Below are 288,358 nucleotides of genomic sequence, written 5' to 3'. Positions count from 1 at the left end.
TTGAGCATTAGTGCCCTGGGAAAGAGGTGCTGGCTGTCTACTCTATCTATTCCTCTCAATATTTTGTACACCTCTATCATGTGTCATGCTGAAGAATTCTTCTGCGAATGTGTCAAGGTACCCTACTGCTGTCATTGACTTCACAGATGTGGGACATAAAGGAAGTCATAGCTTCATCATCCAGGTGGGTACCTGCACCACAAAGGTGCTGCTTGTGCCCCAAGCTGATGGAAGACTGAAATGTGCCCCCAGTAAAACAGTGATGTCATTGTGTTGCACTGTACCTCTGCAATCCTTTTCATTGAAGTCAATGGAATGCATTTCAAATGAAGGGTATAATGCACAGATAGTGGTACGTGGCAGTTTATCTCTTGGACTGGATACCATTCCTGACTTTATCATATCTTTCCTGTAGGTTTCTAAAATGGTGATGAGTTCTGTAAAGACAACCAGTTCCCCTTCAAATCAGTAACCAACAAACCTACAAATAATGGATGGTCCCTTTAATGGGTGCAGGTGATTAAATCCACAGCTAAAGGCTGGATTGATCACACTACATTGGATGAATAGTCAAGGGCCAATCTATATCAGTTCACTAGTTGCTCTATATGATGCCCAACCATACATTTTGAACCTGTATCATGGAATGGTTCTCTGTAGATTGAATTAGCTGGATATTAATGCTCACCCAGTGGTGATCAAGTGATAAAGATAAAGATAAAGTGATAAACTTGACAGACAGCACAAGAGGCACAAAAAATGGACATCAAGCACTGTGCATAAAATTCCACCCAAATTGACATCCAAATCAAAAATATTAGTCTATATTTATCTTCTTGATTGAATTTTCACCATTTTTGTTTTAAATACACCTCAGACAACCACTTTGGGATGGTTTTTCTATCTTAAAGATATTTTTAAAAGGGAAATGCTGTTTCCCAAAGTGTCATTTTTTTCTTGAAGTTGGTGAAATCAGGTGTGCCTGTTTCTTATTTCAATTAGAGCAATCATCACATCAGCAGATTATTTTATCAAGGAATCCATAGAATTGCAGTTCTGCAAGATTAAATATTAAAATGCATATTTGAGCTCCAGAATAATTTGAATGCAAACAGTTTTGAGATTGCAGTGACACATATCAGACAATGAAACCAGCCCTGATAACCGTCCAGTCTGAGTTACTCTGCTTATTTCTTAACTTCATAAAATATAATGATCACTTCCACGTAAATACATTTAGGCAGATCAGAAATGGTGAGTGACATTGTGGTTCTTGGCCTGACTCCTGACCTTCCTTAATGTGCCTGCTTGTGAGAAAGGAGCATCTAGAAGTGGTTCTCTCTGCCTGTTCTACCTGAGATTACAACATGAAAACCTCTTCAAAGGGGTTTCAGAGGACTGGACCAAATGGATTGACATGCTGCAATTTTATTAGTCTTACCTGAAGATGAATAGCACTCAAGAAGTTGACAACACCATCTGGAATCTCGACAGAATAAGGAAACTGGATTTACTTGGATTATGTTTTTCTAATTAACATCTTGAGGTCCATTTCAATCCCCTTCTGCTCAAAACACTATTAGAATAATGTAAAAAAAAGATATAATGTGATTTAAAAAATTATTATGCAAACTGGGTGTGTTTTTACTTTAACAACACAGCTGTAACTGCCACTGCTCAGGTACCAGTTATATGATTGTTTCTTTATTTTAGGTCTGTCAATGTACTGGGAAATGGCTATCACTGAATGTTAACAAAATAGTTCTTTAAGCTTTGTCTGACAAGTCTCTGCTGGGCTCCTTGTCACTGCCACTGTGGTTCAAAGTTCAGTGTTCAGGTCAGAGTTATAAAATGGCCATTCACCACTGTGTCGACTGTTGCTGAACCCCGAAGTAACCTTTACACTTTATGATTAATCATCCACATGTAATAGCTGGCTTGTAGGAAACCAACACAAGAAGTCTTGTTAAGAGGGCCTGCTACGTGTTTGTTAAAGAGATTGGCAAAATTTTCTTTTGCTAACTGGAGCTAATATAGGTCAACAAATGAAACTTATCTCCCTGTGCAAATTAGCTTTTGCAAGATTATTGTCTACATGGAAGCTCTTAAAGTGTTTATTATTGAGTCTTGTAGAAGCTCTCACTACTAGTACCTGATTACATAGAATCATTGAATACTGGTCACTGAATCAGGTTATATAGAAGCTCCAGTAGGTTAATGAGGCAGGGTTTATTCTCACTGGAATGCAGGAAGCTGAGGGGGTTACTTTATAGAGATTTATAAGATTATGAGGGGCATAGATAGGGAAGATAGAGACTTTTTCCTCAGGTGAGGAAGTCTAAAACTAGAGAGTACAGGTTTAAGGTGAGAGGGGAGAAATTTAACAGAGATCTAAGGGGCAGGTTTACCACACAGATGATGGTGGTTACATGGAACAAGCTGCCAGAGGTGGAAGAAGATACCATTACAATGTTTAAGAGGCATTTGAACAGGTACATGAGTTGAGGGATACGGGCTTAATGTACGCAAATAGTTTTAGTGTACATCGGCATCATAGTTGGCATGGATGAATTGGGCCACATGGCCTGTTTCTGTGCTGTATAAATCTATGACTCTCTGACTCTATGTAGAAGATCTCAGATTTAGTTACCGAATACTGGTTGGGTCGAAGATTTCAATGTTAGTTACTGAGTTCCAGTAATAAAGAAGATCTCAGTACTAGCAACTGATCTTTGGTTATGTAGAAGCTCTCAGTATTACTTACTGAAGTTAAGGAGAAGCTCTGAATGCTAGTTACTGAGCACCCATAATGTAGAAGCTATCAGTATTATTTAGTGAGTCCAGATTATGTGGTAGCTCTCAGTGCTGGTTCCTGCGAGTAAGATTAAGTAGAAGTTCTGAATGCCTTTGGAACTTCTGAGAAAAAAGAAATATCCATACCCTCCTCTTGCCTGACATTGCTTAAATGGGTGATGATGTAAATCAGCAAGCACAGTTCCCTGTGTTTTCACAATGGTTCCCTCCAATGTATCCCACAACCAGCAATGCCAAAAACACATCATCTTATACCCTCACAATAAACAAATTGGCCACTGCTTTTTCTTACATAATAACGGCACCACTAACAGTGAGACATCAAGCTGGATTTAGTGTTCCTGATATGGGACTTGAACCAGTAACCTCCTGATTCAGAGGCTAGGCTGCAACCACAAACCAATGCTGACCTGAGATCTCTTCAGTTTCCAACTAGAAGTTCATGCCTTTCAGCCACAGAGCCAACTGTCACTCTAGTCAAATCTGGTATGTCTTTTTAACTCTCAGTTGTCATGTTAGAGATTTGTGCAATAGCAAAATATTTGAGCTCAAGGAACAGCTTAAAAAAAAGTCTATATTTCACTAGCCTTGTTTTATTGAGGCTTTCTGTCAGGGAATCATTGCTGATGGTCACTGAGAACTTGACAGCTATCTGTTCAGCCCTTTCAGCCACAGGGAAATATTTGATGTTCACTGTACTAGGAGGGGAAAAGTTGTGGAAAAATTATTTTACAGGGAAAGCGCTTTGAACATTTTATCTTCTTGTCTTTCTCCGTCAGGCACAAGTCAGAGCCTTTCCATCACACAGAAGCTGAAGGTAATGAATTGTTACTGAGCAGTTTGGGAGCGATGGTCTGTTAATAAGCGTCTGCTTACTTGAGAGATTCTGAGGTGCCTAAGTCTAAAAAGCCATTTACTCATCACTTCACACTCTAATACACTTCACTTCTTTTGACGAGCAATTATAGATTAAATCTCGCTCACACACAACACATTTTAAATCTGACAAGATCTTTACTTTTCTTCAGGTGGAGTGGCAGTCAAGTTGCCCTTTCTCTAGTATGTGAATTGCTCTGTCAAACTCCTGAGTAGCAGTGAGGTCTGCAGTGCCTGAAGCAGCCTCCAATCTGGGAAATAAAGGCAAAGCATGAACTAAGTTGTAAAGTGTGTTTTCAAGCCAGAAATTGTAGTGGCTGATGAGAGATTTTTACAGGACTGAGGCACCTGGTAATCAATACTTCCTCATTTCAATCATAGATCTGGCCATCTGTGATCCCTTCCATCCCTTCCATCTCTCTATCCACTCACTTCACCTAACTCTACTGTGCCCACCCATAGAAAAATACTTCAACACAATTTGTTACATCTGCACTTTTAAGATCTCATCTGTACAGCATTTGGCCACTTGCCCACACAGCAGGTAAAATTCTGACAGCCAGCTAATCCATAATCCCAGTCCACCTATAAATGTTACTGAGTGGCTCTGAAACATTCAAAAACGTTTAAAATCAACCCAGTTATAAAAAGATTACAAAACATGAATAAAATATTTGGAGAATAAACAAAAATGATAAGATTTAAAATCCTAGAAAACATTTAAAAACAATTAAAAGGAGACACGAGGAAAATGCAGATGCTGGAATCTGGAGCAACACAAAAGGTGCTGGAGGAACTCAGCGGGTCAGGCGGCATCTATGGAGGGAGAAGGACAGTCGACGTTTCGGGTCGGGACCCTTCATCAGGACTGGAAAGAAAGGGGGAGAGAGCCAGTGTAAAAAGGTGGGGGGAAGGGGTGCTGCAACATAGATTAACATCGATTGGCATCTCCAGACAGTGAGGGGTTTAGATGGGGTGGGGTTTGTTAGGTGTGTTCAGGAAGGGTTCTTGACATGGTATGTAGATAGACCTACAAGAGGAGAGGCTGTGCTTGATTTGATATGTGGTAATGAACCTGGTCAGGTGTCAGATCTCTCAGTGGGTGAACATTTTGGTGATAGTGATCATAATTCTATCTCCTTTACATTAGCACTGGAGAGGGATAGGAACAGACAGGCTAGAAAGGTGTTTGCTTGGAGTAAAGGGAATTATGAGGCTTTCAGGCAGGAAATTGGAAGATTAAATTGGGAACAGATGTTCTCAGGGAAAAGTATGGAAGGTATGTGGCAAATATTCAGGGGATATATGTGTGGAGCTCTGCATAGACATGTTCCGAAGAGACAGAGGAATCATGATAGGATACAAGGACCGTGGTGTATGAAGGCTATAATAAATCTAGTCAAAAGGAAAAGAAAAGCATACAAAAGGTACAGAGAGCTAGGTAATGTTAGAGATCTGGAGGAGTACAAGGCTAAGAGGAAGGAACTTAAGAAAAAGATTAGGAGAGCCAGAAGGGGACATGAGAAGGCCTTGGCGGGCAGGATTAAGGAAAACCCCAAGGAGTTCTACAAGTATGTGAAGAGTAAGAGGATGAAATGCGAAAGGATAGGGCCTATCAAGTGCAGCAGTGGGAAAGTGTGTATGGATCCTGAAGAAGTAGCGGAGGTACTTAATGAATACTTTACGTTAGTATTCACCACGGAAAAAGATCTCGGGGATTGTAGTGGGGACTTGCAGCGGCCTGAAAAGCTTGAGCATGTAGATATTAGAAAAGAGGTGGTGCTGAAACTTTTGAAAAGCATCAAGTTAGATAAGTTGCCGGGACCGGACGAGATGTACCCCAGGCTGCTGTAGGAGGCAAGGGAGGAGATTGCAGAGCCTCTGACGATGATCTTTGTGTCGTCCATGGAGGCGGGAGAGGTTCCGGAAGATTGGAGGGTTGCGGATGTTGTTCCCTTATTCAGGAAAGGGAGTAGGGATAGCCCAGGAAATTATAGACCAGTGAGTCTTACCTCAGTGGTTGGTAAGCTGATGGAGAAGATCCTGAGAGGCAGGATTTATGAACATTTGGAGAAGTATAATATGATTAGGAGTAGTCAGCATGGCTTTGTTAAGGGCAGGTCCTGCCTTACGAGCCTGATTGAATTTTTTGAGGATGTGACTAAGCACACCGATGAAGGGAGAGCAGTAGATGTAGTGTATATGGATTTCAGCAAGGCATTTGATAAGGTACCCCATGCAAGGCTTATGGAGAAGGTGAGGAGACATGAGATCCAAGGGGACATTGCAGTGTGGATCCAGAACTGGCTGGCCCACAGAAGGCAAAGAGTGGTTGTTGAAGGGTCGTATTCTGAGTGGAGGTCGGTGACCAGTGGTGTACCTCAGGGATCTGTACTGGGACCCTTACTATTTGTGATTTTTATAAATGACCTGGATGAGGAAGTGGAGGGGTGGGTTAGTAAGTTTGCGGATGACACGAAGGTTGAGGGTGTTGTGGATAGTTTGGAGGGCTGTCAGAGGTTACAGAGGGACATAGATAGGATGCAGAGTTGGGCTGAGAAGTGGCAGATGCAGTTCAACCCAGATAAATGTGAAGTGGTTCATTTTGGTAGGTCAAATATGTTGGTGGAATATAGTATTAATGGTAGGACTCCTGGCAATGTGGAGGATCAGAGGGATCTTGGGGTCCAAGTCCATAGGACGCTCAAAGCGGCGGCGCAGGTTGACTCTGTGGTTAAGAAGGCATATGGTGTATTGTCCTTCATCAATCGGGGAATTGAATTTAGGAGCCGTGAGGTATTGTTGCAGCTATATAAGTCCCTGGTCAGACCCCACTTGGAGTATTGTGCTCAGTTCTGGTCGCCTCACTGCAGGAAAGATGTGGAAGCCATAGAGAGGGTGCAGAGGAGATTTACAAGGATGCTGCCTGGAATGTGGAGCATGCCTTATGAAAGCAGGTTGAGGGGACTCGGCCTTTTCTCCTTGGAGAGATGGAGGATGAGGGGGGACCTGATAGAGGTGTATAAGATGATGAGAGGTATTGATAAGGTAGATAGTCAGAGGCTTTTCTGCAGGGCTGAATTGGTGGCCACAAGAGGACATAGGTTTAAGGTGCTGGGGAGGAGGTATAGAGGAGATGTCAGGGGTAAGTTTTTTTACTCAGAGTGGTGAGTGCGTGGAATGGGCTGCCGGAAACGGTGGTGGAGGCGGATACGATAGGGTCTTTCAAGAGACTGTTGGATAGGTATATGGAGCTGAGTAAAATAGAGGGCTATGGGTAAGCCTAGTAATTTCTAGGGTAGGGACATGTTCGGCGCAGCTTTGTGGGCTGAAGGGCCTGAATTGTGCTGTAATTGTTCTATGTTCTATGTTCTAAGATCTGGTAGGTGATAGGCAGATGAGGGTGGGAATGATCCCAGAAGCTGGGAGGTGATTGGTGGAAGTGACAAAGGGCTGAGGATGACGGAATCTGATAGGAGAGGACGGTGGAGCCTGGAATAGAGGGAGGGAGGTGGGGAGGGGAACCAGTGGGAGGAGTGTGCGGGTGACGGGCAGATGGAGAGGGTGGGAGAGGGGAAGACATAGGGCGATGGGGGACAGTTGGATCAGGAGAGAGAAAAAAAAGAAGGAAAAACAAGGAAAAAAAAGGAGAAAAGGGACAGAGGGGGAGCGGTTACCAGAGGTTTGGGAATTCAATGTTCATGCCGCCAGGTTGAAGACTGCCCAGGAGGAATACGAGGTGTTGTTCCTCTAATTTTCATTTGGCCTTGACCTGGCAGTGGAGGAGGCCTTGGACAGGCAATGTCGGTGTGGGAATGGGAAGTAGAATTGAAATGGCTGGTCACCAGGAGATCCCGGCTGCCACTGCAATTAAAACAATTAAAATCTTTCAATTGAACTAAATGAACTTTAAAAATTTAAATGATGCAGTGGATGTCCTTCACAATCATCCATTCAGATGCTCTCCTCAAGGTAAGTGTTGAGGATTTTCTGCAACGTAAAGGTGCTGGCAGACAAACGTGAGTCAAGGGCAAGTGGTAAGTTGAAACTTGAGCATTCTCACATCGAAATGCAGGTCCTCGAACTTGCTGCAATTATCCAGGGAACTGTCCACAGTTCCATGTAGAACTGCTGACACTTGCATGGAAAATCCATGTCCTTATCTGAAAGCTGGCATTACTGCACTGGATTTACAGCCAACCTAACAGTCAACAAATTGACCGAAAAGCTTTTGTGATTTCCTTAGGCTGTGACACAGGCTCCTGTAATACTAGTCCTTTCTTTATAAATACCAGGATTAATAGCCCAAGGAGACACAAGAGATTCTGCAGATGCTGGAATCTGGAGCAACACATGCAAAATGCTGGAGGAACTCAGCAGGTTAGACAGCATCTATGGAGGGAAATAAACAGTTGACGTTTCGGGTTGAGACCCTTCATCAGGACGGACCCGAAACGTCATCTGTTTATTTCCCTCCATTGATGCTGCCTGACCAATTAATAGCCCAAGAACAAGTTGTGTTTATTTTGGAAATATGCAGCAAGCCTCTCAGTATCTGAAAAGCCAAAATCAAAAAGGTTGCAGATGCTGGAAATGTGAAATAAAGTCAAAAATTGCTGCAAACACTCAGCTGGTCAGGCAGCATCTGCGGAAAAAGATAAGATAAGATATCAAAACACACAGTGAAATGCATCTTTTGTGTAGAATGTTCTGGGGGCAGCCTGCAAGTGTCGCCACGCTTCCGGCGCCAACATAGCATGCCCACAACTTCCTAACCCATACGTCTTTGGAATGTGGGAGGAAACCGGAGCACCCGGAGGAAACCCACAGAGACACGAGGAGAACGTACAAACTCCTTACAGACAGTGGCCAGAATTGAACCCGGGTCGTTGGCACTGTAATAGCGTTACGCTAACCGCTACACTACCGTGTCTGCCGAAACAGTTAGCGTTTCCGGTCAAAGACCCTTCATTCTCATGACCTGAAACATTAACTCTGTTTCTCTTTCCGCAGATGCTTCCAAATTTGTTGAGTGTTTCCAGTATCTGAAAAACAATTAATTTAGGATTTTGAATGTAATTTTTTTTGGTATTGGTATTGGTATTCGTTTATTATTGTCACTTGTACCGAGTCACAGTGAAAAGCTTGTCTTACAAACCGATCATACAGGTCAATTCATTGCACAGTGCAGTTACATTGGGTTAGTACAGAGTGCATTGTTGTAGTACAGGTAAAAACAATAACAGTACAGAGTAAAGTGACACAGCTACAGAGAAAGTGCAGTGCAATAAAGTGCGAGGTCACAACAAGGTAGATCGTGAAACTTTAAGAGAAAAGCAAGTCCCTTTATGACTAAATCTACTGTCTAGAAACTGACTTGTCCAGTGCCATTGTTTTGTGAGCTACATAATCCAGTTTGAATGAAATTTAAACTATGGATGAAAACTGGCTACAGAGCACATGGGTTGTGCACTATACAAAGGGGTCTGTACAGTCAGAGGCATCTCACAAAGCGCCATATCTCTCGGGGTGTCACTTCAAGATCCTCATTTACAATGCAGTCATCTGCTCAATTGGTGGCCCCTCCTGTGGAAACAAATTTCCAACATGCCTGTGAAATCCATTTCTGCTCAACTTAAAGGGGAAATTCTTGTGTAGGTCCCAGTATGACCCTGGGAAACCCCACTCATATAAGTCTCTTTTAAGTAATTTACTTACCCAGCTCTCCTTAAGAGTCCAGACTCCCATCCTCAAACCATTCCCCTGGTAGTGCCTCCTACACTACTCAAGTTTATAACCCTCCATTATTCCCTCTCCAAACCATTAATCCCTCAACCCAAAACACACACACATCTCCTGATCTGGCCTGACAGCTCCCACAACATTACGCACTCTTCCCTGACGCTGACTCTCCTGATTCTTCAGCCACTTCTCCTCTTCCACCCCCCCCCCCAACCACCAACAGTAGTTCTTGATGTGACCACCTCACACCCTTCCCATCAATGAGTGCAGCTCCCAGCCTAGCCTCTCTTCTTAATGGCTTATGCAGTTCCCCCCCACCCCTCCATACTCCATCTCCAAGCACCGACCACACTCCCCCACATCCCCCATGGATCTGGGCCCAACCTTGGTTTTCTTTAGTGCATCGCTGACTAGTAGAAGTGCAGATAGAATAGACCATACCCTGTCTAAGGCCTGTTCAGTCACACAGGAGGTCTTGGACACCAGTGAAATCCTGTTGCAACAAGGGCCCACACATAAAATATTCAAGCTTTAAATTTACTTTCTGGATGTTGATGGCCCTCTAGAGTGTTTCCAACATTTTTCGGTTTTGATTCCTATTATTTGGTTCATCGCAGTGCAAAAAATTGAGTTCCCTTATTAGATTTCAGATTAATAAGTGGTGCAATTGAACATTAATCACATAAACTGGAGATTTAATTTGGTTGATATTCCGAGTTGATAGTGATTGTTAATTTGCCATCAGTTATGGTTTTCATTTTCAAGGTTATGTTGTGAACAGTGGGGATCAAATAACTAAATATAAATATGCAGATAAATAAGTCATTTTTAATTACTTAAAATTTGGCTATATTATTATTAAATCCTTATTAATGCAAATCACTTTAAAATTGGTTTTAAATTATATAAAAGCTTTGCCCTGCCTTAATCTATATTCAAACTCACTTGCTGTGAAGATCTTTGATTCACAGACACAACAGCAATGTCAAAACAACAGTGTAAGGGGTGCTGGGATACTTCTGCTCAGCAATGGGGAATTATTAGCTTTAACAGCACACTAACCATAAAATTACTTTATAAAAAATATTCTTATGTTCTTCTAATTCGATGCTGTAAACACTTAATCAAGACAGTCAATAAAATTAGATTGAGCCAATCAAATTGCAGCATCTGGTATGCAAAGTGAGGAGTTTTTTTCCCAGGTCTTGTACATGCTCTTTTGCATACCATTTCCCCAGCTTCTATGACTTGACATTGAATACTTGCAGTTACCTTGGATGACAAAAACTCCAATAGTATTCGTGACCCACTGGTGAGCCTTGACTGCAAGAAGTGTCCTTGATTTCCTTTCCTTAAATAAATATATGATGTTAAGGCTCACTCAAGTGTGGCTGGTAAAAGCCAGATCCCCAATTCAGACTTGGTTGTTCATTAGGAACCAAATACCATGGGAATTTTGCAGTTTAATGTTACTCCTTGGTTTATTTTTTCGGCAAACTGCAGCACCCAGTCATTCCTCTATGTCAGCACCTGATGATTGAACCTTTCAGGGGCTGTATGCAAACAGTGATGTACCAACAATTCCTGTCATGGCTATGCTGAGTGCTTTGCCTTACATCCATGCTTCTGTATTTTTATAGACCAGCACAGATTTGTTCCAGTGTATATATATGCTTACAAATTACTCAGTTGATATAATCTATCTCCATTCACGATTAACACCAAATTACTTCTTTTGTAAACTTCAATAAATCCCTGTTTCCTGATGTTCCGTTCTGTTATTTGCAACTGCCTGACACCTAAATGTAAGTGGAAGGCATCTGAGAATATCCCAGACAGTATAACACCCCAGCAGTCCTGTCTCTTGTTTCATCGTAATTCAATTAAAAAGTCTGGATGATATGCGTGCCTTTTAAATACTCTTCCTAATTGATCACTGCGCTAATGCAGCCTTGTGAAAACAGAGCGAGATGCTTCATGAGTGAAACTATAGCCTGTGTATACCTAGTATCAACTATGGGCCTTGATTTTAACTTTGACACTGATTTGGATGATTAACCATCAGTGTGAGTTTAGAATCATCCATTGTTCCAAGAAATGCTACAGGAAGTCGGGGGAGATGCACCACTTAGAGGTCACTTGTGCACAGCAATTGGGTGACTGAATCAGCTGCGGGAGGTTGATAGTTTGGGTGGTATCAGGGACGCGGGAGTGAGATCACATTTGGGAGATCATAAGTTCTTCTTGTGGGGCCTGTAAGAGCAATCCTCCACTTCCAGGGCCTATGAAAAAAAGAAAAAAAATGGTAGATGTAACTTTTTGGACCTCTCCTCACTGGATTATGCTGTGCAGTCAGATGAAGGGAATGAAGGGATACGGCACTGAGGTAAAAGATTAGCCACAATCTTTTTGGATGTTGGAGCAGATGAGGGGGTGAATCGTCTACTCCTGCTGTTACGTTTTTTATGATATTGCAAAGCTCTGCCTGTACGTTGGCATGGGGGGGGGGGGGGGTCCTGCAGCCCTATGCCAGTTGTCCATGCCACCTGCTCAATTGAGCAGGTTAAAAATCACAATATCTCAGTTCCTACTGCTCCTGGGTGGTTAAGTGACCCAGGTAGTCCTATCTTCCCAATGCACGGCAGGCTTCTGAAGTTACCATGAATTACAAGAACCCATTACAAGAACCCATTGTGACTGTGGGTATATCACAGTTGGTCCCAAATATTTCTAGGCTGTAGCATGTAAAAAAAAAGGCACCATGGTTCTATCATTGATTCTTATTTAGGAAAATTTTCAGAGGAGTGCATTTGCATGGGCAGTGGCTGAAGATGGCATCAGGCTGGAACATGCAGAACCCCACAGGAAATAGTCTAAATGTTCACTTGGCTGTAGGGCAGAGCAGGTGCTCAGGATGCTGGAGTTATGTCTGCTACCATTGTGGTTAAGTTATTGGACCAGTATCTAGAGGCCTGGACAATGATCTGGAGATATGAGTTTTAATTTCATCAAGGCAAGTGGGTAAATTAAATGCTATCAACTAAATCAATGTGAAATAAAAATGTGAGTGACAAACGAACTGCTGGAGGAAATCAGCAGGTCAAGCAGCATCTGTGGGAGGAAAGGAATTGGCGATGCTTTGGGTTGAAACCCTGCATCAGGACCCTGTGTCTCCATAAAAATGTTAGTGACAGTCATGGTGACCTAGAAACTAGGATTCTGTTGTTCCTACCTGGTTTGGCCTGTGACTCTAGGCCAACCAATGACTCTAAAATGCCCTGGGATGCCACTATGTTCAGGAAGCAATTAGTGGTGGGAAATTTATGCTCACCTTGCCTGTGATGTCTACGTCTGCTAAATAAATAAATGAGCAGCTTGGGTTGTTTCGGTGGGCTCCATGACACAGTTCATGTCCACTGAAATGTGACTTGGAAATGACCCCCATAAGCACCTTTGCTGTGAATATGGACATACACATTGCATAATTAGAATATTCACCACCATGATTATTTCATTTGTGCATGTGTAACTCACTCCTGTCTTTGTGGCTTGTGATCTATTCAGTGTTGAATAATGGAATAAAAATTAATCATTAACATCGTGCAGAGTATAATCGGTGTTTGGGGGAGGACTCTCTGAATGGTTTGTGTGTCTATATCAGGAATTTTGTGTGCAGTAGTTTAAAGCTGTAAATTCTTGATGTTGAGTTTTTTGATTTCTATTGTATTTGGGCAAATAAGCAGCAGAAACGGAAAGTAAACCAAATATTTAGTCTGCTGTATTCCCTGACAGTGTACTTCATCTTGTCTTGCCATTACCACAGTTCCTTCAATCTCTATTCGAAGAGATTACATTTACAGCATGGCATTCTATTGCTCCCCTTACTTTCTTCGACTGTGGTTCCAATAATGTCACTATTTAACCATCTCAGCGTTCCCAGCATGTTCACATATTAAGCACTAATGACGTTAATCCACAGGTGCTGATGTTTTCGCTTCTTATAAAGAAAACTAAAACCTGGAAAAGCTGTCAGTCACTTTCAATAACAAATTCACCTCAGAATTAAAAGCAACTTTTATCCATACAGTTGAAGGGATATGGATACGGCAGGGTAAATACTGACATTTTCTTTGAAATTAAATAAGAGAACTAAAAACTTTGAGCTGACACAGGGCAGTCATTTTATTCAGTTTCCTGGAACCAGTAATTTGATGATTTATTGTAATCACAAAAGACAGAAGTGATGGAATTATGCTTGGAATGGAATCCTTTCCACTTTGGTCACTCATTGTCAAAGTCTCCAGTCAATGTAAAGAAGACAGAAGAAAAGTGAAACTCCCTTTACACCGCTCCGATGATGCACAGATGAACAGGGGAGAATGGATAGATTGCAATGTCATGAATGAGATATTTTAAGTCTCTTTCACAAGTGGAATAAGCATCCTACTGAGCACTGTCCTTTCGAATGCTTGACTTACACAGAAGATGTGATATACTTCAATTTGTTTAATGGGAATATTAACCACTTAATATTGCAATTTTATGCAATGTGAAAATACATTTTCAATATTACTGCTTTTGTTACAAGTTATATTTAACAGAACTACAAACAAACACAAATGAATTTGAATTGACTTCAAAAAACAGTTCATAGGGAAATAAATTTTCTTGTGCACTTGGAATAAATTTTGCATCCTATGGATTAGTAATTTTTTTTGCATGTGGTTATTGGCCATATAACCCCATAGATTTCCAGCATCCTGTGTCTAGATTGTTGCCAACCAATGTAGAAGCTTACTGGATTTACTTAAATCCAGAAGGATCCTTTGAGGAGAGAATGTGCCATATAGTATGAATTTCTCAACGGATTGGTTTGGAGATTCACAATACTTAATGAAAGATTTCTGTTCTGCCACACCATTTTGTTTTTTGTTCCTGGACCAGCCTTCTTTACGATTTTCCTGTGTCAGATTAGTGAAAGCTAACTTGGTCTGAACAACATACAGTGTTGTGCAATGGACTGAAAGCCACTTAAAGATTGGTTCATGTGCATTTTACATAATACCTGGTGGTAAAAGAAGTCCAGCCTTGACAAGATTTAAAACAGTTTCAGAAGGTTGAAATAACCGCATAATGGAAGACATCAAAGCCTTTTTTTGATAGATAGGTTTTAGCAGCTTCTGGTCCTGAAGTTATTCAATACCTGCCCCTTCTTTGTGACATTCTGCACATGAAATACAGGAAAACAAAAGGAAAAGGAAACAAATAATTGAAAACTGTTGCCTGGAGGTGAAATTTATGTGTGTCACATAAGTTCAATTTTGTGTCAGACATGGCAATACTTAGATATAAATACTGTAGCCACACACATCCACATTTAAGCAGAAGTACAATCCTGTTTAGGACCAGGATTTAGACTGCAGTAATTGAATTGTATCTTCTTGTAAGTCTTAAAGTGGCAGTGATATGATATTGACAGTTATAATGTCATTTGCATACCCACAGAGAGAAGGCAGTTCTAACAAGGTGAGTAATGATCGGGGATTCATTGTACAGTTGAGCCAATCTCCCATTACTTCATTTTCCAATCCCCATCCCCAAAGCCTCCCCTCTCAAGGTTACTATTTTAGTCATTGTTATTCAGGCAATACAGTGTCAGCTTGAGTATTCAATGACAAATGCATATATGTTCATGGAACTTGGCAACGAAACTTTAGACTTCAGTTTCTAAAATACTGTGCAGCCAGGTCTGTGATATGTTTAGCACAAAGCTGTATCTTAAATGGCTGAGGTAAGAAAGGGAATTGTGTCCAGTTCTGGGATAAATATAAAGGTTTAAAGAGGGTACTGCAAAGATTTACGAAAATTATTCCAGAGATGAAAGATTTGAATCATGTGGTTAGACTGGAGAAGATGGGGGTGATTCTTCTTGGAACAGAGGAGATTGAGAGAGCAGCTGAGAGAGGTATATCTGCTTATGAAGGATATAGACGGAACAGATATCCTCAAATTTCCCATTGGCAGAGAGGTCAAGTACTAGGGGATATAGAATGAAGGTGATTGGTAAAAGAGCCAAAAGCATGAGGAAAAACTTTTACACACAGCAAGTGGAAAAGGAGAATAAAATAGTAACTTACTTACTCTCTTTCCCCTTTCTGAGGAAGGGGCTTCAACCTGAAATATTAATTCTGTTTCTCTTTCACAGATGCTGCCTGAGTGCTTCTAGCGTTTCTTACTTTATGTCTGTGGGAGTTTTATCTCAGACCTGGATGTGTGCTCTGTACTCTGGTGCTATGGTGATGTATAAGTTTGTGATTCACAGCAGAGCAGGGAGACTGTAGGATGAGAAGTAAGAGGGGAAGTGACTGAATCTACAGGCTTTGAAGTCTGATATGAAACATCTGAAGAAGGATCATGAATGAGGCTTCATGGTCAGATCTTCTAGAATACATCCATAAGATACTTTGTAGTCTAGCCAATATTTCTGGAGCTTCAATTTGATGGATGAATGAGAAGCAAAGTCTATGGAGTTTTCTTCTGAACCAACATTTCCAGGTTAGAAATTGCTGATACTTTTGCATCTGTTTACTTAATAGTTATATTGCTAAGGGATGAATTCCAAATGAATACACTGAATGCATACATTAATATTGCCAGTGCTCATAACTATAATAATGTATACTTATCCTACTTCATACTTGGTTTTGGAAAATTGTTCTGCTTTGGTTTCTTTGGTCTCCAGTGACTTCATTTTGAGGAAGATACTAATGTTTGCTCAATGAAGACTGACCTTTGCAATAAGCTAAGAACCAATTCTAGGAAGCCATTCCATCTTCGGATTGCCATAGCTTCAGGTTGCCATTGTAGGCACAAGTGGTATACAGAGCATGCTTCTGATTATCTCCCGCTACCACTATTGTTGACACCAGAATGGATGAGGAAACCTAAAATGGCAGGTTCCTGAAATGTCAGCAGATGAATGATATTTTATGACAGAAAAGATAGATTATTGTAAGTCTATTTGTGAAGCACAGATAAGACCAAACATTCTCTTCGGCTTCTCTTCAGCTGAACATCCATGTACAAGCAAGTGGATTGGCGAGTCAGTTAATGTCGAGGGAAAAAGGTTGGTATGAGCTGAAGCGGTGGCTCATCTGGAAGAAAAATCTGAGCTTTTTTTTAAGCATTTATTTCTCTTATTGTGCCAGATGAAAAAAAACGTTGATGACAGATACAATTAAGTAAAAATTTCTTTTGGGAGTCACATTACAATATACGATTCAAGATGACAGTCAATAAATCAAAGAAAAACACTTTACTAGATATATTTTCTGGAGCAAAATTACACTGTGTGAATGATTCATTACTGACAGAAAGATGAGAGAAAGAGGAAACACTTTCATAACAAAATGTATTGAGACTATCGCAAAGTTATAACAGAGCCAACCACTTAACTAAAGGACAGCTTTATAATATCCACATTGGGATCTCAGGTAATAGGACTCAAATATCCTGCTAATTTTCATTCCAAACTTGATGAAGGGAATGTGTGATGTTGAAAGCTTATAAAAGCTTATAAACTAGAAAACTGGCAAGAACAGATCCCATATGCAGCAATCAAACTTCATGTACTGTTTTGAATAACATGATTTCATTGATACCAATTAATAGGAATTAAAAGGATCTCTCCTATATGCCTTATAATATGGTCCTGGATTGTAAGTATATGCTGGAAAGATTGGCTGAACAAGCATAAATAAGAGAAATGAATGCCAGGTGATGTGGAACTGGTACTGCTAAAATAAACTGTTAGCCCAGCAGGGCAGAAGGAAAGATGATTAGAACTAGTCAAATGCATTCCGAGATACCACAGATCATTTCAAGTGCATGAATAAATTTTCATACATTTCAATTTTATTGCATTTTATTTCTTTCAAAATAAGTGATGTTCACTCTCAAACTAAACTATGAGAAGATTTTGTAAGGTTTTCAACATAATGTTCCACGACATTGCAGGGCTATTTTGTTTTATGCTTCCAGCCTTTTGACACATTTGACATTAATTAGTCTTCAATCCATACCCTCTCAAATATCCTCACAGAATAAGGGTAAAAGCATCAACAACCAAAAAATTTACCATCTGAGTGATACCCTCCGAAGAAATTGACCCTTGTACTTTCTTGAAATTGCCCCTCCGCACAAGGAGGCAATGAGGCAAATATTGGACACAGGGGAATGTTACGCTGTGTAGCATTGATGTGTTTCTATGGAATTTCACTGCATGTCTCAATCAACAGACCAATAAGTGTTTTTTGTGATGTTGTTTCCTCAGAAAGCCCATCATCAGATATGAAGAGCGTGTTTTTATGGTTGCAGTTAGTGCCAGCATCCAGCTGTTTCATTTTTTTATTTAACATCTGGTTGCTCATGGGAAAGTCTCTCTTGTCAGGTTGCTCGCTGATGCAATGGAATAAATTCTGTAAGGTACATGCACGGTGAGATAACTATTCATCATCTGCCATCTGTTATATAAATAATCTCTCCGAGATCATACTTCACCCATTGAAGATGCAGTACTTTGTAAAAGTAAACCGAATGGGGTTGAAATCCACAGTTTTTCCAACGATTTGGTCTATGACCCCTGTTGTAGAACAGTGGAAATTTAGCTACAAATTCCTTTACTAGGATCAATGATAGTTGCATGTAAAGTAGATTTAAATGCAGAGATTCACTTGCATATCTGGGTATTGAAGAAGTTGAGGAACATGGATCTCAGTAGGTTCTACTGATCTCCCTTCGGAGTTCCTAATGTGCTCTCCTGAAGAAGAACCTCAACAATGGGAGAAAGAATTTGAAAAATCAATTCTCTAGGCATTGTCTTTCATCACTCAGTTTTGCGAGATTCCCCCATTGGGAGGACAATTGCAGTCCAGTGAACTCAGACATGGAAAGCTCCAGTGTCTCAAAGCTGTTTGTATGGAAATAGTAAAAAGAATGACGTTGTAAATCAGTAGAAAGTGTATAAGAAGGGCAATCAAAAGCCTGAATGAAAAAGCGTCTTATAGGAGAAGAGGAAAATGAGGAGGAAATGGGTTTCACGATCAAAGTTAGCAGATTAAAGGATAGTGAGAAGAAACATGATTTTGATCCAGTTATAGAAGATCTAAAATTTAGATGTTAGATCACAGACGACCAGTGCAGAGCCACATCAGCACAGTTCAGCCATGATTTAAATGAATTGTAGAACAGATTAAAGGGGATGTACGGCTTAAACCTGGTCCCATTTTTCTAAGTGGAGAGCAATGCTTAATGTGAGAGGGGATGTATTGCATGGACAATGAAAGACTAGGCAACAAAGCATTGGAATACTTAAGTCAGGACCTGACGAAAGTGTGGAATAGGTTTTCAGAGGCAACTCAGCAGAGAAAAGAGGGAAAGTGACAGCTTTATCCATGGTGAACAAATCTATGTAATTAAATAGATATGGATGTAGCTCAACTTGGACAGCAAATGGTCAGAGTTTGGTGTTGGAAGAGGCAACTCACATGAAGAATAGTTTTAGTATTCTCTAAGTCGACTAAAAGGGACTTTGTGTATTGTTCATGATATGACATCAGGCAGACAGAGTGATATCACAGGTATAATCCTGGATGTCACTGGCATATACAGGCTCTCCCCAGGTTATGAATCCTTGAGTTCCCATAATATTAAGTTCAAAAGTCTGATGTACATACATATGCTTGTTCCTACAAACAGCAGAACTAGTTTCCTCTCTCTCTCCACTTTTAGTAATTGTTAGTTTAGATCAACCTTATGTAAATTTGATGCCATTCATTACAGTACTGTGGAGGTATGGTTACCACATTCAGTGATTTTTGTGAATTTTTCCAGCTTATGGACAAAATCGACCTATGGACGTCTGTAAACCTGGGGACAGGCTGTATGTGAAAGTTGATTCCATATCCAGTGCTGTTGACTTAGGGAAAGGGGTCAGTGGCAAAGCATTCTTTCTTTTTCACTTATTTCAATGGAAATTTTCAAAAATCCTGGGCAATTGGTGTTATATATTAAAAAAATCATGATGCATATTCAATTATTTCATTAGTAGTGAAACAATTGGATGGTATCACTTCTTGAAAGGCCTGAAGCCAATCAATGAGTTAAATGATGGTATAGATATAGGTGGGATAGGGTGCTCATTAGGTATTGGTTTTGGACATTGTATAGTTCCTGACATTAGTGTGGATGACTACTGAAGAGGGCAGTGAATTCTTGTATGCTGAAATCAGATCTATTGGGTATTTCATTGGCTTGACGCAATAAAATATCCCGAATCACTTTATTCATGTTTGCAGATACTCATTAAACACATGACCATTGAGGTGGCCCATAGAAAGCATCAGCCGGCTTTATCCTACTGGCATTTCCTCTGTGGAGCCATTTTTGTTTGAATATTAGGAATCTTCTCAGCTCTGGATAACTTTAATTAGTTTGTATAGAGAAGATCAGACCGAAACTTACATTGACTCAGAACGTGTTACTACCTTTAAATGTAACAACATAAAAAGGGGGAAAAGCTGCACAATAAATAGCAAGGAAATATTTTGTGATTGCAATGGTGCATTGGAATTCTCCCCAGTTAAGGAGTAGTTAAAAAGGTTTTACTTAATCATAACAGGCTTGAAATACCAATAAGGAACAAATAAGCAATGTAAATGCTCAATGTTACATCTGCATCTACTACCATTAGTTTCTTGGACTACATCCAAGACCTAATTTTTTTTTTGGAGAATTATTGATGGTAAAATCACTTATATCTGACATGAGAATTGAACTTATAACCTTGCACACATTACACTTACAAAACATTTTACGCACGGGCAGTTGTTAAAATCGTTCTTTTATTATCAATCTAGCCACTTTGTTTTGCTCATACTTTATTCTTTCTCTAAATTTCTTCCATTGTCCTTATTTTAATTTTTTTTACTTCCTCCTCACCCCTATGAGTTACTTATTTTCCTTTATCTTTGATATTTTTCTTTTTTTTACATAGAATTCATTTCATTTTCTTTCTCACAATTGAAAGTTTGCGTTTATTTTCCACTTTCTTTATTTTTTATCAGTCATTCCTGCTTGCTCGCAGTGGCTCAGATTTTCCTGAGGATTGCCAACATGGAATTCTGAACTGCTCCCATTTGGACTCCTCAAGGAGTCCAACGACAGAGCCCCAATTTCCTGCAGTTCTCCAGTATTGACGCTGAGGAATCCGCTCACAGAACTTGTGCCAGGTCAAACCTGGCAGAGGAACATTGATTGGAATTCAGTTTATTTACTTATATGTTTTTAATTGTTTGCAAGTGTTCTTAAGAATTTATTTTAAATAAGTAATATTTTTTTTAAAGTTTAATGAATTTGTAATTGTTTTCAAATGTTTGTGAATCACAACCATTCAGAGCTTAGTGGCAGTTTCCACAGGCAGTGAAGCTGATGCATGGATTAGACAGATGTCAAATTTAATTTCAGCATTTCTGTGACAGGAATTATTTGGGCCTCACTGTGTTAGCTTTTACCACCTGCATTGCTTGTTCTCTCCAGGGCCTTGTCAATGAAAACTGGGACAGGTTCTCCAAGGAACTTCTCACTGGGTGATCAACACAAAGTCAATGTGGATTTTGGTGAGTGGCCAACTGAGGCAGCTTCCTGCTGCCAGGAAATTCTAGGCTATTATTTAAACTCTCGGGTTCCTGTGTTGTAACTTATACAGTTGCTAAAGGTAAATTACATAAGCATGTAAATTACATAAGATGATGAGAGGTATTGATCGGGTAGATAGTCAGAGGCTTTTCCCCAGGGCTGAATTGGTGGCCACAAGAGGACATAGGTTTAAGGTGCTGGGGAGTAGATATAGAGGAGATGTCAGGGGTAAGTTTTTTACTCAGAGAGTGGTGAGTGCGTGGAGTGGGCTGCCAGAAACGGTGGTGGAGGCGGATACGATAGGGTCTTTCAAGAGACTGTTAGATAGGTATATGAAGCTGAGTAAAATAGAGGGCTATGGGTAAGCCTAGTAATTTCTAGGGTAGGGACATGTTCGGCACAACTTTGTGGGCCGAAGGGCCTGAATTGTGCTGTAATTGTTCTATGTTCTATGTTCTATGACAAAATTCTGGCATCTCCAGACATAGGTCACCAAGTACTCTTAAGAATATGCTTAGGAATTCTCCAATGAACTCTTAAGTGTCACACTTGTTTAACTACTTTCTACTTGGCCTAGTTTGATTGGACGTAAAATTTTTCTGCAGATATTGGAGTTACTTGTCATGGTTGAAAACCACTGAAGTGACACAGTTGACTTTTGACCAGTATTCTTAAACTTTAGAAATAAATTTATCTCCCTCTCTGTCCTCAGTTACAATGATTCTAAGTTGGTCCACGATCTATAAGGTGACAAATCTCAATATAAGATATTTTTATTAGTCACATGTACATCGAAACACACAGTGAAATGCATCTTTTGTGTAGAGTGTTCTGGGGCAGCCCGCAAGTGTCGCCAAGCTTCCAGCGCCAACACAGCATGCCCACAACTTCCTAACCCATACGTCTTTGGAATGTGGGAGGAAATCGGAGCACCCAGAGGAAACCCATGCAGACACGGGGAGAACGTACAAACTCCTTATAGACAGTGGCCGGAAGTGAACCCAGGTCGCTGGCACTGTAATAGTGTTATGCTAACCGCTACACTATGATACTACACTGTGTATAGACTCTGGGTTCAATTTAGTGAGGTTGTCCAGGTCTCCCATTAATTACTATCAATTGACTTTTGAAAAAATGTGCATGTGTGTGGACATGCATGCAAGCATGTGGATGTGTATATGTGCTCATGCATGTGCGCACATGAATTGAAAATGTTGGGCAAAAGCACTAATTTACCTTCTTCGTCCTCCAGATGCCTCCAGACATATTGAGAGTTTCCAACTTTTTCTGTTTTTATCAAAGACATCCTTATCAGATGAAGGGTGTACCTCTGTTGGCAGACAAGAAACCAACTGCTGCACTTATTACTTTAATGCAAATAAGGCATGGCACAAATTTCATGCTCCACTGGTAATTAATGGGAGACCTGGACAACCTCACTAACTTCAACTCAGAGTCTATACTGTGATACTTCTGGTCTTATTGAGATTTGTCACCTTATAGATCATGGATCAACTTAGAATCGTTGTAACTGAGGACAAAGTGGGAGATAAATTTATTTCTAAAGTTTAAGAATACTGGTCAAAAGTCAAATGTGTCACTTCAGTGGTTTTCAACCATGACAAGTAGTTCCAATGTCTGCAGAAAGATTGATCCTTAAAATGATATCACAAATGCAGAATTTGATTTGCAGGTTTCTCTATTGCTCCTTTATGATCTAGGTGTATTTGTTCCTGTTTATTACTTTTTCTTGCTGTGACATCTATTGTTGCAATTTTTTTTAACTTTATCTAGTCACTGTTACAAATGAACTTGCATCAAGTTGCTAAAGCTGAAACTTTAATGACCCCTGTCACCACCCTAAATGTTCACTCCTTCCACTTTTATAGAATAGTGATGTAATAATACCTCACTTTTCTGTATGTTATGAAATACGAATGAGTAAGAATAACAATGAAACCAAAGAAGGAAGAATCTCTTCTCCATTCATACTGCTCCCACAGATTGTCTGCCAAAAGTGCAGAGAGGTATTTTATCAAATTCCAGATTGACCCTTCATGTTGTCAAGTTCCACTGTGGTTTTCTGTGACAGGGACCTCTGGGAAAACACACTTGGTATCGTGCCAATAAACACTGGCACAGAGGTGACAGCCCAAGTCACTTCTTGTACATCGGTATTCCAAAGAATCCTGACTGCCAGTTCTGGTGGCAACTCTTGCCCTCTGCGTACTTTTAACCTTTTTACACCACAGTGAAATTGTGTACTCCACAGAAAAGAAGTCCTTCTGCATTCCCACAATTAAGAAGTGTGTATGAAATGTATTGGCCACTCTGCATTATGCTGCTACAACTCACTATTTGTCTTGTACTGTCCATAAAAGAAACAATGAGTAAGGCATCTGAGATGACTTTAGGATCTCCTGAAGTGATTTATAACCAATGAATTATAACTTAGGAATAGATATTAGCTGCAACCTCTTCTTTAACACCAAGTATACAAGTTAAAAGGTACGCCAAGAGTAAGGATAGTTGTAAGCAGGCATTCAGGTTCTGTGGAATATCCCCATGCTATAAGGGACATGGGTTAGTCATCTCTGTGCTAGTGTGGAGCGTTATGATGGTATTTCTGGCCTTTCAGAAGAAACCATTGCATAATGCGTTGGTGCTCCCTGAACCTAGTCGGCAAGGCCATTGGCTTTCATGGAAGTTAGTCTCTGCTACAAAGCAAGATGCCTTCTTTGTTGCACTTCCTGTAGGAGGCCTTCAAGGCATAATGAGGAAATAGGACCAAGTTCTCATTTCAGTTTTCCTTGCTTTCAACACAGGATTTAACCAAACAAAATAAAATACTTCTTTCTTTTAGTAATTATATCTAAAAGTAGCTGGTATATGTCTGTTGATCCATCTCTCTCGGATGACCTGATGCTTTACCCTCTGAATTTTCTTTTGATTTTCTCTCAATTCTTAGACAATTCCCATATTTCCTTCTCAGCTCTTTGACAGGCCAAGTGAAATTCATGACTACAACATAATTTTCAATCATACAAAAATGACATTCTTGACTTCACAATGAATGATGCACGCACTTATATATCACTGTTACGTGAAGTAACATGTGACTTAAAATGCACATGCTTCATGCTGGTCAGTGTAATCATTTTAAAAGCCATGTCTGCATGACAGTCATTCACTGAATTGTAACAGGGGTGCAGAATTATAGAGCAACTTTAAAGTTTTTTTTTACCAGGAATAAGTTAAATTGCAATCTTTCTCTTTCTCTTTTAAAGGTGCATTAATACATCTGTAGCGCAAAATAACGTAAACACCTGCCTCTTCAATACTTAACATTCAAAAGAATCAGATCTCAAGTCTAAAGAGAATTGTTTAATTAGATAGCTGGTTAATTTACTACAAGGGTGGTTATTTCTTACAGTTCTCCTTGCCTACAAAAATTAAGAAATATCACTACGCTTTGCTGAGTGTGTTACATGTGATAGAGAATTGGATTTACAAGAACAGACTGTAAGGAGCACATATCCATCAAGAAGCTGGCTATTGATTGATGTACCTTAATAGGCTAAGTATTTAGGCAAAACTACTATTGATCATTTCAAATGGATTGCACAAACTCAGTCACATCATGGGTGTAATTTATTCCACAGTAAACCATCCTTCTTTGTGAATCAAATTCAGATGATGTCACCCACAAGTTTTCATTCAATAATTCATTTGATGGCACAGTTTAATGTCCTTCTGTATAAACTAAGAGCACCGTAAGTATGACAAGACTACTGTTACTGGGAGGACCATTCTCAATCTCAGTATACTTATATAGATTCAGAATAAAAATGTAGTCAAATCTCTCCATAACAAATGCTGTTGCAGCAAATCTTTCATTATAAAAAACTTTATCTTTACACTTTTAAGGAAATACAAGTATAATCAGGTATAATTGACTCCAATACTAGATAAGGTGAATTTCTGACAAGAGAGGAAAAACTTTTCAGTCCAGAGGTTGTAGAGGGGTATAAAATCATGAGGGGCATAGGTCGGGTGAATGCACTCAGTCTTTTTCCCAGGGTTGGGGAATCAAGAACTAGAGGGCATAGGTTTAAGGTGAGAGGGGAAAGATTTAATAGGAACTTGAGGGGCAACTTCTTTACACAAAAGATGGTATGTATGTGGATTGAGCTGCCAGAAAAAGTGGTTGAGGCAGGTACAATAACAACTTTTAAAAGACAGTTAGACAAGTACATGGGTTGGAAAGGTTTAGAAGGTTATAGGCCAAACATTGGCAAATGGGACTATCTTGGATGGGGTAACTTGGTCAACATGGGTCAAAGGGCCTGTTTCCATGCTGTATAACTCTATGAACCCTATGAACTGTATAAACTCTATGCATTAGTAATTATGAGGGCTGGTTTGCAAGTCTCACTATCCTGTTGGGGTACATTTAAAATGATGTTCTGGGGGAAGGCAGATACAATAGTAGGCAACAAATATGAGTACCAGCTAAAATGAGGTTAGAATATAGAACTTGGAACATAGAACAGTGCAGCACAAGAACAGGATCTCCAGCCCATCATGTCTATGCTGACCATGATGTCAATGTAAACTATGTCTGATTGCCTGCACATGGTCTGTGTTCCTCTATTCCCTGCCTATTCATGTGTCTGTCTAAATGCCTCTTAAATGTTGCTACCATATCTGCTCCTACCACCTCCCCGACAGTGTGTTTCAGACACCTACCACACTCCGTGTAAAAAAAACTTGCCTTTAAACTTTCCCCCTCTCACCTTAAACCTATGGCCTCTGGGATTTCCACTCTGGCAAAAAAAAGACTTTGACTATCTAGTCTACCTATGCCTTTCATAACTTTATATACTTCTATCAGGTTGCCCCAGATGCTTGAGAGAAAACAATCCAAATTTTTTTTTTTTAATTTTATTTACAGCGTGGTAACGGCCCTTCCAGCCCAATGAGTCCACGCTGCCCATTTTAAACCCCAAATTAACCTACCCATACGTCTTTAGAATGTGGGAGGAAACTGGAGCACCCGGCGGAAACCCACGCAGACACGGGAGAATGTACACACTTCTTACAGACAGCGACGGGAATCGAACCCCGATCGCTGGCACTGTAATAGCGTCACGCTAGTTGCTATGCTACAAATTTGTCCAGGTTCTTCTTATAGATAATACTCTCTAATCTAAGCAATATCCTCGTAAACCTCTTCTGCATCCTCTGCAAAGCCTCCACATCCTTCCTATAGTGTGGTGACCAGAAATGCACACAATACTCCAAATGTGGCCTAACCACTGTTTTATACAGCTGCAACATGACTTCCCAACGTTAATATTCAATGCTCCATCTGATGAAGGCAAGCATGCTATATGCCTTCTTTACCACCCTATCCACTTGTGTTGCCACTTTCAGTGAGCTTTGGACTTGAACTCCAAAATTCCTCTGTCCATCAGTGCTCCTCAGGGTCAAAAGAATAAAGTTTGAATTTTTTGTGACTGTCATCTCTAGTCTGTGAGATATTTGTTATTCCTTAAGATACATACTGTTTCAAACACTTTTAAAATGGAATAGGTGCTGTCAATACTGATGTGAATGTGATGTATAAGGTCATTCACACAAGAAGAGTCAAGTTTTATGATGCAGGTCCACTGCAGGTTATCTGCAAAAATATTATAGATTGAAAATATTATAGATTAACAGCATAAACTTCAATATGAGGGCACATTATTATACTGCAATGCCTGGCACATGATAATGAATATTCAGGCAAAAGATCATTACAAAATTTAAAGGCTCAGCAAATCTGATTATAAGAAATGCAAAAAATTCAAATGGAGCCTTTACTTTTTAGAACCAGTGATGAAATATAACAAATAGAAACACTGACCTTTTTATTAATTTTTCAGCATGTGGGCATTGCTGGCAAAAACCAGCAATAATAATCATCTGCCCCAATTACCCTTGAGTAGGTGGTGGTGAGATTCCTTCTTGAACTGCTGCAGTCAGTCCAGTGAAGGTAAGGAGTTCTAGTGTTTAGACCCAGTGACATTGAAGGAACTGTGATCTATGTATATGACTTGGAGAGGAATGTGCAGGTGGCAACATACCCAAGGACCTGCTTCCCGTGTCCTTCTAGAAAGCCAAGGTCAGGAGTTTGAGAGGAGCCTTTGAGTTGCTTTCATTGATTGTACACACTGTAGCCGCAGTGCACCAGTGGTGAAGGGAATGAATGTTCAGGTTGGTGGATGAGGTGACAAAGAGGCAGTCCGCATTATTGTGGATGATGCTGAGCTTCCTCACTGTTGGTGTGGCTGCACTCATCCAGTCAAGGAAAGAGAGGTCCATCGCACTGCAGACTGTGATGTAAAGATGGTGGAGTCTGTGAAGAACCTTTGAATAAACTGGACTAACCTGCTTGAACTCCTCATGTCTCACATGTCTCAATCTGAACCCACAGCAACAGATATCATGAGGGGTAAAACACCGGGAGCACGTATCTCACCAGGTGTCACAGCTGGAATGGGATGGCAAAAATCACAGCCATCAAAAGTATCAGTTGTTAAGGACTTCAAGTGACCTCATACATGTGCTGGAATAGTGAGATTGAGAAGCTCACAATTAAATTGTGGCCTGTTTGAGTTGCAGACTTGAGGAGAAGGAAATAGAAATAGAATTGCAAATTAGTTGAGAACAAAAGGGTCCGGGGGTTCAAGTCCATAGCTCCCTGAAAGTGGCTCCACAGGTTGATAAAGTGGTAAAGAAAGCCTTTATTCGTCAACACTTTGAGTTCAAGGGTCAAGAAGTTACGTTGTGGCTTTATAAAACTCTAATTAGGCCATATCTGGGGTATTGCATTCAATTCCGGCCACCCCATTATAGGAAGGATGTGGAGGCTTTGGAGAGGTTGCAGAAGAGGTTCATCAGGATGCTGCCCGGATGGAGGGCATGTGCTGTAAGGAGAGGTTGGACAAATTTGGGTTGTTTTCTCGAGAGCGGCAGAGGCTGAGGGGACCTGATAGAAGTTTATAAGATTACGAGAGACATAGGGTAGACAGCTGGTATCTTTTTCCCAGGATCAAAAGGTCTAATATTAGAGGGCATGCATTTAAGGTGAGAGGGGGCAAGTTCAAAGGAGACGTGCAGGGCATGTTTTTACACAGAGAGTGGCGGGTGCCTGGAATGCGCTGCCGGGGTGGTAGTGAAGGCAAATACATTAGAGGCGTTTAAGAGCTTCTTAGGCACATGAATGTGCAGAGAATGGAGGGATATGGACATTGTGTACTGAGAAGGGATTAGTTTAGTTAGACATTTAATTACTAGTTTAATTGGTTCGGCACAGCATTGTGTTCCTGTGCCTTTTCCTGTGCTGCATTGTTCTATGTTGTATGTTCTATGTTCTAAAAGGATAAGCTTGGTAAAACAAACAATCTGCTGGAGGAATTCAGCAGGTCAAGCAGCATCTGCAGGGAGAAAGGAATTGTTGAAATTTCAGTCAAAACCCTGCATTAGGACTAAGAATTGAAAGGAGAAATAGCCAATTGATACAAGTATATTAGTTTATACTGGCTATCTCCCCAACATCATAGTCCATGACAGTGGACATGCCTGCAGACATACCAATGCACAGAAATCTAAGAACATGTTTAGCTGACTTTGGAAGGGACGATGGAAGAAAGGAAACGGAAACAAGATAAACAGCATGACATATTAAGAAGTTAAGTTTGAGTAAGTTCTTGTGTTGTAATCACCAGGCAGGTCAGAGATGAGAAATAGGATATCAGAGTGATTCTGATAACTGGCTCCAAGGATTAGCTTGTAAGAGTTGTTGGGAAATTCAGAAAGGTTCGTGTAAAGCACTTAATCATAGTGCAAGATACCAAAGAGAATAGGAAGAAAGATTCTCAGTTTGAACACACTCCTTAATTGCTGAAGAAGAGTTTGCACAGAACATGACTGAGAACCAAGATGAGACACAATGAGTCCAAGGATGGGTGCTATGCCAACATCTGTTGCATCTCTAGTTTCAACACACAGAACACCAGGAGTTATAAAGGTCACAGGGAATGCAAATGATCCTGTTAAACATGTAAAATTTTTAAATACTTTAACCAGTTTATTCTTTCTTTTTAAAGGGAGAATATGTATGATATATGTAAATACATGTGATGTCATTCAAAACATGTGTATATTGTTATACATGAGTATGGTTTGAGAAGAACCTTTAAATAAACGGGCTCCTGTTGAGTTATCTGTGTCAGTAGGTATTCTCTGCAATGCATGTTGTTCGAGGTTAAAGAACTTTAATTGCCCGGCACTATTCAAAACTGAATGATACTGGACTGCAGAAAGGAACATAGAAACATAGCAAAACTACAGCACAATTCAGGCCCTTTGGCCCACAAAGCTGTGCCGAACATGTCCCTACCCTAGAAATTACTAGGCTTACCCATAACCCTCTATTTTATTCAGCTCCATGTACCTATCTAACAGTCTCTTGAAAGACCCTATCGTATCAGCCTCCGCCACCATTTCCGGCAGCCCATTCCATGCACTCACCACTCTCTGAGTAAAAAACTTACCCCTGACATCTCCTCTATATCTACTCCCCAGCACCTTAAACCTATGTCCTCCTGTGGCCACCATTTCAACCCTGGGGAAAAGCCTCTGACTATCTACCTGATCAATACCTCTCATCATCTTGTACACCTCTATCAGGTCCCCCCTCATCCTCCATCTCTCCAAGGAGAAAAGGCCGAGTTCCCTCAACCTGCTTTCATAAGGCATGCTCCGCATTCCAGGCAGCATCCTTGTAAATCTCCTCTGTACCCTCTCTATGGCTTCCACATCTTTCCTGTAGTGAGGCAACCAGAACTGAGCACAATACTCCAAGTGGGGTCTGACCAGGGACCTATATAGCTGCAACAATACCTCTCAGCTCCTAAATTCAATTCCCCAATTGATGAAGGACAATACACCTTCTTAACCACAGAGTCAACCTGCGCAGGTTTTTTGATCTTTGATCAAATCCATAGAATGTGGAATAGCTTATTGTATCCCACCCTATCACATGCTGCTTTTACTGTTAAGATGTATATAGAGATGTTGTAGTAGCTTCATCGGGTTGATACCTCATCTCCAGATATGTTGTCTGTGGCTCCTGACCTACTCTTCTAAACTACTCAATGAAATGCAATTGATCCCCTAGCTTCTTGGTAATGGCAGGGAGATACTGGGCCTTGGGGTTAAAAATTGTGGCCCACAGTAAATCCCAGATGCCCAATTTCAAGGTGAAAATTCCCAAGTTTGACTGATGCCATGAGACTTTAAGAGGACTGAAGTCAATGTTGAGAAGTCCCACAATGGCTCCTTCCCAACTTAGTATAGCTTTGCTGTAGACTGATATGGTAGTCCTGTCAGTAGGTAGGAGGTTCCCCGGGATTATGTTTGGAGAAATTCAGGATATTGGCTGAAAACTATGTTTCAGCGAATATGATTATTTCTGGCTCTTGGGACAACAATCCCAGTTTAGGTATAAGTAGCTAGATAATTGTGAGAATGACTTTGCAAAGTCAACAGGGCTGGGCAATAAGGAGTGTCTTTGATTTGCCTGAAATCTATACCATTTTATTAATTTTTTAAAAGTTCACTCCATCAGTAATTGTATTGTGGTGACTCTGCCTTCAACTCTGCTTCTGCAATTTGATTCAATTGACATCTATAACAGCAGGCAATTTGCTTTAACACTGTCGTTTGATATAACTGAGGCATATCAGAGTGCAGTTAAGAACCCTGGATCTGAATCATGTCATGGGTCAGATGGGTTATGAATCAGGTGGGTTTGTACAACAATCCCAGTAACTGCATGGTCACCATTCTGATGCTACTGTTTGTCTTAATTAGTACTATTCCTGATCCCTGTTGATGTGGTAGGATTTGAACTCGTGCCTTTAGATTGTTAGGCTGGTTCGCTAGTCCATTAATTTAACCACTAAACCATTATTCTTATTTTAAAAATAAATTATAGCTACTTAGGAATTCAAGGCACGATGTCGTGTACCAAAACAAAATTACAGAGGCTGGGAATCTAAAATAGAAATAGAAAATCGTGGAACTATTTGACAAGTCAGGCAGCGTCTGTGGAGATGGATATAGAGTCAACATTTTTAGATCGACAACCTTTCATCAGACCTGCTGAGTATTTCTAGTATTTTATGATTTAATTGCATGATGATTGTTTCTGCAACATGCCACTAAAAAATATTTCATTTCCAGAAAGATAACTTCTGGGTCATTTTGATAATTTAACCAGGCAGTTCCACATGCGGGTCAGCCTTGCGATCCAGCTGGGCGTTCACCGTCAGCGGCACACATGATGATGTGATTAGCTGGACCGTGTTCCTTTGGAGCATGTTGTTGCAAGGCAGCCTGCCACTGGGCAGTCTGGGAAAAGGTGGATTTTCCATCACAACACCGGACTAGCATATCTTATCTTCATCTTCTGCCTTCACTCACCAAATACTGCACTGACCCATTATCGCCCATCTCCCTGAACACACAGTTTGCCCCTACCGATCCCAATCCCCCCAATCCTTCCCAATGAAGGAGTAGGTCTCCTATTTCCCCTCCTTCCCTATTAACATTGGCCTTTAAGGCCAGTCCTCAATCCAACTGCTCCAATTGACATTACCCAATCCATCCACTACTCCCACCTACCCCCTCCTACTGACCTGCTGGGCTATCCCCCAAATCCAGCCAGTATTAGAAGTTCTAGACAGCAGAATTATGTTCCCTGAAAACTGCAGTCATTAATAACCACATGGCAGCATTACCCATCTCACTTGACCATGCACAATTAAGTAGATTACAAACTTCAATCGGTACATCGCTGGACTGTCACGGGTGAAAAGACTATAAAGCCCGATTAGGAACTTGCTTGCTGATATCGACAGCAACAGATCAAGCCAAAAATTATGAACAAAAAACAATAAAATACAAGCTTACACAGAAGGATAGTTCCAACATTAACAACATTAAAATACAAGCTTACACAAAGGGGCAATAACAAGGTTGGTGATGTTTCAATACAGGTTTGCACAGAGGGACAGTAAGATGCATGGTACCATTAAAATATAACTTTGCACAGGGAGATAGTAATAAGATTAGTACAGACATACACAGAGAGATTTAACTGAAATGGTGATAGTCAAGCTTACATTGGCAGGCAAAAAAGAGAGCAGAGGTAACACTCCAAATCCAGCAGCTAGATAACTAACAAGTCTGTACAATGGGACAATGACAACAGCTTCTAGTGAGGGACATTTTATATTCCATACATGGGTGCCATGATATTTTCATAAAAGATCAAAAAATAAATCCAATCAATTTGTCTACATCAGCCTCATTTGCTAATTTGCTAAACTGAAATGATATTTGCATTGTTGCTTATCTCTGGAACCCAATTTGATCCTAACCATTGGCCAAGTGTCTGATGGAATGTGCTTGTCACCCATGTGTGGAGCAATAGAAATGATTCTCAGGATTGCATCTGCCACATAAGACTTGATGTATTTTTTTTCTATTTCGTACTTATTTTATGTCATATTCTTCACTTTTTCTGCTATCCAAAATCAAAATTTTAGCACCTAACTCTGAGAACTGGCTATTTGTCTAGATATTCCTTTTGCCCTCTGGCAGCGTGAAAGTGAAGTGGTCTTCCACAGGAACGAGCAGAGAGAAGGACACCAGATTGAGCATGGCCAACAATACACATTTTTGTACAATGAAGCTAGTGCTCAGACTTTGACAGCAATTCTTGCCCATGTCTGTGAAGGTCTGCCTTTTGGTGACTATGCTCCATCAGAGAAAATTTCTGTGGGGTTTCTGTTGATATCCTGCTGCAAGTCTGGCACCTGCCTTAATGCTGGAGATCCCATGGAAAATTATGTCAATGGTTAAAATTGGTCTTTGATTAAGTCACTTCCCGAATGTTCCCACTGCCCTCTCCACCCCCCCACCCCACCCAGCTAAGAAGCTCTGGAAACTCAGTGTGATTTTAGCATTGCAGTCTCCTGCCTTTGCTACGGACTTTCAGCAGGCAATTGCAGCAATTTTTCTTCTCTTTTCTGATTCATCTCTTTGTATTTACCTCTTCACCAGAGGATTGGTTTGCGATAAACAAGCCTTCAATACCCTCTCTTGCTCACTATTAATATAATTTGTGTCAATCAGTTTCTCTTGGCCTCTACCCCATCTCAGATACTTTCTCCACCCTTTCCCCTCCTTTGCAATTTAAAACATGTTTGATTTCTACCCTTTTGTAGTTCTTATGGAAATCATTGCCCTGAAACATTAACTTTGTATTTCTCTCTCCGTAGAGGAAGCAGTGGTATGTAGACCTGAGGTTTCAGATTATTGTACAACAATTCTGATGGTCCACAGAAACCCTGATTTCCAACATTAGGCTGAGGCACCAGAGATTCTGCAGATGTTGGAATCTGGAGCAACACACACAATGTGCTGGAGGGGCGACCCAGTTCACTCTTACTTCACTTGTAGCTTGTGTGCTTGTTGAGAAAGTGAGGATTGGTTACATGGAGGTCATTCCTGCAAATTTTATCATGAAGAAGGATGCTTTTCAAGGACTGATGTGCAATGTGATGCTGTTATCCCTCAGAGAATGCCTTGCAGACAACCAGCTGACAGGCAGACAATCCCTTGTTATTCAGCAGCGAGATCAGTTTCATATGGAACATATTCTTGCTATTAGAGGCATGGGAAAGCGTGGAAAAAGGCCCTTTGGCACAATTCGTTCATTCCGACCAATTGCCTACCTGAGCTAGATCCATTTGCCTGCGTTTGGCCTATATCCCTCTAAACCTTTCCTGTCTAAATGTCTTTTAAACACTGTAATTGTACCCGCCTCTCCCACTTCCTCTGGCAGCTCGTTCCATACACCCAGCATCTTCTGTGTGAAAAAGGAACATTTTCCCTTTAAAATCTTTCCCATCTCACCTTAAACCTAGGCCCTCTAGTCTTAGACTCTCCTACCCTGGGAAAATGACTGTGACCATCCACCTTAGCTATGCCCCTCATTACTTTCTATATCTCTATAAGATCCCCCCTCTACCTCCTACACTCCAGGGAAGAAAGTCCCAGCTTATCCAGTCTCTCCTTGTAACTCAAGCCCTCCAGTCCTGGTAACATCCTGGTGAATTTAGTACATCCCTCTTAATCAATACATAGGCCAGTAGTGGCAGTGCAGCAGAAATCCATCCCCAGTTGGGGACCATAATGTAAGTGCTGTGGCCTCCCAAGGACTAAATGTTGGTAAGAGGGAGCTTCTAGTTGCACACTAATGAATTCAAACGTTAACATTACTGCAGACCTAGACCAAGTGACTGGGCTATTGCAGGTGTAGACGAACATTGAAATAGGAAGAGACGAGAGACTGCAGATGCCAGAATCTGGAGCAACACACAAGGTGCTGGAGGAACTCAGTGGGTGAGGCAGCATCTGTGGAGGGAAATGGACTGTCGAGACCCTTGGAGATTGAAATAGGAAGGTGATTTGTTTGCTGTTGATCTTAGCTTTCAATTCCTTTTGAAGAAGTATGGTCTACTTTAGGATAAAATTTAAATCAGGCTGTATTTCATTACTGGACCATACATGGACATGAAGAAAATCTGATTGCTGGTGTGATTTCATCAATCATGACAATCACGTTCCCGTCCTCTTTCGTCAGGGCCGTAGAGGCAAATGGTCCCCCTGTATTATTACCCCAGCTGAGTCTAGCTATTTGAATGCAGTTACTGGTTTCACTGCCTTCTGGATAAACATACTAAACAAATGAGATTGTAGGGTCCAAATGTGCCCACAGTCTATTTCTTTTTATTTCATATTTGTGATAGCTGTGGCCTGAAAGAACAAAATTCCACAATGGCATTTGCAGTGACACATGCACACCAATGATACCAGAAGAATAAGTTATAGCAAAGCTCATTGTCCTGTAGGATGCCAGAAAACAGCCCAGCCACTACATATTATAATAATGACAACTCCATTAAAGTTAGTGTGACATAAAAGCCTCCCCTGCTGCAGTGGCCTCACCACTGATTTATCTGCTGCACTTGCACTAAGCTTTTATCACCTTATGCATTACTTCATGCTTATATTTATTTAAATAAATATTGAAATAATGCAATTAATATTTTGTAATATGAATTTATGATTAAATGCATTTGAAAATATAATTGGAATTTAATGCATCAAAGATTCCAGTTGAGTCTGAGGGAAATGCACAATGATTTCAAATCTCCTTTCTGAAGTGCAGGGAAGGATTGGATAAATGCAAGTTATTTTTCAAATAGCATCCAAGAAACACTTATTCTGAGACACCAAATAAAGAAAGTGCTACAATGAGCCAGAAGGAGAGTTGAAGAAATTCATGGTTAGCTGGTTAAATCTTAACTATCAGATAACCAGCAGTGAGTTTTTTGGAGCATAGCATGAGGGAACAGTGAACATTCACTGACGACCCATCTGTTCTTTTGCTCAGTGGACCAGCGAGGAACATATGAACGATAAAGGCAATGCATCTGCAGTAATTATACTCAGGCCATAGGTCACAACTATGAGCATCAGGGTCAGCTGATAGCTGGCGTTATCTGCCTTTTTCATGGCATCTGGCGCCCCTTCCATAAACAATCCTATTGTTGGAACTCCCTTACCCTTTTCCGCTGAGTTTCTGTCATGTATTCGGCTGAATACACGGCAGACTTTTGCTGACTTTTGCAAGGTTTTTCTCCTTTTCTTGAAAAAAACTAGAGAGATAATAGCCATTCCGCACAGGGACAGATTTGCTTGAAAGAGCACTGTTGCTGCCTGGGGCTATAATGAGCCAATTTTGTTCTCTGAAAATGGGAAAAGCTCAGCAGCTGCAATGTTGTCTGGCTTCTGACAAATGATGCTGTCATTCTTCCTAATGATTGGTAATAGGATGGCATTTCACTTTTCACACAGATGAGACCCTGACATTGACAGAAAGTGAATGAAGCCGCCCACCAGTCCTACTGCAATTCTCTCTAATAATTTGGAAAAGGTTCACATTCACTTTGATTTCCTTGTGCTATTATTGTACCTTTTCACATTTCCACTGATTGTTTAACCTTTGAAAAGATGTATGGGAGGGTGCAAATGTAGATGCCAGCCACTGCAGGAAACAACAAGGCAGCAGAGAGCATCACGCAGGCCTGCGCCAAATTATTTTCTTCAGGTATTTCATTATGTATCAGCACAGGGTTCTTGTCCCAGCATCAAAGTGTTAATGATATTCAATGCTGCCCAAAGTGTGCTGAAGGAAAGCATTTATTGCCAATTTCTGATCCAAAGCATCCCTCAATTAAATGTGCAGTTTTACCCTCAAATTACTGACATGCACTGTTGGTATAGAGCCTCAAAAAATAGGATTATGTCTTACACTGAATGAGGGCAAGGCCTTTACCCCACAAGGCTGGGAGGGGGGGATGTTGTGGAAATAATAGGAACATGTAGACAGAGTCAATTAAGTAAATCCCCAGTGTGTGAGAACTTAAATAAAAAAAATTACATTAGCAGAGATGTTTAATAGCAAAGGAAGGGAGAGGAAGGGTAGCTAAAGCTTTGAATGGGAATTAACTACAAAATGATTAGCAGAGCGTCAGAGCATCACCTTATAAAAACACAGGCAGTGATGTGTTTGGATAAAGTGATTTTCACAGAATTATACTTAGCATATGTCCTGTATACCTATTTCCAAACAGTTTCCAGGTCTATTACATTCCATTTTATTAAGTTTTATTTACAGCATTGTAACAGGCCCTTCCGGCCCAACGAGTCCACGCCGCCCATTTTAAACCCAAATTGACCTACCCGTACATTTTTTTTAGAATGTGGGAGGAAACCGGAGCACCCGGAGGAAACCCACGCAGACACGGGAGAACGTACAAACTCCTTACAGACAGCGACGGGAATCGAACCCCGATCGCTGGCGCTGTAATAGCGTCGTGCTAACCGCTACACTACCATGCCGCCCCTTTTTCACAGTGTGAGGGAATTTTGAAAATTCCTCCTTGTGAATAGTTGCATCGGACATAAATTAACCATTTCCATGGTTTGTATGTGATCGGTAAGGAAAGTGCCTCACAATTTGACCTTTGTTCACTCAACACAAATTTTCAAACCCCAGCAACTAAGGCACGCTGGTAACTTAAAAAAAAACAAGACATGGTCTTTTCTATTTACTGTAAATTCTGGAGAAATTAGATAACTAAATTATAAATATTTAAATTTTATCTGCAACATCCATATTTTAGGTAATAAATAGCACAGATAATTTATGATTGATATTCTTATAACCATTAAATTCTATATCACTTATCCTTTGACCCTAATGCATTGAAACCCTGATAGTATGTTGTGAATTTTCTCATTTTGTGCAGTGGTTTCTGAAGTGAAATCTAGACACAACTGCTTCATAATTGCAATGGAATGACAAGCTTGTCTGGCTTGTATTTATTTACATTGATCTATTGCTTTTATAATCACTCCCAGAGCAGCAGAAGTATTCCTTTCAGTCTATTGCTATGTTTCATTTTATTATCGATTTGGAAAAATTTAACAGAAATTAAAGAATAGTTATATTTCCTTGGAACATTAGGCAGTTCTCTTGTCCCTTGAAGTAGGTGGCTGAGGATTTGAGTTTTATAGCAAGGATTACGATTCCAGGTTGACACTTATGTTTTAGTAAATGAAAAGTAGGCTTGAGGGGCTGAATGGCCTGCTCGTATTTCTATGGTCTCAGCTGTCAGAGGTCTTACCCTTCAGATAAAATGTCAACTAGCAATTCATTCAGGCTCTTTTGGTGGTTCACCTTGACTTCCTTTTATTTATTTCTTTGTTTGAAACCTGGATGTCCTAACCAAGAACCTCTAAAGAAAAGAGATGGTTGGCTATTTATCTCCTTTATAGCCATGGAATAGTCTTGGATACATAACAGCTGCTGTATTTGCCCAGGTGGCAGTGCTTCAAGGAACCATACTTTGCTGATATAATGGCATGTGATCATGACGCAGTATCATTAATGGGTGAATTGGTCAACAACTTTTGGCAAGGAAATAAATGCCATGAATTTTCATAAATTGCTGGATGATTTTGTTAGTCCATTGATCAACATCTCAATCTTTATGTAATTGGAATTTTGATGAAGTTGTTCTACTTCACGTGAATTGCCCATTCAGCTCACCCGAGAAAATGGAATCTTTTAATAGGCAGAAAAATATCTTTTAGCAATGCTTTAATTGTCAATGTCAAACATCAGCCACTTTTGCTCAGAAAACGAACAAATTTGTGTTTGGAGTCTCTTTCCTTCAATATGTGAATTGCTTTAGGAGATTTTAAGAAGTGAATTTTCAAAATTTTACATCTGTCTAACTTCTCCTTTCCCTCTTTATTTTGTCTGTCTTAATCCAATCCTTCTTTCTGTCAACTTTCTTTTTGTCTGAGTTCTCCTATTCTAAATTACTCCCCTTCTCTGTTTACATCCCGGTCTTCAAGTCTCAATAGTTAAGGAGAACTGTCTGTAGGTTCCATCGTTCACCACCGTCCCACTGTTGCCCTCGCTGGACTAGTCTATCAGAATCAGGTTTATTGTCACTGACATATGGTGTGAAATTTGCTGTTCTGTGGCAGAGTACAGTGCAAAGACATAAATATCTATAAATTACAGAAGTAAATAAATAGTGCAAAACAATACCTCATTATTCCTTTTGTGTTCATGGGTTCATGGACTGTTCAGAAATTTGATGGCAGAGTGGAAGAAGCTGCTCCTAAGCATTGCGTTTGGGTCTTCAGGCTCCTGTACCTCCTCCCTGATGGTAGTAATGAGAAGAGGGCATGTCCTGGATAGTGAGGCTCCTTATTGATGGATGCTGCCTTCCTGAGTCTTGAAGATGTCCTCTATGGTGGGGAGGGTTGTTCCCCCGATGGAGCTGGCTATCTACAATCTTCTGCAGTCTCTTGCTATCCTGTGCATTGGAGGCTCCATGCCAGGCTGTGATCCAACCAATCAGAATGCTCTCCACTGTACATCTTCAGAAATTTGTAAGAGTCTTTGGTCACATACCAAATCTCCTCAAATTCCCTACAAAGTAGAGCTGCTGGCATGCCTTCTTTGTGATTGCATCAATGTGTTGGGCCCAGGATAGATCCTCTGAGATGTTGATGCCCAGGAATGTGAAGCTGCTCATCTTTTCCACTGCTGACCCCTCAATGAGGACTGGTGTGTGTTCTCCCGATTTCCCCTTCCTGAAGTCCACAATCAATTCCTTGGTCTTGCTGACGTTGAGTGCGAGGTTGTTGTTGTGACACCACTCAACCAGCTGGTCTATCTCACCTCTGTACACCTATTCATTGCCATCTGAGATTCTACCAACAACAATGGTGTCATCGATGAATCTACTGATGTTGTTTGAGCTGTGCTTAGCCACACAGTCATGAGCGTAGAGAGAGTAGAGCAGTGGGCTAAGCACGCAGAAGTCAAACCTTCAGCAACTATGTCTCATTTTCAAATTTATATGATAGGCCATGCCATAAAATGCCCTGCCCCAGAAAAATCTGGCCGACTGTAATTGGTTGTGTTTGAGAGCCATTTTATGTTTATTAGGTAATATAATTTAGGTATATAATTTATTAGGTAATAAGTTGCTTTAATTGTTCTAACAGTAGACAAATCTAATGCAATATCATGTATTAATTTTTTTCTTTTAATAAAAATAAAATGATCATTAAAGGAAAGGCTTAGAATTAGACAGAGACTGGTGGGAGTGTGGAATGAGCTGCCATCTGACGTGGTAAATGTGGGCTCACTCTTAAGTTTTAGGAATAAATTGGATAGATACATGGATGGGAGAGGTCTGGAGGGTTATGGACTGGGTGCAGGTCAATGAGACTAGCGGAATAAAGTTTCGACACAGACTAGAAGGGCCAAATGCCCTGTTTTCTGTGCTGTAGTGTTCTATGGTTCTAATTGTTCACCTCACTTAAACTTACGGATTGGCTCTGAAGATTTTGTTTTTCACATTCAGTGATTATAATTCTCATCATGGTGATGATGGTAATTACAATGCAGTGGTTTTTGTGAGGGAGTTTATAAAACAGGCATTTACCTCAAAAAAGATACCAATTGAAATATATTTGAGTAAAACGTCGATTCAAGTTTGATTTTTTTTAGTTCATTTGTAAAATCAGCACTTACCATTGACTATGGACAAACCGATAATTCAAAGGAAGTATTTATTTTCAGTGAATTGCAATCAATAAATATTTGATAACATGTACATCAGTGCACACATCTTCTGTAGTTTGCAAAAAATAATCATTCATGCCAGTTTTAAGTACAGCAGTTTGAAAGAGCTAAGGTTAAGTGAGGTCAGCAGTTTGAAATATTTACTGGACAATGAAAGATTGCAGCCTTGTCATATCAGGTTGAAGAAATACTAGCAGGGCTCAGAGAAATCAATTTTGTAGAAGTTTCTTACTGTAGCCTGTAATTAATGTCTAACTCTCCAGGACTATGGCATATTTTACAACATGCCACTGCCTATTTGCTGCCAAGAATCAGGACAGCAGCACAATTCAGGGTTACACAGCAGAGTTAACAAGCTGGATGCAAGTTTTATTGGTCTATTAAATTAGAGATCACTTACTCTACAGTTAAAGTAATCATGCAAGGGTGTTACTGTGCTTGTGTTTATATATACTTGTGCTTTTTTAACCTCCGAGGTATTTATTTTGCAGGTAATAAAGTAAGGTTTGACACAAAAGATTTTTGCAAACTTATAGGAAACAAAACAGCCGTCACTGAAATCATGATGACTAACATTGGCTTTTCAAGAGTGTTGAGAGGTTTGAGGCAAATCTCAGAGCAAACATTATTATTCAAATCATTGGACTTGTCCATTCTTTTTCGGTCCTTAAATACCAAACAAGATTTTCAATTTACAATTACTGCACATCCCACCTATCGGAATATAGAAATGAATAATTTTCCACACAACCTAGTACTAAATATTTTAAGGAGGCTCTCCCGGCCCTCAAATGAACAATAGCACTATGAAACCAACCCTATCCCAATGTATGGAAAACTTCTTCTGTATTATATAATCATAAAGCTGTCTGTAAAGAATGCATTTATGATTTGACAGAAATCTCTGGAATCACTTAAGTAAACATAAGATTATGCCAATATTTCAAAAAATGTTACTTTTGTTGAAAGAAAGTGATCCTTATGTCTGAGGCAGTTTAACTTCAATGAAGAACAATAATTAGCCATTTCTGAAGATGATAGGCTACATCCAACATGTTTGAAAGACATTAATCTCTACATGTGAGGATGTTCAAATTCCTTGAAATTTGTGTCCAAATGTCTTGCTTTGGGGCTTTGCTAAATGTGGGGATGGAACACCTGCTCCTACAACTGTCGGCAAGAAATTGCAATGTGATTAAATCGGAGAAGGACATTTCCATCTCCTTCACTTTATTTCCTTCTACTTTTGGGGGCACTCAGTAGAAGTGCTGTTCCTCCACTCCTCTCTCCCTCTCATTCCACTCTTCCAGGTGAGAATTATTTTGAGGTGCTGCCATAGCAGAAGAGCCGTAGTTATTGTCGTCAGCCAGGAGCTCTTCTATACAATGGCCCTGACAGATGGAACAGACGAATGGGAGATCTACTCGCTTTCCACTGAAAACAGGCAGAATCCAAACTGAAGATCAGACTCCTGCCTGAACAATGGTCTATCCCATTTTCTGATCCCTGATTCACACCACAGTCAGATTTCATCCTTACCCAGACTGGTAGCTCAAATCCAAAATATTTTGCCTGAAATTATCTGCTTTTGATTGGTTAATATCATTACAGTAATTATCATTGATTTTTTTTACTCTTTCTCTTTATCTCTTATGAATGGTCCGTGACAATCAAGTAAATAGTCTCCATCTGGAAATGAATTGATCAGCTGTCCATTATGAAATGCATTATGTTAAGTTTTGAATAATGGACTGGAAGATAAATGAGGGTTTGACCCAAGTGCCTGTAATGCTGATAATGATCTGAGGGTAAACATTCCTGCAGTCAATGCCAGTGATACAGACAAAAGCTTATGAGCAGTTCCCTACCAATTGACCTCTTAACTAATGGCTGCAATTCAAGAGCGTGAAATGACAAAACCAGGAAGATGTGGACACAAAACAAGTATGAGACTTTAACCACACAGTGATATTTAGATGAACGAGTAAGTCAGGACCAGCTAATGGGATGAGCACACAACATGGGAAGTATGCATATAACACAAGCATAGAACTGGTATAAGGTGTCAGAGCCCCAGCAGACTACTCATATCGTTAGTGAAAGGGATAAGCAAAGGTCAAAGGGATAAGCAAAGGAAACTTGTTCCAGACAGCAGTGGAATGCAACCCACAACCCCAATCAAAACAATAACTTTTCAAGGATTTTTATTTGAGCCATCTCATGATCTAACTTCATCCAGTCCTCAGGAAAGCACAAGAATCTGTGCTCTACAGTCCATGAGCTTATCCCTTATATATCACATTGTTCTAAATATGATGTTTATTCTACAGTTGTAAGTGAGTTACTGCTCTTTCTAACTTTTTGAAATTGTAAATTTCCCTCCTGCAAATGAGACTAGTTAAACGCTGGGGCTGTTCAGGAGAGGAATGACAGCAGATGGCTCTTCCTGGGTCCTGGTGAACATAGCTCCCTCAACAAAACAACACAGGTTGGCCAGTCATTCATCTCATTGCTGTTCATGAAACCCTGCCAGTTTAGAATGATTGTCACATCTGGTACATAAGAATAGTCATTGTGTTCCAATTGTGATTCATTTTGTGAAAGTACCTGCAGACACTTCCATGATGTGATGAAATTGGTATTGGAATTGGTTTATTATTGTCACTTGTACCGAGGTACAGTGAAAAACTTGTCTTGCATACCGATCGTACAGGTCACTTCATTACACAGTGCAGATACATTGAGTTAGTACAGAGTGCACTGTTGTAGTACAGGTAAAAACAATAACAGTACAGAGTAAAGTGTCACAGCTACAGAGAAAATGCAGTGCAATAAGGTGTAAGGTAACAACAAGGTAGATCGTGAGGTCAGAGTCCATCTCATTGTATAAAGGAACTTTTCAATAGTCTTAACACAGTATGGTAAATGTATAAAAACAGGTAGGTTTGTAGATTTAATTTTTATTATACATTCAAACAAATAATATTTATTTTAACCAATGAATATTATTTATTTTCACCCCATAAAGGGTTAACAAGCTCACTGATCAGCCTTTTCTTTGCATAGCAAACACAATTCAAGTCTCCAAGGAGGACAAACCTGCCCCTGTTTGTTACCAAAAATAAATAAATGACTTCATTTTGAACTTAAAGGTTCTGGCTGGATGACTTTCTGTGCTCATGTGCATTGATTTACCACTTTCACTACTAAACCTGTGCTAAAACCAAATACAATTCATGCATTTGCAATCCTTGGGACATAAACCATATCAGAGAATACCTAATTGTATGAAAGCTTTCTGTGGAGCCATCGTACCTAAAGTTACATTTTGCTCAATGTAATTCACAACTTACCCATTACTTAAATAAAGATATTGGTCCAGAATTTCCTTGGAGCATTGCTGCTTATGCTTTCTACTTACCTACCTGCTAAACTTGTTCTTACCTTGAACAGACTTCGTGGCACAAACTCCCTCAACAAAGCAGGCTATGACCTGGTCAGCAAAGCTCTGAGCAGTGGAAGGTCTCACTGACTGTAAATTCCATGGAACTGCTTTGTGATCTGGTTAAGCCATGCCCCCAGGCTGAACTGGTTGTCAAAGCTGTGAAAGAGTTTGAACGTTTGTGAATGAATATCTCTGACATTAGCAAACATTGAAAAGCTTTTAAAAATTAACTACACTGATTTTAAGAAACATAAATGATTAAAACTCTTTAGAAAGTTATAAAAAATTAAAACAGTTGAAAAACTCAGAAAACTCTTAAAAGCAATTAAGTAAAATAATATCAACTCAATTAAATAAAAAGTAACTAAATCATCTGTAGCCTACCTCTTCCCGTTCCAGAGAAATGAATGGAGTTGCTGAATTTGTGCCAGATGAAAGCTGGCAGATCTCACACCATAACTGCTGGGGAACTGCAGAGAGATTCATGCTCACCCAGAGGTGTACAGTACCAGAAAGTAACACCAGCTGACCATTATATGCATAAGACCAGCCTTCCACACTATTACTGAGGGAATGGCCAACAGCCCCATGTAGAAGTGTCAGTCCTTTGCAGATTTGGCCTGGAAACTGAATTTCCGTCATTTCCTGAAATGAATTTTCTGAAAAGGCAATTTCGTCCTTTTTTTGTGGGTTTCTGCCCAAAAGGAATTGTGCTGGACTGGGGGAAACAGAGGTCATAAATAAAATATAAAACTTATTTGCCTTTATATTTCTGAGGTGTGTTTCCACATGCTGAACTGTACCACTGTAAGACAATGAGAAAAAATAATTGCTCAGTTGACGGTAAGAAGAGTTTACACTATGGACCAGATCTTGCAGTCAGCAGTGAATTGTTCACACTCATCTCTGGTTTCTGAATAAGGAGAGAACCAACCCCAGGTGTGGCCCTGAGCATGAGCACTGAAATAAGATCAGATGAAAGCAGCAGACTAATATAATTAAATTAACCATAAAACTGACTAAAAATTGTTTGACAGCTAGCTGAGCCTTGTCCTCTGGCTTAGCCAAGCTGTCAATGCTGTCAAGCACTATGAATTCTTCTGAATACGTCTGACATTCAAAATCATTCAAAAAGTATTAAAAACTATCAATTAAATAAAATGCTTTTTTAAAAAAATCTTTAAGAAATTCTTATGCACGTGAAATATTTAAAACACAAAATCAAAAAAAACTCAAACTAAATTAATTAATATTTACCAAAGTCCATTATGCCCATTGAAATGAATGAGCAAGCCCTCAATGACACAGGATGTTCATGCAGATTCCCCATCATAAAGACTGATATCTGGGATAAGATTAGTATTGGGGTGCAAAAGAAATAATGTCATAAACAGTTGATTTTAACATTGGGACACAGTACTCCCAAAATTGATATCCTCTGGTGGGATCTTTGTAAAGAAAGAGGTTAGGAGCAGTGTCAAAGGTGTGGTATGTTACACATAATAGGAGTCTGCAGTAATGAGATATGCAATAGCCACTAAGGAGTTGCCTGAGTACGGATCATTGTGAAGCTCTCCACTAAAATGTTGTGACTGCGTTAAGCCAGGCCCCTTCACTAACAGTGCCCAATCCAATTCCTTTTCAGGAGGCATGGCTTCAAAATCCAGTGTAGGATACAGCTACTTTTACGTCACAACCTGAAGCATTCTACTGAACATACCCATCCTATCCAAACAGTGAAAGAGTGCATTGACCAATTGAGAAGATGCACATGCCCCATAAAAGTGCTGCACCTCATGGGAACAGGGCACAGACTATATTAGCTAGAAGCCACTTGCTGATGATATTTTCTCCACTGAAAAATTTGGATGAAGTCAAACTGCAGAAGGTGAAGGTATATAGTGACAACATTGGAAATTTCGGGCTTCAAAGTGGAGGAAACTCTACATGGTGTCACATGTAACCTGTACCATGAAGAGCAAGCGCTTTTTGTTGAAGAACTATTCTGAGGGAGCACACACCGCAAAATATTTGGTATTGTTGGCAGCCTGAAATCATAGGGAAGCCATCAACTTCATAATGCAGAGCCTGTAAAGCCTTATAATTTTTGGAGAAGAAAGTAATACCTTCTTTGTTTAATCATGCACTAGTTGTCATTCTTCAGGATAATGGCACACAAGGGCCATTGGATATGCCTTGACCCTGTTGGAATGGGTGAGGAGCAAGTGCAACTGTCTGTAGGAGGAATGACCTTAAAATAAGATGCTGTAGAAAATACTTTTCAGCTGCAGAAATCAGTGAAGCAAATCTTGACCCTCCTCAGACTTGGACACTCCTTACTTCAGCCTGGATCCAATGGCTCTGGAAGCAAGCAGCTCCTTAGAAACCCCGGTCTACATTACCCTGGCCTAATATTGACGTTGTGTGAAAATGCAAACCAAATAAATTGGCAGCTTGTTTCGCACATTTCTGGATTTTTATTCCCGCTAACTGTAGCCAGGCAAGACGGGCAAAGGCTGTTAATTCACCATGTCCTGTTTCACACCATGATACAAAGTCAGGATTACCATCCCACTTCCTGCTGCTGAGTGCAGTTCCGGGGTAAAAGCAGGAAATTTGATGATGCATTAGAGCTGAATAAGGCTCGGAAACTCTGCACTGACTTCTCGAAGGAATCAAATGCATGTGATAACTTGAGGAAGAGTGATTTGAACATGCAAAACGTGCAGAAGCTTTTGTTGCTTAGAAAGGTTTTCCTTCTCCAGTTCTACGCTATTAATAAACCAAATGAAAGTGATGGAAATTCTGTAGCCCTCTCAACCAACTAGCCATCTCCAGCGTATGCACACTGCCTGGAACAACCAGGGTTGCATTCCTTCGTTGCAGCTTTCAAATATCATCGGTACTATAAACATACCCCTGGGCACAAAGGACCATTAAGGAAATGATGTTGTTCAGTGATGACTCCTTCTGCCAAGTTATTCACTGCACCCAGTGACATCTGGCAGTAGTGACACTGGGTGAGTAGAGCAGAATATCTGTTCTGACTTCCCTGCCTCTTCAAACTCTGCAAATGCCGATAGGTGGAGAGTGAAATATTATTGTTAATAAGTCTTATTGTTTCATAAATAATCTGGGTAAAGGTTGCCCAGGTTTTTAAAAAATCAACACAGCACCAACTTCGGACATTGCTCCATCTGTGATCCACAAAGATTCGGAGCGAGGTCGAAACTCTACGAACCAGAGTCCCCTGGTATTCCAGACTAATGCAACACATCTGTCTAGGTGTGAAGTGAGGTGGATGAGTTTGACACTTGATGATGCCTTTCATCATTAGACATCTAGGGAGACTCAATAATTTGCATGATTGTGCTACTAGACTAATGTACCTTCTCCTTTGGTTTTATTCTAGCCAGGAACTGGAGCCAAGACAATCGAGCGTGCAGAATGATGTGGAGTCAAATGGTGTAGAATTGTAATGACTTTTTCACATTTGGGTTGGAGCTTTAGGATGGTGCAGGGCATGATGGGAGACACATATGCTAACATTATCCTACTACATGTTTCAGAATTCGGTGTAATAAGTAGCTTTTCTATTGCAGAATGAGAATAGTTATGCTTAATTTTTCTTCTGAATGTTATGATGGTGACAAGCACTTGCTAAGTCTCTGTCAATGGGGTGGTTTAGCACTCTTGTAGCTAAGCTAAATTCAGCTGCTACATTCTTTTTAAAATCCACTTTGACCTTAAGACATTTTCTTGACCTTTTCCGAGTCCAAAGCACTAATATGCCATGCCTGCAGAGCACAGACCATCACTGAGGTCAGTGCCAGAGACTGAGTGATTTTGGATCAAGTGCCTGGAATGCAAAGGACGCTGCCTGACTTCAGATCACTCCACTTTATAGCAGTAGATGGCTGTCAGTAAACTGACGCCCTAATGTCCTCAGCCTGAGCATGGGCCAAGCTCTCTTTTCAAGAATAAACAGGAAAAGGAATTACATAATCACCACATAGACTTTTCAATTCAGAAATTTGTGTTACATTTACTTTATCCTTGTCTAGTCATTCTGTAGTTCAGAATAACTCTGTATGACTTAAACATACTCATGTCACAATCACATAGCACTCAGTTACAGTCACCAATGTAATATCTCTGGCACGTACTGTCATATAATCAGTCTTCCATTCCCCCACTTCAAAAAGTTCAGAATGCAAAGTGAAGACTGCCTAAATGATATTTGAACACAAGTCACTTCTACTTTCTTTTCTAATTCTTGATAGCTGATGCATAACAAGGACATACAACTCCTACAGAAAGTACATTAACAAGACATAAAAACAGAGGCCATTCCAAGATTTATGATATCAATCAATCTGCTATCCTCTACAAAAAAATAAGACATCATTTCTGGCTACTACTGGGCCCTGGTTTTCATTTCCATTGAAGTGAAGGATATAACAAGTAGCTGATCCTTTCCCTCCCACAGCATCTGAACACTAGAGGCTAAAATGAGAATGTTGTTCCACATTCTTATGAACTAATGACCACTTATTCAGCTTTTGTTTGATCAGTGTCCCTGCTACTGGCCTCAATGTGTAGCCACTGTAACCACTGATGCATTCTGCGGTTGCAGAATGTACTGTCTACACTGCAGCAAAACACCAAGATCACTTTGACACCTCCCAGCCCTGTGCCCTTTATCATCAAAAAATGACATTGTGGGAATAAAGCAATAAACAGAACGCTGGAAGAACTCAGTGAGTCAAACGACATCTGCGGAGGCAAAAGGTGAAAGTTGACAGTATGGGTCAAGACTCCGCATCAGGACTGAGAGGGAACAAGAAAGATTGGCAGTATACAGCAGAATGTAAGGGGATCGGACAGAGAGTGGGTAGGAGATAGGTGGAGCCAGATGGGGCAGGGATAATGGGTGGATGGAACCAGGCTGGGGGAGAGGGAGGGGGAGGGGGCTGGAATGGGAGAGATGAACAAAAGAAGAAGAAAACAAGATGGACAGGTGAGTATGTGTGGGAGCAGAGCACCAGGAGGTGTGGGTTACCTGAAACTAGAAGATTCAATGTTTATACCGTTGCTTTGTAAGAATAAGAAATGTTATTCTTTCAATTTGCATTGTGGCCTCTCCATAGCAGTGGAGGAGGCCAAGAACAGACAGGTTGGTGTCAGAGTGGGAAAAGTTAGTGACATGCAACTGGGAGCTCGAGGCAGACTTTGCAGAGAGCAGGTACTCCACAAAATACTCACCTAGTCCACACTTGGTTTCACCACTGTCGAGGAGGCCACATCGCAAGCACCAAATGCAGTAGACCAGGTTGGAAGAGGTGCCTCTGCTTGGTATTGGTTTATTATTGTTACTTGTTCCGAGGTACAGTGAAAAACTTGTCTTGCATACCGATCGTACAGGTCAATTCATTACACAGTTCAGATACATTGAGTTAGTACAGAGTGCATTGAGGTAGCACAGGTAAAAACAATAACAGTACAGAGTAAAGTGTCACAGCTACAGAGAAAGTGCAGTGCAATAAGGTGCAAGGTCACAACAAGGTAGATCGTGCGGTCAGAGTCCACCTCATTGTATAAGGGAACCGTTCAATAGTCTTATCACAGTGGGGTAGGAGCTGTCCTATAGCCTGGTGGAAGGGCTGTTTAGGTCCTGGGCTGGTGGTGAGGGAGGAGGTGAAGGGACAGGTATTACATCTCCTTGGGTTGCAGGGGAAGGTGCCAGGGCTTGGGAAGGGTAGGTGCAGAGGGATGAGCAGAACAGGAAGTCCTGAGGAGCAATCCCTGTGGAAAGCTGAAAGGTGGGGGGGGGGGGTGGGGGGTGGGAGAGGGAAGGGAAGGTATGAGGGTGGTGAGATCACCTGTCAGCCTCTGTCTTACCCCCTCCCCCACCTGGTTCCATCTACCCATCACTCCCTCCCCATCTGGTTCCATTATCACCTACCGGCCTCTACACCACCCCCACTCCCTCACACTGGTGTATACTGGCAATCTTTCCTCTTCCCTTCCAATCCAGATGCACGGTCTCCATCTGAAACATCGACTTACACCTTTTGCCTCCACAGATGCTGCATGACCCCCTGAGTTCTTCCAGGGTTCTGATTTTTGTTCAAGATTCCAGCATCTGAAATCCTTTTTTTATCTTGGGGGAGTAGAATGATCCCCAAGTTTCCCAGCAGGACACACGCTGTCCTAACTTTGTCACTTGGTTTAAATTCAGCCATGCTATGTTGGCGCCAGAAGCGTGGCGACACTTGCGGGTTGCCCCCAGAACGCTATGCAAAATATGCATTTCACTGTGTGTTTCGATGTACATGTGACTAATAAAGATATCTTATCACATTCCTCCCCAAAAGTGGACACGTCCATGTTGCTGGGAGCAGCTATGCACAAAGAATAATTCATGGTGAGGTAAAGGAGTTACTTCCAGTCCGAATGTTGGGTAGTACTGAGAGAAGTGCCTTACTTTGGTAGCAGCATTCTGGAAATTGGTTTAAAAGTGAGTGCAGTGCTGATGAGATGGTTGTCCACCTCTTTGTGTATGGCGCGTTTGCCTAGAAGCTCTGGAAAAGGATATGATGGCTCTTGTCAAGGTTCACTACAAGCAGTTGTGTCACTGGACTCTAATTGATGGGCTGTTGCTAGAGTTGTATACAGAGGTAAACATCAACTGCTGCTGGAAGGTCATCACCTTGGTGAAAGATGCACTTTGGTCTGCTGGAAAATTGTTTGGTCTTTTAATGTAAGGAGATAGCTACAGGTGAATACCGCTGGAGTACATGCTGAGCGACGCACTGAAACTTGGCACAGCCTCCTCAAAGACTTCATGGGGAAGGACCACAGTCTAAGGTCCTGGTTCCACTGGACACTTGAGTGCTGAGCCTTGTGTGGCAGCCTCTCAAATGCTTCCCAGGTGCATTGTTTAAGGGGGAAACATATCTGAAGCTTTGTAAGAGAACATGTTGAATTGATGGTATAATGAATGTAGGGAAATGCATGCACCAATTGTATTTCCTGTAAATGCCATTATGAATAAAGTATACTTTTGAAATACAAAACATGATTGCTGGCTTCTCAAGAACAGAGTTCCTTTTTGTGGGATCCCTGCCTGAACAGAAGTATTCCCACCCACTGAGTTACAGTTATAGGATTCCAAAGGGGCATTCCTGGGTCTGTTGGTTTAACAAAGTGCGAGTGGAAGCAGTAAAATATGAAGGATGGTGAGCACCATTTAAGGCAGATGGGCTTATGGGATAACAAGATATCAGCCGTCTCATCAGCAAAGTGACCCCTCCCCACATCCTCATCCAAGGAACTCACAGACCACGTAAATCTTAAGGTGACATTCTGACTCTCTGTATAAGCAGAGTGTATATCTACCGGTACATGCCACAGTAAAGCTACAGATAATCTACAGCTAAGACTGTCTGTTCAGGCAGCTGTGCCTGCAGCAGGAAAGGTTATCATGGCACTCAACTTTTCTATCACAAAACTCATTTCAAGCAACCAGCCACAGGAGCTCTGTGTGATATTACCCAGGTTCCATCAGGCTATACACATCTGTCAGGTCACTGATACTACTCTTAAGAGAAATAGATCATTCATTAAATTTGGCGTAGAAATGAGGCAGCTGGATGATAGAGTCATATAGTTCTTTCAGGTTGCTGGGTTCTGCTCTCTCATCCCTTAAGAATGATACTCTGAAGTAATAAATGACTGAGTAGAGACTAAGAGTGACCCCTTGGTGAGTTACATGAATGGTAGCTGATAATGCTATACTGAAGCTTTAATTGAGGAGATCACTCAGGGGTGTTAAAGAGATGTATTTGCAATTTGTATATACAGTATCTGCAGTATGCAAAATATTCCCAAGTATGTACTTTGAATAGTGATGGCTCGCTGTGGTTCTGCAAAATGATCTGGACGTGGAGCTCCTGGAAATGTGACCCCACCTGTTCTGGAAATAAAAAGATCACAGAATAGATTGGCATTTGGAAGATTCCTCACAACCAACTGCCAGATGCATCAGAACACAAAGATCTAAAGCGCCAGTCCTCCCCCCTTAAGTGCATTCATCCTTCACTCCTTCAGGTCAACTCGAAATCATTCAATTCAAAACTCACTACTAGCCAGGAAGTCCTCCCCTCACCTGTGATTTCCAAAATGCTCTGCAAATAATTCAGCAAAATGTAAATTGATTCGGGGGTAATTTTGGTGAAAGGATAAAAAAAAGGCACTAAATGCTCAGGGTGTTAATGATAACCGTTGGTTTGAAGGTGTGGATTTCAGTCCAACCAATGACAACCAGGATTTGAAACCAACACATAGAGAGTGAAATTTCTCCTCAGTTATTTGCGCTAAGTGTGTAATATAGTAGCAACTGCATTTCTTACTTCACTTCCAAAATCTGATCTATTGACACCAATTATAGTTAATTGATAAATGTATACCTCCACTGTACTTTGATCACTTGAGCACTGAATGGATGCAGTTTTTCCTGGTGCTGTACTGGTATGCTCTGGCTGGGAGTGGAGCTAAGGTTTAAAGAGATGTTTGTAACTGAGAGAGAACTAACCAAAGATTTCAGCCATGGCTCTCAACAGAGACAACTGATGTAGCATGAGAAAGGAGCACTGAAAGGGTGACAGTCAGGAGTCCTATCCCTCAAAACGTGGATTCAATTCTGAAAAAATGTCACAACTCAGGAGTGGTGGTCAAACTCACAAATTATCTTACAGCCACCAGCATCACAAACAGAACATAACTAACTAACCACACACTGGTATTCATGCAATCCACACTACTGTATCATCAGAGGCACAGTTCGGATAAATCTCTTAACCCGTTGTCCATCTGAGGCATCACATACACACAAAAATGCACAGGCCAATACACTCCTTCACAATCGCAATTCCTTCTCTTCCAGGATGGGATAGAACAGATCAGCAGGACCTGAGAGGGGAAACATGACTCCGAGAGATCACTTCCCTCTGATGAGCAAATATGCTGGTGGTAATTTGGAGGAGAATTGAAGACTCTGTGTCCCCAGGAAAAGCAGGAAGTACAGAACGCGGCGTGTGGCCTCTCCTGCTTCCCTATCCACAATTATTCCTGATTTGTTCTCCCAAACATATCCTCACTTATATCACAGATATCCTTCACACACCAGTGACCACACACAATGAACTCCATCTCTGGTAGATTGAGTCAGTGCAGGGTGTGAATTTTGAATGAACAGCGTAAAGGCAGTAAAAAAAAAAACAAACTGCCAGAAGAACTCAATGTGTCAGGCAGCATCTGTGGAAGGAAATGGATAGTTGACGTTTCGGGTTGAGAGCCTTCATCTGGACTGAAAGAGTAGAGGAGAGACAGCAAGGCAAAGAAGGTGAGGGGAAGGGTGGAGCAAGGGCTGGCAACCAATAGATAAGATAAGATATAGTCACATGTACATCGAAACACACAGTGAAATGTATCTTTTGCATAGTGTGTTCTGGGGGCAGCCCGCAAGCGTCGCCACGCTTCCGGCGCCAACATAGCATGCCCACAACTTCCTAACCCGTACGTCTTTGGAATGTGGGAGGAAACCGGAGCACCCGGAGGAAACCCACACAGACACGGGGAGAACGTACAAACTCCTTACAAACAGTGGTTGGAATTGAACCTGGGTCACTGGCGCTGTAATAGCATTACACTAACCGCTACATTATCGTGCCTGCCCATGGATCCAGGATCCAGGATCCAGGAGTCAGGTGGGGAAGGGAAGGGGTGGAGATAATGACAGAGGCTGGGAGGTGACAAGTGGAGACAACAAAGGACTGCAGATGACAGAATCTGATAGGAAAGGAAGGTGCAGCATGGAACCAAGTAAAGGAGGTAGGGTGAGCAGATGGGAACAGTGGGGGGTGGGACTCCCAACATCAGGAGTTGTTATCTCCACCCTTCCCTTCCCCACCTGATTCTATCTGCCAATCATCCCTGTTCAGCTGGATTCAACTATCGCTTGCCAGCTCCTGCCGCACCCGTTCCCCTCACCTCTCTATATTGGCTTTTTCCCCTCTATTTTTCTGTCCAGATGAAGGGTCTCGACCTGAAACGTTGACTGTCTATTTCCCCCTATAGATGCTGCCTGACCCGGTGAGTTCCTCCAGCAGATCATTTTTTTGCTCCAGATTCCAGCAACTGCAATAGCTTGTGTCTCAGCATAAAGACAGTGTCATCAGATGTGAATATAACAGTCCTTTCAAGCAGGCCACACTGCTTATATTTAACCTTCAGTACAGAATTGGACCTTTACAATGTGAATGTCAAACATGTTAGAGCAAACTTAGTTACAGGATCAAAAATTGTAGCGCCATTTGTGCAAAGCATAGTCATTAAGGAAATTCATTACTGACCAGGCAACGTATCCAGGGTCACAAGAAGGCCACTTCATCTGCATAATGAAGATGGGCACCCACACCACTATGGGTGCATCTTGGACACTAGCCAGAAGGACAGTTGATGGGTGACTTATCGATTCTTTGGTGTATCCAGGCCCTAGATCCATTTCAAAGTTCTTTACTGCCTTTCTAGTGGACTTAGACCAGAACTGGGAGGAAAGCAGGAATCCTCAGTCTCATAATTTATATCTCATGGATGGGCTGGCCTGACTCCTAATGAAGGAACCAAGTCACAAATGAATTATGGCTCGTTCAGGAGCAGTATATCAATCATGTCCCTTGCGCTTCCTCAACCATTCTATTTATGTCAGATATTTAAGTAAATGGTTATAATGTTTAAACAAAAATGGTACTTTGATTGAAATGTTAATTTAAACTAGAAACTATATTGCTGCATGGAGTGTGGATTGATTCTAATGCCATCTCTGTGGTTATGATGTGGCATTCAGGAAAGATTATATTTTGCATAGATTACACTGCTGTGTTTCGTACAATGAGTGCCGCGCCATAAAGCAATTAAAAACTAATAAGAATTCAATTTGTAAAAGAGAATGAAAAATCTATCAGTTAAAAAGACAGGAGCTAAGACTTACACAATAACATCTGATTAATAAACTCTTATTTAGTCTCAAATTACATGGTGTATCCCCTTTGGACTGTTTGGGTTCTGCTGATCCAAACATGATTTGCTATTAATAGATGAATGTTGTTTATTACTCAACAGACATGGCTCACATCTTCCTGTCCTCAATGAATTTAAACTCCATCACCTCCAAGAAAAATAATGGTGGACTATGCATAAACCCCATACATTTATCTCAATGGGTTTTCACCCAAACATCCAATGATTTTTGCCACACATTCTATCTATACTCTATTTTCATTATTGAATTCATGTTATAAGGATGCTCACAATTAAATAAAACCCATTTAAATGTACGTAATAAATACAGAATGATATGATGAAGATCTATCTAATCTATCTAAATTTTGGGATTCAATTCATCCAGACATTTTGAGTAAAGATTTTAATGAGAATTTGAGAGATTTTTAAATAGTTAAATATAAAAGGGTTATGTGAATGGTAGCACATATTGAATTAAAAATTCAAATCAAAGAGATCACAGATGTTAAATCTACCAAAGGATATGATTTACACTGCTCAAGACAACAGAAAAGGGCTGCTATTGCGGATATATTGGGCACAGGTTACTTCACTGTTTAAATGGTTTGGTTTGTAATTGTTTTACAAATGAAATATGAGCAACACTAACCTTTTTAGAGTAACCTTTATACCAATATACTTTGATAGTGCTAGAACACATTTTAATGGCTTCTCTTGTATTATAATGGATACCTATGGACACTGCATGCTTAACCAGAAACAGTCCCCTAGATAGTAAGTACTTTAAATGCTGTATACAGCCACAGAACCGCAGATATTTACAGTACAGAAATAGGGTTTTCAGTTCATGATGCTTATGCCAGTTCTTTGTTGCCGAAATTCAAAACTGGTCCCACTCCATATCTCTTTCCCCAAAGCCCAATATCTTCCACTGCTTCATAAATTTATCCAATTTCCACTTAAAGGTACAATGGTCTCGGCCTGAACCATTCCCTATGGCACAGCATTCAATACTACAACTCCCTATAAAATCTGGAGCTATGTCACAATGCTATTTTTTCTCTTCTTTCTGTTTGCAGAAAATATTTCTTGTCTTTTGTTTAAGGTATCCTGTTTTTAAAAAGAAACACATCTCCATCTTGAATTTCAAACCAGCAATGCAGAATCAGAGGCCAAAGGGTAAGCTTAGCTGTTGTGCTGCATCCCTGCCTTTCAGTATTTCCTTCAGTTTCTGGTGGATTTCTGTTTGCTGCTGTCTGTGGGGAAGATATGTTTTGAGTGATGTAGCGCAGCCATAAATTATGTTCACAATGTGTCTACATAAGGTACAGAGAGTACATCTGTATCCTCTGCTGGTTCTTCTTTTAAAACCAAGAGTTCCAAAATCGTAAAACATTTTAATTCCAACAGCTCAATTCATTTTCAGAAATTACCTATTCTCATCACTTTCCAGAAATGCTTCTCTTTTCTTTTTGAAATCACCTAGATATCTCCTCTGACAATAGTTCCTAGTGAGTTATTCTGTATACTGGCAAATGAAAATTTCCTCCCAGTGTTCATTTATAATTTGTCATTTTTACTGATGTCCTATGTAATGTAAATACTCTGGCAATAGCACTGCTGCAGTGGACAATGGGGCTTGACTGAATCATTGGATTGTCTTCAAAATTTTAATTCAATCATTATGAGATCTCCTCTTTTCCAAAGAAAGGCAAAAAATTCTTTAAATATTTGTCATGTCTCAAATCCTCCAAGACAAAAGTCATCTTTGCTGTTTGCCTCTGTGACTATCCAGAAGTAATAATATCTACCGTGTGATTAGATGACCAAAACTCATGCAGAGTTTGAGATTAAGCCTTAGAATGCAATGATAGAAATTCATTTGATCTTCACTGTATCTCTCAGCTGAAGCTTATTTGCCCTTTCTATATAATTATATACTCAGTTGAAATGTGAATAGGTATGCAGCATTGTTCAGAGAGTGTCTAGTTTTCTGGGAGTTTTGAGAAGATGACTGCTTCGCTCCTAAATAGTGCTACAATACATTATTTCATACACTTCTTAATTGTCTTACTTATCTTAAATGTGCCACGTTAATTTTTAGGTATTTCACTAGGTAAAATGAAACAATAGCTTCAGCCTTTCAAATATTAAGACAAGGTCAGTATGCCACATTTTGGTTGGCTCATATTCAGCCACAGAAGCAACCCAAAGCCATATGCACAACTACACAAACTGGATATTCAAAATTTTCCCTTGAAGAAGTAGATCAATGCTGTTAGTTCCATCACTAACATATCACTTCTATTGGGGACTATTGGGGAGGACTGTGGCGGAACAGGCCACATTTGAATGGAAGAAGTGAGCTACGGACACCAAGAACATGTTCAATTGGAGTCGGGTTTATTCTGTCCATTTCTTGCTCTGACTCCAGGCCAGGCTGCGGGTAGGACCTGGAAATTGTGGGGACAGAAAAGGATTTGCTTCAGGTGTGTAGCCCTCTATAGTGAAATATCCTGCTGATCCTCATGCTGAAACATAAAGAATTAACCGTTATGTCAGGTGGACACTTGGATCGTTATTGAATGCCCAAGAAACTATTCCCTGTAAGTCTTCAAGTGAGGAGGAGGAGGAAAGAGAGCAGAATCTGGAAAAAGGATACTGGGCTGTAAGGAAAGCATATCCTGATGAAAAATACATCACATAGACACAGCTGTGAATTTTGTAAAGGAGAAAGGCTCCCAGAGGATCCAAATAACAACTCTCACCACTTCATTTATGATTGAACACAATTTGATAGATATACAACATATATTCATGAATTAAAATCATAAATAAAGTATATCTTCATTGTCCTTTTTTTCCAGTAAGAACATTGTTGGCTGCAAAAATGTTATAGAGCACAACCAGATTTAAAAACAAATGTGTTTCTCATGGCATGAGAGATGGCATAGTGATTTGATGAGTGACCTAATTGTTTCTGTCCAATCCCTTTAATGTTTTTAATAAATAATTGATACATCTCATGTGATGCTATTGCTGGTAATATCTTTGACAGTTTTATAATGGAATGTAATGCCCATGTATCATGTTAGCTACTAAGTTGACACAATTTTTCAGCTCATATTGGCTTGAAAGAGCAGTCACAAGATATAGCCTAACTCACCATGAATAGAGATTTTAGCAGGAGCATTCTCCTCCCAATTTCCTGAATCCTCACTAACTATTTTAATCTCTGCCTTCAGCCAGGACGGCCAGATAATTTGTCCTCTTGTCAATAATTTAAAAATATAAACATTATAATTAAGAAGTTTATTTACACTTACTGTACTGAAATAATGGGTGAAGCATCTAGTAATGTTTTCAGAAGTGAAATCCCACACAATATCGCAGTTCATTTAGGTACATATAAAAGAAATCAACCCTGTTGGCTACTATAAAAAATCTGTGCAATGCTCCAAACTCGGTAACAATTTCAGAGGGATTCAGAGCAGCCCAGTATTTCTTGTCTGTGGAGGCTCAGTTGCTTTGTTTTAAAGCCATTGGTCATTTCACAAAATGAGATAATTTTGAGGTCAATTCAGAAACTTTTAGTAGTCCTTGTTAAAAAAGCCTCCACCACCTTTTAGATTTAAATAAAATTCCTTGATCATTAAAAACATTCATAAATGTTAACTATGTAGCTTTGTACTTTTATTTGGATATTTCAGCCTACAAGGGAATTTAATGCAGGGAGTTATGGCAGCTCTGCTCTCACTAACTGTGACTAAAAAAGTGACACGTGCTTTATGAATAGTGCCCGCAGGTTATACGATGAACCAGAAAATTAATTAGCTTTTTAATAAGAGTTCACACATCCGATTTAGTGAACTGATTCTGTAATTTCCTTTTGTGTGCAATCTTACTATATGCTTTTTGAACCATTTCTGTATCAGAACATTTTGAGCTAGAGTTCTTGTAATGATTCTAACCAGTAGCTCCAAAATGTGACAAAAGATAACAAAATATTAGTTGGTGCATTCAGAACATTTGGAGTCATCATATGGAATGCGTTATCCTTTAGATGGAAACTGTCAAGGTCATTTTGTATCTTACCAGGATATCCTCCCATGTCACCACTGGACATTAATAGAGCGAACATCATATATTTTGAATTGATATTTATGAAGGCAAAAGATTATACCAAAGTTGTGGTAAATGAGGAAGTTCTCAGAATGCTGTATGGTATTAAATAGAAATAAAGACCAGGCATTTGAAAGGCTGGTGATATTAAACTGGGTATGTCAGTGGATTTAGATGGAATCCATGCTGCATTGCTTAGTAAGAGCAGAAGGCGTTATGAATCCAAGATACTTTATTTGGAGTGATTTTAATTCACAAATATGTGTTCATATATAAGCATCAAATTATGTCCAATCATAAATGAAGTGGTAAGAGTTGTTATTTGGAATCGCTGGGAATCTTTCTACTTCATATAATTGATAGTTATGTCTAGGTGATATATTTTTTCATCAAGCTATTCTCTGCTTATCTTCTTCCATATTTTGTCTCTATCCTCCTCTTTGGAGGGTTTAGAAAGTAGAGAGCTTCGCTGATTTGTCAGATTGACAAGAAGTAATGAGTGGCACAATACTGGCGTTTGCAGATGGCACAAAACTTGAACCTGTAGTAAAAAAATTAAGAAGATTGTCTTAGAATTCAAGGAGACATGGGCAGGCTAGTGATGAGCATACTCAAGACAGAGAAGATCAATACAGAGGTGATTCGTTTCAGTAGGAAGGATGTGGAGGGACCATAGATACTAAATGAGAACATTTTAAAAGCAGTGCAAGAACAGGTGTTTGCACTAACCATTGAAGGCGACAGTATAGATTAACAAAGCAAATGGTAGAACATGGGATCATTGATTTTATAAATAAAAGTACAGAGCATGAAACGTAGAATGTTAAGCTAACCCATATAAGGCACTATTTCTGTCCCAGCCAGAATATTATTTCCAGTACTGGGCATTTGCAGTGTAGCAGTTAGCGTAACGCTATTACAGCACCAGCGACCCAAGTTCAATTCTGGCTGCTGTCTGTAAGGAGTTTGTACATTCTCCCCGTGTGTCTGCTTGGGTTTCCTCCGGGTGCTCCGGTTTCCTCCCACATTCCAAAGATGTACGGGTTAGGAAGTTGTGGGCATGCTATGTTGGCGCCGGAAGTGTGGTGACACTTGCAGGCTGCCTCCAGAACACTCTACGCAAGAAATGCATTTCACTGTGTGTTTCAATGTACATGTGACTAATAAAGAAATCTTAATCTTAACTTTAGGATCAATCCAAAAGCTTTGGAGAGGACACAGAAGTGGGGGAGAGGGGAGATAGAACACAGAACATAGAACATAGAACAATTACAGCACAATTCAGGCCTTTCGGCCCACAAAGTTGTGCCGAACATGTCCCTACCCTAGAAATTACTAGGCTTACCCATAGCCCTCTATTTTACTCAGCTCCATATACCGATCTAACAGTCTCTTGAAAGACCCTAACGTATCAGCCTCCACCACTATTTCTGGCAGCCCATTCCATGCACTATTTCCAGCAGCCCATTCCATGCATTTATAGAAGTATACAAAATTATGAAGGGTATAGATAGGGTGAATGCATGCAGGCTTTTTCCCATCAGGTTGGGTGAGACTAGAGCTAGAGGTCATATGTTTAGGGGGAAAGGTGAAATATTTAAGGGGAATCTGAAGGGGAACTACTTCGCTCAGAGGGTGGTGCGAGTGTGGAAATGAGCTGCCAGCGGAAGTGGTGGATGCGGGTTCAATTGTAACATTTAAGAGAGGTTTGGATGGGTACATGAATGAGAGAGGTATGGAGAGCTATGGTCTGGGTGCAGGTAGATGGGACTAGGCAGAAAACCAGGCTGGCATGGACTAGATGGGTTGAAGGGCCTGTTTCTGTGCTGTAGTGCTCTATGACTCTATGACTCTAAGTGATTTAGTAGAATGGTTCCATGAATTATGAATTACAGCTGGCAGGTGAAGTGGAGAAGCTGTCGTTCTCCCTACAACAGCTAAAAGGGATTTATTTTAGATGTGAAAGTTGAGAAAAGTTTAAATAGAGTAAATAAAGAGGAACAGTTCTCAAAGGATCAGTTAGCGAAGGACAATGATGTGGGATAAATAGAAAAGAAACTCAGAAGAAGCTTTCCAAAGAATCTGTGGTTAACATTTGAAATGCATTGCATGAAGAATGCTGATTAAAATCAACAGACTGAAATGTTAACTCTGATAATCTCTCCACACACGCTGACTGCCCAGGTGAATAGTTCCAGCATCTTCTGTGTTTAGGCCCGAAAGGATAGTGGATAGTGGCCTTCTAAATGGCTTTGTACAAATACTTAGAATGGAAAACTGTGGAAGGGTGGTGAAGGAAAGGGAATGGAACTAACTGGATTTCTCTTTGAAATCTAGACTAAATGACCCAATAGCTGGCTTCTGTGTTGTACTGTTCTATGATGCTATCTAAAGACAGTCAACTGATAGAACCATAGAACACTACAGCACAGAAAACAGGCCATTCGGCCCTTCTAGTCTGTGCCAAAACGGTATTCTGCTAGTCCCGTTTACCTACACCCAGTCCATAACCCTCCAGACCTCTCCCGTCCATGTATCTATCCAATTTGTTCTTAAAACTCAAGACTGAGCCCGCATTTACTACATCAGATGGCAGCCCATTCCACACTCCCACTGCTCTTTGAGTGAAGAAGTTCCCCCTAATGTTCCCCCTAAACTTTTCCCCTTTCACCCTAAAGCCACGTCCTCTCGTACTTATCTCTCCTAATCTAGGTGGAAAGAGCCTACTCACATTAACTCTGTCTATACCCCTCATAATTTTGTAAACCTCTATCAAATCTCCCCTCATTCTTCTGTGCTCCAAGGAATAACATCCTAACCTGTTCAGTCTTTCCCTGTAACTCAACTCCTGAAGACCCAGCAACATCCTAGTAAATCTCCTTTGCACTCTTCCAATCTTACTGATATCCTTCCTATAGTTAGGTGACCAGAACTGCACATAATACTCCAAATTTGGCCTCACCAATGTCTTACACAACCTCACCATAACATCCCAACTCCTATACTCAATACTTTGATTTATGAATGCCAGGATGCCAAAAGCCTTCTTTACAACCCTGTCTACCTGTGACGCCACTTTCAAGGAATTATGTATCTGAACTCCCAGATCCCTTTATTCCTCGGCACTCCTCAGTGCCCTACCATTTACTGTGTATGTCCTACCTTGATTTGTCCTTCCAAAATGAAACACCTCACACTTGTCTGCATTAAATTCCATCTGCCATTTTCTGGCCCATTCTTCCAGTTGGTTCAGATCCCTCTGCAAGCTTTGAAAGCCTTCCTCGCTGTCCACTACGTCTCCAATCTTAGCATCATCAGCAAATTTGCTGATCCAATTTACCACGTTATCATCTAGATCATTGATATAGACAACAAACAACAATGGCCCAAGCACAGATCCCTGAAGCACACCACTAGTCACAGGCCTCCAGTCTGAGAAACACTCATCCACTACCACTCTCTGTCTTCTCCCACGCAGCCAATTTTGAATCCAGTTTACAACCTTTCCATGGATACCTAGTGTCTGAACCTTCTGAACTAACCTCCCATGTGGGACCTTGTCAACAGCCTTACTAAAGTCCAGGTAGAGAACATCCACAGCCTTTCCTTCATCTACTTTCTTGGTAACCTCCTGGAAAAACTCTACAAGATTTGTTAAACATGATCTACCATGCACAAAGCCATGCTGACTATCCTTAATCAGCCCTTGGCTGTCCAAATACTTGTATATCCAATCTCTCAGAACACCTTCCAATAATTTACTACTACTGATGTCAGGTTCACTGGCCTGTAATTACCTTGTTTACTTTTAGATCCTTTTTTAAACAACAGAACAACATGAGCTACCCTCCAGTCCTCTGGCACCACACCCGTGGCTAAGGACATTTTAAATATATCTGCCAGGGCCCCTGCAATTTCTACACTAGTCTCTCTCAATGTCCGAGGAAATATCTTATCAGGCCCGGGGGATTTATCTACCTTTATTCGCTGTAAAGCAGCAAGCACCTCCTCCTCTTTAATCTCTATATGTTCCATGACACTAGTGCTTGTTTCCTTTCCTTCCATGCCAGTTCCTGAGTAAATACTGATGCAAGAAAACTGTTTAAGATCTCCCCCGTCTCCTGAGGCTCCACACATAGATGACCACTCTGATCTTCTAGGGGACCAATTTTGCCCCTTACTATCCTTTTACTCTTAATATACTTGTAGAAACCCTTCGGGTTTACCTTCACATTATCTGCCAAAGCAACGTCATGTCTTCTTTTTACCTTCCAGATTTCCTTTTTTAGTATTTTCTTACTTTTTCTATACTCTTCAAGTACCTCATTTGTTCCTAGTTGCCTATACCTGCTATACACCTCTCTCTTTTTCTTAACCAGAGCACCAATATCCCTTGAAAACCAAGGTTCCCTATGCTTGTTAACTTTGCCTTTAATCTGGCAGGAACATGCAAACTCTGCACTCCCAAAATTTCACCTTTGAAGGCCTTCCACTTACTGAGCACATCCTTGCCAGAAAATAACTTATCCCAATCCACTCTTCCTAGATCCTTTCTCATTTCCACAAAATTGGCCTTTCTCCAATTTAGAACCTCAGCTCGAGGACAGTTCAGCAGATTAATACAATGCTCAGCATTGTATTGTATCACACATAACAGATTGTTCCTTAGTTCAGCATGTAGCCTCTGCCAAGCCAATGATCTCAGCCAGCAGAGCCATGCAAACTGTCAACCTAACACCAATCTCTACAGGTTGGGGACATAAAAATTTAGAAATATTTTCTAAAAGAATTTCTAATGATGATTTCTTAAGTTGATGATGCTATAAAATATGCATTGTTAAGGCAGACATAGTCAAACATGTCCTTAAATCTGGTTTCTCACTCTTCTGCCAGAGTACAATTATAATTAAGAGTAATAGATTACTTCACTGTGATTTCTCTATGATTCAAAGAACAGAACTGATGTAACACTAACAGCCCACGGAACAAAAAGAGTGGAAGGGACGAAGTCACCTTCCAAGTCAAAATGCAACAAAAGGTCAAACATCTTAAAATTCTCAAAAATCTGAGAAATAGTTACCTCCTCATTCATATGTTATACAATGAACCTGGACCTAGAGTATAGTAAGACAATGAGAGTGTGCAAATAGATACCAGTCTGCTTTTTCCCAAGGCAAGGAAACCCAAGAATATTGATACGTTTGTCACTGCAAAAAAAAGTAATCCTATATTGTGTGTATGCATATATTCTTTCTCTATAATGTACATCTTTCTTTCCATTTTCCAAAAGTCTGCTAAGACTTTTTACATGTAGAAACATCCAATGTGTCAAATAGCAGGCATTTTGCTTCTTGCTGAGACACCACAGTTGAGAGGAAACAGATGAAGCTGCCAAATTCATTTACAGGAACAAATCTTCATTGAGAATAGAAATGTCATTCACTGACACTGTCATTTCTTCATTCACCATAAACAAACATCGCATTAGTCGATTCCTATGGCAACATCCTGATTTATCTGGAGCACGGTGAGAAGCCTGGCGCACAGGCTGTGTAATCAGAGGCTCTGAACAATCCTCAGAAATGACATTTCATGTTAGTTCTTCTCTGCTGGCCTTCTACAAATGTTACAGCGTTTCCATTTGTTTTCAGAAGGGCATATTTGATTGCATTAGATGAAGTTTTTCTGGTATCTCAGAGATCCGGTTGTCACATCAGTGGAAGGAATTCAGGCAACCTCTCATCTTTTGAGACGTTTGGCTGCATTTGCTGAGAAATAACCATTTTCTTCACACTTTGTCAAACACGTTCCCATGAGCTTTGTTAACTGACTTGTCTCCAATATTGTAAACCGGCTAAAAATTACTTCATCTTCCAGATCCTTGGAGACCTTCAAAGTGTTACTTTATGTTCTCAGTAAGTAACTTAATGATGTCTCAAACAAATAAAAATGTGAACTCATCAGGTCCAATCATTCATCATTTTGTCCTGCCCCTGTTGTCTTTTACTATTCAACAACTTAATTCCTACTTTGATTCAGTACTGGTGTAAATTCTGTAGATACTGTAGTGACTAGTTGTCAGTAGTATTGAGAGACTTCTTCATTTATAATATGTTGACAGTTTATATCATTCATCTTACACACAAATCTCATTTATCCAAATCAAGTGAACCTTTATGTAACCTGTGCATATTAAGACTTAGATTATTTCTTGGCATACTTAATGTTAACTGTTAGGCGTTTAAGTAAAATGAAAATTCTGCAACAAAGTAATTAAACTGATGACCAAAGAATATAATTTTACTTCACAATAGTTTAAATAATTTCCATTGCAACCAGAGACCACAAAAAAAGATTGCTTCAAATTTGCAGCATCTTTGATTTATCTTAAATATTTTTGAAAACTCTGCAGTAACGTAACAAGCTTGATTCCCATTCCATTGATGCATAAATCATCTAACTAAAGGATCTCTAGCGCAGAATATTTTGCAAATTATACAGTACAATCTTGTAAAGCAGATAGATATGCAGTCTCTTGGTTTTGAAAAATAGGTTAGAGCATCACAATGATTGGCAGTAAGAGGATTTATTGCATTGAACACAGTTGCGGAACTAGTGGGGAGTTTCTTTCCTTGTGGTCAAAGCCAATACCCAGAGGATTTGATGCATTATTGCAATCATACTTGTTGTCTGCTGACTCAATATGTGATCAATTTAAAGAGAGTGTAGCATCGTAATCCTGAAGTCCTGTGCCACTAATGACACATCTCTAGCTGCATTGCAGTCAATATCAAGCTAAGTAAAAATATTGGCAGTTGTGGTAGGGGCTAAACAAAGCCTTTGACTTGTTTGTCCACACTGACAAAAATTAAACTGTAGGTCACCATTTCTCTTGATTTGCATGGCCTGCTGAGACCTTCCCTTCCCTGTGGCCTTCAGACCTACTTCTAACTCCAGGGACAGGATGACATTTCAATGTTTTCTGATTGTGGTAGAAAACATTAACCATATGTTGGAAATTTCAGCATTACTATTAAACGAGCATTCCTTACCGTTGCTGTTACTAAATTGAGGACAATCCAGAATAGTAACAGCAGGGTTCTGAGAAGCATTCCTTGTGTTTTGTTTTTAATTAGGCTGCTCGGTGCCGCTGGAAAGTTTGCTGTAATTTGTCCTCTTGCATTGAATGGAAGCATGAAACGGACTGAAAAATAGTGTATGGAATGTATCCAGCCAGAAATCCTTGGGACCACAATCCCATGGCCATTTTATTGAATGCCAGCTTTAGCTTCAGTAACAACCCACCAAAATTACACAGAAATTGTCAGGATCTGGTTTTGCCAAATACAGCCCTTGATTAGGGATTCCTACTCATCCTTGTCAGGGCAGAGCTTCTGTCTGTGCTTTACAAGTCCAGTGACACACAATGATGGCCATGAGAGCAAAGACTCTACAAGTGGGAGTTCCCACTCATGTGTCTGATGAGGCATGCAGCAAAGTTTTCTTAACAAAACGACATATTGGGGTGGCCCTCCTACACTACAAATTGAGGGAGATGGTCACGAGGTCTCCAAGGATTGCAACAACAATGAGGTACCAATATCCAACAACATGATATTTTTTGATAGTGGTGCTAGTATCTATCAGCCCTATGCAAGTAACATACCCTGGCAGTGAATTCTCCATCACAATCTACTCATACATTGGCAAAGAAATGGAAGCCATCATTGACAGTCCTGTCATGCAGCAATTACTCACCGACACACAAGAAATTCTGCAGATGCTGGATATATCTGGAGCAATGCTGGAGGAACTCAGCAGGTCGGGCAGCATCCATGGAGGGAAATAAACAATCAATGTTTTGGGCCGAGACCCTTCATCAGGACTGGAAAGGAAGATGGCAGAAACCAGAATAAGAAGGTTGGGGGAGTGGGAGGCAGGGGATAGGTGAGTTCAGGTGACAGGCAAATCCAGGTGAGAGGGGGAAGGTAGTGGGTGGGGGAGGGGGAGAAGATGTAATAAGCTGGGAGGTGATAGGTAGAAGAGGCCGAGGGCTGAAGAAGGAGGAATCTGGTAGGAGGCGGCAGTGGACCATGGAACAAAGGATGGGGGAGGAGAGGGGAGGAGAGGAGATGGGCAGGTCATCAAGGCAGTGGAAGGGAGCCATGGGAATAAGGGAAGACAGGGTGGGGGGGGTGGGGAGAAGGGGTGGGGTTACCAGAAGTTAGAGAAATTGATGTTAAGCACTTACTCACCAATAGCTTACTCTCTGATGCCCTTTCTGTGTTTCTCTGGAATCATGCAGCAACAGGCTTCGTCACAGCATAGGTCCAACCATGGACCAAGGAACTGAATCCCAGGTGAAGTGAAAGTGACTGCACTTGACATCAAGGCAGAATTTGATCGACATCAAGCCCTGGTGAAACTGAAGTCAATGGGCATCAAAGGGAAAAGACTCCAATGGCTGGGGTCAGACCTCGCACAAAGGAAGGTAATCGGGGTTGCTGGAAGTTAGTCATCCCGGTCCCAGGACATCACTGCAGGAGCTCCTCAGGACAGTGTGCTGGGCCCAACCAACTTCAGTGAACATCAAAAAAGCTGCAGATGCTGGTAATCTAAATTATAAACAGAAAATGCTATGAATACTTGGCAGGTCGGCCCGCTTCAGATAAGCTTTAGCTTTGTTCCTCTTCCCACAGGGTCCACCAAATTCAAATGCTTCGTCAGTGATTTTCAATGATCCACCTCTCCAATTGCCCTTCAGATGGTGGTGTTGATCACTGTAGTCCCTCTGGTGAAGGTACTCCCACAGCGCTGTTAAGTGGGGAGGTCCTGGATGTAAAGGACCAACGATGTAGTTCCCAAGTCCGGGTGGTGAGCAAGCTCGTAGGGGAACCTGCATCCAATGGTGTTCCCATGCATCTGCTGCCCTTGTCCTCCAGGGTGGCGGAGATTGCAGGTTTGGGAGAGCCATTGGCAAAATGCCCAGGAGTTACTAGGTCAGGCTCCTTAAAGTTCTCATTCTTGTTTCCAAATTGGTCCACGGCCTCAATCTTCCCAACGTCCACTAAGGTCCTGTGGTGTTATGTTCCATCCACCCCAAAATGTCTGCTCTGCTGCTTCTCACTGCTCAGGCATGCCCCATCCTTTCATCTCATGATTGAAGGTCATGTATCTAATTGCACAGACCCACAGTCTGGAATTCATTTTCTAAAAGTCTTCAGTCCACCTCTTTTCTGCTTTAAGAGCCTTAACACCCACTTCAACATTGGATACTTTATACGGAATGCTTGATTCCCATCCAACATCTGTATCAGTGGTAAGTGAACATCTAGAAGTCATGAAACTTACACTGTACACTGGCAACTCAGCAGTTCTCCCTGTTCATTAAGAATTATTTTCTCTACATTGGTGAAACCAAACGCAGACTAGGTGACTGTTTCGCAGGACACCTGCGCTCCGTCCGTAACCACGATCTGCATCTCCCTGTTGCCAGTCACTTCGACTCCCCCTCCCACACTGTCACTGATATGTCAGTCCTCGGCCTCCTCCACTGCCAGGAGAATTCCAAGCGTAAACTGGAGGAACAGCACCTCATTTTCCATCTTGGAACCTTGCAGCCTAACCATGTGAACAGTGAATTCTCCCACTTCAAGTAATCCCCACACCCCTCACCACACCCCCCCCCCCACCATGCTTCTTCTCTTCTTCCCTTTCCTAGCCTATCTCTCTTTTTTCTACTCCCTTTATTTCTTTCCTTACCTTTGACCCATCCCCCATGGATCTCTTCTCCCTTCCTCCCCCCACATCTACCTATCACCACCCTGTGCCCACCCCGCCTCCCCTCTTTTGTCCACATATCACTGCTCTGCTTTCCCTTCCTATATATCGGGCTTTCCCTTTTCCTATCTTCAGTCCTGAAGAAGGGTCCTGACCCGAAACGTTGACCGCCTGCTTTTCTCCACGGATGCTGCCTGGCCTGCTGAGTTCCTCCAGCATCATCGTGTTTTTCGTCTCGATTCCAGCATCTGCAGTCCTTTGTTTCTCAAACATTATTTCTTCCCTTCAGCCAATCAACATTTAAAGAGCATTTTCTTCTGTTTTGAGCTTCACTTTTCATTGTTAAATTCAGCCACTGATTAAATATTTAGCAATAGTTCTGTGGATTTAATTATAGAAATAATAGGAACAGATAGGAACAAACAGGAACAGAGATGCTTAGATAGACACATGAATGATACAGAAATGGGGGGCTATGCGGGATGGAAGGGTTAGATAGATCTTAGAGCAGGATAAAATGTCGGCACAATATTGTGGGCCGAAAGGCCTGTACTGTGCTGTGGTGTTCTATGTTCTAGAAAAGTCATCATACTGTCAAGATCAGTGTTAGCATTTCAGGTCTGAGACCCTTCATCAGAACTGAGAAAGAGGGAAGAGCCTAGGTAGCAGAGAAGGTAGGGAGATAGGGTTAGGGTAGGGTTAAGGTTAGGGTACCAAAATGCCAGGAGTTACATGTGCAACCACCTGGTGCAGAGGCTCAATAGATTCCCAGCTTACACTTAAAAAACATGCTGGAAGCAATCACATCTTGCTGAAACTTGCTCATGATTTAATAACCTGCAAGATATGAAGGCAGCTTCATTTATGAAAGCAAAATCCATACATCTGGGAAGTTCACCTTTGTATCTACATGTAAGATAATAGTATTAAATTTATTCTAAATTGTATTTGGTTTGAACTCACAACAGGTTTAATCTGCCTCGTATAATTTTTGTAGTAATTAAGCAAGCAGCTTTATTGGCAACAACAGCCTGATTTCTAGCCTTGTGGTCCTTTATTTAATTATACTTTTCTTTGTGGATAGGGAAATAAGAAATTCCACTTTAATAACAAGAATCTTCACTTTGACATATCTGAGTCAAAGCTATTCCATTATGTGATACATATCGAGCAAAGCCTTAAGCTGCGTCCCATTACAAATGAGCACACAGTTCATTTTATCCTTTGCTGCCTGCAATTGTTTTGCAGAGGATAAAATTATTGTACTGAATCTTTAAGCATGGAACATGTTGTGTTTTCTGTATCTAAGTACGTGTTTGTACAGGCAACTTCTGTGTAACGGGTGGGGAGGAGTGGGTTGCATTCCTAGAAAACGGTCCATATTACGACTTTGCTCATTATGAAGCTGTGCCATCTGTCCATGTGTCAAGAAATGCAAGTTGAAGAAAAAAATGTTGTGTTTATTTATTTACTTTCTTTCACGTAAATTCCGTGAGACCGAATTTTATTTTGCATCCCAAATTTTTGGGTAGGGATTTGTGAATTCTGTAAGGGCGAATTTACATTACACAACAGGGGATTCACCTGTATTCCAGTCCCATTGGATAGCAGTGAACTTGTTGCCCAAGCAATGAAACATTGTCACAGACAGCTTTACAGACAGTCAGGTTGTACCAAGAACATAGAGCATCAATATGTAAATAGTGCACTATCTTACAAATAAACCTCTACCTCTTTTGTATACATATTTGCCATGTCTCAGTGCATCCTGAAAACATTGCAAATATATTTATGTTCATCTCCTTCTGCAACAGATTTCTGAAACTGTGATTTTTTTTTATAAGATCTTTATTAGTCACATGTACATCGAAACACACAGTGAAATACATCTTTTGTGTAGTGATTTTGGGGAGCAGCCCGCAAGTGTCGCCACGCTGCCGGCACCAACATAGCATGCCCACAACTTCCTAACCTGTACGACTTTGGAATGTGGGAGGAAACCGGAGCACCCGGAGGAAACCCACGCAGACACAGGGAGAACGTAAAAACTCCTTACAGACAGTGGCCGGATTTGAACTCGGGTCGCTGGCGCTGTAAAGCGTTGTGCTAACCACTATGCTACGGAAGTTAATTGTAAGATCAAATCTAATATGCAAAGTGAATTCTAAACCAGTCTGGAATCCAGATACACTTTGCGGAAACCAAAGTCTTTTCTGCTAATTAGTTTAAATATAGTTCAGTTGGTGAAAACATTGATAAATCAAGGTGCACAGATTGACATGAGCTGAGGATTTGATACACATTCTGTACCTTTTCATTAAACAAAGAGCTAAAGTTAATCTTACTGCAACAAGGTAACTTACCTTCCTTCTGTTGCTGACACAGACTCTGCTTAGCCCTAAAATGTAAACAAAAATCTCAAAATAAAAAATTAAAACCAGATTCATTAATGCAATATTGCATACAAAGGTCAACTAATCATCCCCGTAATACCACACCAGTGGTTGCAATGAAGAAGCCTGCGCTGCCTGGGGCGGTGGTGGAGGCAGGTACATTGGTCAAATTCAAGAGGTTGCTAGATAAGCATATGGAGGAATTTAAAATAGAGGGATATGTGGGAGGAAGGGGTTAGACAGTCTTAGGCGAGGTTTAAAGGTCGGCACAACATTGTGGGCCAAAGGTCCTGTATTGTGCTGTACTGTTCTATGATTCTATGAATTGGCCCGACCTAAGACTGTTCCATCTCGGCATGAGCAGCAGTGGTCTGAGCTGCTGAGCTGACAGGCAACAGCAACCATCTTAGTGGTGTCACCCTGAGAGTGGACTCAGGTTTGTGCTCCAAGGAGCCACCTCTACTCCTCTGGGATGGTTCACTGTTAGTCTACTGCGCAGGCGGGGGACAGACCGCTGGGCTACTGTGAGACCCTGCAAGCCTCTTCACACACTGTAACCCCCAGCCATTATGCAAAACGCTGACTGCATGAGAACTGACTAAGACTCCTAAGCATTACTCAGACATCTCGTGGCTTCTGCTTGAGCACTCAAGGAAGCTAAAGATCAGTCACTTCATCACTGAGTTGTCTGCCGCTTCCACAAAGAAAAGGATGGCCTCCAAGCACTCTGTGAGGTCCTGTGCCACATTGGTCCTTGAGTTCTCCATGATCCTTGATGTTGTACACAGGCATTCTGTCAGGCTTCCCTATGAACCCTGGATTTCATTGTGCATGCCTATGAGCTGCCTCCTCCGGGCCATAGCCTCAAGTCCTCTTCTGTAACCTCTGCAGCAGAGCTCACCTCTGACTAAGACCTCTGGTATATCAGCACCTGTGTTATGCTTGTGCTCTGTCATGGCTTCAGGCCACAATGTGGGAGTCACACAGTAGGCACACCCTACTTGTATAACACCCAGTAAATTTCGAGGGGTGTTCGAACCTGACCCGGTACCCGGGAGTGCAAAATCAAGTTATGGCACACCTTCATCATCTGCCATCTTGGATTTCCTGAACTGAGGTTGTAATACATGGGTGAGGAAGAAATGTAAGCGTTGTATGTTGACACCACCTGCAGCTTGTCCATCTGAAGAGACAATACAGGATGCAGGTATTGTGGGATCTTCAATGGTCTCAGCCCTGCCATTCGTCATATCCAGGAAATGATGATCCCAATAATGGAAAGCACTGTGCCCTCCTGTTAGGGTATGCATGCCCATCAGTTATATCGCTATGCCCACGGTTGTGTGCAGGAGGGAGGGAGTGTATCAGTGAGCATTGTGCAATGTTTGGGTGAAAATCTGGCATTGCATATGAATAGTAATAGTGAGTGTGAGCTTTGCAGCAGTGGTAAACACACAAGAGAGGGGCGGAACACATGAATGTTGGGAACAAGACCTGATCCATAGAGATTGTGGCAGGTGAGTGATGGGAATTTGGAAATGAATAGACTGTGAGTCTAGTGGTGCAGTTGGTAGCATATGCCACATCAAGATGCATTCACTGACCTTAACCACCTGTGTAAAGTTATTACACTACTATTGCTCTGCATCTTGTCCTCTGGGCTTCATTCCTGGGACTGACCTCTAAAGCTATCTGCACCCACTTCTTCTGAGCCTGTATCTAGACAGCCTCTTGGATCCTTCCAGACCCGAAACATCTCACCTGCTTTGCAGCTCTTCTACCAGGGTTTTCAGTGCAACTTCCAAAAAAAAAATTGCAATCACCATGTTGTACCATCCTTCGATGTTCCCCAAGTTGGATTCATTTTTTACACATCTGCCAACACCTGCAGCATCCCTTTACTAAGTGTGGGCTTGCTTCAAATGGAGCTACCCACTCAAAATATCGGTCCTCTGTTGATGCTGCCAAAAATTATAGGATACAGAAATTATTCACATCAGCAGGGTGCACAAAGTTAACGTTGCTGCCTGCAATTGCAATCGATGGGCATGATCTTGCATACATCACAATCCAACGTTTCATACAAGGTGGGTCCAGAAAGGTTGAATTCAGTAATGATGCATCTTAGTGACAGCTTGGTTACATTGGTATTGTAACTGCATTTATTTGTAAGATTTTCTATTAAATATACTAGAATATAATACTATATTCTATGCTAGAATATAGCCCATACTTCAGTGTGGTCAATGGCTAGTGCTTTATAATAAGTGAGTAAATGGAGGGATAGCCATTCCAACAGCTCAAACAGCTTAAGCTTCATCTGGTGTTGAGTTTGCAGCCAGTAATAGTTTGAAGTATGCAAAGGCTTCAATTTATCCTATAAAGCCAAAGTACTTTTTTGGCTTTAACTTGATCAACCTCCTACCAGACAAAAAAGACATTTTACTTTGGACAATGGAAGAACCACAGAAAGCGATGGCCACTGAATCCTAAGCTATTGAGCTCAGCCAAAAGAGACCAGTGCACAACAATAAATGTATTATAGATCATAAAAATCTAACTCCATGCTATTTTTATTAGTCAATTGGGTATATAATAAAAATCTGACATCTGTACATGTATTTCAGCCTGTGCCAGTTATATTAATCTGCAGGGTAACAGCTGGGGAAGACTGGGTGATGTAGTTCTCTATAATTATGATGTTCATTGTGAACTACAGCTCCCAAGGTTCATTCCTAATGGCACACTCGTGCAACATTTAACAGTGATATGAGTTTGAAGATCGCACAGTACCAGTTAACTGCCGACAAATTAGCTGTTTAGTTTAGATGACTGGTGGGCAAGCAAGAGATTCACTTTCTCTGATTTAGTTGTTGGCTGATTGTGTTTTGCTTCACTGTATATAACTGAAGGAAAGTGTCTCCAATCTCGCCTGGCCATATAATATCATTAAGTGTAAAATGGTAAGAACAAGTCAAAGTGAAATCAGGAAGTTATTTAACAACATTTGGCAATGACACTTGAGACAGTGCAGAAAAAAATCAGTGAAATGATGCAAGGGCTGAGAAACTATGTTATGTGATAGATTGGAGAAGGTTGAACTGTTCTCCTTAGAATAGAGGAAATTGAAATGTGGCTTCCAGAAGACTCCAAGTCATCAAGAGTCCAGACAGAGTGAATAAAGAGAAACTGTTTCTATTGCTGGAAGGACTGGGAACCAAAGGGGACAGAGTTAAGGTGACTGGAAAAAAAAGCAGGAGTGCCTTCAGGAAAACCTTTCAATGGACAGCATGGTCATGATCTGGAACTCACTGACGGAAAAGGTGGCAAAACCATCACTTCTAAAAGATATTAGACATACAGTTGAGGGAGAAAGTTGGAGGGTCAAGGGAAAGAGCTGGGGAATGTGATTGACTCAGTTGTTCTTGCAAAAGGAGGCGAGACTTTATGGCTATCTTCAGTGCTGTAGTCATTCTCTAAACTTTATTTACAGCACGGTAACAGGCCCTTCCAGCCCAAGGAGTCTGCGCCGCCCATTTAAACCCATGTTAACCTACCCGTACGTCTTTGGAATGTGGAAGAAAACCGGACCACTCAGAGGCAACCCACGCAGACACAGGGAGAACGTAGAAAATCCTTACAGACAGTGGCGGAATTGAACACGGGTCGCTGGCACTGTAATAGTGTTACACTAACCGCTACACTACTGTGCCTGCCCTACTACTATTGTGCATTGTTCTTTGCCTTCAGTGTCCCTATAATGTGACAGTCTTAGTACATATCAATTTTTATTGATTGGAGATAGATTTTCCAAATGGAAGGATATTGATATTGATACTTGCCTTTTATCACATATGTCATGCTAACCATTATACTACTGTGTCACCCCTACACTTTCTTACAGTAGACATAAGGCCTCTTCACTGTCAGCTTCCCCTACTCTGCTCACGGATATATTCCAAATTAACTAAGTAAAATGTGAAGTCCGAAAAGTGCACTTAGCTGTGAAGAAGTGAACCTTAAACTGCTCAGTTGGCATCATGATGTCCTGACCGCAATCTTGACAAGTCACACACTGAACCTCAACCTACTGAGGCAGGAACACAGGACGAGCAAAGCAAAACTCTCCAATCTGAGGGCTCGTGCCTGTGACTTCCTAGAAACTGCAGCACAGCCACGGCACCTTGCTCCAGACAGTAAGACAGAATGAGGTGCCTTGAAGATAATTCTTAATTCTATGTTATGTTTCTGTTATTTAGTTAGTTCACGGTAGTGTAGCGGTTAGCGTAACTCTATTACAGCGCCAGCGACCCAGGTTCAATTCCAGCCACTGTCTGTAAGGAGTTTGTTCGTTCTCCCTGTGTTTGCATGGGTTTCCTCTGGGTGCGCTGGTTTCCTCCCACATTCCAAAGACGTACAGGTTAGGAAGTTGTGGGCATGCTATGTTAGCGCCGGAAGCGTGGCAACACTTGCAGGCTGCCCCTAGAACAGTCTACGCAAAAGATACATTTCACGGTGTGACTAATAAAGATGTCTTATCTTTTATTTCAGCAATGGTTTGAAAAAAACCGCTGCCTTATTAATTTTGACCAAATGTGAAAGCTATCGGGGGAGGAGAGGGGGAGGAAGCCAATTAGGAAAGTGACTTTGGGACTTCTGTGGAGTTAGGAAGCACACTGCTCTTTCTACTGACTTCATGCTTAGTTATTTATTGATAAAGATTTACCTCCTTGGTGATCGCCTCCAGGAACCCCTTTATTATTGCAGGTTAGACTGCATGGTGAACTGATTCAGTCAGCCTGAATGCAGCAGGATGCCAGATGTATGCAGGTTTGGAATCGGGGCCTCAAACAACCATCAGGCAGCATTTTACATATGTAGAAAGCCTAACTCCTGCTTTACCTCATCAACATTCGCATCCAAGGAGAGAAAGTGGTAATGCGGCATTGAGGCAGAGGAGAACTATAATGGCATTCAGTGGGAGAGCAAGCTTGAAGGGCTCGTACTCCTGTTTCTCTATGTTTCCATATGGGAGGTGCCACACTTCTTTCTGCAGAGCAGATACAATATCAATATGCTTATCATTGACTCTAATGCAGTTTTGGAGGGATATCACAATTTTTAAAAAATCATTTTTTTTACAAACTAGCTAGAATAATCATCAACGTTTTAATAATAGTTAATGGTATGGTCCTATAGTATTCTTTGTAGTCCTAATAGTCCTATGGTATTCTTTGTAGATAAAAAGTAAATATATATCAATACATATTAAACAGAAATTGGTGTTTCTCCTTGCTCCTCAAATTTACTACTGCTTTATATCTTCTCTTTCTGTTTGTCCACGTTATTTGCTATGCTTTTGGAAACTTCCAACCTTTCACACCACTTCATATTTCTGCTTTCATGCAAGTCTCCCCTCCTGCACCCTCTTTTTACCAGATCTTTCCATTGCCCCTATATCACTGTCACACTTAAGTTCTTACTGACTTACTCCATTACTGACCACGGCAGGTTGGGGACGTGCCTGCTGAAGTACAACCAGCATCGGGTAGTGAGAGCACTGAGGGCCGCTGCTCTGTTCATCAGTCACAAGAATCCATGGGCCACTCCTGGGCTGCAGTGGAGTCAAAGGGATCAATTAGACAAGCAGCAGCCTGTTAGGATTTTGGATTTCTGGAGCTAGATAGCCTTGAAAGAACCTTGATGCTTAGTAATCTGATACAATGAACAGATTAGTGATTGGAGGTCAAGAGGGTTGAGAACTTCAAGTTCCTGGGAGTGAACATCACCAACAGTCTGTCCTGGTCAAATCACGTAGATGCCACAGCCAAGAAAACTCACCAGTGCCTCTACTTCCTCAGGAGGCTAAAGAAATTCAGTTTGTCCCCTTTTGACACTCACCAACTTTTATCGATGCACCATAGAAAGCATCCTATCTGGATGCACCACAGCTTGGTATGGCAACTGCTCTGCCCAGGACCGTAAGAAACTGCAGAGAGTTGTGGACACAGCCCAGCGCATCATGGACACCAGCCTCCCCTCCTTGGACTCTGTCTTTACCTCTCGCTGTCTTGGTGAAGCAGCCAGCATAATCAAAGACCCCACCCACCCGGGACATTCTCTCTTCTCTCCTCTTCCATCGGGTAGGAGATACAGGAGACTGAGGGCACGTACCACCAGACTTAAGGACAGCTTCTACCCCACTGTGATAAGACTATTGAACGGTTCCCTTAGACGATGAGATGGACTATGACCTCATGATCTACCTTATTGTGACCTTGCACCTTATTGCACTGCACTTTCTCTGTAGCTGTGACATTTTACTCTGTACTGTTGTTTTCACCTGTACTACATCAATGCACTCTGTACTAACCCAATGTAACTACACTGTGTAATGAATTGACCTGTAAGATCAGTATGCAAGACAAGTTTTTCACTGTACCTCAGTACATATGACAATAATAAACCAATACCAATACCATCGAACCAGGAGATGACTAGAAATGCCTTTCTCCACAGCTTGATAGACATCGACCTGAAGCATTAACGTCGTTCCTTTCTCCACGGATACTGCCTGACTCCTGCTCATTACTTCCAGCATTTCTGTTTTATTTCAGATCTGCAGTATTTTGCAGCTGTATGTCACTGGACGATATTATAGGCAATCTACCTTGCTAACTATATCCAGCCAAAACCAATACTGAAAAGCAATGATGTAATATTTTGATGGTACTGGTAAGCTAACATTCAGATAATTTGTCTCCTGAATTCTTTCAGCCTTAACATCATAATTTGAATGAGGGATGAAGTCATTTGATTTTGTAGTCCATCTTGAATCCTAGGTCAAAAGCAGAAAAAAATATTTTTTAGACTGGTCTTGCCAAGGTTCCCGCAGCTGAGGGATTGGTTTAGAACATAGAACATAGAACACTACAGCACAATACAGGCCCTTTGGCCCACAATGTTGTGCCTACCTTTAAACTTCGCCTAAGACTGTCTAACCCCTTCCTCCCACATATCCCTCTATTTTAAATTCCTCCATATGCTTACCTAGCAATCTCTTGAACTCGACCAATGTACCTGCCTCCACCACCACCCCAGGCAGCGCATTCCATGCCCCAACCACTCTCTGGGTAAAAAACCTTCCTCTGATATCTCCCTTGTACTTTTCATCCATTACTTTAAAGCCATGCCCTCTTGTATTGAGCATTGGTGCCCTGGGAAAGAGGCGCTGGCTGTTCACTCTATCTATTCCTCTTAATATTTTGTACACCTCTATCATGTCTCCTCTCATCCTCCTTCTCTCCAGCTTTCCTTATTTATGCTTCTTCAGATATCAGATAATATTCCATATCAGCGCTGTTACTCTCCTCTCTTTACCCACTTTTCTTCTTCAGCTGCATTCTCCTGCCCCCACCTCTCCCACACAAAACGAGGACATTTTTTTTGCAAAGCGATCTCTCTGACTGAGAACCTGCGTACCTACAATTGCACGATTTAGATTCATTATTATATCAGCTGAGAAAGGAAATTTTTGCAACAGCTTATAGATTATGGGACCAACTTTTCTGATTGATATTCTATGCACAATGTTTTCCTTGCAGCAAATGTTAACAGAGAAATTGTTTGCCTGCAGCTCCTCATTTTCCATCGGTTAATTTAATTTAAATGGATGTGAGATCAGCCACTGTAGGCGTCTGAAATACCAACTAGTGCTCCCCATGAGAGCTGTTTCATGCCAGACGTGCCCAATTAAAGAATTAATTCATATATATTGATTCCTAAAACTTTAGAAAATGTTGATAGAAGTGTATAATATGTACTGGCCTAAATTAGAACTAGAGGAACACGCTCACTATTTAACTTGACTATAATTGCCCACAAGATATTTGTAGATTCCACAGAGCAAACCTCTTCTCTTCCAATGACAGCTTGAACTTGTTGCCTTTTTTGGGGGAACTGTGGCATGGATGACCTAGAGAAGAAGGAGGGAGATTAATCTGTGAATCAGATCGAAGAATCCCCACAGGAAGAATAAAGCATGAAATATAAATGATATTTAAGTTATTTGCACATAAGCTAAAATAAAGATTGGGACATCTGTGTAGGATTAAAGGAGAAAATATAAATACTTAAATCTTTATTGTCTTCTTACAGAGAATAAGATCCCAAACATAAAATAAAATGTTCAGGCTCAGAGAGGTGGTTAAACAATGATTATCATTTTTAGTACTGTTGAGTGAATGAGGCTTCAGTTTTTCATCAGTTTTTTGTGTGATTACAGAAGCTAATTAATATGTTCACAACCATGGAGCCTGCAGAAGAGCAACAACCTCTGGACGTCCACATTTAATTGTGGATGTCAGAAGTTGCCATCAGTTTTACAAAGTAATAACTTTATTATAATGTCAGCAAACTTTGAGATGTAGTTACTTGCTGTGCCATTATTACTGGCATAAATCTCAGCTCAGTCTACATTAGGAAGCCAATTCTTCTCTCTTCCCTTCCTAGCCTGGAGTGCATTGTAGGAAATTATGGGCACATAGCTCATGCTTTCTTATTCCATTTATGATAAGTCATAGGCTGTACACTCATGACCTTCAATGATGTGCCTCTTGCAAGCAATAACACCCCACTGGAAGTGCAGAATTGATCTTCATGTTGCACATAATCACAATAAGTGAATTTATTCCAATAGATTTTAGTTTGTTCTTCCAAAGAGAACACCTTCTACATTGCTCTGCAGAACTTAGAACGCATTCAGAACTTTAAATAGATGGAAGTTTAATGAAGCTCTGTATGAAGAAGTTCTTCCTTTCCCTACTCTAGATTGCCCCCTCATTAATCCTTGTTTTATCCATGTTTTAATATCTTGGTTTACTTGAAAGTAATGCTTTGGGTTTCCCTGACTTATACAATTTAATATACTATTGTTTGACTTTTCTCAGCCGCATCCTTTCGACTGTACAGTATTAGCATGGCGTCTTCTGACTTACACTCTGCTGACCCAGCATTGTAATTCAGTGTTGTTTATTGCTGCTGCACAGCCATTTGACATTTTAAGTGCCAAATTTACCGTCACCCCATATCCCTTTCTGCTTCACCTTTAATTATTGCTAAGCAAACGTGGTATACTCATGACCTTACAATGTGAAGCACCTTGTATTTGTCCATATTTTATTTTATATGCTCCTGTTCTGTCCATTTATGGATGTTTCTTAATCCTTTTTTTAAATTCCTTGGCAGTTGCATCTCCCTCACCTTCCATTTTTGCCCTAATTTAGAGCACTTCCACTCCATTATTGTCATGTTGACATGTATTCCTGATGAGGGAAGCATTTTTGACTTTCAATTTTGCTGGATTTTCCCAGGAATGTATTTCCATATTTGCCCTTGAAGTCCCATTTGACCCTTTTCAATCTTGAAATCTTTTTTTATCAGGAAGATTCTTTTTTTGATTGGGAATTTATGCCCTTTTGCTGTAACCCAATGGACTTTATTAAGGTTCAATCAGTCTTTTCTCATGGGAATGCATTTCTTCACTCAAATACAGAGCTCACATTGATGGCATGTTTAAAAACAGTTTGTATTCAGTGCAGGTTTAGCTGTATGCAACTCAGAATAAGACTATTTTTTAATGAAAGGTCAAGCAGGTCATTTCTGCATTACTGGGTTGTTTAATGTTCCATTGGATACTTTTCATTACCATCAGCAGTAAATTAACATGCAAAAGAAGCAAAAATTGGCATTTTAATGGTTGGTTGGTATCTGCTCAAAATCACCCTGCATTTACTATTGAGAAATGGTTTGAACAGCTGCAGATAGGATGATCCCTCTGCAGATACATTTAGCTAGTTATTGTACAATAAATACTGGAGAGCCACATGAGTCCAAGTTGTGTTTTCTGGATTCCTTCCCAGTCAGGGCTTTCGGATCTTTTTTGCTTTGCTTAATTTTCAACTGGAAATGTTTAGAGCTAATCTAATGAATAATTTTTAAAATATTGCACTAAATAAGTTTTAAGTTGCAGTTAGGGATTGTTTAGAGAACAAAACTTTGTTTCATTCCTTCAGGAATTTCGGGTCACATTATTTGTCGTGCATGTATTTACTTTTGTTGGTGATATTCATTACTGCTCGTCAGGTTATGGCTTTTGTTTGAGCTACACTCTGCTTTCTCTTCTTTAGACGAGCAAGAGTTAGAGGAATGATAATGCCACAAAACTAGAGCTTCCATAAAAGATATATTGTTCTCGTGTGACTGTAAAATTAGAATTATGTGCTGAATTAGTTTGTGGTGCACAATGCTATATAACAATACTCTTTCACCCAGATCACTGCTGTTTCCTTGTATCTTGGGAAGATTTTTATAGTAAGGCTGAAGCAATTCACTTCAAGTTGTGAGAACGTCTGCAAAGATGTACCTGCACTTTATCTTGTGAATATATGAAATACATGCCTCCAGGCATTGTCCAGGTGGGACTAAAATTCTGTTCCTTTTCAACAAAGAATTGTAAAAATAATCAAATCCTAGAAATTTTTATAATCCTTTAGAGTAAACATTATCACGTTTTGACTCCTTGCAGTATTCTTGCTTATCAATAGCTTTGAAATCTGCTTGCATTAAAAACAGGGTGTGAAACAGAACATAGGCAGGTAGTTTCTCCTATAGCTTTCCTCTTAGTTCAGCCCAAACCCATACAGGTGGGCAAAACCAGTCAAATCTCACAGAACAGCACTCTTATACAGAACTCTTTAAAAACTTTATTAAAAGCTAACCAAATGCCAGAAATAAAATAATATAACTACAAGTACAACTTATAATGTGACATGAAATTACTGAAGCAATGAAGCAAAACATGACAAATTATCAACCTCTATTATCAACCTAAATCATTATGTATGTTATTGTTTTACCCTGTACTACCTCAACGCACTGTGTAATGAATTGATCTGTATGAACTGTATGCAAGACAAGTTTTTCACTGTACCTCGATGTAAGTGACAATAATAAACCAATACCAATACCAATACCTTGTCAGTTCTGTTTGCAAGCTATCCTCTAATTCTGTACATTACTCATTCTTTAATCCTAGATGATTTCAGGCATAACTCAGGAGGTGGTACAGTTATATCAACAGCTACTGGCAAGTTGATCCCCCAAATCTTAGCTCTGCTTACTATCCAAACCAAATATCACACCCGTGACAATCTGATTGAAGCAATCTTCCTTTTTGATTGTACCGTTTCCATCCAATTTGCCTGTTGAAAGACTGAGAATTATCTGATAAATGAATGTTTGATATCCATTCATTAGCACAACAAAGATTCCTTGATGAGGAAAAGGTTTGAGTTTATCTGCATTCTAAAAGTTGTTAGCAAATTTTCCCCCCAGATGGTTACACTAACAAATGCCTTTTGAGGATAGACCCAGCCTCACCAACATCATCTCGTAACTTTTGGTGACATTATCAGATAGCAGGAGACCAGAAGAAAACTTTGCATCTGTATAAGCAAATACTTCAAGATTTCTTTCCAGCTTACAATCTGTTTAAAAAGTACTCGCACTAGGTACTCGCAGCAACCTGGGATAGGAATTCTGGTCAACTTCTGGTCAATTTTGGTTCACCATCAGTTGGACATTCTCCTCCCCCTCTCCCCGCCTTCTTATTCTGGCTTCTGCCCTCTTCCTTTGCAGTCCTGATGAAGGGTCTTGCTTTATTCATGTAAATATATATATATTATCAGTGTGGTTTCTTCACAGGGTAAAATCAATTACATATTTCCTGATATTCCATGACTTTTATTATTTTTTTAAAAGGCTTAACTCTCTTAAAGAAAGTAAAGCATTGTAAAAAGGCTGTAGAATATTCTGTTTTCATTACACCGTGCCTTTACCAGAAAGAAATTGTTACCTTTATATAACGCTCTATTATGTCACTCAGATATGCATCAACTGCAATGGGATATTTTAAAAAGCATTATGATGTTTCAGGCACACCAAGGCATCAGATTGTTGCATGATTCTTTGTAGTCATGTAATCCTGCAATAGTGTGGCACCATCGTTTTCAAGAGATGCCAAAGTGTTTAACTTCTGGTAATGCCACCACCCCCCACCCCCAACTCCTTTGTCTTCCCTTATTCCTGTGGCTCTCTTTTTCCTGCCTTGATAACCTGCCAATCTCATCTCCTCCCCTCCCTCCATCCTTTATTGCATGGTCAATAGACAATAGACAATAGGAGCAGAAGTAGACCATTTGGCCCTTCGAGTCTGCACCGCCATTTTGAGATCATGGCTGATCCTCAACAATCAATATCCTGTTCCTGCCTTGTCCCCATATCCATTGATTCCCCTATCTATAAGAAACCTATCTAGCTCCTTCTTGAGAGTGCCCAGAGAATTGGCATCCACTGCCCTCTGAGGCAGTGCATTCCACAAATTCACAACCCTCTGGGAGAAGAAGTTTTTCCTCACCTCTGTCCTAAATGGCCTAGCCCTTATTCTTAAACCATGCCCCCTGGTCCTGGACTTCCCCAACATCTGGAACATATTTCCTGTCTCTATCTTGTCCAATCCCTTAATAATCCTGTATGTTTCAATCAGATCCCCTCTCAATCTTCTCAATTCCAGCGTGTACAATCCCAGTCTCTCCAACCTCTCAGCATAAGACAGTCCCGACATCCCCAGAATTAACCTCGTAAACCTACGCTGCACGCCCTCTATAGCCAGGATATCCTTCCTTAACCCTGGAGACCAAAACTGTACACAATACTCCAGGAGTGATCTCACCAGGGCCCTGTACAAATGCAAAAGAATCTCTTTGCTTTTGTACTCAATTCCCCTTGTAATACAGGCCAATATTCGATTAGCCTTCATCACTGCCTGCTGCACTTGCTCGTTCACTTTCAGTGACTGATGAACAAGGACTCCTAGATCCCTTTGTATTTCCCCCTTACCTGACTCCACACCATTCAGATAATAATCCGCCTTCCTGTTCCTGCTCCCAAAGTGGATAACCTCACACTTATCCACATTAAACTTCATCTGCCAAGTATCTGCCCACTTACCCAACCTATCCAAATCACCTTGAATTCTCCTAACTTCCTCTACACATGTCGCACTGCCACCCAACTTTGTATCATCAGCAAACTTGCTAATGTTATTCACAATGCCTTCATCTAAATCATCAACATAGATCGTAAACAGCTGTGGTCCCAGCACCGAGCCCTGTGGCACCCCACTAGTCACGGCCTGCCATTCTGAGAAACATCCATTCACCCCTACCCTTTGTTTCCTATCCGCCAACCAGTTTTCTATCCATGTTAATACCCACCCCCCAATTCCATGAGCCCTAATTTTACCCACCAATCTCCTGTGCGGCACTTTATCAAATGCCTTCTGAAAGTCGAGGTATACAACATCCACTGAATCTCCCTCGTCTATTTTCCTGGTTACATCCTCAAAAAACTCCAGTAGATTAGTCAAGCATGATTTGCCCTTGGTAAATCCATGTTGACTCGACCCAATCCTATCATTGCTATCCAAATATGCCGCTATTTCATCCTTAATAATGGACTCTAGCATCTTCCCCACCACAGATGTTAGGCTAACTGGACGATAGTTCCCCGTTTTCTCCCTCCCTCCTTTCTTAAAAAGTGGGATAACATTAGCCATTCTCCAATCCTCAGGAACTGACCCCAAATCTAAGGAACATTGGAAAATGATCACCAATGCATCCACAATTTCTAGAGCCACCTCCTTTAGTACCCTGGGATGCAGACCATCTGGACCTGGGGATTTGTCAGTCTTCAGCCCCATTAGTCTACCCATCACCATTTCCACTGCCCTCTCTTACCAGATTCCTTCTTCTTCAGCCCTTTGCCTCCTCCACCTATCACCTCTCAGCTTATTGCATCTTCAACCACCCCCCCCCACTCACTTACCATCCCCCTCTCACCTGGACTCACCGATCACCTGAACTCACCTATTCCCTGCCTGCGTGTGCTCCTCCCCCTCTCCCCACCTTCTTATTCTGGCTTCTGCCCTCTTCCTTTGCGGTCCTGATGAAGGGTCTTGGCCCAAAATGTCGACTGTTTATTTCCCTCCATGGATTCTGCCTGACCTGTTGAGTTCCTCCAGCACTTTTTGTGTGTTGCTCCAGATTCCAGCATCCGCAGAATTTCTTGTGTCACAATCAACGAGGTATTTTGAATTGTAGTCACTGTTGAAACATTTGGCAAATGTGGCTGTCAATGTAAGCATAACAAGGCTGCATAAACAACAAATGGATAGTAACTAGTTAATCTGTTTTTGATGATGTTGGTTGAGGATTAAGTGTTGGCCAGAGAACTCACAGACTCGCATGTCCTTCTTCAAACAGTGGCCAGGATTTTTTTCATTTATTTCAGAGAACAGATGGGATGGTTTAATGTCTCATCTGTAAGTCATCCACTTGCCTAGCATTCCTCATCTATGGAAATCTAATTACGCTGAAGCTTCTGAGGCTCTGTTCCTGGTGCAGAACCTTACTCAATGAGATTCATGGAGCTCTTGATCATGAGTTTATCATGTTAAGAAAACATAACATTCTGATCATTGAAGGATTCCTTGATTTGTGATTTTTAGTTTTAAGAAGCACCTTAACCCATCAGGTGCAGCCAAGTAAATATTATAATTTAGTCAACTCTGCACGCAATTTTCACCACACTGCAATAAAGTTAAACAATCATTTTTGAGGACTCCACACTGTCATGAATTTTAGCAATCAGCTTTGAAAAATATATTTCAATGTAAAAATTAAGCTGTCAAAAAATGCATGTTTTTAAAAATCTTCCATCTATTTTTGATTTTAAATCAATAAAACCAGAGAGTTGGAATTTTACTCCTCCAAAGTCATTTGACTGCTGGTTTCACCCATCGACCAGAGACCATTTTGTGGTTTAATCTTATCCCTGTCATTTCCCTTGCACTTCCAGCAAGTGGCCAGGCTGGGATTTGGAACTCATCATGGACAGGAGAGTTGAGAGCTTTGCGTCTGTAATTTGGTTTTCAGAAAAACCTAGCATAATCTGATAGGACAGTCTGCATGGTGCTTGTGTTGCGTTAAGATAAGATATCTTTATTAGTCACATGTACATCGAAACACACAATGAAATGCATCTTTTTGCGCAGTGTTCTGCAGGCAGCCCGCAAGTGTCGCTATGCTTCCGGTGCCAAACTAGCATGCCCACAACTTCCTAACCCGTACGTCTTTGGAATGTGGGAGGAAACCAGAGCACCTGGAGGAAACCCACGCAGACACAGGGAGAACATACAAACTCCTTACAGACAGTGGCCGGTTCAAACTGTTTGGTTGGTTAGAATATAGAATTTGCAATGTCACTCAGAATGTTTACAGGCTTAATTATGAAAAATAGATAATGACACACAGGTTAATTCTCATTGTCCATTTGGAGTAGTGCTGAAACAAATTGTTGGAGCATAATACACCAAGATTTACACTGCACCTATTTGCATTACACCAAGGAGTCCTGGCACGAGAGGCCTCAAATAGTTATATGTTCCCTTTCCCAGAACTAACACTATTAGCTTAATTACCACAATTCCAATCACTCTTTTAAAACTATGAAATAACTACTGCCAGATTTGATACTTGGTACTCAAATAGGCACCATGGCTGCTGATTTGTTTTCAGTAAGATCAACGTGAGCACATTTGTGGTATGAATAGATATGTAGGCAAATCATAGTGAAGTGTAGGAATAATAGGATTATAGCCTACTCCGGCCCCATTCCTCTACTCTTTCTCCGCTATATCGATGACTGCATTGGTGCCACCTCTTGTACCCGTGCAGAACTCGACAGTTTCATAAATTCCACCACTAATTTTCATCCTGCTCTCCAATTCACTTGGACTATTTCTGACACCCCTCTCTCCTTCCTCGATCTTTCCGTCTCCATCTCAGGAGATTCCTTATCCACTGACATCTTCTACAAACCCACTGATGCCCACAGCTACCTCGATTACAGCTCCTCCCACCCTGTCTCTTGCAAGGACGCTATCCCTTTTCTCAATTTCTCCGCCTCCGCCACATCTGCTCCCATGATGAGGCTTTCCACTCCAGGACATCCGAGGTGTCCAACTTTTTTTCTAACCGGGGCTTCTCCCCGACTGGGATCAAGAGAGCTCGCACCCGCATCTCTGCCATTTCCTGCACCTCTGCTCTCACCCCCACCCCTCCCAGTCCCAACAGGGATAGGGTCCCCCTTGTCCTCACATTTCATCCCACCAGCCTACGTATCCAACACATCATTCTCCGCCACTTCCGCCATCTCCAATGGGACCCCACCACCAAGCATATCTTCTGTTCCCCACCCCTTCCTGCCTTTCGCAGTGACTGCTCTCTCACAACTCCCTAGTTCATTCTTGCCCCCCCCCCCACCCATCATGCTCCCAGCCTGGGAACTTTCCACTGCCCCCGCCATAGGTGCAACACCTGCCCCTACACCACCTCCATCACCTCCATCCAGGGACCCAAACAGTCCTTTCAGGTGAGACAGAGGTTCACTTGCACCTCTCTTAATATCATCTACTGCATTCGGTGCTCCACGTGTGGCCTCCTCTACGTTGGTGAGACCAAATGCAGACTAGAACACCCTTTTTTCTCCAAACATACCTTTGTTCATTGCAGCCAAAAAGTTCTATTTTAACTTCATCAGTCCACAGGACTTGTTTCCAAAATGCATCAGGCTTGTTTAGATGTTCCTTTGCAAACTTCTGATGCTGAATTTTGTGGTGAGGATGCAGGAAAGTTTGGAGAAAAAAGGGTGCAGAATTTCATGAAAAGAACACCTCTCCAACTGTTAAGCACGGGGGTGGATCGATCATGCTTTGGGCTTGTGTTGCAGCCAGTGGCACGGGGAACATTTCACTGGTAGAGGGAAGAATGAATTCAATTAAATACCAGCAAATTCTGGAAGCAAACATCACACCGTCTGTAAAAAATCTGAAGTGAAAAGAGGATGGCTTCTACAATAGGATAACTATCCTAAACATTCCTCAGAATCCACAATGGACTACCTCAAGGGGCACAAGCTGAAGGTTTTGCCATGGGCTTCACAGTCCCCTGACCTAAACAGCATCGAAAATCTGTGGATAGACCTCAAAAGAGCAGTGCATGCAAGATGGCCCAAGAGTCTCACAGAACTAGAAGCCTTTTGCAAGGAAGAATGGGCGAAAATCCCCCAACAAGAATTGAAAGACTCTTAGCTGGTTACAGAAAGCACTTACAAGCTGTGATACTTGCCAAAGGGGGTGTTACTAAGTACTGCCCATGCAGGGTGCCCAAACTTTTGCTTCGGGCCCTTTTCCTTTTTTGTTATTTTGAAACTGTAAAAGATGGAAATAAAAAAGTAATCTTGCTTAAAATATTAAAGAAATGTTTCATCTTTAACATTAGGCCTTTTGGAAATCAGGTCATCTTTTACTTGCTTAGCTATTCACAGTAACAGAAATTTTGACCAGGGGTGCCCAAAATTTTGCATGCCACTGTACATTAAGAATTTGGATGTGAATGTAGCAGATATGTTTTGGAAGTGTGCATGCATTTCAGAAAAAAGTATAATGCCATTTTATCTAGGAAATTCTTCCAATGAGTTTGAGGATAATGCAATGGATATAAAAAATACCATTTCTACGCCATTGCTATTTGAGGAATAAAAGTTTCTATTTAAGCAATGTTTTTAATTTTAGAAATGCATTCTGGCGTGAAAAGCAGTAAAAGTTAAAGTAAGTAAGTTCAGCTTTACTATACCAGCAACTGAATAATGCTCTGGTCTGTTAATGTTCAGGCATAGGACATGTGCTTCCTCTCCAACCCCTGAGCCAGCTCTGCCACTCAGTTGGATCATAGCTGACCCAATCTTGGCCTTGATTCCCCTATTGTCTAAAGTTCTGTCCATCTCAACCATGAAGATATTCAATGATTAGCCTTCACAGATCTCTGGGGTACAGAATTCCAAACATTCACAACCTTTCTGAGAAATTCCTTCTCAGGTCTGTCTTAAATGGACAACTTGTTCAACTTGATTCTGAAACTATGTGCCCAAGTTCCAGATTCCCCTATGACCAAAAACATCCACTCACCTTCCACCTTGTCAAACCTATTCAGAATCTTATATTTCAAGAAGATCAGCTAAACTTCATTCCCAATCTGCTCAGCCTTGCCTCATAAAAACACTTCTTCATTCCAGGAATAAAGCTAGTGAAACTTACTCGACCATCATCCAATGGAAGAATGTCTCTCCTTCAATACTGGGACCAAAACAGTGCACAGTTCTCCAGGTGTGATCTCACCAATGTCCTACACGGTTGTACAGAGACTTCCCTAGTTTTATACCCCATCCTCTGTGCAATTAATGATAACATTCAGGCACGGTAGTGTAGCGGCTAGTGCAACGCTATTACTGCGCCAGCGACCCAGGTTCAATTCTGGCCGCTGTCTGTAAGGAGTTTGTACATTCTCCCTGTGTCTGCGTGGGTTTCCTCCTGGTGCTCTGGTTTCCTCTCACATTCCAAAGACGTACGGGTTAGGAAGTTGTGGGCATGTTATGTTGGCGCCAGAAGCCTAGTGATACATGCCGGCTGCCCCCAGAACACTCTACGCAAAAGATGCATTTCATTGTGTGTTTCGATGTACATGTGACTAATAAAGATATCTTATCATTCTAGGGCTGTATAGTGCCCCCATTAGTTAGTGCTGCTGTCATACAGCTCCAGTGATATGGGTTCGATTCTAACCTCAGGTGCTGTCTGTGTGGAGTTTGCACACTCTGTGACCACATGGGCTTCCCATGAGTACCCAGGTCCCCCCGACTGCCACCCTCACATCACAAAAAAGTGCTAGTAAGTGGCTGTAAATTGCCCCAGTGTTGGTGTGTAGCAGAAAAATCAAGGCGAATCAAAGTATATGTAAGAGAGAATTAGTTGCAGGGAGCTAAGTGGGGTTTGGGATTGACGAAAGCCAGAGACATGATGTGCTGAGTGGTATCATTTTGTGTAATAAGAAAAGGTGAGAAAATGAGAAATTGCCTTTCTACTTCCTGTATGACATGTTAACTGTCTGTGTTTCATATACAAGAACGCCAAGATCCCTCTGTACAGTAGCTTTCTGTAATCTCTATCTGAATATTTGTTTTTTTATTCTTTCTATCAGAGTGAAAATTCCCACATCGTATTCCAACTGCCAAATGTTTGCCCATCCAGATCCCTCTGCAGACTCTCACCGCTCTCCTCACAACTTGATTTCCACAATCACCACAGTCAGCAAATGTACTTGCCGTACACTGAGTCCCTTCATCCAAATCTCAATCACGTAAATCAATTGAAGCTCCACCTGTGGCAATGATTCCTGCGGCAACCCACTTACAAACATGAAAATGTACCATTTATGGCAACTCTCCTCAGTCCTGATGCAGGGTCTTGACTTGAACTATTAACCATCCCTTCAGCTCAGATGCTGCTTGAACTGATGATTTCATCTAGTTTTTCTTTTGCTCCAGATTCTGGCATCTGCATTCTCTTGTGTCTCCATCGCAACTCTGTTTTCCAACCCTCTATTACCCCCAACATCATGAGCTCTTACCTTATGCAATGAACTTTTATGTAGCATGTTATTGAATGCCTTTCAGAAATCAAAATGCATTACATATTTGGTCTTCCTTTACCCACTCTACTCATTACATTCAGCAAGCACTTTAATAAATTTGTCAAACATGCCCTTTCATAAAGCGATTGTGACTCTACTTGATTTTTTCACCATTTCCTAAATACCCTGTTACTCTTTTCTTAATAATGAATTCCGGCATTTTCCCAGCGATGGACATTAAGTAACTGTCCTACACTTTCCTGCTTTCTGTCACCCTCATTTCTTGAAGATCGTCACTGCATTTGCAATTTTTCACTCTGCTGGGATCTTTTCAGAATACATGGAAATCTGGAATATCAGAAAACAATCCTTGAAATTGCTTCTTTAAAGACCTAAGATGTAGTCCATCAGATTCGCAGAACCTGTCATGCTTTAGTCCCATTGGTTTGCCTCGTATTTTTTCTCTTTAAGTTCCTGCCTCCGTCATGTTCCTAGAATTTCTGCTATTTTTGAAGACATATGCAAAATATTCAAAGTTTCTGGAATTTCTTTTTTCCCCATTATTAGGAAAGGTGGGGGGGGCGGTGGTGAGTGGGCTGAAGTGGAGGAGGAAGAGAGTAAGAGAAGTTTGAGATGATGGGTGAGAGGAGGGGTATGAAGTAGTAAGTGGGTTGGGGTGGGGCAAAACTTAAGGAATGAGGCCCTGTGTGCAGGAGGTGTGCAAAGTGGGTTGAAGGAATTAGCTTTGGACAAAAGTATGCTTGTTTTATGTCTATCTGTGTGTATAAGAATAGAGTATGTGTGGATGTGGGTAATTGTGCCTATTGTATGTATGTCCCAAGTCCATACAGCAAAACAATTCCAGGATTCAGTCATCTTGGACCTCCTTGCCAATCCTAGATTTACCACTTGTGACATTGGATAGGCACTTGGGAGAGAAACATTTGCAGGATGCTGGGGAAGGAAAGGAGTCTCACAGTGTTGTTCTACCTGGAGCTGGAAGAAACAAAGTGGGCCAAATGGCCTCCTCCTGTCTCTTAACTATTCTATGACTCTACAATGAATTCACTGTCCTGGTCACATGAAGAACCGGGGCAAGGTTTAAGAAGCTGTGTGGCACCAACTATGTGTCAGGGTCTTCACAGGAAGCAAATGTAGGGGCAGGCATGGTAGTGTAGCGGTTAGCACAACCCAGGTTCAAATCCGACCGCTGTCTGTAAGGAGTCTGTACGTTCTCCCTGTGTCTGTGTGGGTTTCCTCCGGGTGCTCCGGTTTCCTCCCACGTGCCAGAGACGTACAGGTTAGGAAGTTGTGGGCATGCTATGTTGGCGCCGGAAGCGTGGCGACACTTGCGGGCTGCCCCCAGAACACTATGCAAAAAGATGCATTTCACTGTGTGTTTCGATGTACATGTGACTAATAAAGATATCTTGTCTTATCTTTTATTAGCAATCATATCTAAAAAAGAACATTTCCCAGTTTGTTGTGCAATAAAATCACACCAACACTGTTACTCACATGCAGTATTTTTTGTAGATATATGACATGTAATGTATTTTAGTATATCTACATAGAAAACTCTATTCAATAGGGCTCCTTGTTGTTTTTCCTATTCAAAGTTTGCATTTCTGACATGAATTAAATAGGCATAGCACACCACAGGTTTTTGTCTGGTGGTTCCGATTGGTACTTTGAGTTAATGACAGTGGTGCTGAGAACATTAACTTATACAAGGCTCACTAGACCTGCCCCTGCTTTCCATCTTTAAAATAAATTGGTGCTATTTCTCCTTTGTCATGATATTCTACTTTAAAATTACTTATTAGAGACTAGCCTCTCTTTCTTCTGCTGGCCTAGAGCAGATATTCCAATTGATTGAGGTGTCTCCAATCTCTTTATAGCCTAGCTGGTGATTCCATGGTGCAGAAGTTTGGGATTTGTCCCTGTTTTCTCCAATTTTAGCAGGTAACCAATAAGCATCAACCAAGCACAGCTGATACCATAACTAAAATACACATTCATAATCTGCTTTTTGATGCTATTTTAAGAGGAACATGCAAAAAGGTTTAATTATGCCTCACAGTCCACCTTGTTATGACCTTGCACCTTATTGTCTACCTGCACTGCACTTCCTCTGTAGCTGTGACACTTTACTCTGCATTCTGTATTGTTTGACCTGAATTGATCTGTGTGAACGGTATGCAAGACAAGTTTTTCACTGTACCTCAGTACAAGTGACAATAATAAACTAATTCCAATTCCTTATGCTGTGCTTATGAATATGGAGGTTACTTCTCCAACAATGTCTGTTATGCATTTTCTTTTTCACCAATCAAAGCCCAGTTAGCCACAAGTGGAAGCCAAATTAGCAACACGGGATGTTGGTCTTGTGACAATGTTAGTTCAGTGTAAAGCCATATGTTTTATAAGTATATAACAGAGCAACCATTTTGGAGTGGCCAGTCTGAAAGTGGCTGCGTTTGAGGTGTAAGTGCTGAGGCTTTGTTTCGAGAGGCTTTGGCAAGTAGGCTGCATGGTGGTAAGGTAAGGCAGCTCAATGTTCCAGGGTACATTGTGTGATAGAGGTGGAGGTAAGAGAGGAGTGGGAGTTGTGTTTTTGATTAGGGAGACTATCACGGCAGTACTGTGTCCTGGGGGAATATCCAGTGAGGCCATGTGGAATAAGGAGATGACCACTTTGATGGGATTGTATTATAGGCCCCCTAATAGTCAGTGGGAACTAGAGGAGCAAATATGTAGGGAGGTCACAGATAGCTGTAGGAATAATAGAGCAGTAATAATAGGTGATATTAACTTTTCTAAAAGGAGTCAGAAGATGGTAGTGAAGGGTTGTTTTTCAGATCAGAGGCCTGTGACCAGTGGTGTGCCGCAGGGATCGGTGCTGGGTCCACTGTTGTCATCTATATTAACGATTTGGCTGAGAATGTTGGTGGCATGGTTAGCAAGTTCGCAGATGCCACCAGAGGTGATGGTGTGGTGGACAGTGAAGAAGATGATCTAATGTTACAACAGAATTGAGATCAACTGGGAATGTGGGCCAAGGAATGGCAGATGGAGTTTAACTCAGACAAGTGTAAAGTGATGCCTCTTAGAAAGTTAAACCAGGCTAGGACATACACAGTGAATGACAGGGTCCTGGAGATTGTTGTTGAACACAGAGACTCAAGGGTATAAGTAAATAGTTTCCTGAAGCTGGTAACACAGGTAGATAAGGTGGTGAAAAAGGTGTGTGGTGTGCTTGCCTTTATTGGACAGTACGTTGAGTAAAGAGTTGAGGTGTCATGTTACAGCTGTTCAAGATATTGGTGAGACTGCACCTGAAATATTGTGTGCATTTCTGGTCACCATCCTATAGGAAGGACGTGATTAAGCTAGAGAGGTTGCAGAACAGATTCACAAGGATGTGGCTGGGACTGGAGGGTTTGAGTTATAAGGAGAGACTGGATAGGCTGGGACTGTTTTCCCTGAAATGAAGGAAGCTGAGAAGTGACCTTATAGAGGTTTGTAAAATCATAAGAGGCATGGATAAGGTGAATGGTCACAATCTTTTCCCTCAGAATAGGGGCATCTAAAACTAGAGGACATAGGTTTAAGGTGAAAGGGGAAAAGTTTAAAGGGGACCTGAGGGGTAAGTTTTTCATTCAGAGTATGGTGGGTATATACTGCCAGAGGAATTGCCAGAGGCAAGTACAATTACAATGTTTAGAAGACATTTGGACAGGTCCGTGGATAGGAAAGGTTTAGAGGGGTATGGGCCAAATGCAGGTAAATGGGACTAGCTCAAGAAGGCATCTTGGTTGACAAGGATAAGTTGGGCTGAAGGGCCTGTTTCCATGCTGTCTAACTCCATGACTCTTAAATATTAAAACCTATCGAGCAACAATATAATTTATTGCAATGATTTGAATTATCATACAAGGCACGAGATTTTCATTCTAATTAAGAAATTATTCAATACGGCATCGGATAAAATATGAGATTTTCTCCCCTCTCTCGTACCATTCCTGACCTGAACTATTACTTTGATTGCATTATACTTGATTTGGTGAGGCGCAGTTGTGAAACAATACACATTTTGATTGGAGGCCATCGTTTTTTTATTCTACTGGACCACGGGGAATTAGATAAATGTAAATATACATGTAGAGGAAACAAATGCCCTGTGAAGCAATACTCCAGCATGAAAACAATTAATCAAAGTCTCATTAAATGTTAATTCAACAGCTACATGAACAAGGAACTGAATCTATGACTGACTTGTCCAAATTAAACATGTCTAAATAAATAGTCCAAAATGTAGTTGCAACCAATTTCATGCTGTAGAGTACAGGACAAGCAATATTTGAAATTACAGTGCAAATACAGGCAGTATAAAATGTTCCGTCAAGATTGTTAAAAGGATTGAGGCATGCACAATAACATACAATCAGCAAAATTGTTAACATTCCTTACTTGAATAAAACGAGAAGAAAAATATTTTTCTTATTTTGATTCCTTTTAAATAGTTTTGTAGTTACCATTTTAATCTGTCAGAAACTTGCAAGTTTATTTTGAAGCACATGCTCTTAAAAGTGGCCCTTGCTCCAATTTATGATCCTGTAATGTTTTTATGTTGTGGTACTTCACCTCTTCTTGTTAACAGCTGCGTTCCAAAATTACGTGCATAATTGTTAATGTATGTTTTCCTCAGTGCATCTTGGTAGTCAGTTATATCAATCATAGCAGTTTTTTTATTTGATCAAGCACCCCTTAAGGTATTTAATCCAAGATTTACAGTCATTACGTCAGGCCATTCTATAGACCCAATTAAAAATTGCTTTATAGCTATCTCATAAGCCAAAAGGAACGTATATTGAATGTGAAAATGATTGGCTCATGCTACACACCTCAGTTCTGGTTGCCCAGCTATTTTCCAGGGAATTCCCAAAAATAGCATGGTTACGGTGTGTAGGCACTATTGTCAAGGGTTTTGCTGTGCATTTTGTTCCTTTTTTGCATGAATCCTTTGATTTTTCTTTACAATTACAGCCAATAATGTACCAACAGTATGAAATGTTCCTTTTCTTTCAGTACCATATAATACTTTTAGTGAATCTAAGAAATTTAACAAATGAGTTAAATTTAATGTCCACTGAATAGCATGATATGGCAGATGAATGCGTAGCTGAAGAGTTGGTGCAGGAGGCAGGGTTTCAGATTTGTGGATCACTGGGATCTCTCTGGGGAAGGTATGACCTGTACAAAAGGGTTGGGTTACACCTGAACTTGAGAGAGACCAATGTCCTTGCGGGCAGGTTTGCTAGAGCTGTTGGAGAGGGTTTAAACTAGGTTGGCAGGGGGATGGGAGCCAGAGTGTTAGGTCAGATGATGGAGCAGTTGGTGTAAAAGTAGATGCATTGTGTAGAGAGACTGTGAGGAAGGATAGACAGTAGGTAGTTCATAAACGCTGTCAGTTGGATGGGTTGAAATGTGTTTACTTTAATGCGAGAAGTACTAAGAATAAGGGTGATGAACTTAGAGCATAGATCAGTTCGTGGAATTATGCTGTTGTGGCCATTACAGAGGCTTGGGTGTCTCAAGGGTAGGATTGGCTGCTTGATATTCCAGGGTTCAAATGTTTCAAAAGGGACAGAGAGAGAGGTAAAAATGGTGGGGGAGTGGCATTGCTAATCAGGGACAGTATCACAGCTGCAGAAAGGGAGGACATCGTGGAGGGACCATCTACTGAGTCAGTGTGGGTGGAAGTCAGAAACAGGAAGGGAGTGATCACTCTATTGGAAGTATTCTACAGGCCCCAGTAGCCACTGGGACACTGAGGAACAGATAAGTAGGCAGAGTTTGGAAAGGTGCAAAAATAACAGGGTTGTTGTCATGGGAGACTTCAACTTCCCTAATATTGATTGGCACCTCCTTAGTGCAAAAGGTTTAGATGGGGCAGAATTTGTTAGGTGTGTTCAGGAAGGATTCCTGACACAGTATGTGGATAGGCCGACTACAGGAGAGGCCATACTGGATCTAGTACTAGGCAATGAATCTGGTCAGGTGACAGACCTCTCGGTGGGCGTGCATTTCATGGATAGTGACCGCAACTCCCTGACCTTTAGCGTAGCCATGGACACGGATAGCAGCAGACAATATGGGAAAATTTTTAATTGGTGAAGGCTAATTACAACAGTATTAGGCAGGAAATTGGGAGCATAAATTGGGAACAGACGTTCTCAGGAAAATGCACAGAAGAAATGTGGAGGCTGTTTAAGGAACACTTGCATGGAGTTCTGGATAGGTTTGTCCCACTGAGACAGGGAAAGGATGGCAGGGTAAAGGAGCCATGGTTGACAAGAGAGGTGGAATATTTAGTCAAGAGGAAGAAGGAAGCATACTTAAGGTTTATGAAGCAAAAATAAGGCAGGGCTCTGGAGAATTATAAGGTAACCAGGAAGGATCTTAAGAAGGGACTTAGGAGAGCTGTAAAGGGACATGAGAGGGCCTTAGCAGGTAGAATTAAGGAAAACCTCAAGGCATTCTACACATACGTAAAGAACAGGAGGATGACTAGAGTGAGGGTAGGACCGCTCAGAGATAAAGGGGGAAAAATGTGCCTGGAGGTGGAGGAGGCAGGGGAGGTCCTTAAAGAATATTTTGCTTCAGTGTTCACTAGGGAGACTTTGACGATTGTGAGGTCAGCATAGAACAGGCTAACGTGCTGGAGCACGTTGAGGTTAAGAAAGAGGTAGTGTTGGAGCTTCTGAAAAACATTAGGGTAGATAAGTCTTCTGGACCGGATGGGATATACACCAGGTTACTATGGGAGGCAAGGGAAGAGATTGCTGGGGCGTTGATGATGATATTTGCTTCCTCCCTGGCCATAGGAGTGGTACCAGAGGATTGGAGGATGGCTAACGTTGTTCACTTGTTCAAGAAAGGCAATAGGGATAATCCTGGGAATTATAGACCAGTGAGTCTTACGTCAGTGGTGGGCAAGCATAGTCTTATTAGGGATAGTCAGTATGGCTTTGTGAGGGGCAGGTTATGTCTCATGAGTCTAATTGAGCTTTTCAAGGAGGTGACAAAATAAATTGATGAAGGTAGAGTGGTGGATGTGGTGAATATGGACTTTAGTGAGGCATTTGACAAGGTTCCCCATGGTAGGCCATGAGGCATGGATCCATGGAGACTTGGCTGAATGGATTCAGAATTGGCTTGTCCACAGAAGGCAGAGGGTGGTTGTAGATGGAGAGTATTCTGCCTGGAGGTCAGTGACTAGTGGTATTCTGCAGGGATCTATTCTGAGACCCCCTACTCTTCGTGATTTTTATAACTGACTTGGATGAGGAAGTGGAGGCATGGGTTAGTAAGCTTGCAGATGACACGAAGGTTGGAGGTGTTGTAGATAGTGCAGAAGGTTGCTGTAGGTTACAACAGGTCACTGATAGGATGCAGAGTTGGGTGGAGAAGTGGCAGATGGAGTTCAATCCGGAAAATTGTGAAGTGGTACACTTTGGAAGAAAGAACTTGAAGGTGTAGTACAAGGTTAATGGCAAGATTTTCAGCAGTGTGGAGGAACAGAGGGATCTTGGGGTCCAAGTACGTAGATCCCTCAAAGTTGCCACGCAAGCTGATGGTGTGGTTAAGAAGGCATATGGTGTGCTGGCCTTCATTAGTCGGGGGATTGAGTTCAAGAGCCACGAGGTAATGTTGCAGCTCTATAAAACTCTTGTTAGACCACACTCAGAGTATTGTGTTCATTTCTGGTCACCTCATTGTAAGGATGTGGAAGCTTTGGAGAGGGTGCAGAGGAGATTTACCAGGATGCCGCCTGGATTAGAGAACACGTCTTATGAGGAAAGGTTGAGTGAGCTCGGGCTTTTCTCTTGGAGCAACGCAGGATGAGAGGCGACTTGATAGAGGTGTATAAGATTATGAGGGGCACAGATAGAGTGGACAGCCAGCGCCTTTTGCCCAGGGTAGCAATGGCGAATACCAGAGGACACCCGTTTAAGGTCAGAGGAGGAAAGTTTAGGGAAGATATCAGAGGTAGGTTTTTTTACACAGAGAGTGGTGTGTGCCTGGAACGCACTGCCAGAGGTGGTGATAGAGGCTGATACAATAGGGACATTTAAAAGACTCTTAGATATGATCTTCACCAGTGCAGCACTCCTTCCAACACTGTGATGAAGTGGCTGCTCAGATAACGCCCTCAAGTCTTAGAGTGGAACTTGCCCCTTTCACCTTACACCTCCAGGATCAGGGCATGATCGGCTGAGCTTGGCCGTTGCTTATGTTTAACTATTAACTAAAAGTAACAGCATAATTTAAGTGACGTTGGCAGATCTCCAAAAGTAAGCATTTATTTAAGGTTAATCCTAATCCTTCTATCCCATACTCCCAGTAGGGAGGCTGCATTGACGGAGAATGTGGTTTGGAGACTATGTTAAAGTCCCAGTGCTTGTAGGTATGTGATAGAAGGATTGCACCTTTAATACTCAGTGCAAAAGCAGGCAAACATCATGCTCTATTTCGTTACAATTACCTATTTAACAACAGTGACTACATGTTAACAGTATCTCATTGGTTGTAAAGCACTGAAATGTCTTGAGATTGTGTATGCACAATATAAATTCATCTTTGGGGATAAGGCCAGAAATTGGGGTTAGAATAGTGTGTTTTTTTTCACCTGCCCCCCCCCCCCCCCCAATTTCTCATTTCTTTTTCTTTTTTCCCTTTTCCTTGGAGCAGACTCAATGGGCCAAATGGCCTACTTCTGCTCCCTTGTCTTGTGATCTTTCTTTCTCTTTAATATTTCTAAGATGATTCAATAATCTTAAAGTCAATATATTAAGAGAATTCTTATTCTCACCTAATACAGCTCAGTTACAAAATATATTTACTTTTCTCATCAGTTTTTCTCTCTTCAATAATTAGTGCTTCATGCTGTGGGCCTTCCCTTGGGTATCTCCATTATTTAACCCGCATTCCAATTCAGTATGCAAGTGACAACCCCTGTTTAATTTACCGGATGTTACAGGTGAATTTGATACTATACATACCTCAAGTATACATATTGCTTTCTTTCAGCTATTGCTAAACCACAGTTGCATGATTTTCTGTCTCATTTGTCCATAAGTACTGAGATCAATTATTTTAGTTCTGCTGATGTGCTAATGTTGACCCACGAGATTATCTTAATTCAAACAGAACACTTCATCTTCTTGTGACAGGCTCACTCGCAAACAAAGCACTGTCTTCACTCATTGATCATTGGAGGAGCAGTAGGTGTGCTTTAAATATCTGATATTACTGTCTGAAAACATTGTGGTCCTTAAACTAAGTCAGTTACATATCCCATCTTCTAGTCCTACTAAATTAACATAGATTTTGATCAGTCATCCATGGCTTAAGATGATGAAAATGACACCTCCCCAACAACGGGAAGTGCAAGGACTGGTTACAGATCATGTGACAACATCATTCAGTATAATCTGTAAAACTGGCGGTAGCTAAATTTGGAAACCACATTGTATCCACTCTGACCTAAGGATGCAGCATTAACCCTTCTATTAAAAGACTGATTCAGACAGATGATCGATGCCGCAGAAAACTGATGAGAAATTGATGCCTCAATTGATATTCAAAAATGTTTCTGGAATGACATTTTAAATGGAGTCCCTTGGATCTATCCCAGAATGCTGAGTTCTGAGAGCAGTTACTTGTCAGAAGAGCATCTTGCCTTGAACATCAATAAGCCATTGTCAGTCTGACAGCGTACCCTGCTGCCAACAGATTTAACTAGAATTCACTTTAATAAAGCTGTCCAACCAGTAGCAGATTTCTTTTGAAGCACCGAAAGAATGTTTCTGTAGCAGATGGCAGATTATGATTTTAATCACCACAGTAATTACTGGATGCTCTTAGGTAGCAAACATAGTGGTGCATGATGGGATACATGTGAAATGGTCCATGACTGGTGATTGCTGATTTTCTTGTTGAATATCTGCAGTGTTGATCTCCATTCAATAGCCAAGATTTGATCAGAGGGCAAAATGATTTTGCATCTTTTCTTCAGTAGCTACGCAGATGGGATTTATGGTAATATTGCTGAAGGTTCATTCTGCAGCCAAAGTAATATCGATGATTCACAGCATTTGCATCAATGTCATTAACATTCCATCTGCCAGAGGGTCAAACTGCCTAATGTAGTGTAAGGTCAGGCCAGAAACATGTTAAGGTCTGAATTGCACTAGTTGATTACTTCACTCTTCAGCGTGTGATCAGCGGCATCTGCGACACCACGGGACTGGCGGTACATTGTATAAAGCTCCTCCCACTTAGTCCTATTTGCATTAATTCCATTCACCAAGGGCTGAATCCTTCCATTCAGTTCAGCCAAAGCCTGGAACGTGAGGAGCAGATAAAAAGAGTGGATCAGTGAACTAATCGTGGGCAGTCTCTGGAAGTTTTGATTGACATGCATTCAGAGGAGCATCAGTATTTAAACTAAATTAGCTTAGTTCCATATTCTTTACTAATAGGGTACTATCCAAAGACTGAGTTAGATTGGTCAACTATTAGTAAGCATACCCAGGGTTACTAATTTAAACTAGTTTTAAACTCCAATCCTGACAGGATATTGTGTAATTTTTCCAAATCTTTCTATGTGCTTTCAACAACCATCAATAAAATTTATTTAGAGGCCAGGCTTTGCAGGTTCAGTGGGCAGCATTTTTGCCACAAAGTCCAAAGGCTATAAATACACCTCTCACTCAGGAGAATTGACCATGAAGTTCTCGGGTGAAATCCCCACACGGTACTGGAGGCGAGATCTTTCAGATGAGGTCTCAAATTGAGGGCTCAACCATTTTCGTGCCTGGACAAAAGATATCCCAAGATACTATCTTGGAAAAAAGGACAGAGGGTAATTACTGGTGTCCTGGTCAACATTCATCCCTAAAACAGATCAGCCCAGAACTTCCTGGAGGAGTGCAAAGGGTGGGGGAGGAGGGAGCAGCTGTCTGTCCTCAATGCTGTGTTCCTTATCCCTGTAAACTTGCCTTCTTGCTGGTTCATAGTCACAGAGTCAGGTGGAGAGATCCTTGGACCAAGAATTGGGGAAAAGGTGTGGGTCAGAACAGGCACTGCTCATGAATCTCCTCCAAGTCATTGAGTGACAGCAGAACCCAGCACCCAGTTTTGTCGTCTGGCAAAGTCGTCAATGTTTTTTTCAAAACATCTGAATATCTATGACATTCAGAAACACTTAAAAACTACTAAAAGTTGATTTAAAAAGTAAAAGAGACTTGAAAAAAAACATCAGTTGAAAGCACTTTAGACACTTAAGTACTAAAGACATTAAACAAAAACACAGTGGTAGTAAAAAAATGTAAGTTACCCTAATTTTCCTTTCTTCCCCACAGCCCTGCAATCTCGATTTAAATGAATGAGCTCACAGATCCTGCAGCAATTCTAACCAAGTGCTGGGAAATTTCAACAAGCTCCTGTTCCACTATGAAATCCCACAGGGTGCAATGACAGTGCTCGCCCAGTGAGTCTGGGAATTTCACGTTTGGGCAAAGGTGCTGAAACCTAACACCAGTCATGCCGAGAAATGCCCAAAGTTCGGTTCAGAACCCAGCAAATTCCAGCCTATTATATGGTTAACAGCACAACACTGTTTCTGAAAGCTTACTGCATTTCCTATAACAGTGACTATACTTCAAAGTACTTCTTTGCTTTAAAGTACTCTGATGTTCTAAGATTGTGAAAGATGCAATATAAAAGCAAGTATAAGGCTTTCAGCAAAGGCAGCTATCAGTGATGAAGTTCATCATCACTTTCTGCACACCAGCATTGCTTTTGACCATCTGAAGAAAAGGTTATCTAAAGATCATGACCTCAAATCCAGGACAACATTGATCATCTATCAGGCAGCTGTGATCTCTGCCACCCTATGTGCTTTGGGAGTTGGACTACCTACAGCAAGCACATCATGCCACTTGAGGTACCACCAATGATGTCACTGCAAACTCCTCCAAATCCAGTGGGACAATGCGAACCAATGTCAGTGTCCTGTCCTGGGCCATCATCTCCAGCACTGAGGCCTTAATTACGCTCAACTGACTTCATTGGCCAGGCCACGTTACGGACATGTCTGACATTAGACTTCCAAAACAAACATTCCATTCCCAGTTCTTTCAAATGGAAGCAATTTCCAGGCAGACAGAGGAAAAGATTCAAGGATTTCCTCTGAATTGCCACCTCACTGACTCCTGAGAATCCTTGGCACATGACTGATCAACGTGAAGCAGCATTCAGGAAAGTATGGAGAAACCTGAGTGCATGTTTTGGGAGCAGACAAAGAACCAGCACAAGTGATGAAAGAAGTGCATCACCTCTTGTAACTGTACACCCACTCACCCTGCCCCTTCTGTGGTCAAGCCTGAAAGTCCCACAGTGGCCTTATCTGTCACCGTAACACTCATGGAACTGAAGTGGAAGGAAATCATCTTCAATCCCAAGGGATAGTAAGACAATAAAAGCAACTATTTATTTCCTTTTCCTGGCAAGACCGTTATGTCAAGAAACAACTGCAGTGATGTAGTTAGAACTCATGCAGCTGACCTTTATTCGAGCTTTGTGAACTTGCTACCTACTCCTCTTGGCTTACTAGACCTGCTCTTTCTTAAGGGCGTGGCTTTAAAGCAATGGGTGGGAAGTTCAAGGGAGATATCAGAGGAAGGTTTTTTACCCAGAGAGTGGCTGGGGCATGGAATGCACTGCCTGGGGTGGCGGTGGAGGCAGGTACATTGGTCAAATTCAAGAGATTACTAGATAAGTATATGGAGGAATTTAAAATAGAGGGATATGTGGGAGGAAGGGGTTAGATAGTCTTAGGCGAGGTTTAAAGGTCGGCACAACATTGTGGGCCAAAGGGCCTGTATTGTGCTGTACTGTTCTATGTTCTATGATTAAGAGTGGAAAATAAATGAGGCAGAAGGCATCATTTGGTCTACTTAGTCAAATCCTCAAGCGATTTCAGGGCCTCATCCTTTGCACTTCCCACTTTATCTTAACTGCTGTAAAGCTTTCTTCCAATTTAACCCATGTTGTACAATCCTATCCACTATTTACCAATATTCATGTGCATGTCATTGGGAAAACAAATCTCCTTTCACAGCTTCAGTAGAAAGTTAGAGTAACTGTTGAGGAACATCTTAAAAGAATATTAAGAAATTAAGGTACGTGCAGTTAATGCAAAACAAAGTGGCAGTGAGGTAAGAGATTAGATACGACCTTACTGAATGATGGGAGGGGCTGCATACTTCTATGTCTTATTTATTTCAGCTCAGTGAATTCCCTTGGGGTTGCTGTGGAAAATCAGGCAAACATCTAACCCCCACCACCTTCTCCAACACACATTTCAATGCCATTTCATTAACTAAAGAACTGGAGCAGGATATTGCTGACCTGAACCATCCTCAAGCAAGAATGTTCAGTTCAACAAGAGCTAAAGAAGTATTCTTCACCCAGTCTATTTTTTGCTTTGCTTCTCCTCGTGTTTTATATCCAATGATTATATCACGGTATTTAACAGACTGACCTTCCACAGTATTGCTCACAGGTAGTTGGGGCAATAGACCCTGTGATGACTCGCTATTAATCTGGCGTTTTGTTTAAACAGTTCTGACCCAAAGGCAGTACTCCTGTGGAGGAACTGATTGAATATATGAATCCTGTGCTGTTACTTTCAGACGAGTTGGTACAAATTGTTAGCTTCTTGTAAGCCTCTGGCTTCTGCCTTCAGCTTAAGGTTACCAAAAATCAAGAAAGGAGACTTCAAAACATTTTACACATTGAAGCGTGAAGTTTGGAAATATGATGAATATGCTTGACACAAGGGGCTTGTCACTGATCTGCTACATACTGTTGACAATGAGTTTGTTATAAAATAGTAGGATTATTAACCACAAAAAAGGATCAGGGAAGTTGTAGACAGTGAATGTGCTAGTCACTTTACTGTATGCTACCCCCTCTTGCTTCTCTGTCTCTCATTTCTTTACTGGTCAACTCTTTGGCCGTCTCCTATTTCTGTGCCTCGTTGGGAGCAATTTTAAATTTTGCTCCGTGCAGAGAGCCAACTTGGTAGTCTTATGCCAGAGGTTTTAATGAGCTGTGATCTGGACTGCCAGGTTACTGCATGGGTGGAAAAGTTCCATATTCTTTATTCATTGTGTGGACTCTCTGATCACATAAAGAGACACCATGAAAGCATTGCGTTTCCCTGAGGATAATATTCAGACTTTTCAGTTCTAGTTGTAACTCAGTATAAGAGAGACAAGGTGGAGAGCAGGACAACCACGCAATTCCTTGCATCACAAGGTCTGGGGCATTAACTCCCAAGTATCAACTGCAAGCAACTGTATTTTCAATATGTACTGGTTGTTGTCCTGGGTTAGTTCTTTGTCCTCTCTTTAGAAACAGGTGGCACAATGGTGCAGAGCTGCTGCCTCACTGCACAGGATACCCAAGTTTGGCTCCTGTCTCTGTGAACTTTGCATGTTCTCCCTGTAACTGCATGGGTTTCCTCCCAGATCCTAAAGATGTTTGGGTTGGTGGGTTATTTGGCCACTGTGACTTGCCCCTAGTGTGTGAGTGGTAGAATTTGGGGATAGTTGATGAGAATGTGGAGAGAGCAAAAAAAACAGGATTTATGTGGGTTTAGTGTGAATGAGTGGTTGATGGTCGGCATGGACTTGGTGGGCCGAAGGGCCTGTTTACATGCTGTGTGTCTCCAACTGCCCTGGATTTTCATTCCTGTGGTTTTCCAGGCCAGGCAATCCAAGGTGCTGGGTCACTGCATGGGTGAGGAAATTTTAAAAAGCAGGGAATAAGGACAATGAATGGGTCATCAAGCATGTTTCTTCCAGACTCCACACAATTATGAGGGGGAATTATGATGCTATTAGGCAGGAACTTGGGAGCGTAAATTGGGAACAGATGTCCTTGGGGAAGTGCACAGTGGAAATGTGGAGGTTGTTTGAGGAATACTTGCATGGGGCTCTGGATAAGTTTGTCCCATTGAGGCAGGGTAAGGATGGTAGAGTGAAGGAACCGTGGTTGACAAGAGATGTAGAATATCTTGTCAAGCGGAAGAAAGAAGCTTACCTGAGGTTTAGAAAGCATGGATCAGACAGGGCTCTGGAGAGTTACAAGGTAGCCAGGAGGGAGCTTAAGAATGGATTTAGGAGAGCTAGAAGGGGGCATGAGAAGGCCTTGGCAAGTAGGATCAAGGAAAACCCAAAGGTGTTCCACACGTATGTGAAGAATAGGAGGATGACTAGAGTAAGGGTAGGACTGATGAGGGATAAAAGAGGAAACAAATGCCTGGAGTCGGAAGAGGAAGGGGAGGTCCTTAATGAATACTTTGCTTCAGTATTCACCAGAGGGAGAGATCTTCACGTTTGTGAGGATGGCGTATGACGTGCTGATCCGCTAGAGCATGTCGATGTGAGGAAAGAGGATGTGCTGGAACTTTTGAAAAACATTAGGATAGATAAGTCACTGGGGCCGGACAGGATATATCCAAGGTTATTACGGGAAAGAGATTGCTGAACCTTTGGCAATGATCTTTGCATCCTCACTGGCCACAGGAGCAGTGCCTAGATGATTGGAGGGTGGCAAATGTTGTTCCTTTGTTTAAGAAAGGGAGTAGGGATAACCCTGGGAATTACAGACCAGTGAGTCTTACGTCAGTGGTGGGCAAATTACTGAAGAAGATTCTTAGAGACAGGATTTATGGGCATTTGCAGAAGCATAGGATGATTAGGGACAGTCAGCATGGCTTTGTGAGGGGCAAGTCATGCCTCATGAGCCTGATTGAATTCTTTGATGATGTGACAAAGCACATTGATGAAGGTAGAGCAGTGGATGTGGTGTACATGGATTTTAGTAAGGTATTTGATAAGGTTCCTCATGGAAGGCTCAATCAGAAAGTCAGGAGGCATGGGATCCAGAGAAACTTGGCTGTGTGGATTCAGAATTGGCTCACCCATAGAAGACAGAGGGTGGTGGTAGATGGAGCGTATTCTGCCTGGAGGTTGGCGACTAGTGGTGTTCCGCAGGGACCCCTGCTCTTTGTGATTTTTATGAATGAGTTGGATGAGGATGTGGAAGGGTGGGTTAGTAAGTTTGCTGATGATACAAAGGTTGGTGGTGTTGTAGACAGTGTAGAAGGCTGCTGTAGATTACAACAGGATATTGATAGAATGCAGACCTGGGCTGAAAAGTGGCAAATGGGGTTCAACCCGGATAAGTGTGAAGTGATACACTTTGGGAGATCGAATTTGAAGGCAGAATACAAGGTTAATGGCAGGACTCTTAGCAGTGTGGAGGAACAGAGGGATCTTGGGGTCCATGTCCATAGATCCCTCAAGGTTGCATCGCATGTCAATAGGGTTGTTAAGAAGGGGTATGGTGTGTTGGTCTTCATTAGTCGTGGTATTGAGTTCAAGAGCCGTGAGGTGATGTTGCAGCTCTATAGGACTCCGGTTAGACCACACGGAGTATTGTGTTCAGTTCTGGTCGCCTCATTATAGAAAGGATGTCGAAGCTTTAGAGAGGGTGCAGAGGAGATTTACCAGAATGTTGCCTGGATTGGAGAGCATGTCTTATGAGGATAGGCTGACTGAGATAGGGCTTTTCTCCTTGGAGAGAAGGAGGATGAGAGGTGACTTGATGGAAGTGTACAAGATGATAAGAGGCACAGATTGAGCGGACAGTCAGAGACTTTTTCCCAGGGTGACAATGGCTAACATGAGGGGACATAATTTTAAGGTGATTGGAGGAAGGTATAAGGTGGATGTGATGGGTAAGTTTTTTTACACAGAGAGTGGTGGGTGCATGGAACGCTCTACCGGTAGAGGTTGTGGGTGCAGATACATTAGGGACATTTAAGAGACTCTTAGATAGACACATGAATGATAGAGAAATGGGGGCTATATGGGAGGGAAGGGTTAGATAGATCTTAAAGCAGGATAAAATGTCGGCACAACATTGTGGGCCGAAGGGCCTAATCTGTGCTGTAATGTTCTATGTTCTAATTCACTTTGGATTCTAACCGACCAAATTATTTCTCTCTGAGAAAGGTTGCTCCCTGCCCCCAAGAAACAAGTGAAGCAAAGCTCCACTTACATTGTTCACACTAACACTGGTTATTTTCTGTAGTTGCAGTAGTTCCTCAAACATTACGCTCCATAGAGATTATCACTTTTGAAAGATGGTTTCACCTTTTGGGTGGTCCTGGAACAAATTTGATTTAAACTTAGCAATAGCTCATTCACATTTCATCTGTTGAAAGTTCTGCTTATATTAACCAAATATTATGTACTTGAAATTGAAATTTAAAAATGGGTTTGGAAAGCCTGGGCAGAATTCTGAAATGGCTTATTAATGAACACAGCGAACTATGAAACTAGAGAGAAACAATTAAACTTTACATGTTAAGTAATAAAATTGTCCAGCTGCCTTTTTAGCAGCATTATAAAACTCACAGGTGTCCTTTCCACTTAATTGAGATTTTTTTTTGGAATAGAGGCTATGCTTAACTTCCTCATCTTCACAATTTATCCAACACTGTCAATGAAACAACTGCCGACATGAATATTGAGCAGATGTTCTTCTGGTGCACAGAAGTGTTGTTTAAGATTACTGAGATGGGAATTTGGAATACCAGCTATAATTTCCTGTATTTGCTTTCACCAGAGACATCATCACACACCCTGTAAGTGCATGAATGACAGGTTTATCATGAGACACAGAGCAGTAATAGCTATGATAATCTGTTAAATCTTTCTGCAAGGTCTTTGAACACCTCATTCTGCAACATAGCCAATGAATTTTCAGTAAGTCTACTTGTCAAGGCCATTTCCACATTTACCATATGCCTACAACATGGATTTTTATGACACATAATAACAAGGTCATATGAATTTCCCCTGTTTGTTAAAATTAATATACTTAAACTATTGTTCTCAAGGGGTGTGGGGAGTGTGTCCGAATATAATAATAATTAAAGAGAAGCTTCATTTGAAGTAAAGCATCTAAAGGATATCTTTCTATTTTCCTTCTACCTAGTTCTCAAATATTAACTTCTGGCGTGTCAACTTTTACCTTAAAATTTCCCCTCAGTACAAATGAGTAAATTCAATCGGAGATGAACTGGCACACAATGGGAACATGAGCTTGCAAATCAATGCCAGCCGTGCAAGGGAGGACGGGGTTAAAACTTAAAACTGGTCACCAAAATACTGCATGCCCAGCCATTGCTCTTTCAATGTCAGCAGGTATCAAGTCTTTTGAGTGCCCCGCTGTAAAGAACCAGGATACTTAACTAACATACTTAAGTCAGACATGCACAATGCAATTTAACTTTATTGCTTCTACAAGCTTCCTAGGATGAAGGAGTCCTGAAAGTGACACCCCAAGTTGGGACTGCCCGCTTCTCATTGAAGGAAGCATTTATTCTATCGTCTCCCAGCTCCAGAACTCTCAAGGCTCCTGATTCACAAGGGATCATGACTATGGCCTCGACTCACTAGTGGTCCTCTCTGCCTCCCAGTCAGATTGAGGCTTTGCCTGGCAGCTGTGTGAGAAACAATTTAGAAACATGTTACAGAGGACCTCTGCATGCTCAGACATTCTGCATTCTTCTGCCTTCACTAACATCAAATAGCTAATACTGGGCCATTGGATGTTCATACTAACATGAGTCACTGCTTTCAGGGCTGATGGAAAAATTTGAAGGCAGGTAAGTATTTGTCCACCATATAGTATGTCACAAAGAAATATAAGCTTGATAATGTGCTTAGAGTATCTTTGTAAAGTTATCCAGATCACAGGAGATTTCAGTTCAATATAAGCAGGTTAATGTAGTTAAATTCAGGCTCATAAATCTTACAGTTAATTTACTTTAGATAATACCTCTTGAGTTGTGCTGGTAAATGGTTCAATACAAGACTTAAAACAGTTCAAGCTCTCATGAAAAGCTACACTGTATTAATGGTGCAAACTGGTGTCATCAGGTTGGAATTTGTAATGACCGAGGTAATACAATTCATAATTATTTCAGTATGTCTCATTCATTTATCCCTACCAACTGTCAGAATTTATTATACAATAATGAATAAACATAAAAAGTTGAATGCAATGTGGGCATTGTGAATTTAAAAATTCTATAATTTAATAGTACAGATAGAAATGCATTTGATCTCTTCATAATGACATTGTAATGCTGAGCACTCTCTGATAAGACATGGTCTTGGATGTAATGATAAATTCCTCCAGGGACCCATGAAAGCTTCATAACATGCAATATGCCTATAATTTGGTTTGTAAAATCTGAATTTAAAATTCAAAGTGAAAATCTGGATGAAAATCATGGAACAAAAGACTGAATCCATCTTACAGTGACACCTGCACATTTAGTAGCCACTCAGCCACACCACTGCAGAAATCATCAAGTGAATGAAGGGCCCTCCCCAGCAAGTTTAGAAGAGAAAAAGGTTTTTCCACTAGCCAGAATGCCCCCGGGAGGAGAAATTCTTCCTGATGATTCTTCCTGCCATTAGTGCATACTTTGTACACATTGACATTTCATAAGAAAAAGATAGCCTGCCCAGCTGCCTTCCCACTCCTGGGAACAAATCCATGGCATGACCCTCCCAGTAGGGAGCAGAACCAAAAGGTATACAACTGGGAAACAATGGCCCCAAGATACATGTCCACTTGGGAGTTCCCCATAAAGTGTCCGTCTCTGTCTTAAACCATTGAAAATTAACTTGACCAGCGTTGCTTAGCAGAATTGTTTCATAATCTGCAACTCTTTCAGGATCACTTCTTTTAACTATGTTCCAAGAAGGAGGGAGTAAAGTAGCAAACCTTGCAAATGAGGCTGATCACTTTAACTGCTGCATCTCATCTTGCCAAGACTGCTTTCTTCTGAAGAACCTGCAAAACTGTCACCTGGCCCATAGTCAGCTAAAAGACCAAACTCTCTAACTCTCTCCATACTTCATTTCCGCACTCACTTTGTAATCACCCAGTGCTCAACCCTTCCTAACCCTACACTCCCCAATAAGTCAACATCTCAATTTCTTATGACGGAGGCCATTCAGTTCTTCAGTGCTGTGCTAGCCCTCAGTATTCTCATCAGTCCCATCTCCCCAGTTACTTCATTGGCCTTGGCCTAAAAATTCTTTAATGCATTTTGAGAAGGTGCCACAAGAAGGATCCATGCTAGCCTAGTCTGAAAAAGAGGAGAAATTATGTCCTACTGTGCGTGATATCAGATGGCAATCTGCGATTGCATGCAAACCATATGCCATAAATACAATACAACTTTGCCTCCCTGATACCCTCTTAATGTGGTGGAGCAGATTTGGAGCTGATTTTCTCTCAAGGATGTAGAAGAAGATCAGGGATGTGGGAGGTGGTGTTTTGGGCACTAACCACCTCTTGACAGCATTGTTCCTTGGAGATGGATACCCAGGTAGAGATGCTGGTGACCCAAGTTGTCCAGAACACAAGAAAAAAAGAATGAGGAAAACTTTACCCTTAGTTAAAGGAAAAAAATACTTACCTTTGTGTGAACCTGACTGCCACACACTCCCCAACAGCAGTCCTCCTGGGACGGCCCTTTAATTGTTGCCCTCCAGTAACATACTTCTCCAGCAGTCAGGCTTTTGCCCTTTATAAGTTGCACCTTCTGTGACAGCAACCTCCAAGATGAACATGGACAGCAGGTTGCACCACCTGCAGGTTCCCTCCCAAGTTCTTCACCATCCTGACTTGGAAATACAAAGCAAGTCATTCATCACCACTGGGCCTAAATCCTGGAACTCCCCATCTAACAGCACGGAAGAAGTACCTTTCCAAAAGGACCACAGTGGTTTAAGGAAGTGTCTCACCACCACCTTCTCAAGCACATTTGGGGTGGGCATTGCCAGCAACTCCCTGGAGCATGAAAAATGAATAAATAAAAAGAGCCGCAAAACTCATCATGCATTACACGTCAGTTGATGTTACTTGAATGCGTCTCATAGCCTTGGTGTGCAAGCACGTCACATACACACTAGACTACAATTAAATACACAGAAGCATGTCAACTGGACAAAAGGCATTGAACTGTTGAACAAATCAAGATTTCGGTGAAATTCTAATATGTACCACATAAAAAACATTAGATTCTGTGCTATAGTTTCCGACCATCTCTGCTTTCAAATATACCCACCTCCACTTTATTCCCTTTTAGTAACCTTCACCAGCTTAGAAAACAGTCATTCTCTGCACCATCATTACTGCTCGCCCCTCACCCTCCTGATCTCTGCTACTACCCCGATCTTCCAGTCATTCAGCCCTCATCCTCCTGACGACTTTTTCTAAACCACTTGTTCTTGCTACTGTTTTATTTTGGATGATCCATCTCTGTTTTCTGCTTAGTGCTTTCCAGTTCCATCTGCGTTCTGAAATGTGCATTTTGAAGGAAGACATTACATATGGGAAACTGCCACAGAAAGTAAACATTATATTTTTTCTACAAATAGCTCTGAAAAGCAGAAAAGCTCTGATCCACAAAAGGTTCACTCACCTGTAGAGGCCTACTTTGACCAATAAAATTAAAGTCCAGCAAGCCTGAGGTGCTGTGTATTCACCACCTCCTACCGTACAAGGACACCACAAACCAAATATGCAGGCCGCACTTACTGTAAAAAAAGTGCACCGTAAAGTGCATTTTTATCATAAAATTGCAAAACAATGACAATTCTGCCAAGACACATGATAAATAAAAGTTTGCCGATTGAGATGGTGAAGAAATGGATATTAAAATCGACAAATAACTAAGTATGGTAGATGGAAAAAAAGACAGTAGGAAATATTAATATAGAAAGATGAATATATACAGGGAGATAGAGGGCCATTCCATGAATAAATATAATAATATGCAGAAAAAAAACAAAGATAATATAAAAATATCAAGTGACGGACAGGAAACTTAGCATTTATTTTTTTCTGCTAAAGGTCTTCCTAGCTTTTGCATTCATATATCAACTGTTTAATTTATGTTCTTTCATTCTCCCACTGATTCCATATTTTTCATGTTCCTCGCCATATTTCTATAAACGTGTCTCTATTTTTTTCACTCTCTGCAGTTGCTTCATTTTTTTCCTTCCTCTTCTCCCACACCACTGCAGCTCCATCAATGCATACTTTATTAAATGTTAATTTTCAAAATATTATCACCTCTTCTGATGGCTGAAGTACATACATAAATAAACAAATATTTCCTTCCTTCTTGGTGTCTAAATTTGCTTCACTGAAAATAGGCTTTCAGATTTATAGATATGTTCTGCTGCAAACAAAATCATCATTATGAATCTCTGCAGACAGGCTCTCCTACCTCTGAAAGCATCTAAAGAATGGACAATGTACAAGAGGACTGAATAATTAACACAAAACAAGATGCCATGTTATCTATAAACATACATAAATAACTTCCAAAATACAAGAATGTGCAATTATTGTTGATCAGAGGCAGAGTCTGAGGTCATAGGATTCATTTGAGCACTTTTAAAAAACCTTAATGCTGTGAATTCTAATGAAAAGCAATTAAATGCCATTTTTCATCTCTACTGAAACAGCATATTATTTAACATTCTGAAGTGGAAAACAGTGCATTTAAGACTAATTGGACACACAGAAATTGCTGTGGTCTGCTATACATTTATCGTGCTTTGCAAAGACACCCCAAGAACAAGGTGGGGTCAGTTCCCCAGAAATGTGAAGCAAAGGGTGTGGTGCATTTGATGTGCCTCTGCTAGGAAAATATTGTCAGATGAGCAAAGATAATTCATGATAGGAAGTGCTTGGTCAAATTTCCACACTGGTACAATTCAACTAGAAATGGCTGCAAAAGTGCTTCATCCCAGAAAAGAAATTGCGATTTTCAAACATGTAACATTATTCATTGGAATTTCTAGAAAAACATTGCAGATTTTCTCATTGCTGTGTTGCTGATGCAGAATAACAAGATTATAAAAATACTATTAATTTCTAAGATGGCACTAAGACTGCACTGACTGCACAATACTAGAGAATGCTACCCCCACTGTTAAATATAAAAAAAATCCTTAGTGTATGCAGATGTACAATTCAGAATTACTGAAACTGAGAAGGATGTCATCCCTTTTCCTGAACTGGAGCTTCATTGTACAGTTTCCTGAGTTCAAAATTTTAATCATTATCAATCATACTTATTACAGGAGAATTGTCAAATCACTACTGTGCTGCACTAAAACATAAAGCACGGCACTACCTTTTGCTATTTCTCTTTTTATTATGTGAAAATTAGAGAAAAGGAGTAAATATATAAAACTTTGCTTTTGCTTCTCTATCTCTGGCTGTGAGTAAAGGTATAGGCTTTATTTAACCTCAAAAAATTTAGAAACCTAGTAAAAAAGGTCTTCCAGGAACATTTTTTTATTAAAATAATGTTGTTCTCAGAATTACTTTTGTTCTTTTAACTTTTCTCATTCATTTCCTAAATTTGTCAATAGCGCATTTTGCATCAATACAGATATCTTCACAATAATGTAAGAACAATAAGACATCTTGTAAATTCTAAGATGAATTACTACTGAGAGAAATGTCATTATTTTTGCCTCAGCCTTTCAGTCCAGAAGGAACCCTGTTTAATTCTGAACCAGTTGTAAATTGGTCATTCTCGGTAAAGCACAGTTGTCAGGGGACTGACCTGCTTCAGTTGTTTAAAATACACAATTATGGTGATTATAATTGAGTATCTTTTACTAGAAACCACATTCCCTATGGGGTCAAGCTAAAACAGGAACAAATTCAGTGGCATTCCCTCTATAGTTGAAAAGTCCGATTATAATCAACTCTCACCTCACAAAAGACAACTTTGGATAAAGTTGCCAGTGTTGTCCCTGTAGAACTATACATCAGGACAATGAGCATTTTAGAAATAAATTGAGAGAATAGGGTAAACCATGTCAGCTTGGGCGAAACAGTTTTGACTCCAGATTTATTTTTCAGATAGGGTCATTACTAAGAGTTGCACCGGCACAGTTCTGTCAGGATAATGCCAAGTTTAGCTAAAGACTGTGTTTAAAGCACAAAAATGTAATATTATGTATGTTGAAAATCTGAAATAATAAGATGAAAATGCTGGGAACACCAGGTATGGAGAGAGAAGGGTAGAAGTTTCACACTGTTTCTCATTCACAGAAGGGGTTAATACAGGAAAGTGGTGCTGAGGTAAAAGACCTACCATGATCTCACTGAATGGTGGAGCTGGTGAGGGGGTGCTTCTGTTTCTAAGGTTCCTTTATACTCTGATGCTCTCTCACCTGCTGAGTATTTCCAGCATTTTCATGTTTTTTTTTATTTCAGAACTTAAAGCTTACTAGATGTGCACGGTAACTGTGCACCAGCAGGATGCACTGGCATTCATGGGTATACACAAGCTCTCTATATCCTCTACTTCGGCTACATCAAGGATTTCAAACATTCCATTCAAACAAACAAAAAAATTATGTAGCCTCCATTATAGAAATATGATCCACTCTGCCTAACACTCTCAATGTATGGTAATAACACACAAGCAATCTAATAAAACCAAATATAACAACAAGCATAGGAAATTCTGTTTCAATATCATTTCAATAAAATGCTATTTGCAGTCTAAATAACTTATCACACTCTGTCCAGTAACGAACTTCTCAAGTTAAACTGCTGTCAAACAACAGATACCAAACAGGCACAGGATAATTCACTTCAATCTCTTTCAAGAGGAGAACGTTAAAGCTGTCATTTGACAGTCAGTCCTTTCAACTGACAGTGAAACATAACTATGGATTGACTGGCCAGGGTTAGGGTTGTTGAGGACTACAGTACAGGCACCTTAGAAAATTTTGTTCATTTTGCCCAACTTGTCATACTCCAACCTTGCCTCTAGACTGCTCTTTGCTCTTATTATCCAGCAGTACTGCACTGAAGACAAATTAAACATGTGCTTGGTCAGAGGATAGCAATAGCAAATGAGAGGGTTACCAGGTGAGTTTATCCAAATTAAATTGCTCCCAGATTAATTCTCGTTTCCTGTTCAATTTTGATCTGTTATTCCGTCCCTAGCCACAGGATGGAGCAACCTTACACAAAGATATCCTTCGCCAGAGGTAAAATAAGAGCAGCTAATCGAAGAGAAAAACTGGCAGAACAATTCTCTTTGTGTATGACTCCAAGCTTTGTAAACATGTTTGCAAATACAGAGAGCAGTAGAGCTTCTGAGTGCGAGTAGGTTTAGAGGGGCCACACAAACTGCTTTTCAGCTGCTAATCAAGCACATTTTATGCCCCTCACAGTGGAATTTTCAGAGGCACCTGTGTAGCGGGAGTGCATTCGTTTAAAGGCAGGTTCTCTGAACATATGACGTGGCTATGCAAGGAGGCTGACAGCACACATCATGATGCCAAACAACCTGCAATCTGCTTTGAAAATATATTTTTAAAAAAACAGCAGATGCTGGAAATCTGAAAGTAACAAAACATACTGGAAATAAACAGGTCAGGCAGCATGAGTAGAAAGACTAATAGAGTCAACATGTTGGGTCATTTTGATGCTGTCCTGCCTGACCTGCTGAGAGATGCCAGGATTTTCTGTTTTGTGAAACCCACTTTGATGTCACTTGCAAAAAATCATTTTGTGTATACATGGTGAATTGCAAGCCTTAATCAGAGGGGGCTGGTACCTGCTTTAGTATTCAGTCAAAGAGTGTCTGTTGCCAGGAAATCTGACATGCCCATTTTTTTCCTAGATCGCTCCTCTGCCCGTATCCCCCATGTCCTGACTGACTCTCTGCACCAACTCCACCCCGAATTACTTCTCTGCCACTTCTGATTTCCTCTCTGACTGAAAGCAATCCCAATCCTGACCCATTCCTCTCTCTGAAAACCCTGAGCCTCGCTTTAAACATGCCATTTATTCCTTAATTTTACTCCAATCAGGAGATTAACAGGAAAGGGGGCGGTGTATATACACCAGTCTACATCAATGGTGCTGAGGTCGAGAGGGTTGAGAGCTTCAAGTTCCTGGGAGTGAACATCACCAATAGCCTGTCCTGTTCAAATCACATAGATGCCACGGCCAAGAAATCTCACCAGAGCCTCTACTTCCTCAGGAGGCTAAAGAAATTTGGTTTGTCCCCTTTGACTCTCACCAACTTCTACCGATTCACCACAGAAAGCATCCTATCTGGATGTATCATGGCTTGGTACAGCAACTGCTCTGCCCAAGACTGCAAGAAGCTGCAGAGAGTTGTAGACACAGCCCAGCACATCATGGACACCAGCCTCCCCTCCTTGGACTCTGTCTTTACCTCTCGTTGTCTTGGTGAAGCAGCCAGCATAAACAAAGACCCCACCCACCCGGGACATTCTCTCTTCTCTCCTCTTCCATCGGGTAGAAGATACAGGAACTTGAAGGCATGTACCACCAGTCTTAAGGACAGCTTCTACTCCACTGTGATAAGACTATTGAATGGTTCCCTTATACAACGAGATGGACTATGACCTCACGATCTACCTTGTTGTGACCTTGCACCTATTGCATTGCACTTTCTCTGTAGCTGTGACACTTTACTCTGTACTGTTATTGTTTTTACCTGTACGACATCAATCCACTCTGTACTAACTCATTGTAACTGCACTGTGTAATGAATTGACCTGTACGATCGGTTTGTAAGACAAGCTTTTCACTGTACCTCGGTACAATTGACAATAATAAACCAATACCAATACCAATACCAATCCATCCTCTAATTCCACCAAATTCCCCATCCAATCAGCTCTCTCATTCCAGCCCAATCCCTCTCTAATCAGGTCATTAGTTCCTCCCTACACGCTGCTCACTAGTTCCATCCCAATCTACTCTCATTTCAAGTGCCATCTCCAATCCATTCTCTAATTCCACTCCAATTCCCTCTCCAATCTGCTCTCTAATTCCACCCCAATCCTTTCTCTGTCCCTGCCAGCACCGGTACTCTCTGACTAGTCTGTCCACAATCTACAGCCCAACAGAATTCCCTGCTCACTCCACAAGAGTGGATCAGAGGTCTTGTTCCTGGATGACAGGATTTTGTGCCAGAGAAATCTGTACAAAACTGGTGTTCCCACCCCCATCCTAACCTCCCCATATCCTGCCATTGGTTATACTAGATCCTAGATTGCTCAACTTTGCTATTGAATCAGTCCACAAAGGGTTTCCAAATCAGCCAGCATTGTTGAGAGAATCAGGGGTCTTTTTAAGTGTTGCCTTCAGCTGTCTGTCCCATCATTTGGGGGAGGGGGTGAGGGTGTCCTCTGCCCAGTACTTGTCACTGCTAATGCTGGTGTGTTGCTTCAGGAGCACCACCCAAAGGAAGCAGCAGTCACAAACCATGCAATTGGCTACGAATGTCAGCATTGGAGGGTGGGTGTCAGGGTAATCAGAGGTGGAGGAGCACCAAAATGGGAGGATGCAGATATCTGGATCTGGGGAGGGGGAAAAATAAAGTGGGTGGTCTTCAAAATAATGGAGCAGGGCTTAAGAGTCAGGATGAAAGGGAAACTGGGGATCAAGGGCTAGGAGAGAAGGGGTGGAAACTGGAGATGGAAAACGAAGAGATAGCAACTAGGGAATAAAGGACCTGGTGGACCAGAGAAAGAGTGCAGGGGGTCCCAGAGATGGAGCCTGAGAATGGGGTAAGCAGAGAAATGCGGAGGAATGAAGGGCATCAAGGGAAAATGGAGACTGGAAATGGGGGGACTTGTAGGAGAGATCCATACTGGGAAATGGGGGAAATATGGAGATCCAGAATGAGGGAAATCAGAGAAATAGAGATTGGGAATGAAAATGAAGACGGAGACTAGAAATCGGGGGACTTTCAGAAGAGATAGGGACAGGGGAATAGAGAAATCAGGGGGAAATGGAGAATGGGAATATTAGGGGCAGAGATAGAGATTGAGAAGGGGAGGACTCGGGAGAAAAGATGGAGGCAGGGAACAGGAGGACAGAAGAGAAGATGGAGACTTGGGTCTCGGGGAGAGATGGAGATTGACAATGGGAAGAAGTGTAAAAGGTGTAGACAGTGAACAGGAGGTTTCAGAGGGAGAGATGGAGACTGGAGAGTGCCCGGATTAGGGAGAGATGGGGACTAGGAATGGGGACAATCAAGGGAGAGAAGGAGTTTGGGGATGGGTGGACCGGAAGAAGATTTGTTTTGAACTGAGGGCTATTAGTCTGTGGGATCATTAACCATATAGCTATTGGGGCAAGGAAATCTCCATTTCTAAAAGGAATGGGACACATATTTGGAATGGGTGAAGCACGTCCACTTTGCTATGGTGCACCAGGGGAGGAATGGCCTCTTCCACTTTATGAATATTTTCCTTCAGGAAACCTAAGGTAAGGAAATGGTTTTGAGCTCAGTTCAGCTCAAGTTATTCTGTGAGCTGTTCACAAATATTCCACAGCTTCTTCTGGCTTGGTTTGGCTGGTGTGTGCCATCCAGCTTTGATGTGAAATCCAAGTATAGATTGGCTCTGCCCATGGTTCTCAGTTCAGTGATGGGTCACTGTTACAGGACCAGAGTCCAAACCAAAGTTCAAGAATATGTGGAGAGGGACTGAGCCTCTTCATTGAGGATCCTGAGGACAATGAGCTGTGTGTGGAGACTATGGTTGCACTTTCATCATTGAACATTGAACATAGAACAGTACAGCCCAGTACGGGCCCTTTGGCCCACAATGTTGTGCCGACCTATATAAACCTTATCCCCATTCAATCTATCCCCCTCTCTACTTCACCTCCCATAACCCTCTATTTTTCTTTTGTCCATGTGCCTATCTAATAGTCTCTTAAATGTCTCTATTGTATTGGCCCCTACCACCACCCATGGCAGTGCATTTCAGGCACCTACTACTCTCTGTGTAAAAAACCGACCTCTGCCATCTCCTCTGAACTTTCCTCCATGCATCTTAAATGGGTGACCTCTAGTATTGGTCATTGCCACCCTGGGGAAATGATGCTGGCTGTCCACTCTGTCTATGCCTCTCATAATCTTATATACCTCTTTCAAGTCTCCTCTCATCCTCTGTCACTCCAAAGAGAAAAGCCCTAACTTGCTCAACCTCTCCTCATAAGACATGCTCTCCAACCCAGGTAGCATCCTTGTAAGTCTCCTCTGCACCCTCTCCAAGCTTCCGCGTCCTTCCTATAATGTGGCGACCAGAAATGAACACAATCCCCCGGCTAATGAAAGCCAGCACAACATATGCCTTCTTAACTGCCCTATCCACTTCTGCGGCAACTTTGAGGGATCTATGTACTTGGACCCCAAGATCTCTCTGTTCCTCCACACTGCTAAGAATCCTGCCATTAACCATATATTCTGCCTTCAAGTTCATTCTTCCAAAGTGTATCACTTCATGCTTCTCTGGATTGAACTCCATCTGCCACTTCTCTGCCCAATTCTGAATCCTGTCTAAATCCCGTTGCAACCTACAACATCCTTCTTCACGATCTACTACACCACCAACCTTCGTGTCATCTGCAAACTTACCAACCCACCCTTCCACTTCCTCATCCAAATCATTTATAAACAAAAAATCACAAAGAGCAGGGGTCCCAGAACAGATCCCTGCAGAGCACCACTGGTTACCGACCTCCAGATCAAATACTCCCCTTCTACAAAGGGCAGCACATGGTTAATGATATAATATTGAAGCATTACATTACTACTTATATATAGACACTGTAAGCTTAATATAGCTGTTGGCTGCGATAGGTGTCTGAGTGTAAACACTTTACCAATAATTGTATGTCAGTGAATTACCATTATGAGAGAGGAGCTTCCTGCAGCCTGCCACTTTAATAGCCATTCCCAAGTAATACAAAATCAGACAATGCTGGAAACACTCAGGAGGTCAGGCAGCATCTGTCGACAGAGAAGCAGTTCATGCTCCAGGATGAAGTCTCTTCATCAGTCCTGAAGTGTTAACTCTGTTTCTTCTTCCACCATTAACATTAAGGGTCCAGAAGCCTTGGTCAGAATTGACAAAGTGTCCCGGACCCAAAAGATGAACACAGATGCTGCCTGACCCGCAGAGTTTTTCTAGTATTTTCTGGTTTTGTTTCAGATTTCCAGCATCTGCAGTGTTTTTTTTTATTTTTCACCCACTCTGACTTCCTGCACAGTGGTAACAAGGCCCAATGTAAGCTTGAGGAACAGCACCTCCTCTACCAGATTCAATATCAAATTCCGCAACTTCTGTTAACTCGCTTTTTCTGTTTGTATCAGAGCTGATCAGTTCTGCTGCAGGTCAGCCATCTGTAGTATTGGCTCAGTCTTTCTCTCTCCATCTGTCTGGCCTGACCTGTTGCACAATGGCTAGAACTCTTCAATTTGCACCTTTATATTCCTTTGTTTCTGTTCTCCCTCTCTAAACCCCTTATTTCATTGCTTTTACATGTTCTCTCTCATTGATCTATCAACCAGGTGATTTCATTGACACCTTTCCCAATTGCAACCCTGCCCTCGCCCTGTTAGAAATATCCACTTTGTCCTACTCATCCTTCCCCCACCCTTTCTGTGACTTAAAACTAACTTGTTTCCTTTCTTTCCCAGTTCTGACAAAGGGCTTTCAACATGAAATATCAACTCTACTTTTTGCCACAGATGCAGCCTGATCTACTGTGTATACTGGCCAGTATTTTCTGTTTTTATTTTAAATTATCATTAGGGCATTGGCAAAAATCAAGGTTTCGCAAACCTCAGGTTTCCCGCCTGCAAATTGCTCTCCTACCTTTAGTTTCCTTTCTTCACCAGTGGTCCAGTGGACCACAAGGGACCAGTGGTCCCTTGGCTCCTGAAACTTGTCACACAACTATTTTCCTCTCTCTTGTCACACAGCTGTTGCAATTGCCAACCATAGACGCCTGAACTGCAAAGATCCCAATCTCTTTAAGGCAAATGTCATAATGACTGTAAAGGGCGTGTGGTCAGGAATCCCATATCACATGGTCTCTACAAACTACAGAGCTTGCAATTCTATTGTACTTGCTACCTACAAGTACATTTACTGCATCAGTTAGGCACAAATTGAGAATCATTTCGATTGACCATGAAAAGGAAAATTTGCTGTATTTAATTGATCCACTGCTCAAGTTACTTTACATAAACCTGGTTCATATTTATTGTGATCAATATTTCAATTTTTCTTTTGAATAATGGACTCTACAGCTCTTCAACTATTTTCATATTTTAAAAATTATTTTAAGATAGTTGGATGAAAGAAGTAACAAAAAAGCACAACATAAAAGATCACAATGTATTGACTCATTCAAAGTACCTCAAACAATGGCTTGCAAATCCCATCAATCCATTCCAGCTGAAGGCCTGGCAACTCGTCCTTCCTGTTTCGGTCAAAGATAGCCTGTAGAAGATTTACCAAGATAGAATTGTGTTTCAGCACACGTCTAAGAGTACAGTTACTGCAGGACCTGACATTCACGGATTGCTAATAGCAGTAATAACTCAAGAATTCTTCATGCATTTTTACCTACATTTTGCATGTTCACTTCCAAGGTCAAAAGATTAATTCATTGCTCACTCCATGCATGTATGATTTTTGAGCATGAAGATGCATTAATTTTGTTAAAAGCAAACAAAATAATGAAAGACTCCTAATGAAGGGAAATTATAGCACAAGTCAAGTAAGGTGTTGACAAGCTATAAATCATCTATCCCTGGTGTGCAATTTATAATCAAATTATGAGTGCAGTTCAGCAGGATGCATTTGCCTACACATCAATGTATTTTACTGGGTGTCAGCTGTGACATTACTGTAGGCAGACTGGTTGCTACAGGCCACAATATTTAAAATCCACAAATTTTTTTCAAATAAAGTGTTAGAAGATCAGGAAATTGACAAATCCTTCATTTGTTTATTTTAGAATGAATTTGAAGATTTACATAAAATTATGCCCTTATGAAAATCTGTAACATCAGAAAAACAGCAAGTTTAAAAGTAGGCCCATACAAATAGCTGTAGCAATAATCACTGTGACAGCTGTTAAAGGTCATATTAGAACTCATTTTAATTGGCCGCCTTAGCCTTGTCCCCAGTGAACATGTGGTTGCAGCAAAAAAACTGATAAGGATTTAGCACTAACCTGAGACCTGTTCCTAAGTCATAAATTCTAGCAGCTGATCCAGAACTCATGAGTACATGGAATAGATTAGTTGTACTGAAGTGCCATGAATGGTCTTCTGAGAATGAACTTGATTTGCCATTTTATTGCATTACATTGGTAGTCCAGCGTTATCATACCTGATTTAGGAGTCCTTACTGTATTGTCACAGGACAGAGAATGGACAAATGACTCCGTTCTGTGGGTTTTTTTGATATTCAAAGAGCTTTTTATCAGATCGCATGAAAGCTGCATTTTAAAATGTATGCCCAGCGGCCAAATTTTGTATCTATTCCAGTTTAAATCATGTCTCAATAAAAATACTTAAACCCCATAAGGGCTTTCTCAATAAAAGCATATTCATTAAAATATGACTGTGCATTTTTGGGTCATTTCTACTCCATCATATGTTTTCGATTTTATTTACAGGTATGAAGTAACACCTTCATTTCAATAACCTTTTATTTCTGATGAGAATAATTTCCAGCAATAATGGCAATTTTTTTTCTTCCATATACTCCTCACTGCATGAACATTTTCTTTGCATATTACCTGCATCTTCTGAATGTATAAAAAATAGAAATTTCAGATTACTGTTACATATCAACTTAGCACGAGCATTTGAAAGAAAAAACTGCAGAGTTTCACAGGAATGAACCCACTTGCTTTTATATAATCATGTCCTCAGAATGCCCAATAATGCTTCACATTGTTTTTTAAGTGCAGTTATTCTTGTTAATTAGACAAATGTGGTAGCCAATTTGTACAGAGCGAGGTCCCACAATAAAGCAAATTGGTCTCCTCCTCCACATTCACATTTTGGTCTCTTAGAAACCTTTGTGGACCTGTGCACGAGGCATGGTAGTGCAGCGGTTTGGAGGAAGGCATGGAATGAAACCACCACCTGGAGTAAACATCAAATCTTGAAACCTGCAACATGAAATATGGAAAGCTCCAAATCAAATTCCAGCAGGGTGTGGCCTTTGTGATCAATTGGTGCACCAGAGGTATATTAGGAAATGTGTAGAATAAAACTGTAACAACATGCTGTTCTCTGAACAAAATTTAACAATGTCATTGCTAAGATACATTCCCTCTGCTCATCAGCATTAGTCCTGGTGAACTAACCCTAACCTGGATTTATAATTGTCACTCCAAGTCAGCCAAATGAAAGAACAAGAAAATAAACAATAAGTACTCTGCTTTGGTTCAGGAATTAATATTGCCAGTAAAATGGAAAAATTCCCTTTTCTTCTTGGACAGGTCTTTGCCTTTTGCCCCAACATCTCTGGCCCACCACATAGTCAGTTATGGCCATTACAACATCTCCAGTGATGCCGATAGCAGTGTCACTACTGACGAACCTATCAAATGAGGATCTCTGCAGCTAATTGCTGGGGAAACGTTCCCTAGTAAATTTAGCACATTCTATTGGTGTTGGCATTTATCTGAGCACCTGCAGCCAGTTCTGAGGCTTATCTAGTCTGGTTCCCTGATGTCAGCAGCATGTCCCTTTAAACAGTGAAAAATATAACAAGCTACTACCCTGCGCTCCAAGTACTGAGATGTTCAAATGATGACATCATTACACACATGTCTGATGGCATGAAGATATATGACGGATTACCATGGATTATGTGTTGAAGTACCCAGTCCAAATTTACGATGGGTGCAATTTCACCTGGAAATGCTCCAGGTGAAACAGATTTGTGTCCAATTAGTGCTTAAAAAAGTGGACATTGATCAATCCAATTTATATGTGAGGGAGAACATAAAGAAACTGACTTTAGGGATTTACAACAGGGTGAGCAGGCTGAATACATATACACAGTTGTCATGACACTTTCACTGAAATATCCTAGGTTAATAATTGCTGTCACTGAAATCACTTCAGCACTGCAATATTTTCTAGCCAGGCTCCTTGGCAATATCAATGTCATTAGTACTCAGCAGTTAAATAAAAATATTCACGAATGCTGTAGAAATTGATAAAGAAAAGCATGTGTCAATGTTAATTCAAATGTTCTCTCCCTGTTTGATTTTTAAATGAGGACCACTGGTAAAACTTAATATTTTAGTATTTTGGCCCAATATGGAATTGTTGTGAATGAATATACATAGTAGAAATATGACTGGCAAATGTCCTTAGCATCATAATGAGCAAGACCATATCTGACTGTGCTTTGTACTATCACCATCACTCCTGCAAGCCTTCAGCACTGGACCTAAATACAGAACTAAGATGTCAGATAAATAACTCTCCAATGCGTCATGGACCAAAGAGTAAAACTGAAAAGATTAAAAACTCAAGAATCCCATTCACACCCAGACTAGAGTATTTCATAATGCTGGGATCTTGGCTGGTTTAAGCACAATTGCGCCAAATACTTGATTAACTACCAATAGGGGAAAAAAATTCTGAACTCAACCAGGCAAATTGGAGCCACCAAGCCAATCTTGGCTAGAACCGAAGTTTACGTTGGCATCAGGAATCAAGCAAGGGATTCCTGGATTCAGTTTTGACTAAGTTCAAATCCACTTTTGTCAAGCTGCATTTAACATGAGAATTCAACCCATTCAGTGGGATCTCCATCATTACTCTTCTTTCTTGTGATTGAAACAAAATATGCAAGAATTCTGTGATTCTCAGCTGTCGGTTAGGTTTTCCAGTTTAAACAATTGCAGCAGAAAGCGCAGAATATTGATATTAAAGAACTCTGCAATCAGACACCTTATCATATAGACTGGAATTGGTTTAGCAATTCAGAATAAAAGTTTGGCTTTAGATATTGCACTAATGGACCCATGCACTGTTTGCCTGATGTCATAATAACTCAAAATAGCTACCAGCCATATGTGATAAAAGGCAAGTATCAATATCAATATCCTTCCATTTGGACAATCTATCTCCAATCAATAAAAATTGATATGTACTAAGACTGTCGCATTAAAGGACACTGAAGGCAAAGAACAATGCACAATAGTAGTAGGGCAGGCACGGTAGTGTAGTGGTTAGCGTAACGTTATTACAGCGCCAGCGACCCAGGTTCAATTCCAGCCACTGTCTGGAAGGAGTTTGTACATTTTCCCCATGTCTGCGTGGGTTTCCTCCGGGTGCTCCGGTTTCCCCCCACATTCCAGAAGACATACAGATTAGGAAACTGTGAACATGCCATGTTGGCACCAGAAGCGTGGTGACACTTGCGGGCTGCCCCCAGAACACTCTACGCAAGAGATGTATTTCACTGTGTGTTTTGATGTACATGTGACCAATAAAGAAATCTTGTCTTAGTTGATGCTGGTTTGGTACTGGAACAAAAGGTGTGGAAGCATAAATTTAATCATCTTCTGTAATCTAGGAATTGGTGCTAATCTAATTTATGCTAATTTATCTCAGTGGTTGCACTCTTGCCTCTGAGTCAGATGATTGTGCTCAAGTACCCTCCAGACATGTAAGTACAGAAATCTAGGTTGACACTTCAATGTTCTATTGAGAGTGTTTTTATTTTGTTGTTGGGACCATATCTTTCAGACTGTGTGTGTTCATTGCCTGCATTCCATCAATGGCCACACTGCAAGAAGCACTTCACTAGTTGTGAAGCATTTTTGGTTGTCCAGAGGTTTTGAAAAATGTGTTCCTTCTTAATTAAGATCTAGTCAGTGGAAACCTTGACAGTCTTGAAATAGTTTAATAGCTGAACATAGAACATTATGTATGACAAAATATATTCCCATTGTGACTAATGACAGTTATTTAACTGTTCAAATTAGTGTATGGTTGAATTTTAGAGTTATGGTCTTTTCTTTCTTGGTGGTAAATAGTTGAAGCCACCATTCAAAAGTTGAATGAAGTGCAGGCATGAGATTATTACTAAAGAAGTATCTTCTTAATTAATTTTAATAGAATAAATCAATTGTGCAAGTCTGGAGAAATAACATTAACAAGCAATAATAATAAAGGAGGTAAATCCTTTAGACAGTCCCTCTGGATCAAGGATGATTTGCTTCCACTTCAGTTTTGTGGGTTCTGAAATGACTGATGAGGCCAGTGAGGGAACTGCAGCCCCTTCCACAGGTAGGGTGGGAGGAGCCAACAGGGTGAATGGGTGGGTAGATTGTGAGATACCCACACACAGAGCTTTGGTTGCCACTGTCTTGAGGTTCTCAACAACATCCTGAATACTCCTTCTCCACTTTGGGCACTTTTGGGCCATAGGTTCTCTGCAGTCAGTGAGAATGTTGCATTTCTTCAAGGAAGCTTTGAGCAAATCCTTGAAATCATTTTCTCTGTCTGCCTGATAATCTCCCAAGACAGAACTTGGAAAGGAGTGTTTTTTTTGGGAGTAAATACAGAATAGAAAACTGACAAATATGTTTATTTAAAATTCAAGTTTTTAAATCCGTACTCACAGCTGGTGTCAGCTTCAGCTCAGCTCTCTCCCTGTCCCCTTGCTCGAAGAACTCACTAGTTACCAATTCAGCCACCTACAATACATAAATGCATGTGTTCTACAAACTTATTTAATGTGATTTCAAACTGACCAAACACATTTTAATAATAGCAGTTCACTATCGATAAGTCATATGTGACTTCACAGCTTCATGCAATGTTACTTCCCTTTTCTTAATTAGGGAACTATCAGTCATAAATTGTCTTATCTACCTGGTTATCTGTGGATTTTACTACTGGCTATTATTGTTCTAAAGCTGCTCAAGATCCCAAACATCAATTGTTTTCTGAACTATTCCTTTTCTTTGACCACTTACAAGCTTTTCCAACTTCATATTGGATATTTACACAGGCGCCTACATACAAACTTAAACTAAATGCAACAAGGAGAACAAAGAGCACATTTCTTATTTAGTTGACCTGGAAGATAATAGACAGTGTATCCACTTCTTGGAAGTCTGGAAAGGTAACATGCTTTATCATGGTTACGTATTTAAACCATTTATTGTTTATCCAAGATTTAAAAAAAGACGATTGCATAACATGATATAATTTGTCTTAAACTTTGTGTCAAAATTGTCATTAAGCTACTTGAATGTGGCAGCCTCATGATTAAATCTGAGATGTGGCCTCATGATTAAATATGAGATTAGCAACAAAGCTAATTTCCCTATAATTAAGAAAAACATCAGAAAATCCACACATTTTATGGCACAGAAATTACCGGTAATGTAAATAGGACCAGGCAATGTCACATTTGTAAATAGGTTCCATATAGTTAGACAGATTGCTTCATAATTCACAAAAACTATCAATCATTTTTCTGCCATTCTGAATGAGATTAGGTGCAATAATTCAAAGAGCAATTACTTTCCTTTATCTAATTTAGGGTGCGGTAATTAACTTAGGGCATTTTCCATACTCGATGTCCACATCATGATATTGAGTAGGTACTTATTGCTCATGCCAAGGGCACTGTGTGAATCTTGAAATATCACAGAACATAACAGGGATGATTCCTGATAAAGACCAAGACTTATGGCCAGTATTTGGCAGCCAGAGGAAGAGAAAATGCCTCACTTTGATTAATAAGGATGCAACTGTGGCAGTAAACACAAATATTTTGCAGCTGAATGAACATCTCACACTTGTATTACATAGTTATTCATTGGACAATTTAATATTGAAATTATATTTTCCATTTGTTGCTTTTATATTTAACTGGAGAGCGTAGTTAAAACTTTAACATTCAGATATTTCTGGTCATTCACCTTGGCCTTTAGAAACTTTATAATAACATGATGGACATATAAATTCCAGCAATAACAAATCCTGCAGATTTGTCCTTTGAGGACAAAAGCCTCTTTCTAGACATGATATTTTATTGGATTTTGGGAACATCAGGCATTAGATTCATGAGCACCCATTAGCAGCAGAAATAAATGTGTATATACGCTACATTTAAAGGGAGACTTGTTTTGAAGGAAGAACTTTACATTAGAAACAAATATCCATGCAATGTTTGGTTTGGTAGCAAAAACAAAGAACAATGCATAATAGTTGATGCTGGTTTGGTACTGGAACAAAAGGTGTGGAATCATATCCAAACTAAACATGACTTTACACCCCTAATCAAATATACATTTCTTCCAGAATTAAATGTTGCTTTTCTTGAATAGTGGTCTCTACAGCTGTCTTGTTATGAATGGCAAAAAAAAAGAAATTTTGAATCTAGTTTTAAGCAATAAGTGAATTACTAAATATAAAGTGAAAGCTGAAATTATATGCATGACTGCAAACATATCAACATTGCAATTTTAGAACATTTATTATTCTATATCATGATGGGAAAGGGCTTCCTGTACTCACCTGCTTAGAGATCTCCCAAGGCTTGGTAACTGCTCCTAAATCACAGGCTGTCATTAGCATAGACCTGATGCCAAAAATAAAATGGTAATGATAAATGAAATTAAATTCATCTATCAGAATTGCTGGAGTTTGATCACCACAACAAAATATCAAATATAATCTACTTGTTTCTTTCTTTCTGCTGGACAATGAACATTTCCTTCTCTTGCTGATTTTTTAATTATCTGGAGGCAAAATATTGTGAACCGTGGAAGTCTAAAATAAGAACATTAAGTGCTGGAAGTACTTAGCACATCATGTAGTACCTGTGGAGCGAGGGAGAGATTAATGCTTCAGGTCAGTGACTTTAATCAGTTCTGAAATCAATTCATCAACTTAAAATGTTAACTGTTTCTTCATAGACGACACTTGATCTGCTGAGCATTTACAGTATTTTGAATTTTTTTAATTATATTTTGTTTAATAACATTATTTTATTGACCAGATTATAACGTATTTTGAAATGGATTGTTATAATCCAGTCAGTAATCATAATATACAGTAGATGTGTGTAAGCAAAGAATTAAAATTGAAATAGGCTCTTTAGAGATATTAAAGTGAAATATTATGAAATAAATCATCTTGAGCTGGCATGCAAAGCTAGAAGTTCCTTTCCCTTTCTTGATATCTCTATCTCTATTTCAGTTGCTAACAACCGTAACGAACCCATAGATAACCAGCTATCTCAACTACGCCTCCTCCCACCTTGCTTCCCATGAGGACTTCACTTCTTTTTCCCAGTTTCACCATCTTCATCAAGTTGTTCTGCTAGTGAGACTTTCCACACCAATGCCCCTGAGGTGCCTCCCTTTTTCCTGGCTTCTCCACCACCATAGTTGAAAGGGCTGTTAGTTGCCTTTTCCAATTTCCCAAACGTCTGCTCTCACCCTCCTCAGCTCCCAGCCAGAACAAGGACAGCGTTTTCTAAAAAACTTTCTTTTTAAACGTTAATTTTTTTTAAAATTTATACAGCATGGTGACAGGCCCTTCCGGCCCAACAAATCCGCGCAGCCCAATTACACCCATGTTAACCTACTAACTCCTATGTCTTTGGAATGTGGGAGGAAACGGGAGCACCCGGAGGAAACCCACGCAGTCATGGGGAGAACGTACAAACTCCTTACAGACAGCGGCGGGAATTGAACCCAGATCGCTGGCACTGTAATAGCATTATGCTAACCACTATGCTACCGTGCCACGTTCTTCTTTTCTTACTTTCCACCCCAGCCTCACCACATACAACAGATCACCCTCCATAATTTACACTGCCTTCAACAAGATTCCACCGCCAGACACATCTTTCCCTCCCGTCCTCTCCACCTTTTAGCATTCTCTATGGACCATTCCCTCTGTGACTCCCTGGTTCCTCTTCCATTCCCACAATGCATTGACCCCTCACAGTACTTTCACTGCAGGAGATGCAATACCTGCCTTTTTACCCCATCCTTTCCCACTGTCTATAAACCCAAATAACCTTTCCAGGTAAAGTAGCAACTGACTTGACCTTCTTCTGATTTGGCGTATTATATTCATTGTGCAGTATATTGGAGAAACCACAGATTGAGTGACCACTAAGCAGATTACCTCACTTCAGTCCACAAGGGTGAGTCTGAGCTTCCTGTCACCTGACATTTTAATTTTCCATCCTCTTCCCACTGACCCCTGGTATCCTCTGTCATCCTCTGGTATCCTACATTGCTTCAAAGAAACCCAATGTAAGCTTGAGAAACAGCACCTCATTTTCTGTTTTGGGATATTGCAACATCCAAGACATAATATTAAATTCATTGTTTTAGATAATCAGTTCCTATCGGAACTGGCCAATTCTGATGTAAGGTCAATCACCTGAAACAGTAACTCAGTCTCCCTCACCACAGATGCTGCCTGATCTACTGTTCTTTTTCCAGCATCCTCTTTTGCTTCAAAATTCCAGCACCTCCTGCATTCTCTCTCACACAGTTCAGGATGCTCTTTTGATTTTGTTCCTCGCTCTAACTGCCTTCATTCATCTATTAACTAAACACCTCCAAAAGCATGGGTGACCTGGATAAACTTGGTCTCCACCCTGTCACAGACACTTCCATTGTCTCCAAAGACCACCTCACTCTTCTCTGCAACATAAAACGTACTTTTTTTTTTCATTTTTCCAGTTCTGATGGAAGTTCTTTGACCTGAAACGTTAACTCTGTTTTTCTGTCTCCACAGATGCTGACTGGCCTTCCAGTTTTTATTTCAGAATTCCAGAATCTGCATGTTTTTTTTTAAATTTTCAATCTAATTTTGTTTCCCTTACCGATTTTTTTAATTATCTGAAAGCAGGCCAAAATCTTGGCAACAGACTGTATAAGACAATTCCACTAAACACACAACATCAATTGCTAAGACATTTACTGGATGCAAATAACATCTGGCATCATTTTTCACGCAACGTTGGCCAAGATACTAACCAGAATCTAATTTTTTAAAGAAAACCACAGTATTCCAGAGAGTACAGGTATTGGGTAATAGGTGGGAATCAGTCAGTAATTAGGTCATTGGGTAATCCCAGTGATACAAATTACCCTTAAAGTGAAGCTCAGATAGTTTACAAATATCAGTAGAACTCCAATGTTGAATAATTATTTCAAAACTATCGTTTGGATGCTTATTTTATTTTTTCTTGTCGCTAACGAACTCATAGGAAACTCCTGGAACTGTTACAGACTTGCAAGGACTTGTGATAACAAAAGGACATGATATTCCCTGTAGTTCCAATGTTAAAATGCAGCCATCCACCAACAGCTAATCAAGGACTTCATAAGTTGAGCCTGTGGGTTATCAACATGGAGATGCCTAGGACACACAAAGAGCAAATTCTCACAGAACTTTGTGAGAAAAGTGATTTGCAAACATGAGCTACAATTTATCTTAATATTAAATAACTCCGAGTACAGCTGGAAAGATCATTGGAGTACCTCTTCCCTCCATCCTGGATATCTACAACACACGATGCACACACAAGGTCTGCAGAATCATAGATGACCCTTCTCATCCCTCCCACGATCTATTTGTCCCACTGCCATCTAGCAAGCGGTACCGGAGCATCCGGGCCAGAACTACTAGACTGTGCAACAGTTTTGTCCCCCAGGCTGTCAGGCTCCTGAATACCCTGGAGACAGTTTCAGATAAATGACGCGTCAAAAGCTCTGGTTTGCACAACGGCGTATGAGAACTTTGGCTGCTGCTGAACATTTTTATACAATTAGTGTAACACACTGAGTTCTGTATTTTCTTCGTCTGATTCAGTTTTGCACTAACTCTGCACTAAATTGTATTCTGTATATACCGTTTTTTGCATTATTTGTACTTGCACAATTTTTTTGTCTGCAGTTATTATATGTCTTCTATTTTATGTATGTCCTCTGTTGCGAGAGTCTGGGGAAAATGACACTTAATTCCTCTATGTGTTTTTATAGCATATGGGTGAATGACAATAAAGTAACTTGAACTTGAACTTGAAATTCAAAGTTAGTTGGATTAGGGTCTAAATTGCTGTTTAAGTTGTTATTTTTCTTGCACTTTAACTTTCTTTATGCTTGCTTATATGTTTGTGCAATCACCGGTTTGTAAATTTTCAGCAGATTTTTCTTTGTCTGTAAGCCTGAGATGTCATAGCAGCGTACATCAAGACTGTCCTTGTTGTTCACAGACTGTTCCTATCAGAGAAGACTCCCTAATATAACCAGCTTAAACCAGTTTGCAGTATAAAGGGAGAACATGAGGTCTCCAGTCCTTTGTTATTTGGCTGCTTTAACTTTGTGTTACTTGCTGTTTCAAGCTGACACTGCTTGACCTGTACTTTGATGAACATCTAATAAAACGGCTGTAACCATAAGAGCTGTACCTCATCCTCGACCTGAAGAACCTTCTGGACAATATCATCTCCAGATCCAACATAACTAAGATTTAGGATTTCACAAATCAGTGTGAAACTGCAAGTTACCCAACTGGATCTGATGTCTATATTGTGCACCAGTTTCAATTTAATTACACACAGCACACATTGAAGCAAGAGTTAATAGTCCTCTCTTACCATGCATGCCCTAGTGATGGAACAGCAGCTGACACAAATTATCTAGTTTATACCTTGTGTTGGTTTAACCAAAAGACCTCTGTTGATGATGGTGCCACATCACATATAATAACAAAAAAAATCATGTTTTAATGCATCTTTGGCTTCATGTCGGGGAGAATAGAACTGGACTCTTCTGTGTCTGCATGGGTTTCCTCCGGGTGCTCCGGTTTCCTCCCACATTCCAAAGACGTATGGGTTAGGAAGTTGTGGGCATGCTATGTTGGCACCGGAAGCGTGGCGACACTTGCGGGCTGCCCCCAGAACACTCTACACAAAAGGTGCATTTCACTGTGTGTTTCGATGTACATATGACTAATAAAGATATCTTATTTTAAGGTAAGAACTGTTAGCGAATCAGAAGCAAATTAATATTAGAAGATGCAGATTTCATTTGAAATCCAGCTTGATGAGTAAACCAGTGAAGTTGCATGTATCATTTGCCATCCAATACCTTTGATAGATGAAAGCATGTTAGTTAAAACTTGCATTTATATTGTACTTTACCATAGTAAAACAAACTAGAAGCTGTTATCCACCTTCAGAATGTTGTCTAGTTCAATGGGAATTAGGTTCAATAACAGTGTAATTAACCATATTGTTATTGCAATTGTGTATTCTTCATGGAGAAGAAAACAAAACAGTTTCAGAATACTGTGTTACCTCAACATTTGTCTGTGCTTCTCAAGACACCAGTTATGTTCCCCAGACATGACATACTCGAAGAATTTAGAGCGCGACCTGCATTCAAATAAAAAAATAGTATTTTGTTGTATCTGTGCTTGAGTAGCAATGTGGCATTACAATTCCAGACACGATTAATATAATACACTCTGGGAAATTAGTGCATTCCAACAAACCAACAATTGAGTATGCCATATAACTGCTGGCATCTAAATAGCTTCAGTCAGCAATAAATGTTGATAAATGAGCAATCTGCTAATTATATGATTAAATGAAACAGGTTTTAAAATGCTTACTTTAACATAGTGAAAATACAAATGGCTAGTATACACATCAAATTGAACCAGCCGATTATAATCAGTACCTCTGATAAAATTCATGCATAATCCAGCAATAAACTTGGTTAAATAACTTGTTAATCTCCTCAATATCTTTAATTCAGTGTATGCTTACTTTTCAAATAACTGTTAAATGATGCACAAAACGGAAACTCTGCTACACAAATCACCATTGCACACTTACATTTCTCCAGGGGTTTGTGTACAAATTCTAGGATTGGTACAGCCATAAGTGATCAAGCAGCAGTTCAGAAACTATATCGCTGCATTTGTATCATGCAGATTAAGCCAAAAGGATATACAAAGGTGAAATAAACAAGAAACTTTCACTGATGGAGCATTTTATCCCATCTGAATCTGCTTTAGAACAAATACATTGATTTTGAAGATCAATAACAGTTGTTTTGTAAGGAAACAGTGGAGCCAATTTGCGAATAAATAAATTGAAAGAGTGGTTGCTACTGAAGGAAAAACAAAAATTAATAAGACCAATGGGTTTTCTTTGATGAGTGCCATGGGATCTTTCGTATCCACCCAATCACCAGTTTAAGACATCACCCAAACCATACAGGTGGTCCCCAGGTTACGGCAGGGTTCTGTTCCTGCAAACAGTTTGTAACCCGAACAGTTCACAAGTCAGAAATGTGGCCATGACTGAGTTCTCAGGCAGCAGAAGTTGCTTGCAGCCCTGCAGCAACCGGCAAATGCTGGGCTCCCAAAAGCTCTTTCGTATGTATGGGTTGTACATAAGTCGGGCATTTGTAAGGTGGGTAAGACCTGTGTCAAGGTAGATTGTGGGTTAAAATCCTGGAATAGATCTTGAACTTTCTGACAGGGACAAGTGTGCTAAGAACTGAGTCAACTTGGCAAATGCAACTTTGCTGAACGGCATTACATTTATAATTGAAACAATAATAAACTTAAATGGCAAATGTGCATTGTAATTAAGCTGTGATGGAAACACTTACTCAAAATACAGCATGAGGTCAGTGGACAGGATAGCTTGTTTCAGCAACTGCATCAAATCACTGTAGTCTTTGGAGGAAAGGTTGGCAAAAATGTTGTGTCCCTAAAATTAAGGCAAAGGTAAAGTAGCTTAGTGCAAATGTATGCAAGATCAAAGCACCCGTTCCTGGAATTTTAAAATTTGTTTGTGAATTATAACTGGGGTGGGGGAAGAGGAATAAGAAACTATAACCGGGGGAATAAGAAATTTGATAAGAAGTTCAGTTATACAAAAACTTTGTAAATTTAATTATCTTACAAAATTATTTTTCTATACTCCACTACATTAATTTTGTTTGTATTTGTCTGATAAAATTCTTATAATGTTTCAGTTAGGAAGAGAAGAACAATATTCCAAGTCATAGAATCATACAGGCCCTTTCTACACACCTTGTCCATGCGGCCATGATGTCCATCCACGGTAATACCATTGGACTGCATAAGGTCCATGTCCCTCTCTGTCCTTCCTATCCAAGTACCTAACCAAATGCCTTTTTAACATTGTGACTGTATGTGCCTCTATCACCTCCGCTTACAGCTTGTTCCGGATAACCAACAGCCACTGTGTGAAAAACTTACCCCTCAGATCTCCTTTCAATCCCTCTCCTTTCACCTTAAACCTGTGCCCTTTAGTTCTAGACTCCCCTGCCCTGAGAAAAAGACTCTATGTCCCTCAAAATGTTACAAACCTCTACAAGGTCTCCCCTTGGCCTCCTACATTCCAGTGAGAATAAACGCAGCCTGTCCAATCTCTCCTTATAACTACAGCCCTCCATTTCAGGCAAGTCATTTAACATTAGATATTATCTTGACAAATAAATAGAAATGGTGCCTGGAAGCACATGCATGGATCTCGTACTTCTGGGAAATAGCAATGGTCAGCAACTTCAGTAAAAATAAAATGATTTGGAAATCATTTTTAAAACTGGTAAATATTGAATGCACAAAATCTGATTAATGACTCGGAAATGTTCAATCTTACTCTGCTACAGCGAGCACATGCAGCCTGGATCCCAATGCACCCGTGACCTTGCTCCTGACTCTCCCAACTTTTACAGGGTCAGTTAACTTCAGAAGTTCCAGGGAATGCTTTGCCCATTAAAAGGGACTGAGGAACATTTGATGGTGCTTGGGGGAGAAAAATGCTGCACTTCAGAAAGCTGCCCTCTATTATTGTGTCTTGTGGTCCCCTTCAAGATCAAGAACAAGCTCTGAAATTGCTCCTCTGCAGGACTCAATATAGGCTTTTTGTGACAGGTATAAAAGTAAAAGCTCTGTAACAACAGAAAATATGCCTGGACAAGCAATAAGCTGATGTCCATATCTACTGGAGTTATTTTAACATGAAATGTTCAGCCATGCTAGAGTATCATTCTACAGCAGTTGGGTTTCTGCTTTAGGCAAAGTGACTGTTCTACGTGGACAAGTATTTATAGTGTATGTTGGCAGCTATTTAATGAACAAGAGTTTACAGTGGAACCCTGCCAACTTCCATTTGACCCTCACATTCACTTACCACCTGCAGGGTTTTCTGGCAAAAAACAGGAACTCTAGTTGAAGCTTTCCTTTTATGTCCAGGGTTGGCAAACTCAGCTCATGTTCTCATTCAAACTGACCAGTGTGTCACATTACTCAATATTAGACTCATTGCTTATAGACTCAGCAAGGGGGGTACAGAAGTGCAGCAGGCTAGCACGGTGGCACTGCAGGTAGCAGAGCCATCTCGTAGCTCCAGTGGCCTGGGTTTGATTGTGACCTCTTGTTCTGTCTGCGTGAAGTTTACACCTTCTCCCTGTGACTATGTTCATTTGCCCTGGGTGCTTCAGTTTCTTCCAATGTCTCAAAAACACACTAGTTGGTAGGTAATCTAGTTTCTGTTAATCACCCCTAGTGTAGGTAACTAGTGAGAGAATCAGGGAGGTGTTAATAGGCATGTTTGAGAGATTGGGTTACAAAGGTGTAAGTGGGGGACTGGGATTGATGGCTGTCTATGTCACAAAGGAGTATAAAATGATAAAATGATAAAAATAATCGTCCTCATATTTTTCTGCTAAACATTATTACTACATGTTAGGAGAAAAGGTGATTATCTAGATGGTTTACCCTGAATTTTCTTGTAGTAAATTTGGAATGCTGTAAACTGATGTCAACAATATTTTCATTTGTAAAAATGCAGGTGGCTTATTTAGCACGAAACATATTTCTGTTGAAGGCTAATGAATGTTGCTAATGTTTATAGAGTGACCATCTCATTCAACTAAAGAAACAATATTCAAATGCCACTATTAAAAACAAATTCCAGTGTTGTACACTGGCACTATGTAGTAATACCAGAATAAGTACAATCAGAAACACCACCCACGTAAAGCAAAGGAAGACACACCGCAGCAGAAAGATGCTGGTGATGAAGTCTGAATGGCCGTACAAGGCCTTGTGAAAGTATTGGTTCTGAGTACAGATTCTTTCATTCAAACAGAAATGTCCTGAGTGAAAATATCACAGCATTTTCCATTGGATTAATAATAATGCTATAAGTGAACATAGCAGGATTTTACTTTGTCACTGGTTTCTTGCAAGCCTACTTGTTAATTCATCTGTCTAGAAACTCTCTGACACTGGAAAATGCGCCTTAATTGACTGTTGCATTGTGGATCAATATAGCTTTTGTATGATGGTGTCCTGCAGTAAAATTATGCTTGAAGGCCAAGGGGAGAGCAGTAGAGTAAGATCAAGGCACAAGTCATAGGGAAGAAATCAGGACTTAAGACATGGATGTTGGGAGAAATGAAGCTGGTAGGGGAGGTTGAAGTTAGATTATGGGAATGGGTTGAGGTCACTGTCAGGCCAAGTATGACGGTGAAGCTGGTGGAGACCTACAGCACCAAATTCTAAGGGGATCTGCTTGGGACAGTCATCTTCAAGGTATTTACAAAGTAAGCCTCATAATCATGAACCAAGCAGCAGCAATTAAATTTTCTAGAAGTGTTATTGGTTGACAAGTCATATAAGAAACAGGCCTTTCAGCCCATCAGACACATGCTGGCTATCAAGTACCCATCTATACTAATCCCATTTACCAGCACTTGGTACACAGCCATCTATCTTTTCGTGATTCAAATGCTCTCTAAATATTTCTTAAATGTTGTGAAAGTACCTGCTACCATCATTTTCAAAGCTAGTGTGTTCCAGATTGCAACTACTCTCTGGGTGAAAATTTCTTTCCTCAAAACTCTTCTTACCTCTGAGTTCTAATCTTAAACCTATGCCCTTAGATGTTTCCATTATGGGGAATGTTTCTCACTATCCCCTCTATTTATGTCTCTCATAATTTTGCATACCTCTATAAGGTCCTCCCTCAGCCTTCTCCACTCCAAGGAAAACCATACCAATCTATTCAGTCTCTCCACATAACTGAAAAATTCCATCTCAGGCAACATCCTGGTAAATTTCCTTTGCACTCTCTCCAGTGCTATCATCTCTTTCGTTTAGTGCAGTGACCAGAACTACATACAGTCCGAACTATTGTGTTATAAACTTGTATCATGGCCTCCATGCTCTTACATTCCATGCCCAGGCTAATGTCTCTTATTACCAAGCTAACTTTGTATCCAATTAGCCAACTTGCCTTGGATCATACGGGCTCTAACCTTTCGTATCAGCCTTCCTTGTCAAACAACTTAGTGAAGTCCATGTAGACTGCATCAACCCCACTGCCCTCAACAATATATTTTGTGACTTCAAAATATGCTACTTAAATCTCAAACAAATTAGTCAGCCAAGACCTCTCAACAGCAGAGCCATGCTGACTATCCCTGATCATATCTTGCTTTTTTAAGTGTAGTGCTGCCAAGTCTGTGCATATAAATGCTGTGCTATGCAATAGCAACTCTAGATCACTTGGTCCAAATGTCCACAGAAAATACATCAGGTGGAAAGTTTTCAAACAAATGTTTCACTGCGTATGAGAGGTGGAGTAGCTCACTGACTGGCATTCCTTTTGGGAATGAACTATAAAATGTTGCAGCAGAGAAATTAGTTATTTGACCCATCAAGTTTGTGTTTACTCACTACATGAGCTATACAGGGTAATGTTCTCCCCTCCTTTTGACATTTTTTTAAAAATTCATTCAAGGGATGTGGCCTTCGGGGGCTGAGCTAATATTTAATTGTTCATCCCTAATTGCCTTTTAGAAGGTGGTGGGGAGTTGCCTTCTTGAACTGCAGCAGTCCTTGAGATGCAGGTATGTCCACAATGCTGTTAGGAAGGCAGTTCCAGGGTTCTCACCCAGCGACAATGAAGGAATGGTGATATATTTTGCACTCATTGGTGTATATATTGTTGTATTTATTATTATCATGTATACTGTTTACTCTGCGAACCATGTGAGCAAGGAATTTCATTGCACCCCAGTGTATATGACAATAAACTAATGTGAATCTCAGTCTGAAGTCAGGATGGTGTGTGGCTAGCAGGCCAACCTCCAGGTGCTGCTGTTCCCATGCTTTGGCTGGCCTTGTCCTTTTAACTGGTAGAGGCTGAGGGTTTGGAAGCTGTTGTTTAAGGAATCTTGGTGAGTTGCTGCAGTGCATCCTGTACATGGTACAAAGTGCCACTACTGTGCATCGGTGGTGGAGTGAGTAAATGGTTGTGGATGGGATGCCTAGCAAGCAAGCTGCTATGTCCTTAATGTTGTCAAGCTTCCTGAGTGTTGTTGAAGCTACATTTATCCAAGCAGGTGGAGAGTATTCTATCACATTCCTGACTTGAGCCTTGTAGACGGTGGACAGCCTTTGGGAAGTCAGGAGGTGAGTTATTTGCCCCAGGATTCCTAGCCTCTGACCTGCTCTTGTAGCCATATTGTGTACATGGCTGCTCCAGTTCCGTTTCTGATCAATGGTATATTGATAGTGGGGGATTCAATGATGGTATCACCATTAAATGTCAGAGGGTGATAGCTGGATTTTGTCTTGTTGGATATCATCATTGCCCAGCACTGGCACATATATTACTGTTATATTTCTGGATTTGGGTATTTCTGACTCCCTGGTCGTATTAATCTTGATCATGCTGTGAATGCTTTCCCCAGGGATGTTACAGCTTCATCTTCCAGTATGCTGCTTGCATCACTAATAACTATAAGAGATGAACACTACCTGTAGTAGTTTCCTTAATGCATTAAAGCAGCAGTGTATTACATTGGCCAGTAATGGAGATCATTTTTACTTTGAGTGTGAGAGGAAACCAGGCCAATCCAAATGGGCTGCCAGTTATAAATCTGCCTTGGCTTTACTTTTCAATGAATTCAATGAAAATTAAAAGTGTCTAAGTGGATGATGAACAAATGCCAAATTTCCCTTCACATCCTCAGTATTTCTGAACCAGATATTCCCAGCGTACATTTGGTTGATTGAAGTCTCTGGTTAAATAATTCCCCAGTTCTTTCATACTCTTCCTTTCCTTTCTCACAGCAACAAACTTTTCATGCTAACAAGGTGGCCTGTAGCATCTCTGTAGTTGACAAGCTGGAGGTAGGTCCTCTCATCGGGCATACTGTGCGGTGTTATTAGTGAGCCAAGGATTGCTAAATCTTAAATCCCTAACATTTTTGTAGTTCATTTGTAATTTTCCCCTTCATATGGGATTAATTTCATTCATGAGGTAGCCCCATGTACATAAATCAAACAGCCAAAAAGCAGCAAATGCTGGAAATCTGTAATAAACACCAGAAATGCTCGAAATACTCAGCCAGTCAAGCAGCATCAGCACAAAGGAAAACAGAGTTAACATTTCAGCCATTGACCTTTCATTAGAACTGAGAAAATAGAGAAATAAGTATGTTTTAAGTTGCAGACAAGGAATGGAGAGAACAAAGTGAATGTCTGCAATAAGATGCAAACTAAGAGAGATGGAATGATAGGGGATGCTGCTGGTTGGGAGAGATTGGCGAAGACTTGCAATCTCAGATGATCAATCTGGCGGAGATGTAAATAGAAGATAAATGAAAACAGAGAATGAGAGAGAAAGGAAAAAAGACAACACTGGAAAGATGAGGTGAAATATTGCAAATGCTGAGAATCTGAAATAAAAGCAGAGAACATTAGAAACACTCAGCAGATCAGACAGCACCCGCAGAGACAGAAAAACAGAGTTAATGTGACAAGTTGATGATCTTTCCTCGGAACTGGTCAGCTCTGATACAAACTGGAGAGGCTGGTTATCTGAAATTGATGTTTAGTTCTGACAGCATTACTGCATTAAGTTATTAGATGAAATGTTGTTTCTTGAGTTAACATTAAGCTTCATTGGAATAGTGTGAGGCCAAAGGTAGAGAAGTCATAATGGAAGACCACACTGTGCCACTTACAGTATGTATGATGTCATACTCGATTGTATAGGAACCTGATGAAACCGCAAACAGAGGGATAACATTGAGCTATGGTCTCCCTACTGAATGAAGGGTATAATTGCAATTGAGAAAACACAACAAAGTTTCACCAGATTGATTTCTGGGATGGGGTTTGACCTTTGAGGAGGGATTAAGCAGATCAGACATACATTCTCCTGTGTTTAGAAGATTGAGAAAAGTTCTCTTTGTCTTACAGGTCTTGACAGGGTAAATGCAGAAACGATTTTTCCTCTGCCTGGGGTGTCTAGAACCAGGGGTCAGAGTCTCATAATATGAGACGGCTATTCAGGACTGAGTTTAAAGAAATTTCTTCATTTGGAATGTAGTGAATCTTTGGACTTCTGTCCCCAAGAGGGCTGTGGAGGTTTAGTCACTGTGTATATCAAGACAGAGAGCAAAAGATCTTTGGATATTAAGGGGGTCAAGGAATACAAGGCTTTGCTCTTCCTACTCTTGTTGTTTCAGTTCAAATGATACTCAATTCATGTTTCAAAGCTCTTTCTAAGTATTTGGCTTTGTTGGTTTAGGTGTGGCCCATCTCCTCTCTACACGTAGAGTCTTCAGAGTTATTTATGTAGCAGGTTTCCATAAATTTTCTCAAATCCTTCATTTCCTTGGTCAATTTCCTTTTTTTCCTAAACTTGCAAACATATGGGAGTTATTCTGCATTAAATTTAGAGGTCATCCTGTGTTGTGATATTATGATCAAATATTACATATCCCAGTCATGAACACCAACACAGACTATCATCACAGTACTTCCTCAACGTACATTGTAATACTTCCTCAGTTTTGTAATCAGCATACCATAGATTTGTCCCTAAATTTTGTCCCTGGAATCCTGCTGTAATTTTAGGGGTAAGTCAGTGAAATCCTACCGGAAAATGCCAAGATTCTGGCTATGGCAACTTTTTGTAATTTTTATCATTTTCCTAGCTTATGTTGGAATAGTTCATTCCTTTCAAGTCAAATGCTATCAGGGAGAGGAGACAGCTTTGGAGATTTCCTCTAATACAAATTCTTGGCTCACTCATAGCACAGCACTGGGATTAGCATGTAAATTGAGAGAACAAGCGTTCAGTTTGACATCTGGCCCACAGAGGAGATGGGGAAGGTCGAGGCCAGATGAGGTCTGACTGGGCCTGGAGAACTCTCCTTCTTTATATAGTATAAGGTCCAAGTGTTCCCAGCTGCATTGTTGAGATGAATGTAAAAAGCATCCCTACAGTGGCGTGGGTTCTTCTAAGCTGAAACAAATTAACCACTGACCCAATGACTCAATAATATGAGTCCAGGAGTCTGAAACTTGGGTTTACACGTTAATGATTTTAATTTTAAATTCTTGTACCAGATGCATGGACGTATGATCCTTAAACTGGAATGTTTCCTCATTTCACAACCACACAGCAATTCCAAGATCACAACCAATGGGATTTTGAAATTTTGCCTTAAAACACTGTCAGGTTTCAATATAAAGCAATTTTCTGCTTTATTACTAAATTAAATTGGAATATGTCAATATTTCTTATTCTCAAACTTAATTGATCAGTAAGCACTGATTGTATGGATGAGGTATTTGGGGTAAAGATCATCTTTTTAATTAGATGTTAGAACTAGGGCCTGGTTCTGATTGATACAGAATCAAACAGGAACCTTTCATCAACACTTTTAATTGATAAAAAACTGACTATTAATAATAAATTAGAAAATCCAAAAGAATAACAAAGTAGACAGTCACGCTGATCTGGTTATCTCAAATGGAAAAGCGGTTACATGTGTGAAAATCAGCTTGCAAAAAGTATACCTCCTATTTCTCCCTCTCTGAGGTTGTTTCTAACTTTGGGTTTCATTTGGATATAGGGGTGGTGATGTTAACTGGAGAATGTGAAAAGAATAAAATGTTCCAAATTGTATCAAGAATGCAGATTTAAATTGTTCTATCAATTAAGTATGAGATTACACGTAGTGTACTTGATAATTCTTAGAATGTTTCTGGAACTTCATTAGGTATGAGTAAAATATCTAATCAAAAGGGCATCCTTTAACATGCCGCTAGAAAGTTCATGGACAGAGTCCAGATAAAGGGGGAGTCATTCAGCATTACTGAACCCATTTTTTTAACTGTACAATTGCCTTTTGAGGAACCCCGATTTGCATATGCTCTGCCTAGTGGCTCATTAGACCAAACTTTAAAGGAACCAAGAGGAACAAATTCAGAAACAAGCATCAAACATTTTGCAGTCTCATTTCTGTGAGCCCAAGTGGAGCAGCTGTGCCAGTCAATGCCAGTTCAGGCTGTCCACTTCTCTTTGTCGAGCACCAGAAGTGGATTCTGAGCATCCTGATGTCAGGTTTCAGCAATTGGCGTCTGCAGTTTGTCCGTTTTATTCAACTAAGGTCCAATGCCACAATTGATGGGAATCTCACAAATGTCCTTGGGCAGGCATTTGGATGGAGCTGATTGTTTCACACTTGAAATGTCAAAAAGGCCTCCTGCTTATCATTTTATGCAGATTTTCTGAAGATTTCAATGAACTGTGAGGCTTTGAAAGATTTTTCTCAGGACTCTTGGGAGTTGTTTCTCTTACTAAGAATTCAAAGTGTGCTAAAGCAAAAAGAGGGAGTGCTTCAAGGAGAATATCTGGTCTTTAAATTGCATAAATGATAAAAAAAAGTTTGAGGATTATTATTTATTAAAAATTATTCACGGATCTTTTTCATGTTGTTCCCCATGGATATGGAAGATTGAAGCTGATTTATATTTTAATCTTCTTTCACTGAATAGCTTATGATACATTAATGATGGAAACTGCTTTCTATTGGGTCAGTGTTTGGAAATGTTCCATTGCCTCAGGGTTCATTAATTATTCTGGATAATTTTTTTTCTCTTTTATGCGAGTGTAAAACAGTCACTGGCTCACTGTATTTGCATTTTAGGGAACAAAGACAAGATGTAAGCATTGTCTCCTCTTTACTTAGTCCCAAATGTACTCCTGTAAATAGGCAATTAGCATTTACAGAATTGATACAAACTTTAAAAATATAGGCACTAATTTAATTAAAGGTCATGATAATATATTCATTTCTATAATTTTTTTTATAGGAGTACAAAATGGTAACGTACTGGGACTGTAGTCTTGCAGACTGTCTAAGAACAAGGGTTCAGTGTCTCCTGGCTAAAAACTTGTGGGCTAACTTAAAGGGCTTGGGTGGGGGAGAGGGGTGTAGCCTAAAGCAGTGGTGCTGTTTTATGTAAGATTCTGTGGCATCATCTTTGAAGGGTGGACAAGCAGTCAACTTTGCAGCTGAAATTTTAGTGGCAAGTGTTTCTGTTAGGAAGTAGTCTGACGTCCCATCAAATTTCAACTGACCACCAGACAATGATATGATCAAAATGACATAGCACCCTTGATTTTTTTGTCATTTGTGCTTCTTATCAGGATTACTGTTACAGAAGTGCATGCTTCAAGCCCTTATGCATTAGTGTTCTTCTTGTATTATCAGCTATATGTTTCTTCAGATGCATTCTTAAATAGATCACAATACTTCCACTTCAAATGCAGTTATTTGATGCATACCTGTTATCACAGTCACAATGGATTATGTCGCAATTCTTGCCTATAGCTGTGAAAATTTTAACTTCTCAATTCTTCCTTTTTCAGGAGAAAGATTACCTTTGAGGAAGGCAACAAGAATATTGCTGTTTGTACTTCCTTTTATAGTTAGGCTTCCATACAATTGATTATGCCTCTGTGGAATATTTTATCCAGGTTAAAGACACTATATCTGTTCAAGATTTTAAAGGGGAATTCACTCTTTCTGCAGACTTAAGGGCCAGGGAACCTTGGGCCAAGAATGGGCTTTTCAGCACCTCAATCCTCTCTGCCACTCAGTGTGCTCACCAGACTTGAAGCATTGATGATATGCCAAAATCTGCAGAAAGAATTAGTTCACCTTTAGCATCTTGAACAGATATAATGTATTTAATCTGGACAAAACATCCCACAGAGGCATAATCAATTGTATGGAAGCCAAACTATAAAAGGAAATGCAAACAGCAGCATTCTTGTTGCCTTCCTCAAAGGTAAGCTTTCTCCTGAAAAGGAAGAATAGAGAAGTTAAAATTTTCACATTTATAGCTAACTGGTACCACTTCTCTTCCAAGATGGAACTAACCTTCCCAAGATGCATTGCCCACCTCTACGCAAGTGATCTATATGTAGTTTAACCAAAGCTTTATATGGTTATTGCCAAAATTTATTTCTTTATATTCTTTTTAAATTTAGCACTAACATTCCATTAGTCCATTTGAATCAGACCAGGAGATGTGTACCTGGATTCATAAATCTTCTTTGAATTCCATTTTATTTCTTCATTTAATACTTGGTCCTATACTCTGGATGACTTCATACTTATCTGCATTGGAATCCAACTACCACAGCTTTGCTGTCAATTAATCTGTATCAGTTTAAAGAGTTGGATATCCAGCAAAATGAATTTACAACAATGCCATAAAAGAAGCATGTGCACTAATTCTAATAGCACAACCATGGCCACTCAATGGCTGATAAGGTTCAAATATCATATCGAATCTGGGATAATAAAAAGGTCCAGGAAAGCACTATGCTGAACATGTCTGCTACTTACAGAGACTTCCCATCATATTGTAGTGAGCTGTTTACCGTCAATACCCAGGAGCAAAGCAGCATCATTTATGCTACCAGCCTTCAATCATAATTAACCTCACTTACATCAGTACATGCATTCACTTCGCTAAAAGTCTCAGATGGAATCGAACTGCTTGGAGCTTGCATTTCCATAATGGGATGATTGCTGACACCAGGATTTTTATCACAGTACGACAACTTCAGGTGGGTGCCATTTTTGGCATTCCTTTCGAATGTAACACTTCATACAATGAGGGGATAGTAAGGGTAGATGGAAGATCCTTAAGCCTCCAAGCTGAAGGTCAGTGCTATGATTCATCTTTATCCTTGCTTAAAATGGATGATTCGGACTTGGATACAGGAAGCATATTCTCAAAAATTTCCAACAATATACAAACAGGAGGAAAAGTTCAGAAAAAGTTAGCAGAAGAAGCCAGACCATTAAAAATGCAGATTAGCTTGGATAAATGTAAGATAATACATTCTGGGAGAAAACCCAAAGAATCAAGTTATAGAAATATGGAAGTACATCCTGAATAGTGTGGATAACCAGCAAAACTTTGGGCTCAAGTACATAGTTGCCAGGAATTGTTTGTAAATAGGATATTTGTGAATGGGCAATAAAGATTTATCTAAGGGTTCTGCTATTCTTCCACAGAAGTTATGGCAGCAAATCTCCCAAACTCTATGTAAGTGCAGGGTCAATTTTCACACAATAAGAGTGAAAATAAATGATTAAAATCACGATGCCAAGTTAAAAGCCCACCCCTGTTAACACCTAACCAATAACTGAAAAAGTTTTCCATCATGCACGCAAGAGTGCACTTTATTTAACGACAACAATTTTGCAGATTTTCAATACTATTCCTTGGCAAGTCTCTTGGATAAACTATTGAAAATGTAGGGCCATTTTGTTTTTTTAAGATATGCCATGTGTTTTCATTTGGAGAGCTCCCAAAAAATCCTGGATAATCCTGGAGTCCGAGGGTATCGGTTATTGCATCTGGTGCTCCCGGCGCGGCCTCCTGTGCATCGGTGAGACCCGATGCAGATTAAGTGACCGCTTCATCGAGCGCCTTCACTCCATCCGCCGCAACAGCCAGGACCTCTCGGTGGCCACCCACTTCAATTCCACATCCCACTCCCACACTGACATGTCTGTCCACGGCCTCCTCTACTGCCACATTGAGGCCAGGCACAGGTTGGAGGAACAACACCTCATATTCTGTCTTGGGAGTCTCCAACATGATGGCCTCAACACTGATTTCTCTAACTTCTGGTAATTCCACCCCTTCTTTTCCTACCCCCACCCCCACTCCTTTGTCTTCCCTTATTCCTGTGGCTCCCTTCCCCCACCTTGGTGACCTGCCCATCTCTCCTCCCCTCCCCCATCCTTTATTCCATGGTCCACTGCTCTCTCTTACCAGATTCCTTCTTCTTCAGTCCTTTGACTCTTCTACCTATCACCTCTCAGCTTATTACATCTTCCCCCCCCCCACCCACTACCTTCCCCTTCTCACCTGGACTTGCCTTTCACCTGAACTCACCTGTCCCCTGACAGCCTGTGCTCCTCCCCCTCCCCCCCCCCCCCCCCCCCCCACCTTCTTATTCTGGCTTCTGCCCTCTTCCTTTCCAGTCCTGATGAAGGGTCATGGCCTGAAACGTCGACTGTTTCTTTCCCTCCATAGATGCTGCCTTGACCTGCTGAGTTCTTCCAACACTTTTTGCGTATTGCTCCAGATTCCAGCATCTGCAGAATCCTTTGTGTCTCTGGATAACATGTGTTATTTTAAAAGCCTTTGCTGGAAAAGTCCAGCAAGTCTAGGTAGAAAATGGAAGAAAAGCTTTGCATGCCATCGAATTCCATCTTCTAGCTAAATCTGCACAAGGATTTCAGTAAGTATATTTAAATTACAACTTGTAAGAAGTAATGGTTTAGAACCTGTATCACTGTTTCATACATGAATAAAGATGGCTGGTATATGGGGATAACAATTCATCTGATGCCATGCTTGGCTAAAAAATGTGATGACATAAATTATTGGCTAACAAACCAATTGTGTGGCACTAATCAACTTGCTTCCTGTTAAAGAATCCTCGTAAGCATAAACTTTCATTTGTAATAAAACCCTAGCTTTGCCGGGCTTTTGCATTGAGGGGGCAGTCATGCATATATATTTGATATTAGAGTTAGGCTTAATAATTACCACACTATAAATTCTAATGCTATAACTACATAAAAGTATAATTTATAAACCATGACATTTTGCAGCTCAGCAACCATGTTTATTAAAAACTGATACCCTCTTCCTGCTTTATATTGCATTTGCAAATCGTGGGTATATTTTTTCTAATTTTTGCCTGGAGTCAGTGTTTTTGCTTTGCTTACCTCACTCTGCAGTATCATCACAGCATGGTTGAAATGATGGTGTTCCAAAGTGGCAGATGTCCCATACAGCTGTGCTAAAGCAGATCCACTCCTGGAAGGGAATCAAACGTACGAGTTGTCAGAGCTTGGTTGGTAAACAACTTGTTTTCAGGTATCCCTTGGTTCATTAAATTGGAAATTGTAAAGTGGTAATGAATATCAGTAGCTGTAGTTGTTAGTCGAATCCAAATGCATTTACAAGGATAACTCATTTGTGCTTTCATCCATACTTCTTTCATATTTATAAATTTAAATTGAAGCTAGTAATTCAAAGTAGTTCACTAAATTATTCAGGAAAAAGGCATGGCTCAGTGCAGAGTAGGTTAACATTATATTACTGAGGGCTGTTGCAATTTAAGGATTTACTTAGAGGTGGGGAAATTTGAGGATTTACTTAGAGGTGGGGTTGGAGGTTTGGGGGTTGTCACTTTATTAATTGGATAAGATGACCCATGGAGTTGGAAGAAGTGGAAGGATTTCTAGGGGTAAAGGAACTGTCGAAGTTTTGGGTCAAAAACCTACATCAGGACTGATGCAGGGTTTTGACCTGAAACACTGACAGTTCCTTTCCCTCCACAGACGCTGCTTGACCCACTGAGTTCCTCCAGCAGACTGTTTCGTGCTCCAGATTCCAGCATCTGCAGTCTCTTGCACAAACCTCTCAATACAACTCTGATCAAAATGTAAACTTCCCTTAATGACTACAGCGGAAAATCCCTCCGTGAGCAATTTTGGTCTGGTCTTTCAATACATTCCCCTTCCCAGATGTATCGTCCGTCCACTCAATTTACCATGGCACTCCTGCTCTCCTTCCCCAAGAGCATAGCCCTAGGCAGATTGCTGACACAAGAGGTATGGTTCTTGTGTTAATAACTTTAAGGAGATAAGACCTGGTCACCAGGATTCGTTTACTTTAGAAGAAGATTGACCGCTATTTTCAGGAAGAATGTTTTGCTCCACACATTCTGTGCAACAAAACTATTAGTTACTTTATGTAGCCACAGAACTTCTTTCCATGTGGTGATTTACACTTGTAGTTTCACAGCTCCTTTGAGTATACAGCCCTACTTCATTTCAGAGGCAAGAATAGGAAAAGGTAATATGAATTGATGTTACAATTTAAACAGGTGATGGAACAATGGGAAATGAGGGTGAATGTGTACCGAAATTTGAAGGCGACAGGATATATTAAGAAGGCTGGTAAAAAATTCTATGGGATTCTTCACTAATAAGTAATAAGCTACGCTAAACCTTTATAAACAATGGATCATTCCTCCCTCTGTGGACAGTCCAGGACACGCTACTTTAGGAGAGATATCAAGCTTTTGGAGAGGATGCAGAAATTTACTGAAACATAATTTCAGATGTTTGCGTACTCTCTGATGGGCCACCTAGTGTTCAAATAACTATATGCAGGGACTTTAATCAAGAAAAATTATTTCAATATATTTTTGAAAATCTTGATTCAGTAAATGTTGTTATTCTCTTTACTATAATATTTGTTACCCTGTACTATTTAGAACATCCATTTTGTATGTATAAATGTCATCATCAGGTTTTAATCTTTTCTTGTCACAGAATACTGTGTGTGGCAAACATTTCCACAGCTTAAACATTTAAGCTGTTCATCCAACCAACAGATTGTAATACTGAAACATATAGACCCAAGTTATTAAAATGTAAGATGGAGACACAATAGGCTGCACAGGCTTGAATCTGGAGCAAAAATCAAACTGCTGGAGGAACTCAGTGGGTCAAGCGGCATCTGTTGGGGGAAAGGAATTGTCGACGATTTGGATTGAGATACTGCATCAGACCTGATGCAGGGTCACTACCCAAAACATCGACGATTCCTTTTCCCACAGATGTTGCTTGACCCATGGAGTTCCTCCAGCAGTTTGTTTTAATAAAATGTAACACAGAACAAAGCTAACACTGGGTGAACACACGAGTTCAAATGAAAGTTCAGTGCATGATCTGCATCTTGTATTCTTACAATTTAACTTCTACAGCTGTTGCATATTACAGGTAAATTGAAGTTCTTTCTTTTCAAGCCCCAGCGTCCTGAAATTTCATGAAAGCTTAAGCTATAGCAGTGGAGCGTCAATGGCATGCACCACTTTTTATGGTGCAGAAATTCAAGGAATTACACTTGTCATCCTATAATTTCTAGAGCTTTCCTCCTACTCTACATAAATCCCCAACAAAATAGTTTTAGCAATTACATTCCCTATTGATATCAATGGCAAAGGCAAATGTGCAAAATTACTTCAATTTTGATTGCTCCTGCTGCTAAAAACTGATATAGAATGACACTGGTGGCTACAGAATGGCACTGGTGAGCTACAGAATAGGATCAGGAAGGTATGCAATTGCTTTGTCAGTTGCTGATATCAAAGATAATCATTTAACAAACATAAAGGTATCATAATCTTAAACAGGTACAGATACCTGCAGGGCTCACACACACCAGCTATATCACTGCATACTGAGGAACGACTTCAATTTATAACAAACTTAAAGTTTAATGTTGTCTTGACCTCAAAGGAAACCTTAAGGGTAACATTTTTACTAACTTGTGTGAAGAACTTCATGAAAATCTTAAATTTCAATTAAACAATAAAATGAGTTGTGTGACAGCCAGGCATGTTCTGATTTTCTGCATTCTTAATATTTTATATTAATAGTTATTGAGTTCATTCACTGAACCTTGAATTAAATAAGGCTAGGGATTGAACACAAACAAGGAGACAACACAGATTCAGACTCCTGCTTAATATACTTATGTTGATCAATGTAAACTCATCATTCTGTTTGTGTAAGTGAACTTTCTCTCCATTCTCAGATCAGTACCATTGCTCTAAACAAATATATCATTTGTGCAAAATCATTTCCAAAGCTTATGAAACCAGGGCACAACTTCACAAGTGAAATAAGGTGACTTCTTCAACTCTAATTTACTTTAATATGGAGCATAACTAAATTTAATAGTACAAGAAAAAAGTAATGTGGATGTTGGAAACAGGTACAGGAAATGCTGGAAATACTCAGCAAGTGACAGTATCTGTGGAGAGAGAAAGAGTTAGTGCTTTAGGTCAGCAGCTAAATCCCATCCTATCAAATATTCCAGAAATGTATTTTTTGTGCTAATTATATCATATTTTGCAACTCTACATGAACAAAACTAATTATTTTACATTTAAGAGGAACCAGGTGCTGAGATCAGGAAGTGTAATTTATGAGGACACAATTCTGGCTGTCTGGGTATTTCACAGTTTCAGTGACCAGCGTGTGTGCTATTGCATGCCCTGGCGCATCAGTAAGGGCCCAGCCTGTGCATAGCACCACTTCATGCTAATTGGTGCTGCTTAAAGCCAACCTGTGCCTTTCTAAGAGTCAAAATGTGGCTGCTGCAGATGGTGGAAGCCCTTCTGAAAATGTCTGTGGCTTGTTACAAGTGATGGGACAACATGGAAAGAAGTAGGCTCCATTATTTTCCAATGCAACAATGGAAGCCTTTGGCAAAGAGGTAACGGGAAGGACAGGAGCCCTCAAAATGCAAATAAAATTCTGGAAGGAGACTACAGGGAAGGTAAATGCTTGGCATGTACCTCCCAAGGACCAGGAAATAATTCAATAACCCCACATTCATGGTGAACAATTCAACAATCCCACATTCATATGCAATTGCCATATCCCTCTCTTGCTTAATTTCCATCATCAATATCCCACAACACAGCAGCCCACTTCCAGTACCAAGTGTGGTAACTGCAAAAAGCACTGTATATACAATTCTTCCCTAAACCGCATCCTTTACCACCTAATAGCATGGGAACAATGCTACCTGCAGATTCCTTTCCAAGTTCCACAGCATCCTCATTGAGAAGTGTATTCCTGTCCATTTATTGCCTCTGGGTCTAAGTCTTAGAACTCCCTATCAACCAGTATTTTGGGAGCACCTTCACCGAAGGACTGCAATGGTTCAATTCAGCACCTTCCCACCATATTAAGAGCGAATAGAGATAGCTAATGGCACCCACATCCTACAAATTAAAAGCAAAATCTTTGCTCAGTTCACCCATCCACATCACTCATCTATCAAGTATAATTTAGGAAAACATGAATTTGTCCATTTTGACAGGGCAAGTAAAAGGGAAGCATATTATCTAAATGGTGAAAAATTGCAGAGCTCTGAGACGCAGAGGAATCTAGAAGTTCTAATGCACGATTTGCAAAAGTCTGGTGGGTAGTACAGCTAATATGCAGGAAGGTTACATAATGTTCTTGTTTATCGCAAGAGGACCTGAATACAAAAGGGGAAGGTTTATGCTTCCATTATATAATTCACCGGTAAGACAGCATCTGGAATACTGTGTACGGTATTTGTTCCATATTTAAGGAATGATGTTAATATGTTGTAAACATTTCAGGGAAGAGTTACATGACTGACGTCTGGAATGGACAGCTGTTTTATATGGTCAGAGTAAGCTTGTATCTGTTGGAATTAGAAGAATGAGGTGTCGATTGCAACATCAAAGATCCTGAGGGCTCTAGCAGGGTGGATGTAGAAAAGATGTTTCCTCTCGTGGGTGAGCCTAGAACTAGGGGTCAAAGATTAAAAATAAGGGTCATCCAGTTAAGACAGAGATAAAGCTTTTTTTCTCTCAGAGGGTTGCAAGTCTTTGGAACTCTCTTCTTCAAAGGACAATGAAAGCACAGTTTTTGAATATTTTTAAGGCAGAGACAGATAGATTCTTGATAACCAAGAGGTTATGTGTGGGGGGGAGGGGGGGAGGCAGAATTGTTGAGTTGAGGTTACAATCTGATCAGCCATGATCTTATTGAATGGCAGAGCAGGCCTGAGGAATGAGAATGTACAAGGCATGGTTAGTAAGTTTGCAGATGACACTAAAATAGGTGGTGCCGTAGACACTGAAGATGATTATCAGGAATTACAGAGGGATCTTGATCAGCTGGGTAAGTGGGCTGAAGAATGGCAAATGGAGTTTAATTCAGATAAGTGCGAGGTGTTGCATTTTGAGAAGACAAACCAGGGCAGGACTTTCACATTGAATGGTAGGGCCCTGGGAAGTGTTGTAGAACAGAGGGACCTAAGAGTACAAGTACATGGATCCCTGAAATTGGGGTCACCATTGGACAGGTTGGTGAAGAAGGTTTATGGGATGCTGGCCTTCATCAGTCAGGGCACTGGGTATAAGAGTTGGGATGTTATGTTGCAGTTGTACTAGACATTGGTGAGGCCACATTTGGAATATTGTGTTCGGTTTTGGTCACCCTGTTATAGAAAAGATGCTATTAAGCTGGAAAGAGGGCAGAAAAGTTTTACGAGGATGTTGCCAGGACCCGAGGACCAGACTGAGTTGTAGAGAGAGTTTGAACAGGCTAGGACTTTATTCTTTGGAGCGTAGGAGAATGGGGGGTAGGCTTATAGAGTATAAAGTTATGAGGGGCATAGATAGGGTGAATGCACACAGTCTTTTTCCCAGGTTTGGGGGATCAAGAACTAGAGGGCATAGATTTAAGGTGAGAGGGGAATGATTTAACAGGGACTTGAGGTGCACTTTTTCACCCAGAGGGTTTTCCATATATGGAATTAACTACCAGGGGAAGTGGTTGAGGCAGGTACATTAACAACATTTAAAAGACACAGACAGGTACATGGATAGGACAGGTATAGAGGGATATGGCCCAAATGTGGGCAAATGGGACTAGCTTCGATGGGCATCTTAGGTAGTATGGACCAGATGGGCTGAAGGGCTGGTTTCCGTGCTGTACGGCTCTATGACCGAGTGTCCAAGTTCTTCTCCTAATTCGTATATCCGTAGATAATCGCTCTTCTCACATCCTCCCTCATGTCATCACCCCATGTCTCTAGACTTGCATACTGCAGATGGTGTAAGAAAGCGCCTCTTACTTTTCACTTTTTCCCTATCACTCTCCCTTTGTTAGATCAGAGGGATTACCAGCAATAGTGACTCACCAGGCATGTGGCCTGTAAACAGAGTTGTCGGGGGGGGTGAGGGGGTGAGGGGGTGATGGGGAGAGGTGTAGTATACAACTGGTATCAGCACCCCAGACAGCTAAGTCACACATGAGACCACATAAAAGAAAAAAAATTGCTGGAAATGCTCAGCAGGTCAGACAGCATCTGTGGAATGAGAAAACAGAAGCAATGTTTCAGATCGAAAACTCTTCACCAGAATTGGGAAAGAGAGAAAAGTCATTGTTTTCGCATCTTCTGTTTTTATTTCAGATTTCCAGTATCTGCAGTTTTATTCTTCTCACACGAGAGACCCACTGTAGAGGATGCAGGTGAGGAGTCTGAAGGAGAAACCTAACCCACAGGAAAGGGTTGGCAGCCATGCATAATGAAAGGGTCGGTGCATCGATGAACCTGTCTGAATGCATAAGTACTGTGTCAAGAAGCACATGGGATCCTAGCAACAACCTTACATGGAGCTTTACACAGACCAACACATGGTAGGAGGGCACAGTCAGATGTTGAGCTGTCCGGGTCCAGATTCTCTCGAGATCACCCTCTCATCCACAAAGTCTGCAGCCTTCCATTGGATTTATATTGAATTTTAAAATGAGTGACTGGCTTGGTGAATTCACGGTTTCCTCCAAGCCATTAACATATTTTCTATAACTCCCCATAATTGGTCAAACAGGAAAGCAAAAGTGAAGCTCACAGTCTGATCTTCCAGCAGAAAAATACACCAGGTCCATTCTCATGGCCAGCTGCACTTAATTCACTAAAACCTTTTGTGAAGTAGAACCTAGGTTATTTATCACCGAAGAATGGATGAATATAAGGCCAAGAACAATGATAAATCCCCCCACTAATGTGGACAGAAATAGCACCAATAACAGAGGAATGTACATTTCTGTCATTTGCACAAATTTTCTATCCATTCATTTACTAAATATTTGATTGTTGGCATCTAGTAACTGCACCTGGATAGTTCAGGTTTGGCCCAGAGTCTTCAGTAATATATGAAATTGCCAGCTTGGCAGAGAAAATCTCCGTATCAGCTGATTTCAGGCCTCCATCTGTGAACCCCAACTTAAGTCTAGAGAGTTGAAGGTTCCAGTTAGTAGGGGTGCACCTGATGAAGGGGGCTGTCATAGTCCAATTGGAGCCATGTCTCAGAGTGAGCACAGTTATAAAGTTCTTGGGTTTGCAAATGACCCATTAATACTTTGGGGAAAAAAAACAGAACCTCATATTTAACTCTGCCACTACCTGAATTTTAATTAAAATATGAATTGATCATCGGAATAACAGATATATTAAATCAATAATATGAAATCCACTTATCATTATTTTGATTGAGTTTCTTGATCAATGAACATAATTTTCAAATGTAGCAAAATTACATATTACTAGTCAATTTCATGTGTCACTGCACACAGGGAGTAATGAACAAGCGTAACCTTCAGGTGAACTAGGGGTCAAGGCTTTGTTCATTGGGAATGAAGATTCTCAGCTAATCACAACAGCTCATGTAACACAGTCCTATAATTTGCTGCAGAAATCAATCCAGCGGTGCTGCCATTAGTTAGACTAGTTTTTGAAGATTTAGCTTTTTAAAATTTTGGCGTTGGGATATTGCTAAAAAAATAGGAGCTTAAAATATGACAGTGAGGGAAATCTGAGTGAAAGACAAATGGAACAACACATTCCCTTTATCAGATCAGATTGAAGGACATCATAAACTTAAAATGCAAAGTAAATTTAAATGAATAAATTCATTGTTTCGACTCAAAACGTCGACAATTCTTTTCCTCCCACAGATGCTGCTCGACTCGCTGAGTTCCTCCAGGAGATTGTTTGTTGGGTGAATTCAATGATCAGGTACAGAAAAAGAAATATACAGAGGTAAGGAAACATTAGTTGAAACAGAGATATCACAGAGGCATTTTAATTAAATTTTCATTTTGATTTTTAGTGTTTAATTAAAATCTGAGCCAAAAATGTGAAGCTAATCCATATTTGTTCATTTTCAATACCAGTTAAGCAATTTGACAGTAACTTGTACTTCCCAAGTCAGTGGAGGGACATTATTCAAAATGCACAAGCCTTTACTTTCTGTGGAGAGCTTATTTCATATTGATAGCAATAATACAGCAATTCTGTGTCAATCAATGCATTTCAAATGTAATACAGACATTGAGATTTCTTTGAACTATGGAGCAGAACACAGAATCTCAGAAACCAACATTTAACCCTGCATCTGCCCGAATCTGAAGTTGCTGGATCATTTGTGGATAAATAACAGGGACTACCTTTAGCCTCGCCAGTATTTTGCTGGGGTATTGTGAGCCATTATGTTTACAGTAGCATCTATGTATATAATGTATCTAATGTTTGTAGAATGATGTTTGCATCTCGAGACCAAACCACAATTTTAACAAATCACCGACAACAGAAAATGTTGACTTGTACAAGTGAAGGACTTTCATGTCTTAAAGATATTTTGAAGAAAAATTAATTTATATTAATTGTGCCTGCCCATCTTCCATGATATTTTGTTAGATACTAAATTTACTTTTACAATTACCTTTTATTATTCTGCAATGAACAAAGCATAAATTGCAACAAAGGCCCACAATATGTAATGCTTGATATTAGAAAATACTTTTATTTTACAGTACTCCAGATGAAAAGGCAAATAACAGTTATTTTCTCTTTTTTAACTAGTCATTTAAGTATAGATTCACTTTCACTTACTTTGCCTGAAAAGCGTTGTTTGTTCCTCTGTGATCAAGATCATGGCAAAGGCAACCCACCATCAAGGCTAAAATTTCAATATCAGTCAGAATTTCCCGAAAACCAGCAGTCTGAAGGAAGGATATTTGACAAATAATTAATTTTTTTATTCACTAATGTTTCTTCTGAGGTATGTTCACATGAGTAGGCAGACAGGCAATTTATACTGATTGAAAAATTATACCATTGTAATATGTTCAGTCTCATGGACAGAAGATTGCCCACTTCCAGAAATTCTGTGGGACTATTGGCGTAAGTCAATTATAAATGAATTAAGTGTTGTGTAAATCTATGCAGTGGTTCTCAATTTCCAGAGGATGATTATCCACAAGCCGCAGGGCGGTTGTGGACAAGTAAATGGAGTTGGGGTGAAACATTGCATGTGTGTAAAGGTGACATTTTATTCTACTCCTTCATTGCTGCATTTCCACAGATAAGCAGTGAAGATAGATGAACAATATTTGTATCTGAGATCTGTCCTTTTAACAGTGACCGATGCCACTGGATGTAGTGACTTGCTGGATATTATTTACAGGGGTTCCTTGCAGTAGTTGGCACAGCACCAAGTACATCCTTAACAATATACGTCAGCAGTGGGATATCAATTTCACTGATGCTCAAAATTTTGGGGATTAACCTCACAAATTATGAGGCTAACATACAGACCAGCTCATACAGACCAACTTTCTCCATCTTGCTTCCCCTTTCACCCCTCCATTGATCTGCCCCTGACATTACTAGCCTGGAGTTCCACAAATATTGATTCCAACAGTTGGATGTTCCTGCCATTGCTTTCCAATTTTAATCATTGCCAGGAGCTAAAAAAACTCATCAGATATTCTCCATCCCCTGTACTCGACTAATATGGGCCTTTTTTTTTACTGGAGATGTGAATGGACCTAGACACAGGAATAGTCAGGAAGCAGTCTGCTTCCGTAGGCTATTGGATCAGCATTTGGAAGAAAAAAATTGCAAGGCTGTGGTGAGGGAATGGAAGCAGCTGCACTGCTCCTGCCCCAAGGGACTCAATGACCAACTAGTTTCATGTGATTTCAACATTTTATGATTCTATGATGGAAAGAAGGCCATTGATGCGGGAGTTGAAAATGGTTGGGTTGAGTAATTCTTAAAGTCTGGCACTATAATGACTATCCTCTAATGATAGCAACTTTGCATCTCACTAAGTCTCAGGTCTCCTAGAGCACGTAAGTCAAATACAACCCCAACTTCAATTACATTCATGCTAGATGAATTTCATTACCGACACTAACAGTCCTGTATCCTCTTTCATTCCTAATGGCACAACTATCACCAAGTTCCCTGCTTTGGGGACCACCTTGTGGCAAGGCAGAGACTGGACTTTTTGTGTTGGTAATGAACAGACTGCCTTATGGAGCAGCACTCAGCGTTGATGATAAAGTGCCGATCTATTTCCAAGTCAAGAAGAGACTTGGAGAGAAGCCTGCTGATGGTTGTCCTAACATTGCCCTGTCCTTGGTGGTGTGGATCACAGGTTTGGGTGGCTTTGTCAGAGTGGCCTAAGTGAGTAACTGCAGTGCATTTTGAGGAGGGTATACACTGCAACCATACTGGAGAAGGAATGCTAAGGCCAGTAAATGGGGAGCCAATTAAGTGGACTGCTTTGTCATTGACAGTGTGGAGCTTCTTGAGTGTTGTTGGAACTGCAATCATCCAGACAGTTGCCAAGCTACCAATTTGTGCCTTGTAGAAGGTGGAAAGCTGTGGGGTATCCAGAGATAAGTTACTCATTGAAGAATACCCAGCTCTGACCTGCTTTCGTAGATATGGGACTTATGACTTTGGTCAATGGTGACCCAAAGATGTTGATGGTGGGAGACAATGGCAGTGGCACTGAACATCCAGAGTTAGTGTTGGCTCATGCTTAGCAACAATCAGAAACAATATGAGAAAATAGATGGACTGGTTATAAGATTAAAAATTAATGATTTTGTAATTGAGAAAAGCACTGTGCAAAATAGAAAATTTGTTCCAAAATGGCCAACAAGGCTCATTTATGGAAATTTTATCAAAGTGTACCAATTGTATTTCATTATCTAATTGTGTAGTGTTTCCTTACTCCAAACTGCTAAACTGGTGTTGCCCATAGCATCCATTATTTATTTAGCACATCAAATTATTAACTGTCTTACACCAGCAACTTTTGGTTGAAATAACCCAGGTCATGGAATTAATAAAACAGTTAGCAATTATAACTCACCCAGCTAATTAAGACATTGTAGCGGCTGCTACCGCGATGTGAAAGCAAGACACTAATAGGTGGGCTGCAGAACAAAAACTGATTTATTTTCCCGCCTTGCGCGGGCCTTTTAGAGGAACGGTTCCCACCCACCGAAAAACAGAAGTGACATATGCGCTACGTCATCAAACTTTTCCCGTGTGCGGGTTCTCCCCGTCGCTCGGGGAAGACGAAGGCCCAACGCCATCTTGGGCCTTGCTGCTCCGACGACGCGCGACCCAACCGCCGAGATGGTTCACTTGCTCAGACGGTGAGTCACTACACAACAACCCACTCCCGCACCCCCCCCCCCCCCAGAACCAGCGATATGGTCCCCAAGGTTCGTGGGCTGTGCTAGCCATTGCTTAGGAGGTCGGCCTCTGCGTCGCAGTGTTGGGACCTCGACTGGTTGTTGTAGATCTAAATGGGCCGGTTTGAGGCGGTCCGTCGTGAAGACCTCTTCCTTGCCCCCAGTGTCCAAAATAAAGGTGGACCCATTATTCCTGATGACCCGGAACGGCCCCTTGTATGGTCATTGCAACGGTGCCCGGGGTGTGTCCCTGTGAACGAAAACGAACTTACAGTCTCGTAGTTCCTTGGGCTCACAGGATGGGGCTTGACCATGCCGCGAAGTGGGGATTGGTGCCAAGCTGCCGAGCCTCTCGTGCAGTCTTTCCAGGACTGCCGTGGGTTGTTCCTCTTAGCCCCGAAGGGCGGGTATGAAATCCCTTGGGACGACCAGGGCTGCACCGTACACAAGTTCAGTTGACGAAGCGTGGAGATCTTCCTTGGGGGCAGTGCCCAAGGCAGTTCGTCGACCCAGTTAGGAACTTTCAGGCTGGCCATCAGGGCTGATTTCAGATGGCGGTGGAAACGTTCCACCAACCCATTTGATTGAGGTTGGTAGGCCGTGGTGGTCTGCAGCTGCGTCCCTAGCGTGTTCGCTAATGCAGACCAGAGGCTGGAGGTAAACTGGGTGCCCCTGTCTGAAGTGATGTGGGCCGGAACACCAAAACGTGGAATCCAAGTTGTGAGTAGCGCTCGGGCGCAGGAATCAGTCATGATGTTGGATAGAGGGGTCGCCCGGTCCACAATGGTAAGGAGGTACCAGGCTCCTCTTGAAACTGGCAGAGGACCAATGAGGTCGACGTGGATGTGGTCGAACATTCTACGGGTAGGCTTGAACTGCTGGGGCGGGACCTTGATCTGTCATTGGCTTTTTGATGTCTGGCAGTGCGGACAAGTCCCGGCCCACTCACTGACCTGTTTGCACAGGCCATGCCAGACGAACTTGCTGGCGACCAGTTGAACAGTTGATCTGATGGACGGGTGTGCCAACCCGTGTACCGAGTCGAAAACGTGTTTCCGCCAGGCTGCAGGAACTATAGGGTGGGGTTGACCTGTTGCGATGTCGCAAAGGAGGGTCTGCTGACCTGGACCAACTAAGAAATCTTGGAGCTGCAGGCCTGAGACTGTGGTTCTGTAGCTGGGCAGTTCGTCCTCGGCTTGCTGTGCGTCAGCCAGGGCCGTGTAGTCAACACCCAGGGACAGGCTGTGGATGGTCGGTCTGGAAAGCGCGTCAGCAATGACATTGTCCTTTCCAGAGACATGTTGGATATCCGTTGTGAATTCAGAAATGTAGGACAAATGTCGCTGCTGACGAGCTGACCAGGGATTGGAGACCTTGGAGAAGGCGAAGGACAAAGGCTTATGGTCAGTGGAAAGCGGTGAAAAGCCTGCCTTCTAAAAAAGTACCGGAAATGCCGGGACCGCCAGGTACAGTGCTAGAAGTTCCTGATCAAAAGCGCTGTATTTCAGTTCAAGTGGTCTAGGTGCCTGCTGAAAATGCAAGGGTTGCCAACGGCCTTTGATTAGTTGTTCCAGTACTCCAACAACCGCAGTGTTTGGATGTGTCCACCATGAGGGCGGTTTGGGACATCTGTCCTAGGGTGTACCAGCATCGCGGCGTCTGCCAGGGCGTCCTTTCGCCTTAACGAAGGCAGCCGCAGCCCTCGTCGTTCCAGGTGATGTCCTTGCCCTTGCCAGACATCAGCGAGAACAAAGGGCCATGATACGGGCTGCTGCAGGGATGAAGCCGATGGTAAAATTTTGACCATCCCCAGGAATTCCTGAAGGCCTTTGACCATGTTGGGACGGGCAAAATGGCAGATAGCGTCTACCTTGGCGGGTAGAGGTGTTGCTCCTTCGCTGGTGATTCTGTGGCCAAGGAAATTGATAGAGTCTAGTCCGAATTGGCACTTGGCCGGGTTGATAGTGAGGCCGAAATCACAGAGATGGGAGTACAGTTGGCGGAGGTGGGAAAGGTGTTCTTGGTGGTCACGGCTGGCAATTAGTATGTCATCTAAGTAAATGAACACGAAGTCCAGGTCTCGGCCTACCACGTCCATCAGCCACTGGAAAGTCTGCGCGGCGTTCTTAAGGCCGAACAGCATTCGAAGGAATTCGAAAAGGCCAAACGGAGTGATAAGTGCAGCTTTGGGGATGTCATCAGGGTGGACCGGCATTTGGTGGTATCCCCGGACGAGGTCCACCTTGGAGAAGATGTGGGCCGCGTGTAGGTTCGCCGCGAAGTCCTGGATGTGAGGGATGGGGTAGCGGTCCAAGGTGGTGGCGTCATTCAGCCTGCGGTAGTCACCATAGGGCCTCCACCCGCCAGTGGCTTTGGGGACTATGTGCAGGGGGGAGGCCCAGGGGCTGTCTGACCTGCGAACGATCCCCAGCTCCTCCATGCGGCAGAACTCTTCCTTTGCCAGGCGGAGCTTGTCTGGAGGTAGTCGTCATGCTCGGGCATGAAGGGGTGGCCCTGTGGTAATGATGTGGTGTTGTACCCCGTGTTTGGGCATCGAATTTGTAAACTGAGGTGCCAAAACTGATGGGAACTCAGCTAGGAGCTTGGTGAACTCGTTGCCAGACAGGGAAATGGAGTCCAGGTGTGGGGCTGGTAGTCTGGCTTCTCCCAGGGGGTAGGTTTGGAAAGTTCTGGAGTGCACTAGCCACTTCCCTCGCAGGTCGACTAACAGGCTGTGGGCCCGAAGGAAATCGGCTCCCAGGAGTGGCCGGGTGACGGCGGCAAGGGTAAAGTTCCAGGTAAAACGGCTGTCGCTGAATTGTAATTGAACTGTACAGGTACTGAAAGTCCGTATCGTTGTGCCATTTGTAGCATTGAGTACAGGACCTTGTTGCCTGTTACGAGCGTCGCGGCTGGTCAGGGGCAAAATACTGACCTCTGCTCCAGTATCGATGAGGAAACGACGCCCGGACTGCCTGTCCTGAACGAATAGGAGGCTGTGTTGGCGGCCAGCCATTGTAGCCATCAGCAGCGGCTGGCTCTGGCGTTTCCCTGAAACTTGCAGGTTGGACGGCATCGACAGGCCTCCATGCCCCACCTCTGATGGTAGAAACACAGCTGGTCGCCAGTGTCATCATCTGTGTTTCTGGAGTGTGGTCGCTCGGTTGCTGGGACTGGTTTAGGTAGGCGTTGGGCTCGCGGCCTGGCGATTTGGCCGACGGACGACCCGCTCCCGCGTTTGGCCTTCCACAGGACATCTGCCCGGGCGGCTACCTCATGTGGGTTGCTGAAATCGGCGTCGGCCAACAGCAGGTGAATGTCATCGGGTAGTTGTTCGAGGAAGGCCTGTTTGAACATTAGGCAAGGCTTGTGTCCCTCAGCCAAGGCCAGCATCTCGTTCATTAGGGCTGATGGGGATCTGTCCCCCAGGCCATCGAGATGAAGCAGGCGGGTGGCACGCTCACGACGGGAGAGGCCGAAGGTCTGAATAAGAAGGTCTTTGAAAGCCAGGTACTTATCCTCCTCTGGAGGAGACTGGATAAAGTCTCCAAACTGGGCGGCTGTCTCCTGGTCCAGAGAGCCGACCACGTGGTAGTACTTTGTGGAGTCGGAGGTGATCTGCCGAAGTTGGAATTGTGCTTCAGCCTGATCGAACCAAACGCTGGGCCGAAGCATCCAAAAGGCGGGCAGCTTGAGTGCCACTGCATTGGCTGCTGCGTCGTCGTCCATTGTGCGGTTCCAAAATCCGTTTGGACCGTTGGGATCACCAATGTAGCGGCTGCTACAGCGATGTGAAAGCAAGATACTAGTCGGTGGGCTGCAGAACAAAAACTGATTTATTTTCCCGCCTTGCGCGGGCCTTTTAGGAGGAACAGTTCCCGCCCACCGAAAATGGAAATGACGTATGCGCTATGTCATCAAACTTTTCCCGCGCACGGGTTCTCCCCGTCGCTTGCGGAAGAAGAAGGCCCAACGCCATCTTGGTCCTCGCTGCTCCGACAACGCGCGACCCCACCGCTGAGCCGGTTCGCTTGGTCAGACGGTGAGTTGCTACAACATCCTTGTGGAAATGAAGTCATGCAATTTATCAAGTTGTCTGTATCAAACAAAACCTATGAGTACTTATTTTAACATATTGGAATCAATCGGTGCCTGAGATAATAAAGGATTTCCCTCTTAATCATATCTTCATTAACTGGTGTCGTCTACTTCATGCTATAATTTACATCCATAGTCTTTATATCTGTCTAACAAGATCTGACTTACTGTAATCATTGCAAACATGCATTGAGCAACATTAAATGCATGACGCCAGTTGTGGTATGGAACTGCACGGTAATTTTTTCTCACAGTAAGCAGCCAGCGACACAGAACCTGGAACACCACAGAAATTTGTATGCATTAGCTAGTTCAGATGACAGTTAATATATAACCAAGACAAATCTGTTTTGCTTTTTAAGTATTGATTTAGAGTACAATATGTTGCTTAGAGGGAAATCCTGAATTTTGATTACAGATGAGGTAAGAGTTTATATTTCCTTGAGTTTTGAATTTTTTAATAATTTAAAATTTGGAATTCTAATTCTCCCTCTAAGTACTGTTCAGAAAATAATTACCAGCTTACAGTGGGGTATGATAATGAAGTTTAGTTTGTGGAAGGCTTGTAAAATAAATTAATCAAGTTAAAAATATTGCTAAATTGGTAGGCAGAGAAATTCAAATGGAAATATTAAAAGCACAAATTTACAAGGTATCACTTTGTCAAGAAAGGAGAGAAGGAACAGAGCTCCAATTTTAACTGGGGAACAGAAAAGGGAATGCGATGATAAAAATGTGGCTAGATATTCACAACCTCCAGAAAAATGGAGGGCTGATCCACAATAACCATCAGGCCTTATTTGCATAAAATTTCCATCTTCCTCAGCTAATGTGTCTAGCTATTGGTGATCAGGATTCATATATAAAATCAAAGGTTTGGCCTCAGAACTTAGGGAGAGTAATGCAGCAATTCTTCAGTACCACAATATACTGTCAGCCTTGAACCCTCTGGAGTTTAACTGAAATCCATGACCCCTGATTCAGAAGTGAGCCAAGAATGACAGCTTCAGTCACAGAGAAAAAAATCAAGATGCAAATGGTCTCAATGCTTTATCCAAAGTTGCCAAAGATTTGGTTTTGCCATATTATTAATTTCAAAGAAAGGCAATTTACTGGAGATCTATCAAAAAGTTATCATTTCACTTAATGCCATCTTGTGAAAACAAGCAAAGATTCTTCAGACTTCAGCTGAAGTTAAAGAGGCCTGATAGATTCTACAAAGAAAGAAGTGGCCAGCAGGCCATAAAGATCTCAGCCAAAACCATCTTATAGGATAAGAGATCATATAATTAACACATACAGATGGATTGGATTTATAACTGGCTTTGTAGTCCAGTTTGGAATTTAGAGCCATGTCAATGCTGTCATTATGATGAGGAGGCTTAACATGTGTCAGTTAATCATCCTCAAGACACTTCGAAAGTTCGCTTCATGATAAAGATTATATTAGATCTGCTGTTGTTGTTTCACTACCCTAGAGAACCAAACATCAGAACTAATGTTCACAAGCCAAAACCAGCAGTAACATGAGATGTATGGTGGAACACGGACAGCTGGATTGTCTTGTTTATATCCCTCACAGGCATCCAAAATGAATGAGAAACAGTCATAATCCAAACAATAGAATTATTTTTGTTTACAATGAAGGAGAATGACTTCTGACAGCACTGGACTAAGAGTCCCTCTTGCACTCATTACTGAAGTGCAGGATTATCTGTTTATTCAACTTGTATCTCCTCTTTACCTGGGATTCCATCTACATAGGACATATTTCTCAGAGATGAAAAGAGCATCTCCTGCCTTTCTGGGATTTTAGTACTCAGTGAAATTTTATCAGAATGGAACTTATGTGGCAGCATTTATGGGTAATTAATATGTTTCAGTTTCATGAAATTTAGATCCATGTCACATCATGTGTAAATTATTAATGCTACTTTTGCAAAAATTGTTAAAGTTCATTTCTGCTAGTGTTAAACAGCCAGAAAACAGTTCCATAAAAAATGCTACTCATAAATTGCACTCATCCCAAAAATTTTGCAGAATGCAATTTGCAGTTAGATTGTAAAATTGTTTTTAATAGAGTAGCAAAAGTATTTTTATTTACCAAACAGGATGATGGCATATATTTACCCTTTTCATTCTTTACATAAGGTTTACATAAGGTTTTATCTTGTGCGAAGTCTGAACTGAGGCAGAGTCACCGTATATGAAAATATAAAGAAATCTGATGATGGAGAACGTAAAATAAAAGCAGAAAATTTTGGAAATACTCAGCAGGTCAGGCAGCATCTATGGAGGGAAATGAACAGTTGATGTTTTAGGCCAAGATCCTTCATCAGGACCCTTCATTCTGTTCGGTCCTCTGTGATCTCTGTTCTGCAATCCCGATGAAGGATCTCAACCTGAAACGTCGACTGTTCATTTCCCTCAATAGATGTTGCCTGACCTGCTGAGTTCCTCCAGCATCTTGTGTTCATTGCTCCAGATTCCAGCATTTGCAGTCTCTCTTGTGTCTCTGTGTAACATTTCAGGTCATCTACATTACCTGCAGCTTAACAAGCTTCTTTTGTCACCTTCCCAGTTCTGACAAAGAGTCTTTGACCTGAAATGTTGACCCCTTTTATCTTTCCACAAATGCGGCCTGACTTGCTGAATATTTTCAGCACGTTCTGTTTTTATTATAGCCATTGTACAGCTTGGGCAGCTGCTCAGTGCAGCATCAGATTTTCTGAACAGCAGGCACATGTAATTAGCAAAGGTTCAAAGAATAGCACTGGTCTTCGCCAGCAGCAGATGAATAAGATGGGTTCGTAGCTCACATTTTAAGGGATGAACCCACTTAATTATGTGTTGCATGTTTGGCCAAATATTTTTTCACCTATTCAAAAGGCTCAGAACATAACAGGAAAATCTGGCAACACAAGAGATTCTGCTGATGCTGGAATCTGGAGAAACACACAAAATGCTGGAGAAACTCAGCAGGTCAGGCAGCATCTATAGAGGGAAATGAACAGTCGACGTTTTGGGTCGACATCCTTCATCGGGATTGCAAAACAGAGATCACAGAGGGGGAGCAGTGAGAAAGGGCCTCACAGAACTCCCATCGAAGAGAGGAGGAAAACTTCCTTGGGGTAGGCAGACCTCGAAGAGACTTTGCAGTGGAGCAGCAAAACAGAGGCACAAGCGATTCTGCAGATGCTGGAATCTGGAACAACACACACAAAATGCTGGAGGAACTCAGCAGGTCAGGCAGCATCTATGGAGGGAAATGAACAGTCGATGTTTCGAGTTGAGATCCTTCATCAGGACTGGAAAATTTGTCAGTGTGCAATATTAAGGCCAATGTTAGGAGTTAAGGCGGGAGTGTGAGAAGGAGAGGCACTGGACAGACACCAAATGAAAGACAAGGGGGACATGTGGAATAGACTCACTGGTGTGAAAGGAGAATGCAGCAACTGAGCCAGTGTTACCATGGATATGCTCTGACTTGCCTGTTCCTTCTATCCTGGATCAAAGAAACACTTTGACCTAACCAGTTTAATACTTACTTTGTATCCTTCCGTGTTATGGCTTTAAGTGTAGTCCTATCTCAGATGAAGTTATTGAATTTAGAGGCTGGCTACCTGATCTGACCCTGATGGGAACTGTCAGGTTCCAGTATCAGAAAAAATTCAAGTCCGCCAGCTCTGATCAGATTTGGATGGGGCATAGCCAGGTTAGGTTTAAATTTATCCCCAAACTGATCGCCGATTGGATCCCGTTCCAGCTGAGTGAGTGAACATTGGCCCCCATTTCACAGGACAAAGGGGAGAGAGCTGGGAATCTCATGATCCTGCCTGCTGGACCTTATTTTACCCCAATTGTGGCAAGAAATGTAGCAATGGAAAGCTACAGCCAGGCTGCAGTGGGAATGGAAGGGGAGAGGGCAGACCAGTACTGGGATGTAGGAGGGATTGACTCTGGATTGTGAGCTTGGTGAGTGGCCAGCTGACTGCAATAAAGATTTACTGAGGACCATGGGGGGACTTCTGTTCATCCTGGTCTATAACAGAGAACATAGAACACTACAGCACAGTACAGGCCCTTTGGCCCACAATGTAGTGTCGACATTTTATCCTGCTCTAAGATCTATCTAACCCTTCCCTCCCACATAGCCCCCCATTTCTCTATCATCCATGTGTCTATCTAAGAGTCTCTTAAATGTCCCTGATGTATCTGCCCCCACAACCTCTGCAAGCAGTGCGTTCCACACACCCACCACTTTCTGAGTAAAAAAACTTACCTCTGACATCCCCCTTATACCTTCCTTCAATCACTTTAAAATTATGTCCCCTCGTGTTAGCCATTGTTGCCCTGGGAAAAAGTCTCTGACAGCAGTGTAAAAGTGCTAACCTGTTTGACTTAGTTGTTACCTTTTCCACAGCCATTGGAGTCTACAACTCCGCCTGAAGACGGCAGGATATACATCTACCACAAAACTTTACTGCCATAAAAATGTGCACCTGAGTTCCAGATTAGGTCATTTTTTTGTCATAGGTGATTAAGATTCATCTCATTCATTCTATGCATTCTATACTTTAAACTGGGCCTACCAATGAAAAGTTAGTGCCCCAGCCTGCCAGATCATGACCTTAAAATAACTTATCACAAGGTACAAGGAACAATAGTTTCATGGGGGTAGGGATGATGGAATAAAGATGAAGGATGCAGCCCTCAATGAAGCAGAATAAATTAAAATATAGTTGTTGATCAGGAACATTTTTAAAGAATGTTTTGGCTTGTCACATTGACTGTTCCATGCTACATATAATTCTCTAATGAACAAGCAACATAGTGCATTTGAGTCGGCTACTAGAAAGACAAAAATAGCTCTTGATAATCTGCACTCATTTCAGCTCCCTGTCTCATGCTGTAGAGAGGTACTGGGTTCTCACTGCCACCGTCCAACTGAGGCTCCAATTGTGCTGAAGGGAGTCTTTCAAGCACCTCATGCAATTGAGGCATTCAAGACTTAGCCTGAGCAAGGATTACACATGATTCTTTAGAAAACCAAGCTACATATTCCCAATATTATATAGCTTGTCCGAGGGAATTCTGCACACAGAGGAAAAGCCCTCTTCTACTAAGAGTCAGCAAAGCTTACAGCAATTTTCTCAAGTTAACTAACAAGAGAACATTTAGATGCACACTTCCACTGCCTTAGAGAACTGGTTGAGTGGGTAATATATTAGTTGACTTGGTTGACTGTTAGTTTAGACTCTGCCATCAGTTTTATGTTATCAGCAATGGCTCATAATTAGTGAAAATAAACATGTGCACTTTAGGTTAAAAGTAGGAGACAGTCTACCGAAGGGTGATTCCAGATTACATGTGGTGGTCTGTAAAATGGCAGACTGAACATCTCCCACAACATCTGATAAGGGTCATTGACATGAAACACTAACTCTGTTTCTGTCTCCACAGATGTTGCCTGACCTGCTGGATATCTCCAGCTTTTTTCTGCTTTTGTTTCAGATTTCCGGCGCTTTACACGCTCCCACACATGTTCTTCCTACCTCATAATCTACTTTGAATTTCTGCACAATTCCCAGCTCCATGAACATTCTCAGCGAGGCTGTGATCATTCCATCGCTGTCGAGGGAAAAATCATTGAAGGAAAAATGAGCAATTCCAAGCTCACTCACTGTAGGAAGTTTGGCAGCCTGTTTAAAAGTACAAAACAGTTAAAGAGCAGAAAAAGGAAGAAGGTAAAAAAACACTATTTCATCCAATTCTCACTTACAAGTAGTGCAGCATACATTAATGTTAAAACCAGTAGAATATTCCATTCTCGTCATAATATCATTGCCCCGAAGTTCAATAGCAACCTCAGCCTACCCTGCTACCAGTGGTGAGGTTTGAGGAAACCAGATATTGGACCTTGAATCTTATCCTCCAACTGACACCAAGGTGGGAGGAGGCACAAGAAGTACACTTAAGCCAGATCCACTGTTAGCTGATCTCCTTAGGGGAAGTGAGTGCTTGAATCAGGGTCTTGGGGACTTACGGACTTGGGGAATCACATGGACTTAGGTTGAGTGATGGGGTTCAGGGAGTGTGTGGGGCTCACAGGATTACGTAGGGCTTGGGTTAATGATGGGGTTTAGGGGTGTAATGGGGCTTGGAGGATTGCATGGAGCTTGAGTAAGTGATGGGATTCAAGGGAGTAAAGGGAATCAGAGAATTGCCTGGGGCTAGGACAAATGATGGAGCTCAGGGGAGTGTATAGGACTCAGAGGATGCCTGGATCTTGGGTGAGCAATAGGGCTCGGGGAATTACATGGGGCTCTGAAAGGGAGTGATCATCTCCAAAGGAATGGAGAGGGGACCTTAAGAAAAGTGAGGACCTCAAGCAAGCATCAAAACCCTCATTTGCATTTGCGAAAAAAACAAGAGCCTAATTTAGGGGCACAGGCAAAAGACTTCTTTTGTTGCTTTTATCCAATTCAGCAGATGGAGTACTCGGATAGAGTGTAATTTCTATCCATCATTTCGGAAAAGTAGTTGGTGGTGTGAAGATGGAAGTCATGTGATACAATATCTTTCTACTGCCGGTGATCACTGTACACTGATAATGACATGATGTAGTCAGATATAACACAAGTTATTGATATTAAAAGGTGAAACAGGAACTAAACTGGTGCAGTGCAGCAGTGCAAACAGAAGATGTTGAAAATATTTTAAAAAGCTTAAAGGGCCCTGAATCCCTTTTGGTGATTGGGAAATGTGGGTGTGCTGTACATGAGAAAGTAATCGTTAAGGGAGTTACTGTGTGGACATTGAAAAGAACAGATGTGTTCGCATTCCAACAGATTTTGATATGAATATACGACGATTCCATACTCATTGCATTAAAATTTTAAATTTCTCAAAGTTTTAGTTTTATGAAAACCTTACACTATCATGTTGGTAGTCATTGTGTTCAAAAGATCATAATACATTGTACATCATAATACATTAATTAATAAATTGCCTTCAGTTCTGTGAGCTTTAACTTTAGTTAACAACCTCTTTTGGGGGATTTTTTCAAAAGTTCCTGGAAGTCCATATAAACATTTCACAGAGATATTCTCTTTACTGCTTTAGTTATATCTCAAAAAGCTCGATAGTGTTTATCATATATAAACCATCTTTTGTAAATCTATGCTGGTCTTCTGTGATAACTGATAATTTTGAAGGTCACTAGTCACTCTGCCCTACTGCAGGCTGATGTTAGGATAACTGGTGTAGAATTCCCTGGTTTCCCCCTCTCTTAAAATAAGTGATGTTTAATGTTCCAAGTTAAAGAAGCATTTCCTAAACAAAGAGAGTTTTGGAAAAGTATAGGTAGATCATCAGCAATGTTCTCACTTAATTTGGAATGGAAACTGCTCCTAGTGATTCATCACTCTTTTATGTTTTTCCCATCACTGTTCAACTAAAGCTCATGAGTCTTTGTCCCTAATTTAATATTAGTTCTCTCAGGATGTTCAGAATGTTTTTATCTTCCTCTGCTGTAAATATTGGTGCAAAGTAAATGCAGATAAAGTGCATCCTCTTGTTGAACTCTGAAACTTCCCTACCATGTGGTATGACAGGCTTCAGCAGATGTGGAGGAAAGCTGCTCAGATTGATGCTCTGAATGTTATGATGCTCTTGTCTGATGACCTCTGGGTAGCCATTGCATTAAAGTTTGCACCACCTGCACAAGTGCGACTTGACAAGGGACACGATCCAGATGTTGGGTACTAGCTGAGGGGGCAGCAACAAGCCCCATGGTCTTTGACTGGAGTCCCAACTTTCGGGACCCTTTTCATCGTCGGCCCTCACATGAATATGTTGCACTCTGCTGCTATCACTCTGTGTAGATCAGTGAAGCACTGCAGAACTTCATTAAGCTATCTGATCGACTATTTAAAATGTGTTGACATTTAGTGTGTGAATGGCCATGGTCAAGGCATGCAGAGGCTCGTATGACTGCATCAATTGATATTCCATTCTGCACATGGAAAGAAATAAGCCCATGATGCCCTGTGATATCAGCTCCCTCAAACCTAAGCTGGATCATTCCTATGGGCAGCCTGCAAAGAATGCTCTGCAAATACATTGCAGATTTTCCGCCACCCAAACAGCGATTACCCTTTCTACCAATGCATCCCTGAGGACAGCATCTGTTTCTGGTTGAATGGAGCTCGGAGATGGCTGTGCCTTCTCACATGGACTCTACACTGTTGTCCCTGAAACCACCATTTGCTTTTGTTCAATTATGCAATTCCAAAGGAAGAACCCATTATCTCCCTAACTGGTCCCTCAGAAATAGAAGCATTTGAGCTGGTTCAAGATAGACATGAGTTCTGTGGCTGTATGCCCTCAGAAAGAATCATCTTCTCTGAGGAAACAACACTCGTGAGGTTCACTAACTGCTGCTGTCAAACATAATGGCCTCGTGGATGATAAAAGATATGGATTAGTATTGGAAAGGTAAAAATGTTGCACAGTATTCTGAAGAGGATTACCTTTCACTGATTTGTAACATTGAATAAGTACCTTTTGATATGTTGCATGTATTGTGCGCATTATATTTCACTTTGTCACTCAGTAACTCCCCAGTCTCCCCACCTCCACTAGCCAAGAACATAAAGTATCAGTGATCTCCAGAATTTTCCCCTCACCAATGTTAATGGTGTGATTTCTGGAGGCCCTTCTCTTGCTCTCCCTAGTGTTTTGCTCTTTCGTCTCTTGGAACAGGGGAGAGAGCAGACGTAAAAATTAACAGAGGAATGTGCCCAACTAGAGTCTACTTGGTGAGGGTGACTGTCAGGGGGAGGCAATAAGTTGTATGTAGAGCAGACCACGTGGCAGTATTAGATATATAGATGGGTGTGGAGGGGTTTAGGAAGTATACAGAAAGAAAAGGATGTGTGTTCATGAAGGAACTGTCTATGAGGAGTGAGTGAAAGGATGGTGTAGGTCTTACTAGGCACAGTGTCGTAAGAGGGCAGCAAGATGTGCCCATCTTGATGTGGGGAAATGCACATCTGGACTCGCTTTTACTGATGTGGATAGCTCGTTCATGCACTTCCTACTCTGAACCCAGGAGTGTAATACAATGTTCCTATTACTGACCTCCTGGCTCACCGCCAACCAGGACATCTTTGTGGGAGCAGCAGATTTCTTCCTCCTGCTTCTGTTGTTGGTAGCATCTCTATCCAGCTCCTCAGTGACCTCAGTGACACATCATGCCATTAAAAAGGAGTGCAACCTTTGTGTATTGTGAGTCTATCATCAAAGTTCTTTATCTCTTACTTCTAACCCCTTTCTCTTTTAAATTATTTCTTTGTATTCATTCTTTACCTACTGAAATTGTGTTTGTACCATGTGATTCCTATCGTGTCCACTGCGGCATAATTGATGCAAAACCCAGAAAGAAAGTGATAGCACGGAGCCTGCAAAAAACGCCATTGAACCTATTGCCAAATTTCTTATGCGATCGTGGACCATGCCACTCCCATCACTTCCAGTTAATATCGGGACGTGAGTGCATTGAGCAAATTTTCCCAATGGATTAAAAGATGTTTTGATTTATCTATTTAGCAGGGATTTATTTAACAATATAATCAATATACTTGATTATATCAGTCATAAGACTGTAAAAGCAATAACCAATTAAAGTATTTTAGCAAATTCTATAGAATGAGCAGTGATGGATTGATGATCTGTTTTAAGATGGATCCTTAGAATGGAAATATGATTATGAATAGAATGCAGTAGAGTTTGTCTTATTGCTTTTTCACCAAATCCAGCAATAGTAAAGCAGAATGAGAATTTCATTCATATGTTTAATATTACAAAGAGAGAATTTATTTTATAAAGGGAAGGAGATGAATTTAAATTTGGAGCAATTTACAAACAAGCCTTTCATTTCATTTACATCAGTTCAAAATAAATCAGGATTAACAATCTCATTTTAGTGTTGCACGACATGATTGACATGGATGTGGAAAAAAAATATTGTCAAGGGCTTGTGCAGAATTTAAACTTGGCAGCTTTTGGTGGGGCATACGTATGCATGCTTAGCAATTTGACATTAGTGTGTGTAATGTATGTGTCAGAGCTGGTCTGTTTCAGATTATAGGGAAAAGATGAGATGGCGGCGGGGAGATTGGGGGTACGAAGAAAAATCGCTGGGAGGATGGCAGCGAGGGAGAGAGATACAGGGTGAAGTTAGATCGTCAGAGAAGAGGGATTACTGAGGCAGAAAGCAAGATTACAGGGAGAGATCACAGTGAGGAGGAGAGTCAGGGAAAAGGGATTGCAGGGGAAGAAGAGGAAGGGACAGAGATCACAGGATAAAGAGACAATAAAGTTGGAAGCATTTGCTGAGGGAAGATTGGGGTGGAAGAAATGTCCTGGTAAGTGAGTGAGGAGAAAGATCTTTTAACAAAATAGGAGGCCATGCAGCCCATCAAATCTATGCTGGCTCTCAGAGCAATCCTATCAATCCAATGCCCAATTTATTCCCCTGTAAACTATGCTATCGTATATGTCCATAAACAACCCCTGATTCCCCTCACTCCCACCTACATTTCATTAGGATGTGGAAGGAAACGGAGAAATCAGGGGAAACCCATGCAGTCACAGGGGGAAACGTGCAAATTCCAGGCAGACGAGTCCTAGGAATCAAGATCAGATCCAGGTTGCTGGAGATGTGAGACAGCTGCACTACCTGCAGCACCACTGCAGAGAATATGTTCAAGGGATGTTTACCTGAGTTGTCTGCATCCTCCCTGGTTTTGTTCATCTCCCACAAGAACGGATGTAATGCTGGGCCATACTTACAAACGGGATGCTGTCACTGCAGCTGTTGGGTTCCTAAACCCAGGCAAGCGATACCAGAGAATTTACATAGAAATTGATAATAAAATCTTTCTACGATTATACTTACAGACTTGCCACGCTAGATGAGATTATCTTCTGACCACAGACCAACAGCAGTCAAACTCGAAGTAGGCATGCTTGTCAAGATTGAAAAAATTCACATACTTCTTCAAATTTAAGCCTCCCTCATCCCCCCATCCAGTCTTCTCTAACTCATCATGGGAGCTGGGGGGTTGAGGGGGGGGAAATAAATCCCCATTCCCAGCATTTCCTTTATCTTTTGCCATGAGTGTAAAGCAAGTGATAATCCCTACCACTGAAGTCAATAAATGAGAATGAGGAGAGGTGTAAAATATGGATTTGATTCATAATCAAGTACTTTGCATAATCACCTAATGTCAATATTCTATCCCCTTGCCATTACTCTCACAGGCTGATTTTAAACTTAGTTCCAAATATTTTACTAATTTAGAAACTCTCAACACCTCCTTCACTTTGAATGGCATAAGACTTGACAGCAAAACATAAAATTTCCATAAAATTATCAAATGGCCCACTTTTAGAATGGCAAAGTATTTAACACCAGCCCTAAAGATCTGTTCAAAATTCAACTCTGATTGATATTTTATCTGCAGAGTGACCATCATTAATAATGAGCTGTTGAGTCCATAAAAGGACATAGATATGGCATTCTCAACTTTTCCAATGTTATGCCATGAAATGGCTTAAAATTACTAGAGACAGGTTAATAAAAGTAGCTGGTGTGCTGTGGGTACTCATAACTAGAAGAACTGTGCATAAAGTGATGTCCATAATACTACCAAAATAATTGATGATATCATTAAATGACATTATTCGATTCTTGAACTTGTGTATTTCACACAAATGACATTGCCAATAACTAAACATTTGCTCTTAATATATACAACTTGTTTATGAGAAATAGCTATACATAAAATAATTGCAATAATTTATCAGTTTTGTGATTAGAGTAATTTATTTCTCACAATACTTAACATTTTACTATACAGCATAAAAAGTAGACATTATAGCAACAGCATGCACAAGGAAGGTAATATGCAGTAATTCTTTGTGTAATAGGGGAATGCAAGCCTTAAATTCATCCATTTGCTTTTTTTCACTGTTAGTGGGTTTTATTACTTTAATAAATAATCGGCACTGACCACTCTCTGGTATTTGGTATTATTCATGTGGCAGCAGAGAGTCAGCAAGCGAATGCATTGCATTTAATCATAGGCTTCCAGATTTATAATCAACAACCTGTTTACTAATTTATAAACCTAGTCACGCATGTTGATATATAAAACATCTTGTGAATGAAATTCCCAAGATAATCTATTATTAAACAAGGGTTCAGCACAATTGAGTAAAAAAAAACACCGATAGCACGCATGCAAGTATTGATTTAATATCTCCATAAAAAAAGGTTTTATTTCAGAGGGACACATTTTCCAGGATTTAATGGAGGATGTTATTAGAGGTGCCAGTTCAATGGAGGTACTATTGGAACTTGTGGTAGGGTTATTTCATGGGATGTGTAAACGAAACAGTTTACCTTCAGTCGATCAACCTCTACTTTTGAGCATGTTGCATGGTAGGACAGCAACTGAAACAATAAACCAGAATAAGTCGAACCTGAATTATATAAAAGTGTACAACAGATGGTAAATGAGATCAAAACACATTACTGCATTACTTTCATTTTAATTACAAATTCATCTTGTCAGCATTACAAAGCAAAGAATGGCAGTTTTAAAAATTGTTTTTCCACAGTGGCAATGCAATTGTGCTCTTCAGCACACAAAACTGAAAAATGTCCCAAATTTTTATCTGTGTATCACTTTAATAGATTCAAATTTTAGTCTGAAGAAAACAAAAACAGTTCCACCCAGTCTATTTTAATTATATCCTAATTAAAAACATTCTTTTTTTATGGGCTATGTCAGGAAGAGAGAAGGAGGGAGTAAATCCTTCTTCATGGCTGCTCATTCCTCATTGGCACTGCCGACACACACTGCAGATCTGTGTGCAGCCAAGATCTATGAATAAATCAAATTACAGCTTGAAATCAAACCTCTTCAGACTTCGGGAACAACAGAGTGAAATAACATTTTTACTATGTGTTATTTTTCTCATGAGCTAAGGGTGATAACTCGATGTTTATTCCCCAGGGGGTTTCAAAGATCTTCTGCCAAAGTTGTGGTAGAAGCTTGGTAAACGCAGGAGACATTCAGGGCCAACATACTGAAATAATCAAACAACTTGCTCTGCATGCAAAGAAGGCTGATGGGATTCATGATCTCTTCAAAGGCATTGTCTTACATACAGAGCATGGTATTTAAAACTATGCCAAATCTGCAACTAGAGAATAACCACCCTGCTCTAGACCTTTGCCTGCTGCAATGCAAAATGAGGAGAGAGTGCAACAATCGAACAAATTTTATGTCATTGCAGTGAACAGCAAAAATTTAATATTCCCTCATTTTCTCGTGCATCTGTTTGGAGAACGAAGCCATACTCTTTCTTTCCCTACCATGCTTACATGGTGCAACGTGATGGCTTCAGAAGCAGAGGCAAGCTGCGCAGAAATGGTTTCTGGAACTCCCACTTTTCTATCACCAGTTAATTTATCACAGGAACATAGGATTAGGAGTAGACCATTTAACTCCTTTTATCTGTTGCAATATTCACAAAAATGATGGCTGATTTGCAACCTAACTCCTTTTTCCCACCTTTGTCCTATACTTCCTAATATATTTGCAGTTAACAAAAAAAATCACTCAAACTCAGATTTAAAATGAACAAATTATCTAGCATTATCTTCTGTTTGCCAACACTAAGTTGATCCAAACCATTACCACATTTTGTGCATTTATTTCTTAATTCCATTCTTGAAAGGCCTGTTTCTAATTCTAGTTCTAAACATACCAACCAGCAGAAAAAAAACGTTTCTCTCCGTCTACCATATCAATAACCATTAATGTCTTCCAGTGTTTGATCCATCATACTGCAATCTTCTAAATTTCAGGAAGTCTGAGCTCAGTTTGGAAAATCTCAGCTTGTAATTTAACTCTTGTATTCCATGTAACATTCTGTTAAACCTACATCGTACTACCCTTAAGGCCAGTAAATATTTCCCAAGGTGTGTTTCCTAGAAATAAAGATAGTACTAAGGTAATATCAGGTAGTACTATCAGGTACTATCACAAGAGTTATGCATTATGTTACTTGGTACGTGGCACTTACCAGGTGCACGTATAGATTTAACATGACACATCACTCTTGTAGCACACTCTTCTAAATACAAAGGCCTGCATTCCTTTAGCCTTTTTGATTATTTTCATGAGGTACATACATAAAAAAACTCTAACCATTTCTGACTTACTGCCATTTAGAAAGCACATTGATGGATTCTTTTCAGATCCAATGAGGATGGTCTTGTACTTGTCTCCCTTGCTGCATTTTATCCATTTACTTTGTCTCTTAATTTATCATTCATTCCTATCACCATTTGAAGGAGCAGCTTAGTCCTGCATTTAAGACCTGTTGGCATCTAGAACCTGTACAGTTGTAGATGAGATGTACATGGACTCACGTGAGCACTGTAATGAACATTCCATAGAACTGGCCATTCTATTCTTGCACTGCATTGTTACATCAATTCACTCATACCTGAGCTGGATTCTTCCTTTGTCTGTAATTGTGGACAAACTATTTGGAAGTCCAGCAAATATTTTAGATTTTCTCATTTTCTTTTTTCAATTGATGGCCTCCTGGGTATGACACGTGTCCAGCTTAGCAAAGCTTAGAGAGAGCCCACTGATTCTCCACAACTTCACATGTGAGCTCCCAGACGAAAACCCATTATCTGCCAAATATATGCACTGAGATGTGAGCACCTGAGCTGCTGCACATCTTGCATGCGTTCTGCAAAGGAGCACTTGCAAAATGAATCAGCTCCTCCAAGGATGCATTGTTCATGGTCCACTCACTATTTTGTACATATGAAGTCTCTGCCAAAGGGAAAATACACGAGTTGATACTGGCAACTTGAGAATGTTGCATCATCTCATTAGGAAGAGGATCATATTTGTCTCACTGTAGAAAGCAAGTCAACAAAGATGAGTGTTGCATGACTTGCAAATTGCTGACATTTTACTCTGGCACTAGGTAATAAGGAACCCCATCACCTTACCTTTGATGGCAAGGATGCAAGCAGACTTAGCACTGAGTTGGTATAGCACCAATTAGTGCTAGCAAGGAGAAACTTCCAAGGTGAATTTATCAAGCTAGATTCCTGATGATGTTATTCATCAATGCAGATTCAGCCATGAGTGACTCCCACATTAATTGTCTGCATTACCAGTTTTAGAAATTGCCTTAATATAATGAAGAGGTAATGTTGAATGTCAGCATTATGGAAAACAAATCTTCTTGAGACATTCTTCTCAGTATATGCTTTTAGGGTCCATTTTAAGCAAGAACCATGATATTTGTATCAAATACATTTAATGTATAATTTGGTAGACACATATTTGCAAAGTCATGGGCAGAAAGTCTTGACAGCCACTACATTCTTCCAGTGATGCACTTGTAGCCATATCCTATAGGGTCACCTTCAAAAGGAGAAGAGGCCACAACGATCTCTGAGGAAGTACACCGACAATGTCTTCAGGAGCTCCATTCACTAAGTGGGTGTACATCACATAGCAATAATCCCATAGTTTGGCTGGACTGAGCAAGTAGCAAGGACTGGTGAGTGTCTGCCAGGTCCATGTAATGTTGGTCCATTTCCAGATGTTTGGTTTTATCAGTCTTTGTAATATCTAACAAAGTCTCGGTGAGGCCTGCTGTTGGCAATAAATTACTCTTCTTGGGATTGAAGTAAGTTTTCATGAGGCCAGGTGCCATTGATAAGTCTGTCTCCTTACTGACTTTGATCGACTCTGAACCACGACCGCTTCCTGCCTCCTCCACAGAGAGACTCAGTTCAAGGCAGGGAAGTGATGGCATCACTGCTGCGGTTTCGGTTGCCGGATGGCAAGTCTTTAGCTGGTACATGTTGGGGGTCACTTGGTCAAGCTCCCACTGGATGTTCACAGCATCAGTGCAGGCATTGGTCATGGCTTTGATAGGGAAGCACAGGTAACTTCCGCTACACTTCAAATAGATGCCCCTATTGATATAGAGTACCTGGGCCATGGCACCTTGGTTGTTGAACCTCGTACAGTCCTAGTTAATAACACCCTGTTTGAATGATGACCCACCAGTGTGAGGTCTAGCTTAAGACATGTTCCTTGGCAATATGTCCACAGAAGATCTCCCTTTGTCCTCGTCTGCTGGCACTGTCCTCTACTGTCTCTGCCTCTTCAGCCTCCTCCACTTCCTCCTCCTGCTGAGGTTTTTCAGGTAAGGATTAAATTCTCATGATGATTAAATTGTGAAGTATGCCGTAGATGAGGACAAAGGATCCAGATCACTCTGGCGAGTTGAGCAGGTTCCCCTAGAGTGGTGCAGACATTAGAAACATCAGTTGAGGAGCCCAAGTATACTCTCCATGAATCTCCTCATAGTCCTCTAACATTCAGGAGCAGAGACAAGGGTAAGAAGCCAGGGAAAGATAAGATATCCTTCATTCCCCCAAGAGGCAGCCCTGGCTGAAATATTGTATGACTAAAAACCTGTAAAGAAATGAGTCACGTGAGCTTCTTGGAAACATGGCATGAGCCATGACAATTTTGTTCACATTATGTTCAGGGAGTGATAGACCTTGCAGTTTTGTAGCAAATTACACCATCCTTGAAATTTCTGACAACTTCTCTGATCTTGGATAAGACTGTGATGGGTTCCACCCTGCAGTACCCAGAGTGATGTACTGACTGACCATACCTTTATGCCACATCCATTTCATGTTGACATGGAATTAAACTGCTGCTGAAAAATAGTGAAAAGTTATAGGTATGTACCTTATACTGTATGTATTTGCATAAAGTAATGAATTAATGAGGCCACTCTACAAAATACGTGATTAGTCTCAACTCGAGGTGTCCAGGGAGCAATCATTGCACCATTGACAGCATCTACAGGAGACACTGCCTCAAGAAGGCAGTATCTATCATCAATAATCCCCACCATCTAGGTCATGCCCTTCCTCCCCACTACTGTCAGGCAGGAAGTACAGAAGCCTGATGTCCACACCACCAGGATCAGGAACAACTACTTTCCTACAACCATCAGGTTCTTGAACTGACCTACACAATCCTAATCCTACCTCAGCAATGAAACATTACAGACCACCTCTTGCACTACCATGGACTTGTCTCTGATTATGTGGTTGTTTTTGCACTAATGTCTTGTTTTTGAACAGTCTCTTTTTCCCTCTCTCTTCACTGTCTTGTACAATTTCTGTATAATTTATGTTTTGTATGTTGTCTGTACCCATATACCTGTGATGCTGCTGCATGCAAGTTTTTCATTGTACCTGTACCACACTGTACTTGTGCACATGACAATAAACTCGACTTGACTTGAAACAAGTCTGAGGGCAGCTCAACCAACTTCCTGCATCCTTTCACCTGGTCGAGTTTTACTGGCGCAACTAATCTGAAAATTCATAATTAAAGTCTTAACCAAAGGTCTTGATTCATAGGATATAATAAATACCTACAACTCTAGCATCAATCTTATTAAGACTATAAAATATAGGAGCACAATTAGGCCATCTGGCCCATTGAGTCTGCTCCACCATTCAATCATGGCTGATTTGTTTTTAACCCCATTTTCCCGCCTTCTCCCCATAACCCTTAACCCCCTGACCAATAAAGAACCTATCAAAATATGCCTTAAATACACCCAATGACTTGGCCTTCACCACCCTCTGTGGCAATGAATTCCACAGATACACTGCCCTCTGGCTGAAGAAATTCCTCCTCATCTCAGTTTTGAAGGGATGTCCCTTTATTCTGAGGCCTACTCTCCTACTAATGGAAACATCCTCTCCACATCCACTCTTTCCAGGCCTTTCAGTATCTGCTAGGTCTCAATGAGATCCCCCCTCATCCTTCTCAACTCCATCAAGTACAGGCCCAGAGACATCAAACACTCCTCATTTGTTAAGCCTTTCATTCCTTATTAGTCTAACAATCAATAGACCTGAGCTATTTATCCAGACATCATGTTCAGATCCCACCATAGTGTTGTCAAGATGTCCTGAAAACACAAGTGTTTCACTATATTTCTTAAAGAAATATTTGATCTCATCCCCAGCTTGTTCTAAAATTTGCTCCACACCCATCATAATGTGATGGCATTTAATATCTGAAGTGGAGCAGCAAGTCACTGCAGAATAATGTGCAATGGTCATTAATGCTGACCGTGTCTGTGACTCTCATGCTCTGAGAATGAATTTTTCTAAACTACACCATTCAGTTCCTGAAATAAAACCCCTACTATATATGTTTTCCATAGATCTACCTGCTCTTCTTATATTGTCAAAATAGATGAGTCTGCTGTGAACCCTTTCTGTATTAGCTTTACATTACATTAGTGAAGACTTACAAAGAAATGTTTCCTCAGCAACCAATATCCACAGCAATATATTTGAGACCTCAGCTAACTGCACTCTGAGCAATGTCAAAAGCACTAACATCATGCATTCTGCACTCTGCATCATTAATGGCTTCCAACCTAGAGTGCTTGTCTCCTTTCATAGCAGGGAGGTGAAGCTAAAGATTAATGGGGTCTGTTATAAGGGCTTTAGTAATATTGAGGAAATTTGGTTCACAAAAAAATCAAAATATATAAAAATATTCTCATCACTCTGGCTACCCCTGTGCCGCTGGAATCCCCAGGACTAAAGTCCCATGACTTATGGGGAAGGGGTGGTGGGTGCTAGTAAGTCTTTCTATCAATAAGATTGGGAATCATTGACCTAAAATAACCTCATGCTACCTCTAATAAGCTCTGGTGAGGGAGAGAAACGTACTCCTTTGTCACTTCCAGTCTGGGTGTAGGTTCTCCCTGCATATCTAACTATGGTTTACAAAATGCAGATATGCAGAATTAAACATTATAATCATTATTTAACCATTGCTCACTACTTTCCACAACTATTTAAAACATTATAAAATTTAAAACATACTGACATCAAGAGCCACCGATTGCTTAGCCCAGGATTTCTTCACTTCATTGTACATTATTGTATTGTTGATGCCAAGACCACAGAAAATGACAAAGGCCTAGAGTAAACACAGGAAAACACATCAGGACCTTGACTAGGAATCATGGACAAAGTTACAGTTGCAACTTGGTGTGCAACTTTTAATGACTACCTAACAGCAGTCTGTTAGGCAGTCATTGACTATTAGCTAATGAAGATTTAAAAGTGTGTCTCAAAAAATATGTTGAAGCGAAGTATTTTATCTGGTTAAACAGAAAATTCCTCATGCAGTTATTTTAGAACAAGTTCTGAATGAAGAAACCAGATTGCTGGTACAGATAAAGGGCTCAAATTCCAGAAGATGTAACATGTACTATTCCTTTGGTGCACAACAAAGCACAGACAGTCCAGATCCTGTCAAATTATTACTGATAAACTGGCATTATCTGCAAGTATTAGTGATTTGTGAAAATACCTGGACAAATTATAAGTCCAACACATTGTAACACACGAAATGTGCATTTTAATATGTTTGGTTTGGGAAGATTGTATCCATCCAGATTATTAGACAAATTGGCTATAAGTAAAACAATTTAGACTTTTCACTTGAATGTTCAATTTTACCATATTGTAGTCTTTATATTTTCAGTTCTGCTGTGTAACAGCGACCGGCTGATTAATCTTTCAGATGGGAAATAAAATCAATATAAAATTAAATGCACTATGGCTGAATTCAGCATGTACACTCCCAAACCACCCTTTGTAATTCCAGCAGATTGCTGGGAACATAGACGAAAAAGCATAAATTCTCTTAGCGCATGGTTTCCATCAGTATGTGGGAGATAGAGGAGAACCATGGAACTTCAAGCACCAAGGGCTGGGTCATGACAAATAAGATGAAAAGTAACTAAAGTGGATGTCCACCATCTTCCTTTACCTACAAGAGAACATTGCCCAACAATATGGTTTCACCACACCAAGACTAAGCAATTGATTAGTAAAGTTTTTTTTTAATGTCTTCACTAATCAGGAATGCCACTGAGTAAGCCAGTATCTAATGCCCAAATATAACTGCCCCAGAGAAAGTGGCAATGGAGTCCTTGTGATAAATGTGCTGGCAAAATCTTGTTAAGCTGGGATACCCCCGTCTTTACCGTAAAAGAAGAAACAGTGATATATCTGCAAGTCAGGATCATATGTGACTGGGAGGGATTCTTGTAAATGGTGATTTTTTTTTGGGTGAAGGAATTTATGTATGAAGAAAGGATGAACAGGTTGGATCTATACTCATTGGAGTACAGAATAAAGAAAGGTGCTCTTATGAAACATTGAGGTTTCTGGGAGGCGGGGGGGGAACTGACAGATTAAATACTGAGAGGATGTTTTCTTCTGGGGGGGGGCATATCTCAGAAATGGGGGGTCAGTTTGGAATAAGGGGGCATCCATTTAAGATGGAGATGAGGAGGAACTTTTAGAATTCTCTATCCCAGAGAGCTGTGGGGAGAGACATGACTGATTAAAGGTGGAGACTTACAAATATTTGAACTACAAGGAACAGGGAGAAAACAGGAAAGTGGTGTTGTGACCAAATTTGGATCACCCATTATCTTAATAAATGACAGAGCAGCTTGACGGAGTGACTAGTCTACTCTTGTTCCTGTCTCTTATGCTCCTCACGTGTGAATTATTGGCAAATAAATAATGTAATAACACAGATGGAATGGATTTGACTTAATAGCTATTGGGAAAAAATTTGGTTGAAGAGTGATCAAATGTTGAAACTATGACAGATATGCAAAGTGGAAAATGGAAAGGGTACCTCTGATTAGAAAAATGGATGGGATATAGAAAACAGAGAGAGAAAATCTCAGAAAATCCATAATAATGGGCAGGAAAATTGCTGGGCGTTATTATGAGGCTTTCTACTAGTGTGTAAGTAGGAAATTAAAGGTGCATGTATCAAAGGTAAAACAGTGATCATTTGAGACTTTAATCTTCTTAGAAGCTGCTCAAACTAACAGTCTGGAGAATCAGTCCACAAAGTACAGCTAAGAGAGCTTTCTTAACTAATCAGTGAATAAGCTATTTTGGATCTGGTGCTGTGCAATGAAACAGGGCTAGTTGATAATTAATTAATTAAATGCACTCTAGTAAAGGAACCTCTGTGAAATGTGGAAATGCAGGTCATTCTGACAGATTTCAGGGCCAATGCAAGTCAGGAAACCTGGGGGCAAACTGAATTGTTACACATGGGTGACAATGGATGACCTTGAAGGTGCAAACATTATTATTGCCATTAACAATTTAGTTTCAGTTTATGTGAGGAAATGGAGTTGTGTTCACTTAAGGTTTTTTTCTTTAAAAAAAGCGACAGACATCCAATTTTGCAAGTGGTAATAGCTGAGAAAACATCCCCATATGTTGTATGAATGATAAATAGTTACATGAGTTTACATTTAAAATCTTTACAAATGTAGTAGATGTGTATGAATCATAGAAGGAAAGGACCTCAATTTGGGACATCTTTTCATGTCTCGGTGGAATTCTGCATTGCCAATACAAAATAAACTAATATATTGAGAGTAATATTTCCTCAGCACATTGCAGCAAAACCAGATACCCATTTCTAGATAAAAAGTTTACAAGTTGGTTGCACATAGTGCAAAAGAACATCTCTCTCCAATTGATTCATCACTGGTGTTCTGCACCACTGAATAAAATAATATATTGCCTGCTCACATAATATTGTTACTGACACACCAAAATTAATTATAGTTCAGATCTAAATCCAGTAATGCTGGTACAACCTGCACTTTTGAAATAGCCACCTCCGTTAATAATGTAAAAATAAAAATATTTTTAAATTCCTAAATTGTACAGATAAAAGGATATCTATGTTAGTGGTCATAATTTAAACTGTTTAATTCATGATGGAATTAACCAATGCAACTATTTCTCATTAAGTCAGGCAGCAAAAACTCTGCTATATCAACATATGAATATAAACACCGGTGACTGCTGTTGCTCCATGGCTATTCACAAGCCTCATAATGTGAACAACTGTACACTTTTACAATTAACCAATCAGTTCTGTGAGAGCGAGAGAGAGAAGCATTAAAGGGCACTTTGCAATTGATATTTAAACTTCAAAAGCCTTCTGCAGCAATCAGGTTTAAGCCAGGCTCACATCACTGAAGTATCAAAATCTTGCTGTGTGTCACAGAAAAGAATGAATATTGCATTTTTCAACAGGCACAATTGCAATTTGCAATCATTACAGTATGGAAAACGAAATAATCTCACCTCAAATAATCTCTGATCGGCATCATCAAATGTTTTCCTATCCAACCTGTTAAGTATTTGAGCAACTCCTGCAGCAAGAAAAGGTTTAAATATTAAACTGCTATTGTTTCTAGCGTTTGAAGAACTTTCACTTTTTGATTTCCTTTTATGACATAAAAAGCTCATTACTATACTATACCGCATTGATACTGATTACAGCTAACCTGTTCCCTGTCATACAATGGAAGAAATAATTAATAGAACAATTTATTCTGAATACTATGATACCAAATATTAAACACAATCAACCAATTTTACAGACTCCATTAGACACTATACTGATAAATCACTAATAAAGTATTAATTTCGGGAGCTTAGCTGGCAAATGCAGCCCACAACATATCACAAAGTCAAAAGCAAATTGCTGCAGATGCTCGAAATCTGACACAGAAACAGAAAATGATGAAAAAGGTCAGCAGGTTAGGCAGCACCAGTGGAGGGAAAAACAGGGTTAATGTTTCAGGTTGGTGACTTCCCATCAGAACCAATTCGGATGAAAGATCATCAACCTCACGCATTAACCCAATCCTTCCTCCACAGCTGCTACCTAACCTACTGACTGTTTACAGCATTTTCTCATTTTATTACACTGTACAAAGTCTGTAGACTCTTTAATATCAACTCTACTATTTATTTCAGAGTTCTTGGGTTCTGTGACTTATTATGATGCTCTCTGTCTAATGCACTATTGTTCACGATGTGGTTCAGATACCTGGAAAGAAGATCAGCCATAAAAAAACTTTGGAGACAATTTTACTTTGAGGTTACTTTTTGCTTCAGAGTCTAATATCTTCAAAGAACAGATAAACAAAGTACTGCAGATGCTGGAATCTAGATGAAAAACATGATGTTGCTGGAGGACCTCAGCAGGTCAGGCAGCATCTGTGGAGAAAAGCAGGCGGTCAACATTTTGGGTCAGGACCCTTCTTCAGGAGGACCCGAAGAAGGATCCTGACCCGAAATGTTGACTGCCTGCTATTCTCCACAGATGCTGCCTGGCCTGCTGAGTTCCTCCAGCATCATCATGTTTTTCTTCAAAGAATAGAATGTGTTTGGCTCAGTGGTGCGGCTGTTAGAGATGCCTCATTACAGCTCCAGTGACCTGAGTTCAACGCTGAGCTCTGGTGCTGTCTGCATGGAGTTTGCATGTTTTCCTTGTGATCATATTGATTTCCTCCTGATGCTCCAGTTTCGTCCCACAGCTGGCACAGCCTCGGAGGGTTTGTTTCTGTGCCGTATCGCTCTAGGACTTCATGGAAACTAATATTAATAAAAGTTAATTCTGAGTTGGTATTTGATCAGTTATTTAATCCCCCTTCCTAAATGACATAGGATCCCACTGACAGAATTTTAACATTAATTCTTCTAAACTCAGGGTATCCTATCGAGCAGAACTCAAGGCAAGCTAGATGCACTGCTTCCATTCCAGTGGAAACTGTGATGAGAAATGTGATTAACAGCAATAGTAAGAAAATCCTGCTTTTCCTTAAAGTTTTTATCCCAGCAGCTACATTGAAAGGGTGAAAAACTAATGTAACAACATAAAACACTCAATGATATTACAAGCTGTGATACTGCGACTCCATATGAAAATAACTGCAAACTGACTAAGAGCTTTTGTTATAATTAGCAACTCAATAATGCACTCTGCAAAGAAGCTTCAAGAAATCTAGTTGTGCACACGAGATGTCCCCATTAATAATTTGTCACATCTATTCCACATTGTGATATCTGTACACGTTTTATTGACTGCACTTTTTGTGCACGTCATTCCACTAGCATGCCTTACATCTAAATAGAAGAAAACTAACATTAGGCTGTGATGATTGAAAAATAATTTACTGACTCAAGTAATGATGGAGCATATCTTCTGCTTCATTACTAACGCTGGGATTTACCATGGTATCCCCACGTAAGACCCACTGTCCTGCAATGATGTTGGCCTACGTTGGTGTGGTATCTGTGGCCAACCCGTGCAAGCTGTAGCTGCTCCTGTGGTGCTGCTGTGGACTCTTGCTGGTTTCAGATGGGGCAGCATGAACCTCCACATGCTTCTCATTTCTCAGGCTATGAAATGCACATCAGGTTAATCCTGGTACGAGATCACCAGACCCCATTCAAATGAATAAAAGACATTGGCTCCAAGTTGAAAGGCAATTCATTTGTTTATTTATTTGTTTGTTGCATTGAATTTAATTGCCTTTTAGTGTCTTAATGATACTGTTAAATATAAATAAAATATTTTAACTGTATTTTACTTTTAACGTCCTCAGTGTTGCTGAAAGAATATCAAGGGTGCTTAAAAAGTTTCAGTGGCCCTGAACGCAGACGGCTTTTGATGGTCTGCGAGCCAGGAGGGAGGGGGTCCTCTAGGCCAGATGTAGCCAGCTGCCTGTGCTACGGCAGCCATGAAGCGGTGCCAGAACACACTGAAGGGAAAGGTTGTGCCAGAGGAATGAAGAGCACGGCTGAGAGACAGTCGGACATCTTTGCTGCAGCAATGGAAGATTTGCCCCATTCACCACACCTCATAAAATACAAGTTGCCTGTATTTTTGTTAAGAATATCAAGCAGAGTTTTCAATTTATTCAGAGATGCCAATGCAAACTTCAGCACTCATTATCAAATTTGCACCAAATAACTGGCCTACTGGCCAGATTAAGTCATCAGTAGCGCAGAATTTTTTACTGTCACCCAAGAAAGGAAGCTACTTATTTTCTGGAAGCTGTTAGAACCAATATGCTTGAAAATAGGAAGAAAAGGACAAAAACAACTGTGTGTTCAAAGTGCTGGTTAATTTTACACTTTTGCATTATGTTCAGCATCTGAGGAAAACATACAGATAAGGTCAAATTATATGCCGATTTGCCCAGTTTCATGGCTGCACACATCAAGGAGGAAGTTGGCATGAAGACCATTTTTATGCATAAAAATGTTGTTAAATTTATATTGATGTCTCCACTCACCAATGATTTGATGATTACTATTCCAGATGGGAACACACAACACTGAGCGAATGTGAAAACCAGACATCTGGTCTGCCTGAAAAGTAAACACACAGTGAAAATATGAGCATCATTAACATTTTATAATTTTCCAGAACATGAAAGGCATTACTTTTAAGACAAAATTCATGCTCCAGTTATATAGCATGGTTATTTTAGAGTTTTTTTTGATTAGCAAGAACATCCTCTTGTTGTCCATTGCAATTATGTTTAACTCTTCCTTATCCACTGTCTAATGAGTATATAATAATATCAAAGCATAATGAATTATTTTTTTAGGTGCAGCTGTTGTGCAAGCAAATAATGAAGGTTCCACAGCCTCACCAGAATCACACAATGTGATGAATGTTGTATCTGGCTAGACTCGTTTAACGGCGAGATGTTCAAATGGTAAGCTTCCCGCTCTTCTTCAAATAGTGCCATGCAATCTTTAACATCCACCTACACACTATCATAGACTGACGGAAACTCAGTTTTATTTTGAAAAACTTCATTTCTAACAATGCAGATACCCCGCGAAGTTTTAAACAAAGTTACAAATTCACATCCTGCTGGAGGTCATCTTCTTGACCAGCAGCATAATGAATTACAAACTGAACTAAGTTAACATTGTTTGTAACCCAAATCAGGAACTGAAGTGGGAAGATTATAAATTATTGTCTTAATTCACTTAGAAGAAATTATTTGAACTCTGAAATAAATCCTGTGCACTGCAAATGTGTTTAACTCTTACTAAAATGCATTAAGCTGTTGCAAATTATTCCTTCAATTTTTTCTTAATCCTCAAACTCCTCATCTGGACTGACCTCCAGATGAAGGGACTTGACCTAAAATGTCGACTGCCCATTTCACTTCACAGATGCTGCCTCACCCACTGAGTTCCACCAGCAGTTTGTTTTTTGCTCCAGATTCCACCATCTACAGTCCCTTGTGCCCCTGGGAAATATTCTAGATCTACCAGGAATTCATAACTGTTCATCCTTCTCGTTCCCATTAAGGAGTTGATATTCCTTACTCATCGAAAGTACCACGAAGTCTATACCTGGACTTACACCATACTACATCACCAGTGCATGTATAGAAATGTGACTATTATTTTTATACGAAGTATAGCTAAGCCCTCATTGCTACCAAAGTAAACTTGCAATTTACAAAATACCACTGTAAGCGTACATGAAATCAAAAGAACTGTGCCAGTACTTTTCTATAACTAGCCCAGATTGGGTTATAGTTCAGGCTTCTCCAGATCTCTGTATTTTGTCTCAGTAATAGCTGTTATGCTGTTAGAAAATGTGTTCATTTCACTTTCCTCATCCCATCCAAACCACACAAAAAGTAAAAGTTTGCTTTCCCATTACACCCTAAAAGTCATAAAATATTTAGTGTAAAATTAATTATTTTGAAGGGATTCCTTTGCATATAACAATGTTTCACAAATCAACAGGAAGCTAATCTAGTTTATTGGTTGAGGAAACAATATTGGCCAGAATGCAAGATCGCTAACATCTCCCTGAAATGATAAAACAAAAGTCTTAGTTCAGCTTTTCATTCAACACTACCTCAGCTAACAAGGCAAAATTCCTTCAATATTGCCCTTAAATAAACAGTGCTTGGACTCAACATTTTCTGTCTCTAAGCACTAACCAACTGAACCAATCTAACATTTGGTTTCTACCAGAGAATATTTGTCTAAATTGGCAATGGACTGAGAGAAGATAACGCTGATTGCTCAAGTTTTTCTGTTACGATGAGGCTGTCAGTAGATGGTCTAGTCACTTAACTGAGAACAACCAATGAAATAAGGTGAAGTGCAGTTCCCTTAACTTGGAGAATGACAGACCAAGTTGATAGATTTCCTTTGTAGAATTGGTCATCTTTCTTTAACTAGAAATCATAAAACACTTTTTTTAACTTGCTCCAAAATAATCTAAACAAACAGCTCCCTCTCATTCAAAATAAAAATGGGAAAATAGACACACTCAGGTGAGTGGTCTATATTCAAACACTGACCACCACTTTTAGTGTATGATATAGTTAGACGATTAAACTATGAACAAGTCTAATATATTGGAGCCAGGTAACCTACCAAATAACAGTTACACATTCCAAAGAAAGACTACAGCTAAGCCATCTACACTAAAGTATTAATGAAAGGACATGTGCTCTACCGGTGATAATTTTGAGGTGAAATCCCTCTTTTAACAGAAAGGAAATGAATGTCTGTCATCCTTCATAATAATGACTTAGTAATGAAATCGTATCCTCCATAATGCCTTGTGTTCCTGTGATTTCATTAGAGGGTCAATAAGCACACAGACGTTTTTGATCTTATTTTTCCTTAAAGGAGAAATTTATGGGGATCATTTTCTGAATACATAGGAATCTGACCCTCCACTAGGGCTAGTGGAGAAGTCATGATGTTACGCCTGCAGTTTTTCCAATCATGGCAGAGGCCGACAAAGACAGACCAGCCTGCTCTCAGCAAATTCCACCCTTTGTCTCCCCATATTTTCCTTGTGCATATTTGTTTACTTCTGATTATATCACTCCGCTACTTGGTCAACCTCTGTGATTTTATTCTGTAACAAATATTAAAGGAATACAATAATGTTAAATGTTTCTGTAGACTATGTTGGTCGTGGTTCAACGTTTCTTTATGGCTGAGCCACTAGTGCTGACTTTAAGGCTTTAATCACAGACAGAGCAGCTGCTTTAATATTACATAGATTTTTCTTCATTTGCAGTAGTCAGGTCTCAGAAGGGTTGTAAAACCTGGCACCAGAATTTCGAGCAGGAATTGGGACACAGCTACTGACATTTCTCTCTGTGATGACTGCTGCGTCTCCTGCAATTGCGGAAGCAGTGATCTGATCGATGTGGCACATCTATAAATTATACTCTGAACTCTCGCAGCATCCAGAATGGGCGAGGGTGCTCAGCTTTACATTAAATATATGTGAAAATCTGAAACTAAGCCTTTAAACACCGGATTCTGAAAAACCTCTGTTACTATGGTGATCTGATTTATTTTTCTCTTTGTAGTTCTTTCCGGGTACAAATTGTTCTGCACATAATAAAACAACATGTCAAATACATTTACTTGTACACAATATTTCAGTACTGAGCATCTGGAAGATGCTTTCAAAGCACATTGATTCATTGTAAGGAGAGATTCATTCCTGAGCTATTAATTTCTAGATTTACAGTTGCGCCCTGACTGACTCTGGTTCTGCAGTTTTTACAGTGGAATGTACATCTAAACTTTGAAATTCAGCTGCACAGATAATGCTGATTTGGTGTCAACACACTGCCACCTTTTGTTGCCTTCGGCAAAATCTTAAGTTAACTCTCATATCAGATCGAGCCATCCTGCCACTGAATAACTTTCCGATTAGGAAGAAAATATAATTTTACAGAAGTTCTTGAAAATTAAAACACACAAATGTTACAACACTTGCACTGTTGTTAAGTCATATTCATTAGGATTTTTTTTAACCTGCAATCCTCTCAGTTGTCTGGCATAACTTTCGTAGAAGGTCAGCAGGAAAGAGGCCCTTTCTGTCTCACAGTTTCTGTTTGCTGACTTTTCACCAAAATTATGGCAGCCAATCTGGAGAACCCCACCTCAATGAAAATTCTAAGGATTCAAAAGGGGATGGAAATTGCTGGAAAAAATGGATGTGAGTGGCATTAATAAGCAATCAGCAGCAACCTGTGATGAGGAAATTGTGAATCACCTCAAGTTACTGGATGACTTGTGTGACCAACCACTGCAGAACATTTTGTGCTTAACCATCCCGTGAGTTTCATGAAATTACATTACAGTAAACTCATCAATGAATGTTAAATCTAGTAATTTATGTCAGAAATATCCTTCAAACACTTTGCTAATTATTAATGACCACCAACAAACTTCTCAGGAACACAAAGTGAATGATTAAATGTGAGGAATCTCATTCCTTCAGGTGGTGAATTGTTATGGGAGGTTTCATAAATGTAACACATTTAATTTTTAATTTGCTCCTTAGTTTTCTTTCCTTCCCCTAATCAAATCTCTCTGTGTCTGATCTAACAATGAATTCTCCCACTCTGTTTCCCTCAATACAAGGGAATATTATTTTGAGCAGAAGGATACAGGGTGAAGTAGAACTAACTTCTTGTTCCTGCAAATTCCAGCCTACTGCAATAAGTGACAAAACTACTTTACTAAGATAATAACTAAGAAAATTATTACCACTTGGCAACTCATTAACATCTTACAGATCAACCTTGCAGGCTGAATGATTTTGTCAATCTCAATAGAAAGAGTTTTTTCAATTGTAAGATTAGCACTTAAAGTTTCAACCTTCCATGGCCAGACACATATTCTGACATATTATCCAAAAGTGCAGTGCTAAGAGGGACACTGGGGTCATCAAACAAAAATCATTACAACCAACGCCAGTTTTACAGCACCACGAATATGGATCTAAGTTCAAACTGAAAAGATGAGAGTGTCCAGTCCAACTAAACAAAAAGTTGTTTGCCTGTATATATTTGTCGAATATTTTGTTGAGTTTTATTAATTTCAAACAGTGTACCATATATACAAGGCTTCCCCAAATTATAGGGCTGAAAGGCTCCAACCTTCATACACGGCAGTGAGATAACAGCCACTATCAGTCTACCTGCCTGCTGCCTTCTTGCAGTGCTGGCATATTTTAAATGACTATCATGTTGTTATATATTAAAAATCTACCTACAAATGTCAATTAATCATATTAATAATGTGAATAATTGATCAGTTGGTAATGTACTATTGAACCTCACACTCATTTGATTAGCATGAATAAAAAAAATCAATATGTTACGATAGTATTAAAGGAATGCCAGAGTCATAAATAATGCTGATTTTCTGAATGTATGTTATTGGGAAATATCCTGGCTGAGAACAATATCTCAGCATCAACATCCTCCGAGAAATATTTTGGCAAGTAGATATCAACAATATGAGTGGATGGTCGTATGTGCAAGCAGATATTAAATTGCCACTACATGGCAGGATTCATGAATTTGGCCATGTCTGTATCAGCCTGGCATGCAAAAAGTTTTAACAGACTTTTCATATTAAAAACATAAAAGATAGACATCTAAAGTGTACAATTCATCCATGATTTGGGCTTGAAAGCATTGCAAATTTAACCATTTAAGAACAATAAATCATGACAAACCACACGTTATGCTTTTTTTCTCAAGATGCCTGCCAATGATATGCATTTTGAACTGTTCTGATTGCATTTACACAAGATGAAATATAGGAATAAATATAGTGGATACACCTTAACAATTAAGCACTTTGCTACAAATCAGACAAGGGAGAAATCCTCCCGAAGGTGGAGGAAAATCTGAGCAGTGGGGGCCTTGCACCATCTCAACCAGAATTTATGTTGTCCCTCCAGCAACCTCTTTCTTCACCTGCCACAAACAAGTGGTGTTGAGTAAATGTTGATCAGATGCTGGACATTTTGCGCTGCTCTGACCCACTTCCTGGTATCTTCTTAGTCTGACAGTCAGCCTGGGAGTGCAGGTGCAGAATCTATATTTCCCTAATGGAGAAAGAGGGCTTCGTGGAACCTATACACAAAAAGTGCTGGAGGAATTCAGCAGGTCAGGCAGCATCCATGGAGGGAAATGGTGGGCTGCTGAAGGGTCTCAGCCTGAAACGTTGACTGTTTATTTCCCTCCATGGATGCTGCCTGACCTGCTGAGTTCCTCCAACACTTTTTGTGTATTGCTCCAGATACCAGCATCTGCAGAATTTCTTGTGGCTTCGTGGGACCTGCTCTCTCTCCAGTATTACCTTCTGAAGGCCCTGGGCTCAATGGGGACTTTAGAGAAAACACCTTCCTTTTCACCTTTGGAGTGCTTCCATGAGCATGTGAAATAGATAGGCAGGAGAAGAGCAGCTGTTCCCTCAAACCTGCCCCATCCATTGTGCCACAGTTTCATGGCTAAATATCTTTTTCCTCCCCCTCCAACCCTCATGAAGTTCCAAGGAGTTGCAACAAAAAGAGAAAAAAGACAGAAGCAATGGAAAAAAATTCTGAAATATCCCTCAGGTGTGTGCCCCTCACCAACCCTCCAAGCTGCAGATGGCACAAGAACAGCACATGTCAAATCTCTGCTAATCTAAAAGCAAAAACATGGATATGCTGGAAATCTTAAATGACAGACAATGGTGGAGATACTCATCAGGTCAGGCAGCATCTGTGGAAAGAGAAACCGAGTTAATGTTTCAAGTCAATGACCTTTCATCAGAACTGGAAATATTAGAAAACAAAAATTGCAGAAAGGGGAAGGGTGTAGGCTGGAGACCATAAGAATCCAGACAATAGAAGCTGTTGGTGCCACCTGAGAGAGGGTGGTGAAGGTTTGTTCAGCATGGCTGCTCTGTCTGGAGGAGGTGTATATAAAGGAAGATGAATAAGAGTAGCGAGGAAGACAATCAGTGCTAGAACTGTGAGATGCAGAACAAGACAGCTGCTGGAAATCTGGTGAAGACATTGCTGGGAATACTCAGCAGGTCAGGTAACAGATGTGGAGAAAGGAAAACTGAGTGATGTTACAGGTTGATGAGCCTACATTAGAACTGACTAGTTCTGACACAAACTGGAAAGGCTGGTTATCAGAACTCATTGAATTCAATACTGAACCCGAAGGGCTGCAGTGTGCCGAGATGGAAGATGATGTGGTGCTTCTCGAGCTTACTTTGGGGATTAACTAGAACAGGGTAAGAGGCCAAAGACAGAGTGGGAATAAGATAGAGAAATGAAATGACAAGCAGCTGGAAGTTCAGTGTGAGGTAGGTGGTTACCCAATCTGTGTTTGGTTTCTCCAATGTAGAGGAGACCATTTTGTGAGCATTAAATCCCATCAAGCCATCTTGCATTGGAATTTTTGGTACACTGTTTTAACTGAAATTTCTGGCACTTTGTGGAGGTGAGGGGTGGGGCTGGAATGCATCCAAAACAAAGATTTCATTTTGCCACAATTCCATAGAATTTTCCCCTCAATTCTGGATCAGTAACCATGGTTTCACTTCCTCCTTCTTCTCTCTCATCATCAGTTTCACTATGAAACATTGTTTATACCAAATGAATTAGATAATATGGATGTTGATCTGTTAATATCTAACATTAGTCACTGAATAAGTTAATATTTCTCCATGGGTATTAAGGAAAGAATTGCCTTTCTGCATCACTTTACACAGCTTCTGTAAGTCCCAAGCTGCATTATAGCCAGGAAAGTTCTTTTGAAGAGGAATCACTGTTGTAGGAAATGCAGCAGATGACTTGCATCCAGCTAGCATGGTCCCACAAACTGCACTGTGATAATCTCCTGATAACCAGTTTTAATGTTGAAATTAAATTATTGGTGTTGCTTACAAAACTTGATTCACTGCTAAAGGTTATGAATAACAATATGATTTCACAGGCTTTACATTCTGATATTCATAGATATTGTGACAATTACTTTCCTCAAGAGTTTGAAAAATTCATGGCCTGAAGACCTACATTCAATGTTTCAGGAACAGCTTCTTCCCCTCCACCATCAGATTTCTGAACAGTCCATGAACCCATGAACATTACCTCGTTATTTCTTTTTTGCGCTATTTATTTATTTTTTAACTTACAGTAATATTTATGTCTTGCACTGTACTGCTGCCACAAAACAACAAATTTCACAACATATGTCAGTGATAATAAACCTGATTCTGACTCTAAACTAGAAACTCAAAAGCTGTGTTATTTGCTCTTCTTACGTGTTTGTTGAGAGAGAAAATGTTTTATTTAAAGGGTGCCACCTTCTTGGGTCTCCTGAAACAATTCAGGGTTCTGCATTCAGGGACTCAAGAGCTGGAAAGAAGGGGGTATGGATAGAGGAGGGAACTGGGTACATGGTTGGGGCATAGGATGAGGGGCTGGAGGGTAAAGTGTTTCCTAATGTCCCAAGTCCTGATCATCCCCAATATCATTAGTGTACGGAAGGCTGAGGGGTTGTGCCAAACTGAGGCTGTACAACTGGAGTGGTAACTATAAGGAGCCTGAAGGAGTAAGAAAGAGATTTGACATGCGAGTTGATCTTAGCATTTCTCACTGAACCACAAAGTTTTCATTTGAGAGACACAAGAAACAGCAGATGCTGGAATCTGGGGCAACAAACAATCTGCTGGAAGAAGTCGAGCAGCAGCTGTGGGGGGAAAAGGAATTGTTACCATTTCAGGTCAAAACTGTGACAGTGCGGGAGACAGTGGCCTGGTGTTTGTTGGTGGGGTCATGGTCCAGGTGTAGGTATGAGGAGGTATTCGAGAGCTGTTATCTGGCCTCTGCCCCCCTCCCCTTCCAGTTGTCACACTTTTGTCCCCTTTCCCATACACCCCCCAGCCCACCATCACTCATTTTCACCCCCCTTCTGGTTCCATCCACCTACCACCCACACACTTTACACATCGACTCCAACCCCTCTCCCCATCTGCTTCTGGTTCCAGCTGCCCTTCAGCTCACCCCTAATGGCTCCCATTATCACCCTCCTCACTTAGCAGATTCCAGGACGACAGCCTTCTGCCTTGGTCATTCTCTCTTCTCCCCCCTTCCATCGGGCAGGAGATACAAAAGTTTGAGTACACATACCACCAGGCTCAAGGACAGCTTCTATCCCGCTGTTATAAGACTCTTGAACGGACCTTGCATAGAATACAGATGAACTCTTGATCTCCTCAATCTACCTTGTCGTGGCCCTTGCACCTTAATTGTCTACCTGCACCTTTTATTAGTCCTACCTTGTTACTCATGACCAAATCTAAAGTAGCTTGTTCCCAGGCAGATTTTGTAACATACTGCTCCAAGAAACAATCCTCCAAATACTCCACAAATTCTACTTCCATGGCACTTTTATCAGTTTGATTAGTCCAATCAATATGTAGAAAATTGCAGGTTATAACTGCAGTTTCCTTCTTAGATGCCTTTGATATTTACCCGTTCATGCTTTGTCCTATCAAGAAGTAAATACTATAGTGTAGCGGTTAGCGTAATGCTATTACAGCGCCAGCAACCTGGGTTCAATTCCAGCCACTGTCTGTAAGGAGTTTTTACGTTCTCCCTGTTACTGCGTGGGTTTCCTCTGGGTGCTCCGGTTTCCTCTCATATTCCAAAGACGTACGGGTTAGGAAGTTGTGGGCATGCTATGTTGGCACTGGAAGCGTGGCGACACTTGTGGGCTGCCCCCAGAACACTCTATAGAAAAAGATGCATTTCACTGTGTGTTTCGATGTACATGTGACTAATAAAGATATCTCATCTCATCACCTTACTGCACTTTCTCTGTAACACTATATTTTGCACTCTGTTATTGATTTTCCTTTTGTACCACCTCGATGTACTTATGTATGGAATGATCTCTTCAGATGGCAACCAAACAAAGCTTTTCACTGTATCTCAGTACATGTGACAATAATAAATCAATTACCAATTTGTGTTCCTGCCTATCACCCTACAGCAGCTGTCTCTACCTTCACCCTCCTCTCTTCCCACCTGGCTCTATCTGCCTTTCTTTTGTCTGCCTCCACCTATCATCCACCTGCCTCTATCTCCCAGCTCCCCCCCTTCTCCCCTTCCCCTACCTGGCTCTATCTGCTTGTCATCCTTCACCCCTCCTTGGTCCACCTATCACCCATGCCCGTCTCAACACTCCCCCTCTCCTGGCCTATCTTCCCTCTCCACTCTTAGCCCTGACATGGGGTTTCAACCTGAAAGGTCGATGATTCCTTTCCCTTTACAGCAGCTGCTCAACCCGCTGAGTTCCTCCAGCAGTTTGTTTGTTTTTCCAGATCCCAATATCTACAGTCTCTTGTAGCTACGAGTTCTTGTTGGCAGCAGCAGGGGCTTAATGGATCAAGATGTGCTCACTCTGTGCCAAGATTTCTACACTAGCAGAAAAGGGTCAGTATTTACCTGAAAAACAACAATTAATTGAGGTTGTCTGATTGGCATACAAATTAATTTTTCAAATGGCCTGGATACCCAAATACGGTCACAGAAATAGATCTAAATATTAGATTGGATAAAAACTGATAACTGAAATTAATGATGTAATGACAAATTAATTTAATTAACTTCAAATTAAAGATTAGACCAATGTAAAGGTTAAAGCCATTTATCCAAGCAACAGGACTAATCATAATTTAATACATATCATCAAGGTCATTTTGCTTTAAAACTTCAGTTCATTTTTATTAATTTATAAAGTCAGTCAGATTTACCGACAGAATGGCCTAGATTTTTCTGTATTAATAATGATGGCTATTACCAATTATTCTTTCTTCAGGATAAATCTGACAGCAACTTCTGGAATGTGGACATGCACAATTTCATGCAGAAAATCAGAGGTTGCTTGTTGAACACACTCTGTTTTTCCACAGTGAACACTGATTTTCCCTACCTTGAAAATGACTGTCATAGCATAAACTGTTATACTTGTCCAGCAGTTCTGCATTTAAAATGACTGAAGAAGAGTTAAAGTGGCTACTGTCAGGGATTAGTGAGTTCTTAACACTGTACAGATGACCCCTGCAGTACAGCCGTTCAGGGAACAGAAATAGCCCTTTCAGAATTCACAAAACACTACCCAAAAATTTGAGATGCAGATTAAAATTTACATGGAGAAAAAGTAAATAAATCAACACAAATAGTTTTTTTCAATTTACGTTTCTTGAAGCGTGCAGATGATGTGGCTTCACATTATGGAAAATCATGATATGGACCATTTTCTAGAAATACAACACCCCCTACCCCCCGTAATGTGGAGGTCATCTGAAGTAAGTGATAATTACTGTTGAACAACCTCTCTGACACTGAAAAATTAATTTCGTTAACTTTGGAGTCTCATTATTTCGGAAGAAAATTAATGTCAGATATTATAAAAAGTGTTAGTTATTTTATTTTTATCTACCCACCTCTTTTATTTCCCCTCTCTTTTAATCCCACCTGTATTTCCCAATCTCCATTTCATTTCCTGTACATAATTTTAACTTAATTTATATTTCCTGCTTTATACTTCCTGCTTTGAACTTTGTTATCTTGGTCTCATGAGCCAAATGTACAATTTTGTAGAAGTTCCAAATTGTTTCCAACTTGTTAGTTCTCATTAAAAGAAACAATATTTAGGAAATGAAGTCCAATAGAGAAGGCTACTATATTAGCATTTAGCACAAGTGACAAAGTCCAGTAATCCAGTGAAGTGTCTTCTAATTAGTTAGTTAAAGAATCTCACTATCTCTTTTTTTCCTTGCTCACAGGTACCACATATCCCCTGTGGAGGGTACCAAAATGAAACAGATGAAGGACAAGGAGCAATTACCCAAAAAATCATACAGTATTGACTTTCTTACTCACAAATAACTAATTTAATAAACTACATCATGAGATGTAATAGAAATATACCATTTGGCAATTTTTAAAAATTCTGTTTTGAACACTAACCCCAATCAAAAGTAGTTTATGAGTTTTGCTCCCAAGTATTATGCTAACAGCTCCAAGTATCAGCAGAAAATATAAACTGCACCATAATATGAAACTAACTATAAGGCCTAACAGTGAAATAACCCCTTCCAACCAATGGTGCACTTCATTTTTAGTATAATATAATAATGACAACTCTGCCCTTGTAATTAACATAATTTATAGTGACTAGTCTGCAATTCTGGAGCTATATTATTGCCTTGAATAGCTTGCTCTGAGGTGATTGTTATATTTTCTCCTGAGACCCACGAATAAGAGGCATTGTCCATCGACGCACAGATTAATAAAAGGCATTAATCTTGCAGATTGTAATACAACGCCCCTTAAACATCCTGCTAATCTAGTTTTTAACAAATGGAAGATGATTTAAAAAGGAGACATTACACAATGATTGAAGGCAAGATAATTAGTCAGACTTTCTCTTGCATTATTTTATACAACCTGTAAGTGTTTTACTGTGATGGTTTGTATCTAATGAGCAGATTCCTGAATTGAATGGATGAACTTCCAACAATTAATTTTAACTAGTGCCAGTCTTGCTCAATCCATTTAGTGGCATTTACAGGCAAATTTAATTAGGGATGAAACATTTCACTCTGTTCACACATCCATGAAATTCCATCTCCTGCACTTTTTTGGATTAAAAACAGACCACAGACATAGCATCTGGACCCAGCTTGTCACTTGCTTCTTTCTTTTGCAAAATGACTATAAGTATTATACATATTAGAACCTTTGAGATCAGGTTTAGTTTTTTAAGGTATGAACAAACCTTTAATGGAGTACAAAATTAACATTTTGTATACTATACTTGATGCCTATCAAAGATGAACTGATTCAGTCAAAGCTTAATTTTGACTGAGTTAAGTCAATCTTTCTCTTAATAGGTAATACATGATAGTTTTAAAGACCTCTGGGTAACATTCCAGTGCATACGTTGAAGGAGCCAAAAAAAAGGGGTGCAACATATGTCACACAACTACTCCATGGTGCACCCAAAGTGATGTTAGCCTCAGACTAACCCTCCTTCCTGCCGCCTCGATACTGGCAGCAAAATGAGCGCCTACGTTAGCTGCGTTGTCCAGAATTACAAGTAATAGTTCTCTTAATCCAAAGGGCAGCTGGAAAGAGGAAAGGGTTGTGGGGTAAGGAGCGAAGAGAGACATACATTTTGGATCAGGGAGAGGTGAGAGCTCCAGAGGGAGAAAGAGAGCGATTGGTGGTAAGGTGAGGGAAGCAGATTAGTGGGAATGAGAAAGGAGTCGGGAGGAGGGGGAGAGACAAAGGCGGGAAGAGGATAACGGTGTAAGAGCTGGTTAGTCAGTCGGTCTGGCACTCTCTCTCCTTCTCTCTCACTTGCTGCTCTACATGATCTCTCTCTTTCTCTCCATCTACGTTCTCCCTCTCGCCCCCACACCCTCCCTCTTCACCCTCTCCCCTTCATGCTCACTCACTTAAACTCCTATCAGATGTACCTACCTGTCTCCTTGCTACTCTCCCCCTTGAAAATTTTCCATGCGTAATTCCCTGTGTGCATCCAGTCATGCTGCCTTAACAGTGAAAGCCCAGAATACCATTCTACTATGTGTCCAGCACTGTAGGGAAGGACTAAGCTTCATGCTTTGCTTTGGAGCTTTTCCTTATGATCTGAGCATCAGGTTTTCCCACACTCTGGAATGTTTTCAAGGTGAGCAGCCCTCAACTATGTGGACAGAGACCGTTTTGTGAAAACATCCCACATAGTCACAGGCTGCACTCTTCCTTCAGCTAACACTGGTGAAAACAGATTAACCAACCTCCTTTTCACATAGTGAGAACTTGATCTCTGTGTTTTATGTGTGGCAATAGTCATGGGTGGAATGGGTGCGGACAGATCCAACTGAAGTTTGCTTCTGGGCTGGAGAAATAATGGAAGAGACTTAATGTAGTGGCAAACAAGAAAAGTTATACTGCAGTTTGGTTTCTGAGTGCGTGTTATGAGTGAGAAAGCAAATTCGATGGGTCTCAAAAGCAAGGACTCTGAACACCGTCTGGCAGTAAAGGATTTTATTTACAAAAGACAAGCGTGGGAAAATGGTAACGGGAATAACACACACGCGCGGTCAGTTTATAGCAAGTGTGGGAAAATCGCACTGGGGCTAAAATAAACACACACAATGAACTAGGTACATACAATCAAGGAAAAACAATATGATACCCGCCACCCCTTGACTCAGTGCAGGCATGGCTCTATGCTACTAGGGACACTAATTAAAATGCTCCCAACCCTTTAACAGTGCACACCTCACCAACGATTTCTCCGGCGCCGTTCCACAGTACTCGGCCTGGAGTGAAGCAGGGTGGTCCCTCGAAGATGGCAAAGAGAAAGAGCCAAGCACATGTGGTGCCCTTTATAGTGCTGCAGGGCTGGAGGGTCCAGCCCAGGTAATTTACAAAAGCCAATTGTCAGGTGTGTGCTGATGGGTGGGGTGGAGCCAAACCTTGATTTGTAGTGGTGTGTCTTCCAACCAGGTAGTGGGCAGTGCTGTCACGTGACAGCCACGACCCTCCACAATACAGTGTGGGATTTTACACAAAAAATTTTCCTCCTACCTCAGTGTCAAAGCGAGGGTCCTGATAGGCGTCACTGATATTCACTGGAAGGCCCGTTGATGCAACCAGCTCTGCAATGCTGTTGTTTATCAACCAACTAGAGCAGGATAATTTCTCCATGCTAGCTTTGACAAGGATTTAATTAAGATCACAATTAGGATTTCACCTGGATTAAAAAAGAATCTCACAGACAATCTTACATGCCTTGAAATCAACTACAATTTGAAACCCTGCACATCCTCTTCAGAAGATAAAGATTTAACCATGCTTGTAAAATCTATGCAAGTGACAAGATCCAAGAACTGGTAATCTACTTAAATACCATTGCTAAGTTTAGAGAACTAATTTGAAACAAACAGCTTGAAATTGATTCAGATATCTTACAAAGGAACACCCAAGATTTATTTATTTACTTTTTAATTATATCTAGTTATTTAAACAAAAATGGTAAAGGAGATTTTCCACTTCAGGCTTCCTGGCTCAGGCCAGAAGTATATATCTGGAACTGCAGCTTCAAATTGTGCTGCCTCAGCCATGAATGACAGCATAATGGGAAATCTTCCATTTTCAACTTTCATGCCTTAACAAAAACATTAATATTTTGCCAATAAAAAACAACAGCTGGAAATCTGGAAAAAAAATATGAAATTCTGGAACTACAAAGTAGTGTCAGTTGAAATCTACTGAGGATTGATAGACCTTTGGAATTTAGAAACAGGGGATCCATAGGGCTTTGAGTGGGAACGTGTTGAGGTAGAAGAACACTCGTGAATAATGGAGCAGGCTCGAAGGGCTGCAAGGCTTACTTCTGCTTCAACTACTAAGTTCCTAAGAGAAAAGAATAAAAATTGGAAAGATTCCTCCTGGAAAGCCAACTTCTTTTATCTCTCAAAAGACTATTTATGAAATCTAACTCAGTAAGCTAAAAGCACTGTGAGCGTTTTACCATTTCTTTACTACAGGAATTTGATCGTTAGTTTTATCCTTTCCTGATCTTAAATTAAGAAATGTCCATTATTTTGAAGAAGGACATTCAGATTTATTGATTGGCTTTACTGGGGCAGGAAAGATGAAAACACAGAGCAGGGTTGAGGACATAAACTACCTTTGTCACTGGATGTGTAACGTACTCGTAAGACGGATACAGCGCATTGCTGTTTGGCTTTGTGAGTGCACGCTCTTGATGAGCTAGTAAAACAGTTAAAATAAAGCAGTGCAGACCATTCTGATACATCTCATAGATAGAGTCATAGAGCTATACAGAATGGAAACAGGCCTTTCAGCCCAACTGGTCCATACCAATCAAGATGCCAATCAAGATCCAACCTAGTCCCATTTGCCAGCATTTGGCCCATATCTCTCTAAACCTTTCCTGTTCGGGTACCTTTTAAATGTTGTTAATGTACCTGCCTCAACCACTTCCTATGGCAACTCATTCCACATAAATACCATCCTTTGTGTAAAAAAAGTTGCCCCTCAAGTTCCTATTAAATCTTCTCCCTCTCACCTTAAACCTATGCCCTCTAGTTCTTGATATCCCAATCCTGGGAAAAAGATTGAGTGCATTCACCCTATCTATGCCTCTCAAGATCACCTGTCAGTCTCCTGCTCTCCAAGGAATAAAGTCTTAGCCCGTCCAACCTCTCCCTATAACTCAGTCCCTCAAGTCCTGGCAGCATCCTTGTAAATCTTTTCTGCACTCATTCCAGTTTAATAACATCTTTCCTACAGCAGGACGACCAAAACGGAACATATTACTCCAAGTGTGGCCTCTCTAGCGTCCTGTACAACTGCACCCTGACCTCCCAACTTTTATACTCAGTACCCTGACTGATGAAGGCCAGCATGCCAAAAGCCTTCTTCACAATCCTGTCTACCTGTGACTCCACTTTCAGGGAACCATGTACTTGATCTCCAAGGTCTCTCTGTTCTACAACACTCCCCAGAGCCCTACCGTTCACTGTGAAAGTCCTATCTTGATTTGACCTTCCAAAACGCAACACCTAGCACTTATCTGGATTAAACTCCATTTGCCATTCCTCGGCCCGCTTACTCAACTGATCAAGATGCCCCTGTAATTTTTCATAACCTTCTTCACTGTCCATTATACCACCTATTTTACCTGAAATTTAAATGTTATTTTTTCCTTGAAACTCTACTACTTGTTACACTAATTAATCTGAATTCTTAACCTATAGACTATATCCAAGAACAAGCTACATGTGCACTTTGGTTCTTGCCTGTAGTATGAAATAGGCCTGTACATCAGCCTGAGTACCCCTGTAACATAATAATAAATATATTAGCCCTGAATATTTGCTGGATTGTTTCGCCCTCTTACCATAACCTTAGAGGCAAAACCTCTAAATAATAAATAATATATATATTATTATGTTACAGGTGGTACTCAGGCTGATGTACAGGCCTATTTCATACTACAGGCAAGAACCAAAGTGCACATGTAGCTATTTGTGGCTTGCACCTTATTGTACTGTACTTTCTCTGTAGCTGTGACACTTTGTACTGTTATTGTTTCTACCTGTACTACATTAATGCACTCTGTACTAACCCAATGTAACTGCACTGTGTAATTAATTGACCTGTACCAAGACAAGTTTTTCACTGTACCTCAGTACAAGTGACAATAATAAACCAATACCAATACCTGACTCAGATCAATATGTACAATATTCTGCATGATTTTAAAGAGGCCAACTGCACAATTAGCATGCACTTCAAAATATGTTTTGTTTTCATGATGTGTGTCCTTTTTCAGTATCTGTTTCAAAATTAGATTGTATTGCCGATGTGGTATAACCCATGCTGATTTATACCTCCGTAAAATAACTAAAGGTGTCTTTTTTTCCAACCGGTTTCTCACAAGTGCAATGAAGATAATAATAAAAACCCAATAGGCAAGTATAAAATCAGTTATATTCCTCACCTGATATCACTCTCTGCACAACAGAGTGGAGACATCAGTTCAAAAGTCTTTGAAAACTTCACCACCTGTTCAACAAAGGAAAAGACACCATAATCCTCCACAGTGATATTTCAGCTCACTGAAGTTGAGCTAATAGTGAATTTCTGCCAAACAGGACAATCCCATTTGAAAGTCAATCACTCATTTTGGTGTCAGTTCTCATTCTTAGATTTATAAATCCAAATGCAAGCAGTCTAAGTGACTGCATTTGATTGAAGATAAATATCATATCATTTTCATGTTCTCTGAGCATTTAAAAAAATCTGAGGTCATTTTATGTTGGTTTGGCTGAATTCAAATTTGCTGGGATCAGGAACAAAGGTGCCTTTTTGCAGATCACTTCCATTGCTCTGAAAAGATTAAGTACCTGCAGGCACAAAGACTAAACTCAGGGAAAGAAGGAAATTCAGACTGCAAAGTATTTGGGGCTACCTTTGGTGTGCAGCAAGGAAAGAAGGCACAAAGGATCTTGAAAGGCTCTAATCAATGGTTAAATACTGAAAATGCAAACAAATAAGATAAAATGACATGATAGTTTAAGAATAAACTAAAGCAAGTCTTTACACTAAAAAAGTCATGTAAAATGTGGATGAATATACAATTAATAATGACCCAGGGCTACAATCAGAAACAAAAGTAAGAAAAACTAGAATGTTTCGAAGTCCCAGGTCCCTGTATTTCACTCTGTGTTATTGTTGCCTTTGAGACAATTAAGAAATGTTTTTGAAGGTGCCTCTCAGAGCAGGCAGTTCAATGTTGGGGCATTCATTCAAATATTTAATTACAGCCAGAAGCATTAAATTAAGGGGAAAAATTAAAAGAGAAGGCCCTGTGTTTATCACCAAGAAGAAATGCTGGACAATCACACACTATTCTGCCCACAATAACATCATGTGCAATCCACACAGCGATAATTTGGACAAAAATCACACCATCAATTATGCAGTTTCCATGGAACAAAAATAAGTCAGGTCTTTCAATAAAGACAAGCACTCTTTTTCACTTCGGTAAATAGGAAAATTCATTCCAGATTTTGACACACTCAACTAGCTTGCCAAAGAAAACACTGACCTTGAGATATGCAGTTGCTTTGAAAGTGGATTTGGAAACAAGACAGAACTGAATGATACCCTGGAAAATTTAACAGTGTTCCACAGAAATATTGAAAGGGAAACATTTTATTTTTCACAGAATTTCTCCCGAATGCACTATTCTAAAAAGCCCCATGTAACTATACTGTGGCACTATACTTACTTCCTGCTGTTTATACTGTAGTTGCTCACTGGTTTACTTTAATAGCATTATTTACTTCCATAATCTGTCTCATTAAGAAAGACTAAAACAGTAAGATCTGGGGAAAATCAGCTCCTTTATTCCTGCTGGTGAAAATCCTTGGAAACTTACCTAGCCCCATTATAGATAGTCACAAGAAATAGTGATAGAAACCATCCATCACTGACTTAGGGAAATTGGGGAAGAGAAATAAATGAATACAGTACTCCTTACAAACCAAAAATAAATTTAAAAATAGACCCAGCTCCACATTGTCCGATTGTACAAATTTCAACAATGTTACCACTTCATTTCAAAACAATACTTTGAAGATTATGATACAGAAAGCAAATACAACACCTCAACTCAGAAAATCATCATCAGTCCAAACGGAAACTGGCAGAAACCAGAAATAAAACAGTGAAATGGTTGAAAATAAAACTGTATTTCAGGTCCTTTATCTATAATATACATTTCATTATATAAATGTTATTCCCACATATCCACTAAAAAAACTATGACGGTGAGTTCATCTTTTAACCAAAATGAACATAATTTCAATTGTACACCTCTTAGTTACTGAGAAGCAAATGTGTATTATCTGTGCTTTGCATCTTTAACAGGAATTGCCTAATCTCCCTGATGGAAAATAATTTGATGAAGCAGATCAGAACGTTCTGACAGAGCTTTGTCTGACTGAAGTATAGAAGCAGGAGAACATTTTTCAGTTACTCGCATTTTTTAAAAAATTTTTCAAATAAGTATTTATACCAAAAGGGGTTTAACCTCGCAGATACGATTGTGTAAGAAAACAGCATAGTAAAAAGCTACCACAATGAATAAAGATATAGAGAAGGCATTTTTTGGAATGTAGAGGTCACTGACAGGACTGACATTAAGCACTGATTCCCAGTCCCCCTTGAGAAGATGTTGGTGACCTTTCTTGAATGAATGCAATCCTTCTGGTGAAGGTGTTTCCCTAATGCAATTGTGTAAAGAGTTTCAGGATTTAGATTCACTGATTATGGAATGGCAACAGATTTCCAAGTCATTACAGTGTGCAAATTGGAAAGGAACCTGAAGTGCGGCATTCCCATACACCTATTGCCTTTATCTTCTGTGGTGAGAGATGATATGGGAATAGACCAGGCAAGTAATTGCAGTGCACTTTGTTGATGGCACAAACAGCAGCCATGGTGCCCCAGTGCTGGAGGGTAATGTTTAGGGTAGTGGACAAGATGCAAATCAAAGTGGACTCTTACAGGCTGGATGGTGTCAACTTTCTTGAATGGCTTTGGAGCCGGACCCATCGAAGCAAATGGAGAATATGCCATCATACTCCTAAAATGTGCCTTATCGATATGGAAAGACTTTGGACTATCAGAAGGTGAGATATTCATCACAAGATACTCAGCATTCAACCTGATCTTGTATTTATAGGAAGTGTTGAAAAGACTCTAAATTGAATTTTACTGGAGCATCATAAAGTGAACATAGAACATAGAACAATTACAGCACAATTCAGGCCCTTCGGCCCACAAAGCTGTGCCGAACATGTCCCTACCCTAGAAATTACTAGGCTTACCCACAGCCCTCTATTTTACTCAGCTCCATATACCGATCTAACAGTCTCTTGAAAGACCCTAACATATCATCCTCCACCACTGTTTCTGGCAGCCCATTCCACGCACTCACCACTATCTGAGTAAAAAACTTACCCCTGACATCTCCTCTATGTCTACTCCCCAGCACCTTAAACCTATGTCCTCTTGTGGCCATCAATTCAGCCCTGGGGAAAAGCCTCTGACTATCTACCCTATCAATACCTCTCATCGTCTTATACACCTCTATCAGGTCCCCCCTCATCCTCCATCTCTCCAAGGAGAAAACGCCGAGTTTCCTCAACCTGCTTTCATAAGGCATGCTCTGCATTCCAGGCAGCATCCTTGTAAATCTCCTCTGCACCCTCTCTATGGCTTCCACATCTTTCCTGCAGTGAGGCGACCAGAACTGAGCACAGTACTCCAAGTGGGGTCTGACCAGGGACCTATATAGCTGCAACAATACCTCACGGCTCCTAAATTAAATTCCCCAATTGATGAAGGACAATACACCATATGCCTTCTTCACCACAGAGTCAACCTGCGCCGCCGCTTTGAGCATCCTATGGACTCGGACCCCAAGATCCCTCTGATCCTCCACACTGCCAAGAGTCCTACCATTAAGACTATATTCTGCCAACATATTTGACCTACCAAAATGAACCATTTCACACTTATCTGGGTTGAACTGCATCTGTCACTTTTCAGCCCAACTCTGCATCCTATCTATGTTCTTCTGTAACCTCTGACAGCCCTCCAAACTATCCACAACACCCCCAACCTTCGTGTCATCCGCAAACTTACTAACCCACCCCTCCACTTCCTCATCCAGGTCATTTATAAAAATCATAAATAGTAAGGGTCCCAGTACAGATCCCTGAGGTACACCACTGGTCATCGACCTCCACTCAGAATACGACCCTTCAACAACCACTCTTTGCCTTCTGTGGGCCAGCCAGTTCTGGATCCACACTGCAATGTCCCCTTGGATCCCATGTCTCCTCACCTTCTCCATAAGCCTCGCATGGGGTACCTTATCAACCACCTTGCTGAAATCCATATACACTACATCTACTGCTCTCCCTTCATCAATGTGCTTAGACACATCCTCAAAAAGTTCAATCAGGCTCGTAAGGCAGGACTTGCCCTTAACAAAGCCATGCTGACTATTCCTAATCATATTATACCTCTCCAAATGTTCATAAATCCTGCCTCTCAGGATCTTCTCCATCAGCTGACCAACCACTGAGGTAAGACTCACCAGTCTATAATTTCTTGGGTTATCCCTACTCCCCTTCTGGAATAAGGGAACAACATCCGCAACCCTCCAATCTTCCGGAACCTCTCCCGTCTCCGTGGACGACACAAAAGTCATCGTCAGAGGTTCCACAATCTCCTCCCTTGCCTCCCACAGCAACCTGGGGTACAGCTCATCCGGTCCCGGCGACTTATCTAACTTGATGCTTTCCAAAAGTTTCAGCACCACCTCTTTTCTAATATCTACATGCTCAAGCTTTTCAGGCCACTGCAAGTCCCCACTACAATCACCCAGATCTTTTTCCGTGGTGAATACTGACGTAAAATATTCATTAAATACCTCCACTATTTCTTCCGGATCCATACACACTTTCCCACTGCTGCACTTGATAGGCCCTATCCTTTCGCATTTCATCCTCTTACTCTTCACATACTTGTAGAACGCCATGTAGAAGCAATGGAATAAAGTGCAAGGCACAGAAAAAAAGTCTCCAAAAAATGATCAAAGTGTTAGATTGCTAAGCCATGTAAAAGTGACCAGTAAGACAATGCCTTGCCAAATAATATGCAATTTAATACTAACATGAGAGAAGTGAGAACACTATAGAGCTACATTTTCAGCCGTGCGCAAAACATCAGTGTCAAAACTGTCTAAACTTGTTTTATGTATAGGATGTTTACATTGGTAGAGGATAGAGCTTTCACTTGATCAGTCTGAGCTAGATTTAAATTCTTACACCAGATGGAGATATTATATAGAAATACTAAAAATGAAAAAAACTTCATTGAGAATTATCATCCACGGATCATGTTCTGCTCATAAAATCTTATGCAGTTGAGGTCTGAAACAAAGAAAGTGAATAAAACACTTACGGGAGACTCAATATCTTCCAGCAGGAGGACAGAGCATCGTTCACATTGCAGTAGGGTCAGAGCTCGCTGCATGATTTTCCTGACAACCTTCTCCAACTCTGTTTGCTCTTCAAACAAGTCGTTGACAACCTTCAGTAATGCCTATAGCCATTGGTAATAGGGTTAATAGAGACCAGAAAATGTTAGACGATAAGATATCACAAACTCCCAGCTAGTTAAAGAAGCTGTCGTCTTAAAAATGTACCAAGTGATGTTTGATGACAGAATGGCTTGGACAGGACATAGATCAGAATTCCCATTCAATGTTAGAAGGGAATAACCAGCTACATTTCTGTCAGTTTGACCTGTGCCATTCTTAAAAGTTGGAATAAAGGAAGTTATTGTCATATATCTATGTATATCCTTAACAAAGTGCTACATGGAGTGAAATCTCATTGTACAGATACTGTATGCCAACAGTCTTCACAAACAGCAATACGGTGAACTATGTTAATCTGCTTTTGAGGGGAAGTTGAGGAATATTGACCAGTACTTTGGAGGACCTTACTACCCTTTCATGTAAAACATCAAGTGATCTTAAGTGCTCACTCCAATTGACAGGAAAAGTCGATGTTACTTGAGTTCAACATCTTAACTGAAGGATGACAATGTATTACTCCATCAACTTTACGCTTGTGTCCATATGGATAACAAGCTAACAAGTTATCAGATTTTGGTACAGCTAGTGTTAATTTGCATCAAGTCGAACTATTGTCTGCAATGATTTTAGCACAAGTACAGCATTTTATGCTTAACCTGTTGTTTCCAATCACAGAGGCAATGAAACATTTATTCTCTTGTTCTTTCCCCAAAGGGAGGTGAAAATGTTGGTCTTTTATGGTCCTCCTGATGAAACATTTGGAATTACAGGGTCATACTGAGATGAATTTACCTACATAAATTGTGCCAGACAGACATTAATATAGACTTGAATGTACTTTGACAAATACAATGTCAACCAATAGGTTTGGGTGACATTTAAGGGTGTAAAACAAGCAATGACATTTCTGATACATTATAAATTTCTCCTTATTCATCTCCATTGACTCTAAGAACATTGAGGATGCAGGAAGGATGTTTAAATGGCAGCTGAATAAATGTCCCATTTTTTACACAATTGCCTAGTCATAATTACTTCTTATTGTATTTCAAACGTTGGACTATTAATTAACACTGTTCAGGAATACATACCCTGCTTCTGTCATATTCCTTGCGAGATGCTGCAAAGAGTTTGGCATTTGATATAGATATTCCACAGAAGGGCAAGTACATCTGGAGTACCTGGAGAAAGGCAAAATAGTAATCAAATAATTACCATTCTGGAGGAATCTGAGCATGAGCCCAATAATACTGTTTGGAAATCTGCGAGAAACATGCACTTTCAACATATGTTCCTCCTCTCAAAGCTATGCCTTGGGCTTGGAACACAAAAGATAAGATTTCTTTATTAGTCACATGTACATCGAAATACACAGTGAAACGCATCTTTTGCGTAGAGTGTTCTGGAAGCAGCCCGCAAGTGTTGCCACGCTTCCAGCGCCAACATAGCATGTCCACAACTTCCTAACCTGTACATCTTTGGAATGTGGGAGGAAAACAGAACACCCAGAGGAAGCCCACACAGACACGGGGAGAACATTCAAACTCCTTACAGACAGCGGCTGGAATTGAACCCGAGTCACTGGTGCTGTAATAGTGTTAAGCTAACCGCTACACTACTGTTTCTGCCCCAGATTCAGATTCAAGTCTCACCTTGGCTGCTCTCTGTGTGGAGTTTGTATGTTCTCCCAGTGACTGTATGGGTTTCCTCCAGGTGCTCTGGTTTCATCCCACATCCCAAAGACGTATGAGCAGGTAGGTTAATTGGCCACTGTAAATTAATTGGCCCCTAGTGTGTAGGTGACTGGTAGAATCTGAAAGGACATGATGCGAATGTGGGGAAATAAAGCAAATAGGATTAATGTAAGATTAGTAAATGGGTGGTTGATGATTGGAACACACTTGGTGGACTGAAAGGCCCATATACATGGTGCATCTCTCTACGACTCTGTACCTATTTATGAAATTATATTTACATAATTAAAATGTATATCACAAAATTGTCACATTTGAGAGCATAGTTCATCCATGGTAACATTGCTTAAAGCCATGGTACAGTCATAAGAAAAAGTAATTTGTGATTGGCTTTATTTTACTTTAGGTCTCAAATCATTTCTGTATGCAATGCACATGAATTTTATCTAAAACCAGGTCATTAAACATTTTGTGCCTGCCTATCCCATTTCTTCAAATTTAATCCAGGTTCACGGTGCTTGTAGCATACATTTGCTTGGAAGTGTCCAGTCTTTTATAGTGAGAGCATGCAAGACATGCTTTGACATTACTTGAGCAAAACACAAGTGCACATCTGAGGCCTAAAAACAACATATGGTATTCGCACTTGAACAGTTGGAGAGTTAAGACCAGCTTCTGCATCAGTTATAGCGGACATGTTGTGACCTGGCCAACTGCTGTGGAATCCATTGCATCGATCATCTTGTAGATAAGTCCTTTAAGTAATTTTCTTATTGCTCACTTCTAACCTTCCCCCCTCACTTCTAACGTCCTCAGCCACCCAGTCACCTGGTTTCCCAAATGCCTGACATCAACACACAAATGCATGCGGGCTGGAATCTCCCTGAGCCACAACCCTAGTGTACAATAGAATTTGTTGGGAGAGAACCTTACCATTACCACTGTGACACCTCGTAGAATTTCTGGCCCACAATATTTTTCTGCTGTAGTTATTCACTGAATAAAATATCACCCTGGTTAAGTGTTAAGCAATCAAGAAAACATTTTCATTCACTAAACAGGCAGGAAGGATTGTGGCCCATCAGAGGAAACAGATAAAAATAATTCACACAGTTCCCAAATGGACTTTTCAATCCAATCAAATTATTCAGTTGAGTTTTCCATACTTTTTAATCAGCATTGTTTTTTATCACACAATTCATCCAGCTAAACATAACACTAAAGAACACCAAACATTAAATATTACACAGTTCTAAAAACTAATAAACCGTTGCAAAGAATTGACCATTTGATGATAGAACTGCCTGAAAGGAATCTCCCCTTGCCATGGTTTGTCCTGTATCTAGACAAGAAACCATTGGTTGGGATATACTTTATTTGGGACTCCCATATTTCACCCAAGCTTTCAACAACTGGGGATTTCCAGTTTCTGTTGACAAGCCCTTTTTGTACCTTGGATTTTAATAGGGGAAAAAAGATGCATTTATACAGCACCCTTCATTTCATCAAGCTGCCCCAGTGCAGTTGAAATGAACTACTTTTGAAATGCAGTCATCGCCATCTGGTAGATAGGCACAGCAGCCAATTTACACAAATTAATATTCACACACTTAAAACAGCAAAATAACACATGAAATTACAGTAGTGATCTATAAGGAATGAATGTTGGTTTGGTTTGTTTGACTTGGGCCATGAGGTCTCTTAAGTTCATCTGACAGGATATAAATAGAGCACCACAATGAAAATACAGTTCCTCCGACAAAGCAACACCACATTGCTATTGTCTGCATTATATATTGATTTCCTCGAAAGAGAGCTTGAATCTGACTTAGAGGCAATTACTATTAATGAATCAAGCCCAGTCTTGTTTTCCACCTTGATAATATTCAATTTGCACTGTGACAATTGTGTGGCTTGAATATCAGGAAAGAAGTTTACAAAATCAACTGAATTTATTATATTGTTTTAATAAAAACAGTGTTGTTTGGGAGGGGTAGCTGAATATCATGCTTGGCTGATGGAAGGTTCCTTTGAGCTAGGTGGTTTCAGAGCTTATACATCTGTTAGCCAGACAAAGGTCATGGTGAATGACCAATTGCTCAAAATGCTGATTACTGAGGTCCTAATGGTAAGAAAACAAACTTCTGGCCAGCATTACATCAACTTTAACTTTGGCAAGAGCCACATGCAATTGTGGGAAAAATGGAAAAGAACAAAATAAATATTTTTTCATGCAAAAAACGAAAAAATGGGAAAGTTTTGCATTGGGCTGGAGGTGGAGGATTAAACAGGTAAAGTGCTTCAGTTGTAAGTATATGCTTTATGAGAAGTAAAACAAAAAAAGCAAACATTGAGAACATGAGGCATTTTGAGAAGGAAGCAACTTAACGAGGATGAAAACTGTGGAACGACGCCCCATGCCTGGCTAACTTGTACAACCACCTACCTCCAAGAAACCTTAAATTTGCACAAATTTTGAGATCAGCAAAGAACAGCAGTGACATCATTCTGTAATCTTACTCATCTCCAAAGACTTGCTAGGGGACTTTGTAATGGAATTTGTAGCAGATTTTGGTGTAGCCCTTCATCAGCAGATTTAGGTGTGTACTTCCTTAACCAATTATATTGAGGAGCAACATAAGGCTCGAGCCAGGAAGTATTAATTAGAATAGTTAAAACCATGTCCAAAAAAAGAGAAGGAAGAAAATGGGATGATAGGAGAAAGAAAAGAGAAGTGGAAAAAAAATCATTGTTGAAATCCCTCAAAACATTTGCTTGGCAGTAAGTAAGAATTAATCAAACTACTAAAAAATCACGAGTACTTCAAAGTCCAAAACTTTTTTGCTTTGATTGGAAAGAAGGAAACTAAGGTGTTGCTAACTAGTGATGCATGATTGAGTGGTGATGAAAAAACTGAATAGAAAAGTGACGCCTATGACAGTCAAATAACCTCATCTGCTCACTGTCTAAGCGTGTACATGAGCAAGGGCCAATTGGGCAAGATACCAATGGGCATTGACCATATATGCAGCCAGCAGGAGGTGAAAGATGCACAAAGTAATTGTTCATTTAAGAGTCCCACTTGCCAAAGAACACTGAAGTATGCCTTTGCACAGTACACCTACACCACTGGGAAAATACTACTGATAGGTGTATCACGTATTGCATATCAGGTTGAAACATGACAATAGTGGGGAACGTTGGTACCTCAATGTTTTAATGAGGTAATTGCCTGCATTTTATTATCCTCAAGCTCTGGTGGGTCACTCTGATTTATTACATGTTTATGAATCTCTCAGGGTCATTCTCATGCTCTGATTTCACAATATTATTCCCTAGACCTGCTTAAATTTTTCACTGATACTCTGCATGATGTTGTCACTGACATATTTGTAGCTGAACCATCAACTCAATCTTTGACACTGGCGACATCTGAATTTATCAATGTTTTCAACGTCACCTTTCAAGCTACCAATAAACAGAATATGACTGATTTGTTTTTTGTGTAGCAGAGTTTAATTTCAATATATGACATTTTCAAAATGTCATCCAAAGCTGCTTCAAGTAACCCCTTGCCTGCTACCTACAGATTACTACTGTGCATTCTCATTGGTATTTACAACTGTGCCAGGATAAATTCAAGAAGTCCCTTTGTTTGTCACAACCCAATTAAAATAAAACTATTACAGTAAAAGCTAGTAAACTGCCATTTATTTCAAACCACATACCATGGTCTTTCTAATACACTCTTGAGTTTAAAGTCCATTTACTCCCAATTAATGTCCCTGTCACTTTATTCAACCATACTGGCAAGTCCTCAGTTCCGTGCTGAGCTTGGTAACCTCAGCTATCCTAGGGATGATGCTTTTACAATTATTCTCAGCACACACTTCAAAGAAGAGAAACATCATCTAGGATTCTGATCCTAAGCAGTTACCTAAACCCTACATGAAAAGCTCTAACAAGGACATTGAGTGCCAAGAGAGTTAGCCCAAGCAGTCATGTCCCCTTGGCTGAATCCCACCTAAAAACACCACACCATATAGAATTAAGGGGCTGAGAATGGCTATTTATTTATTTATTTTCTGGAAAATGTGGAAATTTACTGGCAAGGCCAGCATTTATTGCCTATCCCTAACTGCCTTTGAAAAAATGATACTAAGTCAGATGTCTTCAAGTATTGCAATTTTTCTCATACAGTTACCCTCACAATGCTTTTGGGTAAGGAGTTCCAGGATTTAGACCCAGCAACAATGAAGGATTGGTGATACATTTCCATACCAGGATGTGCGTGGAAGGGAACCTGTGGATGCTGGCGTTACCATGGTGCTGCCCTTGTCCTTCTTGGTGGTAGAGGTCATGCATCTGGAAAGTGCAATTGGAGTAGATGAGACAAGTAACTGTAGTGAGGTTGGTATACAGTGCACCAATGTATATGATGCACCAATCAAGTGGGCTGCTTTGTCCTGGACAGTGTCAAATTTCTTGTGTGGTTTTGGAGTAGTCTCATCCAGACAAGTGGTGAGTATTCCATCACACTCCCAATCTGTGCCTTGTTAGGTAGTGGAAACACTTTGTGGTATCAGGAAATAGGTCACTCAGTACAATATTCTGACCTTCAGTGCCTACTCCAGTTGAGTCTCTGGTCAAAGATGACCCCCAGGATGGTACTGGTAGGGGACTCAATGATGGTAAAACCATTATCATTGCCGTACATGATATCCCTTAAGGAATTAGAGCTTAGCAGGAACCATGACTTGGACAAGAGAAAATTTACTAAGAAAAATGAAAAAGAAAATGGGCTTGAATCTCTGAAAAATTAATGGTATCTGTACAGCATATCTTATTATGCAAATTATATTTGTTTTATGCAAGTGAAAGCCCTGGGTTAACTTTCCCATGACTTTTCTGAAGTTGCTTAATTTGGACAATAAACTCTCCACAGAATGCTAAATCTAATAATTATTAATGTGAGCTTTATTCATCTGGATTTTGCAGTCATCTGTGAATAAGCACCTTTCTCCATTGATATCACTTGTTCATTGGCCTGAGAGTCTTATGTATAGCATCTTATGGTAAGTAAAAGTCCCAAGTAATGTGATACAATTTAAAAGGATCTGGGAACTATCGAAACAGGCCAATTAACAGTGCATCACTTTAACAAAATCAGTTTACAGAAATTCTAATGGAGGTGCACAGACAAAACAAAATGTATTAGATTAACAGATAATTCAGTGAAAAATCATGTCTTGAAAGTAGAGATGGAAGAAAGATGGGATTTTGTGAGGGAGATAAAAGAAAATGTAAAATCTTTTTTCATTTTGTTTTAAATCTTCACAAATAGACATGTTCCAGTTCCTTTGCATGTACACATTTTTTCTTTGAATCTTGTAGCACAAACCTAAATATCTTCATTGTTCTAGGTTTAATATAAGAATCATAAATTAGCTAGCTCACTCACATGCTGATCACTGTGCGTCATTCATCCTATTGATTCCTTTCTCTTTAGTTGTCATCAAGGCATTGGATTGAAACATTCAACTCAGAGGCTGAATTAACATCAATAGTGTTAATGTAATTTGGACAATGTTACTTCAGCATCATTAAATTTTATTTAAGCTCCTTGCTATTGTGAGGACCAGGAATTCACTAGGATACTCCCCCTCATATCATCAAAAAGGCCTTCCCTTTTAATGGGGTACCATGTTCATAAAAAAGTATATTCCAAACCTCCACTCAACTGTACACAAGTAAGTGATACAAAAAATTAAATTGCATTCGAATTTTTCACTTCACCACTTACCTGTGACTTCACCATAAGCTTAGGATAATACATGCTCCCAAATAACAAAAAACATTTGAAATCAAAACAATTAAATCAGAATCCATTCAATCGACCAGATTAAAATAAAAACAGATCAAGGACAATCATTGTTCTTTACAACTTCCTGATTTCCAAAACAAATTATAATAAATCTTGAGTAAAGATGATGCAACAGAAAAGCAAAACAGTTTTCCCACATTGCAACAGGGCTGACATTTCAAAAGTACTTGATGGCTCTGATGTACGCTGGGATCCCTTGAGGTCATGAATGGTGCTATATAAATACAACTCTTGTGTTTCTTCATATGCAACCAGACTCTTGTCTCCTTTATATCCATGAAGATACCCAAATATGATGCTGCTCTAACAAAGTTTTTAATTCATATCAGGACTGATAGTCTGAGACTTTCAAACCATTGGGTTCCCATTTTGTTCAGTGCAGCTCTTTGACAAACTCGAGAAGATTTACTTTGACTGGTAACATGTCCATTGATCCATCTGCTTCCTCTGTGATTTTGGAATGGCAGGTTATAGAAAGATTATATTCCCGTAAGAAGGAAAAACATTTGATCCGCACTCCATTTTTTTTCACAATTTTGACAATGGAAATAAATTTCCAAATGGAAAAATTTGGATTTAAGCTAAAATCTAAAACACACCAATATCTTTCTGGTCTTCATCATCACGAACACTTGAATTGGACACAGCATTCACATTATTTTTTTTTCTGATTTCCCCCAATTAACTACAAGTTTTAAATATTCAGAATGAGTAATTATAAAGAATTGAATTATGAAAGCTCATTTATTTGGAAAAATGTTATTTCCTATTTATGATAATAGGACTATCGTGGATTGCTTAAACCTTTACTGTGAGATATTTACACTATCTATATTTGAGGATATTAACAATTAACATTTATAATATTACCAATAGGGAGTAAGCTATAAAACCATACACATTACAAGATATTATCTCCATATTAGTATCATCACCAATGGCAATGTATTAAGAAAATTATAACAAGGAATAGAGGTAAAGAGGGAATGGAAATGCAAGATTGTGCATGGCAGAGATCAGGAAAATGCCACACTGATACCCAAGTCTGAGCTCAAGATGGCTTGAGACTGCTGCCAAGTCAGAGAGAAGGATTTCCTGGGGTGTGGTCTCGCCCTGTGTTAGGTTTGTAGTAAAGTCAGAGTTGGCCATCACAAACATCAAATGAAATATAACAAAAGTGTCTATTGTAAAAAATTTAATAAGCATTGACCAAAATTTCTTACAGACTTGTGTTGGAAAAGTATACCCACAGCATATGGTTTGTTCCATGCCAAAAGCATCCCACAATGTGAATTGTTCTATTATTCACATGGCATTACAGTTTCCTGGAACTGTTCCATCAATAGTCTTGGCCATCCCGTTCCAGTCAATTCAACAGCAATCACAAACTTTTCTGGACTTACATCTCTTCTTTTGTCACAGTCACTTAGCCTGAAGAATAACAGCGCAGAATAGAGCAAAATAACTCCACCTGCCCAGTATGCCAATCTGTTATAGTTTTAACAAGCTGTACATTTTATGATTTATGAGCATGCACGGTAGTGTAGTGGTTAGTGTAACGCTATTACAGCACGAGCGACCCAGGTTCAATACCAGCCACTGTCTGTAAGGAGTTTGTACATTCTCCCCGTGTCTGCGAGGGTTTCCTCCGGGTGCTCTGGTTTCCTCCCATGTTCCAAACACGTACGGGTTAAGAGGTTGTGGGCATGCTATGTTGGTGCCGGAAGCATGACGACACTTGTGGGCTGCCCCCAGAACACTACACAAAAGATGCATTTCACTGTGTGTTTCGATGTACATGTGACTAATAAAGATATCTTATCTCATCTTATCTTATATACAGTATCCTCATAGAGGGAGGTGAATCTCTGGAATTCTCCACCCCAGAGATACTGGAGGCTAGATCATTGGTGGCATTTGAAAAGGCAGATAAATTTTGAAAGAATAGCAAATTGAGGGTTCTGGGGAACTGACACAGAAGAGGTCTGGGGCAGTTCAGCCATGATCATATTAAATCATATTAAGCCTTTCCCTCAATGTCAACAAAACTAAAGAGCTGGTCATTGACTTCAGGAAAGGGGGCGGTGTACATGCACCTGTCTACATCAATGGTGCTGAGGTCGAGAGGGTTGACAGCTTCAAGCTCCTGGGAGTGAACATCACCAACAGCCTGTCCTGGTCAAATCACGTAGATGCCATGGCCAAGAAAGCTCACCAGCGCCTCTACTTCCTCAGGAGACTAAAGAAATTTGGTTTGTCCCCTTTGACTCTCAACAACTTTTACCGATGCACCATAGAAAGCATCTTATCTGGGTGTATCACGGCTTGATACAGCAACTGCTCTGCCCAAGACTGCAAAAAGCTGCAGAGAGTTGTGGACACAGCCCAGCACATCACGGACACCAACCTCTCCTCCTTGGACTCTGTCTTTACCTCTCGTTGTCTTGGTGTAGCAGCCAGCATAATCAAAGACCCCACCCACCCGGGACATTCTCTCTTCTCTCCTCTTCCATCGGGTAGGAGATACAGGAGACTGAGGGCACGTACCACCAGACTTAAGGACAGCTTCTACCCCACTGTGAGAAGACTATTGAACGGTTCCCTTATACAATGAGATGGACTATGACCTCACTATCTACCTTGTTGTGACCTTGCACCTTATTGCAATGCACTTGCTCTGTAGCTATGACACTTTACTCTGTACTGTTATTGTTTTTACCTGTACTACATCAATGCACTCTGTACTAACTCAATGTAACTGCACTGTGTAATGAATTGACCTGTACAATTGGTTTGTAAGACAAGCTTTTCACTGTACCTCGGTACAAGTGATAATAATAAACCAATACCAATACCAAATGGTGGGGCAGGCTCCAATTTCCTTGTGTCTTTCAGTGTATAAAATATCTATGATCCATGCCACATCTCACTACAGCTTCCATATCACAAAGATGCAATCACAAAGAAGGCATGCCAATGGCTCTACTTTGTTAGGAATTTGAGGAGATTTGGTATGTCACCAAAGACTCCTGCAAATTTCTATAGATGTACGGTGGAGAGCATTCTGACTGGTTGCAACACAGCCTGGTATGGAGGCTCCAATACACAGGATCGCAAGAGGATGCAAAGGGTTGTAGGCTCAGCAATTTCCATCATGGGCACAACCCTCCCCACCATCGAGGACATCTTCAAGAGGCGGTGCCTCAAGAAGACGACATCCATCACTAAGGAACCTCACCATCTGGTACATGTCCTCTTCTCATTACTACCATCGGGGAGGAGGTACAGGAGCCTGAAGATCCACATTCAATGATTTAGGAACAGCTTCTTTCCCTCTGCCATCAGATTTCTGAATGGTCCATGAACCCATGAACACTTCTTCATTATTCTTTTTTTTGCACTGCACGATTTATTTATTTATTTTGTAACTTACAGTCATTTCAAGTCTTTGCACTGTGCTGCTGCTGCAAAACAACAAATTTCACAACGTGTCAGTGATAATAAACCTGATTCTGATTCTGATTCCATAGCTGACATCCACTTTTTCAAATCTGATTGTATAGTGTGCATTCAAACATCTTCTGCTTTCATTTCAGATTTCCAACAACTAACATCATTGAGATTTGAAAACATTTCCACAGCTTTAACTAGTTTACAGCTTTCTGCTGTTACTTTGAATTTCCTTCCCTCCACCTTCACCAACTGTCATTGACTTTACTGATTTTTTGTGGTATAAGACAGAACAAAACTGTTTCAAACAAGAGCTTATTAGAGTTCCATATTTATGTAGAAGATACACATTTTCTTTTAGTAGGCATTTCCCAATAGTGATTCTTTCTGTCATGACTTTAGTTTCAGCTCCTTTTAATTGAAGAATTTGTAATTGAATTTTTATTTGTGTTGGTTGTATATTTCTAAAAAGGATGTTAAGTGACACTTTGTGGACATATATAAAATGTATTTTAAAACTAATCATTTATAATTCCTACAGCAAAACAAGTCCAAGTGTTACAAGAAAATTAATATTTTAAGTTTCACTTTCTGCCCATATTTTTCTGATTATGTTTTTAGTGTGGGTAGAACACGGTAAAAAAATCTATGTCACATGCCTTGATACAAACTTATTTACCACATGTTATTTTATCCTTCCTCTATAGGATAGAGAGCAGGGATGACATTTCCCTAGCTGGCGTGTCTAGAGCCAGTGGTCACAGTCTCAAAATAAGCAGAGGCCCAATCAAGATAGAGGTAAGAAGAAATGTCTTCACCTCAAGGGTAATGACTTCTAGGAATTCACCATCCAAGAGGACAATGAAGGCTTGGTCCTGACTGTATTCAAGGCAGAAATGAATAGATTTTTAGATTTAAGGTAATCGAGAGCTATGGACGTTGTGCTGGAAAGCAGCACTGGAGTAAAAGATCCCCCACAACTTTATTGAATGGTGGAGTAGGCACGGGGGGGTTGAAAGGCTGAATCTTGCTTATTCTTCCAATGCTTTGTTATGATCTTTTCCATAAAGCATGGGGCAAGGATTTATCAATGGAATGCTCACAGGGATCATTGTGAGTTCAGAATAAAGTCCTGTATGAGGCAGAACTTTTAAATAAAACACTTAAACAAAAGTATGTTATTTCTGGAATCTACCTGATTATGCATCTATTGAGTATATTCTTAATAACTAAGTATTTTTATCTGCAGGACAATGGCACAAAATCTGACCTACTTTTTGATCCAACACATGAGAGGGTATGAAATTTGGCCCAATACAATGTGGTGCTAACGTTGGTAAGACAAGCTCAGCAACTGAGGGATTCTTAGTTTGAATGCAGCATTTAACTCACCCATCCCATACACATTGTTGGAGTCTTCCTTTAAACTATGCAAAATTAGATTGAGATATAGCTGTTCATGGAATTTCCCAACCCTCTCAGTTCCACAATCCCAATGTTCCTATGACCCAGAACTCCACCTTAGAGGACATCTTTGGTTGCTAGGTAGTCATCCTTTAGCGACATTATACAGGACCAGTTGCTAAGTAGTCGTCCTACAGAATCAACTCAAACATAGAAAAAGTGCCCTTGGATGCCCATGGTAATGGGCAGCTCAGTGACTCCATTTTATCAAATCAAGCTACTACAATAGACCAGGGATTTCACCGCATCTCCTGAAGAGTTTGCATGCACAGGCAGCTGAGCCGCCACCCAGGGTTTCACCTGCAAGTCATTCCTTTTTCCAATTATCACCAAAGGTAAGTAGACACAGAGGTGTTCTGGGGATCAGAAGCAATGGCAGGGGTGATACCGAAGCAGACTTTGTCACACATTCAACTACTCATACCTGGTCTTCCTCACATTTTCATGAAATTTCTCATTTTGAAGTAGTCTTATTCCTCATACTTGTTATTTAATCCTCCTCTACTCCAGCTTCTGTCAGCAGATGCCGGTTTTCTGCATTCTCTGTAAATTACTGATTTTCCCCACCCTGTTGTGGGGTCTCCACTCAACAATTCACTGCAATTGGAAACTTGCAAGGGGAAAAAAATCAAAAGCATATCTCTGCCTGATCTGCAGCTCAGGCAATTAAGGTCAAAATGCTCCTTGGCACTGTGCAGGCATTCAGCAAAGATGTCGATGGCAATGAGGAAGACAGCTGATAGGTTTTAAGCTCCAAGTCCCGTACAGTATTTGTTGAGCTTACTTGTCCCCATCCAAAAGAGCTAAGATGGCTGCAAGAAGGCAAACTGTTTGCTGTTTGTTGGTTTTGTAAAGTGGATCCATTTTGGATCATTACTGAGAACATACTGGTTTACAGCATTCCCTTAAGGAACATTCAAATGAACAGACTGACAGCTTCAACCTAATAGAGGTACAGAGGGGAGCCACAAATATCCCAAGTCAAGCTGTCGAACAGTCAGACTGGCTTCACAGACAAACGAACTGAAAGGAACCTACATCAAGGCTCTTCCAGCTCACTTTAAGGATCCCATGTTAAAAGGGTATTCCAAAAGGAATTCAGAATTTGGATAACACTCTTGTAATTTCTAGCTACTTGCATGAAAGCAAGAGAAATAAAAAAAATTGAATTGACATGGGGAGGGCTTCACTTGGTAAGTGATCGTGCCACTACTTTGTATTTATTATAAAACAAACAGTCCTCATTAGACTTCTAACTTTATTCTACTATCTCTCTGTCATTTTGATTATTCTCAGTAGCATATACAGCTTGAATTAAATGTCCACCTTCAGCATAGTATGAAGCTTTTAATAATTAGAAGTGAGTGTTACTTCAAAGTCATCACTTATTCGAATCACAGGTTCAACAACATTCGGTTCCTTTCAACCATTCGGTTCTTGAACCAACTGGCAAAACCCTAATCACTACAGTTTAGTAACACTATGATCACTTTGCACTAAAATGAACTTGTTTTTTTTTGTTCTAATTGTAAAATTGTAAAAATTGAGTATAATTTATGTTTAATTTATGTTTTTCTTCTGAATGCTGCTTATATGATGCTATGTGCCTGTGATGCCGCTGCAAGTAAGATTTTCATTGCACCTGTGCATACATGTACTTGTGCATATGACAAAAGTAGGACAATAAATGGATTCTGACTTCTGGTGAGAACCTCGATACAATCACTGTCACTAAAGAGGTTGTGCTGAGCAAACCAGTAGGTCTAAAGGTAGACAAGTCCCCTGGTCCTGATGGGATGCATCCCAGGGTACTAAAAGAAATGGAACATAGAACAGAGAACATAGAACACTACAGCACAGTACAGGCCCTTTGGCCCACAGTGTTGTGCCGACATTTTATCTTGCTCTAAGATCTAACTAACCTTTCCCTCCCACATAGCCCCCTATTTTTCTATCATTCATGTGTCTATCTAAGAGTCTCTTAAATGTCCCTAATTTATCTGCCCTCACAACCTCTGCTGGCAGAGCATTCCACACACCCACCACTCTCTGTGTAAAAAACTTACCCCTGACATCCCCCTTATACCTTCCTCCAATCACCTTAAAATTATATCCCCTCGTGTTAGCCATTGTCGCCCTGGGAAAAAGTATCTGACTGTCCACTCGATCTATGCCTCTTATCATCTTGTACACCTCTATCAAGTCTTTTTTATTATTATTTTTTTGCGAAGGAGGATGAGAGGTGACTTGATAATGGTGGAAGTTATAGTAGAGGCGTTCGTGATAATTTACCAAAATTCTCTGGACTCTGGGCAGGTCCCGGCAGATTGGAAGACAGCGAATATCACACCACTGATTAAAAAAGGATGTAGGTAAAAGGCAGGTAACTATAGTTAGCTTAACGTTGGGGAAATGCTTGAAGCTATCATTAAGGAAGAAATAGTGAGAGACATCTGGATAGATGTGGTTGCATCAGGCAGACACTGCATTGACTCAGGAAGGACAAGTCCTGTTTGACAAACTTACTGAAGTTCTTAGAGGATATAATGAGTGCAGTAGATATAGGAGAACAGGTGGATGTTGTATACTTGGATTTCCAGAAGGCGTTCGATAAGGTGCCGCATAAAAGACTTATCGATAAGGTGAGGGTGCATGGAGCTGGGGGTAATGTATTGGGATGGATAGAGGATTGGTTAACCCATAGAAGGGAGAGTTGGGATAAATGGGCGTTTCTCTGGTTGGCAATCAGTGGTGATCGGGGTGCGGTAGGGGTCAGTGCTGGTCCAGCAACTGTTCACGGTATACATTAACGATTTGGAACAGGGGTCCAAGTGTAGCGTATCTAAGTTTGCTTCTGACACTAAATTGAGTGGAAAAACAAATTCCGCAGAGGATGCGGAGAGTCTCCAGAGAGGTATAGATAGGTTAAGAGAGTGGGCAAGGGTCTGGCAGATGGAGTACAATGCTGGTAAATGTGAGATCATCCACTTTGGAAGGAGAAATAGAAGATCAGATTGCTATTTAAATGGTGAAAGATTGCAGCAGGTTGTTGTGCAGAGGGACTTGGGAGTGCTTGTGCATGAATTGCAAAAGGTTGGTTTACAGGTGCAACAGGTTATCGAGAAGGCAAATGAAATGTTGGCCTTCATTGCCAGAGGGATTGAATTTAAGAGCAGGGAGGTTATGCTGCAACTGTACAGGGTACTGACGAGGCTGCACCTGGAGTACTGCGTGCAGTTCTGGTCTCCTTACTTGAGGAAAGATATACTCGCTTTGGAGGCAGTGCAGAGGAGGTTCACCAGGTTGATTCCGGAGATGAGGGGTTAGCCTATGAGGAGAGATTGAGTCGCCTGCGACTATAGTCACTGAAAATCAGAAGAACGAGAAGGGATTTTATAGAAACATATAAAATTATGAGATAGAGGCAGGAAAGTTGTTTCCACTGGTAGGTGAGACAACAACTAGGGGAAATGGCCTCAAGATTTGGGGGAGTAGATTTAGGACAGAGATGAGGAGGAGCTGCTTTCCCCAGAGGGTAGTGGATCTATGGAATTCTCTGCCCAGGGAAGCAGTAGAGGCTACCTCTAAATATATTAAATATATTTAAGACACAGGTAGACAGATTTTTGCATAGTAGTGGAATTAAGGGTTATCGGGAAAAGGCAGGTAGGTGGATCTAAGTCCACGGCCAGATTAGCCATGATCTTATTGAAAGGTAGAGCAGGCTAGACGGGCCAGATGGCCGCCTCCTGCTCCTATTTCTTATGTTCTTATGTACTAGCTAAGAAACACTTCAACTGAAAGCTGAATAATACTGATTTACAGTATGGGAACCTATAGAACACAGGAAAGAAAGCCACTGGTTTTCAGAGGAGAAGTCCTCATTAAATAGATATTAGGCCTCACACATAACCAATTTGGCTATATGGGTATTATAAAAGTGTTGTTGGCTAATGTGAAATATTTTCTTATAAGATAATGGCTTATGATGTTCAAAACACAAACTGAATTCTTGACATTCTTTTAAGAAATTTCGGGACATGAAGTTGATAAATAATATCACTAAAAGTCTGATTGAGGTTACATTTTATATTTTATAGGAACTCCTATGCACTATTTAGAAAACTGCAATTATAGTTACTGATTTTAATATTGTTATTGTACAAGTAAAGTGATAGATGCTTAAAAAATAACGAAACTCAGGAAAGACCACAAGACCTAAATGAAAATCCAACATGCTGCATTTAAAATTAGCTTATTCTCTCAAACTGCACATCTGTGTTTTTTGCTTGATTTGTGGCAAATGCCCCAAATACTCACTTAGTAATTACATTTATGAGACTTTTTTAAAAATTATTTGCAAGTGAGATTATGGCTAATAAAGAAAAATAGAAATAATAACTATAAGATCTTCTTGATTGCAGTTACAATGTTGTTACATTTGGTTGATACAGATTTACTGATTTGTTTATTTTGGCTGGAGTTAAATCAATTAATAGATCAAAACTGATCACTAATGGCTGTTTCAAATTATCTTTTATCTTCATTGATAGTGGATAATTTAATTAACTGATATTTTCATTAATTGAAGGCACGTAAAACAATGCAAAGATAATATTGTACTCTAGGAAATGGAAATCTATTTGCTGATAGCCTTTGTGATGCTTCTAAGACATGAAGAGAACCAGCATACTTGTTCTCCAAACATATCAGAAAGGAGCCTACTTAAAATCATTTCTGGAAGTTTGTAAAGGGATCACAGCCAGGGAAAGAGTGTGAAAGCAGAGCCACCAGTCAGTTGAGGGAAATTCCCTTATGAGCTGGCGAACAGCAAAAACACCTTCATCAAAGCCGTCCCTTAAAAAAAATGTGCCTAAAATTACACCCATGCTCATGAAATTAACACCCAGTGAAGCTACCATTCTGTGACTAAAAAATCTATTTGATTTTGCAAAATGCAAACTTAAGATGATACAAGACCTGGAACATCACAACAGATTTTTCAAGTAAGATATCAGATGCATGATCATTAATAATATGAATATTGCCTTAAATATATTTTGAGAAGCAGCTGGTGTTTCACATCTGTGCACTCTCACTGAGGAAAACAATTCTCCTGAATTCCCAATGGTGGCAGTATTTGAAGACTTCTTGCTGTTCTTTGCATTTGCTTGAACTCATTTCTCAGATGAAATAGGATCTTCTGCCACCCTGTGGTAGCTACTAGAAGTTACATCTATCAATAAAAAGAGGTAAAGTAGGCATCTGAGAAATTATTGATCACTACTTGTTTTTTTCTCCCCATCCCTTACCAATATTCTCAACTCACCTCCTCTCCTGACATTTTTAGCTGTACAAGTGGCCTGTCCTCTTGCCGATACCTTCCAAAGTTACACAAGTCACTATTATGCACTTAGATAGTTTTCATTAAATGCTTCATTTTATGCTTGATTAATCACTGCCTTGAAGATGCTTGAATAGACAAATGCAGATCAAAGTTAGTCATTTCCATCTTCCCAATGCTATATGAAGGATCCCAGTACAAAACAAGATGCCCGTAATATTGCATTAAAGAAGGAGAATATTAAGCAAATTCCTTAGTAAAAGCCATAAATCAATTTCTGAGTCAGTGCCCATTTTCAAACTTCATGATGTACAAGTGCTGAAATAAGTGTGTCTTTTATATTTTGTAAACTAATAACAGAGACGTGGGTGCCCTTCAATAAATCAGCATATTGATCGCTCGGGAAGTTGGAGTTTTGCCTTTTGCCTCAGGAACTCTCAAAACAAGTAATGATCAATAATTTCTCAGATGCTTACTTCACCTCTTTTTATTTGCTTAAGTGGATAAAATACAATGCAGAAATAGATCATTTGTCCCAAATGGTCCATGCCAATGTTGATGTTCCACAGGAGGCACTACATCAACGTACATGCATGGGTTTCCACCGGGTGCTCCGGTTTCCTCCCACATTCCAAAGACGTACAGGTTGGGAGGTTGTGAGCATGCTCTGTTGGCGCCAGAAGCATGGCGACACTTGCAGGCTGCCCCCAGAACACTCTACGCAAAAGATGCATTTCACTGTGTTTCGATGTACATGTGACTAATAAAGATATCATCATCATCATCATATCCTTCCATTCCTTTCTGCCTCGTGCTTTCTCTCACTTCATCTTAAATACTTCCATGAAATTTCCTTCAGCTACTTATCCTGATAGTGCCTTCTATATTGTACCAAAGTTCAACTATTTAAATATCTCCTGTTATTATGCTAATTTGTTTGAATTGTCAGCTCCCAGAAGCTGAAGTGTAATGGAATGAGACTTTAGTCCATCAAGACCTAAATTCCATCAGATGTCCTGGAGTTGGTTGAATTGTACGACACTGAATTGCACAAGATTATAAGTCACACCAGCAGCAAGCCAAATTCTAAGGAATGGGATAAGAAAATGGAAAACAGGAGAAGAACAAGATTGCAATGTCATCACTTAAAGAGTTTATTCAATTTAAGGGACTGACAAAGCAGCCAACTAATCCTCCCCTGGGGGAAGTCGGGACATAATAGGCGAGAGCAGACCACTGGTTCAGGATGTCTAAAATCTATAATGAAACTGATTGTGATTTTACCCTTCCATGGTAGCTCTGGCAGAAGCTCAGCAGAGTCCCCAGGAACCTGGCCACTTACACTGAGACTCCTGGTTTCCATCAGTCTCTCCTCAAAATTATAGTGGGTGATCAGACAAAGTATCCCAGTGCTTCTGATCACTAACCCTCTCATCACAGCAATGTGATAATGCCCAGGTAATCTGATTTGTAATGCTGAGTCAGGGATAAACTCTGCTGTTTCCACCAGGAATTATTCTTGTTGGGTTATTATTCACAATGTTGCTACGAGCATGATAGACTAGAACGTAAGTGAAGGATGTATTACCAGTCCGGAACACACATTTGCATCAGTGTCCCATCTTGATCTCTATTATGAGGTGACTGTAACTCTCCCAGAACTGTCCAGTAGTTACTGGGGTTCTGAACATAACACTGACAATCTCCATGACTTCCACCTTTATAGTCGCCCAATCCAGTTAAAGGACTTGCTGCATTCAATACCTGAAGCTCTTGCTGGCTCTTCTTTGTTAAATGAACTCAAACAGATGGGCCCAAGAACGTATGAACCCTTTAATCTGCTAACCCCCCTGAGGCTGCTACTGCATCAGACAATCCGCACAAAGGTGCTGCTTCCTTCACCTGGCTGCAGCTTTCCTGCTCATTACTGCCCACCCTGCCTTTTAAAGACTAGTGATTTGCTGAGATTTCTTTTGTGCTTCCAAAGAGCATTGACAATTTTAGTTCCATTTTGTAAAATTATTTCACTGATTCCATTTCTTTAAGGAAAAGTCAATGGGGTCTTGTGAAAGGTAAATCATGCTTGACCAATTAACTAGAGTTCTTTGAACAAGTAACATCTGTTGTTATTAAAGGGAAACAAGGGGATGCACTAAGATTTCCAAAAGGTGCTGCATCAAAGGTTATAAAAACTTATTGTATTGGAGGTAACATCTTGGCATGAACAGAAGTTTGGGTGATAACATAAAATTGGTTCTTCTTCAGCTAAGCAAGATGTAAGTAATGGTGTGCCACAGGGATCAGTGCTAGGGCATCAACTTTTCATAGTTTATATAAAACCTATTATAAGTATATTAGAAGCAAGAGGCTAGCTAAGGAAAGGGTGACTCTCCTTGGGGATCAAAGGGGTAATCTATGTGTAGAGACAGGAGATATGAGTGAAGTCCTATCTCATCGGTATTCACCAAGGAGAAAGGTGTGGAGGCTGGATAACATGCTGATATTCTGCAACATGTCTGCATCAGGAAGGCATAAGTGTTAGAAATACCGGTGCACATTAGGGTGGATGAATCCCCAGGCTCTGATGGGATCTATCCCAGGATGGTCTGGGAGGTAAGGGAAGAGATTGCAGGGACTCTAATGGAGATTTTTTGCATCTTTGTTAGCCACAGGTGAAATACAAGAAGACGGGAGGATAATTAACGTCTCCTTGTTCAAGAAGGGCAGTTGGGATAAACCTGGAAACTACAGGCCAGTGAGCCTTCCATCAGTGCTAGGGAAGTTGTTGGAGAATATTGAGGGATAGGATTTACATTCATTTGGAAAGGTAGGGCCTAATTAAGAGTAGTCAGCATGGTTTCGTGCAGGAGAGATCAAATCTGGTTGAGCTTTTTTAAGGAGGTAACCAAGTAAATTGATGAAGGCAGTTTAAATGGACTTTAGCAAGACTTTTGACAAGGTCCCAGATGGTAGGCCGGCCCAGGAGGTTTAGGCAAATGGAATGTGTTGGCAAACTGGATCCAAAATTGGCTTGGTGATAGGAAGCAGAGGGTAGTGGTGGATGGGTGTTTCTCTGATGGGAAGTCTGTAAAAAGTAGTGTACCACAGGGATTAGTGCTGGGACTTATGCTGTTTGTGATATACAGTATATAAATGACTTGGATAAGAATGCAGGTGGTCTGATTAGTAAATGTGCAGATGACACAAAAATTGATGGAGTCATAGAGAGTGAAAGAAGTTGTCTAAGGATGCAGCGAGACAGATCAGCTGGAAAATTAGGCGGAACAGGTAGGCATGGTAGTACAGCAGTTAGTGTAATGCTATTACAGCGCCAGTGACCTGGGTTCAATTCCTGCTGCTGTCTGTAAGGAGTTTGTATGTTCTCCCCGTGTGTCTGTGTGGGTTTCCTCTGGACGCTCCAGTTTCCTCCCACGTTCAAAAGACATAAGGGTTAGGAAGTTGTGGGCATGCTAAGTTGTGGCCTGGTGTTTTGTTGGTTGGGGTCATGGTCCAGGTGTAGGTATGAGGAGGTATTCGAGAGCTGTCATCTGGCCTCTGCCCCCTCCTCCTTCCAGTTGTCACACTTTTTGTCCCCTTTCCATACACCCCCTAGCCCAACATCACTCATTTTCATCCCCCTTCTGGTTCCATCTACCTACCACCCACACACTTTACACATCGGCTTCAACCCCTCTCCCCATTGCTTCTGGTTCCAGCTGCCCTTCAGCTTACCTAATGGCTCCCATTATCACCCTCCTTACTTATCAGATTCCAGAACAATAGCCTTCTGCCTCAGTCATTCTCTCTTCTCCCCCCTTCCATCGGGCAGGAGATATAAAAACTTGAGTACACGTACCACCAGGCTCAAGGACAGCTTCTATCCCGCTGTTATAAGACTCTTGAACGGACCTTGCATAGAATAAAGATGAACTCTTGATCTCCTCAATCTATCTCGTTGTGGCTGCCCGAGGAGGTGGTAGAGGAAGGTATATTTACAATGCTTAAAAGGCACTTGGACAGGTATTTAGATAGGAGAGGAGTAATTGAAAGGCCTGGATAGAGTGGACGTGGAGAGGATGTTTCCAGTAGTGGGAGAGTCTCGGACCAGAGGGCACAGCCTCAGAATAGAAGGACGTCCCTTCAGAACAGAGATGAGGAGGAATTTCTTAAGGCAGAGGGCGGTGAATCTGTGGAATTCATTGCCACAGATGGCTGTGGAAGCCAAGTCAATGGGTATATTTAAAGCGGAGGTTGGTAGGTTCCTGATTAGTAAGGGCGTCAAAGGTTACAGGGAGAAGGCAGGAGAATGGGGTGAGAGGGAAAATAATCAGCCATGATCGAATGGCGGAGCAGAATCAATGGGACGGATGGCCTAATTCTGCTCCTATGCCTTATGGTCTTACAGTGTAGAGGGATATGGGCCTAATGCGGGTAAATGGGATTAGCAGAGATAAGCATCACATCAGCATGGACGAGGTGGGCTGGAAGGGCCCCATTCTACGCTGTCCCAAGTCTATGATCCAGGACTTGGCTGAAGGCACCAAAGGCATGGTGGCTAAATCCACTCATGTCATATAGGTAGGAAAATAAGTCCTAAAGAAGACATAAGGAGTCTTCAAAGGGATAAATGAGTGGTCAAAAATCTGGAGAATGCTGTGTAGCATGTAAATTGTAATATTGGCAGGAAAATTAAAATCAACACATTATCTAAACGGTGAGAGACTGCTAAGCTTCTAAGATACAGAGAGATCCAGGTGTTTCTGGTGCATGATTCACTAAAGTCTAGGATGCAGGTAAAGAAAGTAATTAGGAAAGCTAACAAAATGTTATTCTGTACTTCTAGGTACGGTAGTGTAGCGGTTAACGTAACGCTATTACAGCGCCAGCAACCCGGGTTTCAATTTCAGCCACTGTCTGTAAGGAGGGTTTCCTCAGGTGCTCCAGTTTCCTCCCACATTCCAAAGACGTACGGGTTAGGAAGTTGTGGGCGTGTTATGTTGGGCCGGAAGCGTGGTGACACTTGTGAGCTGCCCCCAGAACACTCGAGGCAAAAGATGCATTTCACTGTGTCTTTCAATGTAAGGTGACTAATACAGAGATCTTATCTTATAGGGGAATTGAATACAAAGCAGGGAGGTTAAATCTTCAGTTATACAAGGTATTGGTAAGTTCATCTGTGTAGAGAATTGATCTCTTTATTTAAGGTAGGATGTTAATGTGTTGGAAGCAGTTCAGAGATTTACCAGACAAGTAGCTGGAAGTAGTGGGTTGCCTTATGTGCACAGGATGTATAGGCTAGGCTTCTATGCACCAGAGTTTAGAAGAGTGAGTGGGGATTTGGTTGAAATATAAAAGATCCTGAGGGGCCTTGTGGGTGGGGGTGTGGGGCAGTGTTTAAAAATAAACACCCTTTTATGGCAGAGGTAAGGCAAAATTCTCTCTTTCATGAGTCTTTGGAATTTTTTCCACCAAGGGCGTCTTTGAACATTTTTAAAGCAGTGTCACATAGATCCTTGATAAGGGGATGAAAGGTTATTGCAGGCAGATGTGAATGCAAAGTTAAAGTTACAAGCAGATCAGCCATAATCTTATAAAAAGGAAGATATGTCTCAAGAAACCGGGTGGCTTCCTTCTACTCTTTCTACTCATATGTTTGTAATTCAACTTGCTTATAATGTTGTGACAATGGCACTAGTGTGCCTCCTAAACATCTCCAAATCTGCAAAATGAGCTTATTTAAATGAGCAGACCAAAGAAAGTTGAATGTAACTGGCTCAGTTCTATTTGGGTCTATTTGAAACCGACTGATGTGCAAAACATTGTCGACATGTGAAGAATGGTACTTCTCCTCCGATGGGTATCAGGGTGGAAATCAGCAGCTGGCAGGAAGGACCAAACATCAGCATTGGGCAATATCAGGTTGTAAGATCAAGGCACCTTTTATATTATCGTTGTCTTCAGATCTTCAGCTCCACTGAGTCATACCAATCAATAGTATGATCTACTCTAATTCAAAGAAATCATAAAGTCTAACTTCAACTGTCCTGGAATCAATCAGACATCTCTTTAATAAGTGAAGCTTCTGAACTTTTCACACCAAAAATTGAAAGCTACAAGGCAACAGAATTAATGCAGTAATAACCACAGTGATAAAAAATTAAAAGAGAAAAATTTAATATAAAATTAAAAATCCTTTCCTCCGGGTCTGTGCATCAACATCCTGTAATGAGGTGAGCAGCCAATGAGGATACTTCAGAAAACTACAGGTTCGAAACATGGGCCAAGCCTCCGCAAATTTGCAGCCCCTCACCCCTCCCCACCCTCTCCCAGGTCCCAGTTCGGTCTTCTAGCCGCCGTTCATTGGGCGTACAACACTAACCCTAAACCTCATCAAATTGTTGACCTCTGAGAATCAGCTCTCTCTCCTCTCTGACACCTCTCGCCTCCACTCACAAGATTAAATCTTGTTCCCTCACATAACTGTTATTTTGCTCTGCACTCTCTGCAAGGGAGCAGTGCACAGAGTGCAATCATGGTCTTTCAATGGCACCCGTTGTCTTGGGCCTTGGGTGCCATTGAATTTTATTACCACACATCTACAACTGAAACAGTTACAGACATGATGCACAACTGCTGTCTCCCTCAACTCTAATAAGTTCCCACACACACCTCCATTTGTAGTGTTTGCCGTTTCAATACAGACTGATGGCACCCAATCATTTTTTTAATCAACTAGAACATGCTGCCAGCCATAAGCCATTCTGACTTGCTATTGTTAAGGACAAACATACCTTTACCAGACTCACTTCTGTCAATATGCTGCCTGACATTGTCCTGATCCTAAATGGCAAGACCCTGAGAGCAGAATGGTCCAGCACAACACAACACCACCACATGGGTAGGCAAGAACAAGACCCACCAACAAATGGCAATAAACTCTTTGACAACTAGCAAAGCCACAATCCCAGACATAGCTGACTGTCAAATCTGTGAATATTCCTGAATATCCCTGAGGTACACAAACATTTAAAACATACAGAAGCTATTAAAAATCAAAGAGACTAAAAGAAAATAAGTTATTAAAAACCTTTTAAAATTAGAATTAAAAATAATAAACATTTAATTAAACTCAATTAATTCGGAAAAATATAAATGAACTCATTTACCATTAAGTCTTGCAGATGATCTACTCCACCAAAAAGAATTGGCTTGCCATTAATTGAGGAACTGCAGCAAGTTCCTACTCTACCCCTAGACTTTATGAGGAATACAACTCTGGAGCACTACCAGCATAATCACAGCAAGGAGCAGCCAGATCTGGGACAAAAATCCTGAATTAGTTGACACATACACTCATACGGGCTAGCAGTTTCTTGCAGATCTGTTCGCATTTTCTTGTGACTTCCTGACCAACAGACCTCAGTCAGTGAGGATAGGCAGCAACACCTCCATCACAATCATCCTCAACAGTGGTGCCCCACAAGACTGCGTCCTCAGCCCTCTACTTTACTCCCTATACATTCACGACTGCCTGGTTAGATTCTGCTCTAAGTCCATCTACAAGTTGGCAGATGTCACTACTGTATTGGGCCGAATTATGATAAGTCGGAGTACAGGAGGGAGATAGGGAGCCTATTAATATGGTGTTATCACAACAACCTTTCCATCAATCTCAGCAAAACAATAGAGCTGGTCATTGAATTCAGAAAGGGGGATGGTGCACACACTCCTGTTTATATCGATGGTGCTGAGATGGAGATGGTTGAGAGCTTGAGGTTCCTAGGAGTGAATATCACCAGCAGCCTGTCCTGGTTCAACCACATAGACGTCGTGGCCAAAATGAACACCAGTGCCTCTATTTCCTCAGGAGGCAAAAGAAATTTGGCATGTCCCTGTTGACTGTCACCAATTTTTATTGATGCACCATAGAAAGCATCTTATCCAGTTGCATCATGGCTTGGTATGGCAACTGCTCTACCCGCGACCACAAGAAACTGCAGAGAGTTGTGGACACAGCTCAGCACATCACGAAAACCAGCCTCCCCTCCGTGGACTCTGTCTGCACTTCTCGCAGCCTTGGTGAAGCAGTCAACGTAATCAAAGACCCCACCCACCCCTGACATTCTCTCTTCTCCCCCTTCCCATTGGACAGAAGATAAAAAAAGCCTGAAAGCACCTACCACCAGGCTCAAGGACAGCTTCTATAAGAGCCTCCTGCTGTTATAAGACTATTGAACAGACCTCTGGTGCAATAAGATGGGCTCTTGACCTCGCAATCGACCTCGTTATGGCCTCGCACCTATTGTCTGCCTGCACTCTACTTTCTCTATAACTGTAACACTTCATTCTGCATTATTGCTTTTCTCATGACTTAGCTCAATGTGCTGATGTGATGAAATGATCTGTATGGATGGCATGCAAAACAAAGTTTTTCATTGTACCTCAGTACATGTGACAATAATAAACCAATTTACCAATATGCGTTAAATAGTGCACATATGTGATCTGCTTCCTGCCCTCCTGACTTGCTTTCCTGTACATGTCCCACATTGTGTGTTGACTCCATATATGTTGAACAATTCAGCAGAGCGGGTGGCAGATATACAATGCATATTGAGTCTAAGTGTCAGTTATGTGTGTGCAATGTGCACAGAACCATGTGATAGAATGCTTCAATGTGTGAAAACACATCATAATTTACTATTGTAAATGGCAATCAGTTTTGTGAGCATGTGGAGAACTGTCATACAAAAGGTATGCACGAATTTCTAGAGTATAATTTTTTAAAGGACATGAGGTAATCATTGTGTGCAGGGGCATTATAAATTCACTGAAGTACTCATGGCAATTGTAAATTCAACAAAGTTTCCTCCAAGGCAGAGCTTTTGCATTTCTAACAAGAAACAGGCAACCACAATCTGCAGGGGCCACAATCCATAGGCTGTATACCCCACCAAAAGAGTCAGATGTGACTGTGGTGACCTCTAATGTTAGCCCACCAAACCATGCAAGGGGTTCACCTCACTTACATAATTAATGCGGCTAGCTCCACTCCTAGGTCTACGAGAAAGAGCAGCAAATCTGACAGAAGGTGCTCTTTCAGGTAATGGATACCATCCTCCCCTCTCCTCAGGAAAACAATGTTAATTCTCGATTGGGTTCTTTATCTAAGGGAATTGAACAATATTGGTAGAATTTTTGTTTTGTCTTTGGGAATCTGGACCATGACCCGCCTCTGTGGCACGTGGGTCCATCTTCCCCAGGCACTGAAGGAACTGTCAGGGAAAATCAGGGCCAAGTATCTGAGTGACATCCTAATTTCCAGACCTTCCATTGCATTCACACTGGATTCAGACTGGAAGGTTGATGGATCTTCAGACCCCATATCGATATTGGCAGTCCCAGGGTTACGTAACGTGTTCAGTTCCTGAGAACTGTCTGTCAGCTAGTTTCTGTGTATCATTTTCTACAGCAACCCATGTTGTATCACTCTACATCTGCTATAATTCTTTCATTTCATTAAATAATCACCTTAATGCTGCCCATAATTAAACTAATGGAATATATACTGTATCCAGTCATTAATGAACAGCATGAAACATTTTATTACTGTTATTACTAGCTTGAAAAAAAATGCTTTAAAAATGTGTAGGAGAATTTGTGTAAAGTCAGATTTCCATTAGTCTGGTCATTCATAATCCAGGAAGCCCCTGTAAATAGAAACACTATCAGAAAAGTTTCTACAAGAATAATTATACTCCAAGTAAAGCAATTCAAAATGCTTGCATCACATAAAATATATCAAGCCATACATTTTCCTTAAAGTTATATTCTACAAATCAAAGGATGCTAGTGTTCAAATAAACTTTACAACACAAAGTGGGTTATATTTGCAGCAATATAGCAATCTAAGTTCTAATGAAGTTATATGATAATATTTCAGATATTCCTTCTAACAAATTTAAGTAAAAGAATCTACATTATGAAAATTTATTATCAATGAGGAATGCCAACACTGGTGTGGAGATCTTACTTTCTCATCATCTTCAGTGAATGGTACTCCAGAGGGATTTTTGTTGATGGCTTGTGCTACCCCGATAATCTCCCCATCACAGTTCTGAATTGGCATGCACAGAATGGATTTCGTCTTATAACCTGCCAGCTTGTCAATTTCATCGTTGAACCGGTGATCCTTTAGAAAATAAAACAACAAGATGCTTGTTTAGTTATAAGAAACAAGAACGAAAAGTTTTGTATAGTAACATCAGTCAATCCTTTTGACACAACAATCTGTAAAGAACTCTGGACTGAATGCATTGTTACACAAATGCTCTGCTACCTTTCACCAATTCTAATGGTCCATCTAACTTTTACACACATCTTAAAATGGAATAAGAAGTCTAGCAAAACTGGAGCAATGGAATTTAATATGGACTCACAGGGCAGGCATGAGTTTTTAAACTCATTTCTTATATGTTAAACTGAAGATGCAAGAGCACTGTTGGTATAGAAATTGCCAGCTATATATTTCTACTTTATTGAGTTTAAGTGCACATGGCAAGTTAGGAATCAACAGGAAAGCAAAATATTTCTTTGATACTTAGACACAAAGTAGGTTTGAATTTGACAAATATTGAAATATATATGGATTGGAGAGTTCTTTCCATTATTCCATTGAGGCAGTACTTTGACATTTGTATTGTTGAACTTAATGTGTTTGAATCAGATGATATGTATTGGTAACAGGGGAAACAGAGGTAGGAATGTCCTACGTCTATAACACAAGTTAGAGTATTATGTGCAGTGATAATATAGTTTAGTGTGCTACGTACAATAACACAGATTAGACTGCTGCTTTTGCTGTTATAGTAACTAGAGTGTGCTATATCAGGTGATAATGCATATGGGATTGTGCTATTTAAATTGAATTGCATTATATACCAGATCTTACAGGTTATTGCATATTTTATTCAGAATAATACAAGTTAGAATATTTTACTATAAGAGTAATACAGGCCAGGCTGTAAAATATGACAGATAATTGAGCATGTGCTTATTTAGACAATAATACAATCTAAGATAGTTCTATATATAGGTTAATACAAGCTGCTGTGTTTTGTACCTTCATATAGGCTAGAATATGCTATATACAAGGTACTGAAAAATCACAAGAATTTCAGCTTTGTGCATTGGTTGGCTCTCTGAAAGAGTTCTCTGTGTAGTTCCATCTTCTTCTCATTTATCACACATTCGTTACATGTTTTATTATTCAAATACGCACTTCCCTGCTTTTCTTTCTGTTGTGGTGTCATAAGAAACAAGAATGCTGGTCCAGGTTTTGAACTAAACTTGGGCTGCTTTTGCCCCTCTGCCCCACCTACCCAAATACGAGATGCCCAAGATACTCTGCTGGGTTGGCTGCTTAAAGGTCTCATGAAATTCCAACACTTCCTCCCTACTCTAGATGGGAAGCCATCTAGTAGGATGTAAGTAAGTCTTGGACGTTAAAAAAGTTCAGGCATAATTACTGAAGCAGCAAGTACTTTTCCAACTCATTCTGCCACTCACCCACTCAACATCAGCCAGGAATTAAAACTAGGGTCCTGTTGTGAAACAGATTCGAGGTCTCAGAGGACAAGGACTCTGAACACAGTCTTAGAGATAAATAATTTATTTACAATAAATTTACAGCCACGGCCCTCCACAATACAGGTCCTAAATTATTTTTCCTTTATTTCCAGAGAAATGTCCCCAGTTTTGCTGGCCTGAGCCGAACACAATCATTTCTGTAAATATAACTCATCCCACACATGCTAATTGCATGTGATAATACAAACCAAGTCATCCCAACTGATAACCAACTGAGCTGAGTCAATAGGGCATGGCCCAGCGTGACCTGAATGCAAATGTTTTATCAGAATATCCACACAACCAGAACTTGATAAATATAGTCAGGTCCTGTCAGGCTCGTGTTAAGTCTGCCTGGTATATATGCTGGAATATCCTTTGAGTGTCAATCATTTCACAGAAGATATGTTGGTACCATAACAATTTCCAAATCAAGACAGCCCAAGCCACTATTTAATCTAACATCACACAGATGCGTACAAGACAGAATACACCTGGTTTGTCGAGCTCTGCCTTCTGTTCTTGGAAAAGAATGCATGACCTGTATCAGCCTTCTTGGATAAATTACCATTAGCTCTCTCAGTTAATTGTCTGAGTGTTAACGGCTTTTTGAGAACAAATTTAGGGGTATTTTTAGTACATTTCTTCTCCATTAATCAACTGCTAAAACATCAATCTAAAGTCCATCCAGGGAGCTAGTTTAGATTATGCTATTAGATAGAATAACATCATTTGGAGTGCAGTGTATACAGAATAACAATTCAGAGCATTGCTATGGAACAACACCTATGGGATAATCGTGGAGGTAATATATACATACATGACACAGTAAGTGATATAGAAAAAGCAGATTCAGAACACTACTTCAAAATACATCACCAGAACAGGACAAGGGGCTCTTCTTCTTAGAAGGAGAAATCAACTCATAGACAGGTAAAGTGTTTGAATGAGAAACACAGAAATGATTTAAGATTGGGTGCAGTGAATGCACTGGAGTTATGGGTTCTTTCTGCATTGCTAAACTGAGATGTTGAATTGCCTTTGTTATTCATGACTCACTTGTGACCTTGCAACTACAGCAGACTTTTCACAAATCGCTTCTACAAGAGAGTTGAATTGCCGAAAAGGACATTGCGAGGATCTCATTAATACACATTGCCATGATGTTGTATTATACAACTGTCACAGATCTATACAGATTCTCTCATAGTTTGTATCATGGCCTTGGGCGGAAAAGAAGAGGCCATAAATTGGAAGATAATATAATTTGGTACTTTTACTGTAGACCCAGAAGCTTGTAATACTGCTGATAACCTTACTATGCAGCCCTTTGTCATTATTCATTGCAATGTGGACAATGTACAAGGTCAAAAGTAAAAGCATTCCACTGTTATGTAAAATGCAAAGTAGAAAAGTATAATATTTCCTATAACACTGTACTTTCTCACGTTACTGTAGATGTGGAAGGAATGCAGACCACCTACTCTTGACATTCAATGGCATTAACTTTACCAAGTCCTCCACCATCAATAAATTGTGGGTCCCCACTGACCAGAAGCTCAACTGGACCACATAAACACCACATGTACAAAAGCAGGTCAGAAGCTGGTATCTTGAGGTGAATGGCTCACCTCCTGACACCCAAAAGTCTTTCCACCATCTAAAAGGCACAAGTCAGAAGTGTGACGGACTCAACTGGATGAGTGCAACGCCAAGGATTGTCAAGAAGTTTGACACCATCCAGGATAAAGCATCCAATGTCTGACAAACCGTCAACCACCTAAAACATTAATTTCCTCCATGACTAGTGCACAGTGGCTGTACGATGTTACCATCCACGAATGTACTGCAGTTACTCACCCAGACTACTCTGACAGCACCTCCCAAACTCATGATCTCTACCACCAAGAAGGGGAAGGGCAGCAAGCCCAAGTGAACACCATCACCTGCAGGTTCCCCTCCAAGTTGCACACTATCCTGATTTGGAAATATGTCACCGTTCCTACAATGTGTCTAAGTCCTGGAACTTCCTACCCGATAGCACTGTGAGTCTAATTTAACCAGATGGATGGTAAGAGTTCAAGAGGCCAGCTCACCACCACCTCCTCAAGGACAATTAGAGATGGACAATGAATGCCACCCAGAACATAGAGTAAGTTTTCACAATGTAACTTCTAATTTAATTCCTAATGAACAAATGTTTACATAATCCTGATTTTCTCCTAGTGAAATGAAAATTTGGAGATAAATCAGATTCTTTAAGATTGTGACGTGGAGCTACGTTCCTCTCCCGATACTCACTGTGCAAGATGATCACACCAGAGGTACACAGCTTGTGAGGGGGGAGGTGTCTGATATTTCTTGCCTAATCCATTTGTCTACCCCTGGAAGGGCATTTTGCTGGGATAAAGGGGAAGCAGAATAGCAACTAGAAGGTTCCAAACACCGATTTGGGGAATCATTGGGGAATATAACTAACTTTTACTTTCTAAATAACACTGGATTACCTTCAGGGGCCTTTAGATCCCCTATGTGTGAACAGTTGGAGCGCAAAGGAGTTCACTTCAAGTCCATGGAGGACATCTTCTATGTGTATTCTCATTGCTTGATTTTACTCAAAAGGACAAAATATCATAATACAAGGATCCAACAATACACAACTAGTGAGGGCAAGATTCAACCTCTTATCCAACACTAAAAACTTTATTGTTTTATTGGTAGATGAAAATAAAGAAAAACAGATGCTGAAAATCTGAAGAAAAAATAGAAAATGCTGGAAACATTCAGATCAATCTAAACACTAACTCTGTTTTTCTGTCAACTGACACTGCTTGACCTGATGAATGTTTCCATTATTTTCTGTTTTTATTTTTATTACCTCTCTACTGCTTTATCTTACAGACTTATTATTGAATGTTGACTGCACATTGTAATTCTATAATTACAATATAGCTGAAATATCAGTTGCAATAATCCAACAAAACTCACTTATAGTGAAAAAATAGCATGCTGACTGCTGCAAAATTCTAAATCAATAACATTAATGAATGTTGAGTTGTTCATTAATGTGTGTGGAATGACCATCATCGCATGGAAAGTTACAGCATTTATCAATGGATTAAAATATCACACATAGAGATCCAACCCTGGGAATTTGCAGTGAGCGTGCTGAGGTTTACCACTTTGGTGGCTAGGGTAGGAATAACAAATTATCCTTGGTCTTCATCATACCAAAATCTGAGATTACAGCAGAATATAACTTGATGATTGCGATGAATTATTCAAATACCAAAGGCAGTGAAGTCCATTCACAAAATACTGGATTGCCTGACTACTAAAATAAGTTTTAAGGCATTTATGATCAATTCTTATTTACCTCTGATCCTGTTATTGTTACTTCCACAGAAGGCCCATGACATTGCTCATAATAAGTTTGAGTCCCCATATGTATTCTGAGATGGTTTCAATGATTGGAAGTAGGGGAGGTGAGATGATCATAGGGTGACGTTGAACAGTTGGTCGGTTTCCAATCAGTTTCGGTTGATTTCCCATTCACAGGAGAACAAGGTGATGGTGATTGTAATTGTCAGTGCACACTAACACACCGGCAGCTAACATTCCACAGGCAAGGTGCCAGAAAGAAACTGTTTCAGAAATTTGAATGGTCCTTCCTGTCGGGAGGTTCATGGCAGCATCCCCACTCAACTTCAAGATACAATTATGATCAGGGACAGCTGTCAAACCCTGCATCAAACGTGATCATTCTATTCTTTAGTAGTTCTATACATACCAGAGGTAAAATATTCCTCAACAAGAACTTCCATCATTTTCACTTTTGGTTGCGTCATTTTCTTTTTTCTTAATAATAAAAGTCCATTTCCAATAAAGAGCCTTGACCCAATGTATGCATGAGTTTACCCTTCATTTCATGTGCATCAATCTCAATACTATAGTCTATGGAATGTGTGCAGAAGAGCAAATAAGTTTGATGCAAGTTGAATGAAGGAGTAACTGGGGTAACCCAGTTGATCTTAAGAGGTCCATTGGGTAGTCTGGGAACATTGTCACAGTTGCAAATATGAAATTCCAGCAAGAGACAGAAAGATAATGAAAGAGAAAGAGAGAGGGACAGACATGAGGTGGTGGTGCTGTGGGGGTAGTGTGGTAGGAAGCATGAGAAATTTTCTGGAAGACATCTGAGTGAATCTATTGATTACATTTTGCTTTCTTTTCCGGTAGTATCCCCCTGGCATTTACTGCTTTTAAAAACCTGTGATTTTTTTAATTGATATGGTTTTTTTGTCATTTTCCTCAAATGTTATCTACCTGTTCTATCCCCGTTTTGATTTGCCATTCTTTATTTTTTTAATTAAACAAAAATGCAGTGATAAAAGTGTCATTGTGCAAAAGAAAATAGCAGCTCTTGAAAATATCACACAATATGAAGCTCCCACCGACACAAAAATACAATACATAATAGAGTAATTCCGATTAAAGTACATTTAACATTACTATTCAAAACACACCTAAATCACATTCATAAATATTCTATACTTTCATAAATTACTTTCTCCCTTCATATATTAATTTATTAATATAATAGGAGGAATCCCAAATGGCAATTAAGTGGATAACTGTGAATAAGTTTTGACCCATAATTTGATTTATTCCCACCTATTGCACAAATCTGACATCTGATGAATGATTTAGGTATATTTTATATTAGAGGCTGAAGTGGTCAAGGGCAAGATTTTATCTGATGCAACAACAGAACATTGCAATATGCTTATGAGTCATTTATAAATGTAATGATGCTCTAATTTTAATGTTAATATTAATGAAGGGGCAGCATAATTATGTTATGGTAAAAGCAGAAGGGAATTGACATTAGAACAGTACTGATCTAAAACACAGCAACTCACAGGTTGCGAAGCAGATAGGAGCATTCTTCTTTGCAGGATTCAGGAAAGAACAGCAGTTCTGGCTCCAAAAATGCATGGTGGCAAATCACACATGGCTAGTCCAATATGGTCAAACAATTTCTGATGATGATACAAATGCTCTGTGCCAGTCACGTATCCGAGGAGCTTTTTTATTTACACTGTACTATTATATTTTAAATCAGACGCTTGTTGGCAGGATTAGTAGAAACAGATTTAATGCCTAATTGCTTGGTTTACTATTTTATAGGGAGTCACAAAAGTAAATTCAGATGAGGATAGTGTTCAGCTCATCAAACACACTTCTTGAGATTTCTCTCTCACACAACCTGACCTATTTATTGGCACCATTACCCATACCAGAAATATTCCATATACTAATCAGCGTGCAAGGAAATGCTGCCAGACACCAATACATCTTTTACCAATCTATCCTTAAATTCACTTATTCTGCAATATCTACTTCTCCTGTAGTTTTAAGATAAGAGGATTACTGCAGTAAAACAGTAAATAGAAGAATATTATTCTTTAAAGTTAATTTTTAATCAGGTAGTATAGTATAAAACAAATGACAATATTTTCTTTCATTTTTATAGAGTGTTGCAAAGATTACTGCCATTGTTTTTACTACAGTTTAGTTTATAATTTCTTATATGAAAATAAAGAAAGTCTTGCACTTATAGAGGACTTTTTATGACCATGAGATTCACAGGATATTTGATATTAGCCTACAGCCAATGAAGGACCTCTGAGGTGCAGGAACCATTGTCAAGTGGGAAACATTGCAGTCAATTTGCACATACAAGGTCCAACAAATAGCAAATGTTCAAATTTTCCTTTGAGGTGACTCTTCTTGAAGAGTGAATATTGGCTGTCACACCAAGGAGAATTCCCTGCTTTTCAATTAAATAGACTCTCTTTACAATAAAAAAAATCAGAAAAAGCTGAAAACATCAGCAAATTGGGTAGCATCTTTGGAGAGAGAAACAGAGTTAACAGTTCAGGTCAATGATCTTTCATTAGAACCTATTAACTATCCACAGACAATACCTGATCTGCTGAGTTTTTCCACCATTTTCTGTTTTTATTTCAGATTTCCAACAATCCAGTACTTTTTGGCTTTTTGATAGAATCTTTTATTGAGAGCATTGGTGGAGCTTCCATTTAGCATACCATACAAGATACTCACCTCTTGGTATTACAACGTTATCCCTCAGTGCCACAGCGGACAAGAATTTGTGCTCAGCTTGAACCCTCCATTTCCTTACTCTTGAAGCCAGAGTTCTACTAATAAGATATATCTGCCAACTATAAGAAATAATTATGCATCATATGGAGTACTGTATATATAATCAATTTATTTAAGGGTAGGAGACAATCTCCAGGACTATCTCTCACAAATAAATTCTATGCATAATATACAATATACACAATTTCACAATTGCCATCGCATCACAGGTTTAGTTGTTGCATAAGTAAACTTGTGCGCAGGTCAGTGATCACAGTTTTGACTGAGCCCTATCTGCTTAATGTCAAAACAAAGGTTAATAAGAAGGTATTTGTTTGTGGAGTATAAATGCAAGAATCAAATATAAGTGGAAGATACAAGGGTTTCAACATTTCTTCTCTCTTTCCCTTAGGAGTCCTTGCTGAAATATACCACATACTCCTGTCACAACTTCAAATTTAAGCCAGAGGAGTTTCACTGTGCCTGTGGATACAGAGATAACTGTGGCCATGAATCAGACTCCAAGCTGGAGCAAGAGATTGCTTGCAATGAAACAGGTGGCCAATCATGGTTACTTAAGGAAAATCAAAGGTGCTCTATAATCCAAAGGAGCCAAATATATTTCATTCCCTCTTGCCAGAGAGCAAAAGCACATGGGTTCTGTCAGGAATGGAGTTCTTGGTTATCGAAAAAGGGAAAGGCAAAAAGGTAGGTGTTATGTTGAGGGACAAAGTTGGGAGAGGGATGGTAGAGTCGGGAGAGGGAATGCAAGTGGTGCATTTTTAAACCATCTGCATCTTGAAAATCAGAAGACAGTCTGGGATGAGAGGAGAATTATATCGGAGCGTAAGATCATCCTCTGTATTCTCAGCTCTGACACTGGCTCATGGACTCCATAACACCTGCACAAATGATGGTGCAGTCCAGGAGGTTAGGGTGAATTAGTTTCACCCTCCTCCAGGTGGTTTGTTGCTGTTGCTACCTCCAGTTGTGCACCACCTTAAGCTGCAAGGCAGAAGTACATTGGTTTGGCAAGATATATTTGTTTATTTGACAGCAAGCTGTGTGTGTAAGCTATAGTGGGTGTGAGACTTGCACCAGCGTTATGTTTGAGAGGTTGAAGTGGCACATATCAATATTCAGAAACATTCTAAAACATTCCAAAACTGATTAAAAAATTAAGCAAACTATTGAATAAAAACAAAAGCCAAAATACTTAATAACATTAAAACTAAAAATTAAAAAATACTAACATGTACTTTAATTAGAACTCGGTGTAAGGTTGTTGGTGGCAGGACAATTGCCCTTTCCAGTATTTGCTATTCGCGGACAGGGTTAAGGCTGAGTTGAAACTGGATCAGATTGTTTGAGCATATTCCCTTCAATAAATGCTGGAGAACCGCCACAACTTCATGCTCTGCCACTGGGTTTCATGAGGAATCCAGTTCTGGAGTGCAATCCCCAGCTCTCAGTAAATTTGGGATTTCTACCTTCATGCACAATTGCTCAGAGCTCCTAAAATAGCTGGCACTTACTTATGCGAGGAAAAGTTGGAAGTTTTGTGTGAAACAGTCAGCGTTTCCCTGCAAAATCTAGTCCAAAAGCTTCTATCTCTTCAAAAAATGAATTGTTCTTTCTATCTGGACATAATTCATTTATCTCAACACTATTTCCCTCAATCTGCATCCAGATCATCAACACACAGAGGAAAAGGGGCTGCAGAAATGAACACTGTGAATTGACACCTCTCCTTCTGAACAAAAAAATGCCCATAACTCCTTCAGTCTAATTTTAATCAAAAATGTCTGGTGGGAAACTACCACAATCAGATCAACCACATATAAAACACTCAGCCCAAGTTTGATTTTCTGCGCTTGTGCTGACCAGTCTTACCTAGCTGGACCTTAATAATAATCACATAGACATAACTCACAAGGTCCTCTTCCACACTTAGTCATTTATATCATTGCTAACAACCAGATCTGGCAACAACTTCATCCTCGTTGGCCTATGGACATAAGAAATCCTCTACTCATCATTTCCTTTTTTTCATTTTACTCCTTCTCTGCCCAATGGATCGGTAGATAACAAGAACATTGTCCAACGATGTTTTAGTTATTTTTATAAGACGTACATCAAAATGCATCTTTTGAGTAGAGTGTTCTGGAGGGAGCCAGCAAGTGTCGCCACCTTCCGGTGCCAACACAGCATGCCCACAACTTCCTAACCCGTACATCATTGGAATGTGGGAGGAAACCGGAGCACCCAGAGGAAACACATGCAGACACAGGGAGAACGTACAAACTCCTTACAGACAGTGGCCGGAATTGAACCCGGGTCGCTGGTGCTGTAATAGCGTTACGCTAACCACTACATTACCGTGCCTGCCCGAGTCATCCTTCTGAATTGTCCTTTTCCTTGTCATAGACTAGAATACCAGGATACACTCCTGTTAAATTTTCCTCTTCATTTTTGAGCTTCAATTATCCAGACTTTGAGAAGGACCAAAAGTTAAGACAATCAACCTGCTCTATTGTATGTCATCCCTCTTTTAAATCAACGTTGCCAAGTGAGCAAGATGAGCTGAGCGTGCAAGTAGCAAAGTGAACCATCTGTTGCCAGAGGATAATGTATACTGTATTGTTATGTTTGTTCTTCATCACGAGACAAACTTGGCGTGGGTTTAACATTGGAACATTTATTAAAACAACAAAACAACAGACTGCACAGACTTACAACACCAGGCTGGCTGGCTTTTCCCGCTCTTTCCAGCCACTTCCTGTTTCCCCCATGTGACCCCTTGCATTGCCTACTGGGAACTGTAGTTCTTTATTATAACTACTTAACAACACATAATAACACATGTATAACCCAGAGAGGGGTCCAGACCTTAGGGGCAAATTTATCGAATAATCAGGAAGCATCAATCTAATCTAACTGGTGAGTGTTTCCTCACAAGTGATGGAGATAACAGATTGCTATAAGTGTTCACTGGCTGCATCAATAACATTATACAGCAAATTTACAAGGCCAGGCAGAACTTCTTGGTTGTTTCTATGGTAATAAAATCTTCAAGGACAACTATAGTTCCCAGCTTAACAGCTATAACTTCTTCAATAGATTTCTTGCAGGAACCACTCAACAACGTTTCTGCTCAAAGCTTGAAAGATGTGACTGGAACTAGTCAGTCAGTTCTCAAGTTAACTATTTGCCAAAATGAGCCTATGTCTACACCGGCAGTGAGAATAATCGTCTCAGAAGCATGTAGGAGGGCAAGGACCGCTGCTGCCCCACTGAGCATGAGCTTTGAGACAAATTTGATGTCTTGATCTTCAGAACCATTTTCCTTAGGCTGTGCCAGTGCACTGAAGATGATGGCAAATCTCATCAGTGATTTCTGTCCTGAGATATGGGAAGCAGTCCCACGACATTAGAAGAATGAATTAATAAGGGGTGGACGCAAAAGTCCGTTAATTCAGGTTGCACCATCCACTTTGACCAGTAAATGGCTTCCCTCAATATAGCAGGTAGAAAAGACAGGCTTATTATGTGCCAGAAAAGTGCCTGCACCCACATTAGTGCCAAAAAAATAGCCACACAATGTGCTTACCTGAAATAGTCATTAGATTCTTTGAATATACAAATAAAGAACGTAATGCCAGTTTGGAGGTTCTGCATCAGGACTAGGCAGCTGGTGTCAGCTAAACTTAGGAAAGTCAGGGTCACCCATGTCTGCATAATAATCAGTTTTTAAAGATATATTTATCTTGTAATTGGAGCAGGGAAGATAAGATAAGATATCTTTATTAGTCACATGTACATCGAAACACACAGTGAAATGCATCTTTTGCGTAGAGTGTTCTGGAGGCAGCCCGCAAGTGTCGCCATGCTCTCTGACACCAACATAGCATGCCCACAACTTCCTAACCCGTATGTCTTTGCAATGTGGGAGGAAACTGGAGCACCCGGAGGAAAGGCACGCAGACACGGGGAGAACGTACAAACTCTTTACAGACAGCAGCTGGAATTCAACCTGGGTCGCTGGCACTGTAATGAGACGGGGGAAGTGTGCCCTCTCCCTGCCAACCCTTGGTTACTTACTGCCATCCATCCAATCCAGTTGCACCACATCACCCCCATTTCACTGGGAGTTCTCAGTTTACTTAGGCTATTGTCTTTATCTTCATGTGTGGTTCTTGCATTAACCATTCTGAAACCAAATGTCAATAATTTTCCTTTTAAAGTCGACTCAGTTTTTCAGTTTCATCATACCACAATCACTGCTCATGCATTAAATGCAGTTTTTCCAGCATTTTCTGTTTTAGTTTCAGATTTCCAGCACCTGCAGTATTTTAGAACAACAAAGAATCTGCTGGAGGAACTCAGCGGGTTGAGCAGCATCTGTGGGAGGAAAGAAATAGTTGATGTTTCGGGTCAGAACCCTGCATCAGGACTAAAATATTAAGAACTACTTTTAGGTTTCAAATAATATTTTCATGACTCGCTTGGAATCCTATCCAGCATTCTACAGAGCAATGATATTTGGAGTTACTGCTAATACACCAAGCATTAGTAAGGGATAGTCAATTCCGTTGTGGCCTGGAGCTGACTGCAAGCATAAAGAGGGGAGGAAAAGATGGGCAAAGGAAGAGAGGAATGTGGTGAATTCTTTGTGGGAAGACAGGTGATAATTGCCTCTGCTCTCTTTCAAAATGAGCACCGGTCCCACTTTCTGTATAGCCAATGTACCTCATGTCAGCAAAAGTACCATTGTGAAGTACACTGGTCTACTTTGTTAGCAGAGAAGAGGTGGGACCCACAACACTCTTCCAGCTTGAGGTCGTGGTTTGGACCATTTTGTGAAGCATGTAAGCTGGCCTTTCAGAAGAGGATGGCCAGTCACACGTTTGTTTCCTTCCAGATTTTTTTGTGAGTGGGGGAAGAAAAGAGAAGCTGGAGGGTTAGAGTTACCACCCCTACCTCCACCCTTGCCCAACCCTTTAAATTTTACAATTAAGAATGAAAGTCACCTTGAAATGTAAAGCAGCAACATTTCCTTCAAAATGCTTCAGGAAACCATTCATTCTTCCAAATTCTAGCCAGTATAGGCCCAGTATGTTTAATCTCTCCTCAATGGACAAACACCTATCCCAGGAACCTAAGGTAATGAACCTTTGTTGCACTTCTCTATAGTAATAAATCATTCCCTGGGTAGGGAAACCAGTGCTGTCTGTAATATTCCAATTGCTGTCACATAATAGCCCAATATAATTTCAGAAAGACATATTTAGTCTAGTACTCAAATGTTCTTGCAATAAAAGCCAACATTATGCTGTCTTCCTAATGGCTTGCTGTACCTGAATCTTAACCTTCATTAATCAGTGTACAAGTCACCCAGGTCCCTATGAGTATTCTTTCGCCATTCAAAAAGCACTCTGTCTTTCTATTTATTTTCACCTAAAATGGAACTTGCTTTTATATTACATTCTATTTGTCATTTCTTCATCCGTTTGCTCAAGCTGGCTATATTCCTTGAAGCCTTTCTGCAACCTCCTCCAAGTCATTCTGCAGCATCAGTAAACTTGGATAAAGTGTATTTGGCTCTCTCATCCAAATTGTTGATGTAAACAATCAGAATCAGATTCATTCAGATTTATTATCACTGACATATGACATGAAATTTGTTGTTTTGTGGCAGCAGTACAGTGCAAGACATAAAATCTAAAAATTATAAAATAAATAAATAAATAGTGCAAAAAAAGGAATAATGAGGTAGTGTCCATGCGTTCATGGATCTTTCGGAAATCTGATGGCGCAGGGGAAGAAGCTGTTGGTGAATCATTTAGCTTGGGCCTTCAGGCTCCTGTACCTCCTCCCCGATGGTAGTAACGAGAAGAGAGTGTGTCCCGGATTGTGAGGGTCCTTGATGATAGATGCTGCCTTCTTGAGGCACAGCCTCTTGAAGATGTCCTTGATGATAACCAAAGCTCCAGCTCTGATCCCTGTGGCACCCCCACTTATCATTGCCTCCCAACCCAAAAATGATTTGTTTGCTCCTAGTCTTTATTTTTTGTCTGTTAACCAAACCTCAATCCACCGCAATACTTTACTTTCTGATGGTCATAGAACATAGAACAGTACAGCACAATACAGGCCCCTCGGCCCACAATGTTGTGCTGACCTTTAAATCTCGCCTAAGACTATCTAAACCCTTCCTCCCACATATCCCACATATTTATCTAGTGATCTCTTGAATTTGACCAATGTACCTGCCTCCACCACCGCCCCAGGCAGCGCATTCCATGCCCCAACCACTCGCTGGGTAAAAAACCTTCCTCTGATATCTCCCTTGAACTTTCCACCCATTACTTTAAAGCCATGCATTAAAGTCAATGTGAAACCTAAAGACTCTGTCATAAGTGGGATAGGAAATGCTTGATAGGACAGGCAGCTGAGTTGGTTATGAAGCAGTGGAGTCCTTCCACTATGAATGCTGGGTTTGAAAAACTCCAAAGTTTGCAGACTCATGCCAAATGCTCCTTCTCCACTTTAAGCAATCTGGGCTAGGGATTCACAGGTGTTAGTGAGGATGTTACTTTTTTTCAAGGACTGCTTTGAAAACACTGTTGTGCATACTTCTCTGCCACTTGGTAATTTCTAGCTGTGACAGAGGTCAAAATAGTGCCTGCTTCAAGACTCCAGTGTCGGGCATGTGACTGTCATGGTCTGCTGAAGGGAGTTGACTGAGTCTGCCTAGGACCTGTGCTGGGGGTGCTGACCTGAAACATTAATTCACTTATCCTACCAGGGGGATTTGGAGGATTTTTCAGAAACAGCATTATTGGAAGGTTTATTATGGTCACTTGTACTAAGGTAGAGTGAAAAGCTTGTCTTGCATACTGTTTCTACAGATCAATTTATTACACAGTGCTTTGAGGTGCCTGTTGTACATAGTCCATATCTCAGAAGCATGCAGAAGGGCAGGGATTGCTACTGCCTGGTAGACCATGAGCTATGTGCTGGGTTTGAGGTCTTGATCTTCAAATGCTTTTTTCCTCATACGGCACACTGAAGGTGAAAGTGAATTTCTTCATCAATGTTTGCCTTCACTAAGATATGCCACCTGAGATATGGGAAGTTGTCCACGTTTTCACCAAGGGTCTAGTCATGGTCCTTATGGAGTCATAGAGTCATACAGCATGGAAACAGGCCCTTCAGCCCAACTCATCCATGCCAACCAAAATATCTGTCTGAGCTAGTCCCATTTGCCTGCATTTGGCACATATCTCTCTAGGCCTTTTCTATCCATGTACCTGTCCAAGTGCCTTTTAAACATTGTAATTATACCTACCTCAATAACTTCCTCTGGCAGCTTGTTCCATATACTCACCATCCTCTGTGTGAAAAAGTTGCCCCTCAGGTCTCTTTTAAATCTTTCCCCTCTCACCTTAAATCTATGCCTTCTAGTTTTAGACTCCTGTATCTTGGGAAGAAGACTGTGACCACCCACCTTAACTAAACCCCTCATGATTTTATATATCTCTGTAAGGTCACCCTTCAACCTCCTTCGTTCCAGGGAGAAAAAGTCCCAGTGCATCCAGTCTCTCCTTATAACTCAAGCACTCCTGTCCTGGTAACATCCTCATGAATCTTTTCTGCAGATTTTCCAGCTTACTGACATCCATCCTATAGCGGGGCAACCAGAACTGCACACAATACTCCAAGTGTGATCTCACCAATGACTTGTACAGTTGTAAAATGACATCCCAACTCCTGAACTTAATGCCCTGCCTGATGAAGGTGAGCGTGCCAAAGGCCTTCTTCGTCACCCCATCTACCTGTGTCATCATTTTCAGATAACTATGTACCTGTAACCCTTAGGTCTCTCTCTTCTACAAAAATCTCCAGGGCCGTACCGTTTACTATGTAAGTCCTGCCTGGTTTAACTGACGAAAATGCAAGACCTCGCACTTGTCTGAGGGGTTGATGTTGTACATATAAGGAGGTTAGTAAGGGATGAGGCACATTCTCCTGTATGCTTTGGAGAACAAGTCAGCAATGACTCAGACTTCAGCTCCCAAATGTATACAGGTATAAACATTGTCAGTGTGCTACAACTCAATGAGCGAGGTCGGGGTGATCTTGGTTCTAAAGTGGAGGCAACATATGTTGAACCGTTTCCCATTTGCCCTATAGAAAAATTCCACTCCAGCAGAATGCTTGTTGGAGCAAATTGCAATATTGCAGTGAGAAAAATTGAGAAAATTGTCTTGACTTACTTGATACCAGACCGCACCAAAAATGGATCTGTTGTGGACCCATTGTCCTCATGTAGCAGATATAAAATGGAGATGTGCTTCTCCAGTCAGCCAAACATGGGAAGGATTCTCCACATGCCCTCTCAATTGATGTATTGCCTCCCAGAACCATCTACAATTTTCAATTGTTCTCACTGCTCACCACAAAATCTATTCCTATCAATGCTATATAAATGAGGAGTTACTTAATTACAGGGCCTTCATGTCCCTGACCTTCAATTTTATTTTTTTAGTTATTATTGTATCGGCTTCCAATGTCCTTTCAGGCAGTGCAGTCCCTATCATGGCAATGGATTCCGTCAATATAGTTCTCATCTTCCCTGGAATTCTTTTAATATTATCTTAAATCTCCTTTCTTTATTTACCAGCCCTCGTGCCTTTGGAAGCAATTTGTTCTTATTTACCTCATCAAACACCTTTCACCATCTTGATCACAGCTGTTAAATCTCTGCTTCACCTTCACTGCACATTCCCAGCTTCTCTTGTCTGTCTACAAAACTGAGATCCCCCATTTGGCAAGATCAATGGCCTTACCGTTTTGTGCACCTGCACAGAATATTCATCACCTGCTACAAATGGGCAACACAAGTATGGCTAACATTTCATCCATTTGTACCTGAAAACTCCATACGAGTCATACAATTAGCTTACTGCTTTGTGTGTATAAGCAGTCACACACTTTTTGTGCAAGTTTCTTTTACAGAATCACATTAAAATTATTTCAGATAGGCCTCGTCACCCAGATCGCGGTGCTCCCTTGATCTTCCTCTGCCAAGCTTGACAGAGACAAACAGCAGCTGGAAATCATATATTCATCGCATAAGTGATTACACTGGTAAATTAATCCTGTTAAGTGTTATGAACTGATTGTACTGTATCAATATTGTGTTATAAAAAACTTCCAAAAAACATGCTTGTGACAAGCTCAGAGGCTTTTTTCTGTCATTCCCCATAACTCTAGTGCTAGAGTTCATGCTTCTCTCTGAAATAGATCCAAAATTTGTGTTATAAACTGATAAGGTCCAATGGATTACCTCGAATGCAATGTGCACTGTTGCTTTCTGGATTTAATGTAGAGAATACAATCATGTCTCCTTTTTATTTGCTGTATTGGTGTAGAATATATTCTCCACTGTTTGCAGAATGAAGCATCGAAGAAATCATCCACTTCCTTTAGCATCATATTTTCCCAGGACATCCAAAAAATGTTTAAAGTTTATATTAAACTATTTTACTCATAGCTTCCAAAACTGTTTTGCTAATTAAACCTAATTACACAAGTTTGTAGTTTCAAATTTATATTTGATCTGAAAATACATGTATTTGCTAAAAATTACATTTGCAGGATTGTGTCCCCAACTCAGGAAAAAAAAATCCAGAAGACTTGTAATTCTTCTGTAGTACCAGGATGACAGAATTCTAACCATAATGGGGTCAAATGAAGCAAACAATTCTGTAAACGTCTGCTTATACTACCCCACATTAGGATGTGTGCCTGGCCTTTATATTAAATTTGAAGGGAATTCCACAATAAATCAGGACAAATGTATGACAGGAAGATATTGTTAAAGATATTTTATTACAAACTATATAGAAAATGTTCATGGTAGTAATTAGATATCTGATATATAAATAGATTAAATGTCAAATTGCATTCACAATTCGGTAACTACAACAACATAACGGACAACTAAGCAAAGTGATGCTCCAGGCACAAGCCTCATCTGACAGGTGGACATATTGGGAAATAACATGCGTGCTCCCCATGATGCTGGATCCATTAAAATCAACAGATGGAAAACCATAATGCTTCCTGATATAGATAAAGCTTCACAAGAGGCATATGATTTCATTAAATCAGACCTATAATAGTGAAAAACCTCATTTAAGATTGGATTAACAAATTTAAAAACACAATATGGATCTGTAGCTGTAAACATTATGTGATACATAAATGAGTCATGTTTCCATAAACTACACACACAAACACACACACAAACATGCACACATGCGCGCACACACAATCAGGTTAAAAGCTCAATTTATCCACTTGGAGGGAAAAATACACAATTATAACAAAACAACAGTGTTCTTGAAATCTAACAAAGAAAATCATAATCAAAGAATGCAAGGCAACTACTATGTCCATCAAGGACATATTCTAAGAGTATTTGATAGAAGACACATTTAGCATTGGTGAAAGAAATGAAATGACATTTATTATTTGAAAGCTTCCTTATTAGTAAACTGTGAACTGGTTGTTAGTTAAAACTTTCTCCATCAGGCAGAGAATCTTGAAGTGTTAACCAACAGGTTTTCTTGGGCTCTAATGGAATTGCATTGTCAGTATCATATGTAATAGGAAAGAGCAGGAGAAGTGATGAACTTAGTTGCTCAAAAGGTTTGGTTCAGTTAATAGTCTATGATCATGACCACCACCCCATTCAACGCCATTGCTGGCATCTTTCATCCATATCCTCACTCTCATTCCTTTCTCAATTACCTGAGATTGTTGCAATACCAGCAGTGGACTAATCTGTAAATTCACCTCACCTGTGAGGTGGTTGTTTTCAACAGCCAGTACAACATGAACAAGCATACCCAAGAGCTCTCTGGATTTAACATAGACAGTTTCCGGTAATTTATGAAAATTGGGATGGAAAGTTTGTCATACAAGGAGTGATTAGATAGACTGGTACTATACCCTTGAGCTTAGAAGGAGGTGAGTTCATTAACACATACAAAATTCTTATGGTCTTGACTAGGTAGATGCTGAGTTGATGTTTCTGCTGGCTTCGCATCTAGAACCAAGGGTTGCAGTATCAAAATAAGGGGTAGACCATTCAGGACATAGATGAGAAGCAACTTTTTCCACTCAGAAGGTAGTGAGTTTTTTGAATATTTACCTAAGGCGGCTGTGGAGACTTAGTTGCTGAGCATATTCAAGACAGAAATCAACAGATATTTAGATTATTAAAGAAATCAAAGGATATGGGATTTAATGCAGGAAAATGATGCTGGGATTACAGATCATCTGTGGTTTTATTAAAGGCAAATAGACTATTCCTGCTTCCTTTTCTTATCTCTTAATGTTGTACCATGTGTCTAGAAACTGTGCTATGTAATTCATACACCCAGCCACGAGCTCCCAACTTCATAGTGCTGCAGATGTACCAAATGAACCAGGAAAGGCCTCAGGGTCAGCTTCATGGATAAGTTCCCAATGCCCTACATCAAGACTATTCATCACCATTTCCCAGCCTCCAGTCCAAAAAACAACCTTCTATATCACCCTCTGCTTTCTACCAGCAGGCCAATTGTGTTACAATTAGCTAGCTCTCCATGGATCCCATGCAATCTAACTTTCCATAGCAGCCTACCATGCAGAACCTTATCAAAGGCCTCACTGAAGTCCATATAGACTATGTCTACCTCCCTGCCCTCATCGATCTTCTTGGTTACTTCTTCAAAAAACACAGTCAAATTTGTGGGACATGTTTTCCCACACACAAAGCTATGCTGATTATCCCTAATCAACCCCCGTCTTTCCAAATGCATATATATCTTATTATTCAGAACCCCCATTAGTAACTTACCTACCACAAATATTAGGCTTTCGGGTCTATAGTTCCCAGGTTTTTCTTTGCAACCCTTCTTAAACAAAGGCACAACAGTAGCCACCCTCCTGTCTTCTGACACTTCACCCATCACTAATGATGATGCCTATATCTCAGTCAGGGCTCTCGCAATTTCTTCTCTAGCTTGCCAAGTGTTCTTGGATATACCTGATCAGGCCCCAAAGTTTATCTACCTTCGTATGTTTTAAGACATCCAGTGCCTCCTCTGCTGTAATGCAAACTATCCCCAAGACATCCCCATTAACTCTCTCAAGTTCTGAAGTCTTCATGCCTTTCTCCACACTAAAAACAGAGGAGAAATATGCATTGAAGACCTCACCTATCTCCTGCAGGTTCACACAAAGATGTCCACTTTGGTCTTTCAGGGGCCCTATTCTCTCTCTAGTTACTCTTTCTCCCTTAATATATGTACCTATAAAATCTATGTGAAGCACTAAAGAAGGGATAAAATCTGGGGCCAGTCATTGTATGAAGGCAGCTTGAGCTTATATGGCAGGAGATCTAAGTTTTCACTGAAGATGGAAGCAAAGTAATTGCCTTTCAGATGCTGCAAGATCATTGGATCCACAAGTGCTGTAAAGGAGCTGGTCATCAATAACATGCTGGATGTGATGGACTATGGTCTCCAGGCTGAACACAAGACCAATGCTGGACTCTTACATGCACTTTAACATTTCATTGATGGATATACTAATGGGATGCCCATCAGCTACCTTTGGTCGGCTGGCCCGACAAAGATTACAGCTGAATTCTCTGCAGGAGAATTTGTGCATAGCTTTGCTTTCTGGAGACCTGGTGCCTGAGCCACTCTTTCAACAGCTGTAGGACGTTCATATCCAGTTGTACATCCTGTGCATTTCCCTCCTCCAAGTTACCCTCAGTGGTGCACCAATTACTAGGGTCTGAGCTCGTGGCTGCGTGTGCATCAGATGAAGTGACAGTATACCTTCATCTTCCCTGTCTTGTGCTCTGGATCCACTGCCTGGCCAATTGGTGCTTCTTGACTATCCCAAAGGAAAATAGGGTTGGATTATGGCAAGGGCAAAGGGGAAATTGAGATGCACAAGCTTACATTATCTGCACTCTATAAATCAAATGAAATTATAGAATAATGGAGAAGTGGGATGTCCCAAGGAAGATTAAACTTCAATTTATCATCAGCTTTATTGGCCTCTGCCAAGACACTTCCTACGGACTAAAATGGCATTTCCAATTCTGTCTGCCAGTTTCTTTTACTAGTGGGGAGTGGGGGGGGGGGGGGGGGGGAAATGTAGGGAAGGGTCATTGGTCAATTGCTGCTGACACCAATTTTTCCAACACCTGATCCTACAAAGGGGGAGGCAAGTGTATTAGTGTCATTCAATGGCTTTTCAGTCAATGTGCCTATCAGTTGAAAGGCTTGTGGAAGCTGCAGGATGTGGGTAAGAGGGTACGAGACCAGGAGTGGTACTTTGAGTGTGAGGGTACGGTGGGTTGGGTGAAGGTTAGGCCCCAGCCAGCCCTATTTGATACACTATTGTTGATGCACAGGTGATGGAGCAGTGGTGCATTAAACAGTGTCTGAGGTTAATGGTACAGATAGTGGGTCATGATATTTGACCGAGCATGTGCAGTCATTGAAGCTTTCACAGAACTGCATCTAGTCATTAATATTGCATTATTCTTGCTGACCTCAGCAGCAGCTTCCCTCCACACCTTGTTTTGTGAAATTGTGCGTGTCTATGTCTCTGTGCGTGTGTCAGTGCATGTGCCTGTGTCTATGCATGTGTCAGTGCATGTGTCTATGTGTATCTCTGTGCATGTGTCTGTATGTGTGTCTGTGTGTCTATGTGTCTGTGCGTGTGTCTATGTGTCTGCGCGTCTGTGTGAGAGACCATTTTCCTGTTCAACTATCAAACTTTCTGCTACTGCACTGGAAATTCTGAGTGCATCCTTTGTGTTCCCTGACATCTGTTTCAGCAAATTCAAAGAATTGTGGAATGACTGTCTCCACTGGTCTCAGCCACAATTTACCTTCACTATTAAAAGATTTTAATCAGTGGAAACTTGAGCTGATACCACCCACTCATGAAATTAGGCTCTATGGTGAAGCTCTACAGCAATAAAAAGCAAGGTTCGAAATGGCTGGTCGCAGCAGTCATTATACTAGACACAAGAACTTCCAGTGCAACCTGCATACAAGGTCAAATGGTTTAGGTGAATCACATGTCACAAATCCAGCAGGTGTTCCAGCACTATCAACTTGGATCCCATGACAAGCAAAAGAAAATTCTCCCAGATTTTCCAAAAATTCTCCAAGGAAATTGAAGATGCAAAAGCTTGTTGCATAAATAATGCAGCTTCATAAACAACCAAGAGGACTTTTTCTAAGGCCGGCATAAGAGAAACAGGTGTAAAGTAAACAAAATAGGAACAAAGAAAACTTAAGGCAGTCACTGAGAATTATTGAAACTAATTTTCTGAGGAGGAATTGGGATCCTATGTTTGCAAGAAGTGTGTCCAGCTTTAGCTCCTCTCAGACCGCATGGATTGGTTGGAGCAGCAGCTGGACTCACTGAGGAGCAAACAGGTGGCAGAGAGTGTCATAGATGGCAGTTTCAGGGAGGTGGTCACACCAAACTTTCAGGCAGACAGATGGATGACTGCCAGGAAATGCAGGCAGGTAGTGCAGGAATCCCCTGTGGCTATCCCCCTCTCAACCCATCATATCAATTTGGATATCATTGGGGGAAATGGCCTCACTGGGCAATAACAGCAGCAGCCAAATCAGTAGCACCATGACTAGCTCTGCTGCAAAGCACAGAAGGGCAAAGTCCAGGAGAAGAATAGTGATAGTGGACTCTCTAGTCAGGGGTACAGACAAGCGTTTTGGTGGCTGCAAGCAGGACTCCCAGATGACGTGCTGCCTCCCTGGTGCCAGGGTCAAGGATGTCTCCGAGCAGGCACAGGACATTCTGAAAGGGGAAGGTGAGCAGCCAGAGGTCACAGTCCATATTGGTACCAACGACATAGGGAGGATGGGGGAGGAGGTACTGCAGAGAGAATTTAGCGAGTTGGGTGGCAAGTTGAAAAGCAGGACCCCTAGGGTTGTAATCTCTGGATTACTCACCATGCCATGAGCTAGTGAGCCAAGGAATAGGAAGATAGTTCAGTTAAACATGAAGCTAAGACACTGGTTCAAGAAGCAGTGTTTCAGGTATTTGGATATTGGGCCCTCTTCCAGGACAGGTGCAACCAGTTCAAGCAGGATAGGTTCCCCTCCTGGAGGGGAACCAATATACCGGCAGGGGGATTTGCTATATATTTGCTAGTATAAACTCAGGAGGGTTTAAACTATGCTGGCAGAGGGGTGGGACCCAAAGCAATGGTGTGACAGATGGGATAGTTAAGGCAAGAACAAATGTTAAAGTGAGCAAGTTCAGTAGATAACACAGGCAGGGGCTAGACAGGGAGCAAGGAAGGTCTGATAGAATAAACTGCATTTATTTTAATGCAAGAAGCCTGATATGCATTTCAAATTCACTGACATTTAGAGTCATGTGGAAGACCAGAAATGGGAATCAAAAATACAAGATACCCAATAAGCTGATAGGGAGTTCAGGAGAGACTTCTTTGCCTTGGCAGTGTTGGAATATGCTACTACATATGGGTTGCTCAAGAAATGTAGCAAAACATACTCAAGGGGAAGCTAAATAAACACCAAGGGAGAAACAAACAGCATAAGCAGATGGGGTTATAGTGGTGTGGATTTTTTTTTGGAAGGGATGGGGTAGGGTGACATTGACAGTCTGAAACACTTGAGCACCACATGAGAAATGTGTTTTATTCTAACCACATATAACCTGATATTGATAGATATAGTTACACAAAAAAATACAAATGCCATAGTTTATTGAAAAAAATTAGAATTTATTAAATTTATCCGTACAATTTAACAAATTAAACTGAATTTTAATTAAAACAATATTTTCCAGTGGATGCTTGTTCAGAATTCACGTGGCATATTGCACTGCTTGTGCAAGACCAAATGGAATAGTCAGGTTTTATTTTTGATCTTGCCAGATGCATAACTGTGCAGTCAAGATTGTCGATAATCTGTGCAGTTTGGATTTGCTGACATTCAGTCCAGAGGAATAATGCTCATAAGCAAATGCATTATCAAAAAGACATACATTTATTCACAGAATCAGAAAATGGCAAGAGCATAGAAAACCTATTAGGCTTATTGAATCCTCACCAGCTCTAAGCAAGAGCAATTCAGCTCGTCCCACTCTTCTGCAGAAGTTTTTTTATTCAGATGCGTATCCAGCTCCCTTTTGAATGCTACAATTTGACCAGCTTTCACTACTTTCTCTGGTAGTGCATTAAAGACACTAACTTGTGGCATAAAAGAAAGTATCTCCTCATGACACTTTTGGTTCTTCTGCTAGTTGTTGAATGCTCCATTAATGGGAAGAGTTTCTCTCTATTTATTATGTCTAGACCCTCCATGATTTTAAATGCCTCTATCAGATCTCCTCACAACCTCTGTTCCAAGGAGAAGAACCCTAGCTTCCCAGGAAATTCACTCCACTGGGGTTGAGGAACCCTACCCCAGGAATCTCACTGCAGTTGTTTCCCAACACAGCATTATCACTGCTCTTGTGACCTCTTATTCCCTGCTCCTTTTTAATTCCACATCTATTTGGAAATTATCAGATTGCAAGTATACAGGAAAGAAGCAACCTGCCCCTTTATTACAAGAGCACACCTTACATCAACAGAAGCCACAGAGGTGCAACATTGATCATCTCTCCCCAAGGATTTATGCCAACCCAACCTTTTATTTCTGAGGAGGAGTCACTGGAGCACATATACAAAAAAAATGTGCACCTACCATATCTTTTATCATTTCTATGTTACAGGTCTGGCCCTGATTCTCTTTTATTTTTCAGCCTTTGCACTTATTTGAGCAGCTGGTACATTTTTGTCGGATTGATGATTGGTTTCCTTTGCAGTTGGCACCATTGAAAATTAACTCACTGTGGCCTAAAACATTCTTTGCCTCTTATAATGAAATTAATCACTTTTTCTTAGGCAGTCCCTGGGGGTCAAAGATGACCTGGTTCCATTCCAGTTCTGTTTCCAGTACAGATTCTACAACAGGTGGAGTAGAAAGTGTTAGAAGTCATAGATGGGTGGATAGTAAAGAAGGATGATGCATTTTCACTGGGCTTTCATGCTTTCCAGATTAGAATCAGGTTTATTACATCATGAAAATTTGTTGTTTTGTGGTAGCACTTGAGGTTCACAGTGTAATCCTGAATGCTCTTTTGAGCAGCCTTTGGCCAGTGACTCCCGTGCCTTGCTATAGTAAACGCATTTATGAGAAGAGGCTTTGAGAACATTCTTGATTTGTTTTCATTGTCCTGGTAATGTCTTACCAGGAAAGAGCACAGAGTAGAGACTGTTCCTAGATTCAATGTGGCCTGCCTGTCAGAACTGGCTGGGTGTGGTTATAGCCTCGACACCAGGGATGTTGGCCTTGGAGAGGATATTCACGTTGTTTCACTAATCCTGCCAGATTTGGAGGATCTTGCACAGGCATCATTGGTGGTACATCTCCAGCGCATTAAGGTCGCCCACATCTCAGAAGCACAACGGAAAGGAGAGATCATTGCTGCCCAGTAGACTATGAGCTCTGTGCCAGGTTCAATATTTTGACATTAATTCTCAGGCAGTATTGCAATGCAGCAGAGGCAGCTTTGTTAACCAAATTTTTAATGCAAGGCACATCCTCTCACATACTTCAAGAAACAAGTTCTCAGTGCCTTGTAACTCAGTCTCAGAACATGCACACATGTAAACATCATCTGTGTACTGCAGTTCAATGGCCGAGGTTGGAGTCACCTTGGTTTTGTGGTGGGGGCAATGATTTGATCAGTTCCCCATTGCCCAGTGGGAAATTTGTTGGAAGTAAGGCACAATACTGCAAGAAGAAAGATTGAGAGAAGTGTTGGTGTGTTATGCTGCAGCCATGATTACTACCAATCTGCACCTAGATTAGGTCTATTTTGAACCACCTGGTTAGAATTACCACTTGTGTGCAATCATGTAGCAGATGGAGAATGGAGGCAAATCTCTGAGAGAAGCCAAAATTGAAAAGGATACCCTACAATTCTTCTTAATTGATGGAGTCAAAGGCTCATGCGAGGTCAAAAAATGGCCTGTGCTCTCCATTTCTCTTGGAATTGCCATGCAGTGAAAGTCATATCCACTCTGCCTCTAGATGAATACAATCCACACTAATCTGGGGAGTAGCCCTTCAACCATTGAGCATAGCTATTGAGGACCACCCGGGCAATTATTCTTCATATAGCAAATGATAGTTAGTCACCCCAATCAGATGTGTCTTTTGTTAAGAGAGTTATGATTATGGAGTTGGACATCCTCTACTGTGTCTTCCTCTTCCCAGATGTGGGAGATTCACCTTCAGGATTCACCTTATTGATCCACAAGTTAACAGTAACAAAGAGTTACAATAAATCAAATAAATGGAGCTTCAGGACACATTATTTAAATAGAGTTGCAACTACAGATGCCTTCCAGTTCACAGTAGTGACCAATAATTTTGGATCCAAGAGTCAAACATCTATAATAACCTTGAATTTCAAACATAATTTAGAACTATTCATTAATTACAGCCATCTACTATTAATTTCAATGATCCATCAATTACAACCAGTCACTAATTATAACTGTCTACCATCAATTATAACCAACCATCAACTACAACCTTTCATCAATTATAACCGTCAACCTCAATTACACCTATCCACCATAATTTTTCAATTATCTAAATGTCAGACACAAATACGTCATTATATTTTAATCTTTGATTTTAACAAGTTACATGTAGCTATTTATTTGGAATAGGAAATTAAACAAATAAGCAGAGTTTTACAATACAAATTGCCCTTCATCTGTTGAGAAGAATGGCTTTATGGCCATTCAATAGTCAGGATCTCACAACTGCTGCTAAACTGATTACATGGTGAAGACAGTGGTGTAATTAGAGTGCAGTGGGATGAAAATCGACTGCTGATAGAAAGCGAGGAGAAATGTTGAGTTTCAAGGAAAGAGACAGTCTGAGGAACAGTTTCTGGGGATGGCACCAAATGATAATGCTGCAGAGGAAGAGGCAGAAAGGAAACTGTAGTTGTTCAAGTGAAAAATAAATATGCACAGTATTATTGATGTTCCAAGGATGCAAACCGGAAGTAGAAGCATCAGGAAAAATAACACCAAAAACAGCAAACTGAAGCAAAGAGTCAGATCAGCCACTGGTGGTCAGCCATTGGAATTACCAAGACCCGATTTAAGCAGAGGCATGGACAGACCATGGGCAACAATCCAGGGTGGGGAGATCTTGACCAGCATGGTCCAACTGATGAATGTTAAATTAATAGAAGTGTAAGATTTACAATGGAAAATAATGGTTGATGCAAGTAAGGAATATAAATAACTTCCTTTTAATTATTTTTAATCAGATTTAAAAACAAGTCCTGACAGTCTCTTGAGTCTCCAGATTTAAAAGCTCAACTGAATGAAAAAGAAGGTTCCAGAATCATGGAAACAGTCGACATGGATTGCACTGAACAATTATTTCAAATGTGACCAGGCAGTAGATAATGAACAAAAGTTCTTATTTGAAAGTGCAAAAGCAAATCAGAAGAGGCAAGTTGAGATGAGCAACCGGATGAGCAATCAATGGACATTTGAATGGTGGGCCAGATTCCAAATTTCTGAATAAGATAATTGAGAAAGGAAAATTTAAAACTTATTTTGTTATGGACAATGGCACTAGATACTATGGAATGCTGATGCTGTTTCAATACCTTATTTTATTTCAAACAATACTTCAGTTAGTGTCGTGAAGTTTCCAAAAGTAACAACACATATGGCTGGTATCACAATGTTATCTAAGAACATCGACTCTGCCAAACCAGAAGAGTCTACCATCATTCTAATAAAAAGGAAAATGACTTCTTGTTACAAAAAAGCTCTGGATATAAAAGTACAATCTTTTCAACATCAGAAGATTTAAGAAGGTGAAATAACATCTTGAGGGCTTTTCAAAAGATTCAAGTTCATTTTCACATTTTTAGTGTTCCATAATTCCAAATGATTTCAGTGTGGTTTGATAAGCAATTTAGTTTAGTCCATATCAGCATTGGTCCAGATTTTAGATTTCCAAATAATTAATCAAAAATATGTTAAGAGAATGGCCAATTTCAATTTATATATTGTTGCAACTAGGGTAATTCTTATCCTGCAAGAACAGGCTACATAAAACATGGTTCCATGGTTAAAAGGATATTAGGTCATGTTAAAATGAGAACTTTGATCTTCCCTTGGTGCATCAATCTAAAATGATGTTACAGTACTTTGCAGCATCACTCCACCAGCATGGCAGCTACTTCAAAGGCTTTCTGAGAACTTTCAAGAATGTCAAGAAGCATTAAGGCACACAGTCCAAAGAATTCTAAACTGACAGAAAAAGAATGAAAGGATAGATATTCTGCCAAAAGCTAGTATTATTGCAAGCACAATAATAAGGAAGCTCCAGTCCAAGAGGATTCCAGTGGTTGTGTAATGGGAGTAAGCTATTTAGCTCCTCAATTGTACTCGAACATTTAATTAAACCTTAACCCAATTTATCACCAGCCACACACAACCCTCGAACCCCTCAGCTACTTATTCCTGGAAATCCTTTACTGACAATAAGTCAACAATCTCAATTTTGAAAGTTATAAGTATCCATAAGACATAGGAGCAGAATTAGGCCATTCAGCCCATGGAGTCTGCTCCACCATTCGATCATGGCTGATTTATTTTTTCCTCTCAACCCCATTCTCCTGCCTTCTCCCTGTAACCTTTGATGCCTTTACTAATCCAGAACCTATCAACCTCCGCTTTAAATATAGCCAATGACTTGGCCTCCACAGCCGTCTGTGGCAATGAATTCCACAGATTTACCACCCTCTGGCTAAAGAAATTCCTCATCTCTGTTCTAAAAGGGACGTCCTTCTATTCCGAGGCTGTGCCCTCTGGTCCCGAACTCTCCCACCATCCATAGGCAAAGAACTTTGGATTTCTACTCTGTGAAAAAAACTCTACCCTATTTCCTCAAAATGGCCCAGCTCTAATTTTAATGTTTACATCTCTTTGTCCTGTTTCTGCTATCAGATGAAATATCTGCTTAGAGCATAATACCAAAGATATAGGAGAACTAGGCCATTTGGCCCATCAAGTGTTCTGCCATTCAATCATGGCTGTTTTTTTTCAACCTGCCTTCTCCCTGTGACCCTTAACCCCTTTACCTATCAAGAACCTATCAATCTTTGCCTTAAATACACCCAGTGACGTGGTCTCCACAGCCCTCTGTGGCAATGAATTCCACAGATTCACCACTCTCTGGCAGAAGAAATTCCTCCTTATCTCAGTTCTAAAGGGACGGCCCTTTATTCTGAGGCTGTGCCTCAGATCCTTGCCTCTCCTACTAATGGAAACTTCTTCTCTATCCAGGCCCTTCAGTATGCAGCAGGTTTCAGTTAGATCCCCCCCTCATCCTTCTGAACTCCATCGAGTACAGGCCCAGAGCCATCAAACACTCATGCATTAACCCTTTCTTTCCCAGGATTATTCCTGTGAATCTCCTTTGGACCCTCTCCAGGGACAGGACACCCTTCCTTAGATATGGGGCCCAAAATTGCTCACAACGTTCCAAATTACAGAGCCCAAAATTGCTCACAGTATTCCAAATCCTGTATCTACCCTATTGAATCATTACAACATTTCTTAATTAGACTCTCATATCAACGTACACTAAACTGGACAGACATGGAGGACAAATCATCTCAGCAGTTGACACTGGAAATGCTTAACTGAATTGGATCTCATTAATTAATTATTTGTTTCTTCAATGACTGACCTTCCATGATTCAGAAGCAGAGAAGGATTCCGCTTGTCCTCACCTACCACCCCACCAGCCTTCACATCCAACACATCATTCTCTGCAACATCCGCCACCTCCAACGGGATCTCACCATCAGGCACATCTTCCCCTCCCCACCCCCCTCCGCTTTCCGCAGGGTTCACTCTCATCGTGACTCCCTTGTCCACTCGTCCGTCCCCACTGATGACCCACCCAGCACTTATCCCTGCAACTGTGCAAAGTGTTACACCTGTCCCTACACCTCCTCCCTCACCGCCATTCAGGGTCTCAGACAGTCCTTCCAGGTGAGGAACCATCAAGTCTGAGGGTGTCATTTATTGCATCTGGTGCTCCCTATGCGACCTCCTGTACATCGGTGAGATCCGACGCAGATTGGCTGACCGCTTCATCCAGCACTTTCACTCCGTCTGCTGCAACAGCCAGGACCTCCCGTGGCCACCCACTTCAAATCCACTTCCCACTCCCATACTGACATTTCTATCCACAGCCTCCTCTACTGCCACTTTGAGGCCAGATGCAGGTTGGAGGAGCAACTCCTGGTATTCTGTCTTGGTAGTCTCCAACCTGATGGCATCAACATCGATTTCTCTAACTTCTGCTAACCCCTCCCCTCTGTTTTCCCCTCCCCCTCTTTGTTTTCCCTCATTCCTGTGGCTCCCTCATCCCTTCTCTTCCCCCTCCCACGCCCTCATGACCTGCCCATCACCTCCCTCCTATTCCCCACCTCCTTCCCTTTCTTCCATGGTCTACTGTCCACTCCTACCAGATTCCTTCTCCTTCAGCCCTTTGCCTCTTCCACCCATCACCTCTCAGCTTCTCGCATCACTCCCTTTCATTCCCCCTCCCCCACCCACCTACCTTCCACCTCTCACCTGGACTCACCTATCACCAGCCAGCTTGTCCTCCTCCCACTCTCTTTTTATTCCGGCTTCTGCCCTCTTCCTTTCCAGTCCTGATGAAGGGTCTCGACCCAAAACATCGACTGTTTATTTCCCCCCATAGATATTTCCCCCCATAGATATTTCCCCCTGCTGAGTTCCTCCAGCGTTTTGTGTGTGTTGTTGCAGAGATATTCACTGTTAGTTTTGCAACATCTGATTTCACACACATCTCAGATGAAGCACCCCATGCCTGCATGCAGTAAAACCAGGTGAACATTCAGGCATCTAACCTTCTTGCCGCACAACTGCCAGACAATCATTATTTTCAACATAAAAGAATCGAACCACCTTCCCTTGCCATTCAATGGCAATGTCATTGCTTAGTCCTTCAGCATCAACATGTGGGTGGGGAGGGAAAAAAAACAGGCAGCCACAATTCACATTCTTAACTTAACCAGCCACACAAAACAGTGTTGCTACAAAAACTGCTCAGAGGCTGGATATCCTGCAATGGGCTACTATTCTGCTGACAACTCCACCATTTACAAAGTGCAAGTTAGATGACTGGTAGAATACCCTTCACTTCCCTGGATGAATGCAGCTCCAACAACAATCCAAAGCTCAGCACCATCCATGACAGAGCAGCCTCTTGACTGACACTCAGTCCACCACCATAATCATTAATTTCCTCTACCGCCACATTGTAACAGTAGTACGAGCCATCCACAACTTGCTAACACTCGCTTAACAGAATCTCCCAAACCAGTGACAACCTATAGAAGGTTAAAGGCAGCTGCTCACCATCTCCAGTTCACAAATTACCCTGACTTGGATACATGTGTTTTCCTCATCAATGGTAGGTATACTGGAACTCCAGTTCAATTGTAACGTGGTTGCACTCGTAGCACAAGGAAAATTCCTTTTCAAAAAGTGAAAGACCTGCATACTCAAGGACAATAAATGGTGGTCCAATGCCTACATCCCATAAACACATAAAAGGTTTTTGTTTGTTCTTATATGGCTAATAAGAATAGAAGACAAAGAAAGCTCAGATCAAACCAGAAAGCGCTCTAGTCGGACTTTATGTTGAATCAGTATTACTTGATGAGAAGCAAGAAAGACATTCAAACACTGGCAGCACTAAAAAACACAAAGCTGATCCTTTGGATATTGAAAGCCTATGAAATGAGGTGTTAGGAATTGAATGTCAATTTTAATCAGGAATGATGTGGCTAGCAACCATTAATAGAAATGAGAACCAGTCTTCAAAAAACCTGTTCACAGCAGGAGATCATTGGATAGAATGGAAACTGACAAGACAATCTCTTCTACTGATAATTGTACAAAGATAATTTATTTAACATTGCAAGGACATTGAAACCAGATGTTGGGCATGGTACATTCTGGTTTTGTACTACTTTAAATTACTCAGGGCAAAACAATAGATGAATGTCCATGAGTGAGATAGATCGGCTGGTTGAGTGGTGTCACAACAACATCCTCACACTCAACATCAGCAACACCAAAGAATTGATTGTGGACTTCAGAAAGGGGAAGTTGGGAGAACACACACCAGTCTTCATTGAGGGGTCAGCGGTGGAAAGGGTGAGCAGCTTCAAGTTCCTGGGCATCAACATCTCAGAGGATCTATCCTGGGCCCAACACATTGATGCAATCACGAAGGTGGCACGCCAGCAGCTCTACTTCATTAGGAGTTTGAGGAGATTTAATACATCACCAAAGACTCTTGCAAATTTATACAGATGTATAGTGGAGAGCATTCTGAATGGCTGCATTTCTGCTTGGTATGGAGACTTCAATACACAGGATTGAAAGAGGCTGCAGAGGGTTGTAGATTCAGCCAGCTCCATCACGGGCACAACCCTCCCCGTCAGCGAGAACATCTTCTAGAGGCAGTGCCTCAAGAAGGCGGCATCCATCATTAAGGACTCTGACCATCCAGGACATGCCCTCTTCATGTTACTACCATGGGGGAGGAGGTACAGGAACATGAAGACCCACACTCAATGTTTTAGAAACAGCTTCTTCCCCTCCGCCATCAGATTTTTGAATGATCCATGAACCCATGAACATTACCTTGTTATCCCTCTTTTGCACTACTTATTTATTTTTGTAACTTATAGTAATTTCTATGTCTTGTACTGTACTGCATTGAAACTCCCAGGACAAGATCAGGCAGGGATTAAATGGCCATCTTATCACTTAACACATAACTAAAGAAATATTCTTATCACCTAACGCATAGTTAAAAGACAAATTTGTTTTGTCAATCAATATTTGGGGTGTTTGTGCATCCAGGGAGCCATCCCTCAATAGGTTGAATAAAATAAAATTCTTCAGTGTCCAGGGTTTTACATTCAGAAGCCTTCAGACCATTCACTGGTGTTTGAATATTCAAAGCTGTCCTTATAAACTGACATGTTCCCATTGTAAATGTGTAATTCTGTGGAGACAGTTGCCCACACCAAACATGTTGAAGTTGAAACTGTACTTAATTACCCGTTAAGGCTGGAGAGACTAAAGTTTTTCAGCCTGGACATTGAAACGGATGAGTAAAGACCTTAGAGCAGTATACCAGATTGTTAATGAAAAAGAAAAATTAAACATGGAATTTTCATATTAAATATACTTAAATGGAAAGAAAGATGCAAATGTTTGAGCTAATAATATGCCATTTCAGAATAGTTGATTAATTCTTCTCTTTACAGGCCAATGTATGAAAGATGGTGAAAGTTATGGAGCTTATTTAAGCAATCACCTGATTTTAAGAAGAATACAAGAAATAAAAGCACAAACAGGCCCACGTACCTGCTCCACCATTCAATAGCATCATGGCTAATATTTCACCTCAGCACCACTTTTCTGCACTAACCCCAAAATTCCCTTATAATCCAAAAATTGATTGATCTCCATCTTGAATATGCTGAGCAACTTGGCCTTCATAGTCCTCAAGTAGAGAATTCCAAAGATTCCTCACTTTCTAGATGAATAAATGTTTCCTCTTCCCTCTCTTTCTGTTGTGAAGGGCTTACTCCTTATTTTTAACCAGGGAAACATCAACTCCACATCCAGCATGTGGAGCACCTTAAAAATTGTGTATATTTCAATGAGATCACATTTCATTCTCCTAAACTCCAAAGAATATAAACCTAGACTGCTTCATCTCTTCTTCTAGGAGAGACCAACTCTCCCTAGAAACAAATTAGGTGAACTTCCACTGCAATCTCTGTTGCATATACTCCTCCAAAAGTGGAGAGACCAGACCTATACATGGTATTCCAGGCTGGAAACCATTCCTCAGAAGATCAGCCATGATATTATTAAATGATGGAACTGAATCAAGGGACCATGACCCACCCTACTCCTAATTTGTGTTTAAGTGAATGTGATTACAACCTTACCTTACCTCTCAAGAACTTGCTTAATTTTCCTTGATTGGTCTTCTGATCCTGACGTGACATGGGTTGCTTTGCCAAGCTTCATGAGACACAACTGGCTGACTCACTGTGTCACCTCTATCAATTTTGTAATCTTTCCAAAACTGGCAACATTGGATAATCCCTGGTTTTTTGCTTGTTCGGTGATTGACTAGCAGGTCTGTCAATATAAACTGCCTGGGGTCTGATGCACAGTCTAAAACACAAATCTCTAACAACTCTCAATCAGAACAAGGACCTCCGAGAATAAGCCAATGAGCTCACTGTGATAGTTTAAAAGTCTTTCTATTTGCTCGAAAGTCTCCATCTATGGCTCAGCGAGTCTGTGCAAAACCATTTTGAAAATTTGACAGACTCCCCTAAGTATAAAGAAAACAAGAAATCTTGAAAGAGCAGAGTCACAATTGAAGGAAGATTTTGCGTGATGCAGAAGTATGGTTCAAGGTTCAGCTGACAGGATAGCAGAGTGAGGAGAAGGGAAAATGAAGCAGAACTGGAATCCAGGGCTGAATCTAGCTGCACACAGCAGTAGTAAGGCTGTGCAGTGATTAGAGATGAAAGACCTGAAGTTATTGTGCTTGGAGGAACATGATCACTGAAGGTTAGAAAGGAAAGGCACATGGATTGGAAGCAGCTACTGTACTACAGACTCCATTCTGCAGTCTTTCCTCCATCTATTTGTTTGGAAGTAGCCTTCAACAGATTGACAATCAAATCCAATACATTTATTATGTTGCAAAATGCACAACAAAACAGCAGATAAATTGATTGAAAAATTGGTGGAGATAGTAAGGTTGTCAAAGCATACAACAAGATATAGACCAGCTGGAAATTTGAGCAGAGAAATGGCAGATTGAGTTTAATCCGGACAATGTGAGGTGTTGCACTTTGGGAGGTCAAATGCAAGAGGAAACTATACAGTAAACAGCAGGACCCTTCGGAGTTTTGATGTACAGAAGGATCTCGGGGTGCAATTCATAGCTCTGAAAGTGGAATCACAAGTGTTTAGGGGGTAAAGGCAGCATATTGCATACTTGCCTTATTTGGTCAGAGCATTGAGTATAAAAGTTGGAAAGTCATGTTGCAGCTGTATAAAACTTTTCTGAGGCTTTATTTGGTGTACTGGGTGCAGTTCTGGTCTTCACACTGTAGGAAGGATATGGAGGCTTTAGAGTGAGTGCAGAAGAGGGTCACCAGGATGTTGCCTGGATTGGAGTGCATTAGCCATGAAGAGACTTTGGACAAACCTGGATTGTTTTCTCTGGAGCATCAGAGGCTGAGGGGAAACCTGATGGAAGTCTATAAAATTATGAGATGCATAGATAGGGTAGATAGTCAAAGTGCCAGAGTCTTTATCCCAGTCTGAAAAGTCACATACTGAGGGCATAGTTTTAAGGTGAGTGGGGAATTTTTACACAGAGAATAGTAGATTCCTGGAACATGCTGCCATGGGAGGTGGTAGAAGCAGATACAATAGCAATACTTAGGAAGTATTTAGACAGATTCACGAACATGGAGGGATAGAAGGATACAGACCATGTGCAAGCAGATGGGATTAGTTTAAATTGGCATAATGGTCAGCACAGACAGAATGAGCTGAAGGGCCTATTCCTGTGTTATACTTTTTTGTGTTTTACAATACGTGGTCAGACTAGATAAATGGAGCAAGATTTCTCTACTCTTGTACTCAAATGACCTTATGATCTTTTTTAAAAAGGTTAGCATCATTTGCCTTTATAATTGCTTACATGTTTTACTTTCAGTGATTCATAGACATGTAGGTCTCGGCAAACACAAATACCTTTCAATCTTTCATTATTTATAAACTATTTTTCTATCGAAGTGGACAACCTCACATTTTTTTTCCCCTCACATTGTTTTCCATATGCCTTGTCCTTGCTTATTTACATCCTCCCTATATCCCCTCAAGCCATATCCTTCATGCTGCCACCTAGATAGGTATCAAGTAAGGTTTGGATATATTACACATGATTCCCTCATCATTATCACTGATGGATTATGATAATTTCTTGGGCTCCAGGAATTATCAGCACGGCACTAGTCATAGCCTCTCAAGCCAAAAATGGCCTGTTTATTTCTGTTGTATGTCCTTTAACCAATCCACAATCTCTCATATAGAAGGACTTGAAGATCTTTTTTTATCAAGACAAATAAAATGGACCAAATATACTTCATCTATAATTATCTGTGCTGTAGAACTAACCACATCTCTAGCCAAGCTGCTTTAGGGCACTTGTATTTACTGTACAAAATGAAAAACAACACTCAAGTTCAACACCATAAGAACAACGTCTGCTCGACTGTTGCCCAATCCACTTCTTCCATCATCAGTGCATCACAGCTTCAGTACAGCATCTACAAGGTTCACTGTATCATCTCTGTTCAACCCAACTTGGAAATATATGTTGTTCTTCATTGTTGTTACATCAAAGCCCTGGTGTCCCCTTTCTACATGTTTGGGGGAGTATTTTCATCACAAGGACTGCAGCAGATCAAGAACACTCCTCACCACCTCTGAGGCATTTGGTGATGAGAAATAAATTTTGGCCTTGCGAGAAACACCTTCATCCCATGATTGAATTAAAAAAGAACATCATTATTATATAACCCCATCTGATCTTCACTCTTGGCGACACTTGCGGGCTGCCCCCAGAACACTCTACGCAAAGGTGCATTTCACTGTGTGTTTCGATGTACATGTGAATAATAAAGAATTCTTATCTTAATCTTCTTCACTGGTTCATTTGCAACTTACAGCTAACAATGGAATGATTTGGCTTGAGGATAAAACAGCAAATATCAACGATTCATAAAAAATAACTTTATATCAATGCTTACAAGAGAGAGGTAAGCGATATATCTGAAGTACGTTAAAAGTGTGGTGAATGCAATCGATAAAGATATTAGATATACAATATTTGAAAGTGAAAGGGAAAGCAGAATTGGCACCAACGTTATAAATAATATTTCTGAGTTCTGTTTAGAGTGGATGCCAATGTAACATCCCTAATTGAGGAAACAGCACCACCGACCACATGAAAGCACATCTCTCACAGTTCATAACAAAGTCATAGAATCTTACAGCACTTATATAAAACTGAAATTACGGGAAAAATCTTTGGTTTTAATCCATATCAGAAGGGCTTGATAGCAATAATTTATAATCTGATTATGAAAGTACGTCTAGAGACACTTGATAAAATTAAGAATGAATTGGAAAGAGAACTCCAGATACTCTGACCTACAGAGACATGGAAGAAAATTCTCCAATTAGTTAATACATCTTCAATGTGTGCTAGACACTCTTTGATACAGTTTAAGGTGGTTCACAGGACCCATATGTCAAAGGACAAGTTAGCTCATTTTTATCACCATATAAATCCTATATGTGACAGATGTAATTCAGAGGTGGCTTCCCTGACACATATGTTTTGGTCCTGTCCTCTTTTGGAAAAATATTGGAAAGATTTTTAATATTATTTCAACTGTATTGAATATTGATTTACAACCTCATCCTATTTCTGCAATTTTTTGATTACCAATGATGGATTCTGGCCACTTATCCACTTCTGCTTGTCGTATAATCGCTTTTGTTACATTAATGGCCAAGAGATCCATTCTATTTAAATGGAAGGACCCTATACCCCCTACTACATTTCAATGGTTTTCTCAAACTATAACATGTTTAAACTTAGAAAAAATTAGGAGTAGTACTGTTGATCCTTCGCTTAAATTTGAGGAAGTTTGGAGTCCATTTATTCAATATTTCCATATGATATAAGCAGACCTTTATCGAATCCCTTTCAATAACCTTAGAATATAGAGGAGCGGAGCTGACGACATAATAATTTTTTTTTAATTTAAGAAATATCAGTCCAGTTTTTTTTGAAGTTTTTGGTTTGCTTTTGTCTATTATTATATTTGTTTTGATTTGGGGGGTTTTCTTTTCATATAATCAAATTTCTTTTCAATTTCTTTTTTTTGCATTATGTACACTTAGCAAGAGAGCGGGAGGTCTAGATTACATATCTTACTCCTTGTGAGTATAAATATCAACTGTTATTCTATGTATAATCATTAATGGTATATATATAAGTTGAATTAATCTGAAATTCAATAAAAAGATTGAAAAATAATACAGCACAGAAAAAGGCCCTTCAGTGCACCCTGATAAGCTGACAACCAAGTACCCATCTATACTAATCTCATTTATCAGCACTTAGAGCACTTGACCCTTAGCCTTTCTAAACCCTGTCAATTCAAGTGCTCACCTGTATACTTCTTAAATATTGTGAGAGTCTCTGCTTCCATCACCCTCTCAAGCAGTGGATTCCAAACTTCAATGACCCTCTGTGTGAAAAAAATCCTTCCTTATAACCCCCTCCACGCTCCCCCCCCCCCCCCAACCCCATTAGTCCTTACTTTAAACTTATGGCCTCAGAGGTCAGATATATTCAAGTAAGATTAAAGCCTTGAAACCATTTGGACTAACATACAGAGCTAATGGTTTTATTCCCATGTTGGATAACTTGTTTTGCTTCCAATAGACATTATGTTCGATACTAGTAGCCAGTAGCTGTGTCATTAATCCGCAATTCCAACTACATCGAAGGACTGAAAAGCCAAAAAAACTGGGAAATTCTCAAAAGTCTAAAATAGAAACAGAAAATGCTTGAAATACTCAGCAGTTCGTTCAGCATTTGCGGTGAGCTAGTAAGATTTAACATTTCAGGTTGCCAATCTGTCCTCAGAACAATAGTCACACTCACTCCACACAGAATGATGAGTGATTATGATATTTGTTGAGTAGTAATTAGTTGATGAATGTTTCAGTGGGGGGCGGGGGGGAAGAAGCTGGAAATAATATGGCCTGTTTACGTTTTAGAAATAATGGAAGTTGTTCATCTTGTTATCAGTGTTGCAAAACTTCCATTTTTGGCACAAAGAGCTCCATCTTTCTTTGCTAATGTTAATGAAAAGTAAACAAATGAAAGTAGCATAACATTAGAAAGTGCCAGAAGACTATCAATCTTTATTTGCCATTGATCTAATGAATAAGCTTTGCTGCATTTTATTAATTCAATCAAATCCTTGGTATACAAAGATATGTACTGAAAATATATTTCTGTTATTACGTGCTTCTTTACCTGCATAAAAGTCAGTGACCTTGTCTCTTTTCATGACCCATGGTGAACAAACACCATTATTGGCTTACAGTTATATTTATGCATTGTCCTTTGTAGTCTATTCCAAGTCATACAAGGTCTCCCAGATCTCCTGTTAAGCAATCCAAATTTTGACTGTCTTTCAGTCCCACACTATTTTGCTTATTGCCCATGTTGTATATTTAGGGACTATCCTGTTATCACAGTCATGCACCTCACTTGCAGTTTTAGAAAGCATTTTTATGTGTTGTTATAGTTGTGTCGCAATTGTCTATACTGCTTCCTAACAAAACTGCCATCCAAAGCATCATTTCAAAGCTGCACCTTTCTATACACTGGCTAGTTGCAAATTAAAGTGAAAATAGGCATCTCAGTATTATACAGAAAAAAGGTGATATTGTTCAATCTTGGATTTCAGCAATTGATTTGAACACCAGTTGCTGCATCTGTGCACCTTCTCTTACAATTTGAAGCTCTTTTTCTCCCCCCTATGCCTTTCTGATTTAAATGCAAATCATATATAGATTGGTTTGAAAAGGAAGCTACTCATGACCTAATGATAACAACAAGACTATAGCATTAAACAGCCAGGCCCAACAATTGCCTCAGCATTGGGCTTGTGCCAATACAATCACTTAACTCATAATTCTAACATATGCATGTCCTGTAGTTTTTTTTTCATTTCTTGGTGAATATAAATTTGCTTTGGATATCTTACGATACTTTTTTAAAATTAAATTCTTTTCTTCTTGAGGAAGTTGTTCAGTATGAACTTTTCTCAGGCTCCGCAGTAGGAAGAATTTGTTGGTCACTCTGCAGCATCCAGCAAAATACATATGCTTTTGAGGCATTTGGCAACATCCTTAATTCTCCCCTTGGATCTGATATTGTTAAGACTTAAGCTGTCAAAACCTTATCCATGTAACAATGATCATTTTTGCAGCCTCGGAAGTATAATTTCCTTACAACACTGTACAGATATTTCAGGGTGGGGTGAGGTATTCAGTAAGGTTTTGGCCCTAAATTTCCTCTGGTTGCATCCTGCCGGTGACCCTTGACTACATCCGAAGGCAGCGCTACTGTTATTTATAAGTCACTTGTTAGGCTCAGCTGGAGCACTGTGATAAATCCTGGCCACGACAGTTATAAGAAGTATATCAAGGACTTGGAGGGAGTGGAAAGGAGATTGAATAGAACAGTACCTGGGCGATGGAGAAAAGACAGGAGGCAGAATTTTTCAGCTTAGACCTTTAACTGCAGTGTTGTAATTTGAGTTATTTTGATAGAACAAATAAATAAACCCATTCCACTGGCAGGAGGCTTTGCTAACTAGAGGATTTGAGATAACTACCATGAGAAAGAGAAAATATAAAAGACAACGAGGTGTCATAATTAACAACCCATACTTGTGCTCATTTCCTGCTTCTCTAGACTCTAGAGAAACTAGAGTAACTGCGATCTGCATCTCCCCATTGCCAGTCACTTCAACTCCCCCTCCCACACTATCACAGATATATCAGTCCTCGGCCTCCTCCACTGCCAGGAGAATTCCAAACGCAAACTGGAGGAACAGCACCTCATTTTCCATCCTGGAACCTTGCAGCTTAATGGCATGAACATTGAATTCTCCCACTTTAAGTAATCCCCATCCCCCTTCCCCACAACCACCCCCCCCCCACCATGCTTCTTCTCTTCTTCCCTTTCCTAGCCTCTTTTTTTCCCCCTTTCTCTCCTTACCTTTGACCCATCCCCCGGTGGATCTGCTCTCCCCTCCCCTCCTCCCTGCACCTGCCTATCACTATCTCTTACCTGTATCTACCTATCACCACCCTGTGCCCACCCCACCTCCCCTCTTTTGTCCACCTATCACTGCTCTGCTTTTCCCTCTTGTATATTGGGCTTCCCCTTTTCCTATCTTCAGTTCTGAAGAAGGGTCCTGAACTGAAACGCTGACTGCCTGCTTTTCTCCACGGATGCTGCCTGGCCTGCTGAGTTCCTCCAGCAACATCATGTTTTTTCTCTAGACTCTTGTCTTTTACAGCTCTTGAGGTGAAAATTGTCCACCAGCCCCACCACTTTGTTCCACTCTACAAAGCTGGTATCATTTGTCAAGAATTCAAAGGAATAGATTCCCTGCACCCACTTCCCACAGAACATAAACCAAAATATAAACAAGACACTGTTTCTTCACCAGAGGTGAACATATCTTCTACTGCAGGTTGCAAGGCATCTTCCAAACACTAGTTCCCCAACTGAATGGGTGCAGGAGGAGCATTTTGCTTAAGGGCTCCTGGGCACGCTATGTTGGCGCCAGAAGCGTGGCGACACTTGCAGGCTGCTCTCAGAACACTCTACGCAAAAAGATGTATTTCACTGTGTGTTTCGATGTGCATGTGACTAATAAAGATATCTTATCTATTCCTGACCTGTAGCTTATATTAGAAAAGGAAGTGGTGTTGTAGAAATGCTGTTCCTTACAAGTCAATAGAGAAACTCCCAGAGGTCCTGGGACTTCCACTGAGCTATTGCAAAGGATGAGGTTCCTAAAACAGGGCCAATGTGCAGGAACTTTAACTTCCCATCCTTTGAGAGGGCTCAGGTGCAGATCCATAAATGTTAAGGGTGATGATGTGTGCAAGTGAACATGACATCAAGTTACACTTACTTTCTCTGAATCATTATTTGGGAGACCATACACTTTCTTTACTTCTTGTCCCTGCCAAGTTGCCGGCTGGGTTAGATGCACATTCACACCATTAGTATTCTAACATATTCATCCTTATGATACACCATCTTTGTGATTGAAAAGGGAGACTTCATGACTTAATTATATTATTATTTTTGGTGCCAATCATGGCTTTATTCCCAATGTTTATAGGATGCTCTAACAACTTTTATGTTCCTGTAATAATCTCCCAAGTTGTACAAATCAGCACCCCAAGCATTAATCTTCTATTCCTGCAGGGTTCCACACAACCCTAGTATTCTTAGTTCACATTCATGAATTTTCTCCTTGCTTTGGTGTGACAAGAAGGAGATGGTGTTCCTCAAAACAAATAACTATCTTTTCCCCTGGAAAAAACATTTTGCCATATTTAAAACCAATTGTTGATAGGGTTTGCAGCAACTTTGATGGGGTTACAGACTTATTTTTTTAAAGTGTTAACATTGCACTTTGTTCAAAGCAACCTCACTCCCCCACCCCCACTCCGTTTTAAATTTCTTTCCATGGAATATCACCTCTTTTGACTTTCATGCCACGTTGTGGCGAGAGCAGAACATTGGTTACAAATATTAGCCTTTAAAACCTTTCAAAGGAATCCAAAACAAAACTTGGCCTAAATGTTAGACCAGGTGATTGATATTAAAGGGGAAGAAAGGGGGTCCCAGTATAGGCCATCCTTGGTGTTTGGAGAGAAAAAGTGACATTGCAGCCAACAACGCTCACCTCGTAGGCATCGGGCATGTTGATCGTCTCCCCGTGTTCAGCCACATAGCCAATGATTCCTTTGCCCCAGGGCACCTGCACCTCGTTGGAGTTCTCCATGCTGGACGAGGGCACCACCGTGGTCCCCGAATGCACGTCGAAAAGCTTGGAGACCAGCCTCTTCTTGTGGGGTGGCCCCTCGACCAGGAAGAGGGAGCAACGGTCGGCGTCCACCATGATGCACAGGTTGATGAGGATCTTGTAGCTGAGGCTGGTCAGGTCCAGTTCGTTGGAGATGTCCTTGACCAGCTCCAGGAAGAAGCCCCGCTCGTCGGCCTCCTTGAGCGAGCGCTTGTGGTGGCTGGCGGCCGAGGCGTGCTGGGGGGCGCTGACCCTAGACTCCAGCAGGGCGCTGAGCAGGTGTGCGGGGGTGGGCGGCAGCGAGCTGGCCTTCCGCAGCAGCGCCCGCCGCCCGGGGCTGGGGGCCCGCTCGGCAGCCCGCAGGAACACCAGCTCGTCGTAGGTGTGGTGGCAGGTCATGGCCCGGGAGCGGGCGAAACTCCTCCTCAGCTCCTTCTGGCACGAACGGCGGAGGGTGGCATCAACCCGGGCGTCGGGTGGCCCGGCTCCCGCCTGCCTCACCCCCTTGTGAGCTTTCAGCCACTTGCTGACCGACTCGCGTTTGCCCTTCCTCAGCAGGTAATCCTCGAAGAGGTCGGGGTGCCGGTCCAGGAAAGCTTCCACCTCCGAGAAGTCGATGGTCGCCATGGGCTGAGGGGAGCTGAGGGGAGTTGGTGGCTGCGGGTCCCAGTGAAAGTTGCGGGCATCTCCGGATCCGCTGCTGGGACCTTCGCCTCGTCCCGTCCCCGCCAGCTCCTGGCGCTAAAACCACACACACTCTCTCCCTCTCTCTCTCTCCCACCAGCAGGCAGCCCGCCCTCAACTCCCTGCGCGGCGGATCGATCAGGGGTGGAGGGAGAGAGGGCGGATCCCGCCCTCAGCCTACAAGTGAGGTGATCCCCTCCACTTGGTGCCCAATCCCAATCACTTCCCTCTTTGCGAGGAAAAGTTGTGAAGTGTCCCGGGCAGTGCTGCAGAAACAGTGTGCACGCCAGAGAAATGCTGCACCGGCGAGCGGGCAGGTGCCGCTATTTAACTACCCTGAGAGTGATAAATCTTTCGCAGACTAAATGCTGGCTGGAAAGTTTGTCAAGTGACGAATTCCACCGCCGTTTAAAAACCATCATTCATCCCGTCAAAACTGGGGGATTTGAAATATTTATTCTGAATCTTGCCAAAAAAAAGTAACACGATGTGGAATGGACAGGAGATATTGACCACTTTGAAACAGCAGTGATTAAGATGTCTTTATTGGTCGCATGTACATCGAAACACAGTTTCTGGACTTTTAAATGTCCAGAGAATGTCAATTAATAAAACATTTTCATTCCATTTGATAGTTTAATTTCAGTGCGTATTTATTGGACTGATTATTAGGTCTTTTTAAATAACATTTTGAGGCACATTTTAATAAAATCTGGAATTAAGGCAGCTCTTTGTCGAGGTAACTGGACAGTGGGTGGTGTCACCTTCCGAGACAGCAACCGAGCGTCTCATGGAAACCAAGAAGTGTCCCAGGAAGGCAGCGCAGACATTCGCTGCGCCCGTCCAGAAAATCCACGTTGAAGTACAGTACACAAAAAATTGATTGCGGCTTTGAACCGTTGGGTGCCGAGCTTCGCAGTTGCCGCTGTCCTCCGACTCCAGCAGTCTGTTATTAATAGGCACGATCCAGGTTGCTATTAGATACAGTTATTTGACGTCAAGCCTGCTATAGTGGGTCAGGAAAGCAGAGCACCTGCCTGCCTTTGATAAGAATAAGGTTTATAGAACCGCCTATTGGAGTGAACTCGTTCCATTCCCCCAGGGACGAAGAGGGGGTGGGAAGTGGGGATCCCAGCGCAGTTTGGGTAGGACAGACACAGATCGCTGGTCCAGGAGACTGAGGAGTTGCCAGTGGCAATTAGGGCCACGGGTCCTTCCCACCTTCGGCTGTGAACACCAGCCACTTCGGGACCATTAAAAATGACATTTAATCACTGTTGATTTTTTTCCATTGCTCGTATGCCGGGCCAATTCCCCTAAAATATATTGACCACAGCTTAAATACTATCCATTAATTACTTCAGTAAATCCCCCGCCCTCGCTTATCAAATCTCCAACTCGTCTCTCTAATGACTTACCTTATTTTCTTCCTTTACAACTAATTACAATATTTTAATTGAATCCGTTCAAGTCGCATAACTGTAAAAGTTGTTTGACCTTTAAAATCACACGATCGAACCTGTTGCTGCGTTAGTTTCTCTGAACAAATAGCGAGCCCATACTACGTGAATGTAAATCGACGCAGGTGTTAGGGCAAACAGAACTTGAATCTTAAACATAAGCACTCAGGGAAATCTTGGTTTCTCTGCGTGGTCAATGTGCATGGATTAGAATTGGTTTATTATTATCACTTGTACCCAGATACAGTGAAAAACTTGTCTTGCATACCGTTCATACAGATCAATTCTTTACACAGTGCATTAAGGTAGTACAGAGTGCATTGAGGTAGCACAGGGTAAAAACAATAACAGATTACAGAGTAAAGTGTCACAGCTACAGGGAAGTGCATTGCAGGTAGACAATAAGGTGCAATGTCAAACAAGGTAGATTGTGAGGTCAAGAATCCATCTCATCATATAAGGGAACCGTTCAATAGTCTTATCACAGTGGGGTAGAAGCTGACCTTGAGCCTGGTGGTACATGCCCTCAGGCTCCTGTATCTTCTGCCTGATGGGAGAGGAGAGAAGAGAGAATGACCCAGGTGGGTGGGGTCTTTGATTATGCTGGCTGCATCACCAAGGCAGCGAGAGGGATAGACAGAGTCCATGGAGGGGAGGCTGGTTTCTGTGACATGCTGGGCTGTGTCCACAACTCTCTGCAGTTTCTTGTGGTCCTGGGCAGAGCAGTTGCCATGCCAAGCCGTGATGCATCCAGATAGGATGCTTTCTATGGTGCATTGATAAAAATCGGTGAGTGTCAAAGGGGACATGCCAAATTTCTTTGGCCTCCTGAGGAAGTAGAGGTGCTGGTGAGTTTTTTTGGACGTGGCGTCTACATGGTTGGACCAGAATAAGCTATTGGTGATGTTCACTCCTAGGAACTTGAAGCTCTCAACCTCAGCACCATTGATGTAGACAGGGCATATTAGCTATTTAATAAAAATACATAAACTTTGCTAATGGTGATATTTGTGCTGGAAAATTGGATTATGCACTCCTTTTTAACTAGTACAGACAGATTGGTCTCTTTCTGTGTAATTTTCTTTGTTCTGTGATTCTATCGGAGAAATTCACACACATAAGAAAGAGGTATTAGAATGTAATGCAGACATCAAAGATTAGATGTATTTAGGGTGATATCAATGTCAATCGCATTTTTAGATCTTTCTTCGTTGGCCTGTGCCTCAGAATCGAGGTGGATGTGTTTCCACTCTGGTTCTGTGGATCTGGCAAAACTATTCACCAGTTCAGTAACTGTTGAAAGCCTAAGGGAAAAGTGAAAGACTGTGGAGCGATCAAATTAGATTTAAACGCTCCAAAAAGATAACTATCTGGAAGGCCCTCTGCCAAACGATTTGCAATGAGATGATGCATTAATCTTTGAGATGGAGTTTCCAGCAACAAGACTGGTTGACACAGAAGCCACCTTTCAAAGGAAAGTGAACAAAGAGTTGGAGATGGAGGTGGATGGGGAAAGATCAGCGTCCTGAATTGAGATGCTCCAGAAAAGAGCTAACATGGCACGGCCGGTCTCCCTCATAAACGGCTTTGAATTGGCACCTAGTGACTGTAATAATTAAGGTGTGCAATCATTTAATTTCCTTGAGAAACTCAACGTGAGCCCACCTGTAACAAAACACAAGAGCAAGATGGTGTAAATAAATGTTTATAAGTACCTGAGATGGAAAAAAGATGTTTTCAAATATTATTAAACTACTGCAAACATCACCAGAAGTTCAGCTGTCTATCAGGATTCACGTTCAGCTGGTGCCCATGCTCTTAGCTGCCAAAGTTTTGGAATTCCTCCCTAATGCTTGTTCCATCTCCAATTTTAGGATGTTCCTTAAAACATATCTCTTTGACAAGCTATTTGTCCATCTATCCTGACATTTTTATCTGTATTTGTTAAGCAATGTCCATTTGAGAAGCAGTTGGGCCACTTTGCTGTATGGATAAATAGTTTAGTTTATGACATGAGCAAAACTCCAAGTTTGCTTACAAACTGCAAGACTTTATTCTTCTGTATTAACAAAGGGTACAGGAATGACTCATTGATGCCAATGTTATTCCTATGCCTCAGTGTGATATCTATTGTATAACTGTCATTAACCAAAATCCCATTTGCATTCAGAATCATATAATCTTGGTAAATATTGAATTCCTTTATAAAAAATGTTCTTCACAATACAGTATGCTAAGCTGTTCACTAATAATTCATTACAATACCACAAATGACTGCAATTGAGTTTCCAGATTTTCTAATAGAGATTGAATTAGTTAAATTAGTTAAACATAGTAAATATATGAGGCAGAAGAAAGATTAAAAATGAGGTTGCTTAATTTCTTTAAATTATTTCTAAAAACTTTGCATAGTTAAGCATTTGGATTAACTAACTGTCATTTACTTTAATGTATTAATTTGTAATATTATTACTAATGTAGAAAATGGTGACTTACTGAAATTCCACATTTGCTTAAATAATTCTTTGGTTATAAAACATGATTCTCCAGTTTCATTATTTAATCTCCAGTCTTCAATTTTACTTCAAATTGATATATTTGTTACCTATTTACAACCACCAAGTTTGTAAATGGCAATAAATGTTTACATTGGATATCCACTTGAAGTCTCACAGAATCGGTGCAGCACAAAATGTAGAGCTACAGCTCAAAGCTTTAATACATGTGATACATTTGGACAAGCAGCACTGAGTTGAGTTAAAATTTAATTTTGAAATTGAATAAATGCAGTCATATGTGGGATATCAGGAGAAAGAAACCATAAAATACACTGAGTTGTTTATTATTATTGTCCTTCAAAGGACAATTGCAACAGGACAAAGGTAACCTATTATTTTCAATTCTGATTTGTTTACTTATGACCTCAATGCCACACTACGTTACTGACTGAATCTTTTGAAGTTGAAAGTGGCTTTTCACCATCATCTCAAGGAATATAGGGATGGGAAATAAATGCAAAACCAATTATTAGGATTGCATGCATCATTAACCATTTTCTAAATCTTTACAGACTACTCAAACTAATTGAAGGAAATAGCAGGACCAACGT

General features: G+C 40.7%; 1 protein-coding gene across 5 annotated transcripts; it reads right to left on the bottom strand.

The window, feature by feature from the left end:
* Positions 1-95,074: 95,074 nt before the first annotated feature.
* LOC127570393 (dual 3',5'-cyclic-AMP and -GMP phosphodiesterase 11A-like) lies at positions 95,075-284,302 on the bottom strand. Of its 5 annotated transcripts, XR_007956358.1 has the most exons (21): positions 282,986-284,301; positions 240,297-240,455; positions 213,519-213,608; positions 212,289-212,429; positions 207,247-207,311; positions 204,303-204,423; positions 190,117-190,192; positions 187,112-187,179; positions 183,795-183,887; positions 177,206-177,256; positions 170,289-170,435; positions 164,902-165,009; positions 158,030-158,139; positions 149,236-149,326; positions 135,736-135,836; positions 134,409-134,486; positions 129,596-129,659; positions 127,687-127,761; positions 122,436-122,519; positions 112,619-112,733; positions 101,251-101,371 (listed from the first exon to the last, which is right to left on the bottom strand). XR_007956358.1 is itself a non-coding variant. In XM_052015933.1 (20 exons), exons 1-20 carry the CDS (start codon positions 283,730-283,732, stop codon positions 101,219-101,221), a joined length of 2,622 nt encoding a protein of 873 aa, XP_051871893.1. In that variant the 5' UTR covers positions 283,733-284,301; the 3' UTR covers positions 95,075-101,218. The 5 variants fall into 5 exon arrangements, 4 of the variants coding, with proteins under 4 accessions (XP_051871893.1, XP_051871894.1, XP_051871895.1 ...); XM_052015933.1 differs by lacking the exon at positions 112,619-112,733 and having other exon boundaries at positions 95,075-101,371; XM_052015934.1 differs by lacking the exons at positions 112,619-112,733; positions 183,795-183,887 and having other exon boundaries at positions 95,075-101,371.
* Positions 284,303-288,358: the final 4,056 nt, after the last annotated feature.

Source organism: Pristis pectinata, chromosome 5 (genome assembly GCF_009764475.1).
Source record: "Pristis pectinata isolate sPriPec2 chromosome 5, sPriPec2.1.pri, whole genome shotgun sequence".
Taxonomy (NCBI): domain Eukaryota; kingdom Metazoa; phylum Chordata; class Chondrichthyes; order Rhinopristiformes; family Pristidae; genus Pristis; species Pristis pectinata.
Note: the sequence above shows the minus strand (reverse complement) of the source record. Positions and strands in the feature narration are given on the sequence as shown.

Coding starts and splice junctions, on each gene's coding strand:
- LOC127570393 (XM_052015933.1), bottom strand. CDS start 283,732: ATGGCGACCATCGACTTCTCGGAGGTGGAAGCTTTCCTGGACCGGCAC. Junction 183,888..187,111: donor CCGATCAGAGATTATTTGAG/GTGAGATTATTT, acceptor TGTTTACTCTAG/GCCTTTGTCATTTTCTGTGG. Junction 158,140..164,901: donor GCATGTTTGCAATGATTACA/GTAAGTCAGATC, acceptor TCCTTCCTTCAG/ACTGCTGGTTTTCGGGAAAT.